The sequence below is a fragment of the Plectropomus leopardus genome, chromosome 15 (assembly GCF_008729295.1).
Source record: "Plectropomus leopardus isolate mb chromosome 15, YSFRI_Pleo_2.0, whole genome shotgun sequence".
Classification (NCBI taxonomy): Eukaryota; Metazoa; Chordata; class Actinopteri; order Perciformes; family Serranidae; genus Plectropomus; species Plectropomus leopardus.
Genome location: NC_056477.1, coordinates 20191765 through 20435156, shown reverse-complemented (window position 1 = coordinate 20435156; position 243392 = coordinate 20191765). Strand labels below are relative to the sequence as shown.

At 40.5% G+C, this 243392-nt stretch overlaps 12 protein-coding genes and 1 long non-coding RNA gene across 27 annotated transcripts; 9 read left to right on the top strand and 4 right to left on the bottom strand.

Annotated features, from left to right (window-relative positions):
- Window positions 1-2803: 2803 nt before the first annotated feature.
- Window positions 2804-18545, top strand: rrbp1a (ribosome binding protein 1a). Of its 4 annotated transcripts, none has more exons than XM_042502048.1 (27): window positions 2804-3006; window positions 5843-6752; window positions 8794-8948; window positions 9096-9218; window positions 9853-10005; window positions 10134-10252; window positions 10479-10632; window positions 11755-11893; window positions 12031-12212; window positions 12311-12345; window positions 12766-12841; window positions 12986-13023; window positions 13130-13211; window positions 13311-13351; window positions 13439-13517; window positions 13600-13689; window positions 13788-13874; window positions 13961-14050; window positions 14133-14225; window positions 14790-14840; window positions 14945-15025; window positions 15824-15907; window positions 16125-16202; window positions 16858-16941; window positions 17067-17165; window positions 17783-17926; window positions 18023-18545. In XM_042502048.1, the coding sequence occupies exons 2-27, from the start codon at window positions 5861-5863 to the stop codon at window positions 18059-18061; spliced, it is 3288 nt and encodes a 1095-aa protein (XP_042357982.1). In that variant the 5' UTR covers window positions 2804-3006; window positions 5843-5860; the 3' UTR covers window positions 18062-18545. The 4 variants fall into 4 exon arrangements, with proteins under 4 accessions (XP_042357982.1, XP_042357983.1, XP_042357985.1 ...); XM_042502049.1 differs by having other exon boundaries at window positions 12308-12345; window positions 13314-13351; XM_042502047.1 differs by having other exon boundaries at window positions 2805-3006; window positions 12308-12345.
- Window positions 18546-21332: 2787 nt separating this feature from the next.
- cfl1l (cofilin 1 (non-muscle), like) lies at window positions 21333-23906 on the bottom strand. The gene is made up of 4 exons (XM_042502146.1): window positions 23825-23906; window positions 22463-22755; window positions 22170-22246; window positions 21333-22031 (listed from the first exon to the last, which is right to left on the bottom strand). Exons 1-4 carry the CDS (start codon window positions 23825-23827, stop codon window positions 21883-21885), a joined length of 522 nt encoding a protein of 173 aa, XP_042358080.1. The 5' UTR covers window positions 23828-23906; the 3' UTR covers window positions 21333-21882.
- Window positions 23907-29605: 5699 nt separating this feature from the next.
- Window positions 29606-47246, bottom strand: LOC121954876. The gene is given in 41 exon segments (XM_042502612.1): window positions 29606-29814; window positions 29901-29959; window positions 30066-30182; window positions 30311-30389; window positions 30471-30539; window positions 32292-32356; window positions 32462-32519; window positions 32613-32678; window positions 32774-32810; window positions 32901-33112; window positions 33311-33322; window positions 33413-33582; window positions 33700-33860; window positions 33984-34058; window positions 35656-35741; window positions 36172-36517; window positions 36611-36744; window positions 36833-36951; window positions 37621-37690; window positions 38165-38410; window positions 39206-39226; window positions 39312-39370; window positions 39487-39603; window positions 40884-40962; window positions 41063-41131; window positions 41281-41345; window positions 41443-41500; window positions 41599-41664; window positions 42243-42279; window positions 42482-42693; window positions 42865-42876; window positions 43450-43619; window positions 43714-43874; window positions 44413-44487; window positions 44585-44670; window positions 44763-44846; window positions 44947-45115; window positions 45196-45329; window positions 45573-45691; window positions 45930-45999; window positions 47010-47246. Coding segments are annotated over 41 exon segments (4305 nt in total). The 3' UTR covers window positions 29606-29790.
- Window positions 47247-51026: 3780 nt separating this feature from the next.
- Window positions 51027-62363, top strand: capn1a (calpain 1, (mu/I) large subunit a). The gene is made up of 23 exons (XM_042501896.1): window positions 51027-51127; window positions 52395-52412; window positions 54535-54781; window positions 55313-55382; window positions 56382-56500; window positions 56598-56731; window positions 56841-57009; window positions 57162-57245; window positions 57337-57422; window positions 57560-57634; window positions 58642-58802; window positions 58917-59086; window positions 59207-59218; window positions 59513-59724; window positions 59824-59863; window positions 59965-60030; window positions 60204-60261; window positions 60435-60499; window positions 60609-60677; window positions 60754-60832; window positions 60934-61047; window positions 61129-61187; window positions 61383-62363. The coding sequence occupies exons 3-23, from the start codon at window positions 54536-54538 to the stop codon at window positions 61407-61409; spliced, it is 2115 nt and encodes a 704-aa protein (XP_042357830.1). The 5' UTR covers window positions 51027-51127; window positions 52395-52412; window position 54535; the 3' UTR covers window positions 61410-62363.
- Window positions 62364-62447: 84 nt separating this feature from the next.
- mrpl14 (mitochondrial ribosomal protein L14) lies at window positions 62448-64561 on the bottom strand. Of its 4 annotated transcripts, none has more exons than XM_042502578.1 (3): window positions 64499-64561; window positions 64005-64101; window positions 62448-63060 (listed from the first exon to the last, which is right to left on the bottom strand). In XM_042502578.1, exons 2-3 carry the CDS (start codon window positions 64082-64084, stop codon window positions 62694-62696), a joined length of 447 nt encoding a protein of 148 aa, XP_042358512.1. In that variant the 5' UTR covers window positions 64085-64101; window positions 64499-64561; the 3' UTR covers window positions 62448-62693. The 4 variants fall into 4 exon arrangements, with proteins under 4 accessions (XP_042358512.1, XP_042358514.1, XP_042358511.1 ...); XM_042502580.1 differs by having other exon boundaries at window positions 64005-64098; window positions 64499-64544; XM_042502577.1 differs by lacking the exon at window positions 64499-64561 and adding an exon at window positions 64306-64409.
- A 1856-nt stretch (window positions 64562-66417) lies between these two features.
- Window positions 66418-91153, top strand: tmem63ba (transmembrane protein 63Ba). Of its 2 annotated transcripts, none has more exons than XM_042501681.1 (24): window positions 66418-66703; window positions 75506-75727; window positions 75879-75958; window positions 78029-78070; window positions 79248-79338; window positions 79435-79472; window positions 79599-79741; window positions 80732-80783; window positions 80893-81001; window positions 81108-81178; window positions 82238-82318; window positions 82477-82600; window positions 83177-83310; window positions 83425-83562; window positions 84534-84687; window positions 84864-84970; window positions 85075-85161; window positions 85279-85344; window positions 86016-86178; window positions 87063-87168; window positions 87366-87533; window positions 87647-87762; window positions 87872-87943; window positions 88098-91153. In XM_042501681.1, the coding sequence occupies exons 2-24, from the start codon at window positions 75530-75532 to the stop codon at window positions 88275-88277; spliced, it is 2520 nt and encodes an 839-aa protein (XP_042357615.1). In that variant the 5' UTR covers window positions 66418-66703; window positions 75506-75529; the 3' UTR covers window positions 88278-91153. The 2 variants fall into 2 exon arrangements, with proteins under 2 accessions (XP_042357615.1, XP_042357616.1); XM_042501682.1 differs by lacking the exon at window positions 66418-66703 and adding an exon at window positions 68285-68299.
- A 734-nt stretch (window positions 91154-91887) lies between these two features.
- LOC121955006 (zinc transporter ZIP9) lies at window positions 91888-95346 on the top strand. The gene is given in 9 exon segments (XM_042502781.1): window positions 91888-92154; window positions 92885-92990; window positions 93227-93324; window positions 93326-93398; window positions 93493-93561; window positions 93881-93892; window positions 93895-93965; window positions 94729-94863; window positions 94948-95346. Coding segments are annotated over 9 exon segments (921 nt in total). The 5' UTR covers window positions 91888-92058; the 3' UTR covers window positions 95209-95346.
- A 2856-nt stretch (window positions 95347-98202) lies between these two features.
- Window positions 98203-100145, bottom strand: LOC121955032 (coiled-coil domain-containing protein 177). Its single transcript, XM_042502817.1, has one exon. The coding sequence runs from the start codon at window positions 99994-99996 to the stop codon at window positions 98296-98298; it is 1701 nt and encodes a 566-aa protein (XP_042358751.1). The 5' UTR covers window positions 99997-100145; the 3' UTR covers window positions 98203-98295.
- A 1762-nt stretch (window positions 100146-101907) lies between these two features.
- On the top strand, window positions 101908-111270 carry nsmce4a (NSE4 homolog A, SMC5-SMC6 complex component). 5 transcript variants are annotated; one of them, XM_042501840.1, is made up of 12 exons: window positions 102246-102693; window positions 102788-103005; window positions 103738-103818; window positions 105181-105311; window positions 105724-105866; window positions 106154-106253; window positions 107763-107853; window positions 107940-108034; window positions 108116-108164; window positions 108257-108342; window positions 108466-108575; window positions 111126-111270. In XM_042501840.1, the coding sequence occupies exons 2-11, from the start codon at window positions 102810-102812 to the stop codon at window positions 108529-108531; spliced, it is 1038 nt and encodes a 345-aa protein (XP_042357774.1). In that variant the 5' UTR covers window positions 102246-102693; window positions 102788-102809; the 3' UTR covers window positions 108532-108575; window positions 111126-111270. The 5 variants fall into 5 exon arrangements, with proteins under 5 accessions (XP_042357775.1, XP_042357776.1, XP_042357777.1 ...); XM_042501841.1 differs by lacking the exons at window positions 102246-102693; window positions 111126-111270 and adding an exon at window positions 101908-101965 and having other exon boundaries at window positions 108466-108777; XM_042501842.1 differs by lacking the exons at window positions 102246-102693; window positions 111126-111270 and adding an exon at window positions 101975-102064 and having other exon boundaries at window positions 108466-108777.
- Window positions 109961-129421, top strand: LOC121954875. Its single transcript, XM_042502611.1, has 5 exons — window positions 109961-110359; window positions 120956-121191; window positions 123898-124005; window positions 126845-128883; window positions 129354-129421. The coding sequence occupies exons 1-5, from the start codon at window positions 110249-110251 to the stop codon at window positions 129419-129421; spliced, it is 2562 nt and encodes an 853-aa protein (XP_042358545.1). The 5' UTR covers window positions 109961-110248.
- Window positions 128960-176357, top strand: tacc2 (transforming, acidic coiled-coil containing protein 2). Of its 4 annotated transcripts, none has more exons than XM_042501836.1 (19): window positions 128960-132865; window positions 134723-135655; window positions 141390-141677; window positions 156257-156363; window positions 156829-158239; window positions 160853-160910; window positions 160987-161188; window positions 161615-161664; window positions 162320-162429; window positions 163035-163188; window positions 163573-163719; window positions 168140-168286; window positions 168385-168461; window positions 171311-171354; window positions 171949-171957; window positions 173443-173603; window positions 173722-173828; window positions 175240-175360; window positions 175445-176357. In XM_042501836.1, the coding sequence occupies exons 1-19, from the start codon at window positions 129573-129575 to the stop codon at window positions 175508-175510; spliced, it is 7485 nt and encodes a 2494-aa protein (XP_042357770.1). In that variant the 5' UTR covers window positions 128960-129572; the 3' UTR covers window positions 175511-176357. The 4 variants fall into 4 exon arrangements, with proteins under 4 accessions (XP_042357770.1, XP_042357769.1, XP_042357772.1 ...); XM_042501835.1 differs by lacking the exon at window positions 171949-171957 and adding an exon at window positions 164065-164157; XM_042501838.1 differs by lacking the exon at window positions 163573-163719.
- A 1091-nt stretch (window positions 176358-177448) lies between these two features.
- Window positions 177449-183122, top strand: ly6pge (lymphocyte antigen 6 family member pge). The gene is made up of 3 exons (XM_042501568.1): window positions 177449-178234; window positions 181006-181122; window positions 182864-183122. The coding sequence occupies exons 1-3, from the start codon at window positions 178174-178176 to the stop codon at window positions 183055-183057; spliced, it is 372 nt and encodes a 123-aa protein (XP_042357502.1). The 5' UTR covers window positions 177449-178173; the 3' UTR covers window positions 183058-183122.
- Window positions 183123-185468: 2346 nt separating this feature from the next.
- LOC121954276 lies at window positions 185469-205023 on the top strand. The gene is made up of 3 exons (XR_006106559.1): window positions 185469-185649; window positions 204449-204589; window positions 204880-205023. It is a non-coding gene; the product is annotated as an uncharacterized LOC121954276 (long non-coding RNA).
- Window positions 205024-243392: the final 38369 nt, after the last annotated feature.

The following is a 243392-nucleotide window of genomic DNA, read 5'->3' as shown; positions in this document are numbered from 1 at the left end:
AGAAGCCGTGGAGCATGAGGCATGAAGACCTCCTCAAATAGAAACCATGTCCTCTGAAGGGACTCACTTTAAAAATCTGCACCTGCAGGGCTCGCTGATGTAACCAAACTGTCTGTGCTTCCTTAGTGAAAGAGAACAGGAGGCGGCTTCCGGCTGCCCATCAGGTAAATTTGCACAAAGATACAGATTTTAAAAATCCTTTCCCCTCACTTTGTGCTTCTTGAGTTACATGATGTACATTAAATGTAAAGACAGACCACCAGGTCTGAGGGGGATTGGGCTGTATATCTGATAGTCAACCCTCCATCCTTGAGACCCACAACACAAGTGGCCATACAAAATTTTTCTTCTTTACTGGGAAACATTGCACATTGCAAGTTTCACTAAATGTCCCATTGCGGTGTCAGTATTCAAGATTTACAGCAATATGTGCAGTGACAAATGAGCAGCTTTCTTTGTTCATGACATGTATATAGTAGCTTATTGGGAATTTTTATTAATGGCCTAATAAGGAAAATCACATCAAGTTTTTGTGATTGTCAGGGAATCTTACAGTAATATAATGGCAAAAGTAAGTTTTGTAGAATTTAGGAGTTACAATTATTTTATTTCTTCAATACTGCATCTGTCATTAACACATCACTAAAAAGCTCCAAGGACCAAAGGCCAAACATTTTCTGGGTTAGTGTGCCCTGCCCTGCGCAGGCACTCTCTTGCTTTCATACACACAATACAAACACAATCACAAATTCTGAATAATTAACACATGTAAGCCAACAAGATAAGTATTTCATCTCATCACATAACATAAATACTTTGAGTGTGATCAATTATTTATATTTAATAGCAGATCATGCAATGGTGTTTAAGTATAGGGGGGAGGAATCATTGAATTTATCACAATATACAAATACCAGCACAAGACAGAGCTTAGTGTACATATTTGGTCGATGCTGAACTTTCGATCGCTGGCACAATGCAGTGTGAGAAAAGGGAGTGAAAATTCCACACATCAGTTACAGCAGAGATGCAAAGTGACAGCAAAATCACTGACTGTGGTTTATGTGCAACAGATGAAAAACACAAGCAGCGAGTTTTGAGAAACCAGTGGCCGGACAAAGTGTTATATGGTTATTGTTTTGTTACCAGAGAGACCATTTCATCCCAGGGTACAGCCAGGGTTCATAAACAAGAAATTATATAACCCAGGACACCAGCTGAATGTCATTATTTTGTTGTAGGATAGAAAACAAGCAGTAATCTAAGTTGTCAGTTGAAAGACGGTTGAGCAGAGCTTGGTTTAACACACTGTCGGTCACATTAAGTTGGTGCATGCTATATTTTTTTGAAGTAAAACAGACCATTTCATCTTTTTTATATTAGAAATGCAGTGTATTGTTATGACAGTATTGTGTGTTTTTGTGTTTATGAGGTATTATGAGGTTAATGTGAGGTTCTTTACAATACAGTTCAGTGATGGCGGACGAGGACATTCTGTGACCAGACTTGAGCAACAAGTGCGTCCACTTAACATCCTGTTTTATTAAGCCGTTTGAGGAGAGGTTGTGTCAAGGATACCTATGAAAACAGTTTCCAACGAGTGATCCAGTGTGTGGACAGAGAAATGTCCTATTACTGGTGCAGAACTGCAACACATTTCATGATCCGTCATCTTATATATCAAAGCCTGCTCAATGATTGACTTACACAGGCACACAACGCCTTCACATTGTGTTAATTCATCACTTTAATACAATATTATTATTATGATTGCATTAACTTTATTGATATAACACCTTTGTGTGGCAGCACAGAGTGTTAAGTGTAATCTCCCTGTGCTAGTTTTTTGGGCGGTCAAATAATGTAGGGTGTGGTAAACAAGCCCTCAAAGAAGGATTTTCAGAACTTGAACGTCACTAGTACGAACAATGTTGTCCTGCAGTTTGCAGTTGACCTTTCCGATCATTCAGGTGTGGCCAATGATGTTTATTTCTGGGAGTAGCCTTGTTTTAAAGGTTTACTTTGGGGTGTGAAATGATCCTGATGCTCTAGTCTAATTAGTAGTGAAAAACAAAACAAAACAAAACAAAGAACAGATGCTAAATGTAAAGTGGTGAGCCTATAATGGAAAATTGTAAATAAAAGTAGAAGACGTGCTTTCAACAAATTACCAAATTACATAAGTAAAAATACAAGTATTAACTTAAAAATAAAATTTAGGTATCTCATAATGGTGATATTTGAAAAATAATTCAAGTATCAGGAGTAAAAGAGCTCACAGTGCATAATACAGAACTCACAATGCACTGTGTTTGTGTGTGTGTGTTTCTGTGTCTTGGGCTTTTAATTAAACTTAACAATTAGATATAAAGTTAACTTAAATCAAGACTAATTTATTGGCTATATAATTACATACATTTTTCAAGGCAATCGGTTACCTAGATTTTTCAAAGTAAAATCAACTTGTCAGATTTTACAGTGTACACGTAATGGAGTGGAAAAAGAGAAAACACTGTGTTCTCTAAGGTATTAAGTACGTATAAAGCGAAATAACTACAAAAGAAAAGCTCAGTCGGCTACTTGGAAAGATTTCTTTCTGCGCTGTTCTTGAGTAAAACATACTTTCTATTCCAAGCAAACCCTTTGTTTGACTGAAAACGGTCCAACTGGATGAGCCCGGTGGCCTACATAAAAGACTACAAGTCCCAGTGTTCTCATTTCCGGTTTTAGCGCACTGCAGCCAATCAGAAGCCTTCTGGATTTATGGCAGCTATCTGGGGCACGGGGCCAGCGCGTCTAGCCAGCTCGAAGTGCCACGACTTCACAGCAGACCACGGATTCTCCAGCGGAGCGAGTGAGGGGGAAGAGCACTGGAAAAAAGCTAGTTAGCTAGATAGCTGGATAAACAGGTAGCTTTGCACATTAGTGACTTCATTTAACAGTTTAAACCTTTTTGTCCTCTCCATTCCCTTTGAAGCAAGCAGACGTAGCCACATCACCAGCGAGGTAAGAGTGGGAGTCTTGGAATTTTTTATTCATTGAGCCAGCCGCTAGCTAGGGATGGGAAGCTATCTGCTGCTAACTCCTGGGCTAACTAGTAGTACGGAAAGACAGCCGATTAAAGTTATCTAAAATCATTTTAGTTTTTTTTCGCTTCGCCAGGTGTTTAGTTTACATTTTTATTACAGCATCTGCAACACTGTTCTGCAACGTTAAGCGACACTTTGTACCACAATGTGCAGGATGGTAGCCAAGTTCATTGATTCATAGTGTTAGCGACAAGGCTAGCTCGCAAGTAATGATTGAAAGCATTTCACATAAAAGTAATTCCAAGATTAGACAAGATTGTTTGAATGTATGCTTGAATGTGAAAGGATGCAGGTTGTCTTCATGTATCATACATCTTTGAGGTATTTTTACTTGTGGCCTCAGTGTTGTAATTGTAGTATTAGTGTGATTTTTAAACTATCTTGGAAGTTCTTCGAAGTGGATCCGATTTTTTTTTTATCAATGTAATGTATGGAGTAAAGAGTGAGCACGTTTGTGGAAAGTCTGCACGATTTTTTATCATACTTAAAAGTATCTGAAAACTTCAAGTAATGAAAGACGAGCACTTACTTTCAAAGGAAAGAAAATGTGTGCATTTACATGTTTTTGCATCCATGGCTCAAAAAAGTTAATAGATTTTAATTTTGGCTAAAGACTAACCCATGTGCTTATGCACCCCCTGTAGGTATGCTATATAGTTGAGACTTCAGGGCTATATACTATAGAAAGTTGACACCTTTGTAGGTTTCATCTTGAATTTATATCTCTTATAGACCCTGAGTTGCACATTAATGATCTCCAGAAAGTCACCCTTAATCAGTTTTCTTGAGGTCCTCTTTTTCAGTTTGGTCTGAATGGAGATGGACTGTGTGACATCACAGATAAGGAGGCAGTACAAACTCGTCCCTGTTGCTTGCAGCTAGTAGACCCTGCACTGAGCAGGGACTCTGGACTCGGTTTTGATTACACTAAAATAGCTCAGCACTTTTCTTCTACCATGTCGCAACCTTAGTTTGTTTTAAAACAACAAAGCTCAACATTGGTCTTTTTTTTAATGAATTTATATATTTTTTTATTACATAAAAATAACTTTATCCATAACATCAACAAAGATATAACTGATAGTACTGCAAGAATAAATAAATCAAAGAAGGGGGTTTTAGTGTCCCTAAGCTGCAAACCACACTCAGCCAACTTTTCTCCCCTGCAGGCTCAACATTTGGTTTGTGAGGAGAGCCTTAAAGGGGCAGTTGGAGATCCCTTAAAGGGCTGTTATTTTTTATACAGGGCAGGAAATGAATGCAAACCACCAGCCAACTGCTGGAATTTTTTGCAGTTCCTGGTAATGTACTTTTTGTCTGAATCCCCTTTTGCCTCTATGGTTTGGGTTTTGCTCCCTGCCTTAAATTCATATTTAGGTTGTTTTAAAGTAAGCAGTTAATTTGTATCAGGCAAGGCAGCTTTATTTCTACAGCACATTTTATATAACAAGGCAATTCAAAGTGCTTTACAAAGCAATATAATATAAAACTTAATAAAAGATACAGATTTACAATAAAAAAGGAGAGAAAAAGAGAAAATATTTGAAAGGTCAATTTAATTACTAGATGATTTGCATTTTTCAAAAAAGATCACCATTAAAAATAGCAAAAGTGCGGAAAAGAGGTGCATGAATGAAAAGATCATTTGAAACTGAGTTAAAAGATAAGTTGATTGCCCTTTTCAAACATGCACTTAACTTCATAAGCTTTGATAATTTAAGCAGCATTCATCAAATGAGGAAAAAAGTGACATTTGTGACAAAGTCATTTTTGTGTAATAGTAGTTTTGTAAGTAGCCCACACAGGATCTAGCAGCCTTTCCATAATTCTTGTCTATGGCTGAACACAGCAGCCACATTAGAAGAAACAGCAGGTATGATGTTTGTATGTGCAAATTAAATAATATTTACTGAATGCTTACTCCTTACACTGAAACTGACATTTTTCAAGAATGTGATCTTTTGTGAAAAAATATTTTCAGTGCTTTTCTGTGTATATTACAACCAAAATAATGTGTCTTTTTCTTGATGAGTGAGATTATATTTTCATATAGGACCTACTGTATTTTAGTTCATCCTGCGCCCCCCTGAAACAGCAGTGTAAGAATCCAAAATTATCATTGAAGAATACAAAGAAATTAAAAATGTCAAATAAGCCACTTTTTAGACAAAGTACTATGAATTTGACATTTCAAGTTAAAAACCATATTTTTAAAGAAATGTTTCCTCGAGGATTTTCTTTATTGTATGTTGGGGGGAGGTGATTCTTAGACTGGAGCTGATATTTTGTTTGGTGCTTGAACTTACCCAGAAAGCTTAGTGCTGGCCGTAAAAATGAACTAGTCAGTGTATGAGAATTAACTATGAGGGTGAATTTGAGTTGCATGAATACACGTTTGACCCAAGATGACAGGCTATATGGCAACTGGGACACAGTTTGCTAGTCTGTATCATGTAGCCTGCCTCAAGGCAAAGGTTTATGGGGAAAACAGCGACACCTTGAGGTGTTTAAAAGAAAGGCTGAGGTTGTTCTTTGGGCAGCACTGATATATAATCTCTCCTTAAACTGCTCTGTTAATTAAAAACCTGCTAATTCAGTTTCATTTTGCAAAGGCACAACGTGGGAATTAGTATGTAAACGTATGTCTCCTCTCGTTAGAAATCTTTGGTTGTTCACACAGCCAGCAATTTCTTTTAGAAAAATAATATTTTTCGTCGTTAACTGTATTGACAAGTCTGCCACTCTCTTTTCAGGTGAACTGAAATTGAACCATGGATATCTATGACCCCCAGACCCTTGGGATAATGGTGTTTGGTGGATTCATGGTGATCTCTGCTCTAGGGATTGCTCTTGTCTCCACCTTCTCCATGAAGGAGACCTCTTATGAGGAGGCCCTGGCTAAACAACGCAGAGAGTTGGGTAAAATACAGTCTACTCGCTCTGAGAAGAAGAAGAAAGACAAAGTATCTGAGAAGAAGGGCCGCGGAAAGAAGAAAGAAGAAAAGCCCAATGGAAAAATCCCGGAGCCTGAAAAAAATCAAGAGGAAGTTGAAGCTGATGCAGTCATCGAGGCTGCTGCTGCTCCAGTGGTAGCTGCTGCTCCTGCCCCTGAACCTGTCCCCGCTGTAGAGGCTAAACCAGCTGCAGCACCTGCACCAGCAGAAGCCCAGCCAAAGACTGCTGCTGAACCAAGCCCCGCTCTCACCGAGCCCTCACCTGCACCCTCACCTAAAGAGAAAAAGAAGAAGAAGGTGGCTAAGGTCGAGCCGGCCTCTGCCCAAACAGCTCCACTCGTGGCTGCCGCTGCACCAGTCAAGTCCTCCGCGGCCCCTGCAACAACCCAGGCCCCCGTGTCTGCCCCAACTAAAGCAACCGCCCCATCCTCTGCATCTGCCCCACCCAAGTCCGCCCCTGCACCTGCCAAGTCTGCCCCTGCTAAGTCTGCCCCTGCACCAGCCAAAGCTGCCGCGGCTCCAACCAAGTCCACTGCAGCCCCGGTCAAATCTTCACCTGCTCCATCCAAGACTGCCCCGGTGCTGGAAGCTGTCACTAAAGACGTCCCAGTGATGGCTGTGCCCCCGGTGGGCTCCCAGCAGGCTCCTGCTGCCGCAGGAAAAGTACAGGAGCCCAAGAAGAAGGCCTCCAAGAAAAAGGCAGAGCCCGGTAAGTAGACGTGTTTCAGATATATGTTTATATATCTGTTTGTCATCTTTTAGTTGAAATTGTATATTTTATTTAAGTAAATAAACTACTACTACTGCTACTACTAATTATTATAACTTTATTTATACAGCAGCTTTAAAAACTGAGTTTACAAAGTGCTTTAACAAGGAAAGCAAAAGCAGAAATGAGATTTATCAAAGGCAAAACAACAACAAAAAGCCAAGCAGTCCTGCTGAACACAAACGAGACGAAACAAGGGTAGCGTTAGCACAAAAAATGGAAAAAGAAGACAAAAAATGCAGGATGCAGGACACAAAAAAGGTATTACATAACCTGCAGTTACAAGTGTGGCCACTATGCCAAAATCACTGCACAGGTCTGCTCCATCTGTAGGTTTTTGGTAACCCTTTTGGTAGCTTTCCCTCTGTCAAAAATAATATTCTTTCACTGATTTTTTTGGGCTTATCAAACTAATGATTAAACTGCTTTTCAAAGAAACGTATAAAAGTTGCCCGTTGTTTGGTCTTGGCTAAGTCCACTGCCAGATATTTCTTTCCTGTTTCCTGTTAAACCAGTCATCGTTTGTTCGGTGCATTGTTCAGGGACTGCTTTTGTGCTAAGTGTGTAGTTGGGACCTCGCTGGTGTCCACATCAAGCCTCTAAAAACTTAAATGAACCACAAACCCTTTATCTGCATATTAAGGATCAAAGCCATTGTAGTCTTATCAATACGTTGTTACACTATTTTAACTCATCACTGTTAAAATTAGCCTCCTCCTTTTGAAGTGGAAATTATCGTCTAGGCAGGAACTCCATTAGCCATAACACTGGTGAAAGCACTCGATCTTGAATGTTCAGAGCTGGTGTGGAGGCACGTCTGTAGAGTTGAGTCGCACGTGCGTACAGTCACAATCTACGGCAGTAATACCCTGTCAGTAGTGATGAACTTCTTGCTGTGTACCCATGGAAAGCAGTGCCAATGGCAGTTGTGGGTAATGTCTGGCACTCAGCTCTGGAGGGCATAGAGCACGCCAGCCTGTCCAAACACCACTGCCCTGTTTTGTTAGCTGACAAAGGCTCTCAGTGCCCTGACAATGGGTCGGGAGGGGAGACGGGTTCTCCCTTGCCTGAGGCTTGTCTCCGCCTGGTGCCACAGTGCCCCATCATTTTGCCATCCGAAGCTGCCCATGGGCCCCAGACCCAAAGGACAAGTCTCAACCTTGTTCTTTTCCCGAGGCAGTGTGGGAATTCGGACTTTACTGTGACGACCTAATGAGCTTTACAGGGTTCCCACACATTGTTGTGGACAAAACTTCAAAACTTTTCCATGACTTTTCAAAGAGACAAATGATTATTTTTCCTTTACCCACCTGCGCAGTGTTTTTCAGATATATAAGATTCAAACTCTATTCTGACAGAATTTCAGCAATTTGTGTTTTTACAGTTTCTGTCCATTATATATATATTTTAAAAAAAAACTTTTCTATAACACCCCCCCCCCAAAAAAAAGTAAATGAAAATTGCAAAAATTGCCAAGAATTAAAAGGAGAAAAAAAAATCTGCCACAGTTGTGAAAGAAAACACACCTTCCAAACCCATTCTCTTAAAAATAAATTTAGAAAAGTTTTCTTTTTTAGAAAAAAAAATCATCCAAAAAAAAAAAGATTAGAATGCAATTATCTGTAAAATTAACACAAAATACAGCCATTTAAAGTTGTATGCCCCTTCCCTGAGCCAAAAGTGCTTAAAAATTATTTGACTTGCATAGTGGGCATAAATGAAGGGAAAGATGGAACACAAGGAAAACAAAGAATCTAAATTACATTTATGTAACTTTATTTAACACAACACATTTCCATGATTTTCCCCAAACTTTCAATGATTTCTACTAGTTCCCTGACTTGTCCGAGCCCGGAAAATGTAATTGTAAATTATTATGATTATCATGACTTTTCCAGGTTTTCCATGACCATGGGAACCCTTGCGTTAGAACTGTCTGGTTGTTGCTTTTCACTGAAATGTTTTGTGTTTGCCTCTTTAGTGGCAGCGGTGGACTCTGCGGATGCTCCTCTGTACCTGCCCTACAAGGCTCTGGTGTCCACCATCAGTAGCATGGTGTTCAGTGAGGGAGAGGCTCATAGGCTTATCGAGATCCTGTCTGAGAAAGTCGGCATCATTCAGGACACCTGGCACACGGTAATGGACACTGCAGTCATTGATGACGAAATGACAACCGTTAAGAATAGATGCTTGAGGCACTGGATTGTTCACTGGATGCATATGAGACCTAAAAGTAGACCCACTTTATTTTTGTTTTCTTTATGTGTGCGTATGTGTTTTCAGGCCACGCAGAAAGGAGACCCAGTGGCCATGCTGAAAAAACAACTGGAGGAGAGGGAGAAACAGCTGGCAGCAGAACAAGAGGATGCTTCTGCAGCAAAGAACCGTCTCAGAGAACTCACCAAGGTTAGACAAACAAGTGTCTCTCAGGTCAATGATGCTGCTCAGGTGCTGTATTCCTACCACAATGCATCGTCCGGTGTGTAGTCCTGCTGGCAGCCCCATGAGACACTAAATACTCATTACAGCAGAAAACAAGTTGTTGAATGGATTCTTAGGTCATTTTAGTGAGGCAAAGCGTGCAGATTAGTCTGAAGGCGAAATATAAAAAAAAGGCCTTCTAAATTAAAATGATTAAATCACAAGATCATATACTTGTACATGGATGCAGCCCTCTTTATCTTTTGTCCTGAAGGTGGCACTACAGGAGAATTAACCAGGTGACTAAAGTATGAAGGGATGACCCAATTTCAGTGTATGTCATGAAATACTTATTTCAGCAGATGGGTGGCAGTACAAGGTGACAAGTCCATCCTTAGGTTTACAGCAAATTTTGCAGAAACTAACTTTTTACATTGCTTTTCACGTTTTCATACCCATAACCAAGTTTTGAATGAGAAATTGTGTCTACATGTTGGCGCTTGAGGAAAACCCAAGGTATAATAAATGTTTAAATTTGTCCTCTGGTGTCTGTCTGTACTAAATTAATAATCAGCAATGAATCTAAATCTGCTCTCTGACTGTGGTGTACGTGTAACAGGAGCTGTCTGCTGAGAAGTCCAAGGTGGCCAGTGTGGAGACGAGACTGAGCTCCCAGCTGAGCAAGAGGGAGCAAGAAATGATTGCTCTGCAAGCTCGCATGCAGGCCAGTTACCAGGACCATATAGCCCAGACCCAGGGCCTCAATGCAAAGGTCAGTTCTCATTAACAATAATGACACCGGTGGATGAAGTACCTGAAAGCCACACATGACTAAAAGTACAGATATCTTACCAGAAAATGACTTTGCTACAAGTTAAAAACAAAAAAACGTTTTTACAGATCGCCAGCCTGCAGGACCAGCTGGAGAAAGGCCCCAACGCCCAGCTGGCCCGTCTACAGCAGGAGAACTCCATTCTCCGAGACGCCCTGAACCAAGCCACCAGTCAGGCTGAGAGCAAGTGAGTGTTTCCCTTTAACAGTAATGAGCAGCAGTGATCCATAATGACGTGCATCTTACCTCTTTGTAATACTACTCATTCGAGTGACAGTTGAGTACGCTGTGTACATGTCAAAGGAACAAGAACAAAGAGAGCAAAGCCCGAAGATCAGCTCATATATTTGCAAGGAGTGCTTCCCTCACTTCTCTCTCTGTCTCTCTACTTCTGTCTTGTATTATGCCCTCAGACAAAATGCAGAGCTGGCCAAGCTGCGTCAGGAATGCACAAAGTTAACCAAGGAACTTGGAGAGAAGACAGAAAGTCTGCTTGCCGATGAGCACATCAGGAAAGGGCTGGAGGCCAAGGTCTCCGCCACTGAGAAGCAGCTCTCCATGCTGCAGGTTGGCCTGGCTTGTGGGAGCACCACATCATCTCTCGTTATGCATTACACTGGAAGTGATCATGTTTCCACAAGGAAACAAATTTATTCCATCTTTTTAAAAAAAAAAAAAAAAAAAAAAAGCTGTTTCTTGTTTGAGCATCCCATTAGTTAGAGTCTTCCCAAAATGTAAGCCTTCACTTTTCCCACCTATCCCCAAACCTCTGATGTTGTGGGAAGTTTAATTGCCTTGTAATCACAGAGCTAAGGGGTGAGCTGGAATGCGGCCATAAAGAAACGGCGCTGCAGGCAAAATGTGTCTCAGCACCAGCTGGAATGTGTGCATGTCAGAGCACCTCTCCTCTCCGGCCCCTCTGTTACGTGCTGTGAACGAGCAGGAACAGTCTGATGGTATTTACAGCACATGACTCTCAGACTTTAAGTATATCCCTGCCGCACAGTCTCTGCTCATTTGCTGTTCTTATATCAGCCTGCGCCGTCACTCACTGACGGAATGCTGTTGTGGCGGTCTGAACTATTACGTGTTGTGTGGAGCGAGTGAGTCAGCGTGTCCTGACAGTCGAGTGTTCCTTTGGTTTAATCATTTACAAACATGCGTCCTAACAATTAAAGGTCCTCAAATATGTTATGTAATAGCTACAGCATGTCACTAGACATGCTAAAATCATGCAAGATGGTTCTTTTTCTAATATCTTTGACTTGAGATGCATTTTGCTCCCATAGTTAAATGTGTTTCTGCGCTGTGAGCAGCCTTCAGTCGTCACAAACAATCGGCTGCTTTGACTGAGACCGTCACAGAAGCACAGACAAGCTTATTATCTCAAATCCCCTCAAGTTCAAAGCACTTCCTGCAAGACGCTTCCTTAAAAATTTCCAAACAAAAGACTTGACTGTTAAAATATGTATTTTTTATTTTCTTGCCACACAACCTTAAGCCAAATCATATTCTGATAGTGGATTATCTGTGAATATTCAATAATGTTTTTTTCTCTTATTGCGTCGCATTATGATATTTTAACAGAACGGCACTGATATTTCCTTGTGAATCAACCCTGCATGTAGGATACTTTTCTGAATCTCTGCTGCCCCCTGCTGTTTTTCTCATCATCTGTGCTGTTGTCAGGCCAGCCATGGGGAGAGCGAGCAGGCGCTGCAGAGGAGGTTGGAGGAGGTGTGCGAGGAGCTCAGAGCAACACAGAGTAAAAACAACAGCCTGCAGGCCACTTTGGAAAATGCCCAGCAGGACAGCAGCGCCCTCTCAGGTCAGAGAATGGAGGAAGGACCTCTTTATGGTTACCAGATGTGCATCTTGATAGTAAAATAAAAAAGGGATCCAGTGGCTGTATCACAAAATACAAAATGATGAATAAATCCTAAGCGCTGTGTTTTGTCCCTGTAGAGTTTCAGGTGCGTATTGGGAAATTGGAGGCTGAGATCAGTGAGCGTTCTGCTCAGGTGGACACCCTCACTGCGCAGCTGGAGGAGACACAGGCAGAGAAAGGCCAGCTCGTACAGCAGGTGGCCACCATCAACTCACTGCTGGAGGCCAGCCAGAGCAAAAAGGAGGAAGATAACAATCAGGTAGGACGCACACTGTCAGTTTGAGTTTTCTGAAACGTCCAGACGCTTGACCACACATAGTCACCCACTAATGATGTTTGTTATGTGCAATTCAGCAGGTGAACGCTGCAGAAGTGGAACAGCTAAAGCTCAGGTAAGTGTTTGGCCTTTCCTTAGAGCTGTTACGACAGGCTCGAATGCTGCAACATAAGAGGGCACGCAACGCCAGGTCAGATGCAAAAAGAGAGCATTTATATACAGGAAGAACAAAAACAAATGATACAAACACAAAAAGCTGGGTGCTGGTGCAGGGAGTCAGAGAGAGTGTGAGCAGAGCGTGCAGACACTGATACAGGCTCAGCCCACAGCTTCACACAGGTGCTCTCACACAGCTTTCAACCAGTCACCACTTAGTAATAAGCTGCTCCTGAAACAGAGAGAGCAGGCACACATACACACGCAAAATAAAGCATGACAGGAAATGTAAAACACATAATGACATGTAACATGAGTCAACATCAGAATCAGAGCAGTTTCATTCATTTATTGATTGAAGTGCAATGCCCCCCTGCAGCCTTCAGGAAAGAGACAACCAGTTGAGCGCGCTCCATGAGGAACTGAAGCAACTCCAGATAAAGCAGGAAGCTGATGTAAGTTTTGCAAACATCCGTTGTTAAGATCTATTACCAAATAGTATCACTTCTTGATTTTTAAAGGATTTTTTTACTCTTATTTAATGCATACTAATGTGCACAGGGGCTCTACTAATCACAAACAATGTGCTGTTCTTACAGGAGAACACTATTGTTGAGCTGGAGCAAAAAAGTAAGAGGTATGGTGCTTTTTTACACTCCATGTATTTGACACAAATCCCATGAATTTCCCACACCTTTGTTTGCTTTCTGCTTAATTATAGTTTATCCAAATTGTGTTTTCAGTGAGGATGTCGGCCTCATTGCTTCACTTCAGGATGAACTTAAAAACCTCAAAGAAGAAATGGTGCAACTTAAAAACACACCAGTAAGTGTACTTCTCGATTGTTCTTTTAGAGCTGCCCTGCACAACCAAAAAAAAAAAAAAAGCACTCAGTGACTTATTTGCATGTCCTCTCTGTTTCAGCAGTCAGATAGCTCCACAGAGCTGGAACTGCTACAGAACAGGTAAATGAGTCTTGGCATGTGAAAAAAGTTCAGTCCCACAGTTTTTTGGTCTGTCATAGATCTCACTTTTGACTGTTTTGGTTCTAGCCTGACTGAGAAGGATGCCCTAGTCACGTCACTACAAGAGGAGTTGAGAGAAGTGAGAGAAAAGACGACCAATGACGCAGTAAGGCTCCTTTTACATGCTAGTGGCCTATCTGCTTTCAAATGAATCACCTTCCTGATTATGTCATCCTTTGTTTGAGCAGAACGTTACGGCAGAACTGACAGCTTTTCAAACTGAAGCCAAAGAAACTCTCCAGACACTCTTCCCACAGATCCCCTTAGAGACAGAGCAGGTAGGAAAAGGGGGATTTCACAAGAGTTGCTGAATGATAGTTGTTATGTAAAATAACGTGCACGTGAATTATTTACATCTGTTTTTCTCTTCACTTAGTCCAACTGGTTACAAGTATTTACACAGAAAGCGCAGGAGGCTCTCAGCCAGCAGAGCCAGGAGTCCCAGTCGAGCACAGCGTCGCCTGTAAGCCGCAGTTTTATACGGTTACCGTATACTGGTTTAAGATTAGCCCGGCAGAAGAAGTTCTGAATGTTTTTGCTTTGTTTCAGGAGTTGCTCGAAAAACTGAAGGAGGCCGAGGAGAGCCATGGCTCACTGCAGGCCGAATGTGACCAGTACAGGACAGTCCTGGCTGAAACAGTGAGTGCTTTGGAGATGGAGTTGTGTGAATATGGGGTACATTTAGGCATTTCATCTAATCTGGCTTCCCTTTCCCTTTTAGGAAGGAATGCTGAAACATCTGCAGATGAGTGTGGAGGAGGAAGAGCTGGTATGGAAGTCCAAGATGGCAAACTCAGAGGAACAGCTGAGGGTGGTATGTTACAACAGGGCTCCCACAGATCCTGAGAGACTCTTCAAAGGCACTGAATTCAACAATAAAAGTCTTGATTGGTATTAAAATGTCTTAAATAAATCTTTCAAAAGTCCTAACATTGCCAAGACACGGGACGTAGAATTTTCTGAATCTTTTTTTTGTTTAACGTTGCAATGCAAATTCTCAAAATAATTGGTGACATCTATTTTTAATGTTTTTCTTTTTATAATTGGTAACATCTATTTTTAATGTTTTTCTTTTTCTTTTTTTGTTACAATAATCATTTAGACAAAATTGTTCCCAATTGCTGGTTTGTGTTGTTATTTAATTACTGTGGTTATTATTTAAATCGGTCTTAATTCAGTTCTGACTGGTGTTTAAAAGAAGTCTTAAATCTAATTTGCCTTAAGCTGTAAAAACTATGTATACGACCTTCTTGAAATCACTGTGATTTGAACATTTTTTTTCACCATATGTGGATCCCCCTTGCTTATTGTTTTCTTTTTTTGTTTGTTTGGTTTTTCAAAAAAAAAACTTACAATAGTCCCTCTCTCACATTACCAGGCTCTGGAGAAGATCAGCCAACTGGAGGCAGAAACCATAAGTGTAGAACAGGTGAGCGCTTTCTACACACTGTTGAAATTGCCCCTCGATTGTAAGCTAGCAGGTCAGAAATGTGTGATTGTAAGTAAACCGGTTTGACTCGGCTCTCGCTGCAGTTGAAGGAGCAGATGATGCTTCTGGAAGCCCAGCTGGAGAAGCAGACAGACAACCAGGGGATTTCAGAGGAGATGGAGCAGGTACATGAGCACCGTAATCTGCAGATCACTGTAACACTGCTGATTATTTTTTTGTTGTTGTGTAAATTCCCTTATTAAAGAGGTGGACTTAAGCGTTATATACATTTAAAATTGCATTAAAAAATACATTAAGGGGTAAAAATTCTACTTATTTTTCTGATATTTTAACACCACAATTAATCAGCCCGTAGTCCTTTTTGTTGTTTTAGTTTTTGAGATAAATGTTCAGATTCAGACATTTCAAGGTAATCTTCTATCTTTTTATATATTAGGGCTAGGAAATATATGATATTTATTATGTTGATATTACGGAGACTGTATATCTTCTTAGAATCCGGATGTTTTGATATCATAGTTTTATATCAAGTTTTCTGGTTTTAAAGGCTGTTTTAGGTAAAGTGATGTAATTTTCTGAATGAACCAGACTGTTCTCACTGATGATTATTTATAAAAATGTCATTGTATAAATATTTTCTGAAATCACCAATAGTCAATACTACAGTATTGTCACAATACTTTATTGGAAATATTTGGTCAAAAATATTTTTCTATTCCATTTTCTTCATATCCCCCAGCCCTATTATGGACTGAATAGTATAAAAAGTTAAATTAAGGAAATAGTATAGAAAAAGGAGTCAGCGTAAAGAATTTGCGATCCTTACCTGATATATAACTCTGTATGGGAGTTTTTCACATGCAAAACACATTTCACATATTTAAAGGTATCAGCCTCCTGCGCTGCATTCAAACTAAACCTGTCTGACATCTGTTCCTGTCTGTGCTGTGCTCTGTATTCAGCTGAAGCTGCAGCTGTCGGAGTGTCAGCTCCAGCTGGATTTGGCCCAGAAGGAGGCCCAGGCACACAAGGAGGAGCTTGCACAGGTGACTTTACTGATTTAACCTACATTCCCATGCTTCCGGCGACAATATTTACACATTCACTTGCTAGTGCAACAGAGGTGAGACGTCACGTGTCAAGGAATTTATGGGAGCCTGTGTTTAACCTGCACAACCAACAAGGCGAGGTGTCGGTGGCATGCAGCACGAGGGGGATCCATGGATAAGAGGTTATGTAACCAGTGACGGCTTCCTGTTTCAGGTCAGAGAGCAGCTGGGCGAGATCACGATGCGGGCTCAGCGAGAACAGAACGGCCCAGCTGAGGCTCAACCCAGTCAGGTCAGGGTGCAAAGGTCACAGGGCACCCTTCGCTTCCTGTCAGAGAGTACTGGACAGTGACAAACACTTCTCCGAGATCTCTTTATTTGTTTTTTATATACCACTCAAATGAGCCTCATTTCATTTAGTAGAAATTCCCCAAAATAAACATGTTACCAATTTGCCTTTGTGTATTTAGTGAGAGGTGTTCTTTTGTGATCTGACTCAGCACGTGTCAAACTCTTGTCCTAAATAAAGGATGTGGGCATGGTACACGGATGCTAAGTAGCACATGACTTAAACAAAGAAGTATTTCCAGTTTGTCCAGTATTCCTCAGACATAGCGGCTGTTTACGCTAACCACTGTTTGCACATAACTCTAACTACTGCTTTTCCTCACCTTTTTCAGCATGCTCACTTCTCCCTTTTTTGTTTTCAGATATTTGTTTGTACGATTCTAACATAAATAGACAGCCAATTTGTCTTTAGCCTTTCACCTTAAACAGTCTGAGAGGAAACTAACAAGTCGAGCAGCTTTGGTGCGCCTGTGTGTGTGTGTGTGTGTGTGTGTGCGCGGTGCTGCGGCTTATGCACATGAATGTTTGCATACACACGTATGTGCCAGCTCTTTGTCTACGTGTGTATTTATTGTGGAGGTTTTTTTTTCTTCCATCAGATCCAGAACGAGTTGAGTCAGACAACTGAGAAGCTGCACGGAGAGGTGGCCCAGAGACAGCAGCTCTCAGAAGAAATTGAGCAGGTAGCAGCCGTTGTTGATGCACAGTTCTTTTTTTTTTTTAGCCTTTTCACACCAGAGAGTGACAAATAAACTCTCAGTGGATGACATCATTATGTATACGTGTGTGTGTTTGTTTACACCTCCAGGCCCAGAAGACTATAACAGAACTTCAGGCTCAGTTGGATCTCGTAAAAGATTCAGCGGAGTCCCCACAGGCTGACATGGAAGATGTTGCTCAGCTCAAGGTGCAGAAACTAATTACACCCAGAATCCAAACATTTAACTGTTAGTGGTTTGTTTTTATGAATCTCATAACCAGCAGAGTATTTCAGAGTGACAGGTGGTCCCACTTACTGTATAGAGGCCCAAGTGTTCAATATTAAATAAGACCTTGTGACGTGGTCATTTACTTCACTGGCACTGCCCTTTTCTTGATCGACAGATAGACTTAGTATAAAATTAGTATAATCAGGGTTCATACAAGGTGCTTGAGGTGTTAAGTACTTGAATTTGACACTCAGAAACTTTTAGAATACCTTGAAAATCTTACATTTTTCAACTTGGTCCTTGAAAAAACTACTTGAATATAAATTAGAGGAGAACAGAATGATGTAGTGGTTTATGATTTATATTAGATAGATGTTTTCAACTAGAAAGCAAACAACAGCTGTGGTTGGTAAACACCAGTAAATAGTCAGCACCAGGACGTTTTGCTAACCTGCAAGACCACTCACATTGGAGCAGCATCAGCCATTTTGTGCTGTAATTCAGCAAAAAATAAGCAGCAGTTGCAAATTGATTTTCAATCCTTGTGGCATCCTTTTGTGCTTTAAAGTATCGTTTGCTCCTGCTGCTTGAACAGGAGCGCCTGGAGAAGGAGAAGAAGCTATCCAAAGACCTGGGCCAGGCGGCCACCAAGCTCCAGCAGCTTCTCAAAGCCACTCAGGAGCAGCTGACCAAAGAGAGAGACACAGTGAGAACACTACAGGAGCACCTGGAGGGCAAGGTGAGACAACCGAGGCAGCAAAACTACACATACACACCTCTAAGCTCATTGTTTCAGTATGCTGGTCAGTTTTGACACAATATTTGTGTTTTCAAGGGAGAATATGTGGAGCTAAAGGAAGGAACGTCCGTCTGAGAGGAAGTTCACTGCTGACACTACAAAATAAACTGCCAAATATGCCTTATGATTACCATAGTTATGCATTCCAAAACTATTTCTTTCTTGTACTGTAGCTGATTGCATTTGTTGCAAATGTAGGAATCAAATGTTTGATATTATGAACATTACAAAATAAGATTAGAGGAGATGATCCTGCTACAATCTTTATTGATACCCACATTCCATCAACAATTCTGGCTATGTCAGAAGTTATTTATCCCCCTGCCTTATATTCCAAACATTTCCCCATAGTTCAGTGTTAAAAAGGGAAACCGATTGTACGTCAAACGTGCATCAACCTGTGCAATTACTTTGTATGTCTTTTCTATGTGGTTGAATGATGGAAACATTTTATGGGTCAATGTTTCATTACCTTTAGGGCCTGCTTTCCTCTGTAGCTGGCTGCCAATTACACGCATCGAATTTGTATGAATGAATAAACTACAGTGTAGCTCTATAATTCTGTTCAGTGTCTTTTTCCGAGTTGCTGCATAGGTGCAGTGGGTGCAGACAGGAAGCAATGTTGGTTGTTATATTTTGACATAGTTTCATATCCGGACTGAATCAAATGGCAAATATGTGCGCTGTGCATCCATTTCATGAGACTTTAAAACTTCAGAGTTGGCTTAGGGGGACTATACTTTCAACTTAGAACTAGAGCCATACTGCCTGGGGTAAGACGCTGCTCACAGAAACCTGTTACAGCCCTGCTGCATAGAGAACAGTCTTGGTTTCAGACAGGAAGTTTTACCACGCAGGAACATCCGCACTGTGTGCCATCATAGAGCAAAATGGAGGGTTGAAAATTAACTATATAGTTGCTCACTTTTGTTATCCTTAAAAAAGTGACTAGCGTGTTTCTTTTTTTTTTAAAAAAAAAAAAGCCTGATAAAAATGTGGCATTGCATTAGATAAAGCTTTACACACGGGAAGATCCAGGTTGCATCAGCTGTTACAAACACAAGGAAGTATTGTACAAAATGGAGTTTATTTGCGGGACTCTTCAAGAGCCATGTATGGTTTTGTTTTAGGCATGATCTCTGTCATCCTCCCCTTCCCCCCCAACACACCCACAGTCAGTGGTGGATGAGCCACACCTAGGTAAAAGTACAGATTTGTAGGAGAAAAGACTTTGGAAGACGTTAGTCACCTGTGAGAATATTGCCTGAGTAAAAAGTATTAAAAGTATTTTTGTTGAAAGTAAAAGTAACAACGGTAGTAACAGTTACTGTTAACAATGACAAAAACGAGGTTGTCTTCACAGGATTTAAAGAACAAATCCAGGTTACCTCCCCTCCCCCTCCTTTTTTAGATGTTTAGGGGACGTGTTGAAGTAAATGTATACATTTTATTTAGGGATTTTGTAGAATAAAAGTAAAGGTTGACAGAAATATTAACAGTCAGGTAAAATACAGATGCCCAAACACACAACCTGAACGAGACAATGGTGTGTGGGAGAGCAAAACAAGTGAAACTTTAATTAACCTTGATTAACTTGAAAAAAACAACAACAAAAAAAAAACTGAGGCAGCTAAGCTAACTGCTTGCAAACTCCAGCAACATATTAAGCAAACAATCACAGGTATGATATCGATTCTCTCACCCGACTCTCGCCAAGAAAGTGAAATAATCATCAAACTGAATGGTACAGCTGGTTGTGTTGCAAGCATGAAATGGGCAAAGGCATGAATATAAAATGTGTGTGAAGGTGTGATCATTAAAGGCAAATTACTGCCCGTCTTTGAGCTTTATTTATGGTATTGGTATATCACTGACTCCATAAACATGGCTGTAGTAATGGAATATGAATAAAGAGTAGCATTTGTGTAAGAAATTTCTTTTTTTATGCAACTGCAAATTTCATTTACAACTCTAAACTCATGCTTCCTGCTTTTTATGGGCCCATAAGAATCTATTATACTTTCAATATACACATTTATAATAATTAATAATAATTTTTATTTGTATAGCACTTTTTATAAATAAAATGCAACCTGCTTAACATGCAAGAGTGCCAAAATTTAAAACCTAACATGTATAAGACTAGATATGTATAATTTAGATAAGTAAAATAAAATCATTATACAGCACTTGGATACCATAATGCAGATACACACAATGCAAATCAATGATGTGTAATATTTGTAATGTTGTCAGAGAGGATTGTTCAGATAAATGATCGACTGTGAAGAGAAACAGTATCTTTCAGATGAGGGTGAGTTCAGGTAAAGTGGGACATCAGGTTAAGTTGCTTAGATAAGCATTTTAAGGATTTGATATGTGCAAAATCAATGGCCAGTCACCAAAACTGATCTTGGAATTGCTGCAAGTAGTTTAAACACTGGCTGAAACAACAACAAAAAAAGTTTAATAAAAAAGCTTTGTTTTTGAAATAAAATGTTTCATGTTGTGTTTCACTGTCCCAAATACCTGAACATGTCAGTTGAAGTGTGACAGCTTTGTTCAGGTAAACATTTTCAATGAATTGTTCCTCCTCCACTGAATTACATAGATGTTTACTGTTTTAAAAATGTTTTGCATTTACTTAGTAGCGAGGAGGCCTGTTTGTTTGTTTTTTTTATGTAAAAATGACTGTCCCCGTTTAAAAAAAGCTGTCCCACTTGCTGCCTGAGTGAGAGAGAGGGTCACAGTATGTTTGATTGTGTGTAGCTTCTAAAAGATTGTGTACTTGCATTTTATATTTACAGGATAAAATATCTGCAAAGCCTAAAATGCTTTATGAAAACATCACTTGACTGAGTTTTTGTTTTTAAGTGTTCTGAGGCTTATACCAAAAAGTGTCCCACATTACCTAAATTCCACCTAGATACTTCCCCCGGGAACGATAGGACATCCAAATGGGGTCCAATCACCCTGTACTGATGCAACAGCCTTTGAATTATTTGTCCTAACGTAGATTACTGTTTTGTTAAAAAAAAAAAAAAAAAAAAAAAGTCATGGCACAAATAAAAGCCAGTACAAGTACAATTTTATCATTCATGAAATGAAGTTTAAAAATGGAAATTTGTTAGATTAACACTAAAAAAAAAAAGTGTGGCTGCATAATTACCTCAGGACTAACCATTGATCTGTGGATCAACGCTGACACCTATAATTAAGAGGAAAAACAGAACGTTTCTGCAGAGATTGCTAAATCGATAAACCAACACCATCTCATTTCAGCAGTAAATTTAGAACCACAGGTTTTTTTCTGTCTGTGGAAAAAGAAAAAGAAAACACTGGCAAATTTGGTTGCATTGAATTTATTTGACAATATTCAGACATTGGAGCATTTCTTAGAAAAAACTTTGTTTCTTTGTAAAAGTTGGACAATTTTTTAAATCTTTATTAGGTATTCGTAAATGTGTAACAGTCTAGGAAAAACAGATTCACGTCAAAACACACAGGCTGTGCCATTTTAACCTCGTAAACTCATAGGGATATTTTACAGGATACAGTGAACATACACACAAGGTACAATGGTATGGTGGGATCTTAAACAGTGTGTATGGAAATAAAAACAGGAAATTACTGAGATGAGAAGTATAAATGTACTAAGAGTCAAGAAACAGAAAATAGCCCCATCTCAAAAAAAAAAAAAGGAATAAAATTACATCTGAATAAGACTGATTTCACAGCCTGGAGTGACTTGAGAGTTCAGTAGGGGACAAACGTCAGGGGTTTGTGTAAAAGGAGTCCAATCCCATCAAGAGCCCAAACCTTCCCTTTAAGCCCCCTTCCCCTCCAAATATCCCTCTAGATTTCTTATGCTATGAAACAGGGGAAAGATGGTTTGTTTAATTAACCCTCTGTTGAGAACAACCTTGACCCGTGGGCTTGCCCTCAAGTGAGATGATGACTTTTCCAGTAGCACACTCAAGCAATTCTGTGAAACTACCCCTTTCAATTTCTGCAGAGTCATTGATGTTCTTATTAACCTTGACACCTGTTGGAGACAAAAGAGGGACTTTGAGAGACTGAACATTATTCAATATGAATTAATATTATCACTGTCACAATAATAAATGTGATGAAACCAAATTGAACAAGCAAAAAGAAAGAAAAAACAACAACATAAACTCACCATCAAAGCACTTTGAAAGAGCGACCTTTGAGCTGGCGTAGCTCATTTTCTGTCTGACCCCTGCACAATCAGCAGCCCTGATGGGAAGTGAAGTCACCATTTAACTGTAGTATTCATCCAAAAAGAATAAGCCTCCTCCAAAAAAGATGAGCTCCTGACTACATGTGAGAATGTAACTAAGACAATATTGGACAGCCTTCTCAATAGTCTGCTGTCAGCTAAGGATGCAGAAAAATAATCAAGTAATTTAGGTAAAGGAGTAATTTTGCTTCAACTGCAATACAATGACCTACCACATTAGGAAGACCAGGTCCTCCTTTACGGTTTCAGTGGTTTCGTAGTGGCAGTCGTACAGTACGTAGCGGCACTGCTTGTCGTCCAGCTGATTCTTAAAGTGCTTGAAGTGATCATCCACTCCACACAGGTCTTTCTGAAGGATTTTTAGATCCGGTACAATTTCGCCCTTTGCTTCGTCGATTAGAAATGTAACGAATCTCAGACGGTCTTCCTCACAAGTATCACCTGTACGCACTTTCATTTTTTGGAAGAGGTCCTTCACACAATCATGAACCTTTACTCCAGACGCCTATTTAAAGAGAACACAAAACATGGCAGACATTAAGTACAAAAAACCATAAGACAACCAAAACCTGTGGTCACATTCACATCACAACACACTATGTTGGTTAACTTTTTAGAATTAAAACTTATTTACTGTTCCAAACAACTTAAGAAATGCAAAGCCTTAAGTCAGCTACATTATAACAGAAACACACAAAGACAAAAAAATTGCAGTTGCAAAAGATTTTGTGTTTTGAATGACAATAAGAAACATGACTTAAAAGTGGATGCAAATAGACTAAATTAATTAATTTCATTAGAAAAAAGTGATACCTCTTTTCTACTCCCTTGTTTTAATCATGGGATTTAGTTAGTTCAGCTTCAAGTCTAATTTTCCAGTTAAGTGCTCAAATTCCTGTAAAATGACAACATGATAAAAGACTATCATAGCATGCACACGAAGGTGAGATTTTGGGCTTTGTCTCATTTTTAAGCAGACTTTGTTCACTTGTACTTAGGTCTGGTGACAGAAAGCAGAACTGCAAGATGTTGAAACAGGAAGTTCTTCAAAACTAGACTTGGGAGAGATGTGTTGAGACTTTTAAAGCAATTCAATGTGGAAATGTTCAAGCAGCTTTTCAGCAGTAACATGCCATGGGCGTAGCTTCCCTATTGGGTTTTTTTTTCAAGGCCTCGGCTCTGTCACATTCCAGTCATTGTGGAACAAGTTAGCACAAGAACGACCGCCCCGAGGGATTCTCTCAGAACAAGTTTGAAGCACGAACAAAGCTCCCTCCATTTTGGAGGCAAAACCACACCTTGAACAAGCCCTTTCAGACACTGAGCTCTTTTCACTGCGCAAACCATTTCCTCAAAGAAACATCAAACGGAAGCCTTTCGCTCTAAAAATAATCACAACCAGACTTCACTGAGTTTACAGTTTTTACACATGTTGTTAAAATGAGGACATGGCAGTTCAAAGTTACATCCTCTCTACATTGCACGTTCTGTGGGGGACACAAATCACGGAGAAGAAGTTGCAAGTTGACGCAGTGCAAATCAGTTCAGCCAAATTCTTTGAGAAAGTTACTCACCATTTTTCTTCAGATGTGTGAAGGAACAGGCAGCAGAGAAAAATGGCAGCAGCAGTCAAAATGCTGAAGGGTTATGAGGAAGGAGAGCAGGTTGACTCATAGAGGAGGAGCCGGGCTAAATGAGCACACCTCCAAAACCAGGCCCTTCCCCCTCCTCCCAGGTGTGACAGTTTCAGCTGCAACCTCGGCATTTGCATTTAATCACATTACATTTGAAGCCTAAATCACAATGGATTTATGTGCTTCATTGCCTGGCACAATATTAACAATTTTGATACCCTTGCCATAAACAAATTTGACATAGAGAGAGACTTTCCTTTTTAGGTGAAACCCCAGGTGAGCTTGAGTCAGTGATAGGTGGGAGCGGCACATATACCCTTATATGGAGAACAAACCTGTGCACATGTTCCACTCATCTGCCTTTGACATGCAGTTCAGTGGCCTTATAAGGTAAAAGACAGGATAAGTGTAGAGTTATGTCAAAGGGATTTATCCATCTACCTGCGAAAAGTGAGACGTTACGCCTCCATCAGATTCCAATAGTCACAGTCATTAGATAAATGCACAAAAACATGACTGTTTTTGATCCAGTCCTGCACAGTGAGCATTAGGTTTACCAACTAAAAGGCTTTATCTGGACAGAATTAACTTCAAGTCTAAGATTTAATTTGCCAACTGAGTTTCTTAGATGTTTTTTTTCTCCAGTTATGCTCTGTGAAGACTGATGAGTCAGGGCACTTCAGATGATTCACAAAAAGTGACTCTGGTGCATGTAAAATTAGAGCGTAGACTCAATGCGAGGCCTGTATTTCTCTGTTTCATTGCCATATAGTCACATATACAGTAGAGGGAGCGTAATTATATGTACATGACACTTCTCTGCAAGGCTTTTGGAAAACTGCATCAATTTTGAGAGTGAACAGACGTGTAAATGTTCCTTCTCTGTAGTCCAGGGGTGTAGCTAGGAAGTAGGAGCCCAGTCCACCCCCCCCTTTCCTCCTTTCCTCCAATGGTGGAAAATAACAATGTACCTTTACTCCAGTGCTGTGCTTAAGTACAATTCTCATGTACTTGACTTGGGTATTTCAATTCTCTGCTGCTTTATACTTCTACTCCACAACAATTCTTAGGCAAATATTGTTTTGTTTTTTGTATTTAACTACATTTATGTGATAAATGTAGTTGCTGTACTTTGCAGATTCAGATTACAATGTGCTATTATGGGTTAAAGGGATAGTTCATCCCCAAATCAAAAGTTTATATTTTTCCTCTTACCTCTAGTGCTATTTATCAGTCTATATTGTTTTGGCATGAGTGGCCAAGTGTTGGAGATATTGGTCATAAAGATGTCTGCCTTCTCTCCAATATAATGGAAGAACATGGCACTTGGCTTGTGGTGCTCAAAGCGTCAAAAATACATTTAAAAAACTCAACAAAAATGTCTCTCCAGAAATCCTGACCCAGTTACTCAAGATGATCCACAGACCTTGTTGTGAGCAGTTTCATGTAGGAACTATTTTCTTTCTAAAGAACCATACTAGCCAACCATATCCGTAAGATGCTGGCAGTAGTCTTTTTTTACACTGTGATCACCATAAATACCTTCAACAGTATATTATTGTTAAATTTATTAGAGTATTCTACAGTAGAATTTGAGGTTCACTGTGTAATAATCCAAAAAGGATAAAGATTTACAGTGTTTTACTATATTTAAAAAGGCTCTTAATTGCTGGTAAAATTTGCGCTGTTTTTACAGCAACAATTTGGGCTCTAAAAAGTTTCAAGATGTTGTCTGCAGTGTTTTGATGTATTTTGAAAAAAATACAGCAAAACAAAAAAATCCTCGACATTAACTGTTAGCAGTATTTTTTACAGTAATTTGTTACAGTCTACAGGGGAGAGGAAAAATATGTATTTTCATTCAGAAAAGACTTGACTGATCTCCAGGGATGGAATTCCCTAAACTACCCAGCTCAAAATTTGCCCAGTCTTTACCAAATTATATACTCATTAATGTATCAGTAGTTAAAATCCAATACGATAAATATTTGTGCTGTATAATTTAAAATGCAGCATGTCAGTCTGATGAGAAAACTTATGAGTCAAGATTTTAGAATATTTAAGGACCAAACACAGGGACTGGGGATTTTTCTTAGCTCTTTTGTGAGGCAAAATGTTTAGGTCAAAATGTGCAATACAATGCTGCTGTCTGCTCTGACAACATATGCTGGGCACACTCAGTGAGAAATACTACAGTTACCAATGACAAAAAAGCTGTTTATTGTGCAATCTACTGAACTGCACCATTGGCAAAAGAATGATGTTAATCTTGTCTAGATGATACATTGTTTTTGTCCTCTTTCTCAAAACTCCTCCCTTTGAATGATCATTTAATGCATAATAAAATCTTCTTCCACAGCGACTAAACATACTCTGCTTCAACATCACGGGGGCTTTGCTTCTTCTGTGTGGACTGGTGGTTTACAGAGAGTCAGAGTCCTGTCCCACATCCGGCCTAGCTTCTGTTCCAAAAAGCAGAGCACCCTACTGTCAGCACATGTCATAGCTTGCCTACATTGCAATCACTAGAATCTGTGACTTGTAGAGAAGAACAGAAATACAGTTCATACATGTTAAAGAGTCTGTTAAGCAAACAGAGAAACAGAGGTGGAGTTAGCCACAGAGCACTCTTTTGGTGGCTTGGGGGATATTTATTTTAGGTTTTTATCACAGCTGTGCTAAGACCAGCCTACCAGAGCTAATAACAGCCAGCAGCAGCATCTCTAAGTAGTAAAAGGGGAAATACAACCCTAAACCACACAGAGCAGGAAATGGCTGCTGCATAACTTCGTGTCAGTTGAAAACTTCATGCTGCTGCAAGCACTTTGAAAGTTTGGGCGCAACCCAGTCAGTGACGTCCGAGCAGCAAACCCAAATCTATGAGAACTCTGACATCTACTGGTAAATTAGATACTGATTCTGCATTTTTGTTGCGTTGCATTAAATGTCCAAATCTGCTGCACTCTGTTGGAAAGTGACACCAGAGCAGTGCTAGTGTATGAATTATTATTTTATTGGAAAAGAGTTTTTAAAGAGAGAAAAGTAATAAGAAAAAAATAAAAAAAAATATCAATTACACTTTTTAATGGAAGGATTCATTTTTCAATTCAATTTTTAATCTCTATAGGATTAAAAATGTATACATACAGATCTACTACACTACAAACATTTTAGTACGAACTTAGAATTCTTACTATAATTATCTTGAACACATTTAAGATTTTTATGAAAGTATCCCATATTAGGGGAGAGTAGGGTGAGTTGAGCCGTTTACATCTACATAGGGAGCGGATACTTGTCTACGGAGATCATCATGTTGCACCGCCATGTTTCCACAGTAGCCCAGAACAAACAACCTAACACTGGTTTTAGATGGGGCCATTTAGTTTTGCAATTTTACATCAGCCAGTGTAGTTAGCTGCTACTCAGCGACGAGAGCTTTGGAAACACTGATTTTTTTTAATGTAAAATTGCTTTACTCATTTTTTTTTTACTGGTTTAAATCACCTGGTCAGTTTGTTTTGGAGAGGAAGATACCTCTCAAAAAAATGTTATCTGCAATCCTCACCATTAGATGCTGCTAAATCCCTGTAAATCTCACACACTTTCCTCTTGTGTGCTGTTGAAGCCATTTGGATACAATTCATTTTAATCATGTTAAAGTTTGCACAAAGCTACAATCACACATGATAAATCACTTTCATTAACTGATGTTGGTTGATTCAGAGCCTGAGTGTCATTCTGGGCCTTTTTTTTTTTACACTTATGAGTCACTGTAGTCAGCACTTATTTATCCCACTTTGCTAAAGTTGCTATCTGCTTTTTGTGAGCTTTTAAGTCCTTCTTTACACTAAGATTTTTTTAACTATAGGACAAACTACGACCAGGCCATTTCTTAGAAGTTTTAGACATGTCGGGACAGTGGAAAACCCTGCCCTAACCTGTAGATGTTGTGCTTCACACAGATTTGGGTTGTTCTGTAAGACGTAATTCTACACTAAATATTGTATGGAGAAGAACTATTGTTATTCTGACCTCAGTTCAAGTTTCAGGTCTGTTGCACTGGGCGTGGCTTATCATATTTTTGTCAGTTGAGAATTACAATTTGACTCAAAATGATTCCTCCAAAACAAAAACCTATAGTAGTCTCAACAGCAGTGTTTCTTTTCAATAGTTACGATTAATATACATTGTCAACATTGAAGACAGTTTGCTAAGGGGAAAAATGGATACGTTGATGTGGTAATGTAATGTAAAATTAAAGCTGCAAGCAGCAATGAACGGGCCCTCGCACTCCCATGCATATCGGGGTACTGGTGGGACTCCACCTAAACTGGTCATTCATTTCTGTGAAAGTCGAATAATGTACGCAGAGAGTTTGGACCCTGGAGTGAGCTATTTCACATGGTGTAGTACTTCCAGCAGCCACTAGGTGGAGTCAAAGGGGAGACAAATTTCATGTCATCTTTGTGTAGATCATTTGTAGACCAAACTATGTAAATATCAACTAAATCCAATGATAATTGTCCCTCGAGGCTTACTTCCTGTTGCCAGTAGGTGGTGCTATTATGACAAGTGGATATTGTCATACAGACGTGTTCAGGGCGGGACCTTATCCAACCTATGATGTGATGGACCTGTGATAACTTTTCATCACCAAGGGGTTGAGAATGGACACACCACTTTTGAAGATGATCAGATTAATCCTGTAGGACAAGATGACAAAAGTATGAGGCCCTAAAGAGTCAAAAAAATAGCACAAAATTCAAAATGGCTGACTTCCTGTTGGGTTTGGGGGAAGGGTCCAAGAGGTATTTTTGTGCGTCTGGGCATTATGTATAAGTGTAGAATGTAAAAATGAAAAGTTGTGGTTTTATGGAGGGCAATGTAAACACTTTGTTGGGTTTTTGGGTTTTTTTTTTTTACATACAAAAATGGGATCTAATGTATTAATAATTGAGGTTCAGAAACTTTAGAGGTCCCAACAAAAAAGGAAGTAAAACCAAAAAAGAAAAAGCACCTAAAGATTATGATAATCCTGTAACATAATTTTAAATATGTAATTATGATTATTAGAAATATAATTTTCCATAGCTTTTTCCTTTTCCAGGAAAATACTTTTCTAAATCTACTAGTTTCTTGCAATTTGTGGAACATTTCTTACCAAGTTGCTCATTGCCTTTTTTCCCTTAGGTTTTGGAAAGAAATCAAACGAATTTACTTAGGGTTTTGGGTTTAAATATTTATAAAAGGCATCTGAAAGCAACACAAAAAAGTAATGTTGCTACAGGTTTCAAATAGTTAATATGGACATTCTCATATCTTCAGTCGTAAACTAGGATGGTGGATCATTTTTATAGCCGACTGTTTTAATTATGACAATAGTTGAGAATGAAAAACTAATTTCATAGTTATTTAGTACACATGGCCAATGTATTAGTTATTAAAAGTTTGAAATATTGTTGTCTATTAAAGCCTTTTTGCATGGATGTGGTTTTAATATGCAATGCATTTAGTTAAAAGGGTTGTGTTTCCATTTTCTGAAATAACTTCATCATTTGTGTGTACACAGTCTGGAGCACTCAAAATGTGTTTGCAGATTACGATAGCATTCCGTTTAGATGCTCTTATGAGCCTCTCTGCAAGAAAACAAAAAGGCGTATTGCCTAAAACACTTTCTTGAAGTGACTTGAAAAAACAGACATAATAAACAAATTCTCATTTTTGGGACACTGTGGTTTTATTATGTTAGTGTATAATAATCAAACTCATAGACATTATTTTCCCCCAAGATCAGAAATCCACTGATTAAGTTCACCAAAAAACAAAAACTGAACAATAACTAAAGTCTAACTGAAAACATGCAAATAATCAGATATGATGATTCTTCAATAGTGAGAGCTCCTCTACAACATTGCCAGATCAATCCACTGTGGATGAAAACACAAGCACAAGTCACTGTGTAGTCCATACAGCATTGTTTTATTTTGTGTAATTCTCACAGATGGACTCTTACCTCCATAAAATGCAACTCTATCCTGCCAGACTCCTTCTCGTCCAGGGACTTGAAGGTGTCTGTTATACATTAAAAAAAAAAACAACAAGAAAAAAACCATCAATACTCCACATAATGTCTGCATGGCTTTACAATAAAAATGTGGTCACGATGTCAAAAACTCACTGAAGAGTGACTCCAAGCGGATCATGCAGCACACAAAGTTGTCGAAGTCAATGGTGAGGTTTGGTTCACTGTAGCGGGCCACAATTATCTGATGCAGAGCATTGTTGAGAGAGAAACCTGCCAAATTGCAAAAAAAGAGGTAATGTCTAACAGCACACAATAAAGACACACAAAGGTGAAGGTATTCACACACCTGTGAATGTGCACAAAATTCTCTAAATTTGCATGTGAAACACACTTCTCACCTGCAGCCTGAACAGCCATCCGCATCTCAGAGGAGCTCATACAGCCACTTTGGTCTGCGTCTCTCTCTTTGTACAGATCCTAACGGAAATGCGAACAAGTTATTACGTGCTATCACCACTCGACTATGCTAATGTTAGTGCAAAAATAAAAGAAACACACCAGGAACTTCTCAATCTTTGTCCACAAGATCTTGAATTCCACCAATCCCAGCTTGCCGCTTCCATCTTTCTTTAAAGAGGATGTCAAGGAAAACTTTAACATGCTCCACACAGACAATGAAACAGCTGATATTTTTGGCGTTGACCTCCCCGGTCGATGAATCAGTTCACTTATGCTGTGCAGCCAAACTTTGTTAAAACACACTATCACAATTGTAAATCATAGTGGAAATCCAGAAATACAAAGACGTTCTCAAATATATCAAAATATGCAAGACTTAATATGGGGAAAATATGTATAAAAGCACTTCTAAAATATTTCAATTTGATGACAGCAAATGAATTTTCCAGTTTGAATATTTCAACCATCATACAAATCACATACAGTGTCAATGAAAGTTTGGAACATGCTAATACAGAAAATACTATCAGTGTCACAACCGGCCCTGGGTGAGTCATGCTTTTTTAGTGTGATTTTTGTTTATTTTTTGCAGTTACTTTTGTGTGTTTGGTGTGTGTTTTTAGTTTTGTCTCTCCTTTGTTCTCTCCCCACCCCTTGTCTGTGCTCATCACTCTGCACACCTGGTGGCACTCATCACTCTGCACACCTGCCTGCAATTAAGCTTGCAATCTACAAGAGAGCCAGCTCCACAATCATTCCCTGCTGAAATTGTTGCCGTCTGTTGTGACACTAGTCCAGTTTCTGATCTTTTCCATTATTTTGCCTGCTTGCCTGTTTGCTTTTTTTTTTTTTTTTTTGCAAAGACCAATGTTGTAATATCTGTCATGATTCCCTGCCAGCCCTGTCCACAAGAAAACCACAGACACACGATCACCCCTCACCTCAGCCAGGCAGCCCGTCCATCGTTCTCCTATTGTAATAAAGATCAGGTTTTTTCTAACATCCGTTTGTCTGTCTGCTTTTGGGTCCTTAGTCCCAAGCGTGACAGTCAGACTGTAAAGAATAAGATGATGTGTCCAACCTTGAAGGAATACTTTGGCATTTTGGAAACTTTGCTTATCTATTTTCTTGCCAAAATTATAAAATGGAAAAAAAAAATGTATACCACTTCCATGTGTGCATGCTAAATACACAGCTACAGTGAACAGCTGGTTAGCCTACAGCCTTACATCCATGTCTGTCTGGAGTCATATGTAGCAAAGAAGGACTCACACACAGAACAAAAAAGATTCAGACTAAAGTCTGGATTTCAAATATCTCTGTTTTACAAGTTGCAGGGCTGCACAGACTGTGACAGAATGTGCAAATGTGCATAAAGTGCAAACTTTTCTGGCCATATTGGACTTTTACAATGCATGACTTTCTGGCTTCCACACCAGAAAAGAAGACTGTGGACAGTTTTCAAGCTGTAGCTCATTGCATGCCTACTAGAGTCATTAGTGTTTTTGAAGAACCTCATGCTGTCACAGTAGAGCTGACCTTTTTCATGTAAAATGTCATCTTTTCATTATTTAAGTAGGCCTATTATAGAAAATTGTGTGAACTTTCTCCTAATTATCACATGAATCCTTGATTTATGGCCAAAAATGTCTTTTGTAAGCTTAGAGTGATGTTTGTCCACCAAATTGAAAGTAATTCATCCTTGACTCCATGTGGACATTTGTGCCAAATTTCAATAAATTTCCTCAAGTTGTCCATTAGTTACTGTGTTTGTGAAAATGGGATGACAGGCAAGCTAAAAACATTATGGTCACAGCTGTCGTCAGCGCAAAGGCATAATAAAAGAGGGAAACAGGATGTTAAAAGGCGAATGGTTTTAGTGGATTTTTCATACCATAATTAGATAAGAAGGAAGGATACATCCAGCAGATTGACCATGTTGCGGCAAGTTGACAGGCTAAACCCAGTGGTTTTGATGTCATCTCCTGAAAATGAACAGAACACAGGGATAAATTGCTGTGAGTGTCAGATGCACATAAATGCACATATTGAACTTGTCTGAAAGAGAAGACAGAGGAAATTTCTCTTACTCCGCACAATCACTCTGTTGAGGATTCTCTGCAGCTCGAACGCAGAAATTTCCACATCCTACAAAGCATTTCACACAAACACTTAGTGGATCATCGTAAGAATGAGGATTTGACACCACAAGATAATGTATCTAATCTTTAGCAAACTTACATGTCCAGCAAGTTGTCCAAACAGTCTTTTGAATCTGTCGCTGATGTCATCTTCATCAATGTCAATCTAGATGTGTCAAAAAAATATTTTTTCTTCTTTGTCAAAATATTAGAACCAATATTGATGTTCAATAGCACATACATTAAAGAACATGATTTTACCTTCTCAACGTGGCAGTCAACAGGATCATCAATCTCTCTAAAAGCAGCGAAAAGTTATATGATCATTTCAGTGATTATGAATACTATTTGTCATTATGAGATCACATTTATTTATGAAGGACCATACTGGAAATCAGCCGGCTTCTCAGAGAAAACCCGCACGTAAAAGTCTCCGTCATGGTTGGGCTCAAAGGTAGAGGGGATGATGAGGTATTCTCCAGGGGGAAGACAAAAGCGGTTGCATACTTCTCGCAGGTTGATGAATGTCTCAGAGCGCGCCTTTGAGCAGTTGCGTAAGAAGAAGTTTTTATCCAGGTGCACTTGCCTTTGTCCGTGGAACTGGAAAATGACACACATGCTGCACTGTCACATGAGGTTTCCCCATACCATCCAATTATGGTCTCCTATGGCATACAAAGTCTAATTACAGAGAATTTTCAGGACTGAAAATTGAACAATAATGCAGCAATTTCTTTAAATACTCATTCTTCTTTCCAGCAACAAGTTCATGAAGCGCCTTCATCTTTGTGTACGTACCTCCTCAGGCAGCTAGATAAACAAAAAAGAGCAAATGTGAAATACAATCACTACTGACATGCAAATTATCATTCAATTATCACTTCTGTTTCCAGATCTTACCTCATAGATAGCAAAGCCGATGGTGTCCATGTCCTGCCCCATTTTCCTATTACGGCGCTTGTTCTTTTGCATCAAGCCCACAATGAAGGTGCAGCCATCCTCACCGTCATCAGGGTCATCATCGGCCTCCTCCAGCTTTATGGCAAATTGTGGATTCATCCAGAAGGAATCTAGAAAGAGAAGCAAGGGTTAACTGGAAGCTGGTCAACAGTCAGACAGCAGTCAAGGCACACTGTAAATGGGTACATGACACATGGCTAGAGGGAAGATTGAGAAACCGGTCATACGTGGATAATTTCTGCAACCACCAGCTGACACGCCCCTTCTCCACGTCTCCTCAAACTCTATCTCTGCCCATTTCTTGAACTCATCGCCCGTGAGAGCATCAGGGGTGAGGTTGCAGATCTCAAGGCGAGAATATTGGCGCAGGAATTCGTTAAATGACATCCTGTGGACAAAAACAGTGAGGAAAGTAAGTTAGAAGAAGAAACTATCGCATCCTTTACTTTCTTTCAGTGTCTCTTCACTGAGAATCTAGAAGAGGAAGACATGTAGTTTCAGCGAGGTTTACCAGAACTCCCCATCCTCACAACGGTCGTGCAGCCTCTCCAGGTCATCGCTGCTCACATATCTCCACTCAGACGACCTAGAAAAAGTGCAGATACGTTCTGAGTTAGAGAGAGACTCTGTGATGAAATGAAAACATGTAAGACATAAACCACAGGCCAGTGCCTTTAACTGAATCACACACACACTCCACCCTCGCTGTGCACAATAGAGCCAGAGTCTAACAACTTTTTTACCACAGGATTTACCAGCTGTTCCACTGGGTGTGTATGTCTCTTTTGCATTACAGAAACACACACCTTACATCATTGTCCAAACAAAGCATGTAAAAATTTATTTGAGGCTAGGTCATCTTTTGAACAACACAAGGCATAATTGGAAAGGCCCATTTACAAGAAGCAGCTGAAAGCAGTTCAGTTTAAATTGAATTTATCTTAGTTTTTAAACCTTGATTCCATATTCTATTAACAAGATTGGACAGTCCACAATTCGTATATTCTCTGAAATTAAATGTTTTCTCAGTGAGGACACACAGAGAGGTGATAGAGATTGCTTCATAATTTATTTCCATGCTTGCAGGCACTTAGGCATACTGATGTGTTTAACTAATTGCTAATATCAGCATGCTAACATCCTCACAATGGCAATACCGATGTTTTCCAAGATCATCGTCTAAATATAGTATGCATGCTAAAATTTGAACTAAACACAAAGTAGGCCTACAGCTGATGGAAATATCATTACTTTTGCAGGTATTTGATTCCAAAACAAAGTTTTGAAAAAATACAAATGTTTAATGATAATGTTGGTGCTCATTGCAAAGTTAATGAACATGATTACAGTTAATTCTGCGGGGAACATGAATGTCTGAACCAAATTTAACTGTTATCATCCAACAGTTGTCAAAATACTGCAGACATAAACCTCATAGAGTTCTCCAGGCGTGAGCCCTAAAATCTGTAAATGAATTAGCATTTTAACACACCCGTTCATGTCAATCAGTGGGTTTTTGGTTGAATGCCTGAAATAAGGTCTGTGGTTAAAACAAGTCTAAATTGCAAATTGTATTCTACAAAACAAAATACATCAGTAAATACCCCACTTGCGAACTTTGAAGATTTAATGTGTCTTTAAAAACAGTATTGCTAGTAAGTGGTTAACCTGCAGAGCACCAACTGTAGTTTTATTGTGGTGGGGATGTTAAGTCATGCGACCATGGTGTAGATTGTTCATAGCGCAACAGAAGCTTTTTTCCTTCAGCGATTGCATTTAAGCTTCGAAAATCAGAAATGCGGTGTTCATATGTGAAGATAATCTTGCAGAACAAAATGTGTAAATATCAGAAATGTTTGTTTGCCACAGAGCTTATTATTTTACAGCATTTCAGGATCTAATGGGAAAAGCCCATAGGCCTTTGACGAGTGAACCAGGGCAATGCTTACTTCTGTATTGACCTACAGAAAAACGTCATCCCTGGAGCACTCTATGGTGGTGCTTGGGGAAGTACATCAACCCAACCTACATCATCACCCCCGATATTGTTCATGCAGCTTTAAGCCAAAGAATTGCCCTTGAGTAGCTCCCAATGATAACCAGTGAAGCTTGTTACATAGAGCTAATAGGAGAATATTCATTGCATTTTCTGCCCTTAAAACTCAGAAGTGCTCAGTACTCACGTGTCACTCCAGGCTCCATTCCACTCCACCTGACCCCATGGGTTTCTAATCCTGATCAGTTTCTCCATGTCTCCTCTGAAGCTCACCTGATACAGAATAAAATGTCAATTACTGAAGACACAAAGGTGAGACCCCTAAAACAAAATAAATATTTTTTAAAAAAGGGGTAGAATTAGCAAATAAATCCAATTGTGACACCTGTTACAGTCTTCAGCATACATTGTTGCAACTGTACCTGGATGATCTGTGTAGTATCAAGACATGAACTTAATGTAGATAAAGAGCTTGCGCCTTAACAAGGGATTGTCACTTGAGTGCTAAAACCAAAATCCAGTGAGCTTATTCCAAAAAATATAAAAGGTCACACATTTCAAGTTTTCATATCAAGGAGTACAAAATACTCACATTTCACTCATTTTTTTGGCTCACATCCCTATAAACAAACACTTACGCGTTTCGGCAAAAAGCCTTGATCAGAGTGTTTGCAGTACCAAGACTTTTTTAACATTTCCTCACCTGCTCCGCTCCGGTCACAGAGTAGGCATGGCCCTTCACCAGTTTGCGATATGTGACAGCTTCTGAGTCAGAGGCGCTGGTAATCTGTGATGGAGAGGAAAGGCTTGTAAACTAAAGACGGCCAGATATTATAAAGACACCAACAACATGAGAGTGAAATAAAAAGCTCAAACAAACATCGATGGAGCATCCCAGTAGTGAACCTCTATCCAAAGCCTTCTGAATGATATGGAAGAGGTGGGGATCTGCCCTGTTCAGATCATGCCTCTCAGCAATGCCTCCAGTAAAGTCCTCAAAACCCTCAGTGGTGGTGCCTCCAGAAAGAGCCTCGTAGCATCCGTTTAGCCTAAAGAGAAAAGAGAGTTTAAGAATTATTACACCAGAAAAAGTAGATACTGAAACAAACAGAGGGTATCCAGATGTTCCTTTTCATCCATACTTGGCATAGGCCTTCTCCAGCAGTGCGCTCCAAAACTCTGAGCCCTCTGCTGAGTGAACAAACAGCAGCTCTCCATCTCTGGTAGGCAAGCGGTCATCAACCACCACATCCACCCACTCACCAAACTGCCAGAACTGTGAGACACAGAGAAGGCACCTTTAGTAAAAGTCAAACCTAACTTGTAAAGAATGAGGCTTTTGGGGGCATGTCAAAGTACCATACCTCAAAGTGAAAGATGCCAGCGTACTCTTCATCAAAGCTTTGGTCATGGTGGACAACACGAGACAAAACCTGTTTGTTGAGGGTCAAAGAGGCGATAGCTGCCAGGAGCCAGCAGTCACCTGAGCACGAGTTGACAGCGTTAGAATGAAAGAAACTCCGGTTTAAGGCCACAACCCACAGAGGATTATTATGACGCATCTCCAAAACATACCAGGTATGCAGTGGGTGAGAGGTTTGCACACACACCGTTGTTGTGCAAAGTCATAGCTATTGTTTTGGTCTCTAATTTGCTGACAACCCAACTCAGTCTCACCCATACATGTGTTCTTTCTGCCAGACTGGGTAGGGACAGAGAAGACCGACAGAGTTGTTTTAAGATGTTTTTTACATAGTGACAGCTGAGGCTTTCCCAGGGGTATGGATTTTATTTCACTGGTATGTGGTATGTGCAAAAGGCAGTTTCTTGAGAGGAAACTAAGCAAGACTGACGCACAAAGTAACAGTGTCACAGCAGTCAGCATGAGCAGATCAGTAAGTTACTTCATCCACGTCTGCCAACTGTGACAGTCTAAGATAAACATGCAAAGTCATCTATTCAAATAGCTGAAGATGCAAATCAATGTGTTGTTTGTCAAATTAAATAAAAATGTAATTGTGCCATCAAAAGGCATTTGAAGGTGATTCAATGGGAAAATAAATGTTTGAAAGGTAAAAAACAGACATTGAACAATTTGAAAGAATTATATTGTGTGTGTGTGTGTGTGTGTGTGTGTGTGTGTGTGTCTTACCAAGTGCTCCTTGGCAAATGTCAGTCCTGGTTGCATTTTTAACTATGAACTTTGGATTGTTGCACAATTGCTGAAGGAAGACAAAAATAAAAAAGGAGACAATTTGTAATGCATCCGAACATTAGCAATATAATGTTTATGCTATGTATCAAATGTACTCATATATATACTGTACAAAATGTAACTCTTTGGATCTTTGCACACTGGAGAAAAACAGCATCCAATTTGCATGTGGGATCACACCCATACTTAGTCTGTGAGAAGTCAGTCACTTTTTATAATGAGAGACAGCATGTTGGTTTATACGATCAACATAAAAACCTCAATATCTGGTATGTGGACAAGCAGGAACAAGCTTAAATACTACTTCTACACAAAATAATTCAAAATAAGATGGAATAGACAGACACAAAAGATAAAAATAATTAATAATCTAATCTACTATAGCCGAGGGGTTGTATTTTTCGAGCATGTAAAAAAACTGCAGCCACATCCAACCAGCCTATACTTTCAGCAAATGTTTTCAGTTACTTATTGTACCCACCGTGGGCCTTTTCCAGGTGACGCCCCGTATTTTGTAGGAGTTTGGTCCAAGGTCTTTGAAGCCTAAGGATGAGGGAAAAGCCTCAAAGTACTCATCCTCAAATAGCCGCCCTTGCTCCAGACAGCATCTCTTCAGCTCTTCATAGTCCTGGTTGAGGTATTTCACCGCCTGGCTGTTGGATCCTATCCCATGTGATTTGTCTCGGTTGTGCTTAAGTCGATTTGCCATTCCAGACATATCAAGAAACTATAAAACTTTCTGTCCCACTACGACCGTCTCCCAGTGTGTGCGTGCGTTTGTTAGACAAGCTCTCTGTCGAATGAGCGGCTCAACTTTCACCACACCCTTTATTGTTCATACCAGACAGCAAACCTGCTCTGGCTCACCTGTTATATCCAGCCTACTTTCCATCTGGCTTTAGTTTATGGCCCATAAGCTGCTCAGATGTGGTTCACATTGGTGGATGTGTGAAACTTTGGGCTGGGCCACGAAATGTGATCAGTGGAATAAATTCTTGGGTATATTTCTATCTAATTGGGCTCTGCTGAGCACCACACTTACTGTGGTGCATCACAAAATTATCATAAATAATCATAAACAGTTAAAAAAAAAAAGTAAACTGATGCACAGACTGTATGAATATTTCTTGATATATCTACTATTTTAACCATTTAATTTGTCTGATTTGTGCAAGATATTTAGATTAAAAATAATCCAGAAGCCATTGTTTCTTTATTATTTTTGTATATAACATGCGACAGAATTAATAGGACAAAAGTTCACTGCTGCAAAAACAACTACAAAAAAAAAAAAACAAGAAAAATTGGAAAAATACATGTATGTGATACAACATATGTGTAGTAAATATCATTTACATGTACCAATGCAAATACTATTCAAATTTAAAAATACATTTTATCCATTTGCATTATTTGGAATGATATAGCAGGTATATATGAAATGTAACTGTTTAATTAATTAATTGGTAATCGTTCTGCACATACTGCAAAAAAATCCCCGCTAAACTTGTATCCAGAGTTAGTAGATCGCCAAGCACAGCCACTGTAAAAGAAAACAAAATTATATAACAAGCAGTCTAAACTAGAAGTGCCAAGACACCAGCAGCTTTTGTTATTCTCTCACACACCTGTTGCATATCCAGCTCAATCTTCCCTGTGTCAGCTTTCTCCAGAGTCTTAAACATTTCTGATTGAGGAACAGAAAAAAAATTACTGGTCATGTTAACACGCCAACAGCTCTCAGATCCTGCAGATCAATATGAGGTACACTGATGGGGTATGGCTGTGTTTGCTGATACTTACTGAAGAGCATTTCCAGTTTAATGAGACAGCCGACAAAACTGTCAAAATCTATGGCGTACTGAGCATCGGCATAACGACTGACAATGGCCTGCAGCACGGTACTGTTGACGTGGAAACCTGGGGACAAAAAACAGGCGTCACTTATCGCTTCTTTTTTTTTTTTTTTTAGCTTGTAGGGTCAATTTCATAGAAGTGGATTATTTCTGATCCTGTGGGAGTAAAGTCTTACAAAGGTGTCAGTTATTAGGAGGGTAATGATGGAAGAGTTATGTTTCCAAGCCTCACCCATGCTTGTTTTGTTCCTGTGGCAAAGAATATACGAATAATATTTATGTGCAGGGAGGAAGTCCTCTAACTGGCTTGTCCAGTAAGCCAGTAACTGCCTTGTCAAGAAACACACACACACACACCCCATCAGGTGTGACAACATGCTGTTATTTCTTCCTGCAGGGCTCAGTGGTCAGATGCAGACCAGAAAAATAAGAAACACAGGTTAAGTAGGTTACTGTGTTTAAAAAGCTGTAATCCCCCCCCCACCCACAATGCTTTTTTACAAGCATGTCATATTTCAAACCGTATGTCAACTGCAGTGGTATGCTTTCCTCAAAAATACAATAACCCTAAGAAAATCTGCAGGCAAAATATCTAAATTGCTACATTTGAAAAAGGAAAAGCAAATATTATCAGAGCACCCAAGGTTAGCTGCCCCTGCCACTCCTCCACAGTGGCTGTAAATGTCCGCAAATTTGGAAAACAATAAGAACTGGCAGTTCCCTGCTCTCAGAGCAGAGGCTGTAATAGATAGGAGAGATAAATGACTATGATTGAGATGTTCTGCCATTAAAAAGTGCTGCAGACACATAATTGTCACATGTAGTTCTGTGTGCTTCTGTGTAAAAATTGAGGGGCGGTACAAAAAGACGACTCCGCTGCAGCCCTATAGCGTGATCTCTGTGTAAAAGCGGCTATGGTATTTTGGAGACAAAAGTGACAATATTTGGATGACAGGGTGGAGCTGTGGATGAGCGAGTAGTGGATCTGACTCACAGACAACACCTTGCAGACAACCAATCACGGCCCCGCCCTAAGTATGCTTAATGAAATGTAAACAGGGGAGCTGCATAAAAATTCCCTCCCTGGGCAGTTGTCACCAACGAACGAAGAAATTAGCCATATAGATGTGTGTATATGTATGTATGTGTGTTTTTGTGTGTGTGTGTGTGTGTGTTTGTGTGTGTGTGTGTGTGTTTGTGTAGAGGGGTGGGAGGATCCTGTGTCAACTGTAGGGAGATCAGCCACAGTTGTAGACATAACATGAAATGAATCAAATGGAAATAGTTTGTCTTTTTGAAATAGGGTTTAGTGCATGAGATTCCTAAAGTGATAATGTGTGTTACCTGCTTCAGTGGCAGCGCCTCTCATTTCGTGGGAGCTCATGGTGCCTGAGTTGTCTGTGTCGTGATTCTTGAAGATCTTCTGTATAACCCAGGCATCGATGAGTTGCTTTAAAAAAAATTCTAGCCAGGTAGTCCAGCATGACCAACACTGATTTCAAAACATGCAAATCAAAATTTACCAGGTATTTCTGGATTTTGCTCCAAAGCAAGTGGAATTCCATCAGGCCCAGCATGGCACTCTCATCTTTCTGAGAAAAGTTATGGTTCATGTAAAAGTTCATCCTGGTTTATGAATTTAGTTATCATTTACAGATCTTAATTTCCCAGTGATGACACATCTAAATCCCCATATTTCAAAATTAAGTCTATAAGCTGCTCGTTTTCTAAAAAAGGATACATCCAGCAGACTGACAATGAGACGGCCTGTCTCGAGGCTGAAGCCGTCTGTTTTGATGTCAGACCCTGCGGGAAAGTGACAAGTCAAGTGTTCAAGTCAACAAAAATAAAAGGCTACACATCAGTATATGTAAGAGTATATGTAAGAGTTTAGTATACTCACGGTGAGAGACGACATTGTTCAAAATTCGAACCAGTTCAAAGACTGATACCTCCATGTCCTATTTGTGAAATGCATGTTACAACATGAGTTATAATTTAAGATTTAACGCTGTTTGTGCATTTCATTTACTGTCAGATACCATGTTATTCTACCTACATTGCCAGCAATTTGCTTGAAGAGGTGCTTGAAATGAGGATCCACATCACTCTCAGACACCTCCTCCTGTCAGAGGGAGACACAGATAGGTCTTTGTCACTATTGCAAAATAAAGGCACTGGCTGCTCGGTTTTTAGGCATTTTTAAACAATGATGAATGTTGAGTCTAAGATGCTTAAAGGTCTAGTGCGTAGGACTTAGTGGCATCTAATGGTGAAATTGTAGATTGAAACCAAGTGACATTGCCCCGTGTGCCACACATGTAGAAAGACTACTACGGATGCAAAAACATGAATGGCCTAGAACCAGAATGTTTAGTATGTCCATTCTGGGCAACTGTACAAACAACATGGCAAACTCTCTACATAGATATACAGTAGATGGCTTATTTTAAGGTAACAACACACAATGATTCGTTTTATCAGGTGATTATACACTAATTTAAACACAGCTAAGAGAATCATATATCATTTCTGCCAATAGATGCTCCTAAATTCTGCACACTTGGCCTTTGAAGCATTTAAATTTTAACATGACTCACACAATCTTAATGCTGAAGAGGAAAGACTATCTTAAAAAGTGACCATAACCATTTCACATCAATTCATGCAGATAATCAATATTTGTGGTTTTGTTTTTATTACCTCCTCTATTTGAGCTTCAATGTTCTCCTCCAGTGGACTGAAAAAAAGAAAAATAAATCCATAGCTTGAGCACACTCTGTTGGTGTGCAAGAGAATGACATTCATGGTAATTTTTGATTGTAATTTCAAAGATGTTCTAAGGAGGGAGCTGGCCACTAGATGGCTGTCGAAGTAAAGGCTCTGATCTCTACACGGCCCTGCAGGCACCATCAGTCTGTGTGTTGCTGTAACTCAGATACCTGGTTGCAGCCTGTTTCTCTGAGAACACTCTGAGAAGAAAGCTGCCATTCTTGTGAGGCTCAAAGGTGGAGGGGACTATGGCGTATTCTCCTGGAGGAAGTTTAAAGCGGTCACACACTTCCCGTGTGTTGATGAAAGTGCTGCTCCTGGCCACAGCTCTCTGTAGCAGCAGCACGTCTGGACCCAGGTGAACATTGCTGCAGCCTTTGTACTGTACATTAAGAGGAGAAAAGGGCTTTTCTTACTGGAAAGCCAAACAGCCATACCAGCAATTCACAATGCAATCAAGCAATGCTCGTGACACTTTTGATGTCTGTTTTACATGTAAGAATTAGTTTTGAGTAAGAGATCATTTCTGGCATGTATAAATACAAATACAAACCTGATCTGGGACCTGTGAAAAGGAAACAGACAGAAGAAGTGTTTTAGAAATTTAGGCAAATACAGGATACTATTACAATTGAAATATCGAATTGCATAGCTGCAACAATTGATCGATTAAATTAAAATGAATCGCCAAATAATTTGATCATCAATTAATCAGTCTGAGTTTTTTTTTTTTAAGAAAGAAAAGGTCAAAATTCTCTGATTCCAGCCCTTTAAATGTGAATATTTTCCTGTTTCTTTACTCCTCTATGACAGTAAACTGGATATCTTTGGGTCGTGGACTAAAAAAGACTTTTGCAAATGTCATCTTAGGTCATCTTTGGTTAATACTGGTTTACATTTTTCACCATTTTCTGTTATTTACTATTGAAAATCTGTTATATAGGTCCACTGTTATTTTTACTTTATATATTTATCTATGTATTTATTATTTTCATTTTAATGTTCGAAATGAAGTATATTAATTTCACTTCGTTGTATGGACCAAACAACTAATTAATCAATCAAGAAAATAATCAACAGATTAGTCAACAATAAAAATCATCATGAGTTGCAGCCCTGTGAAATCATTCATAGACACCTCATAAATGGCATAACCAATGGTCTGAAGATTGCGGTTAAGCCTCCTCTGCTGTCGACCGTCCTTTTGCATCAGCCCCACCAGAAAGGTGCACCCATCCTCTCCGTCCAGTGGGTCATCATCCACATCCTCCAGACGCACCATGAACTGAGGGTTGGATGAGAACGTGGCTGGAAAACACCAATATGTGAACCTTTATATGAAGTTGTGTAGCCAAACTTCTTGACAGACACATGGTGTGTCTTGGTGTGGTTTCTGTCATACCTGTGTAATTGCGGCAGCCGCCAGCGGTGGAGCCCACCCTCCACATCCCTTCAAACTGGTAGTTGTTCCAGTGGCCCACATCGTCGCTCATCAGCGTGTCTGGGGTCAAGTTACAGATCTCCAGACTGGAGAACTGCCTCATGAAGTCTGAATAAGACATCCTGAGGAGGGTACACATTCTTTTCACACCCTCTTATACTCACGTGAATCTGAGACTCAGTCGTTGCTCTGGTGATGTTGGACAGTGGTTCCGAAACATTTTCCTGAAGTAGCCCCTTTTCTTTCATTGAGTAAACTGACAACTACATGACATACTTTATGAATATTTCATAATGAATAACAATAACAGTACAGTATGAAACTTTTATATGATTCTTTGCATTATGAATTTTTATATTTTAAACAGTCATACATCCTTAAGGCTTGTTTTAACGTTTCTAATGTAGGATGGGGCCTTTAGCAGAGAGTGAAAGCGCTGTGAAAATAACATGTGCATGTAAAAATGTGATTTTTTTCCCAGAGTTCTACACCTCTTAAAATCAAGAAGGCCTTGCATCCCCCTGTGAAGCTTTCACAACCCTTATTGGAGGTCAGGGCTCCAAGTCTGGGAACCAGTGTGGTAGGGGATTACCATATTACAGCTGAAACAAAACATCGAAATTATTTCATTTATTGAATGGTTAAAGACAATAAGCTTACCAGAACTCTCCATCCTCAGCCACGTGGTTCAACTTTGATTTCTGATCTTCACTAATATGGCTCCATTCGCTGGATCTAATTGTGAATCGTTTTTTAAATCAAGCTTTTATGAGAATTGTGTAATTGATCAGTGGTAGCTGATGGTTAATGAATCTAGAACGTAAGTATTTACCGATCACTCCAAGACCCAGTCCACTCCACCTGACCCCATGGGTTCCTGAGGCGGACCAGTTGAACTGGCCTTCCACGATAATCAACCTTGGACAAAGAGCAATGTAGGCAATGCAATTTACATGCAATAAACAGGAAAACCACCTAATTATTGATAGTCTAAATAAACCATAATATACCTCCTCTGCACCAGTGACTGAGTACGCATGTCCTTTGACAAGTTTGCGAACTGTCACTGCCTCTGTCTCATAGGCATTGGTGATCTGAAAACCCCAAGAACAACACTTTGAATAAGATGACGTCCTTGTGCCACGGTTGGTGTCTGCACACCAGCATGCAAATCAGTATGAAAATAACACTTACATTGATAGAGCAACCCATCAGTGATCCCAGTTTCAGGGCTCTCTGCATACGTTGGAAGAGGTTTGATGGAGCGTTGCCTAAGGTGTAGACTTCTGCGATCCCTCCTGTGAAATCTTCAAAACCCTCAATAGTGTTTCCTCCTGACAGGGCCTCATAGCAGCCATTCACCCTGTCAGACGCAAAGGCATGTGAATAGATGGTACATTTTCAATTCATTAATATTTTGATTAAAAGATATACGATCCATACTTGGCGTAGGCCTTCTCGAGCAGCGCGCTCCAAAACTCTGCGCCCTCCGCTGAGTGAACGAACAGCAGCTTTCCCTCTCTGGTAGGTAAACGGTCATCGACCACAACGTCCACCCACTCACCAAACTGCCAAAACTGACATTGATATAAGGGATGTGGCATTGAGATTCAACATTTACAGTGCTAAATGTTTGTTGAAATTCTGGCTGATGTTGCACTTAAGTATCATGTGTATAAGGCACAAAAGAATGCAAGTTTTCATTAAAATAATTGATCATTTAAAGTTTGGACATGGCAGTAAAAAAACGGGGAAAAAAAGACAAAAATCCTTCTCGAAGGTCACAGTTGGCGGTGAGATGAGAAAGGCCTTTGTCTGACCTGGAAGTGAAATATCCCAGCATAACCTTCAGTGAAACTCTGTCCATGGGGAACCACGCGAGTCAGGATCCGCTGGTCTAGAGTCAGAGAGGCGATTGCAGCCAGAAGCCAGCAGTCACCTGCACAGTAGGAGCAGATACAGAGATTGGGCAATATGTGTCATTCACCGCAGTGCAGCTGTGATGAAAACAACATGTGCCAACAAACCACCTCTGTGAGGATTCCTTCTTACAGACAGAATGGGTGGAGGGTATGAATTACTGATGTTTGTGGTTCCCCTCTAAAGAAAAACACACACAAAGCAACCCAGCAACCACCCATTCATCTGTCCATTCAATCATCCACTTATCCACCTACCCAGAGCTCCCTGGCAAATGTCCGTTCTTGTGGCTCCATCATCAATGAACTTTGGGTTTGAGCACAGCTCCTATAAAGAAACATACCAAAAGTTGAACATTTGAGGGCAGTTTTGAGAAACCTTTGTGGGATTGTCCAGTATCATACTGCGGAAGCAGTAACAGGAAGTGTCATTCAGTGATTGTTATATGATGACTGTTAAAAATAAAATTATGCCCATGAAAATAAATCACACAAACCATAATATTACAGTGATCCAAAATATTTAATAAAATTCTCTCCAGGGATTATTACTATGGTGAATGAAGTATTTAGCACTTTTTTATTTGATAGTACAGTATTTGGGGCATAAGTTTAACTTTCTGCTGATTTCAAGTTTGTGATGCAGCCAGGGGTGTTAATGTGAAACTAATTACCCAGGAGAGAGGGGCCCTGGAAAAACCTGGAATGAAAAGTTTGTTTTGCTTGCAGTTTTTTGTTTCTAATTGAGTCTTTCCATAACGTAGTTAAAATTGAATAAATACATCAGCTAAAAGACTGAATTTTGCATTATAAAAAATAGTGGAAACTCTCCCCTCTTACTCCTTAAAGGTGCAAAATGGTTTAGCCCACTTCTACACCAGGAGCTGTGTCTAACTGCAGCTAAAGTGACTGCTTATGTTGTTGGAGCACCAAAGTACACTGTTAAGCCTTACCACAAAAAAGGGAAATCTAGGTTCTAAAAACAGAAAAAAAGACGGAAATGACGGGAAGAAAATAATCTGTATGACAGACTTTAAAAAAGGAAAAGAAAAAAAAAGGAACACCAAAATGTGCACCTGAGAGACATGGATCAAGAGAGGAATTGTGGTGGCCCACAGACTGTTTACGCATAGGGCCCAGAATTTGGTGCTACGCCCCTGTTTACAACTATTCTTTCTATTGCCTTTTGCCTCTGCTTTCACAAGTCTTTGTTTAAAAAGGATTAAGTTGTTGCATTTTCAGTTTTTTAAAAAAGTCATATAATACTGACAAGTCATTGTGCAAAGAGTGTTGATTTTGTCTTTCTGTTTTTTCCATTTCTGTTCAGTGGCTTCTTACCGTTGGCCTTTTCCAGACAATGCCCCTGGTTTTGGGTGAGTATGGTCCCAGCTCATTGTAGCCCAGTGATTTACGCTCAGCTGGAAAGCAGCTGTCCTCAAACAGGCATCCACGCTCCAGACACTGCTGGCGCAGAGTCTCATAATCCTGTTGGGAGAACTTCACTGCCTTCTGGTTAGTGCCAGCGCCTTGTTCCCTGTCCTGCTGATGGGCCAGTCGGTCTGCCGTGGAAGTCATCCTCACCCTTCAAGTGTTTAAAGACTGCCTGGATGGTGATTCCTCTCTTTGAGTTGGGTCAACGTTTTCTGTCTTTGTGCCAGTCTCCTTTATAGCTGCCACAGCTGAGGAAAAAACAGGGTGGTATCATAGACAGGGAGGGGCCTTCAATGGGCAGGTAAGCAAAATAGACAGCAGCAACCCTAAGCAAATCTGAGAAACAGCTGTGGCCACAGCCAAAATACAAATAGGGACACACCTAAAGGCAAATTGAGGAACCACTCTCATTGTCTCATTTGATTTTGTGTTTGAGTCTGTGTGATGGGAGCGGCTAATGTATTGCAATCATTGTCTCCCACTTCCTGATGTCAGAGGATGCAATTATTTTGATTTAAATTTGCCTCAAATGTAATGATATTAGACAATATTAACATTTTAACATTCAAGCGCTTAAAAAAAATAAAACAAATGTTGAGGCGTTTTCCTCAAACAGAGTTATTGTGACAGATTAAATGCATTGCATACAGCTGAGAGTTGTGAAAGGAAAGCTTAAACGTATGAAAGTAAGCAAGTGTTAAATTGAGTGAGAATAAGAATGGGATTTAAACAAAATTGCAACACTGGGATGTCTGCCAGGTCCTGTCTGCTTCTGAGCATATCATACATTATGCTCTTACATCATCTTATATCCTCATTCTGTACTTACATCCTCTGTGCAAAGTACAGCAAAGCTAATCCTTAGTCAAACAGTTTTTGTTCAGTGATCGGCTGGCTTACTCTGGAGCTTCACTGTTGTTTCAGCTGTTAAATAAAAAACTGTTTGCTTTATGAAAGGATGATTCATGTGGAAGCCACTGAAGTGCCCCATAACAATATGCATAATAAGTATTGAATGGTAGTGAGTCCACCCTTGTTTAGATTACCTCAGAAAAGAGAGCAGAGAGGACAATGAATATAACTGATACTTTAAGAGAACCTAGTAAACGGCAGACCAGTGCCAGTGGTGCAGAGTGACTGCTAGAGCTTCTGATGCTGTGTCAAGGCAAACATGATGAGCTGCATGTGTTACTGCTGCAGGTAAAGAAGCAGTCCATCTCTGGATTACACAGAAGAGTGCATTCTGCAGACAAATCCTTTAATTTCAGCAGATTTTCTGGACTTTTCTTGACGTCTGAGCTGAAATATTTGCCTCTGTACCACACACATGCCATATTACATGCCATGTTTCCAAATGTCAACCGTCCACGCCCAGTATGTGCATGGATGGATTACTGAACGGGCCTAAAGGCACAGGCCCAACAACCACAGAGAGACACAACACTGCCACAAAGACACACAAAAAACATACAAAAGACACTACAAAGTCCATGTGCCCATGTGTGCTCTTATGCCGAAAAGGGGGTGGGGCCCATTGCACATCTGTGCCCAAGGGCCCATTGTCTGCTAATCTGTCCATGGACATGTGGAGTGTCCTCTTAGATAGCAATTCTGAGGTTATTCACAGTGCCTTCAAAACTCGCTGGCTTTACTATTGTGGGAAGCTGGAGGAAGTGCTTGTCGCACACCACTGAATGTCGCGTGCACACGACACAGTCTTGTTTGTGAACACTGACATGACAAATGAGAGCCAATAAAAAACACACCCCTTCTTTTTTCATGAGACACACAAACTACATCAGTTGTTTAATTTGAATAACTCAACTAACATTGCACTTAAATGGGGGCCAAGCTCTAAAAAAAAACCCAAAACACGTCTTTTGAGTTTCTTGGTTATTGATCTTTTGGGGCAGTTTGCTGACATACTGAACAACAGCTTCAAGTAGTGGATAATTGATCAACACACTTTGATAAAAGTATAATGAAATGTTATGTTGTATGAGCCGTTACAAATGTTCTTAACAGTCTTATAATGATTTATGTCTCTTCTAATGTTAGCAACTGCTTCACTGTGGCTCTAATGTATTGACAGAGTGTATTTGTGGTATTGCGAATGATTAATTATGCATGTACTGTTGTTTTTACCAAACATCTAATAGACATCGCCCATTGTCATGAGCTTGTGTAAGTAAAAGCTATTGTTACCCTGAATGCAACATTGCTCTGACCTCTACATTTACTAACTATTCTAGATAAGGTAAGTCATACTCAGCAGAATTAAACATGTTAATACTGATTTTTTTTTGCATCACACACTGTATGGTGAATAAAATTCAGACATCCTGATGCAGAGGCACAGAGAGACACTCTCTGCTCCTCTGACTGTAGCGACACTTTTCTTCTGATTCAGTCATCACAAGACATGTTCTATTAACCCCTTGAAACCTAAGCAAGGCCATAAGCAACTTTACAGGAAATTACCTCACATTAGTGGGAAATCAGTAAAGAAAGAGTTATAAGAAAAATTACCTGAAAATAAGCACACAAAAAATAAAGGAAATTGTAAAGACACAATCAAGAAAAATAGTCAAGGAAATGGCTTTAAAAAGTTCTAAAAATGTAAATGTAATTAACTTTAAATATAGAATTATAATCTTTTTTATACTAATTTTTAGTTAATCTTTTTATCACCTTTCTAGCAGTTTTAGGGACATTTTTTTCATGTTGCTCATGCTTTTTGAGCCATGTTTTCAACAGAAATCCAACCAGTTTGCTCAGGTTTCAGAGATTTAAACACTTGTAAAAGGCATCTGAACATAAAGCAAGAACCTGATGTCCATCCAGGTTTCAAAGGCTTAAACCATTTACTGAATAAAGTGCTAATGAAGTGACACAAAATCTGTTATAACCAAAGGACAAAGTATTGTAACATCTGTAGCTGCATATCTTCTAATTGACCTTTAACCTTTGCAGTAATTTACTGCACGTTATCTCTCAGGTGACACACAATTGTTTCAGGTTATCAAGAGGACTGATAAAGATAGGGGTCAATTGACACAATTATTAATTTAAAAATGATCATATTTTATACTGACCTGACCATAGTGATGTTTCTATTTTAACACTTTCCATGGTTTTGTTTTCTAATGCGTTCATGAAAACGGAAGACATAAATACTTTTCAGCCAGCTCTTGTTTACCTGTGACATTTGCTACTTAGGAAGGCTGTTTTTGTTTGTTAAATGCATTTTTTAATTAGCCTACACTTATAACTAAAATAATTTGCTCTATTGTTTGGGGTTTTATAACTAAAATTCAAGATCACTTTGAATTGAGGCAGAGTATTTTTTTGATTGAAAATTATTTCCTTTTACCAAAACATATTTCGTATCTTGTATACATTTATAGAATGTTCATCTTCTACATTATTCTTTGATCGATGTTGTCCCATGTGTTGATGATTTGGGCTTTTTGTTGATGTATGCAGTGTGTTTTTGCTTTTAATGTGCACCTAAGTGTCAACTGCATTTCTCCGTTTTTTTGTAGTGTATACTGTGGTGTGCCTGTGTTGCTTTTACATGTAATGCAATCAGGGCATCCTTGCTCTCAATGGGGTTTAAATAAAGGTTATATAAAAATGAACAGGCTAAATGCAACACTATTAAAAAAAATCTGTATTTTTTTAAAGCTAATTTTAGTCTTACATTGTCTCATACTATAATCTTTGTGAATTAATCTTTATTCATTATTTTATTGTTGAAGTTATGTAAGTTTAAAGGCATGCGTTTGATTTGATCATCACCACTAACTGGAGCACCTCTAGCGGCCGTGTGTGTGCGGTGCCGGGTGTGAGCAGTGGCCCCTCCTCCTGCAGGGGCTGGTCTTTCCTGCAGTGTGTACAGCGGAGAGGGCTGGACCTGGACCTGCGCTCCAGACTACCAAACCACTGCCCCCTTTCCACAGATTTACACGATCGCCTCTATCAGACCTATTCAGAAGGAGCCTTAAATTGCCTTTAAAGCGGTGGTGAGTGTAATCGCTTCATTTCTTTCATGTCATTGAATGTGTTGAATTAGCCAGTTTGAGGTAACGGTGCCTTGTGGTTTTATTATAGTGCAGGCAATCGTGCGGTTTGTTGGATTTAATACACTGTACGCTGTAGCACTAATAATAGTCCTCACAGCTGTTATATTTAGGCCCTCAGATTTAATTCAGATGCAGTGTTGGAGTGAGTTTTGTAAAGGATCTATTGTTTCCTGCAGTATTTGAAGCAGGCTGCAGGCCATAAAAATCACAGGCCTGCTTGTGCTATTGAACAGGTGCTGTAAACAGTCTGCATTACATATCTGACACGCTGAGACTTTTCCATAGTAACAACCAGGCCTGTGATTTCACATTGCAGCCGACATATGTGCAGCATTACAGAGGGGACCCCACACTGTTTTGACACAGAGGCTGTTGGTTGTTTAAGGGCATTGTTTAGGTTAAAGTCCTATAGATGACATCATTACAGGAATGCATGGATCAGCTTTTCAGAGCCCATTGGGGAGAAAAATAGAGATATCCTTTTGGTCATTAGCCAGCAGTAGTCTCTCTTTAGCAGTTAGACAGAGCAGGGGGACATTCCTGCAGACTCTAAGGGCATGGGGGGCCTCAGGGCCGGGGGGCTGTCACTACAAACAATTACCTCGCCTGCAGAATTGTTTCTATGAAAAGCAAAGCCTGTTTTTCCACAGCAACACTTTTTTTTCCGTCCAACTCATTATAAAAACTAAACTAAATCCTGTTATCTCATAGATTCTCTGTTCCCTCACCACTGCAGCTCCATCCAAGTTTCCACTTTTACTTTCAATGGACTGTTTACTGAACTGAGCTCATTAAGATTCCTTTCCAGTAGAGCTGAGTGTTGAAGTGATCATTTACTGTCCTGGTTTTTGTGGCACAAATTCAGAAAGGAATAGCTGGGTAACAGCATTAAATCTGATGACTTCTTAGTTTTTTTGTTTTTAACTCTTAGTTTCCTCTCAAAGCTTTTATATCCTCCCTGGAGACTTGACTAAAAGTTGTGAAAGTCTCTGAAAAATGCATAAAAAACTACAACAAGTGCATTCAGGAAGGAGACAAAAACACCCTGCTGAGTGGCAAACACAAAAGTCCATTAGGGCTGTGCAAGCTTCTCATACTCAGTGCAATCCAAATTATTTGAAAGAAAAAACACTTTATCTTTCCCAATGCCAAAACTTGAGTTAATGACCTTTCTCTCCCTCTTTTTTTGTCTCATTTCCCCTCTCAGCCTGCCTATACAGACAAGGTATCATATTTCTTCATGTTTCAAGTTCTTTTGTTATTCCTGGGTTTGTTGTGTTTAAGGTGGTGTCTTGTCTCACATTCCTCAGTAATCACTTTACTTCTGATCGATTTTCTTATGTCCATAAATTCTCTGCTGGGCTTTTATGTATATCAGCGTCTAACTGAAGTTTCCATCGCAGCACTTTTACATTGATTTCACATACTATTGACTTGGTAAAGTGAGTTGGATTTAAAAAAAATAAAAATTCCAGTACATTTCTATTAAGGATCTGAATTATTTAGTTGCAGAATTTACTTTCGTAGGGCTGTAGCTACAACATTAGGAATACTGAGTTTACAGGTCCTGCCAACGCACCCCCACCACTCTGAGAAAAGTTTAAAGGTATGCTATGCAGGATTTTTTTAGATACTGTTTGCAAATGGAATCACTGCCGAAAGTGAAAATCACCCCCTGATTCACTCTTGTTGTGGAAGCAGCTTTGCCCGCTCTGCGTTTCCTCTTACTATATTTGTGTGGGATTTTTCGGACCTGTGTCCATAATTTTTGTACCCTCCTCTGGGATGCGTGCTGCTTCAATTTGGCACCTTTTTTTTTTTTTTTATTAAAGGTCCCATGTCATGCTCATTTTCAGATACATACTTGTATTTTGGGTATTGACCAGAAATTTTTTACATGCTTTTAATGTTCAAAAACCACATTATTTTTCACGATTATTTCATTATTTTTTTATGATCTATCTGAATGTAACTGTATTCACCATCTGTCTGAAAGCTCAGTTTTAGTGCCTGTCTGGTTATGTACTCATCCTGAAAAAGCCCAGTGTGCTCTGATTGGTCGGTGTTTCTGGGTCTTTCACATCTGCACTCTCTGCGTCTCTGCACCGTCATTGCAGCCGAGGAATGACTGTATTGGCATCGTGGCAGCACTTTCCACCTTTATACAGTGTACTTGTGACATCACAACTTCACGAAGTCCTGACAGCTCATTTTAAAGCAAATATTTCTGAATACAGACGCTGTGCATTTCTCTGACATGACATTGAGTGTTTTGATGCCTCCACAGTATTTATATAGTACCATTAACCTGCTTTATCATTTTTAAAGACATGTAAATCTGACTTTGGGACCTTTCAGTCTCGATCTCAACTGCATGATGTACCCGAAAAGTCCTAAACAAAGCAAAATAATTAGAAAATAGGAAAATACAGTTAGACAGCAGGGTCTCTGGAGATAAATACACTGTCACACCCTTATAATGGGCCATGAATGATTATTGAGAGTAATTAAGTCTATACATTTTTTTGTCTTTAAATCCTTTGAAACCTGAGCAAGTTGAAGTTATTTCTTGCAAAAACATGAAAAGATGCCAGTGAGTAATGAAATAAGAAATGACCCCAAAATTAGCAAGAAATTAGTAAAAAAAAAAAAAAAAAAAATCCAGAAAACTACATGAATTTTTAATTTTTTTTTTTTTTTAAAAAAACGACAAAATGAAAACAAGGCAAGTCCGACTTGGTGAAAAGTAAGAAAAAAAGAAAAAAATATTATTCAGTGACACAGTTTCAAATATGTAATCATGAAAATAATACACATATTTTTTCGTTCTAGCTTTTTTCATTTTTCCCTTGACATATTTTCCTAGACATTTTCCCAAAACAATTTTCTCCAGCTTCTTTTAAAAATAATTTTCTAAATGTACTAATTTCTTGCACTTTGTGGAACATTTCCTGCCAAGCTGCTTATTGCCTTTTTTCCCATGTTTTGGAAAGACATCGCACCAATTTGCTCAGCATTCAAAGGTTTAATTACTTGTGTAAGGTGTCTGAAAGCAGAACAAGAAAAATGAAGTCGCTCTAGGTTCCAAAGGGTTAAGGAAAATCCTGCATAGTATATCTTTAACCACATGGGGTCTGACTAATCCGTTGAAGGTACATTCAATCCAATCACCAGAAAAAAAACAACAATCTTTTTCACTAGTATAAATGTTATTTTTTTACACACGCGCCTTCATCTGATTGCTGTGCTGTAACCCTTACACAAGAGTGTGCTGCCGATTAGTTCTCTGCTATTTTTAGACAGCACCATGCATACCCACCCAGTGCCATATTTTTATCTCATGCCAGTATGTATCCGTTTGGAGGGATATCTGCAACCATACAGGCCAACAGGCTGCGGGCAGAAGGCATGGGCTCCAAGGATCAGGCTGTGAAATTCTCCAACCAGGACTACGAGGCACTGAAGCAGGAATGTGTGGAGTCGGGCTGCCTGTTTGAAGACCCCTGTTTCCCTGCTGAGCCTCCATCCCTGGGCTTCAAGGAGCTTGCCCCTTATTCCTCCAAAACTAGGGATGTGGAGTGGAAAAGGCCCACGGTGAGGGGTTACTAGTAATGCATAAAACTGATGTATTTAATATAAATAGGACACAGGATATTAGACACGTTTCATACACCATATACACATGAAAAGACTCCAGACATAAATCTGGACATATTATTCTCTGGATTGCCACTCATGTAATATTTCACAACGGGCATGTGTTTCTGAGTCTTGCTGGTGTTGTCAGAAGCTCAACAGAGAAAAATATATAAACAACATATCATATGACACAGTGTTATTTCATGTCTGCAAACTCAGACAGAATTGGGACAAGTAGGGACAGGAGCTTCTCAGACCACTGCAGCTGTTGGCATCACATGGCATTCCCTGTCTACTCCCTCACTCTGACATTTGTTTACAGCGTTCATTAAAACACAGGAAGTTGACGCATAGATGCAATAATAGCAATGGTTTCAACGTTCAATGACGCGGCTTTAAAGTAGATTGAAAAATGTGCGATTAGTCTGAATTCTGAGTGTTTGATCAAGTTGAATGTCTTCATTCAGACATTTTATTTCTCCATAGGAACTGACAGACGACCCTCAGTTCATTGTGGACGGTGCCACCAGGACGGACATCTGTCAGGGAGCGCTGGGTGAGCCCTTGTTAATTTTAAAAGGTCCCATATAGTAAAATGTAAGATTTCCATGTATTTTTTAAATATAAGCAGGTGAAGGTGCTATATAAGTACTGTAAAAGGTAAACTGTTCCTTTACGTGGGATTTCCTTTACTCAGGATTTCTGTGAAGCTGTGATGTCACAAATGCACTATATAGACTGTTTCAGACTTGAAACAAAGATTGGGGCCCTTTGAATTTCAGGCAGACAATATAAAAATAATGGGGTTTTTTGTGTTGTTTTTCAATTAAAGCATACAAAGATGTTTTCAGAAACCTTGAAACAAACATGAACGTAAAAGTGATCATAATATGGGAGCTTTAACCCTTAAAAACCTTTAACCCTTAAAAAGGCACCTTTCAGCAAGTATTAATACCTTTGAAATGTGGTATGATTTCTTTCAAAAACATGAGAGAAAAAAGCAATTGGCTGCTTGGCATGAACCGTTCTGCAAATTGTAATTTAGTTAGTAATTCATTTAGTAAAAGGTGATAAGAAAAGGACCTGAAAATTAGCCAAAAAACAGGAGAGGGGTAGAGAGTCATCAGAAAATTATGAAATTACAATGTCATATATCAAGACTATTAATTAATTAATCAACTATATAATTATTGTAATTATATAATTTTAAAATTAGGTTACAAAAAAATCTTTATTTTATTATTCATATATGTTATTTTATCTTACCACTTTTTTCCAGGTCATTTCCTATTATTGTACTTTTTCCTTTCTTTCTTTCTTTCTTTCTTTCTTTCTTTCTTTTTTTCTTTTTATTTATTTATTGCTAATTTCACATCATTTTCTTGAAACTTTTCACTAATTTTGTGCTTATTTCTTGATAAGTTGCTCATTGCTTTTTTTTCCATATTTTCAAAAGAAATCAAGCCAATTTGTTCAGGTTTCAAAAGGTTAAATCTGGCCATAAAAAATAGACAGAATTAGACAAACATTGTTAAATACTTCCTCTCAATTGCAGGTGACTGCTGGCTCTTAGCAGCCATCGGCTCTCTCACCCTGAATGAGAAGCTTCTTCATCGTGTTGTCCCACATGGGCAGTCCTTCCAAGACGACTACGCTGGAATCTTCCACTTTCAGGTACTGTACGAACATCCACCACGTTGTCCATTTCCCATCATCTGTACAGCAAGCAATTTAGATTGATGGAGTCGCTGATTATTGCTCTGTGTTGCAGTTCTGGCAGTTCGGCGAGTGGGTGGATGTTGTGATAGATGACAGACTGCCTGTCAAGGATGGGGAGCTTATGTTTGTCCATTCTGCAGAGGGCAATGAATTCTGGAGTGCACTGTTGGAGAAGGCGTATGCCAAGTGGGTATTGAAAGCCCAGTTGCTAAATTATTTAACTTGAGTACTTAGTAGGAAATTGTAAATCACATTCTGCAGTGCTGCTGTTAATGACATGTGTGGTTGGTATCAGGCTGAATGGCTCCTATGAGGCTCTGTCAGGAGGAAGCACCACTGAAGGGTTTGAGGACTTCACAGGAGGTGTGTCTGAGATGTACGAGCTCCGCAGTGCTCCCAGAGATCTGTACAGGATAATTGCAAAAGCCTTGGAGAGAGGCTCTCTGCTGGGCTGCTCCATTGATGTAAGTGCTGCATACATTGGCACAGCACCAAGGCATGCAGATCAATGTTGCAGCATCTTGAGAAAGCCAATAACATTAAAAGCACTTCTATTTATTTCTGTACCAGACAATTCATATTCGGATGCAGTAATCGTGCTTTCATGTTATTACAGATCACCAGTGCCTTCGACATGGAGGCTGTTACATTCAAGAAGCTTGTGAAGGGCCACGCCTACTCAGTTACTGGACTGAAGGAGGTCTGTCTGTATATGACTCTGTTGTTCTTAATAGATTACTAGTATGAATAATTTTAATAATAAGCTGCCAATAACTTTGTGTGTTTTTTAGGTTGATTTCCGCGGCAACATGGAACGCCTGATCCGAATACGCAACCCTTGGGGTCAGGTGGAGTGGACTGGAGCCTGGAGTGACAAGTGAGTGAGTCAAAGCATATTAAATATCCCTGTGTACTTAAATAATCTCCCTCTTTTGATGGGTTAATTTCTTCCTTTATGAATGTTATATCTCATACTGAATGTTAATTCCTGCCTGATTGCCTTGTTGTGTGTAGTTCTCCTGAATGGGATGAGATTGACCCTTCAGAACGGGAAGACCTGCATCTGAAGATGGAAGATGGCGAGTTTTGGTAAGATGTCCAAGGCTTTGCAGTACTGTATGGCAGTTTTGTGTACTGTAGGTATTTTATGGTAGAGGAAGAAGACAGAGGGTAGATTTGTTGTTTTTTAAACAACATTTAAATTCAAACAAAAACAACAACAATTTGCATCAGAGTCTTGTGTCCTTATTGCTCTTAACAAGGTCTGCCCATCCAGTGCAACAGCTTGATCCGGGATGTTAGGGGTTAACCCTGTCTCTGTGAACATGTGCACAGAGCAGTCTCTAATCTCCCGTTGCTGAGTGAGCCTTAATCACATCTCATCCAATTTATACTCCTGCGACCAGACATTAGCCAGAAGAAGGCTTGGCAGAGGAACAACTCTCGGTCCAAGTAGGGCCAGCCTCGCCCTGATGATGGCTCTCCTCCCTCTCTTTGTCCTGCACTTTCGGTTTCGTTTCTTCCCTCTGGTCTGACTGTCTGCTTGGCGTATGCCATTTGTGGGGATCCTCTCTTGGTCTGCTGCATTCAGTCCAAACCCACACAACCTTTACCGATGTTGAGAAGTGCTTCTCTATCGGAGAAAAGTTGTGCTTCAGCAGACAGGGCCATGATGTTGAAAAAATATAAAAATACATTAGAAGATTGATCCCCCTCTCTTATTTGTCTGTTATGTATTAAAGGGGAATGCCACCAACTATATACATCAGATTATGTTTACAGGTCTTGGGGATATACGTATATCTACATATTCTATATGTGTGAAAAGATAAGTATTTTTATTTAACATGGCCAAAACAAAATGAACGCTGGTGATGGCTTTGAGCTGATTCACGTTTGTTTTTATTTTGCCCACGTAAATAAGAAAATGTAAATGTGAGTGCAGCTGGTCTGTTTGTTTTGATCCCCACAATAACCATCCACATGATACATGATATATATATAGAGCTGTGTGTGATGCTCCTCCTCATTAGAAACATTCTTTATTAAAAGCTGGATTCATGTTTCTAAAGCAGAACTTTATTTTGATCCTCCAGGATGTCCTTCAGTGAATTCAAGAGGCAGTTTTCCCGGTTAGAGATCTGTAACTTGACTCCTGATGCTCTGAGTGATGATAGTCTCAGCCACTGGAACACCATCAAGTTTTACGGCACGTGGAGGAGAGGCAGCACCGCTGGAGGCTGCAGGAACCATCCCAGTGAGTCCAAACTGCACCGTCACAAAGACAAATGCCTGTTATGTAAAAGTCTACACATTGACTTAAATTAGATACCGTGTGAAACAGGCTAACACAAATGCACCGTCTGTGTAGACACATTCTGGATCAACCCTCAGTACAAGATCACATTGCTGGAGGAGGATGACGACCCAGAGGACGATGAGGTGGCGTGCAGTTTTTTAGTAGCTCTCATGCAGAAGGACCGCCGCAGATATAGGCGCCATGGTCAGGACATGCACACCATTGGCTTTGCTCTCTATGAGGTGAGAAGAGAGATGGAAAATCAGTATTGTCCCTTTGCTTTTCTTATGGTTGTATTACATTATTTTTAAAAGCTTGCCTCAGCTCATTTATGTTTTTCTCCCTCGTCTTCTTTTGTGCAGATCCCAGAAGAGGTAAGCAGAGCATTAATTACTACCACTTTTTACTATGCCAAACAATTTAGAACACAACCATACTGTTGATGTTTCATGTTTTAGGCCAGTTACTATGAAAGATGTATATTTTACAGTATTGCTTATCAGAGGTGTAGTCAGAGCTTTAAGGGGCATTTCCCTCCATTCCAGGTTTAATTGAAATGCAGTTAGACGTTAAAAAAAAGTAGTCCAAAATATTTGTGATTGAAATTAAATGGACCTAAAAACACACAACTAAGTCTCAACCCATGCTGTGTTTCCTTCTGCCCTTAGTACAGAGGCTGCCAGAATGTCCATTTGAAGAAAAACTTCTTTTTGTCACATTCATCGTGCGCTCGCTCAGAGACCTTCATCAACCTGAGAGAGGTGAGCACACGGCTCCGTCTGCCGCCTGGAGAGTACCTCATCGTCCCCTCCACCTTTGAGCCCAGCAAGGAGGCTGACTTTGTCCTCAGAGTCTTTACTGAGAAGCAATCAGAAACAGAGTAAGTGATCTTCTGCATCTGTATTCATCATATTAACCCCAGTTTATGTATTTGTATTGCGCAAACATTCAATCTCATGATATTTTTTATCCATTGCAGAGAACTGGATGATGAAATCTCTGCTGATTTAGATGATGAGGTATGTATCAGTAACAGAAAATGTACTTAAAATATTTTACGAATAGCAGGATATAACCCCGATTGTAATCCATTTCCTATCATATCTATGATTTCCTACAGGATGAAATAACCGAAGACGACATTGACGACTCTTTCAAGTCCATGTTCGCTCAGCTAGCAGGAGAGGTAAGTTTTGAAAAACACATCTGTCTTTATGTTTTGCATCTTTGTTTGCTTTTTGTATTTTCATCAGCATTTTAGATCATTTCTAAAGATGTAACGTCTAAAATGTTATCACCTTTATTATGGTAGGAAAATATAGTCAGGAAAGTCATTCTTTGTCTTTTCTCTGTCTCCAGGACATGGAGATTTCTATTCACGAGCTGAAGACCATTCTAAACAGAGTCATCTCCCGCCGTGAGTTTCCTATTTATTTTTAGTCAACAATTAATAGCTTCTGGAAATTTTACATATTGGTAACAAATCTCCCACTAATGTATTAGATTCCACTGTACAGTGAACACCACCCATCTGTATGACTGAGTCTTTGTCATACAGACTGTTTTAGATGAGTGTTTTTGCTATTTCAGACAAAGATCTGAAGACAGATGGCTTCAGTACAGACTCATGCAGGACCATGGTCAACCTGATGGACGTATCCTCTTGAGTTATCAGCCATGAATAGATCAAAAACATAATAACAAGGATTTTTAATAGAAACGCTAAAATTCTGTTGTTTCACCTCTTGACACTTTGCTTACCAGAAAGATGGGAGTGCACGTTTAGGGCTGGTGGAGTTTCAGATCCTCTGGAATAAGATCAGAAAGTGGCTGGTAAGGACAAATAAAAGAATGAGAAAGGATTCCAATGATCTGTATCCCTTTTCATATTTCTATCTGCGTCTCCCAGGTCATTTTTAGAGATTTTGACCTCGACAAGTCAGGAGCAATGAGCTCATATGAGATGCGTCTCGCTGTGGAGGCAGCAGGTATAATGCTCTTGATTATGATTTCCAGAAAATGGACTGTATGCTAACTCATAAAAAAGAAGTGTAAAGCTTTCTTTTATTTTTATGTTTGTTCTGTGCAGGTTTTAAACTGAATAACAGACTGAACCAGATTCTGGTAGCGCGGTATGCAGAGGATGAGATGGTTGACTTCGACAACTTCATATGCTGCTTGGTCAAGCTCGAAGCCATGTTCAGTGAGTATTGCAACAGCTGTTGTTTTTTATGTATGCTGTATGTTTGCAGACTCTTAACTGTTCATTGTGAAACCTTAACAGGGTCTTTCAAGCAGCTCGACAAGGAGGGATCAGGAGAGGCTGAGATGAATGTAACAGAGGTGAGTTCAGTTTACAAAGAAAATCTCAACACATTTTGTCTTTTCTGTCCCTATAAAATAATAATAATAATAATAATAAAAAAAATAATAACAAAAATAAAATATTTATACAGCACCTTTAAACACAGATGTTTACAAAGTATGTTAACAGACAAAGCAAAGGCAGGCATCTAACCTTATTTCACATATTTCCAGTGGCTTTACCTGACAATGTGTGGTTGAAGAGGGCATATTTGTTGGAGCGAGGTGTAGAGCAAAGGTGTAGTGCCTGCAGAGTGCCACGAACCCGGAGAACTGAAGACCCCTCGGCCTTAGCCACCCAATGATCCTTTTACACATCCCACCTCAGCGTACATAAAGTAGTCAAATAACCGTCTAAACGGGAAACCAAAGTCCAATCAAGCCAAGTGTCTCCCTGTCGAATTTTAGAAACTATGCAAACCTACATTATGAAGCAGTCACTGTGCCACTTAGATGTGTCGTCTCTGTTAAAACAGCATGAGTCTGAGCATGACAAAAATCACTAGCTTGTAATGTGGATTGTAGGTTTAGTTTAGTTTTGCTGTTTGTATTAATGTCAGCTGATTTGCTAAGTGTCACTGCTCATATTATTTCAAAATCTCAGTAAAAGTTGTTTTGCTAAGGAACACAAAAGAAATCTGAATTAGTCTGTTACTGTTAATGCATTAAAAGGTGAAGTCTTATAGTTTCTCTTAATCATTCTGCAATCGTTTCTTTTTTAATTGCCTGAGAACAAAAGGATATTTAACAGGAAATGATCACCTCAGTGTCGTTTCATTCTTGCACCAGTAGATGGCAGTACAGACTTGATGTAATGTCAATGATTTTTTTTTTTTTTAATGTTTTGGTATTTGATACAAGCCTGTTTATATATTACGTTAATCTTTTTCTTTAATTGAAGTCAAGCAACTGAATTTTTAGTTTTACTAATTTTTTTCACTTTGCACTGAGATTTTAGAGAATCTGCTACTGAAGTTGCCTCACAATGGTGAGAAATACTGTATTTCAGTCTACTCAAGTGACATTTACAGGGATCACGATACTAAATGCCTTCACACATGACACCACAATGTTAAACAGCTATTACAAATATGCCAGTCATGTGTTTTGTGTTGTGAATGTATGTTGTGCCTTCAATAAATATTTCCCTCATGAGTCATGCTTTCTGTTTGTTCATGAAAACATGACTTTGACCCAGATTTGGCTACTTAAACTGAACACAGACTCCTATGCCACGCCTTTAAGGTAAAGGTTATGTTTATTGTAAGCACAGAAAGGCCTCAGTAAAATGTCAAACATGTAGAGAAAGACTTGAGTCTATTACATACATTACATAACAGACTACAGAATTGGGTCTGCACTGGTGTATGCTCCTTTAGAGTTTACAGAAAACAAAAACACACACAAGCAATATGTTCATTTACTCCCAGCCAATGTGAAATATACGGCACAAATATCAAAAATATTAGCTGAATGAAGCTGCAATTACACAAATGAACTAGCAATTGCAAGGACTTTAGAGTAATCTCCCTCCACTTTACGTAAATGTGTGGGTATAGGGACCCTAATTCTTGTTCCTGTAGGGTTTCCATTCTCTTCAATCAGGACAACATTGTTCGAATCAAAGCGTGGATTCATACGCTGCCCAGGCATTTTGTGTCCAACGATTAGTGCTTTCTTCTTTTGTCCTTTAATTGCAAGCAACACCTTGTCACCAACTTTTCCTATACCATTCTTGTTGTAGACATGGATCACTCTCGGTGCACGGTGATATGGTGCAGTTCCGAGAGTGCTGTTGTCCACCACACGCACTCTTGTCATCTTCTGAATGGCTGCTGCAACAGCAGATACACTGTCAAGACAAAAAAGCAAATTGATTTACAGCTGTTCTCAAGAGACTAATCACTCAGCAGTCTTCCTCTTTTTGTAGAAATCCTGAACAAGTTAATCCTTGAGAGGAATTTACAAGTTATTGGTGATCATGTCATGTGGAGACATGCTTTACACTGCTCCATACACAGTGAATAAAGTGTAATGTAAAGTGAAATCACAAAATTAAAATACAATTATGTCATGGGTACAGAGACACACCCTCTACTGTTGTAGTCAGCTGATAAATGAAATAATTTGGCTTCAGTCCACCTTAATATCTAGCACCAGCCTAATTTTTGATGGCCTTAGTACAGCTCTACCATGCAACCAGGACTGAGAGAAATCAAAGTAACTGCTGAGAGCATCCATGTTGACTTTACTGATGTTATTTGTGTGGACTGACAATGTCAAACTAATTTTTCAGCCCCTATTGATACACAGCACTGACAATAAAGTTCCCCTGCAGAAATGTTTTAAATATGCAAGTATGATTTATTTAACATTTAACAGCTGTTTCACTGAAAAGTCCGTTCTCAGTTTATGTGTACTGGAGGCTTAAGGTTTTTTACATCACACATGTTTATGCGATATATTGATGCATGACTGGCTTCCCAAAAAAGGTGTGAAGTAATCAAATCAGGCTGGTACATGCCATGGGCGTAGTAAGAACATCCACCCGTCTCAAAAGAGCACTACCATCTAGATTTTATATCAAGTAAACGTTAAAAAAAAGCCTTCTGCTTATGCATTATTCTGCATAATGAAAGAAAAACACCCATGAGAAGCTACAATAATCAAACCTATTTTATTGGAAGGGGACTTTACTAAATGACTCGGCTACGCTGAAGCACACCTCTGCTTTATTAGTGACTCTGTCAGCAAATGATTAATTGATTTCGTTAGATTGACAGGAAAATGTCTCACCTAAAAGTCCTCTGATGAACACTGGACGATGACTCTACGAGGAGCCCGGTAAGTGCTCGTGGAAGCAGGGAGAGAGCCATGATTGCCGCTATCACTGCTGGAAACACAAGTTATGGTTAGCAGCTAATCAGCTAATGGTGTCGCTAGCATTAGGTAAACATCACATGGCAACAGGACGACTTCTAATAACAGAGCTGATTTATTTCGGATTATAGCCTTTGCCCCAGATACACATATACATGGATAATTATGATAAAGGTGTCAGGTTTTAGGTGTAAAGCGTGTATCTCGTTGATGTTACCCGTGTTTCACGCTTCATGCCAATGTCAAAAGTGTAGCGTCAACAACACGCGACCATCCGCCTATAGCCGAGCTAGCTTTTAAACACAACATGCATGAGCATATAAGAAACGAATAACTACAACTTAAGTATGACAGCTGTTAAACAAATGCTGTTAAATGTCAATTATGTGTGCTCGTGAAAGCTACAGTACCTGAAGAAACCGTAAAAGTGGCTAGCGACCACAGTTAGCTTATTTGCTACTTTCTGGGACGTCATACACACGCGCCGGGGAAAACATAGAAATAGAAGAGTATAGAAGTTGGACAGTGGTATATAGATCAGACAATTTGTTAATACAAAGTAAGATTCTGGCGTATAATGAACTCCTCTCCAAAATCAGCAAACCAGTTTTGCCCGAACAACATGTAATACTTTTTGCTGCTTTGCCAAAGGGGTTGCTGCTGCTTCTGAGAGATTAAATGCTAAAATATATACATTAGATACTACACACAAGCTGTAATTCTGCCCCGGTAAGATCCTCTTGGGCTTTGCTTATTAACTGGCAGAAAGTTTTCCTTGTTGGGGAAAAATTTAGTCTTAATAACTAGTTAAAGAGGTTTCTTTTAAAATGTTGCATCATATATATTCAGAAAAAAAGACACTTTTGTAAATGAGAAAAAAGAAACAATTTGCCATTTGTTTTTATAACTGTATGTTTACCAGAATACTTTGGGTAGATGTTTAACTTTCTATGAGAAGGAAAACTGGACAAACAATTCAACTGCAGGATACATTTAATATTTTTCAAAAGCCATGATGTGGAGAATGACAATATTATTGTTGGTGGGATTTTTTTGTTGTAGTTGTATTTTTATGCAAGTGCTGTAATTGTTGAGATGAAAAGAGACAAAAAGAGATGGGCGAACCTCAGACCAGATTTTGAACTCTTCTTACAAGTCCTTCAACAACATGGCACAACAATAGGAGGGCGTAATATAAAAAGACAGTACAGACAAACAATTTGATTGATGAATTCCATATAGATTGAAGTGGCAATATTTTGATTTTACATTACTTTTTCGATTATTTCTGTTCTTTATTTTTCTTAATTTCTTGTCTGTTAACATATACCCCTGGTATATTGAGTTTGTTGTGTATATAATCAGCAGGGGAAGATCCTTACTTTAAGTAAAAGTACTAATATCACCATGTGAAAATACTCTGTTACAAATAAGAAACCTGGTAAATGGTACTTAAGTAAAAGTGTATCAGGAAAATGAACTGAAAAGTAATATATCCAATACAGACACACCCCAAAATTCAGAATTATGGAAAAAAAACCCCAAGAAACTCAAAATTATTTTTTAACAATAAAAGAAAAAACAAACCCTAAAACTCATATGTATTCTAAAAAAGATGAAAAAACATCAAAAGTACTGAAAAAGTGTAAGTAATACAAAGAAGAAGTACAAAATAGTAGGCAGTCCATTCTCTGTAAATCAGCTGATTGAATAATTAACCTATTGCTGCAGCTGTACTTTATTTACAACAAAACATCATATTTTATAACCTCCTCTTATGTTTTCTGAATGCAAAAATCTTAATATGTAAAGTAACTAAAGCTGTCAGATAAATGTAGTGAAGTAAAAAAGTACAATATTTCCCTCTGAAATGTAAAGTAAAAGTATGCATTTGAAGCCAGACGAAAGGAAAATACTCGAGTAAAGTACAATTAATTGGAATTAACTGGAAGTGTTTAATTTTAAACACTTCCAGTTTAAAATTATTTTTGCTTAAATAATTATTAATAAATAAATCCTGATTTGCTTTTGAACCACGTCTCTGTCTTGTAGTGCTTGAACCTGTGTTTGCTTAGAACTGGGTAAAACTCCTTGGGTGAAAGTCTCTAAGGTGGCGTTGTCTGGCTTGCAATTTGTATCATTCTGTTACAGCCCCTTTATAATATAAAAGTACCCACCACCACGTTGCCACACATGCATTTATTCTTTGCAAGCTGCACAGTGAAGCTGCGGCGATGGCGCACAGTACAAAGACGTGTCGCCTCTCTATGTGGTATATTTCTGTTGACGTCACGCAGTAAGCCTCCCGTCGGACTGGTCGGTTTAGCGATAGTTGTCCAACTGGCTGACAGACACAACCACAGCAACTCAGACTTGTCTATCACTACTGCAAGCAAGACCGTTTAACTGACTAGCTCTGGCTGGTTAGCTTTCGTGTTATGACCAGGGAAGTTGAACGTAATCCACTTTAATGTGAAAATCAGCCGACAGTCGTCAGAGAGCGTCCACCTGTTATTTGCTATATCGAGGAGCTAAGTTAGCTAACGTTACGGTTGACTGTTAGCTCACGTTAGCCAATTGTATTTCTTTCTCATCCTGCTGCGTATCATAGCAAGGTAAGTTGTTTTTTTTTTAGTTATTTATGTATTATCTCTGCGTATTTCATGACAAGGTGGTTTTTCGCAACAGTTGCGGCAGCTAACCGTTAGCAACTTCGCCGGTAAACTTAATAATTGCTGTCCGAACAATAACCGAGTAAACACACCCCGTTACCATTAGCGGCGAGCTTACTGACAGACTGTTAACGAGCTCAGACAGCAAAAAGTATCATAACTGAGCTAATATGCCAGTCATTGGTGGTGAGTCTTGTTTTGTTTTGAAAGGGCAAAGTGGCATTCATTATTATTTTATCGGTTTCGACTCTCGAGCCACAAGCCCCAGATTAAGTTCGCCAGCTGGTCGTCATCCGACACTTTAATGTTTGGTTTGTTGTTCAGACATCGTTCGTGTTCTTCTATTCATGGCAGATCAATAATGAGAAGTTTTCATATTTTTCACAGAGATCAGCTGCAGGGAGATTGTCTGTCATGGGCGTAAAGAAACTGATATTAGACAATGCCGTTACAGTTTTAATGTTTGTCTACTTAGCTATTTGGAGAAAGAAGTAGAAGTTATGTTCCGATTCAGAAGTTAAAGGGAGAGTACAGGGAAGTTTGCAATGCTTAATGACCGATTCTGACCATGTGCACCTCCTACTGTGGTAAAGGCATGTTTTATTTTAAGCCATAACGTTGTTTAAAAACCTATTTTAAAATTTGTGAAGCTTTCATGTCCTATTTGTGAAAATGCCTAAAAGGGAGATTTCACTTCCCTTTTCACATGTAGACCACACTGAACCAGGCCCAGATATAAAACTACTGCACTTGGATAGGTCAAATCTGGACTACATTATTCCAGAGAGGCTACATATTATGTAAAACACAGTGTCAGATTAATGAAACCTTTATTCTCTCTGAGAAAATGTAAGAAAAAAATGGAGATTTTATTGCATTTTTCAGATGTAGACCATATAAAACCAGCTCTAGATTAAAAATAATTAGATGGGCCAAATCTTGACTAGATTAGAGAGGCTAGAGATGATTTAATACAGTTTCAGATTTGTGAAACCTGTGTTTTTACACAAATAGAATAAAGGTTTCACAAATCTGAAACTGTGTTTTAAACATATTTAGCCTCTCTGGGATAATCTCATCCAGATTTGACCCATGTAAGAATAGTGGTTTTCAAGAGACCTGGTTCAGTGTGGTCAAAATGTAAAAAAAAAAAAAAAAATACAATGAAATCTCCCTTTTTTTGCATTTTCTCAAATTGGAAAGTGGGTGTCAGATGGTGGGTTCAAACATCCAACATGATTTCATCACAGCAGGAGGTCCAAAAAGCTGAGAATTGGTTGTTAAGCATTGCAAATTACATTTCCCTTAACTCTCCCTGTAACTGCAGAATTTGAAGCTAACTTCAGCGTTGTGTTTTTGACACACCTGTAGATATCCAGCACAAGATCAGTAATTCCTTACATATCTTCACCATCTAAAACTTGAAGTTGAGCAACGCTGTATTGAGAGAATCTCTCGACAGGTTACACAGTGTTACACTGACATCGGCTTCATCATGGACTGATGACTACACGCAGTTTGGCTGTGACAGCTAATGCTGTAAGTGTTTCCTTGTGCGTAGCCTGTAAAGGGATGAACATGAGCTAACTGCTAGAATTTTTAATATTTTATCCATGAGCCTTGCTGTGGTTCAGTGACATTAATGAATATTGATGGAAAAGTCTGACATCCTTGTGTTCACCGATTTTGTACACAAGAAAGCCATTGAGCCTCATAGCTTAACTCTGGTCATACATACGTGGTATTATTAATTTATAAATCACCCAAACAATTAATTGATTGAAAAGCTTTGACAGTTTGTGGTACGGATCCACAGTATTGGATTTTTTGCTGGTATCCAATATTTTGACATACAGTATAACAACTCAGTTGGCCACTAACCAATACTGATATTGGTATCCATTTTTTTTCCCATCTAATGATGATCACCAAGTCTCTTCTGTAGTGGCATTAACATCATATATAAACATACTCTTATCGTAATCAGCCATCAGCAGATGGAGACATGAAATACAATGCTTTTCAGTGTACGTAATATTCATTCATTTTTCAAAATAAGACAACATTTCAAGTTAGGGCTGATGTTTTTGCACATGTTCACTTTGTCCAAAAAAAAAATGGTTTGTGAAAATCAGCATGTTGGCCAGTTCTGATATTTCATTTTTAAAGCCAATAGCAGCTGATACTAATACATGCCGATATTGTCATGCATTTCTAGTTTGTGGTCTTTTAGATTTAAATCAGTTCAGGATTCCCTTTACAATCAACAGTTAAAATAGAAAATGAAACACACAACTCCTGTCTTTTTAAGGTAGAAATCAATCAGTAACAGTTGTCAGATTACTTTTACAGAGATACTGTGATAAGTTAGATTTAAACTGACTTAATGCTGTTGACTTTGAGATGAGAAGCTAGGAGCACTTGTGTTCTGTTTAGTATAATAGTCCTTTATCATATAGCGGCATCTTTAATTTGTTGTCTATCAATGTTAATGTTGGTATGATCTCCTCTCTATAGTTAATTTTTCAAAATTTTTGCCATAAACAAGTGATGATTGTATACATGGGGAAGGAGGCTCCAATATTTAATATTATTCCTTATTTCCTCTGTTTCCTACTGCTTGTGGTTACAAACTTGCTGTGACACGATTACGAAACCGTACTCTGATATCGTCATAATCTGTGATAATCAAAGCTCAGGCGCCGTGCAGCTGTCAATGATTTACAAGCTAATACCAACAAGGCTACTATGTACAAATCTGCATTATCAGCCTTCAGAAGTGTCAGAGAATTCATGCATAAGCATAAGTATGACATTGTTGTGAAGCAGGTGAATAAAGCAGTCAGTGTTAAGCGGGTTTGTGAATGGCCTCATAATGTATTCAAAACAGTGTTTAGATAAAGCAGTAGTACTTTAAAATGCAAGTAGAGAAAGATTTCATTTTAACAAATGTATTTTGAAATATGTAGTTATTGTTTACACAGGCCAGGTATTTTTGGCACCTTCCCTCCTACCTATTCTTTGTTTCTTGTTTTCACATTACTGATAAGTTTATCAATAGGGCTGGGTATTGGTACAGAGTAACAATTAATATTGAAACATCACCAGTCAAATGATACCTGCATGTGATCCTTATTGTACCCAGATCTAGAAAAAGACTCTTTTTATGTTTTTTTCTTCATCGCAAGTGTTCTTCAGTTTATTGAGATGTGTGATTGGCACACTAGTGCAGAGGCTGCAACCATACAGTCTGTGGTGTGGTGAAGTCGAGCGTGGTGTATTTGATGGTGTTGGCAGTTCAACTCGCCAAGAGGCCACCAAGGAACTCAAAAACGTGGTTATACTACAGCCTGTGTCATCTGGCAGCCTGTTAGGCAACCAAATGCTTCCATCAACATGTAGGATACTAAATGAAGTAGAAAAAAGGTATCAAATAAAGTGCTGTATCACTTTAAAGGCTCCCATGGATCCTTAAAAAGTCTTAAAGTCATTGAATTAATTAGTCTAAAAATAAGCCCCTTAATTGGCATTAAAATGTCTTAAATGAATCTTTTCAAAGTCTTAAAAATGCTCAGACATGGCATGGGAAATGGGTTTTAAGGGTTTTTTTTCTGTAAAATTTAGAAAATAACGGGTAACATCTTTTATTTTATTTCATTTTATTTTAGATTTATTATATTTTATATAAATAAAATCTGCCAAGTTCCTTTCACAGAGACATCCCCAAAAAAGTGTTTTTTTTACGTTACAATAAAAATTTGTGCTAAATTGTTCCAAAGAAATTTATGTCAATTTTGGTTGTTGTAAAATTTATCTTAAATTTAATTCCAAGTGGCATTAAAAAGTCTTTAAAAGTCTTAAGTCAAACCTTGCCTAAAGCTGTAGGTACCCTGTTTAAGGGTACTCTTACTGGAACTGTTATTGTTATTCCCGTTAAAAGGTGATGATGGAGACTTGATCAGGGTACGTATTTTTAATGATGTATAAGGTTCCCCAATTTCTCAGTTTTGAGATCAATAAAGTATATCTATCTATTATATCTATCTATAAGTATGTGGTGTGTATTGTAAAAAAAAAAGAATGTGCCATCTTGCTGTCAGAGGTTTTATTAGATGATTGTTTTTAACCACTGGCTGTAAAAATCTGTCACATGTTTGTTTTCCTTGGCCACGAGTGAACATCTTAGTTGTTAGTGGAAGGGTTTAAGGGCTGCTTATATGTTTTTTGCAGGGAGGACACAGCTGTTTTCTTCTTTAATGGAATGGTCAACCACATAATCATAAATAACATTACACTGAATGTTTCTGTGCATTATCTGGATTACAGGTTAGTTTTTCGAACTTGATTAAAGAAAAAGTTTAACAAAATAGACTGAATTTACTGTCAGCACCCAATGTTTGTCTCTACTTTGTTTAATTTGATTTTATTTAATTGGGAAAAACAAGGTAAAGCATCTCAAGTTGCTGTTGATTGACAGTTGCTTACCTAATTTCTAGCCCACCGTTATAAAACATTAAGCAAAATCTGCTCAAATAATTAACTTATGAAGATTAAACGAATAATGACTCACATTGTGCAGAATTAAATACACGAGGTCATACGTGTGCTGTTGTGAATTGTAGATGAAAAGCATTTAGTGTTGTGCATTTCAGGGGCCAATTTCTCCACGCATTAAGGTAGAGGTACACAGTAAAAAAAACATTAGGATATTATCAGCATATAACATACAACATGTGGCTTCCTGAATGAACTTTAATAAGGCACTGTATTGTATGGCATTTTCATTTCATTTGTCTTGGTAGACATTTGACTCCGATATTGTTTGTATAACTGGAAAAAAAATCCCTGACAATTTGACAAACCACATTGTTTTGCCTGTTTAAGCTGCAGAGCAAACAGTCCTCTCGATTCAAATGGACAAGCATGGGATTTTCTCCCCAGCTGCCTTCATCCCCTTTGTTTATTTGTATTTTGAGAAAGTGTGCCAGACTGATGGTACCATAGCAACTAGCATCAGGTGGAAAGGTGGCACAGTATTTCTGTTCCACTGAGTCATGCAAACAGTTACAAAACTGTTGCTGACACTGAGATAAGAAAAATTAAAAACAAGTTTTAATCTAAAATACTTATTCTTTTTTCTTGTTCACCATATGTGCTCCTCTCTCTTACACCCTGAAAGTTTCAGGGAACCTCAACAGTCATACTTTAAAGACTGATCTAACCTCTGCTTATGAAAAAAACATAACAAACCAAAGCAAGAGAATCTGCAGTGTGATCAGAATATGCAATCCGATTATATACATATATTTTGCCACAGTCTGTTTTTTCTTATCGCCCTATATGTTTAATTTTCCAAATACATTAGTGCAATGCATTTCAGCGGCTGACTCAGCTCTTGGATGCCAGATGTTCTCACAGTCTATTTCAGTTTTAAACTAAGGCTCAACAGAAAAAGAAAAGTAAAACCGGGCACTTTCCCTTCCCTTTATTGCAGTATTTAGTTACGTAACAAGTTAACACTGAACTTGTGTGATGCTGATTGACCCATAGTTTGCCTTCAGTGCTTTGCGCGGATATTCTCATCCTTGATTCCCGATTCCTGGCATTTATACCATATACGTTTTTAAATACTGACTACATAACTAAAGAAGATGCACAATATTTCCCAGTGACACTAACTTCCAGCCATGCGTTGGCTGGGTTTACTGTACCAAAAGTAACATCTACAAGTGTTGTCATGAGCTGAAATGTGCTAAAGTCGTTTTCAAGATGTTGGTGTTGAATGTTAAACAGTCTGAACCGTGGCAATGGGTCCAGGATGTGCAGCAGTGTTGTTGAAGGCACAGGGGGGTATGTTGTGTCCTCCTTGGGTTGAGACCGATCCATTTGAACCCTGCGGTCTCTATCGGCTTATTGTTCGGCTCTGGCTGCGTCCCTCTCCAGTGATGTCACAGCATTCCAGGGAGCGGATAAATGAGTTAGTGTTAGGGCAGATGAGCAGCATCATGAATGCTGCTGGTAATAGTGGGTCGAAGGGCACAAGTATAGCAGCATAACTGTGTAAACACTTTTGCCCGCACTTACCAGACCACCTAGCACCTTCTCTAAGCCCTTCGTTCATTCAGTCTGTGTGTAACTTGAAACCGTTTTCAGTGTGACAGCCTGTAGATCAGGATGGGTCTATTTTTATAGGATGGAGGAGGCACTTGAGTTTAGAGGTTATTTGTACTCAACATCTCAAACCAATACGTTTTTGTATCACTTCTGCTCCACTTACTGTAAGCCAGTCAGAACTTTCTTATGTTTTGCAACTCCACGGCCACTGTATATGGTGTTGGGTATTTTGAAAGCTTATTTTATGACATGTATTGACATGGATGCAAGATAATATCGGCACATGATCAGCGGGTAGGATCAGCGAATATTTTTATGTATTTATTTAAATATTGCTAAGTGAACATGCACAAAACATTAAACCTAAGTTGAAGTATTTTTCTTATCTATCTTCTTATTCCTCTTATTCTTTCTTCTTTAATTATTAAATGCATTGAAAATCATTGTATTTCATCATGTCTCCATCTACTGGTGGGGCCATCACGATAAGAGTATGCATAAAATGATGCTATTTCCACTACAGAAAAGACCTGATGATCTCTAAAATCAGGTAGGGAAAAAGTGACTATATTGATATTGGTTATCGGCCAAATGAGTTGTTATGTATCAGCATATCGGATATTGGCAAAAACGCATCGTCACCATGTATTGACAGTATTTTATCTAAGCAATACATTTTGCCTGCACTTAATATTTTCTCGGGAGTTTAAATGATCATTTAAGTCAGTTTCCTAAACCAAGAGCATCCCTTTCTGAGTCAATGAATGTGAACCTTAGTGTTAGGAGGACTCACCAGAGAGTCATTAATAAACCTGGGGATCGAGTTAATCACACTTCATTTGTGCTGCTTATCAGGGCAGGAGAAAGGACTATCTGGATTCACTGTTATTTTGGGATTATTTTACAACCACTCTGAATACTTGAGGTAAAGAGTGCACTGCTAAGATCAGTGGGGCTCTCACTTTGCTGCGATCAGGAAGTTATACATTTTTCATAGGACTTACTACACCTCATACACTATTCATGCTTTGTCAGTGTTTCCCATCATTATCCTTTAGGTAGCTTGCATCAGAGATAGGGCTGTATGGCCCAAAAATAATACCACAATATTTCATGGTATTTTTGCAAAAACAATATTTTTGGAAGATATGACAAAATACAAAAAATATATACAAATATTTTATTGATAATTTCAAGAGCATACAGTTGCAAGAGAATATGTGTATAGGTCTACATGTTGGCATAAATGTAACAGTTTGCCTTCAAATATTCAGTAAAAAATAAATTTAAAAAATGTTTTAATTTCTTAAGCTTGGCAAAAACAACAATAACCACTAACAAATACGCTCTCAGCCACGTTTGTTGTTGTAATGCACGATGGTATTACAAGATTATGTAATAAAGTTGTAATATTGCCATTATCATGATATGAATTTTTCTTATCATATTAAAAAGTATACTGGCAATATTGTGAATGGTATGATATGGCACATCCCCTAATCAGAGACTGGAAGGAAAAGTGTAAATTACCAGAAAGAAAGCCAATGTTAGGCTCAATCCAACAGGCCACTTCTCTTGAGCCTGGCTTGTCAGGGTTAGACACCTGGCTCCTAACCTTTTGACAATAAATGACACAATGCAATGTCATTGTAATGTCTCCAACCTTTCAGCAGCTGTCTGCAGCTTTTAGCTCTTTGTTCTCTGACTCGAACAGACTGTATGGATGAGTCACTGTTCTCATCAAACCCCAACACATGACTGTGCACAGCAGCATCTCAAACAAGCTCAGGCAAGCTTAGTGTGCGCTACCTGCCTAAGATAAAATAATTAGTAAACAAGTGACTGCTGAAGTTGAACATCTTGTACGTTAACCCTTTTTAAACCTGGGCAAATTAGTTTAAATGCTTGCAGAAACATGGGGAGAAGGCAATGAGTTACTTAACAAGACATGGCCCCAAAAAAAGCAAAAAAGGTAAGAAACAAATGAGAAATTACCCCAGAAAGTGCTAAATATATAATAACACCTTCGACACCTTTTAATAATTTGTAATAATAATTTGCCAAGTCCCCCCCCCGTCTGAATGCATCACAATAAAACTATCATCCATCCAAGTGTCAAACGGCTCAGAACTAACAGGACAGTAAATATTGGACTATTTTTTTCAGTTAGCTAGAAATCTCTTTAGTGTCGTTGCACTGGATGTTAATAGGTATTGGGAAGTGCTGGCTGGCACTGAATGTCTGTGTATGAACTTTGTAACAGTTATTTTTCTTCAACTCAGAACAAGTTAAACTATGCCATTTTCACAGAGTGGCCACAAATAAGGAACAGAAAGAGTACAGTGGTTTAAAACATGCAGGTTTCAAAATGCATGTCATCAAAACATGTGACTAATGACAAGACAGAAATTTCAGCCTCGGGACAGAATATCTGAATTGCATTGTTACTATTATGGTAGACTGTCATGTGATGTATGTTTGCTAGTGCTTCTTTGTGTCTAAGCACTTGGTGAAGATATTCCCCAGAATTTTTCCATGGTAGATATATACAGTGTGTGAGCAATAACACTACAATGTAATAGTAATAATCACCATATTAAGTGCTCTACGACTTTTGTATGTTCTTTACAGGTTATCAACATGTTGCAGTGAGTAATGATTCAAGTGTTGATATTAATGATGGCCATGTGGGCGGCGCAAGGATGCCCAAATTCAGAGAGCTGCCCAACGCCGAATCCAAATGTCACCTCCAAGGAGTATTGTTACACTGCCCGAATTCGCAGTACAGTGCTCCAGGGCTTGCCTTTCGGCGGGGTGCCTACTGTCCTTGCCCTTGACTTTATGTGCTTCTTGGTGAGTACTTTTCTTCTCAGCTGTCAAAACTGAGGTAAAATACTTCCAGAAATGTGTTTTTAAGTGATAAACAGTTCTGTTACTGTTGCGCTCTCTTAAATGTAAATAAAGGGACCAGAGGTGTTGATGGACACTGTTTATCTTTCTGTAGGGGCTGCTGGTTGTGTTCTCCTTCTTGAGAAAAGTAGCATGGGACTATGGGCGCCTCGCTCTGGTGACTGACGCTGACAGGTAAGTAAAATTCATTGGTCCGGACTGGACCAGTATCAAGACTATCAAGACTATCCAAAGCTTCCAAATTGTTTAGTACAGGGTGCTAACCTAAATAACCATCCAAAAATTGTTGTCAGCTAAAATAATTAATCATACATTTTTGATGTCTCTCAATTTTATTTTATTTTTTTACCTAAAATTGACTCTCTTTTTTACAAAGTAGTTTGAAATCTGTTGTGAAGCACAAAATAATTAATGTTGCAATTTTGGCAAACGCACTGTTCAACATCTTGATAACTGTTCCTCATGTGATGTCAGGCTGGTTACACACAGTTTTAGGAGAAATAAGCATGTAACTTTAACCAAGGATTAGATGTGTGTATTAAGCAGTAAGTCAGGGACCTGCACTTAACGCCCCTGCTTGATACAGCTCCAGTGTTAGCTAGATATGATTTGTCTACAGTCATAAAATGGTCAAAAGAGTCAAAATGTGACAAAGGACTTGTCAGCATTTACATGTTAGCATCTCAGAGGCTATAAGCCATTCGGGCTGGTGACCCTTAGTGATTTATCTGCAAAAGACACATTTTATCAGGATTTGCTGCTTGGTGGCTATTTATTCTAGATTCTAGTTGAGACTGAAAATTTCAGTATCCTTGCTCTTAGGGTGGTGTTGGTTTTCTGACGGAAGCCGACATCACAAGGATGGTACTCCAGACAGGAAGTTAGCGTCAGCATTTCCCCTATAATGCACTCCTACACGGCCATGCTTTGTCACGTGTTACATGGTTTGTTCACTTTGAGATAAAAAGACCAGACTCCAGTTGGAATAAAACTGAAATGGATGAAAAAGAAACAAATGATTAGTGTTTATTATTGATTTAAATATACCTTTAGATCCATTTCCCAGAACACTTTAAAGACACTGTTTGCATAGAAGCCCCATGGACTGTCATTATTATATGATGATATTCAGACAGATATATTGGGATAATTTGACACTGACGTCTGCACACTGATTGAATAGTGAGAACTGTTGTGGAAGCAGCCAAAGAGGAGCCTGTCAACAAGGACTTATTCCACCGCTGCTTTTAAACTGAATGAATCTGGAGGTGAATCAAGAGGGCCGATAAAGTTAGGGAGAGAGGGAGTTAGACATTGTCACAGACCTCTTTAAATGTGAACTCAGAAAGTACATGACACAGTGCTCCATCACCTACATCCCCCCGCTGCGTTTGTGTGATGTTGCAGCTTCACTATTTTTGCAGCTGCATGTGAGCAGAGAATGGGGTTGCAGCGTGGTGGGAGGATGGGAGGGGGGTGGCAGCATGGGACACTTTTGTAACGGACAGGAAATGTATTTTGTTGGATGTGTTAGAGTTAAGCAATATCACTACTTTGAAGTGGGATAATAATTATAACGCTCATGTATCCTTTGTACTTTTATTACAGTGCTACACAAAGTGGATTTAGGTGCAATTTCTGAAGACTTATATTAGTTTGTTTACTTTGTTATTTTGTTGGAAAAACAAGTGCTGCACAAAGTTGAATTAGAAGCAATTTCTAAAGACATTTTAGTCTATTTACCTTGTTATTAAAAAAAAAAACCAAACAAATGCTTCACTAAGAGGAATTGTCATAACAGCCATATAAAAATAATTTAAGTTTGTTAATTTTTTTATAAAGAAAAGAAAAACCCCTATTGGAGACATCGTTCTTGTATTGCATTTCAGAGCTAATAAATTGTCAAGCGCGTACACTGGGTTGATTTTAATAACTAAAGTGTTGAATTTTGAATAATTCAGCTGTATCATCCAGGTAAATACAAGTATTTGGTACTGGCAGACGCTCAATATCAAATGACTCAGACTGGAATCGGGGCAAAAAAACTTGATCAGCACATCCCTACCATAGGCCATAAGTGCTTGACTGTATAATGTATACCAGAGTGAATAGAAACCTTCATTGGTATGCCTCTGGTGTAATATGCCTCCCCAGTTTTTCTCTAAACCAGCACCCTAACTGGCCAACAGGGCCGTTTCCTCTAAACTAAGCTGAATGGCTTTGTTTTGCTTCTCTTTTCACCAGGAGAATGGATCAGCGATACAGTCGCCTGGATGATCGGGAATAGTATGTTATCTCTCCATACCGTAGACTCACCGCCTTCCACTTCTCTCCTTTCCCCTCTCTGCAGTTCACCTAACTCATAACTCTTGTCCACTCTGCCCAGGCCGCTGTGGGTTTCAGCCTGTTTTTCACTCTTGATGTTTTTTCCCTCCTCCTCCAGGCGTTTCCCAGTGCCAGGCTCCTAATTATTCTCCCTCTCCTTGTCACTCTTATACTTCTGCTGTTGAGTTTGCCTGTCCTCTGTCACTGTCCTAATCAGATCTGTGTGTTCTAATCTGTGTATTGACCTCTTTATGAAGCACGGACTTCTTCTGTGTGAGCGCACCGCATGAGCCGCACAGAGAGGATGCTTACAGGGAGAGGTAATGCTTCCCTGATCTGCTGTTGTTCATAGACAGGCCCTGACATGGTGCAGCTACAGTACATCCTGTCTGCTAGAGCTCAGAGGAGCCATTCTGACTTCTCACAGGAATGTGCGAGAGGAAGACTGCCGGTGCTTTACAGCCGCAGGCTCTCTACTCATTCCATTAGAGATCTCTTAGAGCCCTGGGTGATATCATCCTTTCATTTAGTATTAGACACTGAACCAGAGTTGGGATTCCAGCAGAGCCTGGGTCCTCTTGATATTTTCAAGTTACATATAAATGGACACGACCTTCCTAGGGAGCACAATCGAATGTGTATACAGTATAAAATGAAGTTTGAATGTTGTGTTTTATACACGGGAGTTCCTGTGGCTCTGCTGGACAAACCTCCATCAATCCGCCTCTTCGTTATCTCTGGGTTTCTGATGTTTCATGTGAATGTTCTTCTCTGTAGAGCTTTACCTTCTAACTTTTTATAGCAACCTTCCCTCTGACAGTGATGGTGTACTCATCTTGTGTAAAGTAGACTTCTAATGGTGCATGAAATGTGGCTGCAGAGATTGTTCCTGTGGTTTGACTGTGGTAAACCAACCCAAATCCTGTGTCCCACCCACAGAGGATAAACAGGGGGGAATCTCCTCAGCCCATTTCAGGGCATGTGTTTGTATGTGTTTTGTGTTGACATCTTTTTCCCAACTGTTGGTAAACCCACTGTCCCAAGGCACAAAGAGCTAACATCCTGTTATGCTGCACGGTGACGCTAGGTAGTTATGTAACCTCATGCAGATACTATGTGTTGTTCTCTCTGCACACAGCGTGGCTTCTGCCTTGACTTCGGATACGACAGAACGGTATGAGCGCCTCACTTCAGTTTCCAGCTCTGTGGACATTGATCAGAGAGACACAGTAAGTGTGCCGTCATTCTTACAGGATAAAATATTGTTTTTTTACACAGGGTATACTGTATGTTGCGTGTGATAACCGGTACACCTTCTTTTATAGGGCTTCTGCTCCTGGCTGACTGCCATCTTCCGCATCAAGTGAGTCACCCTCCTCGAAACATTTTGGACATAGATGGAAATTTCACTTTAAGTTTAGTAAGCATTTCACTAATTTTTCTTGTTTTCTCTCAAGTAGTTGACTTTGTTGGTGTGTTTTCTCTGTAGGGATGAGGAGATAAGGGAGAAGTGTGGGGAGGATGCAGTACATTACTTGTCCTTTCAGCGCCACATTATTGGCCTGCTGGTAGTGGTGGGCGTGTTGTCTGTGGGCATCATCTTACCCGTTAACTTCTCGGGAAACCTACTTGGTGAGTCGATTGGAATTAACTACCAGGGGATCCTGGGGAATTTCGAAAATTATAATGTTAAGCTCCTGTCATTGTTCGACTAAGTAATGCTGCTCATTTTTCCCATTCTCCTGTTACCTGTTTTGAGGCATTTTCCTTTCTACTTACTCAAATAACCTTCCCATGAACAGAAGTAAACAAAGCTTTGCAACTTTCGGTAGCACATATGCCCAAAAAATTTCACAAAATGGTGTTACCTGAAGTACTGTGTTTTTATTCTGTAAAACAAATAAGAAGAGATAAAGTTAATATGTTAGGTAAATTATATTTATTATTTTATCATTTCTGAGAAATTGGGCTGCGTCCATATAAAAATGTTCATTTGTCATTTGTGTCTAAATGGCTCGACATGGAGCCTGGGTGCTGCACTCCTGCTTGTTTCTATACATGGTTCCCACAGTCATGGAAAACCTGGAAAAGTCACTGAATCTCACAATCAGATTTTCAAAGCTTGGAAGTCATGGAATTAGTAAAAATCACTGACAGATTTGGAAAAGTCATGGAATATTTAGTGTGTAACAGTAATGTTCTGAACGTAACGTGACACTTTTTTTCTGTATCTTTCAATGTCAGGTAGCTCTGATATGTGTCTATGTGACAACATTATGTTTGTTTCACCCCCTGTTCCATCTATCCCTTCATGTTTGCCCGTTAGCAGACATTATGTGTGAGTTATGTGAGTTTGATTCTAACATGCAAGAAAAAAAAGTATTATGGGTCCTTGAGAAGTCATGGAAAAGTTTTGAAATTTTGTCCATGAAAATGTATTGGAGCCCTGTCTATAAACCACGTTTTTTACTTGTGCAGTGCTGCAGATTAACTAGAGTCATTGATTAATGGATGCTCAGTGTCAGCGATTATTCATTGCTTCTCTTTTGCTATGAAGCATGTTAGCTGAAGTGACTCCTAGTGATTAACAAGTGAATACATTTCTTTTATTTTTTTCTACAGAAAATAATGCCTATAGTTTTGGGCGAACCACTATAGCAAATTTGGATGCAGAGTAAGTAATTCTTTTACTGTCACTTTTATATACTGTACTCTGAAGTCTTACGTTGAGTCTTCACTTTCTGATGCTATCACTGAATTCCTTTTACCCTTTACTTCCTCAGTAATACACTACTGTGGCTGCACACCACCTTTGCATTTCTCTACCTGTTACTGACGGTGTACAGCATGCGACGGCACACCTCAAAGATGCACTACAAAGAGGACGACCTGGTGAGCTGCATGGTTTCATAAAGTGGCTGTTTCATACACTCCTGGTTATTGTACACACAATGTGAATGACGATGATAATTACTTCCCTGTCTTCATTTCCCTGCAGGTGAAACGCACTTTATTTGTCAATGGAATCTCCAAATACGCAGAGGAGACTGAGATAAAGCAACACTTTGAGTAAGCACTTACTGTTGTCCTGGCTTCACAGGTAATATCTCACAATGCTTAAATCGGTCTGCTTGTGAAAATGGTACACTGCTCTGTTGACACGGCCAGTAAACAGTGTGGTAACTGTATTAAGGTGTATGAGAGCCGTGCCTTTTCCTGTTAAAAGCAGCCGTCTTGTGGTGGCCCATATGGCTGGGATCAGACAATGACAGGCCTATATGTGCAATTGTCTATAATAGAAGCCATATGAGCCAGATCATGTGAGTCATGTGTCAAGATGGTCAAAGACTGAGGAGGGGTGTTTGGCTCAACTCCTACTCAGCTAAATAGTATGAATCAAAATCTTGTCTTTGCGCTTGAACTGCAAAAAGACCTCCACGCTTGAGTAAAAAACAAAAAAACTGCAGTGAAGAAAGAAAGCCCTTTACTGTTGTAGCTGTTGCATTCATACCTGTTTTTCAGATGTAAGTGTTATTGTGATGTGGTAGAGATTCATCACCTACTGTTCATACCCTTTGCTGTTGTCAAGAGTGTGTAAGTTTAACCCTTTAACATCTGGATCAACATCAGTTTTCTAGTGCTGCTTTCAAGCTCTGAAACCTTAGAAATGTTGTTTTATTATTCTTGGAAACATGGGAAAAAAAACATTACGAACAACTCGGCAAGAAATTTCCCACAAATTGCAAAAAATTAGTAAAAGGTCACAATGAAATGAAAGGACCTGAAACTTAGCTGTAAGGGATTGTTGAATAATATCATCAACAAGGGAAAACATTCCAGAAAACATCATTTATAATTCTTATAATGATATATTTAAAGTTATGTTACAGGCAAAAGGAGTAGTTTTTAGCACTCTTTAAAGGTAATTTTCTTTCTTTTTTTCTTTTCATTTTGTTTTTTTTCACATATTTTTCTTGTAACTTTTTCTTTTGCTTATTTTTGGGCGATCTCTTGTTAAGTCGTTTGTTGCCTTCTTCACATGCTTTTGAGAGGAATCAAGCCAGTTTGCTCAGATTACAAAGGGCTAAACTAAACTGACTTTCTCCCTTCCCACTCGTTTTGTTATAGGCAGGCGTATGAAAACTGTTCTGTACTGGAAGCTCGGATCTGTTACAATGTAGCAAGGCTGATGTATCTCAACTCTGAAAGGTAACAGTGTTTTAACCTTAAGTGTGTCGGTGTTTTATTTGCTTACTCTTTTATGGAATTTTGTGGTGGTATGAAGAGTCTTATTGGCTCCAAGATCAGAGCTTGTCTCGGTGAAGTAGTCCTCCCTCAGTCTGACACAGCTGACGTCTTGTCTGCAGGAAGAAGGCAGAACGCAGCAAGAAATTCTTCATTGACCTGCAGGCCAAGGAGCACATTACCACCATGATCAATCCAAAACCCTGCGGACACCTTTGCTGTTGCATCATCAAAGGCTGTGAGCAGGTCAGACTGATATATCGAAGCTTTATCTCAGATCAACACACTCCTGAAATGTGCTTACAAGGTGACACAGCCTTTTTTTCAGGGGAAGATAAAGAAAGTATCTATCTAATGGATACAATGGATTTAAAGAGTTTTGTGGAGAGTCAGGGCTAAACTGGAAAAACAAATGATGAGTAGTGTAACATGCAGGTACCTGCTCCTAGAAAAGCCATCAAGCCATATATTTCCACATCATCACTAAACTCCATCTGCAAATAATTTTGTGTATGGTAGCCAGTGTTTTTATTTTAAAAATGACTCGCCTTGTGCCAAGTGTTACATATATAGCTGAACTTTAAAGCTTCAGTTTTGTGTTTCTGATGTACATTAAGAGTAACAACAAAATGGCAATAAAAACAAATATTTACATTACATTTAATGTCTAAGTTTGAGTTGGTATATATAAAATTACATTAAGAGATAATTCTACAGCTGACCTTGTGTAGTGAGTGATATTCACTTTTCACTGCAATGTAAAATAATGCCAGTTAGGATTCAACTAAATGGAACATCATTTGTTTTCCTTGTCCTTCACAGGAAGAGGCAGTGAGCTACTATACCAAGCTGGAGGCACAATTAAAAGATGACTACAGGAAAGAGAGAGAAAAGGTTAACAGGAAGCCTTTAGGAATGGCCTTTGTCACTTTCCAGAATGAATCCATAACTGCCATGTAAGTACATTTGCATGTGGTATAGTTTTTGAATGTAAATGTGTAGATAATTTACTGTAGCTCTTGAACCACTGTAACCTGTGTTCAATGTTTTGGTGGATGTTTTCGTTTCAGAATCTTGAAAGACTTCAATGCTTGCAAGTGTCAGGGCTGTAAATGTCGCCGGGAACCTAAGAGCTCTCAGTTCAGCCCCAAACTCCACACACACAACTGGACTGTCAGCTACGCCCCTGATCCACAAAATGTCTACTGGTAAGAATACATTCAGGTCACATATTCTGTCCACAAACTGGGCCCAGTACACATTTATTTTTATGCCTCCGTGCCAGAGATAGCCGAGGACAGAGGCATTATGTTGGTGGTTAAAGGTCAAAGTTTAGGGTCACTGTAAACTGCCTGTCTGTCTCATCCTTGTGAACACATTATCTCATGGACACCTTCAGCAATTTTTTTCAAATTTGGCACAAATGATCACTTGGGCTCAAGAATAAACTGATTTGATTTTGGTGGTCAGAGGTCAGAGTCACCTTGAATTCGTCTCATTCTTGTTAAAGCGTTTTCTCAAAAACACTTTGGGAATATTTCTTTAAATTCGACACAAACTTTCACCTTGACTCAACGTCTCATTTTCGTGAATGCAGTGTCTGAAGATGGACTTACGGGAGTTTCCTCGCTTAAAGTTCTGACAATTTATATTTAAGAGGTCAAAGTTCAACTGTGACATCATTATGTTCTGCAAAAACACTTTTCTGTCCATTACTTAGCATTATAACTTAGGAGCATAAGGGGAGACATTTGGTTAGACTGAACAGGTGACACTAATCTTGGGTATTCACCTTAAAACTGTGTTGATTGTTATTGATATAAATTGTAAGTGCAGCTTAACTGGCGTGCGTGGACATACAATCATATTGCAGTATTTCTAGTTTTCATTATTCATTACATAACTGCACCAGTTGAAAAGGGTAGATACATTTTGACAGAACAGAAGTACTTCATACAAATACCCAAAGGGAATTCTACAAACACAGACTTGTCTATTTGTGATACTCTTTATATCACATGAGGAATAATTAGACTTCACGCTACATTGAAGAGAGTTTCTCACTCCAGATGACGAACAGGTTTTTGAGCTGCAGTATCAGTTTACTGGCCAGCTGTGTCCATAACTGCGGGTCATCGCCCGGAGTCAATCTAACCGCTACATAACCTTCATCCCACAGGGAGCATCTGTCAGTGGGAGGATTCTCCTGGTGGATCCGCTGCTTGATCATCAACCTTGTCCTCTTCATCCTCCTCTTCTTCCTCACCACCCCGGCCATAATCATCTCCACCATGGACAAGTTTAATGTTACCAAACCAGTGGAGTACCTAAATGTGAGTGTTTCTTTCTTTCTTTCTTTCCTTTTGTTGAAAGAAGTGTGTCCTTATCATTGACATTCTGAGCATTTTAGTCCAAGCCATCACAAGTCTGTGTACTGTTGCAGAGGTACAGGAATTCACTTCCCAATTCTTGACACAACATGTTTACCTCTCCTTAATCTGTCCTCCAGAATCCGATTATCACCCAGTTCTTTCCCACCCTCCTCCTGTGGTCCTTCTCAGCGTTACTTCCTACCATCGTCTACTACTCTGCCTTCTTCGAAGCCCACTGGACCCGGTATGGTTTACACTATCTGCAGTTAATAATTAAGAGTCATGTTGCCTTTGTTTTCATTTGAGGTTCAGGTTGTTTGAGTGTGTTCTGTCTGTGTTTCTTAACAGGTCAGGAGAGAACAGGACCACTATGCATAAGTGCTACACTTTCTTGATCTTTATGGTCCTGTTGCTGCCCTCTCTAGGACTCAGCAGGTACAGGATGTTTTCGATTTCTGCCCTGAAACACAGTGAAATGCGAAGCTGTACATGAATGCATTTTGTCAACCTAGAAACTTGAGCTGATTTCATCTTTTTCTTGTATTTTTGCAGTTTGGATGTTTTCTTCCGCTGGCTTTTTGACAAAAGATTCTTGGCAGATGCTAAAGTGAGATTTGAGTAAGTTGCATCATTTTATGGACATTTTCAATACAACTCTGTGGCGCTCGGAACAAAGCAGAACAGGATGAAAGGTTTAAGCTAAAGTTACCTGCCAGTTATTAATGGGCGTAACGTGAAAATTGAGTCATTTTGCGGTCAGTACAAGTTTGTTGGGGCCATTATATGACTCTGTTTTGTATGTTAGCGCTTGTGCTAATTTGACAGACCGGGAGGATAGTGACTCATAGACAATCCCTCCTTGCTGTGTCTAATCTATTAAATGCAGATACCAAAACAAATTCTTAGTTTTCTAATGTTAACTTTGAGTTAATAGTGTAATAATAATACTAATAATACATTTAAAATTGCAATGGTTTTCCATGTTTAATTCCTATTCTAATGTTTGTTTGTTTGTTGTTGCAATTACTCTATAATAATTTAATGTGAGTACTAATATGGAAGTTAATTAAAATGCCTTTGTTTAGCAAATACATAATGTAAGCAGTCCAGTTTCTTCACTGCCGTAACTCATTTAAATGTTGCTTAATTCATTCATATAGCAATACCCCAACTAGGTGTGATATGCCTATTTTGGACTTACTTATTAATGCTTTTTAAACTTCAGTGTGAGTGTGACTTCAGTCTGATTCCACTTTTAGTGATGCTGACTTTTTTTGTTCACTCTTTAGGTGCGTGTTCCTTCCTGACAATGGAGCTTTCTTCGTGAACTATGTCATTGCGTCTGCATTCATTGGTAATGCCATGGACCTGCTGAGGATCCCCGGTCTACTTATGTACATGATCCGCCTCTGCCTGGCTCGCTCTGCGGCAGAGAGGAGGAATGTAAAGAGGGTAAGTGTGTCCCTTGCTTACCAATTTAACATCATTTACCATGATAGAATAAAAGTAGTTTAGTTTAAGAATTAAAGGGATACTTTACCAATTTTCTAACCAGCTTTGTATCATAACAATGTGGGTAGTATGTGTAGATGAACTGTGGTAAACTCTCTAACATCTTACCAGTGCATAGAACTCCGCCGGATGACAAAAAATGCAAAATCCAGTGTAGTTTCACTGACTTGTGATGTTGCTCAAACATAAGGCTGTACTTCTGCATTTTCATGTGGCCACCCACCCATGCTACCACCACAGACATGAGTATAGAAGAGGATCAAGAGACAGACCCGCCCATCTCGCTGTCTCTCAAACTCCATTCGAAAGGTCAAACTAGGCATTGCTGGTTGAATATGCATATATGAGTTTGTGAACAGGAAATGGGCGCCACACTGATTCCCACATAGGGAAAATTGAGTCTGAAAAAATTAGATCAAACATTAAGCAGAGCGGATCAAATATAAACCAAGATTCTGTTACCGCATTCAATAGTTCTCGCCTCAAATGTTTTCAGAAACATGTTGTAGCTCACTGTTTAACTGCAGTACCAGACAGTTTGTTACCAGCCGGCTGCTATTGTGTCAAACGAAAGAGTGTGCATTATGTAACCCACAAACAGGAGTGTTTATCACTCCAGTGCGGCGCAGTGTGTTCTTGTAGTTGTAGGTTTTCTACCCTGCAAAATGCCATGGTAAGTTTCCTCGCCAAGACTTTGTCTTAAAAAATCTCTGCAATGATTTTAGGCTGTAAATATATTTTTTGCCATTCAGCTTCACGTTATGTAGATATTAAAGTTAGGATGTTTCGAATTTCTTTAATATCCCATCATTGTGTCTTTATAGCACCAGGCCTATGAGTTCCAGTTTGGGGCGGCTTATGCCTGGATGATGTGTGTCTTCACTGTCGTTATGACCTACAGCATCACCTGCCCGATCATCGTACCTTTCGGTGAGTTCTGCCGTTTATCACCCCCACCTGCTGCTGTTACTGCTGTTTCACATCAGGTCGTGTGCTTATTACATTACTGCAGGAGGAACGTGCTGTAGGCAGGGAGCATTCAGTGGATCTGCTCTCTATACAGGAGCTTATCAGCAGGCCTAATTGGATTAGTTCCACTAATGGTTTTGTCTCCCTTCTCTGTGCAGGGCTGATGTACATGCTTCTGAAACATCTAGCAGACAGGTACAACATGTACTACGCCTATCTGCCCTCCAAACTGGACAAAAAGATCCATTCTGGAGCGGTCAACCAAGTGGTGGCTGCTCCTATTCTCTGTCTCTTTTGGCTTCTGTTCTTCTCCACTGTTCGCTCGGGTAAGACAAGGACTCCACCTACTGGCCACTCATGTCCCGACACACGGCCAAATTTATTTCCAGTGTGTCTGACACTTGTACCTGTTAAGTGTCCCTCCTTTTTCTTTCCCCAGGGTTTTCAGCTGCAACATCCATGTTCACATTCATAGTTTTGATCATCACAATCATTATCTGCCTCTCTCATGTCTGCTTCGGACACTTTAAATATCTCAGTGCTCACAACTACAAGGTAACAAGATAGTCACCATCGTGTGCACATTATGCTTCCTAAATTTACCAGTATTACAGACAAGCATCAGTTTCAGATGCTCATGTTAAATGCCTGTTTTCGGTCCTAGATTGACTTCCAGGATGTGGATGGGTTGGAGAATGGGCGTCCAGTGTGCATGTCTGCCGCCAACAAGGCAGGAGTACGTATTCAATCATTTTTATTTTATAACGGTATGAGCCTCAAGATCAAACGGTGGAAAGAGATGTCCATAGAGTCAAGATTTTATTGTGCGGAGAACTTATCCTGACACATAAAATATCAGACTTTGATGTTGTGTCTTTTTTCCCCTACAGCAAATGTACATTGCACTGGTACTTCAAGACCGAAATTCAGAGGAGGCTGGTTCAGGCAGCGGTGAGGACGACGGCCAGGGGTCCTCGCAGGACGAGGAAATAATCAATGTCGAAAATGGCCTGAATGAGGACTTCCAGTCTGGTGAGGACAGCCTCATTGATAATGAAGTGCGGCACTGATCCTGAACAGAAAAAAAATCCCCTAAGTTTAACTTAAGGAGTGCACTGAATATGTGAATTAAACTAGGAACTGAACCAACAGTTCTCCAAAGCATCTCAACCTCCATCGAGGGACTTTACACTAACATAAGCACACTGTCTACTAAGGATTTAATGGATTGTCGCTCAAGGATTCTTGCGTTTCCTTCCCTGGGTCTCAACAAACCACATTTTCTATCTGTGCAGAGGGAATCTACTCTGAGAAAGCACGGGCAGCGTCATCCTTCTGCCCTAATATAGCAGAGGCAAACCCCCAATACACTGCACATGGGCTCATGAAAGAAAGACACTAAATGCACAAATGAAGAATAGTTTGCCTTGTTTTGTAAGGGGAGTGTTATTCTGTCCGTATTTCCTTAACGTTATTGCACTTGAAAGAGAGGATCTGTCCTATAAGCTCAAGTTTCGCTAAGGTACTGTAGTACAGCATGCCTTCAAGTCCAAAGGATGGACTGATTGTCCTACATCCTTTGTATCTTTAATTGTCTGCACTAAATGCTTTCCCTGAATAAGCAGCTGGTGTGATAAAGGACGAGAGTTTTCCACCCCACCAGACAGCTCGGTCTGTGCAGACGTGATGGTCACAAAATAGTTCTTCCAAATCCATAAAAGCCTTTAAAAAAAAAAAACAAAGATGAAAAAAAAATCATTGCTACTAACACTCCTGATGCAATACAGCTATAAAACTCTGGATTTGTAAAATAGCCTTTTTCGACATGATATTTATTTTGGATTTTAAATGCTATCAAGCTTGATACATCCCTAAACTGTGGAAGAAGATAGTTCGTATCATGGCACACTACACGGATGGTGGATCTTTTTGGCGTTGAGTCTCTGAGCCTGTGTTGGGACTGCTGTTGGACTGCTGCTACTGATGCTAACCCCAGCAGGGGGAATTCCTTGCACAGCTGCTGCAGGAGGACAGGAGGCCAGGAGCCTGCTGATCCTGTTGTGTTGCTCAGCAGATGGAGAGAAAGGCCTTTTGTTTGGTTTTTTTTCTGGGTCAGCTTCATATGATACTCAGTGTGACTGGTTCTCTTTATCTGTTGTTTTTCCTCGTATCTTTTTTGTCCATATGTTTACCTCTTTAAGTAGAGATTTTCAAATTCAGTGTAGGTGGCTACTGAAAAACTTACAAATAAGCTAATCTATATCTTATTACTCAGTCTTCTGCCAGGTCAGCGTCAGTGTTTGTCATCTAAGTAGCATATTGTTCCAGTGGTCACTAAGCATTGTTACACTTTACCATTTGCAACTACTCAATGCTGAGTTGTAGATTGTTTAGCTCAAATTGTGCAATTTCGGTGATAACATATCAGCTCTTACGCCAGGCCACTTGAGAGAGTTACACTAGTAAATGAGGTGCACATCTATTTAAAGTCACTCATTTTTGAACCTCAACTTTATGCTATTGAATACAACTACGCCTTCCAACCAAAAGCAAAATGGAAAATATAGGCCTCTTCATTATGTTGCTTCTCAAATTGTTATCAAATAAACCTCCACCCCCACAACCCCACTCTTGATTGTCAAACACGCTGATTTAATGTTTGTTCCTAATTTGCGACGGCCATATGAATCCACTTCTTTTCAGGTATCATACATATTTCAACAATACAAACATCAAGTCAAGTTCTTGATGTGAAACAAAGTGCCCTCACAGTTAAGACCTTACTCAGGATTTATAAGGCTTCTTTCTTAGTCAGACGACACTATGAGCTGCCCTTTAAACGTAAAGACGATTGTTGGTAAAGCAAGGCAAAGAGCTGCAGACAAAGTTCCACTAACAGCCTGCCACTATGGACCATTTATTGTTAATGGAATAACATAACATGAAAAATGTATTATCAGCTGCTCAGAGAACCATTGTGGGAAATGTGCACTAATCTTACTTTCACTTATATGATTGACGGAGAGAAGTGCGCCCCCTGTGGGTGTAATGACGACAATGGTGAGCCTACACTGTTTCCATAAATTGTCCATGGTTATAGCGGTACCACATATGGGCATACTATTATGGTACTAGAGAGAATCGTTCAACACCATAGAGTCTGGTGCTCTTCTAGTCATGATAAGGTGATTTTATTTTTTTATACCTCTTCATTTTTATACCTCTGAGATATCTTGAAGTCTCTGAATGTGTCCTGTCAAAATAACACTATACTAATATACTGTCCAACTCTGAAGGAGATGCCTAAAATCTCATCTTGTCTAATAACTCCAATGTATAAATGCTGAATGTAGGTTAATTCCCCAACTTTTGGTGGCTAAAGTACTTGTGTGATTGCTGTGTTTACACAGCTTCAAAAGGACGGTTCACCAGCTAACCATGAATTTTAAGTTTTATACTATAACAACTTGTGTCCAGTCCCATGTCATGGCATTTCATTTGACAACAGATCTGTTTGTCAGTCTGATGGTTATCAAGTTTTTCCTGTACTCTTTTGCTCATTCCAAGTCTAGGATCCTTGTGGTAATGATAGTTTATCTTTATAAGGTCTGTGTAGACAGTGGGACTCAATTAAAATAAATGGGCTTTTTTTGCAAACAGCCAAGCACTTTCTAATAGAAGTTCTCAGTTTGTTTCTAAAATGTATTCAGAATGGGTAGGAAAATGTCTCTGCGTCTCATAACTGTGCACAATTAGAATGTGTTTTTGTGTGCTTTGCCTTTTTATAGTTTTACATTTTTCTAGGTAGCAAGAGTAACAATAGCAGATCTCAGCATTTGACCATTTCATTTTCTAATTCTTTCCAAAGGGCCATCTGTACAACAGATATATACTGTGTATATCTGTACTTCTCCCTCTTTGAACAATAAATCTGTATTTAATCAAATTTGTTGAAAGTTTATTTTTGAACTATCCCCTGGTACAGTCACTTAAATCGAAAATGCATTTTACCCTCACATAAAACAAACAATTAAGCAATAGAATGTCTAATTTAATACATTGCTGCTACATACTGGTGCAGTACAATCAGTAGTTTATGGTGGTTAATGTAAGCAATCTGAAAGAGCTTAATTTTGCTTGTGACTTCTTCAAGCAATATTTGTGTTCCAAATCCCTACTTAAAATTATTTTACAGAGGAATATATATATATATATATATATATATATATATATATGTGTGTGTGTATATATGTGTATGTGTGTGTGTGTGTACACACAAATTACGTTCAGCACTTTTCAAGTTATTTTCTCATATTCTTTATTCTGTTGTTGCTTATTTTCTGGAAATTTTCTTGTAACTTTTTTTTTTTGCACTTATTTTTTCCATATCTTCTTAGGTTGGCAGTCATGTGTTTGGAAGAAATAATGCCAAGTTGCTCTCAGGTTTTAAAGGGTTAACTATCTTTATCATGCTACCTCTCTTCTTTGGGAAACACTCGCGTAAACTCAAATCGTAGGTTGTAACGTGAAACATGTTATCAGAGAAGACAATATGCGTAGTTAGGGCCGTATTTAGTTGGGGGGGCGGAGGCAGGTGATTGGAGGAGCGGAGGCTGTGGGGGCGGGAGGTGCAGTTCTCACTGTCCGCCTCTGGGTGCTGCTCAGAGGGAGGCGCTGCAGTGGTGCAAAGGGGAGACCGAGGTGCGACGTGGAACAGCAGAATGACACTAATGTCTTCAATAATGCAACAACTGAAGTCCGGCGACACAGTGAGAATAAAGTGTAAGCTTCCGGAAGTATCTAAAATGTAGCAAACTGAGTCAGCACTTGTGGAAAGGAGAAGTCGTCGTCATGGACGGCGGGTTGACTATCACTTTTTTATCGGTTGCGATGTTTGTAGGTTGTTTTCTACTTGGCTTCATCCCACTGTTGTTCAGACTCTCTGAGGTAAGTGTTTGTTTGCTTTTGTTTAGCCTATTTAAACTCCCTAGTGAAGTCCTGAAAAATGTCCAAACAGTCCTCAAATTAGTCACAAGAGAGTAATGTTTGTTTCTATATATGACCCATCCACGTGACTGCATTATGAGGATTTATGCCTTTATATCATGTTGATTGATGAGTGTTTTTCACTAATATTTTATTGTCACCTGCGGTCAGCAAATCAAATGACTCATGAAAAACAACTAGATGAAATAATGTAAAAATATGACACAAATAAAAAAATAGAAGTACTTTATAAAAAGAAAACAACGAAAGAAAAAGGGGAACACATATAAATCCAATCTACATTCCCACGCTGTTGTGAATTTTAACCATTGAAATGTATGTGTTTTTTTTTACATGTGGTCCCTTTTAAAAAAGCTTGCAAATGTCTCATGAACCTTTATCATGATATGAACAAGCACACAACGATATTGCAAACTCCCCATGGTGCACAGTATACAAAATTAAATAAATCAAAAAAAAAAAAAATTGTAAGTTGTCACTTATTGACACTTATGGTTAAATGGGCACGATACAATAAATGATATGCACAGCATTAAATAATAATATATAATAATGAGTAGCATTTCTTATAATCATGAAAATCGGAGAACTTGCAGCAGCTGTTTTGCCTGTCACATGATCTGGGGAAGAAATCCATTGAGATCAGCTGAAATCATGCACTGATCCCCAGAAAAGCCTCCAGTTTGTCTCCATCCTGGGAGCGGGACTCCTGTGTGGGACAGCACTGGCGATCACCATCCCTGAGGGAGTGGGCTTACTGGAGGAGTCATGGAGAGGTGAGCAGGGCCGACAAACATGAAACTTACAGTCTATTATGACACCTCCTTCCAACCCTTTGTCCTTGTTTGTCTTGCCAACTGCCATCACGCACAATCCACGCCATCCTCGCCCGCTGAATGTTCGCCTGATTGTTTGATGAAGCGCACGGGGATGAAAGCAGCAAATGTGTGCTGCTCTGCCTTGTTGTTTTTGATGTGGATTTGATCAAAAGCTCTTCATCTCTCCTCTGCAGCGTCCTCCTCCTCAGATGTGCCATCCGATCTGAATGCCAGTGAAAAAAATGAAAATGCAACCTCACCAGAGATAGGCCCTCCGCCTCGGTTCATCATTGGGTGTGGCTTTAACTTTGGGGTTCACCTTAATGTTTGTAGTGGATCAGATTGGAAGTTACCTCTCCATGCGTGGCAAGTTAACAGAACTCTCGCACCAGCTTCATTTTTCAGAATGTCGTCATATCTTCATACTTATCACCACAACATGTTCAATGTCTCATTTCAGACCAGACCACTCGTTTGCCTAACAGTGTCGGCATCACGGCCACTCTGGGACTGGTTATTCATGCTGCAGGTATGTATGCAGCACACACTGTTTCTACTAGCTTGTGTTTGTTTAAGGTACACAAGATGTTTCAAGGAATTCTGGGCCACAGAGCACTGGAGTTTCCACATGTGACTCAGCATGTGATTGCTTCACTGTTTGAGCTTTTATGTGTTAAATGACCTAATTTTTCTGTGTCTATAGCACAGCCTGGAGGCTCAAGCTTCAACTTTATTGTCCTTATTGTTGGACACTTTGCATGACAAAAACAGACACATAAAACCACCAGACTCATCTACGTGATGTGTAGATTGTTGTGACTGTTAACAAGATTTTTGTTTGCATATAGCTGATGGATTCGCTGTGGTGCAGCTGTGGCCACGGGTCAAGTGACAGTGCAAGTTATAGTATTTTTAGCTGTGATTCTACACAAGGTGAGTTTCCCTGAGAGAACATCTCAGTTAAAGGTCCAGTGTGTAGTATTTAGGGGGATGGCATTTTGTTTTGTTTTCCTGAAACCTCCTTTATTCAGTCTTTTTAGTGGTTTAAATCATCAAATTAGTTTGTTTTTGAGAGGAAGAGACCTCTGGGGACAATTTCGGGTCCCAGTAAAAACTCTCTGAACATCCAGATCTGAAGTTATCAGGAAAAAAAGATGAGCACACATTAGCAGGTGTTAGTCTAACCCTCTCTGACATGCCATACAGCATGGGAGAAACATTGAATTGAAGCAAAGAACAAATTTATTCTCCATTTTAAGGGTTTCAATTATCCGGTTTATTTGTTTTGAAGAGTAAGAGACCTCTTCGGATAATTCAGCACCTGGAAAAAAAGAAAATAAGGTGAGCACACATTAGCAGGTGCTAGGCTAGTACACCAAACTGCATAGGATAAACATGGATTTGTTGCAAGAAAAATGCTTCATGTAGTGGTTTTAGCAGTTGTAATCACACGGTCTGTTTTGCAAAGAGGGAGATCTCTGAAGGCTCTGGTTGAAAATCTCCTGAACAATGAATGCTGAAGGAATTTTAACCAGGAGCAATTTCAGCTGGTTGCAATCTGCAATCCTCAATGCTAGATGCCACTGAATCTGCCTGAATCTTAAACACTGTTCCCATAGTCGATATAGTATTACCAACTGCATGCAATCTGTAAGAGAAACGATAAAACGACCTGACCAGCTGTCTTGTCTCCTAGGCACCTGCAGCTTTTGGTTTGGTCTCCTTTCTGATGCATGCAGGCCTTGAAAAAAAGTACATTCAGGGACACTTACTGGCCTTTTCAGCTGCAGCGCCGATACTTGCCATCGCCACCTACTTCATAATATACGCAGTAAGAAAGCACACATCAGCCATAATGTGCGTGCTATGTTTCAGTGGTCGGGTATTGTCTGATTTGGCGTGTTTGTGTCCACAGTCTGGCAGCTCATCTCAGAACCAGCTCAGTGCGACAGGTGTGGGGATGCTCTTCTCAGCCGGGACTTTCCTCTATGTGGCCACGGTGCACGTTCTCCCCGAGATCAGCAGCAGCAGGTCGAGCCAGCCCCCCTCTGACCCCCAGCAGCACACCGGAGCCGAGGCCCACCATCAGCGACATCTGGGGCTCCTGGAGAGCCTCACTCTGATCCTCGGGGTCGGGCTCCCGATGGTGCTGGCTCTGGGGCTGAGGGACGACTGAGAGAGAGACATCCGGCCAGATAAGTGTAGTGCAAAGATCACCACGCCTGAAAGGAAAACACCTCCCAAAGATACTGTGCTGCGTTGACTTCCTGTATGGCGTCTGATGGAGTAAACAAAATGTGCTGTGGATTAGAGTTTACCTTTTAGTCTGTGAAACTGGTTTTTGGGTCCAGCTATTGTTTGCGTTTCAAAAGAGCTCTCCAGTGGGTGTGAAGAATCAGATAGGTAACATATTGTCCTCAGTGGACTGAGTTTCTATTCCAAGACTGACAAAAAGAGCTATAAGTTGCCAAGTCTGAATTCAATAAGCCTTCTCGAGGCGCTTTCATCATGTCAGGTTAAGGAAATGGCAAGTTCAGTGGTGAAATCCTAGTAACTGGATAGATTTACAGGAACAACCAAATAATCTGATACTGTAAGAGATCTAGGATGCACTTTTTAAAATAATGTCCTATTTTTTGTTGTATAGTCCAGATTTTGAAAATAGAACCAGACTTTCAGTCTATCAGTGTGCAATGGTACAAATGACCAAGTCTTAGGATGTGAATTAGTTTCATATGGAAGTTTTTAAGCTGAGTTTTTATCAGCACGACTGCCAAAGCCTCTTCTATATGAGGTCGAACACCAGCAGCAATTTGTAGAAGTAAACCCTTAATAATAATAAGCTCTTAATAATAAAAGAGTCACAGAAACAAGTGGCTGACAGTAGGCTTTGTACAACTGAGGTTATTAAGAGGTTTATTTCCAACTACAAATAATTTGCTGAATTTACTGTGTGTCTGTCACTTTAAGGGTCAAGGCTATCTCTCTTTCGGTTCCTTCTTTATCACACCGATATGCAGAAATCAGCATGGGATAAAAACATGTCAGCTCATGTTTTATGGACTGCTTCATGACTTGCACATTTTAGCTTCCTCACAAAACATTTTTTTTCATTGCAGAGGTGAACTAGAGAACCACACCAGTCTCTTAAATATACATAAGGAAACAAGCTTTAAATATCAAGGCATTATACACTTTGAATTGTGATGTATTTGATATGGTTTAATAAAACATTTGAACACTACAAAGTGATAAATGCGCACACATTTCTTATGGTCCGGAAGTGAAATGACATTTTAAAATCAGATACCAGAGCAGTCAGAGCATTTGTGTTCATATTATACATTTACAGTGTCGCACTACTTGAGTCCATGGATTCCAGTTTTGCCTCAATATTGTAATCTAATTTTCTCAATCTACCCTAACTTTTACAAAGAAAATGTAAAGAAAATCCATATAATAAGACATGGTGATATGGTAAGACACTGATGGCCATAAGAGGATGAGAAAAGAGGAAAAAAACAAACACAATGCTGGTAAGCATTAAACAGTGTTACGTCCTCAGCTCACCCGCAGCGCTGCAGCCTGTCTCATCTTCAACCTCCCCAAATTCCCCCATAACTCCTCTCTTATCTGCACTCCACAGGCTGCTAATAGCTGCTCATATCAAATACAAAACACTGATGTCAACCTCCAAAAACCCCAGTGGCTACGAGCCACGCTTTAACCCTCTACTCTCAGGTCTGCGGCCTTCACTGGTTTATAAGTTAAGCTAAACAATTCTGTGCTTTGGCTCAAATAGCAGAGATGTTTTTCGTTACTAAATATGGAAGCTGGTTATCAAATAAAGCATTTGGGGCCAAACATCGGGGTCAGTAGCCCTCAAGGGGTCTAACAAAGAGCACTGGAAAAATGCTTTTTTAAAAAACAACATGAAACTGCTTTTTTTTTAAAGTGTTTTTTACTGATTTTAATCACCTGGCGCATTTGTTTTGGAGAAGAAGAGACCTCTGCCATTAATACAGCTCCCAATAAAAACCCCCTAAACAACCAGCATTAAATGAATCCTAAATGGGAACAGTTTCAACATGTTGCAATCTGCAATCCTCACTGCCACTAAATACCCCCCATATCCAATCACACTGTTCCTTCAGTTGTCATTATAAACGTATAATATTGAAAACATATGGCACAATCTCAGGGACGCTGGCACTTTGGCATCATATCAAAAAGAAACTGTGACTTAGGAGACATGACATCACTAAAAGCAAAGCTCTAACACGATGATGATCCGTGGGGTGATCCAGGGATCCCGCAGTGGCACCGCGGTTATAACACACTCACACACACACGTATGGCATGTCCTCATTACATTTCTAGATTGCAGAGTTTTCTCTGAATTCATTTATTTTAATACTGATTCTAATGTAAGCAGCTCTGGATGAGTGTGTCCTTTAATGCTTAAGCCCATGTATGCCAGCGTATTGCTGCCATGCCTGAAAAATTGACTTTTGTTGTAACAAGTAATGGCTCTGGTTCTAACAAGAAACTTATCACATTATTAAAAGATGGTTTTTTTTTTAACTCTAACAAGATATTTTCTTGTTTTAACAAGAAACTTAACACGTATAACATGATAACACTGTTGCAGTGTTGGAGATCAGCTAAAATGAGGAATATAGCTCATCTACAGGACTTGATTAAGTTGTGCTTTATTCTTTGGCTGAAACATGTCAATATTTTCGCTGTAATTGAGCTCGGTGGATGAAATTGTGATATGTCTGCGTATATCATCCACTGTGCTATATAACAGCAAAAATGAAGCAGAACTTAATCAAGTCCTGTAGATGAGTCATACTCCCCATTTTAGCCGATCTCCAACACTGTTTCCTCATTTAAACATGAGTTTTTACGTTATAACAATGTGTTATCACGACATGACGTGATAAGTGATTATCATGTCATGCATTTTTGTTAAAGCTAACATGAAAATATCTTGTTAAATCAAGAAAAGTTTCTTGGTAGAAAATGAAAATATCCTGTTACAAGAAGCAGATTTTCTTGTTTGAAAATGAAAATGTTCTTGTTAAAACAAGAAAATATCCTGCTTGAAAATGAAAATGTTTTTATTTTAACAATGAACTTTTCTTGTTAGGACTACATGCTGGTTTCTTTTTTCTGGCATGGCAGCATTCTGCCTCTGTTCTTATGAGAGGAGGTGCTGATGTGTTTCTGGAGTCAGGATGGGAGTTTTTGGTTTCTTTCACAGTTTGAGGCGGCTCATGGGGGCATTCAGCTGAGCCTCCAGAGCCATCTGATCAAAAGTTCGTCTGTGTGTCTGCTGTCTCACTCTCTCCCTCATGTGAAAGGAGGCCCGAGCCAGCCTGTGCGCCTCCTCCTGCATCTGCTCCCTCTGTCTCCGCAGCCTCTCCCTCCTCCACTCCTTCATGAAGATGCGGCTCTCTCTGACCCTCCTCGCGGCCTCCTCCTCTCTCTGTATCCTCTCCCTCAGCCTCTGGTGGCAGAGCTGCCTGTGTTTGTTGTGCTGCTGTGTCTGCAGAGCTCTGCTCCTCTGCTGGGCGGAGGCGTGCTCAGTGGCTCTCTCCGTGCGCCTCCTGCTCAGCTCCACCAGGATCTGTTTTTGTGTCAGCTGCTGGTTGCTCTGCAGCTCGGCCCTCTGCCGCGCTCTCCTCATCTGAGCCTCCTCCCGGGCCGCCCGCTCCTGCATCTCCATCAGCCTCGCCTCCACAACCTGGACCCGTTTCTTACAGGAGTGCAGCAGCTTCTTCTCAAGTGTGCTCCTCATCTGTGCTTCGACCTCCTCCGCCCGCTGCTCTACCTGCTGTTTCAGCAGGATGTGTCTTAGCAGCTCCCTGCGGTTCTCCTCCTGCAGCCTCTGCCTCTCTTTCTTCTCCTGCAACACTCTGCTCCTCTTGGCCCTCTGCTCCTTCTCCTCTGCCACCTGCCTCTCCTTCTCTCGCTCCCTTTCCTCCACCTCCTCCTTCTCTCTCAGCAGCTTCTCCTGGTAGCGTTTGCGCCCCCCTGCCTCCTTCTGTGCAGCCTTTATCTTCTCTCTGCGTTGTCCATCCACCTCCTCAATCAGCCTCTTCCTGCGGTCCTCCTGCAGCAGCACCTCCATCTCAAGTTGGACCGCTTTCTCTTTGGCCCGTTGCTCCCTCAGCCTTTTGCGGGCCTCCAGCTCCTCATGCCAGCGTTGCATGCTCTGCTTCAGTTTCTTCCTCCTGTTTTTCTCATCCTGAGCTCGCTGGGCCTCCTCCAGTCTGCGGGCCTCCTTACGCTGCTGTTCCTCCTGGTAACTAAGCTTGAGGAGAGCCTGCTCCTCCTGGTGCTTCACTAGCATGAGTGCTGCTATCTTGCGGTCTCTCTCTGACACCGTGACACACATCTCCTTGTTGATGTCATTGGTGAGCCTGTCCAGCAGCAGCTCAGTAGCCGGGGTGTGTCTGAGGTCTCCCAGGCTGAAGCTGCACACTGTGCTGCTGTCCGGCTCTCTGTTAGAGCACGTGCTTACTGATTTCCCCTTAGAGCACAGATCTGCATAGGAGATGGTCCTTGTTTTCAGTCTCCTGTCCCTTGAGTGATCCTTGAGTTTAGTTTCAGGCACCGCTTCCAGGCCTGACACCTTATCACCGGCCGGCCACCTGTCCCCGGCCGCCTGGATAATCCTCTCCCTCTCCTCTCGGCACATTTGTAAAAGCTTCAGTCTCTCTTTCTCGTAGGATTCATGCACGACTCTCATCGAATCAAAGGGCAAATCACGCCGCTCAGCAATCAAGTCGTTTAGCGATTTGATCAGAAGTTCAACAGGTTTGATGCCGAGACGCGCGCACGACTCCAGAGAGCGCGGGCTCGTAAGCACGTACCGACTCCTCTCCGCGTCCGCCGAGTCGAAGTTGTTCAGGTCCAGACGAGGCCCCGGAGCGGCGGACCTCAGCTCCCCCATGATTCACACAAACGTTAAAGTACCTGGATGCTAATGTCCGGTGTTTAAAATGTGCCTGCGGGCTCATCCGGTGCAGACGGGACTCTGCAGCGCGGAGAGGTCACGGAGGGATTAGCTGCGTCCTTCCACACAAGCGGCGCTCACTGCGTCTCAGCTGTGATAAATAACAGGCAGAGAGATACAGGCTTTAAACGTTGCCTCTCAATAATTAAATATAGCTTTATTTATACAAATATGAGATATTAAATGATAAATAAAGTACAATAAAAATAATAAATAAATAACAGCCTTTTAGAAAACATGTTTTGCTTGAAGCCAAATCTTGTAAATAACCAGCAGTGCCTCAAATGATAAATGATAAATACATAAACAAACAAATAAATAAATAAATGAAAGCCTTTTAGAATCCGGAAAATGGTTATCCCTTGTTTTTGTTTGAAGCCAAATATAACTTATAATTTAACATTTTAACAGGTGTAACAGGTAAAACACATTTTTGGGATCTGAGGATGTTTTAAATAAATACAAAACACAATAATTTAAAGTTGAATGTCCCTCCCCTGAATGTCCCTACCAAATAAAAAAAAACATAATTCCCTTTCCAGTGCTTAAAAAAAAAAAAAAAAAAAAAATGAACTACCTTCGCCGTTTTGCACCACACCCTCTTCTTTTTATAAGTAACGAACAGTCCCTTAAAAAGGAAACAACAGTTTTTATACAATGATTTTAAGATAAAATACTCTCAAAACTATATATACCAAACGTTATGACGTAAATGATTTTAGTAAAAATAACACAGTAATAATATCAAAAAAAGAACAACACTAACCACTTGTCCCTTTGTAAAGAAACCATAAACAGCAGTCAGCTGGTTGTGTCAGTCAGCTGATGACTCTTCTGGTTACTTTGACAACAGGGACAATAAGTTTATAGAAGAGCGACTCTCGCGTTAAATAGCTACGTACAATATTAGCGCGCCATCTGCCGGTGAGTTATCGCGGGATGACCATCTCACTGCTGACGTTTGTTCACTGCTGGAGCTCTTCACTGACGAAGTCAGTTTCATATCCGTCAGACGATTTTAAATAGGGAATTTTGACGAAAAATTTGATTGGAAACCTCGGCAAGCTTGCTTCAAAAAATCAAATCAAATTAAAATATGTTGCATGTGTTGATTTTGGATCTTGTGTAAATGTAATTTAATGTATTTGTAAGTCAAAACAGTGTCATCTCTACTCATTGATGTTATTAATGTGTCAGTTTTGTATGGCAGACTACTCGTCAAGATCAGTTAGGCTGTAATTGATGTTTTCATTTTTGAACAATTTAAAATACACGACATGACAAACATAATAAACAATGTACAGTGCAGGGAGAGGCAGAAAACGGAGTAGGCTTATTTGAAGCCTCCACCACCTAATAAAAAAGGAAAAATGTCAATGTTTTAAGCCTTTTTAAGCAATGACTTTTTACATGCATTTGTAGAATATGTTTAGAGGTTAGGAATCTGATAACATCAAATTTTTTTTTAATCTTGAAAGTAAAGAATAAATGTTAATCCTTAGGCCTATTTATGTTTCCACACACACATCCCCAGTGACATTGCTGTTTACAAACACATTTCAGATTTAGCATTGTTGTTCTTAATCTGAAATGTCTTGAGTCTTGAAATTTGGCAACATAATTACGTTTACCATTCAAGTGTTATTTGTTGTTTCAATATGCTTTTGCATTTGAGAGTTTAATTTAAGATTTTAAAAAAGTAATAATTGTGATTTATATGTACATTTTCATTGTTTCATTTATTTTGTGAGGCAGGAGTTACTTTCTAAAAATTGAATTACATTAGTAATATTCTAGATTTAATTCCGAGTTTCCGTCTCTCTTAGTCAAGAAAGTACCAATACGAAACTGACTTCGCCGTCGTCAACAGTGCTGGAATGCTCCTGGCGCGGTTTGCCGCACGCAGGTAGCGATATTAAAGTTATCTAAATCAATATGGATCGATCTAGTTCAACAGTTAGCGTATTTCAGTTATGATTTCACTTTTAGCAAGACGATTGCAGTGGTAAGTGAGAAAACAGTATAAAAGTTCAGCTCCGTTGCTAACCCAGCTGATTTAGCTAGTTAGCATCAGCTAAGGTTTGCCTGAAACGAACGGAAACGAGATGGTTAATTGTTCAGCACTTCCGTGTTTGAGTGAACCGCCAGACACTGATCCGCCCGGCAGCAGCCTGCTTCTGGTTTGTCTGATAGCTGATCAGAGTTTGGGATATTTACGTGTATTTTAGCTGCTTTAGTGTGTTTTTAAACTTTGTATAAGCATATTTGCACTAACGCCACGGCTGTGGTTCGTTGAGATATAATGTAATAATGTAATGCTAGCATAAAGTACTTATGTCGCTGTGCTGTAGCTAACGTCGGTAATGTGTAGTTGTCATTTAGCACGCCTGCAACACGACACCGGTTATCCAACACATTGAATTCACCGCTTTGTGTTGATTGTATTTAATCTGATGCTAGCAGCGTTTTGCATTAGGACTACCTTGTACATTAGCTTCAGTGAGGGATTTTTATCTTGACTTTCATAACGTCTTTGGCTAATTTTTTAACGTCGCGAAATAACGTTAAAGAACTCAACAGCTGCATCCAGCCTCGGGTTGTTTTTATTATCTAATATCAAGAATTGATGATAAGGTAATGGATTAGCTATAACACTCTCAAACAGAAACACGATTTGTTTATATTGCTGTTGTTTTGCATCAACGTGGTTCCCTCTCGCAACATGCAGCTCGTGCACTAACTGAGTGAATATGAGGAGAGCCGCAGGCGGCGAGGAGGAGGCTCCCCGGCACAACGGCACCGCCGGCCGCCGGAGAGGAGACCAGCACCAGGGAGACGGGGACGACGGTGGCTTCGGCGCAGCAGACCTGCAGGACGACGACAATGACCCGGGACTCCGGAGAGAGATACGGAGCAAGTACAGAGACCTCATCAACTCAGTGCAGCGTAAGTGACAGCATGGTGACGGCTTTAGTTGTTGTTGTTTATTGTTTATTGTACCTGTTTGATGTATAATAATAATAATAATAAACTTTATTACAGACTCAATGGTCCAGATAAGAGCAAGACAACACATACAAAAGATATAAAAGACACATAGAAGTACCATACACATCATATTCACAATGCAATAAGATCACTTAATAAAAAATTAAAAAAAAAAAATCCCCAATACAATATGTACAGATCACTTAAAAAACAATTAAAAAAGTCAATGACCACAGAGGAGACTACTATACCAATGCTTCCATATCCTGGACATATAGCGTGTAGTGCTCAATTTGATGCTTGTCAAAGCCATGATTATACAGTTCTCTGAGTTGTTCAGCCGACCTATAAATTTATACATCAAATTTCTCAACGAGGCTTGCAGTGTCTTAAGACCTGCAGACACGAACATCTCGCTGGCGCTACACCAACGTGGTCTCCTCAGCAGAAGTCTCAAAGCATCATTGTAAGCTACCTGAATTTTACGCAGGCTTGCTTTGCTGTAATTAGACCACAAGTGGGAAGTATAGAGAGGAGTGCGGTGTGCTCTGAACAAAGCCACCTTCACTCCATCTGTACATGCACCAAACTTGCGAAGCAAACTGTTTGCTTGAGCATATAGAGAACGGCATTGCCTGTAAATGTATAATGTATGTCATTGTATGTCATCCATTTGTCTTTTTCCTCCAGAGAATAGGGAAGATATGCTGAGTCCCTCCAACAACAAGCTCACAGAAGTTTTGGAAGAGGCAAACAAACTTTTTAAAGATGGTAGGTGTGATGTTTGCACTCATTTACATTAACAGCATGGAGGCCAGCTACAGTGCTGCACTACATAACACAATACATATTTTCTTTATTAAGAGAGATTTCTTTATGTCAGCACCTGCACTGACATAAATATTACAGTACTGTGCAAAAGTCATAGGCTACCATAGATGTGTTGATTTTGTTATGTGTGTGTGTGTTTTGCTTGTAGGAAAGGGTTTTACTTAAAATGTAAAATTATAAGTTATATTTGGCTTCGAGCTAAATTAATGGCAACCATTTTTTCAAAGGGGATTCTAAAAGGCTGTTAATTAATTCATTTATTTATTTACTTATGTAATATCTCATATTCTTATCAATAAAGCTGCATTTAAGTGTTTAGTGAGGAAATATTTTTAAAAATCCCTCAGTCTCTTTATTAAGATACAATCAAAGAATACAGATAACATGTACAGTGATTTAAAACACCCAAAAAGTCAGAACAAAAAATGAAGTCAGTATTTAGTGTGAAACATGGAACTGTACAACCATAACAAAAAAGTAGCTCAAACAATGAATATTGAGCTTTGGACGTGTCACAATACACCAGATGATTAGTATTGTAAATCTCACATTGTCTGGCCAAGAGAGATCAGTACATGCTGAGTGGAAAGGAAGATCACTTTCAAATTTAGCCTTTTGAAGTAGTTTTATTTTGAAATATTTGCGTTTGTAATACTGTATGCATATTTCCTGTATGTGCTGGTTGTATTTTAGTAAAGACACTACTGAGAAATAAATATGTATGATCATTATAACCTTGTTAGAATAACAAAATTTCAAGGTGGCCTCAGACTTGTGTACATTGCTGTACAAGAGGTTGCATGTTCTCCCCGTGTTTCCCCCGGTGTTCCTGTTTCATCCCACAGTCCAGAGACATGCAGGTCACGTTGACTGGTGACTCAAAATTGCCTTTTTTAAATTGCTCAATTAAATTTAGTGCAATGGTACATTGTAGTATCCAGAGTCATACCTAAATCTTGCGTCACCAATACATATTGATTTGAAACAGTGTCAGTACTCATTTTCTGCAGTATAGATACGCCAGTACCGGCTGCTCAAGTGTTAATGTTTACCACTGTAATTCAGCTGTTCTCTGCTGCTAATTAAGAACAGAAAAGTCATTGTTGCCACTATATCATTTATGATGTCAATGTTAACTTTTCCCCGCAGTATTGAAAACAGAATTGACTATCAATATTTTTTGAAGGTATGGTGTCCAAGTTAGAAATTCCAGTATCTTGACAACATTACCTGAATCACGGCTCATCGTCATCACTCAGTCCTATATTTTGGCCACTTCACTTTCACTGTGTTCCCCGGCAGTCCGGCAGGCGAGAGAAGCAGCTCTGGATGCTCAGCTCCTCGTTGTGGCCACGGACCTCGGAAAGGAGAAAGCCAGCCAACTGTTCTCCGAGGGCACAACTTTTGATCCCACTGCTTTTGCTGAGCATCTTGTGAGTGAGTTTATTGTGTACACACTATCATCAAAAAGATAACATAATCGCTGCATTGTTTTAACAACATTTACAGATGGTCTTCAGCCGGTATACTCATTAATTGTCCTTAAACTTAATTCCGGGTGGCATTAAAAAAGTCTTAAAGTATTAAATTTAACTTCCCCTAAGCTGTTGAAACCCTGAAGTGGCCACATTTATTTACAGAGAAGTGTCACAGCTTTAACACAATTAATACAAAGTGCTTTACTGTCAAACACGGAGAGAAATGTGATAGAGGAGGGAAAAAACATTAAGAAAATAGGACATAGAAAGCAACATGATAATCTTATAACAATATACGATGTAGAAAATCTGAGTATGTTTGTAATGGGAATACGCTCATGTGGAGATGTCTCTTCTCTCCTGCCAGCTGACTTTCATGGGACTCAACCGACTAGAAGACGGCGAGGAGGAGCAGCAGAACGGAGATGGCTACCTGCCCGAGGACGCTTGGCAGAGATTGGCCAGGAGAGCAGAGTGCTGTTTCAGGACGGCGCCCTCCTTCCACTACATGTGAGTGCATCAGGATGTTATGTGTCAGCTGGGGTGACTTCAGTGCCGGGACACTTACCCGCTTATTCAAACAACCACTTATGATGACAAAACAGCATATTGTAATCAAACAAATGTACAGTGCACCTACAAGTAAATAATGCAGATTGGAAATTTACACAGAGTTTAAACGGGTTTATTATTCATATTCTTATTTTTAGGTTCATTTTTGCATTTTGCTTGGTTTGTTTCTGTCCTCAGCACTATTTTCTCTCTTTGACCTTTTCATTCCCGTCGTTCTGCATTAGGATGGGATCCTTCCATGCAGAGCCGCCACCTCCAAAGCAAAGGATAGAACGGCAAAGGAAGGCACCGAGCAAAGAAGCCAAAAGGATAATGCCTACTCAGGTACCTAAACTTAACCCATATTTCCATATTAAAGAGGGTCAAGTCAAACTTTATTTATAGAGCACAATGAAAAACAACCGCAGTTGAACCAAAGCGCTTGACAGTCATAAAATACAAAACAGATAAATACAGAAGCAAACGGCAATAGGACATAAGAGAGAATAAACATAATAAAGCAAATTACTGCACAACAAAGGACGAGGCACAACAAAAGATCCAATCATTTTAAGTTGCAAATGAAAAAAGATGGGTGTTCAGTTGCAACTCAAAAGTTTCTATTGTTTGAGCAGTTTATATTTGCATTGGTTAGCTTTTTCGGAGTTTAGGGGCAGCCATGCAAAGGCTCGGTCGTTGCTGGTTTTGTGCCTATTTCTGAGAACGTCCAGGAGCATCTGATGAGTCGACATCGGTGCTCTAACTGGAGTATGCCGATACAGTAATCAGTGGATGGAGGCCAATACTGGTGTCATGTGATCCATTCTCCTTTTTCAGTTAGCAGAAGAGTGGCTGCATTTTGAACTAACTTCAGACGATGCAGAGTCGACTGATGTGTTCCCACAGAGAAAACTCCACTTCTCTACATGCATGTGACTTTGCAGACAGTTATGAGTGACTGTCTGCAAAGAAGGTTTTCAAATTAGGCTTCAGATGTCTGTCGTCATATTTAATAACATCTCCCCCTCAGTAAATCCTCAATTTGAATAATTCATCGGATTAAATGACTTTTTTAAATTGAACAATTGAGTTTAGTGAGTAAATGTAATTTATGTTGCTGTTAGATTGCTGCGAGACTGCCCTGTTTACTCAGGTAAACACCAACAAATAAGGACCAAAGCAGGATATGTAATCAGAGAAAAACAAAGTGAATTTTGGAAATTACTGAATCGATCTCGATCTTCTTTTTTCTTTTTCTTTTTTTTTATGTGACTTTTGCACTTAACCTTCTGAAGTTATTGAAAATGTTTGGCTCATACAAGTTTGAGATAATCCTATGCAGCCACCACTGTAATCTAATTCTACAAATAGTGTAATATTCCTAATGTTATTGTCGCTTCATCTTTATTTGCAACTGTGCAGAAATATTGGTTTTAAACAAAATGAATAGACGCGAAAAAGAAGAAAAAAAACCATCTGCACAGCATTTGAAAGCTGATTTATGAATTCTGATCTCAGTGTTAAAAATAAAGCTTTGCACTGTTTGGTGCAGCCTCGGGGCCTTTGCACAGCGAGTCAATTTTGTTTTGTCAGAAAGAGTTTTGTCATTGTTCGCACACTGACTTGGGGTTCCTGCATTTTTTTTTTTTTGACAAAAAGCCATTGGAGAGTTGTGTGGTGTTTCTCTCCATTTTGCAATTTTTTCAAAACAAGTAGAACAATAAAATGCATCGGAGTGAGTGTGTAATGTTTCAAAATTGACAAACTGAGTCAGTTGTCTTTCAGAACGTGTCCTGTCTGAGAGGATTTTGATGTCTCACATACTTACTTCATTATGTCCCTGATGTCTCTCAGCTGAAGAAAATGGAAGACTCCCATCAAGAAGCGACAGAGAAAGAGGTGGAGAGGATCCTGGGATACCTGAAGAGTTATTACCAAGATGATCGTGAGTGTAACGTCGACTTCACAGACACAAACATCTCATTATCTTTTTCACTATTATTTCCTCACATGTCTCTGCTTCTATCGCAGCAACATCGCCGATATCCTATTACGAGTTTGTCATTGACCCCAACTCGTTTTCTCGGACGGTAGAAAACATTTTCCACACGTCTTTTCTAATCAGGGTGAGCTCAAGTGTGTTTATACTGAGCTTTTCTGCCCTCTAGTGACCGTTTTCAGGTGTGACCGTGTTGTTTGTGTTTCAGGATGGGTTAGCACGGATGTATTTTGATAGTGACAAACTGCCTTGCATAGGTAAGGAGTTGCAATATTTAGTTGTATTATTCTGACTGGGGACTGACATAAAAATGTCTGTTTTACCAGCGTTGTATGTTTTTGTGTCTCAGCACCTGTAGAGGAGGGAGAGGTGGAGGCTGGAGGATCATACAGCCGTAAACAGTGCATCGTCTCCATCAGCCCAAAGACGTGGAAGGTTAGCAAGTCTTGGCCTGAAAACATTTTACTTAATGTAGCAACAATACAAGATGTACATTAAAAAAATATCTTTATTTGTGTCTTTGATCATGATGTTATTGTCACAACTGTTCTTTCCTAGGAGCTCATAGAAGCCTTCGACATCAGAGACACGTTGATTCAGCCTCCAAACACGCAGAATGAGTGACGAACCCCGCCACTGTGTTAGCTGAAACCAAACAATGTTTTTAGGTGTGTTACTATTTTCATTTTAAAAAAATTAATTTCTAAATAACAAAAACAAACTGTCAAAAGGCCAAATTCCAGTGGTCACTGACTTAAGGTCCTATTTACTCAACTGTACATTTTGCTGTAATTTTTTTACTTTTTACTGGTTTTAGAAGTTTGAATAATAAAAGTGAAAGAGGAGAAGGCTAGTACTGTTAACTTTTAAGAAATATGAGTGGGAGCTGTCATATTATTGGTTGCATAATGTAGGTTGTTACATCCTGGTTGTGAATGTCATGAGTTAAAGGAACTGTATGCATCATTCAGAGCTCATCTATGAGTTAGAGTCTGAGCTGTGATTGTCTGCACACGGCTCTCAACATGGAGGAGGCCGAGCTGGGGGCTAGCAGCTAACGGTGCTAACAGCATGAACATTGCAAAAATGGCAACAGTGCAGATTGAGCTAACACAGTAAATTTACCTGATGGTAGCAAAAGTTGAATTATTGTGTTCATCCAGTTAAAACTAGACTTTCAAAATACATGTTAACGTGTTAGACTGAAATCATACTAAGTCGAATTTCTTGAAGTCAGACTATCACACAAAGATAATGCGGTTGGGGGTTGATTTATTCTTTAGTGTACACGCCTCAACCAGACCTGAACTACTGCATGCTGTAGTCCCTGCGCTGGGCTTTGACATGGAAGTCCAACAGCATCAATTCATAGACAAACAGGAAAAACAAAGAAGAATTAAAGAGAAAAACAAAATGAGACAAAAGTACCAACAAAAGGTACTAGAGTACATACAAAATGTACAGCACAGAAAGGTTATCCTTGTGTTCATCGTTCCACTTGCAAAAAAAAAAAAAAAAATTCCACGAATTGCAAAAAAATTGGTAGATTTAAATATTTTTTAAAACTAGGGAAAATGTCTGGAAAAAAGCTAGGGGAAAAATAATATAATATAATAGTAGTCCCTGCGCTGGGCTTTGACATGGATAGATTTATGTTACAGAATTATTTTTTTAACAATTTGTGGGTAATATTCTTTAACTAATTTTGCTAATTCTTTGGTCATTCGGTCACCTCGTTTCTGCTGTAATTACAAATATACAGTACAAATATACAGTACAAATATACAGGAAACAAATAATGTTTTTTATCAAGCAATTCACAAAGTTATTCTGCTTTTTTTTTTTTTTTGCTGTATGTTTTTCCTCCTGCTCTATATTGACTGAGTGATTTTGATCTGATTCAGTTGGATGCACACACTGATATCACTGTGCGCTCGCATCCTGACGATGTTGCCATCTCCTGTATCTTTTAAAGAGACAGGCACCCTTTGTGCTGCCTCCCATCTCTTCCTCTCTGAGCATTTTTTTTTCCCTCCAAAGCTTCAGTCACACCCGTGCAGTGATGTGATGCTGAGCTGCATGTGAGGCTGGAGAGAGAAGCTCCCTTTTTTCACACTCATTTGATTAGCTTGGATTCCTTATGTAATGTGGATTTTTTTTATTTTTTATATAACAATGGCTTGAGAATATATGTCACAGGCGCACCACGGGCAATGCGGTGCAGAGCATTTATTAGTCACTGAGGCACACACTCACACAGACACAGAGGCGTGCACACGCTCACTCTGTAGCTCCAGCAGAGATCTGCCTGCCCTGGCGATGCTCACTCTGACTGATAACGATGCAGTTCTGCAGGAAGGTGCTCTGCAAGCCGTGTAGTGCCAGAGTCACTTCACCAGAGGAGGACATGGAATACAAGATGGGGAGCTGCATCGGAATCTCACACAGACAGGTAAACAGAGGAGGAGAGGGAGGACGCTGAGCTGAGGCTGCCTGCAGTGTAGCATCAATGCCTGTCAGACTGAGCAGAGAGAGCGTGGAAGAGGCATCAGAAGAGGTTTTACTGTTCAACAGCTGAGTCTTTACACTAGAGAGAAGGTGCACTCTATGGTTGGAGGAGGGGCGACGGCATGGAAAAGGAGCTGTGGAGATGTTGAGAAAGGGAGGAGTATAAAAGTGAGAGGATGGTGCTGATTGTAGGGAGGCAGGTTGACGAGAAAATGGAGTATGTGTGTGTGTTTTAGATTCATGTTTGCCAGTTGAGATTGGTCAAACCTGCAAGGCAACAAGAGTGTTTAAAGTACGCTTTGAGAACCAGAGCTGATCAAATCAGTGTTATTTATAGGGATGATAATAAGCCTGCTGTACCCACAGGCTGGGCACTCAGCTGATGATGGCCTGTGATGATGGCAGATAAAACAGGACCCAAAATACATCTCAAACCCTCTGAAAATGTGGCTCCTGCTCACATGGTTGCTTTGTTATTCTTGCCATTAGTGGTTTTTGCTTCAGCAGGTTTGTGGTTGTGTTTGAACATGTCAATCAGTGCCAAATGACAGAAGGGAGACACAGAAAGAGCTTTACCACATTTATCTTAAGAGGATGAATACATGCAGAAGAAATGGAGATAAATGAAAGCTACAGGTGGGATGAATTAAAAGCATCAGTCAGGAAGTCTGACACCTCATCCTCCTGTCCATGTGCCTGTTTGTTTACAGTGTTGCCGTAGGACTAGTGTCCCCTCCAGCTGACTGCCAGTCTGCCCTCCCCTCCCTCCACCACCCAGATCAGACATGGCTTCCCCAGCTCCAGTTCAGCCCTGTCCCCTCTCCTGTCCCTGTCCTGTGTGTCCACCCTCCGTCCTCTCCTCCCACTCAGCGTGCAATACAAAAATAGCAACAGAGGGACCAGGGCTCCTCAGAGAAGAGGACAGAAACAAACATTGGCCTTGAGTCCGACAGTAAACACAGACTGGATTTTGGTTAAAAGCTTGACACTGTTGATCTCGTGTTTGCAGTGGTGAGTAGTTCATGAGTTGCAGCAGTGGTACATATTTTAGATGATTTGATTGGTATATAGTAGTCTTATGTCAATATGTGAAAATGGGAGGGACACAGGCTGAAGGGTGATGATTGTGCAAGTTTCTATTGACATTTGTGTGACTTTGTTTGGCTTTACCTATCATCTCATTTAAATCTAGTATGAGGATTTGAGTGTTGCTGTCTTTGCCAGGTGGATAAACATTGTTTGCAGTGTGTTCACCTGCTTCCCTAACCTTTCTGAATTATCCAGTATCATGAGTATTATCTGAGAAATACAATACTGAATTATGTTAACCCTTTGAAGGCTGCATCAACATCACTTTTTTTTCAGATGCCTTTTATGAGTAATTAAACCTTTGAACCCTGAGCAAAGAGGTTGAATTATTTCAAACATGGGAAAAAAAGGCAGTAAGAACTAAGCAAGAGCTGTCCTTCACATTGCAAGAATTTAGTAGATTAAGACATTTTTTTTAGTAAGTTACAGATTATATTAACTAACTATATTATTATTACATTATTATTATTGTTATTGTTATTATTAATTTCACAGAATTATTTTAATTTTTAAGCAGTTTTTTTTCCAGATCACTTCCTTTTTAAAAAAAAAAAAACAAAACAAAAACTTTCCAGTTTTTTGTTTGTTTATTTGTGTGCGTTTTATTTGTTTGTTTGTTGTTGTTTTTTGTGCTAATTTTCAGGTTATTTTCTTGGACTTTTTAGTAATTTCTTGCTAACTTCTGGGTCACTTTTCTTCAGTTGCTCATTGCCTTCTTCCCATGAAAGAATTCAAGCCATTTTGCCCAGGTTTCAAAGGGTTAAATAGTACTTTAGAAATACAGCATTGTGTTCAGTTTGGAGGTCGTGTTCCTGCTGGGTTTTCTTGTACCTGTGTAAGGGTCAGATACGGGGCAGGAAACAGTAACCTCATACTGTAGGTGTCCAAGCACAGACACAGGGAGCTCATCCAAACCCAAGAGCTTAAATAATGGCTCATGTTGAGAGATTGACAGGCCAAAGATGAGGTGCGAAGAGACCTGGCAACAGTCTAATCATATGATTTGCCCCAGTGCACTCTGCGCTGCCAAAAAGCCCTGAGACACAGCTATCGGTTAAAGTGCACACGCGTCCACACAGCTCGAGGGCTGAAATTACACCCCATTCACACAAATAGCAAGCAGGCAAGATGGAAGACGAGTTGTCACACTGCAGAATAAAGAACTCAGATGTAAAGGGGAAATCCAGATATTACATTTCACAATGAGATAATCACAGGGAATGTATAGGACAAAAATAATCATTTGCATACTCAGAACTGGAATTCACATTTGTTTTAAAATGAAGTGATCATGACAAATTGTGCACGAGGCTGGAATAAAGTCTAACAGCAGTGGACAGGGCAGATCTCTATTTATAAAGTCTTGCATATCCAGGTCAGTGCTTTCTGACTATACACGTACAGTCCCTGCAGTCATACGAGGAATGCACAAACAACATTTCTGTTTGCACGAGTGTTTACTGCTCAGCTGCAAGTCATACAACTGAAAAATGAGAAAGGCAGAGAATATATGTTGAGGTTATCAAAGCTGTTCTTTTGTGATTTGATATAAAATCATACCAAGGTTAAAGGCTTTTGGCCTTTTTGTGAAATAATTAAAATATCTTAACATTTCTTTTCTAGAATATACTGTTTATGTGTTGATGACAAATTGGATAAGAGATGCTCTTGGATGATTTTAATAGCCTCAGCTCTTCCTCCTGTGCATTAACAGACTGAACACTGCTGGAAACCAAGAGACACCACAATCTGTTATTTACCACATGGATTACTTTTCTGAGCCTCCGTCACTGTGTCAGTGCGCTACAGTCACATCATGAGCACCAAGTCACAGATCGCATCTGAAGATATTCTCATTTTAGGAGGCTATTTGTTTGAGGTAATTCCAAGCAGAGGGGGCCAGCTGGTTATAGTTAGCCCTTTAAAACCTAGTTCGACATCAGTTGTCTTGTGCTGAGGACACCTCTCACAAGCTATTTAACCCTTTGTTTTCTCAGTATTTTTTTTTTTTTTACTTTTTTGTGCTTATTTTCTGGTAATTTTCGTATGTCTTCTTAATAATTTCTTGCTATTTCTGGGGCCATATGTTGTTAAATTACTCATTACCTTCTCCTTGTGTTTTTGAAAGAAATCAAACCAATTTGCTGAGGGTTCAAAGGGTTAAAGTCATCTCTAGAATCAACTTCTATAATTACAAGATGCTGTGAGGATGCTGCTCCTGCTCTTAAGCCCACACCAGCTGAGGTAAAGCCTGCACTTTGGTCTGAGAGGGAGGTCTTGCATCACAGGTCCCTAATCTCCAAAACAACGCACACTTAACCATTCTCCCTCCCTGCTACCTCATACCAGAGACCTTTAATCCTGTGCAGCATGAGTCTGACTCCTGAGGGACCACAGACCCCCTGATCACTTTGTGTGTCTCAGTGGGAATAGCCGTCTGCTGATGGTCCTTCTCTCTTTCAGCCAGCTGATGTGAGAGGCTGCAGGTTTGGGCGGTTGTGGCCCCCCAACTGGATGAGCCATGGGGAACGAGAGCAGCACAACTGAGGTGTTGATAAGGGTGAGCTTGCTGGCATTGTGTGGCTGGGACTGCTACTTGCTGCCCCTGTGCTGCTATATATACCTAGGACTAACAAAACTAACACTTGCTGGCATGATTACTAACTGCTGGCTTCAGTAAAACATGTGGGATTTGCACAGGATGGGCTATAGACTTTGCGTACATTGCTTTGTTGTGGCTTGTCCAATAAGCATTTAGATAACATGCCTGGTTCTCCTGTGTTGTTAACTGGCGTTTACTGCTGCTCACCTTGATACCTCCAAGCTTGATTTCTTGCAGCTTGTAATATCCATTATTTCAAACACAGCTGGAAAGCTATTATGTGTGCCTCTGATGTGCATGAAGAGTTTTTCCTATGATTACCCCCCTTTAAGAGTACTTTTTTGCTGAAATTCTTAATTACATAAAAAGCTACAGAAAAAAGTAGTATCCACATGTGACAGGATTTCAGCTGTGGAATTTAGGATTACCTTAATCGGATTAACGTTAAACATTTGTATCATGAGCTATAGACTCTACAAACCATGCACTGGACCTCATTAGATGTGATTGCAAAGTGAGGCTAAACGTTGTTACTTTTGCCTTGAAAACTATAGTGATTTGTTTTCAGTGCATTAGTGCATACCACCTCTGCTTTATGCTGCACTGTAGGTTTTCCCTCCTTAAAGATGTGTTGTTGAATTCTGTCATTCCCCATCACAGCCAGAAGAGGGCACTCCAGAAAATGTTGTACTGTTTCCACCTCAGGAAAATCAAAATGACTCGCCTCAGCAGGTACAATGTTTGTGTGTGTGTGTATGTGTGTGTGTGTCTATGTGCGGAAGTCTGAAAGACTCATAAACTGGTGGGTGAGATATTTTAGTGCATTTTTTCTAAAGTAAACATGAAATCTTAAAAATACTCTTCCAGATTTTGATATAGTGCTTAATAATCCCTGTTTGCTGTTGATATTGACACTTAGTTGTAGTGCAGTTACATTTAAAGGGTAAGTTTGGTATTTTCCATCTTGGATCCTATTTCCTCATGTTTTTGTGTCTAAGTGACTAATTGGAATAACAGTATTTGAAACTGGTTGAATATTGAGCAGAGCGCTGCACACAGCAGCAACGAAACAGGCTGCAATGAAACCAGTCGGGGACGTTCGCATGGTCATTTTATGTCCTCTAAAAGCTATCTTTGCTGTTGACATGTTCAGATTATTATTCTAAGTGTGTTATACCATTATGGAATGTATTGAAGGTAGATTTTTTTTTAAAGTATGATCCTTTTTTTTTTTTTTTTATCCAGAAACAGCCCTAAAATCTCTATTGCCAATTCCACCAGACTGCATTTAAATATACAGTTATTTTAGCATCATAAAACACACTTCATTCAAAGTCAGAGAAGCAAAATTAAATTCACAGAGCTATCTTGATTTCCATCATTCCAACAGTAACTAACTCTAATTTGGTTAAAATGAGCTCTTTATTCACATGGCTTATTTAAAAGGAGTCTGGTTGGTTTGCTGATGGTAATGTCTGGTTAAATAAAAAGGATCGTAAAGGGTCTATCTCTGTAAGGATCACTTCCATAATGTCGCCAGACACTTAGAATGATAATCTAATGTTTGAGTGTAAATTGACAGTGCGGATGTTCCCTGAGTGTTTACACTGCAGCCTGTTTTACCACCGCTGACCTCAGCCCTCATGCTCAATACTGGGCCAAATTTTAAAAGATCTTTTGTTCCCATCAGTCATTTAGACACAAAAACATGGGAAAATGGGGTCCAGGTGGGAAAATACCAGATTAACCCTTGAAGTTCTCACTTTTAAAGTTCCATAAGGTGAAAATGAGCAGATTTCAAACCTCTTATATTCCACATTTATGACATTATCCCTGTTGCATATTTTTTTTGGTTATACACATGCACTGCATGTGGTTTACCTTAAGAAGGGACAGTGCAAAAATAATAAATACACAACGTATAAAATTGCCAGAATTAGCCAGGAAGCTATTTTTGATCTGTAGTCCCTTGGCCATAGTGTTGCAGAAGGCTTCCTGAAATACAACAAAGCAAAAGAACAAAGAAATGTGACATACAATTTAAAAAGATTTCTTTAAACACATCAGCAAGAGAAAGAAAGACAAACAAAGCAGACCAAAAATAACAACCAAAAAAGACATAACATGCAATTTAAATATTTAAGAATAATACACAATTTTTAAAGGCACTAAAAATGGCAGTGATATAGGTACTTGTTCTGTTTTTATACTTCCTACTCAAGATCCATACAGTGTTTAACCCTTTGAGACAACATCACTTTGCCTGTGCTGCTTTCAGACACCTTTTACAAGTATTGAACTCTCTGAAACCTGAGCAAACTGGTGCAATTTCTTTTAGAGACATGGGGAAAAAGCAATTAACAAATTCACTGAAATGTTACAAAGATTGCACAAAAAAATAGAAGATTTAGAAAATTACTTTTTCAAAAGCTAGTGAAAAATATTGAGGGATTAAATTAAGTAGCCAGAGAAAAACTCTATTTATATTATGCATTATTACATATTTAAATTAATGTTAACAAAATAATCATTTTCCAGGGCATTTCTTTGATTTTGTTGATTTTTTTTTACTTGGCTTTTATTTAAAAAAAATGAACACATACAAAATACATAAAATATGGGTCACATAGCAAATAAAAACATCGACCATCTTACTCAGATTTAATCCATAAAGGTATTACAGACACAGGCAATCACTGTGACTGTAGAAGCACAGTCATTCCTGTATATGTTAAGTGCCACAGTCTTTCACGATGTTCTTTCTCTCTTTTTTAAAATTAATTTTCAGGTAATTTCTTGTACTTTTGACTTATTTCTTGATCATTTTTGGGTCATTTCGTCTTTTGTCATTCATTGGCACCGTCCCATGTTTTTGAAAGAAATCAAGCCAATTTGCTAAAGGTTAAAATCTTTATTAAATGGCATGGGGGAGTTTGATAATTGAGTGTCAAGGCCAAAATGATCACAATGATGATGTCACACCTTAGCAACACTTTGAGGTCAAAGTTCGAGCTTTATTAATGCAGGAGGTTGCTATGTGTCTCAGTGTATATGTGTGCATGTAACCAAAGCTTCTTGGAGTGTAACCTGATCCTCTCTCAGGGGGTCACTGCAGCCCGACCCTTGGCCTAATTCCCAGCATTCACCTGCAGAGGCACTGTCAGTCAATGCAACCAGCTAGCAGCAAGAGAGAGAGAGGGGGAGGAGGAAGGAGCAGAGGTGGATAGGGAAGGACAGGATAGAGAAAAGAGGGAAGGGAGACATAGGAGGAGGAGGAGGAGGAGGGAGTAAAAGGAGAGCTGAGTGGAAAGAGTAGAGGGGGAGGAGAATTCTCTGCACTTCCTTGTGACCAGCCCCATCAAGTCAGTCAGTCTCAGCAGCAAGCACTGTGTGTATCAGTGCGTGGTAGTGTAGTGTTTCTAGACTTCTGACACACACACACACACACACTGCAGGAGCCTGAGGAGGCTCATGGAAATTTAACAGGGGAGCGGCACAGCAGAGGAGAGGACAGGATTGTGGAGAGGAGGAGGAGGAGGAGGAAGTTAGCTGAGTCAGTGCAAGAGAGGAGAGGGAGCGTCAGCAGCATGTGTTGCAGCATGTTTATGTCGTCCCCTGCCCCCTTCAAAACACACAGCCCTGCAGAGGCTGTGAGCAAGGTAGAGGGGTAGCAGAGGAGCTGCACTGCACTGTGGAGTCACCTTCAGCACAGAGAGCACACGGCCGGGTGAGTGCAGCACAGGGATGGTGGGATGAAACTTGATAGAAAGAGTAGAGGTGTTGAATCTGTGCAGTGTTTCTGGTTGTGGCTTCAGTGAGGGTCTGGTTCTGCTTAAGCTGTGTCTCCTCCATGTTTACAGCAGTCATGTGTAAAGCATTAAAGTTGAGTTAGCACATGGGCTCTGACAGATTGAATTAACAGTAAGGGGGCATTTAATGACTGTTGGACAAGTTTCCAGGCAACCTCAGCTTGCTTTCTGTTTTGTTCCTGCCGGTTAATTAATAACAGACAGTGCTTTCTGCACGGGGGTCAAACTAACTGAAACAAGGGCTGTGCTTTTCCAACTCAGTGAGCTTCCACTTCTTCATACAATGGCCAATGATATTGTGAATGAGCAATGGCTGTAAACTTGGACATGCTATGCCATATGGTGCTGTTTTAGCTGTTCTGTTTTTGACATTTTCTGCTCTTGACGGCGAGGTGAAAAAGTTCAGGCAGGAAACAGGAAACCAAAGACAGGTCAACAAACAAGCATCTCATGTGAAAACTGTGTTTGCATCTGTGTGCATGACTGTTAAGGTTTGGAAGAACTGTATTTTTAAATCCTACCATGCGACATTAATGCAGAAAATAACAGCAGCGTGGAGATCACAGGCATCCAGAGTGGCACTCTTACCTGCAGCAGCGCTTTTTTTGGGTTCAGTCTCACTCTTTTGTTCTTTCATGTTTGCAGGAGTAGTCAAAATTAGTACATTTAAAAATAACCTAATATGGATGCAGCCTCGCATGCGCCGATGTGAAGAGAGAGGCTACATAATTGGCTGACATTCTTCTAAAATGAGCTTTAAAGGCAGAGTACAGTCATGATTTTAACTGTTTGTTATTCTTGTGTTTGTGTGAGCAACCCTCATGTTTGTGATCCACCTGTGCTGAATGTGTCACCACTACAAAGAAGGCTCTTTGTAGTGGTGACACAGGTGAGGCCAGTGACTCAGAGCTTCCCAAAAACACACAAAGCTTTAGTTGTTTACCTGTCTCCAGAAAGTACACTATCTCTGAGATGAGAGGTGGCTTAAGTAAATCTTGAAGCAGGAGTACAACATAATTTTTTTTTTTCAATCAGTGAAACACAAATTTGGCTTGACAATGTTATGCTGCAAAATGTATTTAGGTACAAACTAATTTACATATCTGTCTCCAGAAAGATGTAACCGTCATTTCCGTCTTGTCGGTCATGATAGTCACCTCTGCTTGTGTGCAGCCATGCTGTCTACTACTGGCTCATAAATAATGCATGTACGGATTCAATTCTGAATCTCAGCTGAACCTCAATGGACAGCATTATCACAGTAGCTTCAGTAGTGTATCCTTTTATATGCACACTGTTAAATCAACTCTCCACTCACTAAATACAGGATCTCCCTGGAAGAAACATGTTGCAAACACACTCAGTGTTAAAGGTTTTTGTTATATCTGTGTGTTTGTACGTGTCTGAGCAAGTGCATATTTGTTTGCCTGCACCTGTACACCTCAGTTTAAATCCGAGTGTTTGTAATCATGGAAACTTTCCTCTCTGTAAACTGAGGCAGTCATGTGGGAGAAATTCCACCACATAGTGGGTCTGCTGTTTAGCATTGTGTGTAGTGAGTGCTATGTTGCTGCAATATGATGCCTCAGCCAAGTGCTGTGGTGTGTGGCTTTGGTTGGATTCTGTCAGTCTGTCTGTCAAGCAGTGGGACAGACAAAGATGAAAAACAGCGATTGGCTATACATGAGAGTTCAAGACAGATAAAGTCAAATTTTAGAAGCACTTTTTTCTTCTACTTCTTAATTTATTTATTTATTTTTTCGATAAAAGAAATAATTAAATTATCATTGAAAATGTCATTCTAGAGGTACAGTGGAAGATTTAGGTGAATATATTGGCAGAAATGGAATAGAATATAAGTATGTTTTTGTATATAATTACCTGAAAATAAGAATCGTGTGTTTTTCGTTACCTTAGAATGAACCATTTATAGTTACATAGGAGGCGGGTCCTCATCCGTGGGGATTGCCATGTTGCACCTCCATGTTTCTACAGAAGCCCAGTATGGACAAACCAGACAATAGGGCCATCCGCATTTTTTTTGTTTTCTTGTTATTGTGTTTTTGTGTTGGCCACCATAGTTGGCAGCCCTGCTGTGACAAGAGAAAATTTCTTAACGTGAAACTGCTTTATTTAGTATTTTTACCAGTTAAAGAATCACCGAATCTGTATGTTTTGAAGAGGATTAGACCTCTGCGCACAGTTCGGCTACTGTTAAAAAACCTCAAGTTATCAGAGAAAATCAGTGAGCACACATAAGCAGGTGCTGGGCTAGCTGCCTGTCTGCTACGTGTCAAAGAGTGCTGGAGAAACAATGATTTTTAACATGAAACTGCTTTCATGTTAAAAAGAGAATGATCCGCAGAGGTCTTTTTCATGGAAAAGATCATTCATTTCCTGGTAAAAACCTCTTGAAAAATGAACACTGAAGGAATTCTGACTGGGATCAGTTTCAACTGGCACACACACTGTTCCTTTAATAATACTTAGATGATGATTAAACCTCATGTAATTCTACTTGTCACAGTGCAGCAGGACTGGTTTGTCTCTAATGATTATTCTTAGTCACTGGGTAAAAATGTTTTATCATAGTAGACTTCCTTGTGAGATTTTTCTTAGATGTAAAACATCAGACTGCATTGAAACTTGCAGTTAATTTGATTACTTTCTTTCACAGTGGTACAGTTATGTGATGCTAAATAGTACAGTGTAAACAAAGTTGCAGAGATTAGGCACACACTGAGCCATAAACTCTAGGCTTTAACACTGTAATAATAATTTAATAGTATAATCAAAGCAAGAAGAGAGACAAAGATAACACCAGTTAATATGACCTTTGCATTACTATACAAACATTACTTTACCTAATAGCTTAACACAGGGGTGGAGTTATTTGTTTGGCCTTGTACATTGAATCTGAAGGTGTTCCCATGTTTGCCTGCAACGTGCTCACACTTGTTTAACAACACACTGAATCATGTACAGTGCAGAGGAGACTCCAGCATGTCGCTCACCTCGATTATGTTTCACTGTCCCACAGCCTGAAACTCACTCTGAGACTTTGACCAAGAAGGACGACCGAGCGCTTCTGACTGAAGCCTCGACCAGCCAGCAGAGTCTGCTGTCTCAACCAGTGCTCCCAGACGTCCCAGTCATCACTGGAGTGGAGGAAGACAGAGCTGCAGCTGGAGAGCAGGACGAACTGGAGTTTCCTCATGACCTGCTACCCAGTCTAGACTTCAGCAGTGAGCTCAACATCTGGGAGTCCTCGCTGGGGTAAGTTGAGGGGTTACACACACACACACACACACACACACACACACACACACACACACACACATATACAAGCACGCATGCAGTCACACATTCATATATACACATTTATATAGGTATCCCAGTTTGTATCATAATGTCAAGATAAAACCATGACTTGCTTTAGAGTAGAAATACAAGTTCTTGCTTGGGTGGTGACTGTTAAAACTTCTGAGGAAATGTGAATCATGTCTATAACTACACTTTGTGTTCCGTGTCTATTTCAGTAGGTATTCTTGAATTCTCTTATTATTTGGCCCCCAAAAACACCAAATATACACAGTGTAATGAACTACTTTTAAAGGCCCTTAAAAGCAATTTTGTATTTAAGCTTATTATTATGAGCAACTGGTTACATGAATAACAATTTCTACTGCAGTTTAGCAAATATCTGTAAATTTTAGTTTCTATCCGTACTTTTCTCACAAATTTAAAGTGGGCTGAATTCAGTAGGAGAAAGGTGAACTTACATACTTCTCAAACTACAGCAACTTTTGCATTACAATATGATGACAGTTGTGGGGCTATGGTCCTCTAACCACCCACACCACAGTCTTGAAGCAGATAAGCCAATTTTTTGTGTGCTAAACCCAGAGGTGAGGACTTGAGTCACATGACTTGGACTTGAGTCAAACTCGAGTGACAAATTTGATGACTTTAGACTTGACTTGACAAAATCAAAAACAACTTTCTAATAAATTGTGATGTCACTTGAGCCTTTTGACTTGAAAATTCTTGAAAATGTGTTACTTAACCTTTTAAAACCTGGATGGACATCAGCTTTCTTGCACAGTGAAATTCTTTCAAAACCACAGAAAAAAGGACAAGTAGAAACTTGCAAAAAAAAAAAGAAAGAATAGAAAAAAATATATTAAAAGGTTACAAGAAAGTAACCTAAAACTTAGAAAAAGAAAAAAGAAACTGAGAAAGAAAGAAAAATCATCAAATGATTAGAAAAAAATATCAGGAAAGCTCAATTTATAATTAGCATAATTATATATTTAGAATTATATTACAGACAACACAGACATAACTACTAATAATCTTTTTTTTTTTTTTTTTGGGGGGGGGGGGGTTATTTCAAGTAATTTTCTTGCTCTTTTTTGCAAATTTATTGCCAATTTTTGGCTAATTTCTCGTCAAGTTGCTCATTGCCCTCTTTCCATGTTTTTGAAAGAAATCAAGCTAATTTTCCCAGCTTTCAAAGAGTTAAAAAAGTGTGCCAAGAATTAGTTCATTTCCCTTCATTTCCAGAATTAGTTAACGTTAACGCCATCATTCCCAGCAAGTAGACACTTAATTTCCTTTTGTTTCAGTCAGTTTACAGCAAGTTGAAGTTGTAGTCAAGTTGCAGGAGAGAACCATGAAGAACTAACGTTAAGTCACGGAGCTCCAGCTGGAAAAAAAATGATACGAAAGATAATTTCATTTGGGCACAAAAACTACACGGAACATGAACTGCAGTATCCAAAGCATGCGGGTTGAAAATAAGGACAGACACGCAACAACTTTCATTTGAATTTGCCCAGAGAGGTAAGATAAGGCTAATAATAACCTAGCTAGCAAGCTAATGCTTAGTTAACGTTAGCTTAACAGATAAGCAACTTCTTTAGCAAACTTAAATACTAAATACAAATTGTAAAAATAATTCATGTTTTTTCTTAATTTAACATGTTATTCTGTAGTTGAAAATGCATTACATTTGATGAAAAATAAAGTATGACTTTTTTAGGACTCTAAACCGCATGCTAGGAGTTGATACTTGACTTAGTCAGTCTTGACTCTGGACTTTAGTGCAAAGACTTGAAACTTTTTTGTAACTTGCAAAACAATGACTTGGTTGCATGTCTAGCTAAACTCTTTATTAGGGATAGTACAATAACTTTTACTGTCTATTTAATATAAATAATGGTAACTTTATTTGGATAGTGTGCCTACAGACTAGAGTTTAAAGTATTTCAACCGCATAGTTGAGATTCATCAGTTTAACTGTTTCTCCTTATTCTGTCGGTTTACATATTCTCTGAATAATTTAATTGAACTTGAACTATTAACTCAACCAGTGAAAAGTTCACACTGCTAAATTATTCTGAGCATGATTTGTGAATTGTCAAATATTATGTATAGATAAGCATCTAGAGACAGTTGAATTGTTGACTCTCAAATAATAAGCTGTTGAAATGTTACTAATACTCTACAAACTATCTGTAAGTTGACTATCCAAATTAAGGGTTACAGAAATATTAATGTTATAGAGACTGACGTGATGTGAGAAATCTGCCCAGTCAGACAGACCCATTCCCTCATGAGTCTGCACTTTTTTCAAACCATTCATGCATCTGTTTTCTGGCTTTAGTTACTGTGGGTAGCTTAAGTTTTTACAGGCATTTAAAAATCTTAACTTTGATCAAACTTGCCCATATTTAATGTCTATATTACAAAGGTTATTTCCCCAGTTATAAAGTATATTATACAGTGATTAGATACAGTAGCCTTCACTGGAAGTTTATGATCAATACTTTTGTTATTGCACTTACTGTATAATGATGTATTAGATTTTGATTTATAGCTGTAAGGGAACAAATTTGTCAAGGTGAAAGCTAATTTGATATTATTTTGTTTTGAATTTGTGTATGTGTTTTTGTGTGTGGTGTGGGTTTGTGTTAGCAGAGCTCAGAGGAGCTCAGGTGAGAGGACATGTGAGCAGGTGAACCCCCTGCTGGCGGGCCTGCAGCACCGCATGGAAGTCAGTGGACCATTGGTGGTTCTAGATACAAGGTACCACACAGGCTCAGCATGACGGGGGATAGTGGGGAGTCTGCTGCGGGAGTGTGGTCAGCAGGGATGATGAAAAGTGAAAGCAGGGAGCATGGAGTGGAACAAAAAGATGACAGGATGATTGAATGTTTCTAACATACACTGGAGTGTGATTGATATGGCTGTTTGGTTGTTGCCTGTGTAAGCAGACTCTGCCTGAGGTGTGGTCATTTGTTTTCATGCTTTGGTGAATAGTCTGCTGAAAGACTGTTCAGTTTTGGTTGTTGCCTGGCATTCTGCTATTGTGCTGAGGTTAATTGCGCTAATTCGTCTGAGGTGTTGGTGTGTTCTGACAACCTCACTCAACGCAGTAGTATAATTATTATTGTTCAGTGTGAACGAGTAAATGTATGAATCTTTTAAAAAAGCTTAACACAGGAACAATTAAGAAATGTCAGAAAACCATGAAGAAATGAAGGAATACTTAGTAAGAATCTGCAACTTTATTTTGGGTTGCGCAAAAAAACAAAAAAATGATTAAGTAGTAAGAAATAAATTGTGAATTTATAGTGAAGAAAGTGGTCAATATACTGACTCATGAACTAATATAGTATCTCCCAGTCGGTTCTCTAGTAATTATTAACTAATTAACTATTAGTAATTATTTGCAATTCATCAGATTTTTGTGTACTATATTGTGAGGTGTTACCGAAATAGGTGCTGTGCAAACTTTCGCTGGATAGATTCAAATTCCCCAATTGCAGAAAGTGTGAATAAATAAGATAAGGTTCCAGCTTTTTTAAGCAAATAACTACATCACAGGATGTGCACTTAAAATACAACACTGTGAGAAGCACCTGGTCCAACAGCTTGTACATAGTAAAACTTTCCAGCTGCCAACTGTTAAGTCTGTGTTGCTGCTCCTCCTTTTAGTAGGGAGTGCCAAGGGAATTAAATGCGGGCTTGAGTGGCAGGTTGGCGAGGTGGGTGAGTAATGTCTTCTTAAGGCAGAGGTTTTGTTTACAAGGAAATGACAAAGCCTCCAATGGCAAGACTGTGCCAACCGATCACACGCAGTGACGCTTAGTGACGTTATTTCTTTAGTTATTTACTGGTCATCTGGACATGAATAAATGCTGTCATAGTGGCTGCTGCATGTATTAAAAAATAGATAAGAACTCACATGAGTAGGGATGGAGCTAACAGTATATGATGATTAAATAATGATGGTGGATCTATACACTCAGTGAGGAGATGAAAATGGTCCCACAGCATTTTCCTGTACTGCTGGCTAATGGTTTAGCAGTGACTCAGCAGTTACAAGTGAATGGCACAAAGCTACTCTAATTGTTGAAGGCATTATATTATTTTTAGATTATATATTATATTCAAGGTGCTCTCACATTATGATGCTGGCTGTGCACTTCAGGGATTGTTTTTCAGTGTCATGGGTTTGAACTCCTTTGAAACACATGATGAAGCGGTGCTTGTTTTAATGCATAAGTATGAACATGTGTAAGGTTGTTTATCTGGATTTGATTTATTACCATCATTTAAGGCATTAATAATAAAGCTGTCATGGAGCATGTAAAATGTGACAGTCACAGTTAAAGTTAAATAACATGAAATAAATCAAAAGAGTATTCCTTACAGTGGAGGATGATGAGATAGACATGACATGGGTGCTTATACAATTCTAGTAGCTTCCACTAGTATTATTGTTACATTTACAATACTAGTGGGTTAATAGAAAATATAGGCATAGTTCCAATGTATAACAAGCCCAAATATTTAGATAAAACCACTTTTTTACGTTGAATTCATGAAGAAAAGTTTTTTTTCAACAACAGCAAAATGATATCAAAAGAACAGTTTACAAACTGTTACAACTCATGCAGTATAATCCAAGTCTAATTTATTCAGTTGTATGCTCAGTAATTCCTAAACAGACAGCCCTATCTGATGGGGAGCTGAACTAAAATTTAAATCTATGCTCTCTTCAGGGTCAGACTCCCCTGACAAAACCAGTAATTTCACTTCACTGAACACTGGAGCTGCTGGGCTAACACTGTCTCAATCGGTTTAGTGTGTTTGAGTCATGGTGTGACTTTTGAGAATCCTTACTAACCTTTTAATACACTAAAGCCACACAATAACACAAACAAACTACAGATAGAGGCAGTGGTAGATATCAGCTCCTGTGTTCAGTGAGTTAACATTACCATCAGAAAAAGCAGTCTACATGGGAACTGCTGAGCATACACTTGAGGCTCAATACTGTGTGAGTCGTGTGAGATTTTGTAAATAGATGTTTTGATATGGTTTTGCTGTACTTTAACACAGACCCGAATTACTTCAATTTATCAAGAATTTACTCAATTTTTAGATTCTTCCTGAATCCTTCCTGAGTTTTCTTCATGAAATGAATGTAATGTGAGTGATTAATTGACATACAAATGATCATTACGGGGTTGAAGTATTCCTTCAAGCTTTGGGTAAAATTAAAATGTTAGGCAGTCACATCAAAATACGGAAATTACATTTGAAAGCTTGTTGCTTGGGGCTTCTTAAAATAACATGTTTTGGTGTGACTGGTGTGTTGTGGTGTATGAACAGACCTGCATGTTAATTAACAATCATGCGCTTAGAGACAGCTGGTATCATTTCTTGCAGGGGAATGTACATCTCAGAATAGGCATCCTGAGTGCAGTTGTGTGTTGAGTTGTGTGTGTGCATATCATCGAGTGCAGTGTCTGAGCATGTGCCTCTGCTCTGCCAATAGTAGCACTTTGTGGCATCGTGGAATGACCAGCTGTCTGCCTGCCAGACTCTTAACTGTGTCACCCTACCCTCGTCTCAGGCCTCATGACAGCGACCCAGTTCTCACAGATGCTCAGCCATCCCCTCGGCCTGCTGCCACACCTTACCCGGGTGACAGACCCCTGACCCCTCCCCTGTCCGTGCTGCTAGACCGGGAACTCCAAGAGGCCTTCCAGGAATGTGAAGAACAAATGGCCTCACTGGGGATACTTAATCCCACAGGGCCTCACAGCACCACGCCTGAGACGGTTAAGGATGTAGCAGAGAAAACTGGAGAAGTAATGGTTAATAGATCCAATGAGTCATCGTCATTGCCTCCAATCACAGTCCAGCCAGGACATAGCAACGGAGGCCATGGAAACAAGAGTACACACGGAAACAGTGAGGCAGCAAACACTCAGACGGATACAGTTGTGTTTAGTTTCAGGAATTACATACTGGGCACTGGGAATAGTGTTGGGACGGCAGAGACGGAGAGTGAAATAAAAGCATCACAGAGCCAGGATAAATGTCCAGAGACTAAGACAGAAGAAGAAACAAAGATCGATGAGCAGAAGGAAACACCCACACATTCACATTTAGAAGCAGATTTATTTAAAGAAACCCCCAAAAAAGCTGAGTTCACTGAGCGGAAAGGAGATAAAAAGGAACATGTTGATCCTAATGCAGCCACAGAAGAAAATGGCACATTAGATTGTAGTGCAGTGATTAGGGAGAAAGTCACAGAGGCAATAACAAAGAATTTAGACATAAAGACAGAAAATGACAGTGATGGGTCAAGTATTAACGTTTGTAAAGATGCAACAGGAAAGACAGAGGGCAGCAATCTTCATTTAAAGGATAAAGATGCATTATCAGAGACACAGACGGGAGCAAAGAATCACAGTGTGGAGGATCAGGAGTCTAAGTCAGACAAATGGATGAACTCACCAGATGATAAACAGGCTGGGCAGGAGAAAAAGGCAAAGAAGAAAAAGAAGCAAAGGAAAAAGAACAAAATAGAAGACAAGAGCCCAGAGATGGAAGAGAAAGCAAAGACAGGAGCACAACCTGAACATGATTTACTGGCTGTGTGTCTCGTAAATGCAGGTAATGACACAGATTCAACGGCAAATGTTGTGTCACAGGCAGATGCTCAGACTGTGATTTGTGGGGAACAGCCTGATAATGGGTTTGACTCCAAACAACAGCTGATTCTCGAGGGAAAGCCCAGCCCCAGCCCCCCACTATCATTCTCTCGTAGCTGGCAGGATTGTCTTACTGTCTCACCTGCGTCCAACCAGGCTGTTTCGCAGGGGGCTCATCAGTCAGAAAACCACAGCCATACGGATGCCCCATGTGGCATGAATCACAGCTCAGATGAAAACCCACAGCGGAACCAACATGCAACTGTAGATGTCAACCAAAATACACCCGTGACACATGTCCAAACTACAGTTATCAATCTGGCTGCTTCTGCCGATAAGAGATCAGATGCACACACACTGGAGGCTGCAGTTACCTCAGAGGCAGTGATACTCACACACGATATTCAGAGCCCACTCTCCAACAGCCCAACTTGTGTGGGAGAGAGCGGTGTGGAGAGTGCCCTTGAAGAGGCTTTAGTGGTGGTTGCTGCGTTGCCACTGGCAACGCCCACGATGCCAGAAGTGATAGAAAGCGAGGGAGAGGGAGAAAGCGTGAGGCGTGATTCACTGGAGAGAGTAGCTTCTGTAGCGATCACAGAGAGTGAAAAAGCAGTAGAAGAGAAAGATTTTGGAGGCACAGAAAAGTGCCTCAGCTCTGCAGACGGAGAAAAAGACCTGGACAGCCTTCCTCAGCTCACATTAATCTGTTCACGGGGAGAATGCTCACTTGCTTCCTCAGCCAAAGAGGGACAGGCTGCATCTGAGGAAAGCTGCAGCAGCAAAATGCCACACAACTCGGCAGAGACTGAAATGAAGGGACCAGGAGAGACGAGCGTTCGCAGTGCAGACACAGAGATCTCACCAGCTGAGGAGGGAGACAGAGAAAAGGAGCCACTCCGGATAGAAGCTTATATCAATACTTCTCCCTTTGGGCCACTCACTGGTCCTGATTGTCAGGATCACAGTGCTGCGGGATTGGAGGGAGGAGGAGGAGGAGGAGGAGGAGGAGAGGAGGGGGGAGAGAAAGGAGGGCTGGCTAGAGAGCACAGTTCATTCAGCCAGCCAGAAGGCTCTGCTAGTGGGGTGTCATCAGCCGGGACTGAGACGTGTCCGCCCACCGATGTTGCCGAGTCACAGCTGAAGTCACAGAGCTGGAGTGAGCCGAATGCAACCATCTCTGAGAGCATCTGCACCGAACAGGACCGTCTCTCTCACCCCTGCCAGGAGCAGCATGGCGCAGCAATTTCACCTCTCCCCGCTCACCCTGAACAGAGCTCCAGCAACACAAACGGAGGGCTGAGGGCTGATCACAAACAGAATTTAGAAGAAGCACTGTCTTTGGGACACACTTTTGAGAGGTCGTCCATCACAGAGACAGAGAAAAACTGCAGCCAAGTCGTCTTGCCTTTAATCTCACCTCAGCCTCTGACTACTTCACAACATATCCCAGGCGAACAACAAGCGAGCAGCAATCAACAGGTCCAGCCTGAAAGTAGCACAACAGACACCAGGACAGCCGAAAGTGCAGCTGAGTTCAAAGTCAAAGCCCAGAGCAAAAGAGAAAACGGCAGAGCCAACAACAGAGTTCACTTTGCAGACACTGTGAAACAAGAAGGCAGCTCCTCCGTGGATCTCAGAAATATGCCGGTGCCAGGTATGGACTGCGCCTCTTTACCTCCACTGACTGTGCATGAAAGTTTGCACCATCCCGTGGTTGAGGCCAGCTACACCTTTACAGACTTCCTCAGCTTGAAGAAGCCAGAAATTGCCACAAATGCAGCGTCTACCAAGGATGAACCAGCAATACGGAGCTCAGACGACTCTGCAAAGCCACAGAAGGATGCCCAGTTGGGGGCTAAAGAGAACATTGGCATAGATCAGTCTCTTAACTTGGAGAAAAACACTGTGGATTTACAGTCAATGACCAAGGCCTGCTCAAAACAGCCTCCATATCCCAGTGAGAGGAATCAGACTGGTGACCTTTTACAAACAGAAAGTGCCACCTCTGAGGCAGAAAGGAACCCAGCAGATGAGGAGCAGGTGTCAGCAAAGGTGACAAAGCAATTAGAGGCGGAAACTGAGAAGGGTGCTGTAAGCCCGTCGTCGACTGAGAAAGAGCTAGATGAGTTACACGCTGACTCTAAAGGCTCGGTCAAGCCTCAGGAGTCGCCTTTAATACGTGATGCTACTGAAGGTAACCAACCTCTCTCATGTTTGCTGCTTCCTGCTGATGATGTCACCTGCAAGCTCTCTACAGAAACAGTGATCCCGACCTGCACAGCCGCTCCTCAGACTTGTGACCCCATTTATCAGCCTCCCACACAATTAGATCAAACACCTCCTTGTGGACTAGTTACTATAGATCCCATGACAGCTAGTGAGGAGCCCACGGTTGACTCTGCTGATCTGACAAAGGATGAATCAGCGACTTCACAAGTGACAGCCTCTGACCAGTCAATTCCTGTTACAGAGCAATGTGCCAGTAATTCTTCTTTTGTGTGGCAGCCTCCTGGCCCGATGTTGAGTCACTTGGAGTTCATTAGTGACTGTGATATCTCTTTTCCTGAGCAGACTGGTAACAGCGGTGCTGATGGTGACAGCAGCAAAGTCTTTGGGGAAGTGGATGGCAACAAGAGTGGGGACATGACACAAACGTCTAAAGCACAGGACCTGAAGCATGGGGATGTCAGCGTTAAAATAAATGAGACTAGTTTGAAACTGGAGGATAGAAATGATGCTATGGAGTCTGGCGTTGAAGTTGAGAATTCTGTGATTACCAGTGTAGATGTTTCAACCCAGTCTCCTGGTACAGCGGTTGTACTGGCAAAGGGTGGGTCTGATAATGTAATTTCTCTATCTCACGCTGAGCCAGGCCCTACTAGCATTGGACCTGTTATTTGTGAAGCATCCATTAAGGATGACCTCATCAATATCAGCTGCCCACTCAGCTCTGACCTGCCCATCAGCAAAGCTAATGATGAAATTAAAAAAGACAATATGAAAGAGAAAATGGGCGATGAGACCTCTGTGCTGTTTGCAGAGGGAAATAAAATAGTTGAAGAGGCAACAATAGACAATCAAAAGGAAACAGCGGACAGCAGCAAGCTGAAGACAGGAAAGACAGGCACAGCGTCACAACAGAGTAATGGGCCAGATAAAGAGGCTGGAGAGAGAATTGGAGGCCTGAAGCCAGCACATGAGCATAAAATTCAGAAGACTGAATCACCAATAAGGGACATAAAGGAGCTAAGGAAGAGTGGCATTGCATCTAAAAGCCAGACAGAGATGTCTTCTTTATCTCCTGACAGACCTGCAGAGCCATTTGAGTCCATGCTAAGTGCTGAGGCAGAGTCTCGTTGTGATCCGCAGACTGTTTATGACGAGAGTTTGAGCCAAACTCCGATATTGGAACGCAGCCCTGATAGGGACACTTCACCAGATTTGAGTGCAGCTCTCGGCCAATCACAGTCCACACCAGAGCCAAACTGTTTTGCTCAGCAACAGGAGCAACAGCAGAAGCGTCTGGGATCCACACATCCCACAGAGGGATTGTCAGGTGGCGGTCTAGAGGGTGGAGAAAAGACTAACAGTCAGGTCAGGCAGACCCAGACACTGGTTCCAGGGCTGAATGGGGTAGGGGAGGGAGGAGGCGCCTCTGTGGGGAGTTCTTGTCTGTCAGGGAGCAGGGATAAGTTGACAGGTGATGACAGCAGTGGCAATGAGCGATTGATAGGTCCAGAGAAAGCCAAGGGAGAGGAAGCGCAAGCTGCGGTTGACAGGGTTTATGCGCTGTCTCACCTTGCCAGTGATTTAAATGAGAGTGGAAGGGCTGCTGAGAGAAATGCCTCGGCTGACATTGTGAGCGTTACAGCTTGCTCTCATGTAGGTGAGACAAAACAGGGGATAGATGACAATAAAAGCCCCGTGTTAGGGGGAGTTGGGCCAGATACAGATCTAATGCCAGAGTTTGTGAGTGATGTGGGTTGCAAAGGTCAGCAAAAAATCAATCTATCAGCTGCCTGTGAAGACCAAGGAGTAAAACTGGAGATCTCAAAGAACACTGCTGTGTCTGTTGAGTCACAGGCATCACAGGAACACGAGACTTCACCTTTCCCAATCTCTGTTTCATCAAAGGTCATCACAGATAGTCCCGGCATTCACACTGCGGCTATTCCAAGTGCAATCCAGGCTGAAGAAATTCACACAAAAGTATCCTGTGCTTCCACTGAGCATCCAGAAACTGTGGAAAATGGCTTCAGTGCAGCTGTACAAAACAACAGTAGTGAGGCTGAGGAGTGTGAAATTCAGGGTACAGTGTGTGAGTCTGTCTTGCTACAAACATCCGATAAAACCTCAGCAGCACAAAGCAGCCCAGTAGTACAAACAGCCATAAAAGGCCCTGATGGAGAGGAGATCACAAAGGAAGATAAAGCAGCTTTGGATGAAGGGAAAGCTAGCAGCCAGGGGACGGGACGAAGTGAGATAAAAGCAATGAACAATGAAACAATGAAAAAACAGGAGGTCATAAATCAAACTGAGAGTGCCTCAATCGGTCTTTCTGAGGCGACAGAAGAGGACAATAATATAACAGATGTAATAACTCCTGATGTTATCACAGTCCCATCTTTCCTTTCATCAAAGCACCCAGAAGATATTACATCGACCCCTCCCTCAGTCCCGAACCAGTCAGAGAAGCCACAGGAGCAGATGTCAAAGCCCCAAAATGGTATTGTGGTAAACGCTGTTGTTGCTGCCTTCCATTGTGAAAGATCACTTGAAAAAGCTCCTGTTGAACAAGTGTCTGTGAAAGCAAAATCCACTGATGTTTCAGAGAGTCCTGCTCCTGGATTAACAGCCAGAGAACCTGAAACAAACTGGATACAAGCTCTAAAAGAAGCTGCATCCCTCACTCAGTGTAAACAAGAGAACTCAAGGTAAACACAGCCGTGTGTGTGTGTGTGTGTGTGTGTGTGTGTGTGTGTGTGTGTGTGTTTGACATTATCAAAAAATGCCTCAGAGGGACAGTTCACCTCTGAACTAAAAATGCTAGTCAGCATGGTAACATGCTGATGTTCAGAAATAATGTGGACCATGTTTTACCATTTTAGCTTAGTGTACTAGCATGCTACAATTAGCACTTTGTATAAAGTGCAGTTGAGGCTACTGTGAATTATTTTGTCATAAACCAAAGTATTATACATATCACAATTTTTATGTCCTGAAGCATAAGGTAAAAATCAAAGGGATCCCTGAAATCCTAAAATCAAAAATAAATATTTTTCCTCTTACCTGTAGTGCTATGTATTGCTGTAGATAGTTTTGGTGTGAGTTGCAGAGTTTTGGAGATAACAGCTGTAGAGATTTATAAATTCTCTTGAACATAATGGAACCATATGGCTCTCAGCTTGTGTTGCTCAAAATGCCAAACAAATACATTAAAAAAAACTCAACAGCAAGCGTTCATCTACTCATGGACCAGAAGCTCATGCTCATGACAGTGCAAGATGTAAATATTAATGACATCCTCCACAGCTGAGCTGTAACATTAGCTAGCTCAGTGGTGTTAAGTGATCAAGCAGCAGAGGTACTCTTCCTCCTGAGTGGTGATACGGTTGGTAAGTGTAGTTCGTCATAATTACAATAGTTCCTAGATGAAACTGCTCAAAACAAGGTCTTTGGGTTATCATGAGTAACTGGGTCATGATTTCTGGTTATTGCTTTTGAGTTTTTCAGATGTACTTCTGTTTGGCACTTTGAGCACCACAAGGCAAGTGCATCTAGTTCCATTATGGTGGAGAGACACATCTCTACAGCCGACATCTCCAACCTTCTGCTATTTGCATCAAAACAATCTAGATTAAAAAATAGCACCACAGATAAGAGGAAAAATATGTATTTTTGATTTTGGGTAGATCTGTTCCTTTAAGAAACAGAGATTAGAGGAGCACACATGAGACTTCACACTGATTAAACTATGTTAATGGCAAAGAACTGCTGTGTATCTACATGTGTCTGTGAGTGAAGGTCGTCAGGGGCTCCCTGTTAATGTTTCACACAAGTAGTATGTTAGCGTGCTGCCACATATCATGTGTTCAAGTACATCACAGAGAGAAAGGCACATGTGTAGCCTTAATTGCGTCACCAGTTATGACGAAAGAGTAATGGATTTGGTAAGCAAATATGCATGTTTATATTAATATTTCCATGGGTAGTAAATCTGTGACGTTCACTCTATTTACCAGTTTTAAGTATTTGTAGATTTCTGCAGTTTTATTCAATTCAGCATTCCAGTAACACCATGTCCAGCCCTTGTTTGGAGTGATATTACAGAGAGCAGCGTGACAATGAATATGAATGAGGAGGTAAACACAGAGCTGCACTTTGTTTTGACTCGAGCTTGGATCCGATGACTGTGCCTGTTCAAGTCTAATGGAAGTAATGCAGTCCTTTATATTCAAAGGATGACATCAGCTGTGACATCGTCCCTGCTCTCCAGGGCAAGAATGAGCCTTTTCTCACACTGCTAAACACACTGCAACAATAACACACACACAAATGCAGCCACAGTAGTCCTACACACACACACACATACACACACACACACACACACACACACACACACACACACACACACACACACACACACACACACACACACACACACACACACTCAAGCCCCCCATAACCACACAAACACACACATTTGTCATTTGTCAGTCATTCCTTGTGCATGTGCTGTAAACTAAACAACAAATCCTCCAACCCCCTCCTCTTTTGCATTGTTTTTCCAGACCACTCCCATCCCTGGAGTCTCCTCAACTAGAGTTTCATACTCCAACTGAGGAGATAGCTGCTCCGCAGAGACAGGAGGAGACCCCACCACCAGAGCGAGCAACAGAAAAGACAACAGAGATCCCTCCTCCGAATCTTGTGAAGAAGCCAGTGGATCTTCCTAAACCTTTGAAGAAGACAACAGAGCTCCTAGAACCAGCACAGAGCACAAAAGAAGAGCTCTTGGAAGAAACAAAGAAAGTAGAGCTTTTGGAAGAAATAAAGACAGTAGAGCTCTTGGAAGAAACAAAGAAAGTAGAGCTCTTGGAAGAAACAAAGAAAGTAGAGCTCTCGGAAGAAAAGAAGGAAGTAGAGGTCCTAGATGAAATAAATAAAGTTGATCTCTGGGAAGAAACAAAAAAAGAAGAGCTCTCAGAGAAAACAAAGAAAGAAGAGCACACAGAACCAACCAAGAAAAAAGAAGAGCCTCCAGTAGAGCTCCCAGAATCATCACAGAGCACAAAAGTAGAGCTTTTGGAGGATAGAAATATAGTAGAGCTCTCAAAAAAAATACAGCCCTTAGAACCAATCAAGAAAGAAGAAGAGACTTTAGAAGAGCTTCATGAACCAAAAAGAGAGGCAGTAACTTCAGAAGTTGTGAAGGAGCCAGTTGGGCTCCCAGAACCAACAATAAGCCCAGAAGAGCTCCAAGAACCAACAAAAAATGAATTAGAGCTCCCAGAACCAACAAAAAATGAATTAGAGCTCCCAGAACCAAAAGAGAATGAGGAACCAGAACCAACAGAGACAACAACAGAGCCTTCATATCCAGAGAAGAAGCTGACCAGTGAGCTGCCAGAAGAGCGAGTGGAAAAACCTGCCGAGATCCCACCTGAGGAGCCATTTAAAGAGCCAACAGTCCAGGATCGTGCAGAGGAGTTACCAGACAGCGGGTGAGTGTCTCTTTAAAATCATAGGATCAAATCATCATTAATTACAATAATAATAAAAAACACCACTTTTTTTTTTAAATAGAAATTTGTTTTCCCGACCATAAAAAACAAATGGTTTACAGTCTGTACAGTTTCCAGCGAAGGCCTACATTACTATAAAAGAAAGAAGCCAAAATAATTCACACTGACAGTATTATTGTGCTATTTATAGAAAATTGAAAAATAACAATGAGACTTTCAGTCAGATTAGTATCAAAAGGTCCAGTGTGCAAGATTGAGTAGCATCTAGTGGTGAGGTTGCAAAACTAAAAACTTCTCTGGGTGCTACAACGGCCAACGCAAAAACACAAATGATCCTATCTAGAGGCAATGTTTGATTTGATCACTGTGGGCTACTTTAGAAACAACATGGCTGGCTCCGTGGAAGAGGACCAGCTTCGTATGTAGATATAGATGGCTCATTCTAATTGAATTGAATTGAACTGAATACCTTTATTGTCACTGCATGTTCACATACAACAAGATTTACTGTCTCAGAAAAAAAAAATGTTTCTATTCACTCTGAAAACAGTTTTTTTAATGAGACAGTAAATCTCGTTGTATGTAGACATGCAATGACAATAAAGGCATCCAATTCAGTTCAGTTCAATTCTCTTAGTTAATAATCATGTGAAACTATGAAACTAAGAATAATTGTGTAATCTAAACATATTATATTTCATTTTGCCATACCTGTATGCGTTTTGTTTTGGGGGGTTACACTCATTCAAATTGGTTACACTCATAACACTATTGCACAGAGATGAAGAGAGTCTGTAACCATTATTAGACAAAGCATACAAACAGAGCAATTTGGAAATAGTAAAAAGGCTACCAGATGGAGGTGTGGGAGGGAGACAAAGTGAGAATGGAAACAAACGGAAATCATGTAAGAGGTGCTGGACTATTTACATGACATTATCATATTTGTATTATTAACATGTTAACGGTATTTCATTTGTAAATGTCACGGTTTCCGTTGATACTGGTACATTGTGACACCCCTACTGTGGAGTTATGTTTCCAAATAAGGCTGCTACCGAGGGATTGTTGAGTCAGAGTCTAGATTTAAAAAAAAAAAAAACATGCCCTTGTAATCTTTAATTGACAAAATCTGAGGATCATTTCCTTTTACCATAAAGAACAAAAGTTTACAGGCAGAATGGTAATTTTGTGGTTGACTGGTTTTCCAACAGGAAACCAGGCATCAGAATGATTTGTGTATGACCTTTAAGACCTCATAGTTTTCCTGAAACTTATCATAACATTTCCATTGCAGTGACGTGCCCGAAACATTTTATTGCAACTAATTTATTTGTAAGAAGAGGGAATCTCAGGGGGACCTAGGCTTTACAGCTCAGCAGCTCTGCCTGTCACACATGTAAAATGGATTTTCATGCGCTGTGAGAGTCCCCTCAGTGGCTTTGTTTGGCTTTCAGACACCTCGAGGGCGTCTGGTTGGTTGTTGCTGTCTGCTGTGGTTTAACGGTGTCTGATCGGGTGAATGAAACACAACCTCACAGATTTGGTGAAATGGCAGTGAACCGTTTATGTTGTTAAAGCTCCTGACAAAGTTAAATACACACTGTAAACCAGTGTGTCGTTCACTTTGACCTCCATGTGGGCATTCAATATTTACTGAAATTTTAACAGCTCTTGCTAGACTAACTTTCCATTTATATCATTTTTTTTACTGATGTCATTCTTTTGTTCACTGTGGACCTAAGGATGCACTGTTTGAAAGTAGTGTTGTACTTGTTTATTTACTTTGTAAGAAATATTTATCTTAATTCAATTAAAGGAGAGGTGTATAAGATTTAGTGGCATCTAGTGGTGAGGAAAGAAATCAGCTTAAACATCGTTCATGTGCCAAGAATGAACTCCACAGTAGTCTCTTCCTCTCCAAAATAAGCGCATAAGGTGATTAAAACTGGTAAGAACACAAAATAAAGAAGTTTCAGGTTAAAAATCAGTGTCTCCTGGGGCACCCAGTAGTTCACCTGATAGAGCGCGCCCCACATACAAGGCTGTGTCCTCGTCGCAGCGAGTTCGACTCCAACCTGCGGGCCTTTGCTGCATGTCTTGCCCTCTCTCTCTCTCTCTCTCTCTCTCTCTCCCTTTCCTGTTTAAGCTGTCTTTTCTCTAATACAGGAAAAAGCCAAAATCTTATCTTAAAAAAAAGCACATGCTGCTGTGTGCTCATATTTTTTTCTCTGATAACTTAAGATCCAGACATTCAGGAGATTTTTACAGTTTGACATTAAAAATTTGTGTTTTTTTAGATGATTTAATCTAGTTGCTAACTACTGTGTTACCTGCAAAACAAAGTGAGAACTTGAAAACACAAACGGCCCTATCGAGAGCCATTGTTTGGTTTGCCAGTTCTGGACTACTGTGGAAACATGGCGGTGCAACGGTCCTCGTCTATCTCTGTATCTCCCTATGTAGATATAAACGGCTCATTCTAAAGTGATAAAAAAACATGACTTATGTTCAGATGATCGTACACCAAAGAAAACATATTTGTTATATTATATTCCATTTCTGACAATATATTCCCCCTAAATCTTACACACTGGACCTTTAAATCTCCCCTTCTAATATCTTTTCACTTAGCTCAATTTTTCTCAGCTTTCTCAGTTATCTCCCTTAGTTGTCACTCTCTCCTGCCGTTTGCTGCACGCCCAGGAGCCACCCCACATGCCAGAGTAGCACTTGCTCCCTGTCACTCACAACACTTGTCCCATCACTGCTGTTGGAGACATAAGACATAAAGGTTTGTTCAAAAGTAGGAGGGAGGAGGAATGACAGCGCTATTTCCACTATAGGTCTCATCAATAGATAAGGTTACACTTGAGGACGTGTGTTAGAAACAGAAATGTGACTGCATGGTCGGTGATGTGTGTGTGTGTGTGTGTGTACATATGCTTTTCTCCCCGCCCCCCGGGGCTGTCCTAGCTGTCAGTCCTGCTCAGTCTGTGCGGCTTTGTGAACTGAAGCCTGTAGTGGGAGGAATTTGGGCAGGCACTCAGCCCCACTGAAGTCATTTGTACAGACCAGACAGAGTGGAACAAAAGCCAGAGTCAAGAGAAACACTTGAGCATGTGCTGCGGCGTGAGTGTGTATGACAGAGTCACAGACAGAGGAGAGGACTGGGACATACAAACTGCGCTGTTTTGGAGTTCAGCAGCAGAAATCATTTTCATCACTTACGTGTATTTAGCTGTGTGTGATGGATTCCTCCATGGCTGAAACTTGGGTGAGTTGACAAGAAGTAGGCGCCCTATTTTTTTTTCTGTGTGTCTACAGTAGGTGTTTAAATCCGTCCAGGTGGAAGCAGCAGATGGTCTGTAGGTAACCAGTGCTAATTACGTTCTGTCTGTCTCTGCTGACCTCACCAGATGGGAGGAGGGAAGGGACAAATAGACAGACGAAGGGACAGAAGGCGGAAAAGAAGTTGCAAAGTTACGAAATGAACAGTATACTTCAAAAAAATGTTACAGGTTGGAGCATGTTGGGCTCCCCTCCTTACTTGATGTGGAGGCTGCCTGATTGATGGTTAGCGAGACCTCTCAGTAGCAGTAAAAGTGATCATCAACTGCTGTCTGTGAGTTTTTCCAGAAATCCTTCTGGCATGGTAAAATGAGGGGTTAATAAGTTATGTTAGACCTAGCAGGGATTATAAAGGGCCTCTGACGGATTTGCTGTTTGACATATGGTGCAAAATGTTACACCAGTTTTAATCAAATTTAATAAAAATGATTTAGTTACTCAACACCATAAGGAATGACTGGGACTCTTTAGCTTGCTTTGTAGGATATTTCTCATCTATGTTTTCGGAGTGAAAGGGAAATAGCATGTGCTGTAACCCACATTGTACTGTAAATAGACTAGTTGCCATGGCAATTGTAGGTTCATGTGTCTTCGCTGGCACAAGTGGAGTAGATAATCTCATGTCTGTCATTCTTTCAACCACACTGGACTTCCTTTAAGTAATAATTTGATTTTTGTAGTGGCAGAAAAGAATAGGATTATTTATGAACCATATGTTTGTGTTCTTGAATGTGCAGTGAAGTGGTGTATGTGTGTGGTAGCTGTTGGCTGCAGGACAGAAATGGTCCTCCCATCATTACAGCGTTAAAAAAGTTCAGAACGAGTCAGCTGGCTTTATTTACAACTCTCTATTTATCATTAAACACCCTGCCTGGACATGCTGTCTTCTGCGTCCAGCTGTTTCCCGTAGATTACACTAAATGCGTGTGTGTCATGAAAGTGTTGGTTTTAGAATCAGATGTGCTATCTGGACTGATTACTATGTATCCCTGGACTGGCCTTGTAAAATTTGTTTTCTGAAAAAACTGCTTATATGAGGTGCCGTTGAGTAACGCCCTGCACACTGCTGCATTACCATCAGTAAAAACCTGTATTGGATGGCCTCCAGGTGTTAATGCAAACTGTAAAACTACACTGATGTAAGAAGTGTGCTGCTGAAAAAGAGCACATGTGCTGTCTCTAACGTATTGCATTCATTCTATTATAAATCCTCTGGGAGATCATAGACATTATATCTGGAAGTAGCTCCAGCTGTTAACCTGAATGGGTCAGCTGCTGCTATTATCTGCACATAAAAGCCACTGAACCAGTGAATACTCTTGTGTCCAGGGTAATCTTATTTTCTGACTATTTTCTCTTCTCTATATGCCTGATGTATTTTCTATCTGCTCGGTGGCTGTTTTGTCCATCTTTGTCTTATGACAGCTTGCTGAGATATGTTGTGACTCGGTTGTTTCTATTTCCAGGCTGCATGTGCCAAGTTGGCCGCAGATGCTGACATATGTATAGCTTTGGCCTGCTGCTGGTTAAAGTCACTGACTGACAATTTGTAATGAGCGGAATGGGGCCAAACAAAAAGCATATATAGATTTGCAGGAAGTTTCCTCTTCATGCAGCCATCCTGCAAAATTCTATACTTTAATAATGATAACAACCAGACCAGTCAGATGTAAACTTGCTACGCCCTTAAGAAAAGCACACGCCCTCATTAAACGTTATTAAGTTCTGACTTTACTGGAGAGAAAAACAGAGCTCGGTTTCAGTCCGAAACGAGCTGGAAGGGATGTTTGGAAAGTGCAGCTCAGCAGACAGTTGACTCGATGCTTGATGGAGTTATTGTGAAACTTTTTCTGCAAAAGAGGCTACTGGGGTATTTTTAGAGCTAAACAGCAGGCATGCCCCAAGTGGGAAACAGCTGCATGGGTGTCCATCGCGTCGCCTGTCAGATTAGAGAGCCTACCACTCCTGATAAGACGAGCCTGGATCTGGGCCAAATCCACTCCACCAGGTGGCCGATGATGACAGAGCCAGACGTCCTCAAGTCGGCCACTTCACTGCAGAGGGCAAGTGGAGCAAGCAAGAGAAACATGGACTATTGTGTAAGCGCACTAATGAGGAGAGTTTCATGTAATTTAAACAACAAAGCGTTCTTAGGATGGTTGGAGTGAGCTTTTTGTTTTTCAAGTCGCTGCTAGGTTTAGGTGATGACACAGAGCGGCGTGCTCCATCTTGCTCTCCTTTGAGGTAAGTCATGGTTCATTTATGTCGAGGAAAGCGTCTCCTCAGAGAGGTGTCTGAATCGCCATACTTGGCCTTCGTGTTTCGGTCTCTCTGTTGATTTTTCATGTTCCCTCCCCTGCAGGCCCTCCCTCGCTGAGCGGGCAGAGAGAGGTGACCGTGCCCCTGCATCTCCCCCACCTCCTTCTTCCGAATACCACATCCCGCCTGCCCTCCCTCCTCCCCTTCAAGACACCACAGAGTTCCCCACTCCTCCTCCCACACCCCCGGAGAGACACGCTCCTGAAGCTCTACCGACCCCACCTGCATCTCCCTGCCTCCCTCCTCCTCCTGCCCCTGCCTCCCCTCCTGCACCTCCTTCTCATTGCGAGGACCGCAGCCCTGCTCCTGCACCCCGCCACCCCCCTTTAAGGTAGGAACATGAACTCTGCCTGACTGTCACTGCTCCTAAGCTGGTTCATCAAGTCATTTCCCATTTTGCTGTGTTGAAAAAAACGTGATGTGAATGTGTGTCAGCTCTCGTTCGTGCCTCTGCTCTGCTTCATTTCTAAGACCTCACAGATTTGTGCATGCTGACACTAGTCCCTTTAGCCCGCTTGATGAAAAGTAGCCAAGTCCTTATCCTTTCAACCCCACTTCAGGTCAATTTACAGCATTAAATGGACATCTGGTGCACCAAATTACCTTGTAGTTGTTGACTCACAGAGCTCATGGATAGTAAGATAAGCTACAGGAAATGCAGACATCAATGTCAGTTACAGTTCTCATTCTGACCTCAAGGAGCAATTCAACATTTTAGGAATTATTCTGAATCCTGCAGAGATTAAGATGAGAAAACTGATACTATCTCACGTCTTCACTGTAAATATTCAGGTAGGGCATAGACTGTATAAAAGATGTTGATGTAGCCTTGTGATGTTACCCTGATTTATGAATTGCTGTTTTGAAACTACAAGTTTGGCATTTTGGCCATAGCCATCTTGGTTTTTGGGAGACAGAGGTGACCATATTTGGACAGAAGGGTGCAGCTGTATGGGAGCGAGATGTGGATCTGACTGAGATCCTGTGGACACCGCCGTGGTACTGAATTTCAGGCCAAGGGCCCCTCAGCTGAAAGAAAGGCGCAGCAGCGGCATCCCTATGACATACATTGTATATATTGGGGTTTTCTCTCATTTGGACATGCTTGCAGCTGCCAATCAGCAGCAGTTGTACCATGGCTAGGTCTGTTAGCCTCACCCTCTGTACTTTAGCTGGTTGTTTCTGAGGTGGATGGTAAGTCTGAGTCTTCTGCTCGAAAAGTTAAACACTTAATCGGGGCTCACAAGAATGTCTGTACACTTGACACACTGGTAATAATACAGCTAATTGACCAATATATGAAAAAAGGTGCCACACAGTGATTTAGCCTTAGCTAGCTCACATGATTGCACAAGGATTCATGGGTAACGATCAGCCTATCATTAATACTTGTAATATTAAGTATATACATTTTATTAAAAGTCTACTTTATCTTTGTCAATAGTCAAGACAAGTCAGTTTTTTTTATAAAGCCTTTTATCACAAATCACAATTTACCTCTTTATACCTCTTTACAGCATACGACATCCCTCTGTCCTTTGACCCTCGCTTCGACTGAGGAAAAACTTCCCCACAAAACCCTGATAACGGGATAAAATGGTAGAAACCCCAAGAAGAGTGTATATTTTCCGACACATTTTACTAGTTGAAAAAAAAAGAAAACGGAAGTTTGGCAGCCCTCCCTGCAGTAACTCTGAGGACCCCCGAAGTGGCCATGGACCCCCCCGTGTTGAAGACTCAGCCCCTAAAGCGTACCCTGCTTTATTGTCTTAATGGGACCACAATTTTAAAAAGTTATTATCATGCTGTATTGACGCAGACATGAAACTAGCAATTGAGACCATGTACTTATTAGGTAAATGCTAACTTATAAATAAAGTGAAATGTAAAGTAATTTTCTCATGGATTTGTATTCAGTCAGACTTGCCCCCTGCTGGCCATTAGAAAAATAAAATGCAGGTTTGAGGTATTGTAACATTGGCTTTACTTTGAGATGCGGAGATAACCCCTTGAGCTGGGGCAAGCAGGTGTTACGCTTACCTTAGTATAAAGAATAGAAATGGGGTGGGGGGTAGCTAGCCTGGCTCTATCTGGACAAACTCCCCCTACCTGCATCTCCATGTGCTGGACTATCTTAAATTATAGGGAATAAGCATACTGTCATTAAATTATAATTCATACAGTGGTCACCTTCTACAGATACATCACATACAGCGTCATTGCCATTTTCTAAGTAAAATCCAGAGTCTGCTATTACAGCAACTTGTGTTACCACCTCATAAAATTACAGATTAGCGTTGCTATGCACATCCACCACATGAATTCATAAGAAACAGGATTTGCTAATGTATGAACTTAGTGGTCATGGAAACTCAAATGTATACTGTATAATTGTGGCTTGTAAATGGTTGATATAGCAAAAATATCACTGCGATCTTTTAAACACTAAAACACAAGCTTCTTCACATCAAGCATAACACGCCCCATCAGACTTGTTCTGCCTGACTTCTTGCCATTTCAGCTGCTTGTGTAGCACCCTCGTCATGGCACGGCACACACTGATTTCCATTCACAACGCCGATGCTGATTACATTTAAATGCTGCTCATTATTTTGCTTTCAGCGCAGTTCCCCTGCTGATAATACTTGACATTCCTCTGCAATAATTTTTGGCTTTTTCAGTTTATTTCAGCAACTTACTTTTCTGAGAGGGAATGACTCAGCCTCTTTCATGGTGCACTGTCATTTACAACCAGCAGAGGGTGTTTTCCATTCACAGAGTCCAGTGTTCATGTTGTACTGCCAGCCTGTGTCTGCACTCTGCTGTCTGAGTGCTGCAGGTATATGAGCAGTAACACAAGGAGACACGACAGCTCTCCTGTATCTCATTATGCATTGGTGTAAATAGGAAAATACTTATTTTTTTCTGCGTAGAATTATACATATTTGCTTTTGACTTGATTGTATTTGGCTTTCTACATGCCTCCCTTGGTCAGAAAAGACCAGAATTTTGAGAGGGTGAGGCTAGCATAGTGTTGTTTTATTATTTATGATATCTGAGAGGACTGTTAGGTAGCAGTGGAGAGGAGTACCAACATAGTAACACATGGATGCTATATTCTGATTGGATGTGACAGATTGTCGTGTTTGCGTGCAGACACACAAAGTGTGACTATGGCAACATATATACAGGCAGAAACTATGCTCTTATCTATTTCGTTACAGTTTGAGTATGGAGGTCATATTCAAGGTCAAGGACAGTAAAACATGCAATCTTAATAAATGATAAAATGTCCCCATAAGGACAAAGCATCCCATGAAGCTGCTAGACATTTATTATCTTGCTAAAAGGCTCTTCAGCTTGGCAAAAGCTTGCCAGCACAAGGCCTTGAACCCTCCGCCTCCAAATTGAAAATGAGCCAACTTCACCATGTCGTCATCAAAATGTTAGTCATGCAAAAACAAACATGTTCTTTTTTTCCCTGAATGATTCATTGAGTGTTAAATGAGTAGTAATTGAAATCCTCTTGTGAAATAAAAAAACACAAGTCAGGCTTCCTTTTTTTTGAGTTAATAATTATTCATAATGATTAATCTGTCAGTGAGTCCCACACATTTTGTACTCATGGTTTTTTGTCGTCAAGACAGTCCCTGACGGCCAAAATTTTTTTTTTGTTTTTCTTGAAATCCCCTCAAACTAATCAGCTCCTCTTGTCTGCTTAATTTGCGGTTCTTCCAGCGCTCTCTTTGTTGTATTTGTTACTATAGATAAAGTCAGATATAAAACACTGCATTGTGCTGAATTTAAATGCCAACCTCCTCATTTACTTGTATTTGTGACATATGTGCTCTCCATATTATCTTGTGCCCACAACACATGTCTGTAATTAGAGATAATGGATCGGTGGGTATCTTTCTTTTTGAAGTTCACATTGAAGTGCCCTAATTACTCCTCTGATTGCTTCTATAATATACTTGGATGAAAAAGAGAAGGAATGCCACAGAATCTCAAAAATACCGTAAGAAGACGTACTGTAAATGCAGACAGATGAAGTCTGAGGGTGGATGTTTTGTAGACACAGCTTTGGAAAATTGATCCCACAAGTAATTGTTTATGGGAGCAATGCAGCCTTTTCTTGGCATATGAGAATAACAGCTCCAGGCTCTCACTTTGTCAGATCAGCAGCTGTTCAGTAGGAGGATCAGAGGGGCAGAATACAGTCCTGTCACAGATATCTAAAACCACGATTCCCCGAAACACATAGTTGAACTGCATGTCACTTGCAGAGCTGCTATATTTTGATCGATAACAGACAAAAAGCATTTGAATATTTCCGCCTTATAGTGTATTTCAGCTTTTGTGCATACACAAAGATCTGTCCTATAAATTTGGAATAAGTGGCCCACTTTGTGTACTATGTGATGTATGACTTATGTCAAAACGTATATAATTGCTTCAAAGTCAGAAACAGAACCATATTTTTAGTTTAGCTTTAGCACTGTTACAAGCTGTTGGGCTCATCAGATCTTTTTCATGAATCATTCAGTTTTGGTTCTGCTCTATTACACTGTCATAATATATCTTTAATTTGCTATTTTGTTCGCACCCACTTAATCTATACCTATAATTTGCTATGAAGAGCGTGTCCTGTCTTTTGTGGTCCTTTGGTCTTTGACTTTAGCAGTGCCAAATTAAGGGGTATGCTGTTCATTTTCCTTGTTTAATTTAAGGCTGAACCCGTGATTATGGTACACACTTAAGCATGAAGTGGCTTGACAATCACAAGCCACATTTTGCTTCAACACTTCTGAAAATTCTCTTAAGACCCCTTTCTTTAGTCACACATATCATATATAATTCTGACTAAACATGTTTTTTTTTTTTTAACACAACTAAAAACAGTTTCTCAGTTACATTGAAGTTAAATCTTTTCCACATCCCATAAAGAAGATTTTCCCACTAAGCTTCAGCCCACACCCATGAAACCACAATTGTTGTCTTCTTAGAAGCTACCCTATGCCATTGAATTTCAGGCTACACATATGTGGATGGCAGTGACCTTGATTCCTCCTGAGCGCCGTTATGAATCTTTCAGAAAAAACTGCCACAGCCATATCTTCCAGTGCTTGAGTTTGTTGAATTTTTTATTTCTTCATTTTCTTCAATGTGCAGTTGAAACAGCCCTTCAAGGCCATGCTTTAAAACTGGAAACACAGAGAGGACGCTAGTTACAGTCATTTAATAGAACAGGAACTTGTACTTCACACATACATCCTCTGCTGCCCCAGATACATCTTTGAGCTGGTATGGGGGTAGGGATGGCAGCAGCAATCAATATTTTTGCTTCCACGGGGGTCTTTGTTGGGAGTTGTGAGTGGGCTGCTTTTTTACTTGCCCCCTCAGGCTGCGAAACATCGATCGACAGACCCATCCGAGACTGGAATCACATCAATATTCTTTGTGAACATCGGTTAATGGACTTCATGTTTACATGCAAACACTCCCCTTTTCAAAAGTGGAGATTGTTTGGACATTAACACTGGATTTGGTGTCCTGTGGAACTGGAGATTCTGTCTTTTTAGGCAGAGGCGCGACACCTGAAACCTGCATACAAGCAAGTTACAAGTGCTTCAGGCTGGAGTTGCTATAGTAGCGAGCCCTCATTTCCTCACTTTCCCATGAGCGCACAATAGATTTATTCTTCTCATATTTCCAACACCTTTCCCATTGCTCCTCGACAATGAATGGGAAATGTGCAGAACCTGTTCCTGCTCTTATTTTCATCCCACAGGACACATTCTCTGTGTCTGTCACACACACAGATGTCTTAAAGAAAAGAGACATTGGATCGACAAGGCTAGACAGAATAGCATCATTGCTTTTCCGGTCTTTGATGCAATTCAAGGTTTGATGAGAGTGCCAGTAAATTAGATCACCAACCGAGCCTGCTGTCCAGGGAGTTAAACACAGAGAGCGTATTCATTCATTCAGCTTAGCGTATGCTCCTGCCTCTTTTGCACAGAGTGACACCTCTGGGTTAAGCTCCTATAGTTAAAATATCTATATACTATCTTGAACATTCTGGAAAAAAAACTAACTAAACTAAAATTAACATCGACAGCCCACTGGCTGTCGATGTTAATTTTTTTTTAACTCTCTTTGTTGAGTTTTCAAAACATACGATTGTACAAAATAATATACAAAATCAACATCTGTAGAGAGAACAAAAATCACCTTCTTCCTTCTCAACCCATGAATTTTCCCAATTTATCCCCCAATCCCCCCACCCCTCAGCCCCACACTGGTATGCTACTACTGTCAATAATAAAAATAAAGCAGTACACAAGCAAGGCACAACAAAATAAATAGAATAAAGATATATTTATAGAAATAGATAAATAAAAAAGAGCGAAAGAAAAGAAAAACTAAACATTATGCCTGTTGCTCCAAACTCCCACACACCCAAGCCATTGACATGCCTGTGACTCATTCCACTTTATCCCAGTAATAGCTGGGACATAAATGGGATCCACTACCAAATTACCACATTCATTCTTCTTTCCCTTTAAAGGAATAATGTTTTCAAGCTCTAGATGGAACACGACATCCCTTAGTCACCCTGCATGGGAGGGAGGTTTGGGATTTTTCCAATTGAGTAAAGTGAGAAAGCGAGCTAGCCAACAGGTAAAAGCAATCACATAACAGAAATTCCTCAACCAGGCAGAAGCCTGTGGTTTTACACTACAAATGGCAGTCAGAGGGTCTGGATCAACTACCATGTTGTAAGCTTTGCTCAGGGATTTACAAATTGAACCCCAAAAGGAACTTAAACTGGTGCACGACCAAAACATATGAATCAATGTGGCTGGCGCAGATGTTACTTTTTCATAACATCATTTTAAAAGTTCGATTTTTGTCTATTTATTGTCTCATACTGCTTGTTATGTTAATGTGTGCTGCTACAGAGCTGTTGTTGAATGAAAGAGAATAAAATAGGGTCAGAGTTGAATCCTACACACACACATACTAGTTTCCCAGAGTCTTTTGTTTACCTCAGGCATCACTCTGGTTGGCCACGCTGAGTGCTGGAAGCTTCCATTGTGTCAAAAGGAGGCGCAAAAATGATGTTTTTTTTCTTGCAAGTCCCTGGGTGAGAGAGGGGGGGATCATGGCAGGGGAAAGGCAGAGTGGAGAGGTAGAAGAGGTTGATGTTGGAGGGAGGAAGATGAAGACAGAGTAAAGGAGAAAGCGTCTGTTAATCAGTGGGGTTTTGGAGGGTCTGCTATTGTTTGGCTCCCCTGCATAGTCGTGGTAGCGGACAAGAAAAAGCTGCTTGTCTTTTTAAAGGCACAGGAGGCTGGAGTCAGGGGAATGAGTGGAGGAGAGAGGGGGGAGGAGGCAGCCAGAGCAGCAACACAGCTCAGCAATATCAGCAGCCAAACAGAGAGCAGACAACCTCAGACACAAGACGGCAAGAACGCAGGATCATTTCATTTGTTCTGGATTATTCCCTTCTTGACATTTTTGCTCTTGGAGATTTTATTCCTCTCGGTGTTGCATCATTTGAGATGAGAAACAGGAATATTCCCAGTCTGTGAGCGGCCGAGGCTTAGCGATGCTGTGCACAAAGTGAGGAGCCCTTAATCATCCAGCGCTTTGCTCCTGATGTGAGCAAGACTTGCTCATCCTCTGCACTGCAGCACTGAAAGCTCAGCCGGTGCTCACCTTCACTGACACAGGCTGCCTGCCTCCTCCTGCAGGGATCAGACTGAAAAGGAGAGGTAGTTTTGGAGGTGTGGGGCGAGCAGGTGGATGTGGAGGGTGGCTGGGGAGCAGGAGCAGGCAGGGGAGCAGGGGGGAGGCTGGCAGAGCTAGCTGAGGATGGGAGCCAACGAGTCCATGGAGCAAGGAGAGACCCCCTGTCCCTCTCAAGAACACATGTGAGTTTTACCTAACCTGCGTTCCTGCTTAGTGCTGTTGTCGCCTGGAAATTTTAGGAAGTGTGATCAAAATCACTTTATTTTGAAAAGCTGAAAGTCTGGAGAGCAGCTCCACCTGCTTCTGCTTTATTGTTTCTTTTTATTAGTGGCTTTAAACTGCCCCTTAATACAACATAAATGTTCATTTAGGGGAATTTCTTGTGCAGAATGCAATCACCTGTGAGTAAAACATGGTTAGGGTTGCCACTGACTGTGACCACATGATGCCTGTCAAACAGCTCTGTGAGACATAGTGTTCTGTTTTGTTTGTGTCAGTTTTTGATGTATTTTTGCTTCCCCTTACGCTGTCTTTTCACACGTATTGCCGTTCAGCTGTCTCTGACCATAAAATCCAAAGCAACAGAGCACTTCATCACTGTTGTTGTTTGCTTTTGTGATGTAAATAAGGATCTGAGAATTGCAGCATGTGCTGCACATGTGCATCAGTGTGCCTCAACTACAGTATGGATGAATCTTAATAGTCGTTCAGGGGAGCCTGTGGAGCCTGTGGGAACCAGAATTAGGCAACGAGTACAGTAGGTGCCGCTGGGAGGCTGGTGGGGTGATGTTTTGTTCTGCGTGAAGGAGGACGTGGCTGATGCGTTGGGAGCAGAAGCTGGTGACGGTGACGGTGAAACAGAGCGTGCTGTGGGAGGGGGGGGGGGGGGGGGTGAAAGAAGATAATATATAGGAATATCAGAGGATGAGAGGAAGCGTTAGCGAGGGAGAGAGACGGAGGGAAAGTGCTCCACTTTGCTGGGTTTTATTTATATCTCAGACACACTACTGCACAGGGGAAGAAGAATCAGGGGAGAAACGAAGGAGAGGGATAAGGGAACTAGAGTGACTGTGTGTGTGTGTGTGTGTGTGTGTGTGTGTGTGTGTGTTGTGTGTGTGTGTGTGTGTGTGTGTGTGTGTGTGTGTGTGTGTATGCTGTCTGTAATGTAGAAATGAATGATTTATAGCATAATACATAAGTTATTTTTCAGCACAGAGCTCTGCTGAACTCAGACCACAGAGGGCTGAATAATTTGCTAAAGCAAAGTACAGGCTCTCACTGCATTGGATTAGTAACTGTTTTCCTACAGGTGTGCACAACAGCAGCACTGTGCCCGACATCCCAACCATTAATAATAAGGCTATTACTGAGCTCACTCCCTGAGTTATGTAACACTGTCAAAAGTACTTACAATATATAAAGCACACACACATCAAAGCGCTGTAGGCCTCTGATCTGGAAGTGTTAAGCGTTAGGTCATGGACTATGTTTATGCTCAAAGGACGGAAGGAAAAAGTTGATTGAAATAAATAAGGAAAAAAATAAATAATGCAAAAAAAAAAAAAACAAAACAATAGTATAGTGCTACTTCTTCTACTTCTACTACTACTACTACTACTATACTACTACTACTACTACTACTGCTACTATTGCTACTACTATAATGATAATAATAATAATAATAAAGATAAATGACTGTAATAACTATAAAAAGATAAATACAAAATACAAATGAAATAGCTTTACATCAGATACTCAATGTTCTAAATAAGATGCATTCAGTCATCTCTCTCTCATCTCAGGTACCAAGCTCAGGGACATGCAGTAAAAAGGACCATGTACAAATACACTGTTAGTAGTCATTTCTATTCTGAAATCCAAAATGAGTGGCCAGTTTGTTCATGTTTGCCTCGATGGGGGGTTGGGATACGACTGAATGAACCTAGCACGTGATCTCATCCTCAAAATGGATATTTTAACCCCCTCCTTGCTGGTGCTGTGATTCACAGACCTGGCCCGTTGTTGTTTAATGTGCCATCTGCTTTCAGGCAGAGTCTCAGATTAGGCTCGATGAGGTATTACACATTGAGGTAATCCTGGTCTGACACTCTTTTTTTCTCAGTGGCTTCTTTGTTTTTGAGTGGATTTCTTGGACAAAGGGACACTACACTAGAGATGAGACCTCTGCTCTGTTTACACGACCTGGCGAAGGTACAGAGTGATTTTTCATAACATTTTATTTCCTGAAATTGAAGAATCATTTGTAGAGGACAAGAGCCTCTTTGCGCCCTTTTCTCATTACAAAGCCTCTTTCAGTTGCTCCCTGCTCAGTGTAGAAACTGGAGAGGCTCTTGTAAAATGTAAAATCTGATGTTGTGGTGTTTCACAGGTTTGGTGTCTGTGATGTAATACTATAATATCCAGACATTCATTCATCAAGAGGATAAAAGAACAGGAGCTCCCTCTGTTGGTGTCTCATTTCTACCTCAGAGGAGAGAAATGAGACACAGTATTGTTCTTTTACGTTTCTAAGGCCAAGCATCCCTGAGCTGAAGGAGAGATGGAGCAGAGACCCCATACTTTGTTTATTGTATAAAATTGAGTTTCATATTAAACTTGGCCTACAATAACGTGTAGGACGGCCTAAAGAGCCGTGTAGAAACATACCCCTTGTGGTGCATAAAGTAATAGGTTATTAAAAAATAATATTAGAAGATTCTTATATTTAGACATCATGTTTATTTCAGAGTCTCTTGCTGAAAAAGTTAGAAAACAGTCCATTGCGGTTCTTAAAAACACCCATATACTTGGAAAACTAATACAGCTAATAAGCCAGTATGTTTCAATAGTATGTAATTGTTAGCTAACTATTTTTACCTCGCTCTTATAGACAGGTACCAACCAGTGATTTAGTGTCACTTAACATGATTGCACAAAGATTCGTGGGTAACAACAACATCATCAATGTTGTGGACTGTTTTTTTTTTTACTAATAACAAGTAATAATAACAAGTTTATTTTCAATTTAAAACCAACCTTAAATTAAAACTTGAAACAAATTACCAAACGATAATTTGGCAGCTCCCCTGCAATAACTCTGAGGACCCCTCAGGGGTCGCAGACTCCATGGCATAGAACACTGATATGCAATTTATTGCCTCCAATAGTGTGTAGGTGGCCCCCAAACATTTTCTAATTCACAATAAAGATAAAGTGCTTTCATTTAGCAAAAGTGACCCTCAAAGCACGTCGAGTGTTCCTGGTACAGAGTGTAATGAGGGACAAAGTCATAGTATGATTTCATATTTAATTTTAACACAAGCTCCGAGCAGCCGAGAGGGGAGGGATCGCTAAACGAGGAGAAGCTAATAAAGGGATGATGGTTTGTAGGGAAGGAGCAGGAGGCAAGGGTAAGTGAGGGAGTTAAAGGTAAAGGAGAAGTGAAATGGAAAGAGATGGATGATGGTCGAGTCCAGGGAGGGCTAAAAGGTGTTTGACAGCAGAAAGACGATGAAGGGAGCATGAGGCAGCTAATCCATTGATGCTAATCACACAGCTGCTTGGAGACCAGCAGCCTGCCTCCATTCATCCCTCCTTTCTTCTTTATTTTCCCATCAGCTTTCATCTAATCATATTGAAATCACTATTGATTTGTGACATCAAATTTAGCGTTTTGAGAGCAGATATGTGCTTCATTTGCATTGCCAATATCATTTTTAAAAGAATGTGTGTATATATAGGACAGGCAGGTGGTGATAGGTTTACATGTCGGTGTAGCCCAGTTTCCCCATCTTCCCAGTGGCGATGGCTCTCCCTCCAGCACTGTGAAAGCTGTTTAGATAGGCTGTGCTTGCTTTAAGCAGAGATACGTCTCGCTGTCTAAAATGCAGCGTCTCCCTGCTTCGCGCTGCAGAGTTTCTGTCTCCAGGCAGTCGTCTCAGCCTGTGAGAGGCTGCTATTAACTGCTGCTCTCTTTGTTTCTATTCGCCCCCATACCCTGACTGCTCACCCACACGCTGCCTTTTCCTCTTTCTATGTTTTGTCTGCAACCAGATCACATAAGTGCTATAGAAAATAAGATTGCATTAACACAGAAGACACTCCCAGATTGATCTTTATCCACCTTATTAATAGTTTTAATTAAAGATCTTCTTCCACCGTGTATGATTTCAAGTCGATTAGCCTCCATCTGTTTAAATTTGAACAAATAGGATCAATAGTAATCATTCTGCAAGGAATAGGACAGTAGAATAAAGAATCAAAAAATATATATTTTTTAATTTTTTAGTTAAACCAATTTGTGGGTTGTGAATATAGTGTAATGTTGATGCTGCTTCATACATCATATAAAACACTTCACTGGACCTCATTGGTTAGGCAAGCCTCAGTTGTGTGTGTTGGACTGTGTGCATCCAACGTGTTTCCTTCCAACGTGGAACATATGGCGGCAGCAACCTCCCGTTACCATAGCAACACAGTGTTTGCAGTCACATGAAAAATGTCCTCTGCAGGACGTAAACGGAGCGCTGAAATGAGCCCTAATTACCTCATTGTGTCTCTGTTTTCAGTTTTATTTTCAACCGTCCTCAAAGAAGCAGCTTTTAATTTTAATACTACACATCAAAACAGAATCTCCAGAGAGTGGCATTTCGTACAGCTTTTCATAGAAGAGTTTGTTTGCCGTATGCTTTTTTGGTCTTTGCATATTGCACTCTGTAAGTGGGTCTTGTCTGTGTCAATGCCTGTCAGACCATCTGACACTATGATCCCGGTTCCCAGTGACTGATCCAGATGGATCTCCAGGCAGACCAGTCTTATCCTGCTGGGACACACGGGGCCCCTCACAGAGATTACAGCTCTGGCTCCTGTCTTTGCCATGTGTTGTCTCATTTTTGCATCCTACCTACCTCCAATGTGTCTGAGGTGTTTTTAAGGCTTTTGATTAGCCTTTTTAAGGCTTTTGATTAGAGAATTTCAATAATGTAAAAATGTTATAAACAGGCACCACTTACCATTTTATACCCCACTGGAGCTTTAACATGCAGTGTAATGCTTTTGTGTAGCCGGATGAATTGTTCAGTGGAGCACATTGTAGTGCATGTACAACATGTAACTCCCATCACATTGATGGCAGAGAAGAATCTGTGCTGTAATGTGACCCCGGGGGGTAGTGGACATATTGACCATGACAGAAAAGGCCTTCTCCATATCACTAGCTAACTCAGCTCTGAATTTTTGATGTGCTGGCCATATTGACCACATTGATGGCTCGATGTTGTCTTTCATGCTACTCTATTTGAACCATGTTTGTGAGCATCTGTGACAAAAGACTCCCACAGGACGCTGAATGGCTTCAGAAATGCCTCGAGGTGAATCCTTATAGATTTGCTAGATCAATATAGTGCATGGACTTGGAGGTGTCGTTATATGGCGGGGGTTCTTGTCTCTTCTACCGTCTTGTATTTGTGTGTTAAGGAGGCATACAGGGGTCCACAATAATGGCACCATTTCCTCTAGGCGTTGCATTTTTCATTACTGTTGTATACTTTGCACTGCAAAAGAAGATGCAAGGATTATGGAGAAGCTATCTCCTGCACATGCACACAATAATATCTTTTAAGGTATCATTAGTTATTAGATGGTGTTTCTTTAGTTTCACTATATTTGTGAAAATGACCTGCTGGATTTGTACAGCAAAATCTGGCTGTGTCTATGCACTGACCAAAAGATGTGTGAATTTTCTAACTGATCTAGGCAGAGATGACACTACAGTTCAGCTAAAGGTTCAGGAAATATATATCAGATCCTCAGCTTCATCAGAGCAGGTTACACTGGTAGGCAATGAGCTTTTTCTTCTGTGTGGATACAGCAACATGGTTCAGGAGCACTAGAGAGAGAGAGAGAGGGGGGTAGAGGGAGGGAGGAAGGTAGAGAGAGTAGGGCTAGCAGAGAGGGAGGGAGAGAGTACCAGAATATACAGTATGCAGGCAGTGGGCTTCTGCAGCCAGTCTCGTTCAGATTGGGAGGCATCATCTCCTACTGGGGAGGAGAGGAGACAGACTGATGTGGCTACAGATGATAAAGAGGAGCAACGTGAAAGGACTCAGATTGTAGACTGGAAACAAAGAGATATCAAACTACAGATAAAAATAAAAAAGTGGTGGAAAGGCTGGATCTGGTGGTCATCATCTGAGGAGGAGACGGTGAGCGTCCACCTGTGTGTCAGGCAGTAGCATCGCGGTGCGAAGAGGTATAACCCGCCGGCAGCCATGGCTGTGAGTACGTGGCAGGCTCTGTCTCCACTGCAGTGGGCTCGCTGGGGCTGGGACACACTGCTGGGAGGGGCAGGCGACGGGGACAGCCCGGGCTCGGATCCGGCTCTGGGGCTCCTTCGCAGTCTCTCCTGGGGCTCACGTCATGACAGCATGATCAGTGCTGCTGGGGAGCCAGTCAGACAGAGGTGAGACAGGACAGGAGGCTGCTGCCACTCCGTCAGGTTATAATACTATGATCAACGGAGCATGGACATTTGTATTCAGGTTGTCTGATGAGCTTCGCTTCGTGTGTGTGTCTGGTGTTATGAAAAACCAATCAATACTGCTTTTGCTTTGGATGATAACACTGTGAATTTTATTTCTAGCCTATTGCTGTGCAGAAATTGGTCTCTGTTTTCGGCTCAGTCCCTCCCTATCTTTTTCATAGAGGTGATATCTAAAGATCTCTCGAGGGGGTCTTGTGTGTGTATGGGTGTTGCATGTGTGTGTTGAGTTGGGGGTAATCCTGTGTCTCAGATGTGTCATTATCTGTCAGCTCACTGCAGATTCAGCGTTTTCATTAGCAGCCATAAAAGACTACAAGGAATAAAAACAGAAACACATACTAGCCTGGGGGGGCTTTTAAAAAAAATAGCACTTGCTGCCCCGACAACCTGATACACATTTATTTGGTTTGTTAACACATTTACACTATATATTGCATTAAACACTATTGAAACCATTTTCTTGGGAAGTATATGTATTCTTAATGAAGTCTTGTGTCTTGAGGAGAGAAGTTAAGCTCATCCTCACTTGACGTCAAAGATGGTGCTACAGTCACTCGAGTCATTACAGTTCAAGTGATATCAGTCTGACGTGTTCTCATCTTTTGTTATAGGAGCTCAGACTCTGATGGAGCATTTGAGACCCCTGAATCCACAACTCCAGTGAAGGCTGTTTCTCCTGTAGATCCCCCAGCACAGCAACTAACATCTGAAAACAAAGGTACAGTGAGTAAATTATGCCACCATATGTGCTTAGCTCTAATATGGTGTGATGCTCTATAACACATTTGTAAAAAAGGAAGTGCAGAAAAGTGTTGTGCACCATCTAGTGGAATAAAGCAGCACTTCTCATCTGGCTTTGTTTGCTGAGACAAGCATCTCCACTGCACAAACCTGGAGCTGTTTGAGGCTGAGCAGTCAGTTCTCTCTCATGTGGTAATTTTATTACGACTTTCTGTCCAACTGTGAGACTCTTATTGAATTATTTATAGCACATTCATCCTTATAATTGGATGTGTCAGAAGCCAACTGCAGTTTTCATCTCCATGCGGGCTTCCTCGATCACATTTGCATCTCCTCCTTAAACCAGTTAAAAAACATGATGGTCCCAATTTTATTTCATTTTGATGTTAAGCTCCTTTCGTAGCTAAAACCCTTTTCTGTTCTGTCTCTCCTTCTTTTGCAGTAGAAGACACCTCCGTCAATGATCCTGCCTCTGAATTGCCTTCAGCTGATCGACCATGCCGTTCCCCATCCATTGTTTTTGATGAGAACAGGCCCATTGCAGCCAGTGGCCAATACAACATAGAGTTATTGGCTGGAGATTCAAGTCACACTCTTACCCGTTCACTTAGCTTCCAGGGAGGAGAACTAGACAGTGGTGGTCTGTTGGACGGATCAACAGCGGGAGGCTTCCGTCCACATTCTGAATCCTTCAGCGTAGGCACCGACAGCGCCCCAGGGACGCTCCACAGACCCAAGAAAGTCCGTCCTGGGTCTTTGAAGAAGAAGCCTCTCCTCAGACAGAACTCTAACCCAGAGAGTCCAAGGCCAGCGTCATCCAGCAGCACCCCAGAGGTCAAGAAGCGGGCGAAGCCTCGAACTGCCAGCCCTCTCCAGGCTCAGGAGGAAGCAGAGGGAGGATCTGCAACTCCGAGTCCTGGAGGAACTCTTCGCAGGACCAGGAAGAGCCGTGTGGTGACTCCTCCTCCTCTGCCGGAGGAGACCAATCATACCAGCCAAGAGGAGAGCCTTGTTATCCCTACCTTACCCCTGTGCCACGAGGAGACCCCACTCCCTGGTAGTCCACCGGTCAGAGACGAATCCCCCATCCCTCCTAGTACCTCTTACAAATGGGATCCAGATAATTTTGAGAACATCGACCCTTTCAAGACTGGAGGTAGTAAAATTGCCAATTCCCCTGTCCTTGGTCGTAAAGATCCTGTGTCTGCCCCCATTACAACACCTCCAAAGAGTCCCCCTGTCCTGGCTGTGGAGCCGTGTCCCCCAGCTCCTCTTGAAACGCCGATCAACAACCCCGAAGAGCAACCCATCCTCCCAAAGCGTCAGTCCGTAAGGCTGGAGTTTGACTACTCTGAGGAGGGCAGCGAGGCACCACACCAGGCCTCTCCCCCACCCAAGAAATTGGGCAAGAAGCCCGGTGCCAAGATGCCTCTGAGGAAACCAAAGCTCGGGCTGAAGAAGGCCCCCCCAATGCAGACAGAGCACCTGGACAACAATCCGCCAGAATCTCACAATGGCAATGAGAATGAAATCTCTGTTCCTGCTGCCTCTTACAACATTCAACCTGACAAATGGGATGATCCGAACTTCAATCCATTTACTACAAAGAGAGGCATCGCCAACTCCCCCAAACTGTCCCGGCCGTCTTATTCCTTTGACCCCAATAACTTTGATGACTCCGTAGACCCTTTCAAATCTTCCAATAAGATGGCCAACTCCCCTCCAAAGGCCTCTGCCTCCTTTGAACTGTCATCCAATGACTATGACAATGAAAATGACAATGACAATGTCGGAGAACTGGAGGACCAAAACCAGAACAAACCGGCCAAGAAGAAGAAAACTCCGATCAAATCGTAAGTTCATAGATTATTACCATATGACTGTACTTTAATGGGATGGTCCACGCTCCTTTTTAAAGAACATTGTATTCATGTGTAGGCATGTCTGCGTCTCTGTTGGTGAGGTCGGTCTGTGTTCGTACAGTCTCTTGTCTATTATGCCAGTGTCCTCTGTCTGTCTCTCTGTCACCTGTGTCTGTGTATTCTCATATGTCACAGGAAGTCCAGGGGTGTGTCCTCTCTATGTTGTCTGTTGTAAGTACAGGGACAACACAACCATCCATCCCCTTTAAAAGCAGCATGTTGCCCCTCTTCCTGTAAACAGAAACATCACGATCCATTGTGCTCGCTATCAAACAGATCCATTTAAACTTTTTTTAATCCTGCTCATTTTAACAGGAAGGACCTGTTCTCAGTTTTCCTTTAAATTCTGTATTATGTCTGGTACAATCCCATCTATAACGTGGCCAGTAAAAAACATCATAGTACAATTCTGCCCCACAAAGGCTAAATGCAGCAACTACAATTTTGGTCAAAATTCAGTTAGGATTGAAATTGAACATTTGGATACTTGTTCTATCTTGTGACAACATTTTCTGGTTCAGTCAGTTCTTTTAAAGAGGAATTAGGGTGTAAAATTTGCAGTAACCACAATATGTAAATAAAATCCAAGGCAAAGCAGAGTAAATGTACTGCGTTACTGCACTCTGCCTTTGACTCTATTGGGCTAAAGAAAACTGTAGTAAAGGTAATACAGTGAGTTGAGAATGTGAGAATGAGGATGATGCCAATGACAAAAAACTGATAACATGACGATGACTATAGAAAGATAAGGGAAGAAGAAGTTGATTATGTCAGGTAATCTTAATTTAGGTCAAACTTGATGATGTGACTATTGCAGCAAAATAATACTTGGGGGTTGCTTTCAATTCTCTCTGTTACTACTTTTAAACCGGACATTTAAAATATGAACAAAACAAACAAAAAAATATATACAAGTTCTAGTAAGTAAATGATTTAGAAATAAATGACAAAAGTTTCACTAAAAAAAAAGATACTAAGATTGTAACATTTTGCCATTTCATTACCTTTTGTTGTGTTGGTTGTGTAAGGTTATACAAAGGCAGAGCACTGAACACTGTAGCTACAATTTTAGGTCATTTTTGGGGTCATAGGCCAAATCATTGCTTTTGACTTTTAGGCATAAAAATTTCTTTGTGAATACTTATTTAACAAGGGTGTCACCACTTTTACAGCCATAACACAATTGGCTGGATGGTCAAACTACTTTGTATTTTTCTCTTTTTCAGTGTTAACTCAGCTATTTTTAGTCAGCACTTGAAGGGGGAGAATTATTATAACCAGACTCCACCATTTAACCAGTTAAATCAGTGTAATGTGCATTCAAATATATATTTTTTAAAACTTACTACATATGCTCACACTAGCCACAACATTGAACTTATGCAACCATTTGGTGCAAAACACCACAGTGCAAAAAAGTGCGACAGTACAACACAGTTGCATAAAATGCTTGAAACCGTCTTCCAGTAGAGGTCAGTGCAACAGTGCTCAATGAGGTTCTATTGAATGAAAACTTGCTTATTATGCTTAGTTATATGTGCTATGCTGCCTTTAGCAGTTACTCTTTAAAACATTTCAGACAGTTTCTAAAAATGTTTTATTCACATGTTTTCCAAAACAAAAGTGTCAGTAGTGGAAAAAAGTATTTTATAGTACCTTTTTGTTCTGAAGCTATAACTGCTTTGGAGGTTTGTGGTTACTGCCTGTGTAGCAAAGGAGGTGCGTGTGCTCCCTCTTGTGTTCATTGTTGGTTATTGTCGAAAAAACTAAACTACACAGTAATGATTATGCTATTGTAGAGAAGTATCATATTTGGGGGGTTATTTATTATTATTTGTCTTAATTATATACTTAAATTCAGTCATAATGACTTTGGTGAGTAAATACAACCAGGAAACACTGAGTCTAAAAAGGTTTATTAAAGACCATTTGCAGAAATTTTCAGTTATTATCGATCAGACATGTCATTAACATTAAATTTAGAGGATGATAGTTGTTGTATGTTGCTTTCCAAGGACTTTGACCCTATAAAACCTTTGCAGAATCCGCTCCATTTACAAAATCTATAAATTTAAAACTGGAGTAACAAAAATAAAAATCTTCCACGAACAGTTAATCTGCAGTAATAGATTATATCTGCATCAGTGTCCTAACTAATATGCTGCTTTACCAAGTACATACTAGGAGCTGTGTGATTTGTGTGAAAAGTAAACTATTCATAACATTCATTAACCTCTGCTCTTCACTGTGCAGTTACTAACTATGGATCAAACCCTTTCCACAAACATTTCACTCTTCTGTTCATTTCAGCCACACATAGACTACAGTAAGTGGTAATGCTACACGTATGGTAATGCTTCTCAATGCAAATTATGTTGTGAGTTTATGCAAAAGCAGATGCACCCAACCAGTTTTACATTTTAGGATTTGTGACTTCAAACACACATGAGATATGTAACAAATACGTAATATCTGGTGTCAGACAGCGACTGTTGGATCCAATGAAGCTGAAAGACTCTTGATCTTGATTTTTCTTTTTCTCAGTAATACTTTCAGAGTGAAGAGGTCGCCAAAGAAATCCCCATTGTCTGACCCATCCGAGGTGCGTACTTCTCCATATCTCTACTGTATGCCTCTTCCTCTTCCCTCTGACTCTGACACTGCCACCTCTATTTCAGGATCCTTCGCCGGCAGATGAAACACCCTCCATCCACCAACAGGATGACCACGCCACAGACGAGGAGAAGCTGGCCTCCTCCACCAGTCATAAGTGGACAGCCCTGCACGATGCAGATTTGAACTCCGAACAGCAAGACTTTCCTCAGCCGTGCGACCTTACATCCTTTGTTAACGAGAACAGTCTTCCTCATCAGACTCCAGGTGAGGCTTAGCTGTCTGACTCTATTGGCTCCGTCTTTGTACCTCCAGCAGCCATCTTCGTCCAAATAAATGAGAGATCAAAGCATACCACAGACAGGCGGCGCTCAGAGGAAATTCAAAGCTTATGTTTGGATAAACAGTCGTGTACAGTACAGTAACCATCCACTTTACTCTCCATTCATCCAGCAATGTTATTGATTTTTGATGTGGCGGTGAAATAAGCCTGCTGGCCCAGTTCTCTATGAACTCTGACCTCCAGAAGAGGAGCCTCTTCCCAGAGGCTGTGTGGCTCAACTCATCTGGGTCAGAGATGCAAACAGACAGTCCCGCCTCTGCTTCTGATTCCAACAGTCCAGAGCTCAACATTTACTAGAAATGTCTCTCCATTTCCTCCTCTGCATCTAAAACTTTGTCTTTCTGTGTCAGCGCAAGACTATGAAATTGAGTACATGGAGAAGCTTGGCTCCGCTTCACCCGTGAGTATCTGATGTTATTCAAAGAAATTATCAAACATTTGCTGCTTTCTTTATTTGTACTGGTATGTTTTATATGTAACATGTTATTATGCCTCCGCGCTGGCGAAAGTAGTGGCCGGAAGGATTATGTTTTTGAGTTGGAGGTATGTTCATGTGTCCGTCTGTCTCATTATTGCGAACGCAGTATTTTAAGAACACCTTGAGGGAATTTATTCAAATTTGTCACAAACTTCTACCTTGACCCAAGGATGAACTGATCAGATTTTGGTGGTCAAAGGTCAAGATCACTGTGACCACATAAAACATGTATAACAATGTATAACAATTCATACACTAATTATGACAAAATTTCACATAAATGTCTAAAAAGATAAAATAATGAAGTGGTGACATTTTATAATGTCACTGTGACATCATAATGTTCTTCAAAAACACTTCTCCAACCATTACTCAGCGTCATATCATATAGGATCAAATGATTACAGATGAAATCTTTTGTGCCCAAAACTGTGCTGATTGTATCGACTTTATGTGCTGCCGATGGATGTAAACTGTAACCACGACTTGATGTGTTTGCAGAGGCGTACAACTGTAATGTGGTAATTCTACGTTAAAATCAGAATTCAGACTTAAAACGTTTTCTTGTATGTTGTAGCCACTGTCTGTGAAGAAGCCATCTTTGTACCTGAAGTTGGATTCTGTGTCTGACAACTTGACCAAGAATACGTGTGCGCATGGATCTGAACCCAGCTCCCCCTGCACTGGGTACAACACACTCTACTACTACTCTACTGCATGTGTTTACTGTAATATGTTTGTTTGTTTGTTTGTTAATATCCCCATTAGCTTCTGTTTTAAACTGCAGCTACTCTTCCTGGGGTCTCCATTATTTCCACTGACTAAATTTTTTAAGATTCATACTCACAGTTCGACTAAACACATTACAACACCATTACAAAACACAATAATCAACACAAACTCACAGCCTGTCTAATATATACAGTAGCTCTACATAATGATGCATCTCCTCAGTAGTTGAGAAAATAAAATACATAGAAACGTATTGATTAAATCACAAGAAAAACTAGACAGGTAGCTCATATTCGATTTCATATCTGGAAGATTATCAAAAGTATTCATCATATATGTGCAATTACTTTGCAGTATTTCACTGTTTTCTGTAGAAAGTCTTACAGTGTAATTGTCAGTACTTTGCTGGTGTATCCAGTGTAAATCATAATGATTTGGATTGCATAATGCATGCCGTTCAGCAGCTCCAGCAGCGTGTTTCATTACTACTCACATCCATCATATACAGGCCACTATGTGCCGTGTCACTTTCTCCCCCCTCTTTCTCTCACTCTGTGCAGGAGTTTTGAGGAGATGGAAGCCCAGATAACAGCGGGCATGAAGACACCGGTGCTGAGCTCCCGGCCTGGTCCCGAGGGCTCTGTTGGGGACAAGGGCAGGAAGAGAGAGAGCGAGGCACTCAGCCGAACGCAGAGCACAGAGAGAGATGAGCAGGTAAGCAGAATGCCTTTCTGTTGAGATTCAAAGTTCACTGTCATTTCTGTGTCTTGTCACCATCACATTTGGAGAATCTGTCTTGATTTTGGAACATTTACAACACATCATTGTTTAGTCACAAGGAGGAGGGTGCCACACTGCACATGCTTTTACATAGGCCGTGACTTTACCCTCCAACATGAGCGCCATCAGTCATAGTGATTCTCATTAAAGCCTTGTCACTGATGATAACACATAGCCAGTCGGCCACACTAGCTTCCCAGCTTGTGCTCAGTGACTCAGCTCCCAATGCTGCCACTCAAACACTCAGCGCTTTGCTTTGCCATGCTGACCCCTGCCCTCCTCCCTGCCCTCTGCCTACTCCTCCCGGTGCCCCTTTAGCCCCCTAGTGAGGGCCCCGTGGAGGCCCCTGCTCCAGCCCTGGCCATGCCCCTGTTAGACAGGCTGTCTGAGTGTGATGACCTCCTGCAGTACCTGGAGCCTGACCTGGCTGAGACCAACCCCACAGCATTCGCCCAAAAACTACAGGTGTGTTGACAGACCACACATGACCCCTCTTGATGAACCTTATTGGCAGTGCCCCTGGTGGCCATTTTTTTGACTCTATGTGATTGTGTGTGTTTTCACATTATTCATTGTTCCACTTTACTTCATCCTGCCTTTTCATTTTCACATATTTCATCTCTTCTTACCTCAGTTGCAGTTTTTAGCTCACTATGTGAAAAAGGCGTGTGAAATGTACACAGCAGCAAGTGTGTGCACTCTACTCAAGTTTCTATGTTTTCCTTTTGCTCTCTCATCCTTGGGCCGCAACCCCCCTTCTTTACCCCCGAAACCCATCAAATCCCCCCACCCCCCATGTGTGCGGCCCAGGAGGAGCTGGTGCTTGCCGCCCTGAGGATAGAGGCTCTGCAGGTAGCCAAAAACATCTCTCAGTGCCCCTCCCTCTCCACTGTAACCCCCCAGGTACTGCGCTGAGTCCTGCACCTGCTGTATGCAAGAGTATGTGTGTGCGCGTGTGTGTGAGAGAGAGAGAGAAGATGCATCATGAATGAGCGATTATGGAGAAGCAGGTGTGTGTGGCTGCAGTGTGCGTGCATGAGTGTGTCTCACCCTGCCTCTCCCTCCCCTAAACACACCATACTGAGTGTGACTGTGAACTCATGGCCTTATCAACATGGTGGCTGCACCACTACATCCGCAGTCCTCTTCAGTCCCCTTCTCAATCTCTAACATGGCTTAACACGTCCAGCTCCCACCCTGACTAGCAGCAAGCTCTTCCAGGTCGTGTCCTCTCCTCAGGGACAGAGTGCCGTGCCTTCTTAGTCCCTTGCCTTTATTATGCATGTTGGGCAACATGCATGTTGCCTGTTCATGAGAGGCTTACATGAGCATGAATGTGACTGGCAATGTCTCATGCTAGACTTAATATGAGCAGTGGAGAAGTTATATTGAGATAACTCTCCCAGATGTATTTGTTGATGCTTTGCCATCATCACCTCAAATCCCAGTCACATTCTTGTTTTGTGGTTTGGTCCTTTTCCCAGACTAACAGCACTAACAAACAGTACATCAGGTAGGTGTCAGTATTCAGTTTGGCAGTAATTTCAGGTAGAAGGTGTCAATTTTGCCGGTTAGGGGGCTGGAGCTGAAACAGCACATGCTTACAGTTAAGAGTAGTGATATTTTATGGTTAGTGGAAAAACTCTCAAGAGTCGGAGTCTGGCAGACACTTCCCAGTCGTCTCTACCTCCATATCTCATGCTGTTGTCCCACACATTTCACAGTCTCGACTCAAGAAACCCAGCACACGGCGATGGAATATCAACGGTTCACCCTTACTCAAAGTAAGAGTAAAATTATATCCCCATGTGATCTGTCCTCGTCTTAATCCAACGACAGTGCAGTCCAAGTATTTGGTCCTAAAAACATTTTTCATTGTCTTGGGCTCAGTGCTCCAGCACGCTAGATTTGAAGTAACTATGAGGTTAAAGGGACACTCTGCAAAAACAATGTTTGGGGGGCACCCAGTAGCTCAGTTGGTAGAGTGGGCGCCCCATGTACAGGGGGCCACATCTCCCGTTGCTCTCCCCCATTCACGCTTAAGCTGTCTCATCTCCAATAAAGGCAAAAGACAAAAAAATAATCTTGAAAAAAAAAGTATAGACTCATACAAAAGTAATCCCTCTCAGTAATCTTATGAACCACCAGGGTGTTCATCTGAAGAGACTCTGCCTGTATGTGTTTATTTTCCTCTAATTGCTGTGTTCTGTGCCCAGTGCACAGGTGAGGTTGGGACTTTATAAAAAGGTATCAACCAGGTGGACAGTAAGCAGCACACATCCAAAGGGAAGCTATTAAAACTGTGGACACAGGGCAGAAAAAAATATGCAAATATAGCAAGGCAAAACACTAAGTAGACAAAGCTTGTTTCAATAGTGACTCTGAGGTTGTTCAAACAGTAACTGACAATTTCTGAGTTGTGTACCTTTGAAGTGCTGAAGATGAATAAAAGTGGTCACATCTAAATCGGTTAAGAGTGTAGGAATCACAGTCCTTTAAAACATACTGCTCACAGTTTTTGTTGAGTGTAGCAAACAATAGAACTACTATTCCTATGTTATTTATCCAATTTGGATGTAAATGTCCTCTAATTAAAGCTGAAATTCAGCAGTTTACCCTCTTAGTGCTGGAGCACAGAGCATAAAAAACAGTTGTCCTCATACCTACAGACTGCACTGTATACACTTACTCCTGTAGACCCCACAAGTCCAGAAGTCTGAGACATTTTTTGAGGTCTTTCTACATTTTAGCTTCTGTCGCTGTACTTTGTTCCTGTGAGCGAATTTGTCTGAGATGTGTTTTCTGCAGTTCTATCTAGTATTCCTTTTGTAGTCTTTGTACATCTACTGCTGGGTTTTTGTGTTTGAAGTAGTATTTGTCTTGTAGTTTCAACATGTGTGTCCAGATTTTTGTTCACATTAGTAGTTCTTCCTAAATTCTACAGTATGTGGTTTTTTGCATACAGCACTCCTGCAAGAGAAGCTAAAATGTTGCTGTTTTCTTGACATTTGATCCGGGATGATCTGCTGAAGGTGCTATTAGTACATGACTGAATTACCAACAGGGCAAAGCAGGCAAATGCCCAAGACTTTTGGGGCCACTAAGACTAAAGGTTTGTTTACATAGCATTTACTTTGTGCTAATTTCTATCATCACAAATTCTAAACAATAATAAATAAAAGTAACACCAAAGCACAATTACAAATAGTATCCAAAAGAGGCTTCTGCATTTTTATCCAATCTTAAAGCCTTCATCAAGCTCTATACAATGTTTAGGGCATATGTATGATTCAGAGGTATGATTCAGCAGCTAATGGTGCTAACAGTGCAAACAGTGGTAACACTGGCAACAGACAGGGCTAACGGTGTTAACTGGGGTAAAACCCAGAGGCTGGGCACTATATTTCTGCAACATCTTGATATCAACAGTCACCATCATATAAGCACCAGTGGGCCACACAGAAAAACTGAGATTTCAATACACAGAGAGTGTGACTTCATTCTTTGCTCAGGACGCCATTACGCTACTATATCTTTACATAGCAACTATTTGTTTGCCCTGAATATTTGAAAGAGCTCATTCTGTTTCATTGAGTTATTAATACATATAGCATAGAGACATACAGCAAACCTGTGGCAGAATATTGCAATGTAGAAATGGTGGTTGGTTTCTTAGATTATTTTTGTCACAAACCCCCCTAAAGCAGCAGCAAACGTACAGTCAGTAAGGACACATATTCTTCTGAGCACATGCTGTTTTACTTCACTTTATCCCATTTATGGTACTGGTTTTTTATGGGTATTTTCATTGGCCTCTGTAAAACAGAGCTTTAAGTTAAAGTTACAATGAGTCACACCACCACAGGACAGGTTTGGGCTGAGCTGTTTTAAGTGTTTGCTTAAATCTCACTGAAGTGAAAGGGTAAGCCCAATCAGTACCTGACTAAAAGCAAAAAGTTCATGGTTACCTAAACCTGACCGGTCTTTGCCTTCAGCGGAATAATGGAATTACTGCTCCAGACAGACCAAACACTTCACTCTCTTTTCTGCGTATTAGTGGATCTCAGTCTTCTTGTCCCCTTTGAGCCCCCACCATTTCATCAAATCCAACCGTAATCCGGCTCTCCCAAGGATAACTAAATCCCTTTCACAGCAGAGTTTTAGGGGACCAAAAATGGTACTAGGATTGTTTTTGTGTTCTGTAATGATGGTCTGTGTGAGGAATTGTTGCTGGTAGGGGATTGTCTTAGGTTGCAATGGTGAGATGTGCACGTGCATATTTACTGTGGTGTGCGGTGTCTAACTCGTCAAACTCTTTCGAACGAGAAATCCTTGTAATTTTCCGGTTCATCTCACGTCTTAGTTTTTGAAAGAATTGGGCAAACGCTATAACAGGTGACACTAGCCACAACAGGTAAGACCACTATGTTATAATAAGCTTTAACATGAGACTAACATCTCTTTCCCATGCTGCCCAGTCCGCTACCCTCTCCTCCCTCTCCTGTATATGATGCAGCCTCTGCTGTATTAGCTGCTGCCCTCCTTCCTATGTGCCTTGCTTGGACCCAATCACATTCAAGCTACTGCGATGAGCAGGTGATCATGACCGCTCAGCTAGGGGCAGCATCAGCCAAATTTGGCTAATACTGTGGCAATGAAGACTGTTTCATCCAATCATACGGCGGCTGAAGTCTTCAGGAACATCATAAGCCTGCCTCATTTACACATTGATTTTGCTGTGTGGTAGATTTTGACGTAGTTTGATGCTACCTTGCCGTTTGGTTGCAGGCCTGAGGGTGAGGGCGTCCCATCTGTAGCTCGATTTGGTTTGTAAACGGTTATGTTTCCTTTCCTCTCCCCCCTCTCCGTTGGCTCCTGGAAGCAGCACAGAGACGTGTCATCTCCAGTAGAGAGTGGAGTGTCCAAGAATTCACTGTACGCCAGGACCACCAGCAGCAGCAGCTACATCGAAGGGGAGAGCCCCCACCTGCCCAGAGAACTGGACCACTCCCTGGGAATTGCACGAGAGGAGGTGCCCCCCAAAATGTTTCTTTTTATCCTGTAAGTCATAAATACTGTCTTTACTTCACTTCAACATCTCACATTGAATGGTTTTCTTGCCCTCCTCAGATTGTGACAAAGGAGAAAGAAGTGCTGGAGTGGCAGAGGAAGTATGAAGACAGCCGACAGGAAGTGGTGGAGATGAGGTAAGAAGTAACACCTTGGGTTGTCATCACTGACATCACAGTGGGGTCCGCCCACACACCACAGCGTGGATTTAACGCCTACCTGTCTTTCTGTTAAATGGTTATGTAGTCACAATACTGGCATTTCAAACTTCAATACAACACTTTGAAAAATACTGATATGTGATACCATCACATGGAAAAACTAATATTGAGGGTATACAATTTAAATTTTTGATTTAAAGATAAACATAAAAAGGCTACAATGTGACAACAACAATTATTATTATTTTCTATTTAGAAGCAGAGGAAAACAGAATGACTGTGGTAAACAGAATACAACAGAAGAGATTGAGTAAGAGCAGCTGGTGCCAATATATATTGATTTATTGAAACAGTGTCAGATATTCAGAATCTATATCTTTTGATATTTCTGACACATGGTGTCACAGTGCTGATGGACAGTACGAATACGCTGCTTTTTGCTGGTGCTAAACTTGCACAAATTGGACAAAAAGAAACTGTGTAATTCTCCCTGTCAAGCAAATAGAGTCTCAGTGCTCCTGTGCTATTTGCATGCATTTAAATGAGGTAATATGCACACATTTGGGGCAAAATTGGCCCGTTTTTATGCAAAGGAGCCTCAAATAAATGAGTTATATATCCCAAATATGGTCTCTATTTCACATTTAAAGCCCTTGAGCCTGAAAAAAATAAAGATCATGCACAATGCTCTTGCTCAGCATCATAAAACATAAATATAAACATAATTTAGATTATGAGATCCAAGACACAATTGGCTCTCCGTGGCACCTGCACCTGAAATAGTTGGATGTAAGAAAAAAAAAATCTCCTTTAAATTTTAAGGAACGCCTGTACACCTTGTCGGTCTGGACTTGTAGCTTGCAACCTGAAAATTCCAGTTGTCTTTCTCTCTTTGCCATTTTTGGTGCAAAGGCAACACCCATAGACCTGCTTTGCCACATGGATGATTACAATCAAATATAAAAAAAAGATCAAATTATGCTTCGGTGCAAAACTTTATGGATATTTTTGCGCTGTAATATCATTAACACAACATTTTAAGTGAAACTGACGTTGAGACGAGGCAGATAGCGGTTGCAAGTCATGCACAGTTCATCATGCCATCAATGGCCACAATCTTTTCTTTGTGAGTTCCCCCCTTTAGTTTCTTCAGACTCCAACCATCACAGCACAACCAGCTACCAGACAGTGTGGAAAGAGGTGCTTTAGCTTTAGGTATCGTTTGGATAATACACAGCCAACTGCCTGACAACAGCTCAAAACAGGGATTGCCTGCACTCATATTTACGTCTGCAGATGATCTATCTATGCCCTGACAAACGTGAGTTACAGGAGATAGAGATATGCGGCACAGAGACCTTGTTCTCTACCAGCAGGTGGTGGATGTGGGTCCAGCTGGCCACTGGTCAGTTAGTGTGGATAAGACAGAGCTTACTTCATTTGACTGATTGGGCTCAGGATAAGGAGGGGCTAAGAGGCTAAGGGGGGGGCACGGCTAATCAATCCTCTTACCGCTGGCAACCTGCTTTTCCCAAAACGAGGCTTCCTATTGGGCTCCGCTGCTCCTTGGTTTGGAGTGAGGGGGAACTCCCAGCAACAAGTACCATGGAAACAGGACACACAGCAGCTAAATAAAATATAAAAAAGGGTATCTGCAGGTCCTTAAAATGTCTTAAACTCAATTTTTAAAATTAATATTAGGCCTTAAAAAGCATTAGTCATAAATATTTATTTGTGACGTCTAGATTGCCACCAACATTTTTTTCCTAATTTCATTTATCCACATTTTCTTTTTTTTTTTTGTCATAATGAATTAATCTCTTCTGCATCAAAGTCCACATTTCTGATGTTACAAATCTTTAAACCTACCACAAGTCTTTAAACCTACCACTGAACCTAATGCTATCTTTTTTACTTTTTACTTGCATGTACCTGTTGGCAAAACTTAGATGAACTCAACTCACTAATATAGCCATATTTCAAAATATGCATACCTCTGTACAGGACCACATATATACCACTTACCTTTATATTTAACTTTATAAGCAAAAGATGATTTGTCCAAAAATCAGTCTTAAACCTTGAACATCTTGATTTTCTTGTGCCACATTCAGAAGCCTTTCACCCGCAATCGAAACTCTGAAAAGCGAGAAAATTGGTTTGATTTCTTTTAGAAACATAGGAAAAACATGATGAGCAAATTGCAAAAGATAAGTAAAAGGTGACAAGGAAACTGAAAATTATCTGGATGGGATTATTAGATATGACCAAAAAATTAGGAAAAAGCACTTTTGTGAGGCAGTTTTTTTTTTCTTTTTGTGTGTGTGAGTGTGTGCCTACTTTTAGGTAATTTTCTTGTAACTTTTAACGAATATCTTGCTTATTTTGGGCCATTTTCTGTTAAGTTGCTCGTCACCCTCTTCCCATGTTTCTAAAGAAATCAAGCCAATTAGCTCAGGTATCAAAGGGTTAACAGGCTTCTGTAACACAATAATCCTATCATCTAAAGTTGTGGGCTGAAAAACAGTTGTTGTTGTGTGTTTGTCGTTCTCCAAACATCTAAGAAAATACCTCAAAAAAGCAACGTTTTCACTTAGCTTGGACTTTTTTCAATATCAGTGACAGAAAGCTTAAATCAGAAGTACAAAATCTACAGCTATCTGACTAATATCCACCCACTTCCAGCTACGTTTTTATTTTTACATCTTGCTAACAAACAGACAGGTGTGTAAAAGAAACCTGTATTTTCATTGGTGGAGACAAATGTTTGTTATACTCAAATAATCCATTCCTTATACTCATGATTTACAACTTCTCATCCATAGGAGGATTGTTGCTGAGTATGAGAAGACGATTGCACAGATGATAGGTAAGTTCAGTGTGTTTTCAATTGCTTACAGATGACTGGACCTTCGATCTTCTCAGTACAATTTTATTTCAAACCAATTGCTTTCGTTCCCCAACCTCTGCCACTTCTTTTTGCTGCACTTGTTTATTTTCAAATTGAGCGAAATATACTCTGTGTCCTACTCCATCGCCACTGATTTCAGAATTAAGTATTTTTTTTACCCTCTGACACAAGCTAGCTTTGCTATGTGCTTGCTTTCATGTTTGATTGATATAAAATTAATACTGATGTCATCGGAGGGAGAAGTGCTCACCTCTCGCCCACGCGCGTCTGGCTCCTCTGGACTCATAAAGTCTCGCTGCAGGTTCACTCTCTGCATTATTCTTGCTCTCACCTACATCCTCTCCGCCACCTGAAGATTTGATTTTTGCTGCTGTCTAATTTCATTTCTTGATCCCATTAAAGCACCGTCACATACAGGAACAGTCTGTCTCTGCTCGTGTCTAACACTCGGCTCTCTCACGTGTCTTGCCCTCCCAGCTTGACTTAACACAGTCCCTTCTTTTCTGTTCTGCTCCCATCTTTGCTCCCCTTACTATTTGATAACTCTGACAGGCATGCCAGGTGAGTAACGAGGAATTGTCCCTCACTTGTTTGTGTTTGCTCACATCTTGCCACCCGTCCTTCAGAGAGGAGAGCAGAAGTGCTCACTTTCTTCACCTCATCTAGTGACATTTGTTTGTCCATTTTTGTTGCATTTTATCTTGTATGTTGAGACCCTGTATTTTTTTAAATTAATAGAAATCTCCTTTATGTTATCTCTCAGTTGCTGACATTAAAGGGATAGTTTAGATTTTTTGAAGTAAGGTTGTATGAAGTACTTATCCATAGAAAGTATATTACATACAGTAGATGGCGGTCGGCATGCCCCAGTTTAGAGAAGCAGGCTGAAGTCTGACATGAAAGCTAAGCAATCTACTGCTGTGGAGGTAGCAGCAACAAAACGTATTTTAGCCCCCTTAAAAAGTCCAACTTGAAAAAGTCAATAACTGTTTAAGTATATGCTATGTTTAGAATATTTTACATTGCTTTTCTTTAATGTCAGACGGTGATTTCCAACAGGAAAATGAAGCCGTTATATCGCTGTCCTCAAAGCAAGACTCCATTGAGAAAAACAGCGATTTCACATCGCTGAACACAGGAGCTGCTGGTCTGCCACTGCTTTGTTCAGTTTGTTTGTAAAAGGGTTTGTTTGGATTCTCCAAAGTCGCACAATAACACAAAATAACTTACTGATCAAAGTAATGGTACGCCAGCAGCTCACCTCATTGCCAAGCTAAAATTACTGTTTTTCTCAATAAAGTCTGGTGGCTTTGATAAGAGCATAGATGGAGAGCTGAAGCCTTTAACAGCTTCCCCCGTGGACACAGGCCGTCTGACAGGCAGGTAAAGCAGTGAAAATGCTTTCAATATACCGTACACTTCAAGTATTATTCATTTTTTAGGTGGCTAAAATACGTCTTGTTGCTGAACCCCATCCACGGCAGATTTCCATTTTTTCTAGGTATTATACTGACTATGGAAAAGTACCCCATACAACCCCACTTCAAAAAAACAGAACTTTCCAACAACATCATAAAACTCATTTAGATGTATGGGAAACCTTTAAACACACATCTGCACTTTGCTTCTGTGCTGTAGATGGTTCAAAAGTCATTCCTGCAGAATTAGCGAGTTAAGCAGGTCAGCCATCTAAGCTTGTGACAGGAAAGGAAAGTGAAAGCAGGGAGGGACCTGCAATACGGCGGGAGCTTTGTCATTTAACTATGAAGGGTCTGGAAGCCTCTCAAAGCAAACCAGCTCTGTTTCTATAGTTTTACAGGTCTCTTTGTTTTCTCATTGTTGAGTGTTTTTGTTTGCATGCTGGAGAAATACTCATATAGTGTAGCACAAAATGCTGTTAAATCATACTAACCCACAAATCCATTTTGATAAATTTGTAAAGTGATGTTTGTATGTATTTGTTGGTATCTGAGTTCACGACAGCAGACGTTGCGGTACACAGGCTGATGATCTAATCACCAGTATACTTGTGTGTGTGTCCATCAGAGGATGACCAGAAAGAGAAGTCTCTGTCTCATCACACCATCCAGCAGCTGATCATGGAGAAGGACCAGGCCTTGGCTGACCTCAACTCCGTGGAGAAGTCTCTTGCCGACCTCTTCCGACGCTACGAGAAGATGAAAGACGTACTGGAGGGCTTTCGCAAGGTGACAAATTACTCACAACTATTGAGTGTTTTCAGCATGACGTGGCCTTGCAACTCATCTAAAATTGAGCTTGAGAATCCTTTTGACAAGTAATTCAAATCTTTTTTACTCTGTTCAGAATGAAGAGGTTCTGAAGAAGTGCGCTCAGGAGTATCTGTCCAGGGTCCGTAAGGAGGAGCAGCGCTATCAAGCCCTGAAGATTCACGCAGAGGAGAAACTAGACAAGTGAGACTCATTATCTCGAGTTTATTCCACCATAACTTTGTTATTCTCCCCAAAGGGAAAACATCACAATATACTCACAATAACTCAATGCCCAGCTGAGATATGTCTGTATGTAAGCTGTTTAAAATGTCTTTTAAACCTTTATTCACAACTTGGGAAATAAACAGAGGGAGACCATCATTTTCAATGATGCAGAGCATGAACAACAACAAGAAAACAATACGTTAAGATAAACAGAAAATCAATATGTGAACCAGTTTAAAAAGAAAGAAAATAATACAAAACAACAAACAATATTAACAATGTGTTATAGCTAAATGTTCAAATACACCATAGCCTGATATAGATGCTATAGAGAAGATGCATAGGTGGAAGCAATTACAAAAAGGCATTGACAGTAATGCATTTTAACAGCTATAATGGTGGCAGAGTCCAAGTTTACGGCCTTTTGCAGATTATTCAAAATTATTTACAGGTGCACTGCAAAGGCCCAGACACACCAAACCGGCATCAAAGAAATAGTGGCGACAAAAGCCAACTGTTGCAACGCCTCACGCCACCTGTGTTTTGGCCAGAAAGTTGCACATGTACATGTTACCACACATGGACAAGCAGCATATATGGTCTGTGCCTGCGTGAGAGGAAATAACTCAAAAAGGGAAATGGGAAACTGTCATGATGCCGTTTAGCATATTTATAACACAACGTTGAAAGAACACAGTATGTATACCGTGCGCTAGTAAATAACAGCACAGACCATCAGGAAACAGAGCTCAGTGACCACAGAAAAAAAATCTTACCTCGTATAAAAAGTTCGCTTTGACCTCACTGCCTCTTGACTTTACCTTTGTGTTTACTTTCCTCACCTCCGTTTCTCTTTTCCTGCGCTGAGCTGAACTGCCAATAAGTGTTTTTTTTTTGTTTTTTTTTTTATCGACAAGCTCCGCTGTTGCCAACGCTGATTTAACATGATGAGTCAGCTGAAAAAAGCCCACAAGGTCTACCAAAGGTGCACACACACTGTAAAGACTAGGGCAACGAATGCTCAGAGACGGCCCAAAATTGAGTGTGTCAAGGCCTTTAAGATAATTTTTCGAAGTTCAGTTCTTGATAGAGGGAACTGGTTCTGTGAGTGAGTGCCAAGATTTTGTTAGTTCAGCATTAAAAGGGATAAAATATTGTGTTAAAGATAAATAAAAACCAACGCTGCTCCTGTCTGGCAGCCAAATACGGCCAGCCGACGAAGGTGGAGTGAGGATCAACAGTTATGAACTGGTAGACTGACAGCATTTCTGAAGATTATTTCTGTATTGGCTTTGCAAACGTGCGGTCGGGCTTAAGACCGTCCAGGCTTATTGGGGTCATAGAGAGGTGACTTGATTCTCATTTTATGACGTGTGTGTGTTACCAGGGCCAACGCAGACATAGCTCAGGTGCGGGCCAAGGCCAAGCAGGAGCAGGCCGCCTACCAGGCCAGTCTGAGGAAAGAGCAGATGAAGGTGGATTCTCTGGAGCGCACTTTGGAGCAAAAGGTCAGTCATTACTCCTGGGGTATATGTGAAATCGTGGAAAAAATATTTAAAAATATAACTATAATTGTAACAATTGTTTTACAGAATAAAGAGATCGAGGAGTTGACAAAGATCTGCGATGAGCTGATCGCTAAGATGGGGAAGAGTTAGCGACCACACCCAGGCCAAATCTCACAGAGAAGAGAAAAATCTACCACTCTTCTAAGAAATGATGGACAATTAAGGCCAAAATGGTCTCCTACTGACTTTGTGTATAGAAGATCCACAGGAATGACTTCCCTTCCAATCACTCTGTACATTTTTGATGTGTCAGTGTAACGTACTGTATCAGGGGTCTGGTTTAAAGTTTTAGAAAATGTATCATATCACTAATGAGTGCGTCTGTGCGTGCGAGTGCGTGTCTGAGAAAGCGAGAGCATTGTTTGTGGGGTTAAATTAATTATAATGATGTTGCCATGACAGCCACTGAGGAGGAAGACTGTTTACCCGTTCCTGTTGTTGTCTCCTCTTGATAAAAGAGAAAGATAGACTTTGAAAAAGAGTCACAGAGATTTAGTTTCATTCATTCAAATGTTGATACACCACTAAGAGAACACGAACCATCACGATATCTTACTGCATGTGGGAGAGAAAGGAGAACTTGTAATGGTATATGTTTGTAAATACTGTAGGAAATTCCAAAAAAACTGACTGATCTGCATTTTTGATAGTTACTCCGTCATCCTCAGCCCGCGTCCCTCATGTAACCTTGTAGATATTTGTCATACTTGTCATAGCTTTCTCAACGAAATTGTGCGACTATTTTTTTGGATTTTATTTTGATATAAAGCAAACTAATCGTTACTGTATTCAGTTGTGACCAGGAGTAATTTAATTTTGGATGGGTTATGTCCTAGTTCTGCTATGGTTCGTTGTGTCACACTGAGGTATAACTCCCTCTGCACAGCTGCTGTACAGCATCTGCTTATAAAGTGCAATAAAAGATGGCAATACAGCACGCTGGGTTCACACCAGTTCTTTCCGTGCATGACTCGTCTTCTCATGCATTTAGGCGACCTGGAACAACCACTGATTAATAAGGATTAAGATGTAATTAGGATTATTTAACATTGTTCTGTTTCCAGTCAGTGTTTCAGAAAACAACGCACACATTCGCGAGTCATCTTTCTTACATGCATGGGATTCCCAAAAAGGGGAAGTGCAGTTGCCAACAGACATATTTAAAGATGCCCATTTGAAAGAAAAAACAAAACAAAACAAATTTTGTTAGTTATCCTCATATTTGTGTTTATGAGAAATATAAACACAGAAATAAGGATAAAAATATCTGTGAGGCTGAAATTCAGTATAACCAGTACCTATCAGCTAACTGCAAACATGCTTTCAAATCAAAGTTGTGATCATTTAATTTAGAGAAGTTAAAATACATACATAGATGAACAAAAATTCATCATAATACAGCAAATGTAGTGTTTAACACTCAAAATGTCTGTGGGAAGAACCCCCAGACCCTTGCTTAATGTGTGTTAATCAAAGAAAAAAACAAAACACCATGGCCTTGACCTAAAGTAATGGATAACTGGTTCAGAGTCAAACTCCTTCACTCAAGGTGGCAGCAGTAGGAATGTACAGTCCGTGGGTTTGACTCCAGCCTGTAGCTCTTTGCTGCATGTTATCCCCTCTCTCAGCCCCTTTCACACTTAAGCTATCCTCTTGAAATAAAGGAATAAAGAATTTAAAAAATAATCTTAACAAGTATTTAAACCTTTAGACTCTCAGGAAACTGGTGCGGTTTCTTCTACAAACGTGGGAATAAGGCAATGAGCATGAGCATCACAAAAGTTCCACAAATTGCAGCTGATAAATAGATTCAGAAAATTATTTTAATAAAGGTAGGAGAGAATATGGAGGGTAAAAAGAAATAAACTAGGGGAAAAATACTGAAATAATATTTTTTTTAGCTAATTATCACAATTATTTATTTAAAATTGTGTTCCAGAATTATTATATTTTAAGCACCTTTTCTAGGTCATTTGCTTTTTTTCTTCGTCTTCTTCTTTCCTTCTTCCTATGCTTTTGAAAGCAATTGAGCTAATTTGCCCAGGTTTCAAAGGGTTAAAATCCATTTGAAAGGACGTGTTTAGAACATGGTAAGCGGAGTCACTGAAGTTGACTTCATCTGATAGGATTTTGCGTAGTTCAGTAAACTATTGTATTGTATAATGGCAGCAACAAGTAAGACATCTTTAAAACAGCAGTGTTATGGGCCAGATTACAGCCAGTCCTAAACGATTTACTGCAATTCTGGGAACTTAAATGAAGGCTATCTGATCTGTAACTCTAAACACAGAGTTAATCTTTGCAAATACCCAACTGAAGCAGACACATTTCTATCAGTACCAATGGAATTAAGGCATCCTCTAAAGCAGTAACAAAAGCTTGCACGAGCAAACATGCATCACGGGACAACAAGCATCCCGTGTCATGAAAGCTCAGAGATCTGTTTCGTGCAGGGTGATGTAAGGGCTGGACCAGGTGGAAACACGGACAAGAAAGGGAAGAGCCCGTCTCAGGATGGGTGTGGCTTGAGTGGAGAGGTGCAGGACGAGTCCTTTTGCCCAGCCAGGCAGAAGAAGCAACAGTTGACACTCAGCGCAGAGCTGTGGGCCCCAGTGGAGGGGCTGCTAATCTGCTGGTCAAGTACAGGAGGGGATATCAACTCATCCAATAGCTCAGATTAAGCTCAGGGGGCTTTAGGGGCAAACAACCTGCTTTTCATTGTGTGATCGGGACGAGCGAGGACCACCAGCGCCATGAGAGCTGTCCAGTACTGTCCGCTGCTCCTGCTTTCTCTGGTCCTGATAGCAACCAACAGTAAGAGCTACTTTTCTATCTTCACCTTATCCTTTCCATTTTTTAGATGTCTTCGTCCACCTGTTTTTTGGACTTAGTTGGTGTCTTCCTTTAGTTGCTTGTCTTTCTTGAATCGCTTGAATTTCCCCAAAACAGTGTGCAATTGTTGTTTTTCTGTCTTTTCCAGAGAGACAGGAACCTGTTGGGTGAATATCTGTCCAAACTATCTTTGCTCTCAGATATCAGGACAGGAAAACTTGGACAAAACATCACTACAGTTATCTTTATTTTGCAGAAAAATGCCTTGCATGCCTTGCATAAAACAATTTTACAGTCACACCTTCTAATGACACTTTATATTACTGCGTCAGCTTTGATAACTGCTGTTAATTTCTCTCCTGAGTTTTGCCTTTCTTCAGTCTGTCATCCTCCTCTGTAACTATCCTGCAATCCCAGCAGCTAATCTCTTAATAGGCCTGGAGGCTAATACTTCTAGCATGTGTGGGGAGCGGCTGTGGTGTGGGGATAGATTGGGGTCAACTAAGACAACAGGGGGCATTTACATGCCATGTCAACATAGAGGGTCACACAGGAAGCAAAGAAATTAGAACAAGCTTAAAATCATAAATATTGGCCTGTTCTTTTCATAGTGTCACTGTTATAGAGTGCCTCTATCAGTAAATGTCTGATATCTGAGTAATGTTTAATCTATGTCCTTCAGGCAATTTTCTTCTTTTATAAGTATACCATTTCATCTGGTCTTAACCATAACCTTTTAAAACCTGGATCCACGTCACTTTTCTTGGCCTGCGTTCAGACACCTCGCACAAGCATTTAAACCTATGAAACCTGAGCAAATTAGTTTGAGTTCTGTCAAAAAAAAAAAGAAGAAAAGCACGGGGGAAAGGCAAAAAGCAACTTAGCAAGAAAATTGCAAGAAATTAGTAGAGTTAGAAAACTATTTTTAGAGAAGCTAGGGGAAAATGTCCAAAGACCTATATTTATATTAATCATAATTATATATTTTAAACTATTTTCACAGAATTGTTGTATTTTTAAGCATTTTTTTCCAGGTCATTTCCTTTTTTGGCTGTTTATGTTTCCAAGTTGTTTTTTTTTCTCTATCTCTAATCTTCAGGTAATTTTTTTGTTCTTTTTCTGGAAGAGGGATCCCTCATCATCCTCTGCTGCTCTTTCTGAGGTTTTTCTCCCCGTTAAAGGGGTTCTTTTTCGTGAGTTTTTCCTTAGGTTATGTGAGGGCCTAAGGGCAGAGCGATGTTGTATGTTGTAAAGCCCTCCGAGGCAAACCGTGTTTTGTGATAATGGGCTTTATAAATAAAACTGACTTGAAAATTGACTTTACTATTTTCTTGCTATTTTCTGGGTCCTTTCTGGTCCTTTTAAGTTGCTCATTGCCTTCTTCCCATGTTTATTTGGGGTTTTTTTTTGTGTGTGTTTGTTCTGTTCTAATTTTCAGGCAATTTTCTTGTCCTTTTTACTATTTTTTCTTGCTAATTATTGGGTCATTTCTTATGAAGTTGCTCATTACCTTCTTCCCATGTTTTTGAAAAAAATAAGCCAATTTTTCCAGGTTTCAAAGGGTAAATGGAGGCATTACTTTGTGAGCAACTTTTCTGTCCTCCCTCCATCATAACTGGAAGATAAAAGGCTCATCCTGTGTGTTAAAGGAGGTTATTCTGATGGCCAAGACAAGAGATGTGCTGCGGCAAAGAATGTTTAAAGCGTTTGGTGATTCCTACAAGTCCAGCTCGATTTGATCCTCTTAGGAAACAGCATTAAACGCTGTTTCTGAAGGGCCGTTTTAGAATTTAGGAGACGGATGGAGGTTTTCAAAAGGTAGCGTTAAAGTGATATTTCAAAGGTCAGCTATTTCTCAAATAAGCACTCCTTCCTCCAGAGAGCTTTAGAGAGACATTTTAAGTGTTTTATGTGCTGAAGTGGGCCCCTGAAGCTTTAGCTGAAGGTTAGAGCGATGTGTTTTTAAATCGCTGGTTTAATTCTTTGCTTGATTTAAGGACGACTCCTGCGAAGGAAGCGATTAATGAGTGCTCTCTCTTCACTTTACTCTACTCTCAGTGTGCCTGTGGGACAACGTCACACATCAGTGTCACCCAGATGTGAATTAAACACTCCTGTGTATACATGCCCATCAAACCGGCAGATTCTGTGTTGATAAAGGGTAAAAATATCAAGAGTTTAGGCCTTTGTAGACACTTCATGATCTTGACTTACAATGGACTGCATATTTTGATAAATGGGACTGAGTGAGCATGAGTGTGTCACAGAGTGAGCTGCAGATGGCTGTCCTTAGAACCACTTCTTGTCTAAATGTTTTTTTTTTTTTAAAGGACACGCGGCAGCAGCAACAATAGCATTAGTAAGTAGCCTATTCGCGCCTTGAGAAAAGTCAATACATGTGACACAGGGCATTTTTTATTCATTCAGTTCAGATATTTACTCAAAAAAAACTACATTTGCATCACAATTATTTCCTATAACACCACGTCAGTGAAAAATAACACGAGGCTGGCATTTAAAAACCGTACTCCTGCATTTTGTGTCTAAATGGCCTCCCTGCCATTTACCTGCTGTTATATAAAAAGTATATGAGCATATTTTTTCATGTGTAAACATCTTTGATGCTCTCTACACACACCAAGATAAAAACCGTGCTTTAGAGATGACTAAACTCTTTTCTCTCATCATGCCATGGTTTGATTGTGCTTCAGTAAGTGCGCACTGCTGCAGTGTTTCTTCTCTGTTTCCTTCAGGCGAGGCTCTGCGATGTTACACCTGTATGGGCTCAAATAACGAAGACTGCAACCGGCAAGGCTCCAAATCTTGTCCCAGCTATTCTGATGCCTGCGCTACGGTGGTGGGCCACAACAGTGAGTCCAACAGTGACAGTGTAGTAGCCTTTCTTTTACTAGTTTTCTTTGCACCAACAATGAAGATACTGGATTTGTATCTGTATGTGAGGATGTGTGCATGTGTGTGTTTGTGTGTGTTTAGCGGCGGACAGGCTGCTGTCTGGAGACACATCCCAGTCAGCAGGGGGTCCAAGGCTTTTAAGGAAATGAAGAGCTTTGCTGCTCGTACTCGATCAATATCCTTAATTAGGACACCATGTGTTTATGGCACAGAGACAATTCCTCTCCACAAAATTGAGTTAACTCACAGTGTACTCATTTAACCCTTCACAAGGCAAGAGTTTTATTAAGAATGTACTTCATAAATTATCAAAAAGGTGGGCAACAGGAGAGACCATAATCCTTTCTGTAAATGACACATTGTAGATACAAAACTTTCCCCAAATTAAACTCTGGTGTCAGGTACATAGTGTGTACTGACATGGCTGCACATAAGGGGGGGAAATAGGGCAAACACTCTGAGCCACTCATAGAGGGCCATGAGGGCAAGCAATAACTGTGTTCATCCTGAAGAAAAACAATAACCACATTTTTTGTTTTTAACCAACATATTCATCATTATTTATTGAAACAACAAAATAAATGTTGAATTTATTGGTTTTTTTAGTAAATTTGTGGCCTGTTTCATAATAAACACTTTTTTTTTATGTACGCACCTGTTGAGAAAAAAAACTGTGGGTGGTTGGCAATCCCTCAAGAAGTGTGCCGGCTTTGAAGCAAATTTTACACAGTGGCCAAAAGTGGAACTACACTGGCTGCTTCGGTCACATGATGCGATGGAGCCCAAAAAGACTCCTTTCCATTGACTTACATTGGGAAAGAGGTGTCTGTAAATCAGTGGATACATTTTTGTGAGCACCAAAACTTCAAAATATATCTTTTCACTATTAAAATTTAATTCATTCACTTCGATAACATTTGGGAAGTCTGACAGAGCTGCAAGATTGAATTATTTGATCACCATTCAAGCAAGTGGAACGCTAAACTGGAAGTCTATAGTGCGCATGCTCTATGGTCCCAGTAATGCTCAAGATCCAGGTACTTTCAACCCGCAGAAATGAGGTATTTTTTGCTTCATGCGCCACTGAGTAGCTCTTATAGGAATGAATGGGGCCCCACCTTCATGCTGTATCCAGGTGTTCTTTATACATCCATGGCAGCTGGCCACACAAAAAAATATAAAAATATACTAAACTAAGAGAGAGAGAGCATGTGCATGCTGTGATATAAGCAAAGCAGATTTCGGGAGGGCTCATTCATTTGACTGTTTTAGGGAAACTGTCAGCAAAGGCTAACCATGCAAATGATTGGTCCCCAAAAATTTTTTTGGTAAATGGGTCCCCAATGGCCTCTCATATGGGCACATTTTGCAGTGACGACCATAAACCCCTTAAAACAGTCCCACTAAGGAGCCCTTTGTGGCTAACATATGACAGCTGGATACCGTTAGTTAGGACTGTAACTGTCATGCATTCGATAGGTGTAACCATTGCCTAATGTGCAACCATCAGGGCCTCAGGGCAACTGGACACACATAGACAAAGTGACAAAATCCAAAAATTTGGAATGAAAAAAAAAGATTAAAGCTTTAAAGCCTGGCTGAATCAGCAGCAAGTTCAATCCAATATATGCTGGTTGGTCCGTGCGAAACAGCTGCCACACCAGTGTAACTAACTTGTATTTCTGTTTGTTTTGTCAGGTGGGGTGATGAAGTCGTGCTCCTACAGGTCTTTCTGTAGTCAGGCCAACAGCCAGGGCTACAGAGCACCAGGTGTCAGAGTTCACTGCTGCTACAGTGATGACTGCAATGTGACGAGCTTCGCCTCCGGGCTGCCAGGACTCAACTATCTGCTGCTGTTCCTGCCTCTGTTGTTCCACTGCTTTTTCAAGTAGACTTTCAGCCCGACTTCAAAATGCCAACAAGCATCCATCTGCAACATGAATGCCAACTACTGTTATTCTCATTAACTCCGAAAAAAATGCCAAATAGCTCTGCCTAATTTTACACTTCATGCTTTTCTAGTATTCCACTTGATTTACATTATTCATCTAAATAGAAGCGTAGACATCAAGGAGTTTGAACATAGAAGAGGTGCTAGGTGTGACTGCTGCTGGATACATCATGTTGGATTCAATCCATTAAGCAGTGCTCAAGTAGATGCTTCTTTCAGTGGATTTCACTAAGCCAATAACTAGAGGATCCTAAGAGAAGTGCTGGAATAACAGGCAGAGATCATTTATTATGTGCTTCCTACATTAAAGAGGAAGATATGTTTTCCAGTTTCAACACCCTGGTTTGATGCTCAGCACGCAGCTGAGGATAATAGGAACAAGACTATCTCTTTGAGTTCTTACTAATCATCTTTCAAGGTACGTTGCAGCAGATGTTCCTGAGGGCTAAATATGGCACTAAGAGTTCAATCAGCTGGTGTGTCCTCACTTCTTCCTGTCAATCACACATCTGACGAGCTGTGTGAGATATTTTGGAAGGTGAGAAAACACGTCTCACACTTCACAAATCCACATAAACCTTTTACATGCTCCAGGCCAGGTGCGTTACACGGATGAGGTTAATCCACTGCGTTTGAAGTCACTTAAAGAATTATCAGGTTTATAAAAAGCACACCTCAATGAAGGAAGCCTATAGGTAGAGAATGCTGTATATACTGTATACAAAACGTCCATTTGGTGACAAATACTTTTGATTGTGTAATTTCATTTTGCAGTTATTCTGTTGGAGCTCATGTTAGGATTTTTTTTTTTTCTGGTGTGAATGTATTTTAAATACAAAATCTTCATCTGCTGGTGTCTTTAAACATTACATTAGTTGTAACATTAAAAATGCACAAGGGAGAAGTTACAGTAATTACAATAAGACCTAGCAAACTGCAGTCATATCTTTTGTGGATTCTTGTACTTATTTTCTATGCAATTCTTATTACATATGGAAAAAATACAATTTAAATGTAATTGAATCTAAAGAAATTAGGGATGTCGATCCTTTCTTACCTGTATATAGGCTAACATAATAAGGAAGTATTCTACCATTGAATGGCACAGCATAACAAACACAGGATTTACAGACCAAATGAAAAAATGTCAACATTCATAATTCAGTGTAAATACAACTAATGCACACGTCTTTCTGTTACTGACTCTTTGTGTATGTCATCATTTCAGCCCTAAAATGAAAATGTCCTTGAAACCTGCAGAAAACTGTCAGTTGAGTGACCTCATTTCACTCATCTTTTCTAGCCATGCTATAAATGTTGTAAGACATGTTTGAGTGCATGTACGAAAGTGTTTTGTGTGAGTGTGTCCTGTAGGCTTTTAATATACAGTATGTGTCCTGTATTCATATGTGACGGGGAAATGTGGAATTTCATTAACTTTTGTTAGTGTATCAAAGTCGCTTTTGTTCACTCATAGCCTATTTTTTTAAAAGTATTTCTTAACATTAGTAATTCTACTTTTACTTAACTCTTTAAACATGAGTAACATGGCTTGATATTTTCAACATGGATTAAAGGCACTGAACAACCTAAAAAGAAATGACCCAAAAAAATTTTCAATAAATTGGTAAAATGTAAAAAAGAAAAACCCTCTGTCTTACCAGGTAGAGAGTGTGCCCCACGAATGCTGAGTCCTCTGCAGCGGGCCAGGTTTGATTCCAGCCTGTGGCACTTTTACCACTCTGTCTCCCATGTATCTATCTGAGGTGTCCTATCAATAAAGCCAAAAAAAAAAAAAAAAAGCCAAAAAATAATCTAAAAATAAAAGTACAAGAAATTACCTGAAAATTATTATTAAAAAAGAGGGAAAATAAAAGTTAGTATAAAAAAAGTAAGCAAGCAAACAAAAACAAACAAACAAGAAAATGAACTGCAAAAAAGTGCGTGAAGAGTAAAAAACTTTTTTTTTTTTTTTTTTTCATTTTTAGCTTTAAAAAATGTTTTCCAAATCAACTAACTTCTTGCAATTTGCATTTGCAATGACATTTCTTGTTGACAACTATTGTCAATTCAGGTTTCAAAGGGTTAAGTAACATACTTTATGTCTTTACACTTTGGTTTTGCATCTTTTGCAAGTTGGCCAAATAATAAGGACATATCATCAGCGACTCCATCATTATGGATTAAAGTTTGGCCTATTGTACAGTGGCACTGGTAGACTAAAAAAGGTTGCGTTCACTTTAATTAATCACGCGTTCAATGCGTCACGTGGTCAGCACGGTCGGCGTTTCAAACCAAACACACCCAACAGGTGCATGCTGGGTGTGACTAACATGCTAAACGCTAAAATGCTCATGGTGGACCTCCAGCGGTGCGGAGTGTGAACCCTTTCTGTTTGTTTGGAAACTCGGTGTGACAGAGGGACTGGGTGTGGGACTGGGACTGGATATACTGGGACAGAGTGGCTGAGGGAACTGGACACACCAGCCACACTTTGAGAGTGAACGAGCTGTGCACGAGACTTTTTACACAGGTGAGTAACGGTGAGTGTGTGTGTGTGTGTGTGTGTGTGTGTGTGCGCGTGTGCGTGTGTGCACGCTCCAAAAGTAGTTGTGTCTTTTGCTTTAATTTGTTGGTTTGTTTGTGGCTGCAGCTGTTGTGGAGTTTAAACATCTTCACGGTCTGTCATGGCGATTGTTTTATTCTAGTGTCGAGGTATTTAAATTGCGTCATCTAAAGAGGCATTTTTGTATGTTTCAGTTGTGTCTCTTTTTTGGTTAGTTCCGTCGTCCTTTAGTGAGGACGGAGCTTGTTGATGATCAGTTGTGTGCACAGTGCCGTGATTTCTATAGGAAGTTTGATTTGGCCGTAAGGGCTCCATGGTGTGATTTGTAAGACTTGAATTTGCGCATCTTTTGCAGCATCACGAGGAGTTTTACATTTGAGATTTGACTAAAAATATCAACAGCTTTTGGATGGATCGCCAGGAAATTTAGTGTCCACTTTCATGTCCCCCATCATGGTGAATTGTAGTAAATTTGTTGGACGTCTGACTTTTCTTATAGCGCCATCACCAGGTCAAAATATGTAGCCTACATAGGTTTATGACCAAATACCTACAGAACCAATGACATGGCCATCAGTTTCAAGTCTGTCCTACCTTGCATTTTGTGCTATTTAGTAAATGTTAACATGCTAAGTTAAAAATAATTTTCCATTTCGAAAGAAGCTTATCAAACAAGAAAAGCTCCACTGGAGTGGTTCAGCCCCTCTCGTACAATTTATTTGCCTGAAAATAAGTCTGTTTGAGCAGAAATAATTTCCTGTGTGCTTTTCACATTCTTACTAACCAGTCATGCAATTGAGTAAAAACAAAAGAGGATAACTCCACAGTATCACATAAAAAATATTTATCAAACTAATGGTAATTATCAGTTTATAGCATATTACAATAAAATGTTCAAATAAGCTATATAGGCCCAGTGATTCTCATATGGTGTCAGCAATACAACCTAAAGTTACTTTGGTTTACTGAAATACTTAAGCTTAATTTCTTATTTTTTTTAAATGTTTGGCAACGCAATAACGTGAACGTGACCAACTGAACCAAACAGGAAAGAGAGCAACAGGAAAACATGTAGCCTGCATTTAAATTATAGTAATTTCCATGAAGAATTTGAGATAGTGTCAAGAAAAGCTATAAAAGTGAAAAGATGAGTGAATATATATTAAAGAGATAATGTTAAATGTCATATTAAACTACAAGACTTGTGAAGTTTTTGGCTGGACCTGACTTCATGGCAATAAAATGAGAGCTTTTTATGTAAATTGAATAAAACCAAGGCAATGCTTGAAGCAAAAAAAAAAAAAAATCTGAATTCTTCCAGTGAATTTTTTTTTTTTTTTTTATCAAAACAATTGATGGAGCACACTCACCCACATGAGGTGGCACATTTAAATGCGTCTTCACACTACCACAATATTTGCAAACCCAACTATAACAGCTGGCATACGACAGCTGCTCTCAGGCTGAGCCATGTTGACATATTATGATCATGATCGTAACATGTATGAATACTTTGAGGACACTGACATCTGTTGCGCTGATCATATTCACTGCTCACAGAATGGCTCACTGAGAAACATTAGTAAAATGAAGATGCATAAACTGCCAATATAATAAACACGAATAGACTGAAGATACTAGCAGCATGTTAGACATTTGAGTTAACATGGAAAATGGGTTCTTAGATAATGGATAAGAGTCACACTTTCTCCCATAACATAACTGTATCTATGTATTTATGTGTGAGTGTGTACCATAGAGAGTCTATGGTGTGTACACCTGCAGCAGCATCTTACTCCCAGCATATCTGCTCTTGTAGTTCCCTCTGCCTCCACCGCAGGGCAGTCCAGCCACACTTTTGACTCCAGCAGCTGCTGTCAAATCCACAAGACTGTTGCAATTCATATTGACCAACCACGCCTCAAGGGTACTGCTGAGATTGGCTTGAGTCGATAGTGATAATAATTGCACTGTTTTATTGCTCTCTGCTGGGGTCTGTACTTTATTTAAAAATGCGAAAACTCTCTCCCCTTGCTTCTTGCTGCTTCCGCCTCTCTTTCCGTTCCTCTCTTTCTCCTGCTGCTCTCACCTATGACAGGCAGGTGTGAGAGTGTGAACAGACTGCCCTGGAGGGGGATAGGCAATGACCCCAAACCGTGAGTCTCCAGGCCCGTTCAGCCGGAGCCCCGCTCTGGGTGCTCACATCCTCAGACAGCCAAGAGAAACGGCCCCACGTCAGCCCTCATCAGCTTTATTTGAAAGGCTTCTTTCACCTTAATTAGGACGGGAGGGGAAGGTTTGCATAAACCTTAAGGGCTGACGGAGGGTCATTGGGTCAAGGTGCTGCTGAGGTGTAGGCGGGGGTGTCTGAAGTTTATCTTTTAGGGCTCATAGTTCAAGTCAGACTGTTCAACAGTGTTACGGTCATGATTCACATGAGTGGCAATGTTTGCGCACTGTGCAATTTCCCTTTCTCTGAGGTGTGAAATGTCATCCGCGCTTTGCATCACATGTTGTAGGACAATGTTTCTAATTTGATGGGAGGATTTGAAAGTGCAATCATGGCCAAAGCCCCCCGCTGAATTGGGAGCGTCTCTGGACAATAACACCAGCCGCTGTATTCCCTGTGTACTGAACTAAAACTGAAGGTCATCGCCATGGCAACTTTGCTGTTTAAATTGGAGTATGTTTAATCCCAATCCTCTGGCACCTGAAGACATTATCACCGCAAATCCCACCGTCAGTCATCAAAGGGATGAGCCAGCTGCCCTTTAAGGGAGGCTGTGCGAAGGCAGCGAGGCTGTAGAAAACTTGTGCCTACAGTGGTTTCTAAAGTAAAGCCGACAGGTTTCGCTTCTTGTGAATGCCACCGAATGTCTCGCACACTGACACATCCGTGATTATTTTTGGTGTGCGTGCAGATTTGTCTGTGTTTTCACTGTTATCAGAGAGGATTTATCAGTTGTGGAGTGTGTGCCCTGGAAAGATTGACGTCTTTCTGAGAAACTTGCCGGCTGTCACAAACCGTCACGCTTCCACATTTGTGATGAGAGATTGTCTGTTGTATTAAAAAAAATAATAATAATTTGCTTGGTGTATTGATTGCGTGGCCTGTTTGTCTGCAGCAGAACTGATTAGTCCGGTCAATACGAGAGGCAAAAAAGCATACTCAATTGTGTTTTTCAGTGATGATCAGTTTTTTGTTGTGCCCAGATCACCTCTGCGTAAATTAGGATGATGACATCAAGCAGATAGCTGTGGTGGGAGACTCCTCCCAAACAGGGAAATGAACTTATGAACCATTGGTGGAATCCAGGTCTGGCCCACATAAGCAAACCAGTTCATCTAGGACAGTCCCCCCCCTCCGCCTGGAGAAAAAGCAGTTTTCAGTTGTCCCAGAACGGGTCAGACTATCTTGGCAACACCGAGCTTTGGATGCAGTCCCTCAAATAACCAACAGCGGGAAAAAAAAAAAAAAAAAAAAAAAGGAATGAGTTGTGTGTCCAGAGCAACAATCTACCTTTAAATCATTGATCAGCTGCTCTCGGCTAAGTGACAGCCGTTATAACTGACGCGGACGGACACGCTGACCAGCGGTGGCAAAAACAAACAAACACATGCGAGCTAAAAAGAACACACTCTGCTCAACTTCAATTGCTTGTGCCATTGTGGGGAGGGAACAAAAGCGCTCGGGGGGGAGATGAGAGCGTGTGAGACGTTGGCTGTGTTTACAAGCGCCTGAGTCCTGGCTGGTCGGTCCAGGTTCACCAAGCGGTCACCGGTTCTGAGGTCTCCGGGTCTCGGGTCTTTTTGAAAAAGATCCGTGAAGCAGAATTAAAGTGATCTACCTCCGGAGTCCGGACGGAGGACTGTGAGGGCTTTTGGTCTGTCAAACAGGGAGGAGGAGAGAAACAGAGAGCGAGAGTGGGTGAGGGGGGGACCAAAGAGGGAGCCAGGGGGGAAAGAGGAGAAGAAGAATTATGTGTAATGAGTGTGTTCCCCTGCCTGAGCTACTTTGAAATGTGACTAAATAGCCCACCTTCTGTGAGGCCGGTCCCTGGCTTGAGGGCAGCGCGGAGCCCACCGAGAGAACCTGAAGCCGACCGGAAACACAGTGCATCGACTCCAAAAGGTGTGCAGCATATTTGGATATTTCTTTTATTAAACCTTGTCAAAAAATGTAGGAGAAAGTGATTAGAATGGGAGTAAAGTGTTTGAGATGAAAGAAAATTAAGCCCGTCTGTTCAATTTAATCCCTGCTACGTGAATTTCACAGTTTCTCCTGTTTTCGCCCTCCGTTTCTGCACTGATTAACTCGGTTAACCAGCTGAACCACTGGCTATTAAGATGTTTTAGCATAATTGCAGGATGTACACAGTATGATAATTATCTGAGCCTATTATTGCCTCCTTTTTAATTCAAAGAAAATCAGCAACACAAAGGACACTGTTGTGCAAACAAATTCCATGAGCAATCTTCCTTATAAACAACATATTTCAGTTGTCATGGCTGTTCATTAGTGGATGCTTTCCAAGTAAACATGCTTTGAGCCAATATACGGCATTAAGCATCTTCACCATATGTTCTCTGCAGTTTTCACCTCCTTCCCAGTCCCCTCTCTTGAGAAGACAGTGTTTGCACCATTTCTGTTTCAGCTATAGCTGCGGTAGGAGCTGTCTATTTATGCTATCCCCCACAGGATGCCATTATATAGAGAGGGGGCTCCTGTGATGAGCTTTTTGTAGAATTACCACAGTTCTGCTAATTCTGTGTGTCTTACAGGAGGAATAAGATCTGGGCGCTTAGTTTTAATGGTAAAATGCTTCATGAAAGACTTTAAATAGAGGGCCAAAAAGTATCATTGAAAGGGAAAAGGGGCTATACTGAGGTGGGAGTGCTGACTGTGTTGAATGAGTGTAGAGGGAAAGGAGGATAACAAAAGAGAGGAGTGGAAAGCAGACCTTGGAGCCAAAACCAAATCACATCAGTAACCGCTGCGCCCCGGGGTGAGGGCAGGCTCAGTCAGCCGTACCATGCAACTGGGATAATTAGTTTTGGAAAGGAATATCAACTGATATAATTGAGCATTCTCCGCTAATGAAGATCCTCTGTGTTGTCACTGGTGAGGCGCTAATTGACGGGAGAGGGATGGGGCGGGTGCAGGGAAGGGGGGCTGTGCAGGATATGATGGTGCAAGTGCTGCCCGCGCTGGCAAAAAAAAAAAAAAGAAAAGTTTTTCAGGTTCGTTGATCTCTATTAGACAGGTTTTATTTAGTAGTCGGTGACTCACTGTCTGCTTTCATTCTCACAAAGGCCTGTTAGTGTGTATGTGTGTGTGTGACGGACTCATTCACCACCGTTTGCTGTGCTCCTTCCAAAGGTTCGCTCAGAGATGAAAGAAAACTCTCCGCAGCGTTTAGACAGATAAGAGTGGTACAGAGGAGGTCGCAGGCTAAAAAAAATTTCACAGGAGTCCACAGGACGGGGGCGGAGGGAGTTTAGGGGTTGTGCAGGTCGTGTTGGGAGTTTCGATTGAGGGAAGCAGAGGGTCGAGGATTTGTGGAGGGAGGGCTGCGAGGAGGGGTCATGGTGGAATCAGTTGAGGGAATAATAGGAAAGCAAATTGGTTTTGACAAGTTTGGGGAGCTGGAAGTAATGCGGCCCTTTTAAAGAGGAGATGAGGGAATATCCAGCAAAACTATGAGATAATCAGGGGTACCATTCAGGAGCGGGGTGAGGGGAGGGACCTGAGCCAGAACTGCTGATGACCCTGAAAGGCCCGTGGAGCAGGGTCATGTGCGGCCTACAGGGGGCGACAGGTTGAAAGCGGAGTTTTGTGGAAAAGTGAAAGTTGTGTTGAATCTTTGAATCCTAAGCATATTGGTTTGTTTTCTTTCAAAAACGTGGAAAAACAAAAGCTTAAAAAAAAAAGCAAATAAAGAAAAGGAAAAAACTAAAACTAAACTAAAAATAGAAGAAAATAAACCAAACATAATTTGACATGTAACATCATTTTAAATATATAGTTGTAATGATTCTAAATATTTTTTTTGACACTTTTTCCCTTTTTTGGGGGATAATTTTCTAATAATTCTCTCCCCTTTTTTAAAACATATTTTTCTCTTACTAATTTTTTGCAATTTGTCGGACGTTTCCTTGCCAAGTTGGTCATTGCCTTTTCCCCCCAATTGTTTTGAAAGAAATCAAACCAATTTGCTCAATTTCAAAGGGCAAAATAGCTTGTGAAAGGCATCTGATTGCAGCACAAGAAAAACTTATGTCCATCCAGGTTTTAAAGGTTCAGGCTTCTAGAGAGTCTTGAAAACCTTTCAGGAAAAGATCTTTGTATTGATTAAATATATTTTCATGTCATGAATAAATCAAACAAAGGAAAGCTTGCCAAATGAATAATGCTTTTTATGAAGACTTCCTTGTTAACTCGGAGACGGACAGGCAGGCAGACGGATGGAGAGACAGAGAAGTAGACGTGCACAGTAACTCATAGACAAATATTCAGACAGACAGATGAACAGAAAGGCAGCAGGGCAGACAGACAATACTGATCCACTATCCACTGTCACACATCTCTGAAATCAGGCATCGTCCCCAACAGCAGGCCGCCTGCCAGATCAGCTCCACTGGCAGCTACACAGACCGCTCACAGCAGCCAGCATGGAGACGGACTGACGCAGAGCAACCAGCTAAGGTGTTTGAACACAAACAGAGGATTAACAGAGTTCTGGGCACGGAGGTGACGGTAAATAAAACACCAAACAGGCCCACTCCACAGGGCAGCAGGTCCAAACAGACAAATGATTTTACACTCATTTCAAATTAATGTTGGTGGGTAATGGAGTCATGGTTCAGATTTATGCCGTCCAGTTTGCTGGAGTTGATTAAATATGAATGCATCCAGTTTGGATTGTGCTTTTACAAAAAAGGAATATTGTACTTCCCCCCCAGGCGAAAAGGGAAAGGCAGAGGATGATCTTTTGTTGGGCTGAAATTGAAAATTCCTGAAGGTGTCAACATAGAAGTAAACGGTTGAGATAAAGTCAAATATTCTCCCCACGCCTGCTGACACCTGCATTGCTTGATCTCTCTTTTCAGATAACATCACATATATACAGCAAGAAAAACACACGCACACACAGATCTGATGCAAGAATGCTGCCTCAACCCTTCAACCCCTACGCATCTGATCCAGAATGCAATTTGTTGTTGTTGTCAACCTTGACAATTTCTGAATGCAAATAAAACACACACACACACACACACACACACTCTCCTCCTATGCAAGGACAGACACCCCCTAACATCCTGTTGCATCTTATCCAGATCTCAGCTGTCAAAAGTGTTTGTCTTAAGCATGGACCAGATTTTCATGGTCTGCTGCATCTCAGTAGTTCATACACTGTCAAATAAGTTAGAAATCAGAAACAATTAACGAAACAGTATTAAATTTATTTCATTCATTTGGGCTTTATCATTCATTTAGTGTGCTAAGCAGGTAAGAAGAAATGCAGGAACTTACTTGAAATGATATGACCCAGGTCAGCATCTCTGCCTGCTACTAACAGCTCAATATGTTATTATTTAGCTGCAGCAAAAAATATTATTGCTATTATTTTATTTCAAAGGAACCACTTGACATCGTCTGGGTGATTTGACTGCAGGTCAATTCTGAGAAACAAAATTATTATCTATGTATGGCGGTAGCTGGTGATAGCGGACTTTTTTTTGTGTGTGTTTTTTTTCCTTTTGTGAACAGTCTGTCTTCCCTCTGTGAATCCAGAACTCTTTGTGGGAGGTTTTACCCTCAGCAGCAGTTTGTTAAATTCGAGTTGTGGGGTGGAGAACTGGTCTGATGATCAGTTTGTGGTCAGATCGATGAGAGGGGCAGCTGCACCGTCAGGTTAGAGCCATCGCCGGGCAACAGGGTGCACGGTTTCCATCTTAGAGAAAAAAAAAAGGTTGGAAAAATGATAGAAAACACTAACATGAGAGTACTGTTGTTCTAAGAAGTAGAGTGTTCAATTTCTGTGTGAATTAATGAACAGTTAAGTTTCATTTTCACTGTGCCTCACGTTATGCTGCTCCGTCTGTACTAAGAATATACTCCCTGCTCTCCGAGAGTATGGTGCTCTGATTAATTGAATAGTTCACATATTCCAACACTCTAAATAAACAGTCATGCTTCAAAATATAAAGAAATTACATGGCGACAATTTTGATATTGTGACAGGCTGTCACAAATAAATCGACGTGTGGGAAACTCAGGTCTGCAGAGAAATCTTCAAGATTTGGGAGTGCAAAGTCTTTTTTTGTTCTTTTTTAAAGATTATTTTTGTAGCTTTTTTGCCTTTTAATAGACAGGACAGATGAAGCGTGAAAGGGAGGAGAGAGAGAGGGGATGACATGCAGCAAAGGGCCACGGGCTGGAATTGAACCCATGGCTGCTGCAGCGAAAACACAGCCTCTGTACACATTTTGAGTTTTATAGCTCCAGCAGCGCAGCAAAGTTCGCTACCAAATGAACCGTGGTTTTTCTCAACTTTTGCAACAATATTGATCTGAGATTTTATTTTCAACGATACAAAATAGGATCAGATATCATATGGTGCAATGACAGCTGCTCTCAACACTCAGGAGATAGTTGCTCCTCACTTTCGGGGCACCAGCCTCCTTCTCCATGTTTTCCATGTGACTCCATATCCCTTCACATTAGTGCAGTCCGCCGCAAAGTAGCTGCAAGAATCAGCACGCGGTCAACTGTGACAGGGGAAAAAAGAAGGGAAGAAAGAGGAAAATATTTAAGGCCTTGCTCCCTCTGTCAGCTTTCACCTCCTTTCCCTCCTTGTTCTTGTTTTCACAGCCCTTAATCCTGGCGGCTCCAACGCGGAGCGGTCACAGGTTTTGACAGCACACTGTAATGACCTAAGCTGTTCTCTGCAGGGGGTGAGGAGGGTAGCTGGGGTGGTTGGTTTGGGAGGGATGGAGGAATGTTTAATGAGAGGTTACTTGGCATTTATTTTTAGGTCTAATGCAGTATCTCATCTCGGCCACCAGGGGCTGAGCAGATGTACGAAACCTGTGTGGAAATAGTTTGTCCTGGGAGTACTATTGATAAATTAAACACTCCACCAGAGAGCACAAGAGCTGATGTTACACATAATAATGAGCTAATGCAAAGTCTACATTGATATAGTACATATTTAAATAACACTGTATTGTAACTGTGCAAATGACAGACTAAACAATACTTATTATTACATGAGTACTTTTATCAACTGTAATTTATGATAAACCTGATGAGTAACACAACAAATCAATAGATGATGAATGGATTTTATCTATCTATTGTTAGAAAACTGATAGAAACACTGCTCTGCAACATTGGTTTAAGTGTGTGTTAACTAATGTGTCAGCAAACAAATGCCAACTTCCATTCAGTAAACCATCGGCATCTTTGAGTCATGTATTTGGCCATTTTATGAGAATAAATCCAATATTCATTGACCTGTCAGCTCTAGTTTGATCTACCAACAGTTCAGTAGGAAAATGATGCACTATCTTCAATAGGCACCTGTTTGCTTCTCTGATGTTTCATATTGGGCAGGTACAATCAGTACAATCAACTTTTCTGAGCTTATTTCCGAAGAAATCGCTGGCAATTTTATAACAATTTTCAATAAGGGGTTTGTTATATAAGTGACACTCAACTATTATCTTTGTTTTGGATATAATACCAAACAATGAGTTAAAAGAGGCTGAAAACTTTATAGATCTGCAAAGTTGAAGGTTGGCATTGCGTGTTTCTGCAAACCATGGATATATTACGTTTGCATTTAATTTTGTAGCAGATATCTTGAAATCGTATGTTTTAACAACGCTTCAGTTAAAGCGTGGTTAGGTTTAGATGCAAAAAACACTGGCTTTGGTTAAGAAAATTCTGTTTTGGCTCAAAATACCCTGTTTTGCTGTTTTGGGGACATAATACTGTCTATAAATGCAGCAATGTTATGAACCAACCCCTTTCACTTAGCACTGTCTCCGCTGAATTACAGCAACAGGTCGCTACAAAACAACCATGTCACCGAAGAAAAAACTGCAATGACTCGATAAATCACAACGTCCGCAGAGGTCTGCTGCTTGCCAGGTGTCTTTCCTAAGTGACATGCCGTTCACCATCCCCTCCACCTTCCGATGAAAAATCAGTTCATAAGCTATTTAAGAAACTTTGATATTATTCATGTGAAATGAGCAAATGTAACATATTTGTGCTTTGCGGTACTGTGCAATACCAGCATTTTCTTCTGGTGTCTGGCTGGTAATTGTTAGTCGGTTTGGCAACCAACAAGCAATTGTTAGTATTTCTACAGGGGGCACTTGGTCAAAAGCAGAGTTTTTTTTTTTTTAGTTTATTTTATGTATGTGTCAGGAACCATATTAAACAACATCAATCTCACTCGCTACCTGTTGCTTTTAGAATTGATCTCATGGCATTATTAATTACTTACAAAGCCCCGCGAGGCCTCGATCCAAGTTACTTATCTGATCTCCTACTGCCCTGTGTCCCTTCCTGCACCCTGAGATCTTCGGATATGTTGCGTCTTGTTGTTCCAAGGTCCAGATTAATTCACAAAGGTGATAAAGCCTTTGCGGTCAGAGCTCTTAGACTTTGGCCGAGAAGAACCGAGACATTTGAGGAGATCAGGGCTGCAAACTCTCACTTTAAAAGAAAAGCTTTTTTAAAAAAGGCTTCATGGTGATTTCCTTTACGCTTTATAACTTTTTTTCTCTGTGCTTTCCTTTATGCTTAGCTTTGGCTCTTAGTTTGTCTAATTCTCTCTGTGCTTTAGTTATGCTCTGCATTGTGTTTGCAATGAAAAGCACTTTGTTAGTGATTTTTGAAAGGTACTTTATAAATAAAGTTTATTATTATAATTGTTAATATTAATAGTATTGACATTGTTGTTATTATTATTATTATTATTGTGAGGAAAAGAAATGTATTGTTCCAAATTTAGCTAATGTATGCCCTTGTAATGCCCTTGAGCACTTCAACATAACCACTAATGTAAAAATATAATAGAAACATTTGATGAATTTCCATCCTGTGAGGAAGACGGAATTTCCCATTGTTGTAGCCAAATTGACGTGAAACGTTTTGCCCATCATTTAAAATAGTGGAACTTTACGTTTTAACAGTGCTTTGGTTATCATGTGGTTAGATTTAGGCACAAAAACCCTCAGTTATGGTTTGGAAAAGATCATATTATGGGATGTTCATAAAAGAAGCACCAGTTGCTGTACAGAAGCAGGGTTGAAACAATCAACAGATAAAGGGAAAAGGAGTGCACAGTGTGATAGGTCTTGAGACATTTGCACACTTAAGATCAAGTTGTTCCAAAAAATTTTACAGTTTGTGTCTTCAGCATATGAAACACTAGATAACCGTGTCTTTGAAGAAACTGTCTGCTAAACTTATCAGGAGATGAATTTTGTTTGCTGCTCATTAAAATAGTTTTTAGTCATGAATAAATCAAATGTAGACACCCTGCCAAATAAGTAGTGTTTTTTTCTTTTTTACAAAGATGCTCACAGCAAATTTTGTTAACACAGACAGACGCAAAAGTTAAATTGAACTCCGTGTTAATATAAAAGTATTGTTGGGAGATTGAGTTTTCTGATTCTGGCAAAAGTTTATTAGTAATTTGTGTAAACACAGTGATAAAACATTCCTCTAATTTATAAAACAACCAGGTGAAACATGCATGAGATTCTTATTTATATGCAAATGCACCTGAAACCTAATAGCTGAAAATATACCTGTTAGTATTTGATGAACAAAATGACTCAGATACAGCTTTTTGTTAACATTTGTTTAATTGTGTATATTTGAGACCACCCCTCTTAGCTGGGAAGCCATTTTTAGGGGTCAATATCTTCAGACATATAACTCTTAGAGCTATGAAATTTAGTAGGACCGACGAAACTGTGCAACAGATCCAAATGATTGAGTGGCACAAGCTGAGATCATATTTTTAGTAGTGCAAAAAGTGCAAAATGGGTGATTTGGGGTGTTGTTCCAGGCATTCCCCCAAAGTATAGCCCATGAATATGGGTATAAACATTAACAGAATCCGATATATGGAAAGTATATGACACAGGTCCATGGAAATTTGTGTGAAAAGGGGTCTATTTGTGGCCATTCTGAATGTGTAAATTTGCAGGTGTCTTCCATGTTGTCTTCATGTTTCAAATGAACTACGTAGCTATGGTAATAGCGGTTTCTTGAATCTATTTGCCTTGTTGTTGTTACATGAACCTAACTGTAAAGTGAAATTAGTTGGTAAATTAGTTTAAACTATCCAACAAAAAAGGGAGACGTTAGCTGAGCTGCAACATGAAAACGCCTCTAACAGGTTAGGGCTGTGAACATGTAAGAAGCAATTTTCTCCTTCTCAAATGCAAGGCGAGGATGTGAATGTCGCTGGCAACCCTGACAACCCAATAGGAGCATGATGAACTTGATGCCCTGCCGCCCCCCCACAAAAAAAAAAAAATTGCATTAACCGTATTTAAAGAATAAGAGAACCCAATTCACAAACCATGTAAGAACATTTAATTATATCACAGGTTATATAGGGTAAAATGCTGCTGTTAGGTGGTTTTGAAAAATGCTGCACTTCTGGCCACACTTCAATCACTGATGTGACAGCAGGTGTTTTTCGATCAGCTGTAATTGCAAAGCACCTGCTGCGACGTGTGGCTAGACAAAGAGCACGTTTAAAACAGAAAGCCGTACAGTTTTTTGCTCTGTGAAATTTAATGTTGTTGTAATGTCCAGGTGTGGGTATTTTTTTCTCCATGTGACACCAGTGTTACTGTGTGTTGAAACAGGAGTAAAGTGGACAAAATACAATAAATCCAAAGCTGCACATGTACAAGCAATTTACATAAAGCAAAATAAACATATCCAAAAAATGCATTCTGTGCAGTTGAGACCTACATCAACAATTTACCTCACAATGAGTACTTTTAGTTTTGAGGTATAAGTACACTTAAAGCAGCTCATTCAATATTTTTATATTAGCAATGGGTCAGATGAATTGATGTGATGCAAAAGAAGACATGAAGATGCGGTACAAAATCCATGAAGAATTAGCACCTACCTCGGCATTTCTGCCCACTGCACTCTCTCTGTGCAACAACAAACACATTTAGCAACTAGCTGGTCAATATAGTGTAGTGGAGCCAGAGCCACGTATTTCCTTCAGGATTTGGTGGGAACTAAAACAGAGCGAAAAAGAGAGAGATAAATGGACTTTATCATTATCACCAGAAAAATGGACTCCATACAAACGATAATGTTGCACCATGAGTGGATGTGCAAATAAGCCATATCAGTTTTATAAGGTGATAATATGTCAATGGGGGACGAAAGGATGGGTATATGATGGGCTAAGCTTGGGTGATTTACCAAAGAATTGGTAGTTACCAAAGAATTAAAACATTTTGATGGTACAATTGTCAATACTGTCAAAAACAGACACCCTTCTATTAAATTCAGACTAAGGTAAGGAATGATTGTTCGAAGTGGGGATAACGTCACAGGGCTGTAAGCAGCTGGCCAGCACTGACAGAGAGGCTGTGGGGAAAAACGACATAATTTCACATTTAACTTGACTTAACTGAATTAAGGGTTTATTGCAGAGATAGGGATTATTCGAACAATAGACTAAGTAGAAGACTAACAAGACTAACCAAGACTGTTTTGGTGAAGATGTGTTTTAACATGAATTAACAAGGCAGTTAAGCTGGTTGTTTTGTGAAAGAGAGAAAGTTGAATTCAGAAGGTGCACGGTTGTATTTCTCTGTTTAATAAGGAAAAATAGGCATAAGGACATAGCTTTTTTGACATTTTGTGATTTTGTATCTTTCTTTATCTAACTGAAAAAGAGCTTGCGTAACATAGGGGTTGTTCCCCTGTTGGTCAGGGGTTGCTCTTCACACGAATACCATCAAATTCCATATACCCCAGTGAAATATCAGATATTAAGGTGTAAAAAACATATACAGTCCAAGACTAGTGTATCTAATCACCACCACCCAGAGTGGTGGTGATTAGCTAGCTAGTGGGATACAGACACATCGCATGCACTAACGTGCACACACTGCCAGACCGTCTAGCAGAACAAAGAACAGAGAAGCTCAGATTACAACAAACACAGAGGGGGTGTAACTTCATTCCCTGCTCAGGATGCCATTACTCTACTATATCTTGCTGTATACAGAACCTTTAATGCAGGTTGAATGTAAATTTCTTTAAGTACTTTGACTTCAAAACTTAAATGGTAGTATTTTTCAGTTAAAACCTTGACGAAAAATTGTTTCACCCCGGAAAGCTTATTTGCCCAATTTCCCAGTCTCTCTGCTGCTGTTGTTTTTAGATTATGCATTCACTTTGTGCAGTTTCTCTGGAAGATTGAAATTCTCCCGTAAGCTTTGAGGCAACCTGTGACCCTCCACTGATGGTCAAACATGATGATCAAGGTAAAATAAATTGAGGTGAAATTTAGCAAACTGCAAAGCAGCAATTTGTGCAGTCTAGTCACATAATTTTGCCAACTGACCCAACAACAAAAGTCCTGAGAACTGAGCCAATAAGTGGTGACGTTTGATGCATATTTCATACAAGGGCTAAAAGTTCTAAATGAAAAAAATACATCACACCCAAACTCCTGAGTGCTGAACAAATATTCCAATATTGAAATTTAGCTAGTGTTGTTCACCTTAGGAAGATTTGTTCTTCACTGCTGTTAGTGTAATTGCTTTCTGCCCCACAGCCCCACTGAAATAAAACGTCCAAGGTAATACAGCTTGCTTTTCTTCCATAGTACGCTCGTGTGAAGGCACCATGACTCAGCCCCAGACTGATGCATTTTTGCATTATTTCATCTTGTAGGAAAAAACCCCACAAAAAAACCCCAATAGAATCTTTATCAGGTCTGAATTACTCTGTTGTGTTTATCATTTTCATTCTACCTTCTGTTCCTCTACCCCCTCCTCTGTTTCACAAACCCCAGCTCATTAGTTTCCATCCCTCCACAGGATGACTGGCTGTCTCACCTCCTTATTATTAAGCCCCTATCTTACACGCCTATGCAAACTATAGCTCTCTGTGGGCCTGATGTTGAAATTATAAAGACCTATTCCCTCGGGGCTGAAACCAGTCAAGTCCCAATATAAGATAGAGAATGTCAGACTTAACCCCGTCCCCTCTTATATACCAATCAAGTAGATAAATAAAGGTTTAATTAAGAAATGCACCTCAATGGGGTTATGGGGCTCGGGGCTGGTGACTGAACGGGGGAGGGGGATATGAAGGGCACACGAGGCAATACTTAACCTATGGAGTAAAGCACAATAAAAGGATATTTATTAAATATCTGCAAGCCCACAGGCTATTGAACAACAAAGACCACATAGGCAGCTCATGATGGAAGAAACACCATTAAAAAGAGAAAACCATCACAGCTTAGTGATTATAAAAATATATTAAATAATCAATTCAATTATTTTGCATTTTATCACCTCTTTCAAAGAGCAGAGCACATATTATAGGTGAGGCATCAAGATTAATTGCTGTGGAAATGAATTTGGAGAGTAATTCTCATCATATACAAAATTAAATTTTTTTTTTTTTTTTTTTGCTTTATCAGGATGAGTCAGAGTAGCAATGTTTGTTGTGTGGATGTCCTCTCTCCGCCGCTGCTACAACTCTGTGGGCAGAAAGACAGAATCCAATCTGTTATAAGCTTGCTATTAATTTTGGTGATTTGAAATGCCTGGATTAAATGACTCAGTCAGTCATGCACATTTAATGATAAAATATAGAAAAGCATGCAAACTAAAAAAAAAAAACCATGTAAGAAACAAATCACCAGTGTGTTATAAATACTTAACATCCAGCTGCTGTTAAACCAACTATAGATGGTTGTTACAAATAAACCACTTTATCATAAATTTAGTGAAGTTAGATAGTTTGCATGTTTACTGTTGCTTTCTGCTGAGACAATCCTCTGCAAAACATTGTCCTCTAAACTTACTTGGAATCATGCGATCAAACCTACATGAAACTTCTTCTCTCCACAAAACGGTTTCAAGGTTATCTGACAGATTTTATTTATTCTTTTTTTTTCCGTCTCCGTAAAGGTTAGCATGGCAACCATCTTATCAAAACTTAATGGCAGACTTTGCCAACCTCTTTCTCAACCGTTTTACAGTACTTTCCATAAGTAGAGGCTTTCTGCTCTAATGCGCTCTGTGATTATAGTGCCTGCGCAGCTGAAAAGATGCAGTTCTTCTCTACTGATTTAACTATTGTCTACAGCTATTTGAATTGCAACAGAAAAAAGTGGTTTTCTAAGTACTGTGTCCTTCTTTTCCTCCTAGGAAACTTAGAATAAGTAGGACATGCATGTCAGACGTCTGAGCCGTTATGGATCTATCTATGTAGCCAAGGTGAGAATAACTTCCTTCTTCCATCATCACACATCCAACCGTACCCGCCTATTTCCAATCTGGTGGCTATTGGAAAATATACCCTGAGCGAGGCGACAACACAAGCGAAATGGTGAAGTCTTGCTCACAAATACACTCACACCTTTTCCACCACCTATGTGTGTGTCTCGTTCTCTCTCCCTCCATATCTCCAGCACACACACACACACCACCGTGCAGTCAGTAACTAAAATGAGTATTGTGTGGTCAGATCCCACTGCTGTGTGTCACGCAGTTTATGGGCCTGCTAGCTTTTAAGTGGCCTTTTAAGATGTTCTGCTGAGCCATTAGTAGCACTTCACCATTAAACTACATCATTTAGGGAGCTGAATCGCTGAGCTGTGCCCTGAAAGACTGGGGTTACTAGTCGGACTAAAAGTAGGTCTGTCCTTTCTGAAGTGTGCCTCTTCATGCACTCTCGTCTGCATGTGTTGTGTGTCCAAGCCTGTGAGTGTGCAAGCGAGTAGCAGATACAAAGGGATATTTTTTATTTATATATTTAAGAGTAGAGGAAGTGAACAAATGGCCCGGCTGCTCTTTGCCTGAGGTAACTGTGGACCTCCATATGTAGCATGCCCATCTCCTGGCCCCATATCATCTCCACGAGTGGGCCTCTCGGGTCCAACTGACCCACCTCCATCCTCCATTCTCTGTCCCTCCATCTCCGTCCAAAGCCACACTACGAGAAGTACACTCCCGCCCGAGGCCACGGCTGACTTTCTCTGCAGTTTTCCATGATACAGCATGCAGCTCAGACAAGCCCTCTCCTCCGTCCCCTCAGAGAGGGGAGCGTGCTAAGGTTGACCGATTTAACAGCTGCTGGGTAATACACAGAAAGTCATTTGTTAAAATCTAATTGATCGCTCCATTTCCACCTCTACACTCACTGGATGTTCTCTCCGCTGTATGAGCGTGGCTGAACAACAGATGCTGTCTGTCCTGTGGAGGCAGGAAAAAAAAGAGCATAGAAGTGGTAGGGAAGCACGATGAGATGAGACGAGATTCTGTGTACATTGTAATCCTGTGTGGCCCCATTGCAGCCCGAGCCCACAAGTATGAACTCGTTTTATGAAGGCAATAATATAGCTGAAGTTGAACAGCTTGCAACAAAAGGCTTGTAGAACCAAGTCAATATTGAAAAGAATAGAAATAAAACAACAGAAACAGGAGATTTCACTTACTTCTGGAGTTCGCTTTTCTCCCCACAGTCTGATATTTCTTACCATTTCATACCACTTGAGTTTCACGTACCAGACAGTCCTCTTGCTCTATACGCTGAGTTGAAGGGCCCTGTTCTTAAGGGACTGAACTTGTTAACCCTTCCCAGAGAGACTTTTTTTCCCTTTTTCATTTTCACCTCTTTGCTTGGACCATGCTCTTTTACCTTGAGGCATTATCTGGAGATGCAACCTGCAGCTGAGTTCTCATTCCCTGTATCACATGTATGTACCAACAGCTACATCAGCCCCCGGCCCTCTGGACCCGTGAGGTGCAACTCAGGCTAACCTGAGCCGGACTGACCATGTGACAACAAGACAAGGGCTGTGCCTGTGGTCTGTGCACCTCCAGAGCCATGTGAAACACAATCATTTCGCATCAAAGCAATCAGCCACCGGCCCCAGGCACAATTCTCACCCGCTGAGCATCGAGACGACGAACGCTATCTAAACACCATCGCAACCCAGCCCGCCTCCGTCTCTCACCTCTCTCCAGCCTGTCACTGCGACCTCAGTCAACATATACCCCCATACACCTACTTATTATCATCAGCGGTGGCCTGCACATGTTGAGTACCTGCCGACCATGCACACTCAGAAGGAGGCTCTTGCTCCATGTACATTAGTGGCAGAGAGCAAGTAGCTAATTATAAAACCACTCTGGGTGCCTGGTTGTTCCTCGGCATTGCTGCTGTGCTGCTCCATGCAGAGTGGGGAAAATGAGCCTGTCAACTCAGTCCCAAGTTGCTGTGATGAGTGCAAATGAGGTAAGGCCCTGGAAGCCTCTTGGGGGAGCTCCGTGAGGAGAGGTGGCGCTTGAGGGTGTGTATAACACACACATAGATAGGACTGAACCGCATAGTTCGAAGCTTATTGACATTGACATTCGAAATCAACGTTTGAATGCTGCACAGGTTTTTTTCTTATGCATGTCTTTTCATTCTGTTTAAGGGAGGTATTTCTGCACAGTTTTTGTTCAGACAGTACAAGACTTATCCACGATGGCGCCACAACAGAAGCTCTCAATTGACTTGTAATGGTACACAAAAGAGCTCCTACTCGGAACAAATCTTACTGGCACACGCCCAAAGTCCGGGCCTGCTGTGATGGATCAACCTCTGGTAAGCAGGTTAGGTAGCTGTGGTTTCCTCCTGGTTGTTTGTGTAGGTGGAGATAAACAGAGGTGATATTATCTGCTGTCCCTGTTTGCAAGTCAGCTCCATGCTAAAAACAAGCCAGTTATGCTCGCAGCAGATCCATTTGCAGCAGCCAGCACCATAAATTACATTTGATTCATTAAGAAAGTTGATTTAATTAAAAAAAAAAAAGACAAACTTATTTAATCAGATGAATCACTTCATTCAATATGGGGAAGTTATTGTTGAGGATTTTTTTAAAATCTTCTTTTCAGGTGAAGACCAGGCCGCCAGGAAAGCTTCAAAGCCTTGCAGCCAATGTTTCAGTGAAAAAAATCCCCTGCAGCCCAAAAAGGATTTTCCCCAGAGGCCACCGTTGTAAAAAAGATATCTGTAAAACTCTTGCCAGGACACCTCGAACTGCAAACAAGGTAATTCATGACTTTCTGTTACAAATTTTTGATACATGGAAGTTTTGTATTTCTAAAACTTTCCTGGAGTTGGGAAAAGGGGTTTAAAAATTAAGATGTCATCACAATGTAAGTCTACGCGTCGAGCGGGAGCTCCTGGGTGGGGCCAGTAGGAGAAACACGGCTGTGCATATTCAGTGAGTTGCTTACCATGAAACAAACCCAGAAGCTATAAACTCTATTTGGTGTATGTGCCAGGTTCGCAGTTCCATTTGAATGAATAGGTGCCATGTTGGCATCCGGTATCTAGTTATTATAATAAATCTATGGTGATGACTTTAAAAAAAATATATGTAGACAGACATTTGAAGCTCCATTGGAAAAACCTCAACAGAAGCTTTGAATGTCGAAAAATGACATTTGGTTGAGCCCCACACATAGAAACACATGGCACATAGACTGATGGCTCTGATTTGTAAGCTGTCAGGCAAAGTGGGTCAATATGTGACAAACAAGAGGGACTTTCAGATCCTCGTGCCAGCCTGCACAGTGTGATTGACCCGCAGGGCTGCAACACACTGTGGCTGGGTTCAGACACCCAAATACCCACAGAACTTCAGGTACATTTATGCTGTAAATAGATATTTGTCCCCTCTTCATATAGAATGTGTGATATTAACTTTCTGCTGAATGCCTTTACTGTGCTTCTGTTGTTAAAAAAGTAACTGTCTGAGGGACCCGATTAATAAAAAGCAGCACTTTGTTCCTGTGTGAACCGCGCTGTATAATGATGGTCGGGTGCAGCTTGCCATTATGGAAATGCACAAAGAATTCACTACTCTCTTCCACGGAGACCAGTGCTGGAATGTAAAGTACATTTACTAATGTACTTCAGCACATTTTTCACATACTTCTGTATGCATATTTTTTCTATAATTTAATCTTAAATATGAAATTATATTAAATATAAATGAAGTTTTCCCTATGTTTTTCTGCCCCACCTCCCTTTTTTAAACTAATTTTGAGGGCATTTTCTTGTCAACTTCATTCTAATTTGTGGGACATTTCTTGCCAAGTTTGTTATTGCCTTTTTCCCCGTGTTTTTTGCTCAGGTTAGGGTTAAATAGATCCTGAAAGGTTGATCACGGTTTAGTAGAGCAGTCACTAGAATCAAATAGAGCAGTCTATAGAATTAGTAAAGGCCTGTAACACATGTAATACACACCACTATATTCCCACTTTTACTTAAAGACCAGAGAACGTCTTCTGCTGTTTGAGGAGACAAACTGGTGACAGCAGACATCAACGCACCTCTGATGATAAGGAGTGTCCTGGCATCCAAGCCCTTCCTGTCATTAGCTCACGACAGTGTCGGAGCTCATTTCACACAGACTGCCTGAACGCCTGCGACGATCACAGCTTCACATGTGCGCGGGCCAGCCGGCTTTGATTCCACACTGCTTTCTTTTATCCTCTCTCCTTTCCCCCGTCTCTCTTCATCTGCATTCCTCCACTCCCTCCCCCTGGTGAGGTATTATTAGCGGCCGCACAGAATATTTTTTTTTTTTTTTTTCATTTTGGTGATTGACAGCTAAGGTGATGCCTTCCCTTCATTTGCATATTATGCCGTTTACTCTCTATACCTGCCACTAATGGCGGTGATTCCCAGACTGCCGTTCCTGAATTAGCATGCTCCAGCCTGGGAGTCAGGGCTGCTAATCAGAAGCTGTGGTGAGAGGAGAAGGACAGCTTCAAATTACATCCTTCACAGTCAACAGGAGGTGCACATGAAAGTGCGACGTCCCGTCGTTTTTCTCCGAGCGGAGGAAGTTTGCAGATCGACAGTGACAGCACCCCGCTTACCTCTGAGACACCGACTAGAGCATCTCCAATTAAAAGCCTCCTATGATTCCCTCTATTAATAATAAATGCCTCTGAGCTTGGCAGAGCTGTGATTGGTAGGTGTCTGTGAGGCATTTTAGTGCACACACACATTAGTGGGAGCAGTATATTTGCAGTATACTCGCAGTTTTGGTTGCATGTGTGCACATGCATTTTTTTTTCTAGGAGAGCATCCACGTGCTGTCATATTCTAATGTACATTCAGTGCAGTGTTGGGTTTCCTGTGGTCTTCACCTCCTGTCTGTGGTGGTGGTTACCTCATAATCATGCCTGAAAAGCCGTAACGCGCCTCTCTGGAAACTGAAGATGCCACATTGGATTTCAGCAGGAAATCTGAAGAGGTGCCTCTCTCCTCACTGCTGAGGTAGATGCCGGGAAGCCAGAGACAGTTTTCCTGAAAAAATGTGTTGCTGCAAACACTGTCTGTCCCCGTGACTTCTGCACAAACATTGGTCCGGCTCCAGAACACCTGGAGTGCTGCAGCTCTTTATTAAAGGCATGACTTCACTATTGTCACAATCATTACAGATTATGGGCTTCATAACCGCCTCAGACTTATATAAAAAGGGCATCATACAGTAGGTGGAAGCGCACCAATAGCCGCAGCACACCACACCTCATCATAATAACAATAATTGAAGAAACGCTGACATCTAAATGGAGGGCAAGCCTTTTTCGGGGTAATTTGCAAAAGTGAAGTTAGCCAATGAAGTGGATAGAAACTTTCCCATAAATAAGTCTTGAAAATGTTTTCACAGAGGACAATGAGGCCGTCTGGTGAGGGCATGACTTCGAAATGACTCATCCACCTGGTTGCTCTGTTTCTCATTTAACGAACACAGTCAATCACAGTGGTGTATCGTTGCTTCTCCGGCTGAAGCTAATGCATCCTGATGGCTGCTTTATTTACATCTCCTATCACTTCGGCACAGCCCTTTGTATTCAAATGTCTTTAAATGTCTTTCACTCGCTGTTGCAGCGTTCATTCCTCCTCTCCATTCTGCAGATTCAACTGATTTTGCTAATGCCTCCAGGACGTAATCAATATGCATGACTTAAGGTGTCAGTTATCAACACACGAGTGGTTTTTCAGGAAACATTATCCTTCTCCGCCTCCTGCTTTGTACCTGAATAATGTCGTCTATGGATCGGTGGCGAGTGCATGTGGTGGGTAATCAGCAGACATTCGCTGTGGCCTGTCATGCTAACAGAAAAAGTCGTCCCAGAGGCACAGGGGGCAAGATGACCATAGCATGCTGTAGGACATGGGGACCATTGTGACAAACACTGGTGATAAATGGAGAAGGTGTGACCTTGGAGGAGGTCTTTGCCCTTCTCTTCCTCTCCTTTCATTTGACAATTCCTCTTTTATTCCGTCTCTCCTGTGGTCACTGTTCTTTGTACCAGCCACAAGGAAAATATCCTATCCTCATATCGTTTGTATCACTTTGCCATTACACTGCTTATTTTTACGCTGGAATTTCCATTTCTTTCAAATCAGATACCATACACACACCTAACACCTGAGCAAGTAACAGCTGCAGTTCAGTGCAGTGCACAGACACACTTTTCATCAGTAACACAAACAAATCTCTAACTCTGAAAAAAACAGACATCCCTTTTTTTGCCAACATCCACTCTCAGTTTTTCTGAGAGATGCAGAAATGTGACTTTCCAGACCTCAATTACAGGCAGATGATTCGAGAGAGGCTGGATATAACCAGAGAAATGAAGAAATTGCAGATCAGGCTATTGTTGCTTGTGTTTATTGCCACACCGTGTGTATATAGACCTTGGACAGATTTAATCCTGAGTGTCACTGCTGATCTGCGTTAACAGGAAAACACTCTCAGCTGTGCAATGCCACAGTCAGCTGGGATCTTTGTTTTTGTTTGAGCCAGACCGGGCTGGTCGAGCTGCCATATGTGGACATTAGACATAGCTGGATTGCAAAGTGGATTGCACAAACAGAGAATATTGAAGCAACTGCACAGCAGCGACATGAGGGATGTTGTTGCTGTTTGCACGGTAGACTCTCTTTCACTTTACCAATTAGGATGTTTGCACAAAAAGATTTTGAAACTGACTATTTTGCCATGATTGAAACACTTACATCATCATGGTTGGCTTAAGGCAAAGTTGCATACATTTCTGATTAAGGCAGCATTCCTCATTAATGTCATAACTCAAAATCTCCTTTTCACTGATGACAAATGTCCCGCTGCAGCTGTCAGCCATGTACTGATGACGCCCTACTTAAATCATTAGCTAGGAAGTGAGCCTGAGGTCTCCATGACTCCGTTATGGCTGGTATGATGATGCGAAAATACTTGTGTGCATGCACACACGCGTACACACACACACTCACATGTGCAAAGAGGGAGGGAGAGCAGGAATAATTTATTTAATACATGCATTTTTGACTTTATAACCAGTGCTTACCTATTTACTTAAAAATCATTTATTTTGCACAAGGGTACTTTTTTCACTAAACACAGCTTTGTCAAAGCTCCCTTTTTAAAAGTTCTGTACGCAACATTCAGAGCATTAATATGATAGCAAAGCTCTATTCGCTATGTAAAAATAGTGGTGTAATAGCATCCTGAGCAAAGAATGAAGTAATGCTACCTCTCTGTGTGTTTGTTGTAATTGGAGCCTTTCTTTAGTCTGTGGTGTTAAGCCAGTCCAGCTGTGCGTGCATGTCAGTGCATGTGTGTATCCAGCTGATTAGCTCATCGCTGCCACTTTGCAATGCAACCATACAGCGCACACACAGGTCTCATACGACACTCATACAACGGTTACTACTGATATCGGGACGGTGTTATTGTGCAAGCGTAGCGCCCACCCTCCAGTTCTCCCCTGGTTAACACTGTTAGCTCTGTCAGCACTGCTACTGTTGTTTAGTCCTATTTATGGTGTTAGCACCATTAGGTGCTAGCTGCTGGCTCAGCTACCTCCATGTTGAAAACCATGTCGAGACAACTCGTACTCTCTGAATTATACGTAGAGCCTCTTTAAATAATCCAGAGTCAACACTCACATGTGAAATAGTATGCATTTAATATGTGGGTCTGTGGGTTTTTGGCATTTAGGTTTTCATTTTTCAGCCCCAAAGTTGCCACTAGGAAGGAAGAGGGGACCTGTACCCCTTCGATATTTAGAACATGTGCATTTGTCACTACCGATATAAACATGAAAGTAGCGGAGAACTTTTTTTTTTACCAAATTAAAAACATTTGCATCATAAACTGTTCGTAATTGGTGCATAAAAAAATCCCCAGAATGCAGGAGACTAAGTTTGACATCCTAAATTTTCTAGTGGTGGAGCCCCAAACCCCTGGTTTCATATGTGTCTATGCCATTGCTTTAGACCCGTAAACTGGAGCTGTGGTTTAAGAGGTAGAGCAGGTCGCCCTTTAGTCAGAAGTCGGTCCAGTCAGCATGTCAAAGGATCCTTTGGCAAGATAATTGCCCAATGTCGGTTCCACCGGTGTGTGATTGTGTATGAAGGTTTAGAACCTAGCAGGGGGCACCTTGCACAGTAGCCTCTGCAACAAGTGTATGAATGTATGCGTAAATTGGTGAATTTGACTCATAGTGTGAAAGCTTTGAGTGTTTGAACGACTTGAAAAGCTCTGTGCAAGCACAGTTCCATTTACCATCCATAGAAACCTTGAATTGCAGATGTGTGTTTTGGTCACTTCCTTGATGGTACAGTATTGTGCATCATTCAATAGACAAAATGCTCCCACACTCTTAGTTTGAGCAGCTATTTAACACTGATAGTGACAGAGTTTACTTAGCTGACAAAGTGAACATTTGTGGATGATATAACATCACATTTAGATATTTCCAGAAGCCTGTACTCCACAGTCAAACATTAGAACAGCGTGAGCAGGAAGTTGATGACTGTGCCTCAGAATGAAAGCAACTGCACTAATTTTCTGTAATCATACAGTGAGAAAAGGTCTATTGTACAAGAGGCAGAGAAACATTTTCTGAGCTGAAAGAGCCTCAGTAGACCAGAAACAGCACAGCTACAGGATATAAGTATGGGCCGCAGCTCTCAGCTGCTCTTACTACTTAAAAAAAAAAAACTTTCCACATGCTAAATGCCTCAGGTTCACACTCCCTTGTCTTGGGGACGCTGAATTTACCTTGTCCACCACTAGTTTTAGAGGAAGAGGGTAGTCCAGAAAAGTAAATTACAAAAGTTATCATAAAACTCCTGCAATGTTAACTGCATGAACTTAAGAAATGGATAGTATCTAGGGCAGATTTATCCTGTAAGGCTTACCTAAAACTTCCACAAGCTCCAATTATTTGCTTCTTTATGGTACTAAAAGAGATTTAGCAATTAAAAATGACAGCGCTGAATCTTTTTCTTCCAAAAAGAAAAACATCACTGACACAAGAACGCCAGAGGTCAATAGCGAGTGTTTTCAGTGTTAAACCACACAAATACATCGCCACATACATAGGCTTTATTTGGTCGACTGAGCCTTCACAATGCTGCCGGGTTCCCGCAAGCCACAATAGATTAATTAAATTCATTTCATTTCTTAATTAGCTCCATTTTTCTCCCTGCCCCGATATAGCAAAATGTAAATGTCAAAAATTAAAGCATTCAGATTAATCTCATGCTGCTTTGCGTCGTTCTCTAAAATGTTTTGGACAAACGGATTTTCATTAACATCATGATTATCTTACTTTTACGTATATACACTTTTAAATATTACACTTTTAACCACAAATCAAGTGAGCAGTAAAATAAACAATAAAACTACTTTATGAACTCTTTTGCACATGCACATTGAAGAAACATCACAGACTTCTAAGTATTCTGTTGAAGGAATTTGGGTATTCAAATTTATAGCATGTTTATTAAATTGTATATATACTGACTGTTATGACTAAAGAGAAAAAAAAGTGTGCCGCAAACTTTATTTGCTCCTTCAATTAAAATATTTTAAAATGCCAGAATTATGGCAGCTTTCTGCTTCTGACAAACATCTTTAGTCTGTGTTTTCTTTTTTTTTCAAAGCACTCAAAAGAAGAAAAAAATCAATACGGGTGTTAAAAAAATATGTCGTTTTAGCTTTGATTTTGTCTATTGGTTAAAAGAATGTTAACCCCTTCTTTTTCTCTTAAAAGATGCGTCTTCGCTCTTAAGCAACGGCAAGAGGAGGGGTGGAGCAGGGGTTTGAGTGGTCGGCTTCAGGGGCTACAGCCCTGAATGTTTCTCAAAAGTCATGACTGTGTTGTACTAATGTGTTTTTAATGCCTTTAAATAATAATATATTCCCATGTTGTTTATCCTACTGAGCTGCTCTCTAAAGAAATCTAATATAAATGAGTAAATGATCTTCTGTTGGCCAGATATTCTGTTCAAAGTACTGAAGATCACATTTACTTGGCAGCGTAGGGGATCCTTGGTTTGCAGTTAGAGCAGCCCAGATTATTATGGGATGGATTCAAATGTAGCATATTTGTCAGGTAAACATTCATTCTGTGAACTCTACTGCATAGCACAATGAAAATAGGTGTTAAGATTAGTAATGTGTGTTTACGCCAAACTCCTCCCTTACTGTTGTTATTTAACTTCGAAATAGTAACATCAGAAAAGCTCTGACTCTTTGTAGTTGGAAGTGGCAAGAATGAAAATGAGTCATCCTCAGCATTTGTTTATGTTTTCAGAATAATGAAAACAGTTTGAGAACAATTATAGATTCAAAACAGGATGAATGTGCTACAGGAAGATATTTTCCTTGCCAACTATCATGTTTTTTTCCCCAAAATAATGTACAGATATTCAGACATTCTATTATGTTAAATGGCTTGAAAAATAGTGCATATAGCTGACGTAAATGGAGGAAAAATCTCCCACAGAGCATGTTACCAGAACCCCTAGGTTTAGGCTGGGCCTAGATGTTTGCAGTGTCTGTCTCTGCACCTATTAAAAAATCAACAACTAAACAAACAAAAACAACCCACAACAACTTCACTAAAATAACCATTATGAGGTACTGAGGCACATATTTAGATGCTCAAAACATAATGTACATGGTGTACCTGTGTCTCTTATTTGACAGGTTTTAAAGAATTAAAAACAACATCATTTCATGATAGCTGATGTCACTTACTTACTATAAAAATACTGGTACGATTTAAAGGCTTCAGATTGTGATCATGTAATGAAAAACAGGATTTTAGGGTGAACTCTTGAGCTGCGGTGACTTTAATCACTTCGCTGACTGTGGGACAAACCTTTATATCTGATCGACACGGTGTTGAGAGAGCTCGCTGTGAAGTCGGTACGACAGCATGTAGTATAATAGAAGTGTCCGCTCTTGTGGCCCTTGTTAGATGAAGAATGGTCCCCTCCACACAGAGCCCTTTGCCATCTTTTTGTCTGCAGGAGAGTAGTATGATGTGACCTTTAATGGCTGGCAGGCCAGAGGAGAGCACAGGACTTATAAGAACTGGCAGATCTGCAGCTGACCTTTAAAAAGCCCTCATATTGCATTAACACCCTTTCATCACTTGGATTATCTACTTCAGTGTGACCTCACTGGATCATTCTGACTTGTCAGCCTGTGACAAGTTGTAAAGAAAATGAAATTACGCATATTATTAAAAGAACACAAACTATTGTCTTAAAGCATAATTTGTAGTCTTCACCAGGTATGAAATGTTCTGTATGTTCCTGAGACTTTATAAAACTAAAAGCATTTTGAACATACACAAATATGACAACACCAGACACCTCAGCGATTAATGTGTCCATTTCTGGCTAAATGGACAGTTCTCAGGATTAGAGATGGCTATTTCAAGATGTTTATTGTGCAACTTTGTTCTTATAAGTCAGTTGAAGTTGTGATGGTCGACAGCTGATCAAGTCTGATCACACTTGCCCTGTTGCAGTTGCTGGCAATATAATTGACTTTTATGAAAGAAAAAAAAGTTAAAGGTCATTCACAATGACGTTTACGTAAGCCACTCAACTTTCTTTTAACTTAGTCAGTTACTTGAAAAGCCCAGTTTCCTTTTTTATAAGAAGAAAATATGTCAACCTTGTCACTCGGCTGAATTTATCTCCTAAGTTTTTCTTTATTCATGTACAGAAAAAATATTACAATCTGAGCTCTGTGGACAAGAAAATACCCTTTTACCATTTTATATGCCTTTACTGTACTGGGTTTATATGTGTGAACAAGTGCATATCTTTTTATTGAATAAGAGGTCAAATGGTCATTTTATCAACCAAGACCGTAATGTTCCTGCTAACCTGACATGTCATTATTAACATTTTCAGGTATGGTGGTGATGGATATTTGGCATTTTGGAATGAAGCTCTTTGCATACCTTACTTTAATGTCCCAAAACGGACCATTTGTCGCATCACCACATGTAGCTGCAAAATACAGCACATCTTCTCATTAAACCTGCAACAAGCAGCGGACACAAGTTGTCAACACATCACTGACATCTTGTAAGTTGACATGTTGCAACATTTGCATTCATGTGTTTTTTTTCTTTTCTAAATTTACCTGCAGGCGTGCAGAATCATATTTTCGCCGAGTGGTGCTGCACAGTGTAAATGTGATTACATGATTATGTATGTGCATGTGCTTACACAAGAGTGACAGGAAAACTGCTCACATGTACTTTCATCATTTCTTCAGTCAGCCGTTAGTCCAAAGAATCCGTGCACCCTCGCCTCAGGCACAATTGTTCTCTTTACAGCATGCGCCAAAATTACAAAAAGTTTAGCCGACGCATAAGCGGGCTTCGACACTTGCACTTTGACCTGCCGTAATGATGATGTCATATCAGATTTGAGGCGTCAATTAAATTAGCACATTTTAAACATCTTTTTTTCTGACACCTTTTTATATTCAAATCAAAATTTAAAACACATTAGTCTGTTAGTTATGGTAAAAGCGCCAACTATTTACAGCGTTATTTTACCCCTGAGGTTCTGCAGCACCCTCAGGACCCACCCACCTTCACCTGGTGAATAGACGTTTATTTTTAGGCCAACCAAAGAGATTAAAAAAAGGAGAAACCATGATGAAGTATTGCGTCATATCATTGGGGTACAACACATGCACAGTAAAATCTGGTCTGCATTTCCCAAAAGGCTCAATAGCTGGCGCACTATCACGGAACAAGGGGATGTTTGATTTGTTTCACTGAGGCGTCCGCTGTCAGCCTTGGGTTGAAATATGTTTACAAACATATGGGTGAGAATTGCAATAGTGAAATTATTTTTAAAAATCCCTCATCAAAGAACATTAACAAATGCTGTCTGTATGAAAACATTTGATCGCCATCCATTTAAGCGTACCCAAAAAGCTCTGTCAGGCACAGCGCACTCAAAGAGGCTAAAAAATGGCGCACTCAAAGAGCAACTTAGGAGACACCGTCTCTTTATTTCTAGTACCTTCTGCTGTAACCCTCCTACATTGCATCTACAGTCACACTGTGCATGTGTCATACCTCATAGCTCCCATCCGGTTACAGAGCATTTCCCAGCCCACTTTGCATAGCCTTAAAGCCAATCCAGAATCTAAGATCAACCTTGTTCCCTCAACAAAAATCCAGTGGGATTTTTCCCATTGACGGCACAACAAGGCTGTAAAACTGTGGTCTGCATGCTGACGTTCTGTTGTCTCATGTAGCCATTTGCTCGCAACATTTTTTTTTTAAAGACAGTGTAAATCTTTTCATTAATTAGTAGGATATTTACTGACGTATTTTGTTTTGTCGAACAAAATGTGAAAATTTCTAAAGCTCGATTTAACAAAAGGCGTAATTTTTTAGGCACCTCACAAAAACCCTATAGATTTTGAAAAGAGGTTTTAGGTGCAGGTTTTAGGATTCATTTCTGCAGCAAGTTATTTAAGTTGAATATTGTCTCTTTTTTGGTTCCTGCGGGAACTATCTTGCTCTTTACCTGCTGAATATTTCACTCACCAGCTGGTTGCTAATGTTCCTCTTGTGTATTTGGTGTTGGACATAGTGCACTATGGATTTTTAAAGCTTTTTTTTTTTTTTTTTTTGCTTAAAACAGCTGCCTGCTCCAGCCAAAAATGTGACAGTGAACTAACACAGTAAAATTTCTGGCTGGACAACAAAAACGAGCTGATGGAAGCCATAATACTCCGTAGAGAGCTGAGAGGAGCTGCAGAGTCCGGTGATAATTCTGTGTTGGTGCACTTTAATGAGCGACTCCTTTCACATCACTGTAAATAACATGTCTGTTGATATACTGAATCACGAAGATATCGATTATAGCTTCATGTATGGAATGTCTAAAATTACATCAAAAAATTGTTAATGTGCAGATTTCAGTTATGCTACAATTCCAATGCTATAAATATATTTTGTCATAGTATTAACGCTTTTCACTCTCAGCAACTAATACCCAAATTAAAATAAACATAAACAACTATATATAGAATTTCTCAAAAATACTCTTTTTCATGCTGCATTTTCCTGTATGCTTATAATTGTATCTTACTTAAAAAGATCCTGTAACATCCATCATGAGCATACTTTTTCTTCCACAACACAACATGTGAATATGTGTAAAATATTAACCGTTGGTGTAAATGTGCTGCCAGACACAGAGGCGCTATGATGTGAATCTGACGCTAATTATGAGAATCCCTGGAGATGTTAACGGATGTTCTCGGACCAGGTGCCACATCTTGCGTCTCATCTCAACCTGCTACAGCTGCCAAAGCTATCACAACTAGCACAGCCCCGAATCAGAGTCAGTCAGGTGTTCATAAGTACAGCCTCAAGGGACAAAAGATAGCTTGGGGAGACCCTTTTGATACAGCCCCTTCACTCTCAACTCCGCCTGTCTTTAATATACAAATCACCCCTGTCCCATATGGACAAGGTAATTGACTCAGTGATTTAAAGGCAACTTGACCACCTCAATTCTCTGCATGCGTCTCGGAGATAAAACATAAAAGATTGTTCTGGTAATCAGTTCAAAGACCTCCTCACTCTCGCCGTAGAAATCCAGCGACCCGTCAGCAATTCTAGATTACCGTAATGTGAAAATCTTCCCATCTGCCATAATTACCATGTTACAAAGGGCTGTCTTAAATTACACCAGGAATAATGGCTTTGTGCAGCTGGAGTCAGAGCTAGATACTTTTGTGTGAATGTGTAGCTCTTTGGTCACAGACATATATGTATGACATGCACACAGCGATGATTTGGCCAAGATGGCTTTGAAATACATGCAAATAACCCAAAAGCAGCTAATAAGGCCAATTTATGAATATACTATTTCTTGAAAACTTATCAAAGTCCAATTAATGGTATGCAGCCAGGTTTTTTTCTGATGACAGACCGATACCTGGCTGAGTCACACATTTCAAAATGGGGGGCAAAAAAGCCAAATACACAGTGCCAAAACACGTATTTTTGAGAGATGTAAAGTTAAGAAAATCCCACGTCTCATTAACAGATATGTCTTTTGACTGAAAGAGTGTCATTTGTCGTATATGTCTGTCTAATTTTAATAAAAATCGATTCCTCTGCAGCTGAAAGCCTGTGATTTGAAAGTCCCTGTCCGTTGTTCGTCCTCCAATGATTTATGTGCTCCCTGTTTAATTGCAGGTTTGGGAAATGCCCAGTGCTCGTGGCAAGTGGCATATTCTGACCTGGACAGAAATTACAGCCATTCAAAAGCAATGAATTTCAATCACCTTTCTTGTCCGCTCTCTAGATTGGCTCTGTGTCAAACTGTCATTAGGCTCACCTAAACATTTCACAAAAAGTGGGTGTTGACATCATTCATGTGGACCCGATTAATCAATCATTTGATATGATGTAAAATAGAACGAGAGCACGGATACAAATACGGACATGATTTTCTGGGGAGGCACACATTAACTATAAATGTGTGTATGTGTGCCACAGTAGTACCTACATATAGTGTTTTATCAGTTTGTTAATACTTCTGGCTGAAGCAAGATTAGGCATGATGCTGTAAAAAAGTCAACATTTTTAGCGTTTTTCATAACAACCTTAAATAGTTATTGATAAAACATGATAAATGATGTCATGCACTGAGATTCGGGGTGCATGTTGTCTAATTTCAAAGTAACGACTAAGAGGCATATCATGTGATGCTGTACTCCGGCACAGTAGGCGGGTTTCCATTAACCCTCGAATTGCGCAGGAACAAGAAAAAAGAAGGAAGAAGAAAGACTATGGAAAATGGGTTCTGTGATCTCACTGTTGTTTGACAAGATGGCTGGTAGCAGCTGTCGTCCATTTTAGTGTCGATTTATTTGTTTCCCCAGCACAAAAGGGGAAAGTTGTGACTGTTTCCAGCAGTTACAACAGAATTTGCAAAAACAGAAAACAATTCAATTATCTAAAACTATTAAAATGGGCTTTTTAATAGACTCATAATTATATTCCATTGTACAAGAACCATAAAAGCTTGGTCGTAAAAGAAATGGATTTTAGCATCTCCGCTTGATAGTATGTAATGATAATAACACCATGCAGCCACAAGACATGCTGTGTTTTATTAAGGTATAGTTACTTTTGCTAGACTCACTTCTTCGCCCTCACTGCACTTGCTTTTTCACTCAGGTCATCATTTTTTCTGTATGAACATGCAGTCCAAACTGCTGTAGCTAAATGCTGCAAACTTGGGTTTCAGAAAATTTGCCTCAGAAGGGCGTACTGAGTTCAAACTGTGAGATTCAAATAAAAGATTTTCCTTTATTAAGAAGTTGGAGATGCAATAGAGAGCTGGAAAGTGCAAAGCTGCAATCTCAATTTCTGTGACAACACAGCGAAATGTCCAAAATCTTTGTTGAACTTAGACTGTGTACATTTTTGCATATGCATAAAACAAAGAATCCATAGCAACCGCGGACTCTTCTCACACTCACAGCATTAAATGTGTATCCATTGTGCATCCACTCAGGTGGGTGTCTGGCCTCAGGAAGAAAAGGGCAATCTAGCAGCTTCTAACTTGTGTTGTTTATGCTGACCCCCCACCTGTGAGATTCTGCCAAACATGACAGAATAAAGCTGCCTCTAAGCTCTTAATATATGTCCCTCCTGCTCGCAGATCTGTCTGGAAAGAATGACCCTCTGTGCACAGTGGGCAGTAAAGCCAGGAGGAAATCTCTGCCTCGACTGTTAATGGCACTGCTTAGATAAATCCCCTATGGAGCTCTGTATTTTTCTCCTTTACTCTCTCTCATTCGATGTTTCTCTCTCTCTGACTTCTCTTTCTTCCCCCTCCCTCTCCTGATTCCTTGTCTGTGTGCACCACACTACAAAAACGTGTCCTGTTGACCTGCACTGTCCTTTTTGCTGTTTGCAGTTCTTTACAATTACACCAGGTCTGTCTCCAGACAGATCGAATGGGCCAGCTTGTCTCTCTGACTGTGTGCAGTGCTGACCGATCGATGGGCATCACAGTTAATACCCCCTCTTGTTTTTGTCAAGTTGTTGAATGTTTGTTGCCGATGGACACGCCCATTGGCTGCTCTCTTCTCCGCCAGATGAAGGCTTTGCTCTTCGCCTGGGGACGGCTTGTCGATCCCAGGCTGTTCAATGTGATCAGAGTCACTGTTCACAAAATCAATAGGCTTCTCCCGCTCCCCCTACCTCTCTGTTTACTACTTCCTTACAGGACGGAGCAAAGTTTTCCTGTATGTCTTAATGGAAAGAATGGTTGCATCAATAAATTAGATAATCAATGGACTCAGGGGAGCGGGCAAGATAGAGTCCCAGAGAGGAAGGTGGGACTCAGGGCTCAGGTTCTTTGTCTGGAAAGGCCTCAGGACGGCAGGTCATTAGAGACAACAAGATCGTTATTGGCAAACGGATACATTTTTCATAAGCAATGTCCAATCTTTTGCCTTTTCATTTTCTCTTGCTCTAATGCTCTCCGCTTACACCTAACATCACCATATGCATCCACGCTCTAGCATGTTCTGACTGTGAGGTATGACAGAGCTAAGTATCCTTGGGCCGAAATTGCTTCCAATGGCTATTCCAATGTTGTGTGAGTGTTTCAAAAACTGAGTAGCACGTGGCATGTTGCATGGTAGCCTTGGCCATGAGTGTGTGAATGTGTGAATTTGACTCGAGGAGTGGTCGAACAACTGTACAAGCACTGTACAGACTGACTGTTAGCATTAGAGCATTTTATCATTTGAATGTAAAAAAAAAAAAAATGTGTATCTTCTTTTTGATGCCCCAAGCAGCTGCCTGTTTCACCGGTAGAAAGATCCACCACTTGCATGGTCACACAGAAAATGACAAAACCCAATGGGTCATCACATATTGCCGCTTTGCAGTCGACTTCTTTGTCTACATATTACGTTTTAGGTATCCCTCTGCATCTGCTATTAATGTTCCCGGATGCCGCTACCATGATGTCAACTCAAGCACATGGTGGGATGACACAGCACGTGGTTAATGTTAGGCAACAAAAGCACATGGCAGCCAACGCCAGGATGTCAACAAACGCACATGCTGGCACAGATGGCTAGGATAATGGGGAAGGAGGCACATGGTAAGGTGTAGAAAAAAAAATCAAAACATTTGTTCATTCAGATACCACTCTGGTATTAATTTGAATGCCAGAACTCTGCATAAAAGTCCAGTGTTTGTTGGACCTATCGACTGCCCCTCCCACCTGCCCTATAGGCACCCCCGTGCTCCTTATAGTACTTTGTTACCGGCAGTGTTTCAACATGACGCCAGCCAGCAGCATAATGAGTGGATGTGACAAGTTCTATCCGAACGTGTTTTTGATTGATTTGATTTTTTTGTTTTGATATAACAACACAGTGAAACCATGAACGTCGGGTCTTTATGGCTGCGTTGTCAGCTAAGGCCGTCATGCGGACGTGAAAAGTTGCTTTTGGCGTCAAGATCTTATGCCAAAATCGCTGGAAAAGCTATGGTATTTGATGACTTTGGACTAAGAACTGCCCGCAAAAGCACACACAAATTTGTTAAATTCCAATTCATTCAGCATTCACGCTGCTCATGGGTCAGGCGTTGGTTTGTCGACGAGAGTATAGATTCATACATACTCCAAAGATAGCTGTATCATTTGTTGTTGAAGCAACAGCACTAAGTTGCACTGCCCAGTTTCATATATATGTGACAAATCATCTTTCCAGGATTCTAATTAATTTTTTGAAAGATAATCCATTACCTTGTGTACTATTGGTACCATCCAAACACATAAACACAACTCAACACACAAGCAGTCATCTGTTTAGGATGAGACCAAAGAGGCTGAGGCAGGAAAAAATATAATGGCCTGTTCAAAAGTGATATCAAACGTAAATGGGCAGAGGTGGTGTGACCTTTTTTTCCTCCTCTTGGCCTGCAACCCCGCTGTACAGTGGTCACTTCAGAGATGCAAGTTTGTTCAGACACTGAAAGCAAATGCTGCACTTAATCTCATTGTGCTCAATGCTTTGAACACCTTCAAAGGTTCACAGAGTTGATTATGTTAAGTGATTTTTTGGTATGTGACTTTTGCTACCTTGGTTTAGTTTTCTGATTGTATATACACTTCTAATCATAAACAACAGCTTTCTCGTGAAATCTCAATGTCTGTAGCTGAAAATCCAATGTTACTATTAAAATCAGAAAACATAATGAATCAATTATAGTCAGTGTTAAGGAAGTGAAGATTTTTTTTAGTCCATTTGAATTAGCATCAGGCATTTGTTGCAATCAATTCGACTGCTGTCTGTGTGTTTTTAACACAAAGGATCAACCAGGTGACCTTTCTAGTATAACTTTCTTTAATAAAGCACCAATAAAGAGCCTCATTAGGACCTGAAAGCTTCCAAATCAATAGGTCCACACATTTAGGTCTTTGGTAAAAACACTCAGTAGTCTTCACGGGGGGCCAGTGACAGCTCAGCAGAGAAAAGGCGAGCTATTTTTACTCTGAGGAAAGAAAGTATTGTCTTACAGGGAAACTGACAACAAACTTAAAGTATCTTTGAGCACTGCGGCTTAGACTTTCAAATGTATCTGGAAACTGGGGCGAACTCAGATCAAAAAAGGTCTCGCAGACCTGCTGTATGTTAACAAGGTCTAAAACAACAACTAGAGGCTGCAGCAAAGTTCATTATACAAAAGTTTTGGATGATGCAAAATTTGACCTTAGGACATCTACTAAACAGATCATGTAATCATCACATTCTTCCTCTGGAGATCATGAATTTACAGAGTTATTTTTGTGGCAATTTACCCATTTAAAGTAAAAGTAGAAATGTTGGCCTGAAGATGATGGCAGAGAAAAGATCCACAAATATCAATAAGACTTCATCTTGGATTTATGAATATTCACAGTAAATTCCATAAGAAACAGGTCATGTGCTGTTGAGATACTTTGGACTAAATGGACTTTGGACTAAATGCCCTTTTCTCAATTATTTTTCATCATTGATTCAAATTATAGTTACACAGCATCTGCAAAGAATTTATGTATGTATACATGTGCCTCCTAATGAGTATTTTAATAGACAGACTAACCGACCAACTAAATCTGAATATCCACTAACATCCCCCCCTTCTGTGATGGGGCAAAAATATGTAGATAATATTAGGAACAATTGTAAACCAAATACACAGGATGTTGTCTGCTGAGTGGGCCTCATTAAAGTAATCAATATCTAGGCCATTTCCATACGCCATAAAAAAGACGGTCTTTAAAATTTCTCATTTCACTCAGTCTGGAGGCTGCTCTGCTCTCTCTCTCTGGCTGCGCTCCACCTGCTGCTTGTTACTTAGCAGCAAAGGTGTGGAAATGGAGTGCAGGTGGCAGGTATGATGCTCATTCTCTCTCAGCTGATAATCAAACAGCAGCAGGTGTTAGAAATGCCGCAAACATTCATCTTTTTACAGCTTTTAAGTGTTTGCATCCTACAAGTCATGTGAAATACAGTATGTGTTTAGACTGTGTTTGTGAACGTGTGGAAGAATCTAGAAATGTCTACTGAGATATGCTAAAGTGTGCACTCATTTGTAAATGTGAACATTTGTGCATGTGAAAAAGAATTTGCTAATATATACAGTATATACCAAAAAAATGATATGACTTTTAACAGTGAGTGAAAGGTGTAATTCTTTAGCTTTAAGAGCTGGAAAACAGACAAGAGTGTTTCATTTCCACATCAAGTCTTTTGTCGTGAGACTTATGCCACACTCCTATAGTACCTGAAATATATAAATGTGTGCTGCATTTTGTCTGTGGCTCAAAGTTTTCTTTCCCTAACTCAGGCTCACAGCCTCTCGTTACCCCTCGCTCACAACGGGCCCCAGTAACTATAGAGCCTACGCACCACCAGTGGCAACAGTTTTGAGGCAAGGCAGATCAATGATGGAGTGGCGATTACCTGTTGTAAGTATGTTAGTTTTTTTTCCCGTGCACCAGCTGTGGCAAGAGGCGTAATGTTTTCAGGTAGTCCGTTGTCTCATTCTCGTGAACGTGATATATTGAACGCCTTAAGGGAATTCCTTAAAATTCGATACGAATGTCAGCGTGGACTCAGTGCAATGATGAGTTACTTTTGATGGTCATAGTTCAAAGGTCAAGGTCACCTCTGTAATTCTTGTGAATATGATTTCAATAACGCTTTCAAGGAATTCCTCAAATTTGGCTCAGATGTTCACTTAAAATCAACAATGAACTGATTAGATTTTTAAGTGTACGTGAGCATGTAACATTTTCTTAACTAGCTTAGGTGTATGTGTCACCGAGCCAAATGAAACATAAAGTTGCAAATACTGGCTAATGCACCAACTATCTGAAAAGAACTGAGGAAGTGAAAACAGCAGAAAACTGTTTCCTCGCTACTTATGCCAACAACTGCAGAAACTGAGTTCTACAGTACATGAATGTGTAAATTGTTCTCTGTAGCTTCCTGATGTGCACAAACCTTATTTGTTAATGAGGATTGACACCTTGCTTAGGCAGATCTCGCCGTTGTTTTCATGTTTAACAATCTTAACGCTAAAAATGATACACCTCCACAAGTATGAGGTGATTATTTATCAGTACACATCTATTTCAGCGTCTCTTAGAAGGTACTGCTTTAGAATATGTACAACACCTATCTGCTCACTTGTTTTGCACTGTGTTTTGCAGATTACATTAAGAGAACAGAGGTGCTGTTGCGTTAAGGGCTGGATTTAAAAAGTCTTATAAGTCCGAGAGGGTTGACAACAACACAAGACCCCTATGTCCTTATTAGAATGAAGTAAGGACTGCTAATGCATCAGATTAAAGAAACCAGCAGAGCCTGCAAATGCTCAGGGATTTAGGGCACACACTGAACTTTACACTGCAAAAAACACATTATATCTCCACAAACAAACAGCGAAACACCATCATTCACATCAGTCTTTCCCACTGGATTTGCTGTAGTAATTCTTTCATCTCTTTATTGTTCCTGCACATCTGAGCAGCTTCATTCGTAGAGTAAAGAGGGAATCCATCTGTGGTGGTTTGGATGTGAAAAAAAAGCAATATCGCTCATGCTCGTGCAGCTTACCTTGCTGCTACCTTTTTTCTAAAATAAAACATTACTCACGCTAAAAGCAGCTTAGAGAAATTAAATCACCATGTGTCCTGACAGCTCAATAGATTTGCGTCTTCACTTGGATACACAAGAAGACACGATTAATCCTCTGGTGTTTTGGTGCAGCACAGAACTCTAAATCACAGTAATTACTATCATTTATGGCAATTTGCACATGACAATAGAAATCCCCCAAAAAACTAAACAAGTCAAGTAATTACACAACATTCCCGTCATGCACACAAGTCTTCCACGTTGTAGTATTTTTATTAGTGCATAGGTTTTTGTTTGTTCCAGTCTGCAGGCGCTACTAGCGTCTGTGGTATGTTCAGGTTTATGTCTTTGTTTCTAGTGTGTGTCGACAGTCACCCTACCTTAGTGACATTCTCAGTGTCAGTGTTGTAGTCATTCTGGCTACAGGCATCCTGTCGCTGCGGTGGATTTACTGGCAACATGCCCCCCTCCCTCCCCGGTCAGCTCTTTAATTACCCTGGCCTATTGATCCACCCAGGGACACGGCACTCTGGAGCTGAAGCTGGACCTGCACCAGTTAATGACTGATTATTCCTCCGTGGGCCCTTGGGAGGAGGCAGGCGGCGTGGGGGACAGAGGGAGAGAGCACCAGGCCTGTTCTGCTCTGCAGCAGCATTCGTACTTTTCACCGGCTCACCTGATTGCAGAACAGGCTCAAAATAGCATTTTATTCTTCTTGCTCTGCAAGCTTTACCAATGAGGACGATAGATTGAGAAAGTTTTTTACAACTTTATCTGATGAAGTTATCACATATAGTATGCAGCGTAGTGAGCAGTGGTGCCCCCAGTAATTATTCATAGGGGCCACTAAAAATCTTGAGGTGGTACACCAAAGCCAAAAGCCATAACTGAATTTCAGGAATTTGCTTATGCTGTTGTAGGTAATAGTCATTCTGGGGAAATGAGGAATCACCATAGCCTGTGTAAACAATAGCCTCTGTGACGTCAGCCATTTGTTTGTGGACTGCTGTTATGATGCCTTAAGGTTCGGTATTTTGGCCATCGCCATCTTTTTTTTTTTTGGCCAAAAGTCACTAAGAGGTTGGAGCTATTGAGGAGTGAGAGGTGGATCAGCCTCACAGACTATAGCGACTCCTCCCATATAACCTGTCACTGAAGTGGCTAGCAAAAGTGTGCCCTAAGGATGACGTTTTCCTGAAGGTCAACCCAGAAGCTAACGTTGCCCTGGTTCCCTCTTCAAAAATCCAATGGGATTTTTCCATTGGATATTTGATCATTGCAGAAAATAACGTCTGTGATAAACTTGACTTTTCAGTGTAAACTGCAGCATTTTTTTACAGGAATAAACACTTGTATTTCCGTAGGTGCAGTTCCACAGAGAGACAAGTGAGACAGAAAGACATGGAAGCTAATGATGACAGGTTTTTCAGTATGTGAAAAGACGGAAAAATGGCTGTGAGACAGTAAGGTGTGGATGCTAATGTAAAGGGTCCTATGAGGCCATAACATTAATTATTTTTCCTGATAATCACCTTACACTGTTCGCACCCAGACACCTTCATCATACTTGTCTTGTGCCTCAGTGTGCAAAGTGCATTTGAAGCCAGAGAAAGCAGTTATTGTCGGCATCTTTAATGCTCAGCACTATTAAAGGCCTTCACTTTATGTTCGCTTACCTGTCCATTTTCTCTTCTCGACGAGTCATATCAGCTTGATGTCTCCTGAAATGGGATTTGGAGTTCGAGTGGTGAAATGAAAGGATTGGAGAAAACCTGGTTCCCTTTCATGAGGGTTGATGATGAGCAGTGGATGGGGCTCTCTGTCACTTTGAAACATGTCTTAAGAGGAGACAGTTGTTGGATGAAGTTGACGTTTTACCTTTTTGCCGCTGGAAGAGGAACCAGTGCATGACGTCTGACTCTTTTTGCTCTCTTCCTTTCTCATTCATATCCCCCTTTGTCCCTCTCTGAGGCCAACAGCCATCTATATTCTGCAACTTTTGTCTGGGGAAACACCTGAGGGTAAATTTGGTCGTGTTCACCAGGATTGATCACTCTTCTGGGACTGACTCCTGAGTCATATTTCAGAGAAGAAGAAAGAGAAATTAACATACCAGAGTCACAGAAATGGCGGGTTGGATGAGCCTGTGAGCTGACCTGATCCCATCCTCTGTAACCCCCACTGCTATCATAATACCATGAACTTCAGTGCTTCAATGATAAAAACCAGGGGCACATTATCTCTCTGTTACAAAAAAATGTTAATGCATTTTATTCATTTCATTTATTCACTAAGCTCATGCTGACCAATCAAAGTACTTGCAGTCTCTGCATGGTATCTTCCTCTCCACCTTAGCCTCAGCATGTCAGTTTTTTTTAACTTAACTTTAATTTTCAATGTCATTAACTTATCGATCATATTATTGATATAAAAAAGCAAATGCATGTATCTTTGCTTTTTAATGACAGTGTTTTGTTGGTAATTTATTTGGATGTGAAATGGTTGTGGTGAGACAGCCACAGTATGCATTCCACTCACAAAGACTGGTATTACTTGATATACATTTTTGAAAATGTAAAGCCATTTATGTCAGTCTTCATGTAAATTATGTTTACAACAATCAACAGTCTTTATCCTAGCTGTCTTTGATCGCACATGATAGAAGAAGACTCCTGGACTTTCTGCAGGTGACATTGAGTGACAGAGAGGGTCCACATAGGGAGGAAATTGTAGTGGCTGAACTGATCAAACACCGGACTTTCACCCAGGAGACAGGGGTGTGTGTCCCGTGAGAGTTTAGTTTGGTTCATGATTTGTGCGCATTAATTTCGTATTTCGATGTTGCTAGGACACCTGGGTAATTTCCGTTTTGGAACTATCTTTAAACCATTATGGGATGTCTTTATTGGACTTTCAGTGTACGGCCATTCAACATCTCAATGTTTGCTGGGATAGCAAGCAGGAATGAGTTGACCACCCTGTCAGTCTTTGCTCATGCACTCAGGCCAGAGCTCCTGCTCACAAGCCGTACTTGTCTATCTGTTCTAAACCAATAACATTTCAGACAAGTCGCCTGGTGAAATGGATAATCAGAAGAATTTCTCTGACGTAGCTGTACAGTGACTGAGCTGGCTTTCTAACAAGAATGAGAGAGTGGTTTGCACAATCCCGTTTTTTATTTTCATTTTTTTACTTTGGTATCATAGTTAGTTATGTTGTTGAACTTCAGTTCAGTTGACTTAGTGTATATGTGTACACACACAATCATTTGGCCACTTTATTGCTGTTTACATCGATGAATAAACATGTTTGATTGTTGTAGCTTATGTACACTTTTACTGAATGTGTGTACACACAATAAAATATGACTGGATAAAGATGAACATTTGCTGTGATTTAAAAAAAATTGAGAAAACAGTTTGACCCGTTTCATCAACAAAAAGGGTGAGCATACACAGTTAGTGGTTCATGTGGACAGGGTGGCCAGAGAGGAAGTCACATTCCTGACCTGACCTAATATTTTAGTCTGCCCCTGGTTACAGGACTACCCTTTGCCGTTAGTTTTGGCAATTTTGTCATTTGCCTTTACTACAACATGATTTATATTTGGAGACACCTAAGACTAGTAGTGTGAGGATTGCACAGGAGTTACCAGTCAGCAGGTGTTGAAGTAACATTTACTGGGAATAAGTGTTAATGTCAGCAGGCTAGGATAATTTGCTCACAGACCTGAATATTGGCTAGTTTGATATTTGTTTGTTTGGTAGGTGTTCGGTTTTCAATTTTGAGATTGGCTTTTATTTTTTGCAGGGTTTATCTTCCACAGTGCTTAGTCAGGCGTTGTCTCAGATTCAGAGCCTGTTGTCATGAGCATTTATGTAGGTCTATAATTTATCCATGGTGAGAACAATTGTCAGAAGCAGTTATTATGTCAACAAACCTTACTCAACCAAATCCCTTGTGATTACAAACATGAATAAAACACACAAACTGTTTTGAAAAAATGGTCTCTATTATTCATTCATTCAGACCTTTATTTAAGACTTGGGGAGTCAATTGCGGGAGACCATCCTCTTCTGTGTTAATAACAAATAACAAAAACAACAATGCTATAGAATAACCTTAATAATCCTTAATAATTCATTCCTTTAATTAGAGCAACAGGGCTCTACTAGCTTATATATTGTAACACAAACACAGCAGCACAGCAGATTCTCCCAAATGTTGAATATTGTATGGGGACAGACAGCTTGAACTGATAACATTTAAAAAAATAAATATATGGAAAAATGTGTAGCTGATAGCTTTACTATCATTTTTTACATGAAAGTCAGGAGAATTCAAATTTCTGTTTAACTTTAACACCTTTATGGGTGAGTCCATCACAAGGCTGTAACAACTAGACTGACAGACTGTTATATTCATACTGACAGTGAAGAGTATCCAATCCACCGTCACGACTGTGAGAGGAAATCTTAACACAGAAACCAACAAGATATCATCAAGGTATTGATCATGTTTCCTTCTTGCTGAGAGGCAACAGTGCTGCCATATATAAGGGCCACAAGGATGGTCTCCTGGGGTTTTAATACCATAAAGACGTCAAAGTTGACTGGGGTCAGCAGCTCCGAGGTGGCAGGGAGCCAGATCACTGAAACTGTCCCCAGCATGGGAAAAAAGTCAGATCTTTATGTGTTTTTTTTGGTCTATGTGGTCATTTTGTGTTTTTTGGTTGTTGTGTGTATCTTTGTCGTTGTTTCGTGTCTCTTTTTTTGGTGTATCTTTGTTGTTGTTGTTTTGTGTCTCTTTTTTTGGTGTATCTTTGTTGTCATTTTGTGTCTCATTGTAATTATTTTGTGTCTCCTTGTGGTTGTTTTGTGTCTCTTTGTAGTCTTTTTATGTTTCTTTGTATTTTTTTGTATCTCTCTAGTTATTTTGTGTCTCCTTGTGATTGTTTTGTGTCTCTTTGAGTTATTTTTGTGTCTCATTGGGATAACTGTATATCTCTTTGAGGACATTTTGTAAATTTTATGTAGTTTGTGTCTCTTTGTAGTTGTTTTGCATGTTTTTGTAGCTATTTATGTCTCTGCAGTTCCTTTGCATCTGTGTCAGTACGTGTTAACTTGAGTGACATTTTGGGACCCTGAGCCTGTCTATACATCCAAGATAGACATTTCTAGATCTCTCATTTTGTTTTACTTTGAGGTATTTCTGCTTTATTGTATTGATCGTTCTGTTGTTTCTATTCTGCAAAAAAGACGCAAACCATGTATGAATGAAAGTGTGAGCAGCTGAGCGCTCATGTGGCCAGCTCCTTGCTGACTCTGTACGATGCTGCCCTTGTTCAGTTGCACCTCCGCTTGCCTGTGACTAAGAAGCAAAAGTAAAGCAGGCATAGCAGCCCGGCGGCACAAACAAAAGGAGAACATTTTGCAAACACATGCATATGATTAATGTTCCCACACATATCATCCATCCCTGCCTCCCGCCGCCGTGTGCTATATTACCAAAAAACCAAGGCCTCACAAGATGGAGCATTCTGTGGCGAGGAAATACATCTTTGAGTCATACACCGAGGGAATATTATTAGAGTAAAGAATTAACAAGCTTTGATAATTACTTAAACACGTTTATAACATTTTCATTTAGTCATAATGCATAAAGCTATGAAGAGCATGTTCTTTTCATCAGCCAGCACAGTTTGTTACCAGTGCACTAGGTTGCAATGTGAATTATGTGATAAGCAAACAGTGGTTTGCTGTGCTGTTAATTGTTGATTACAAGATATATACTGCTGTGTTAAAACAGTTTGTTTGCTCCCATGTCTACGATTTTGTAATTATTGTGCGCTATTCCTAATCATCATTAGTCACAAACAACAACAGAGATTAAATAATTGTCTGTCTAATCTTGCTTTTCTTCTCTATCTCTTATTTTCTCTCTTTCAGTTCCTTGCTTTATACTGGCACACCCTTTTCTTTGTCCCCTGATTATATGAAATACTAATCAAAAGTAATCATCTGCCATCAGTTAAGCCAACTCATTTTAATGTTTATTCTTACAACCCCCTTAATATGGTAACCACTTTATTTAGTTGTAAGAGCAAAGTGGGGAAAAAAAGTTGCTAAATTAAATAAAGCTGCCGTTCAACTTGTCATGACATTTTAGGCAAAGTGACTCATAAACTCTATTACCAAGCACAGAAGCATTGTGCTGTTTAATTTCTCAACCATTTGAAGAACCTGTAATCTGTTTGACAAGGGTATAAACAAAGGAAATTATGATTCATTGTATGTTTGTGTAGACTCACACAAATTAACTGTGACGCTCTCTACACATTAAACATTACAATTTAAATTGAATATAAAAATAAATCTGAAAGCAGACTTAATCACTCATTTTCATCAGAATAATCAAAACTTTTGAAATTACTTTCTGTTTGAATTAACAGTTAAATGAATATTGAATAAAAACAATGTAAAATTATAAAAGTCACTGTATAATATCCATTCCAGATAAAAATAGTTCAATCCATGTAGCTCTTTCTTGTGCTCTCCTAGGAGAAACAGTAGAGTGATATGTTCAGTTTCTACAGTGTGCTTGTCTGTGACTGCCTCTCTCTCCTCTCCCACAATGACCCCAGGGGAAGCGATAGAGACAGTCTGTGCAGATGGATAGACTTTTAACGATGCTCGGTGTCTGCTGTCTGAGTGATGTGCAGCTTGACAGTGTGTGCAGACGACCCTGCAGAGGCTAACTGGACCAGCCTGGGCTGCAACATGTGTCAGTCCCCACTGACAGCTGTCAGCCTGTAGTAATGTAACCAGTGAGGAGAGTAGAAATACTGCGTTACTTAAGTTGCTTTTGTTGTAGTTGTTTATTTTCCCCTGCAAATTAGTGCAAATTGTCACCTTAACTGCACTGACAAAAAGGTCTTTGGCAAATTCCTTCAGTACTTTTTCTTCCACCTATTTCTTTAATCAAAGAAAAGAACCTTTGCTGGTTTGCGCGTGAAAAAGGGCATGCAATACAGAACAGAATGTGCCTCTTGTGTGCATTCAGTCTTCGATCAATCTGACAAATCTGCACTGTCATCAGAACGGAGGCTATGATGACCAACCAGTGGATTCAAACTTTGTCTATGGTGAAAAAGTCTTTTTTTTTTTGCTTTGGAAGGTTCTGAACCGAGTGAAATGACACCAGAACAATCTAAGCGGCAGTCATGATAAGACCTGATTGAATTCTCTAAATGCTGAGCAAAGAAGCTTCAATGCTTTTTTCTTATCTCCTTTAGTATAGGATACCCTGGACCATCTTTTACCAAAGGGAAGGAGATAATGCCATACCACAATTCTTTGCAGCAGCAGCATTTAAAGTGATGCACCATTGACTGATCACAAAAAAAAAACCCTTATACCTTACTTCCATAAATTAAACAGTTATTTTCATAGTCACACTCATTTGGATTCATGCCAATAACTATGAGTGGACAGGAGGGTGAGCAGCCATAATACAGCCATTCTCAACGAGACAACCACGTGGTTTCCCTTTTGGGACTTGTAGCCTTTATTCCTTAATAATTTAAGTTCTAAACTTGGTAGTGTAGTAATATTATTTACCAGGGACAACAGTGCATAACATAGTTTGCATGATATTCAACAAATTAGTGCTCCACAAATGACATTACATCCTTAACGTTTAGTTTGGTAGTTATGGAAGATAGGTTTAAGCAAGTAACGTTACTGTGTGTAGGTTTAGGAAGAGAAATGTTCTCATCCCAACTTGTCACATGTTGCCACTTTGCAGTGGACTTCTGCATCTACGTTATATGTTCTAGGTATTCTTCTACGTCTGCTCTCTATATTCCGGGATGATTTCTACCAGGATGTCAACAAATGTACATGATGGGATGACGGGGCATGTGGTTATACAACACAAGCACACAGCAACCGATGCTGGAGTGTCAACAAAAGCACATGCTGGCATGGATGGTTAGGATTAGGAGAAGGAGGCACATGAAAAGGTGTAGAAAACATTTAGATTCAGACGGGAAGTGAACGCTGGAATCCTGCACGAAAGCCCAGGGTTTGTTGGACTCATCCACCACTCCTACCCTCCTTTGTGCTCCTTATAATATATTGTCACCAACAGTGTTTTAACCTGACGCCATTCTGTGGCATGTCGTGCAGCGACAGGTTCCATCTGGCTGTGTTCTCAAGTGGTGCCACTCGTCCGCATGCGGCAGGTGTCGACTGTCCGTCTGCTGGCGTACAATAAGACCCTGACCGGTTCTGTCCAGGCGCATTCTCAACTGATGCTGTCCGGGGCGTTTAATGCGATGCGAAACGTGTCTTTTGGCGTGGGGATAGTAAGCTGAAAGGCTGGAGGTTCAGAACAATAGTTGCATGTGTCAGATGTAAACAACATTATGCCATAATGTCTGAACTGTATCAGAAAAGAGTAAAATGTGGTGGCAGCAGAAACTCGCTAACAAAGGCAGACAGACACATGCAGTAATGTGACAATTGTTTAACAGTGCAGCCCCCAATATTACCACAGTATTCAGTAAACATTGCTCTGACTCAGCCTACAAAACCTGTACACTGTGAGTTTCACAAAGCTGGTATTTGTGGCAAGGCTGCTGTTAGAAAGCACACTGTATCCAAGGCCAACAAATAAACACCTGCTGTAAACCTGAACCCTGAGCAACAGCAAGAAGCAATATTATCTAATGAGTCATCTTTCACCCTCTTTAGATCCCGAGGAAAGCTAAATGACGCTTTCAACCCACAATGTCTGTTGCCGACTGTTAAACATGGCAGCGGAGCTGTAATAGTAGGGGCAGCCATCTACTGGGGACCATTAGGTCTCATGATTGCTCTACATGATTGCATAACCAAAGAATATGAAGCTATTTCACACAACCAAGTGCACCCTGTGGTGCAGGCGCTGTTCCCTCGTGATGTTCCCATATACCAAGATGATAATGCCACAATGCATGCTGCTAAATAAATTAAAAAGTGGTTTCATGAACACCAGGAAGAAGTCACAAGTCTTTTAATTTCAAACATCTAAACATCATTGGAGCTTTGGGATTTTTTTGAGGAGCAGTGTGTAAAGTATTCACCTTCGTCATCCCTCTAAGACTGGATCCTGTTGTCGTTGAAGAATGGTTTAATATTGCACCATATGCGGTGTAGGTTACCTTATGACATCATTTCAAGGAGGCTCTAAGCTGCTCTGAAGGCTAGCTGCCCTCCTTACCGCACTTTCATACATAGTTTTGTGTTTCATTTATTCCTTTTTGACCTTCTATATGTCAGAGGCATGTTGTGAGCTTTAGTTTGTAATTGAGTGGTGGCAGCTTATTCCACAAACAACAGTCCTCCTATGCTCCTACAGTCTGCATCTGCCCCCAGAGTCTAAATATGAGTAGGTACCTGTCTGCTATAGGTGCATGATTTATGATAGTGAAGTCTCATTTGTGCTCTCTATGCAGAACAGGTGCGCTTTGTTTGTAGCTCTGTACTTTCTTGGACTTGTCTTTTGGCAGTTATATTCTTTCCCTTATTTTCCATTAAGCTGCCACTCTGCCTATGGAAAGCTGCAAGTCACCCAGCCGCTTCATATTCCCATCTCTCGCTGCAAAAAGGCTTGGAGTTATCATGAGCAAGAACTCTGTGTTTCATCTTTGACCCGTAAGTGTTACTCAAAAAATCCTGATTTACCTTAATTTTTTTGATATTGCTCAGTCAAATCTGTATCTTTATATATTAAAATAATAAACCACATCTGAAAGCTAATCACATATCTCAGAAACAGCAGTAGCTCATTTTACCTGCTGTTTCTGTTTGGAAGTGAATTATGTGTAAAAACCCATCCTGCCATTTAGGAGTCTAAAGGAAAAGGTCTGACTGCTACTATCAATCATTCCCAGTCAGATGTCTTTGGGGTTGGATCCATAGAAGTAATCAGAGGGTGTCATTATTTGTCTTGGTTTGAAATTTTGATACTCTTCTTTATAAAGCTAAACACTTCAATTATTTCTTTTTAATAGGCTGGCATTATTCTATATTTTCTATTGGAGACATTTCCCAACTTCCCCTCCCTGTCTGTTGCACTCAGCCCAAAGTACATGTGTTTCTACTGTAGACCTAAATGTTGAAGTCCCCCTCCTCTCAAAAATGTTTTTCTTCTGTTTATGTCCCCTAAAATGTGTGACCTTGACTAAACTGACTTGTATGTGTACAGGGTTTTCACATTCCTTAAATCTGAGATTCAAAAGTACGCCATGCCATTAGATTAGATATGTCATTTAAATGAAGCCTATCGCTATATTTTGCAGAAAACACATATCGAAAGGGAAACAGACCTCCAGCCGGGAGATAACTTGTAAAGTCAGCTACATTAGCATTAGCATAGTGAAATTTTAATGGCAAATGTGGTAAAGTGTGAAGTTTTTTTGATGTAAAGTGGACCCTGGAGCTTCCCTCGACTATTTACCAAAAACACTATTATAGCAGATATTATTGCATTTCTGACTGATGTTTTGAAGCACTGAATTTTGCATTTCGACAATTTGGCCTTATGGTCTTTCTTTTTCACCATCAACCTATTTCTTGTCTCCTATGGCCAGACCTATTACCAAACTTTGCATTACTAATGTGTCAGGGCTGGAGAAAACCACTGCAGCAGCGGCTGAGGAAGGGGTGAAGACTAGATCCAAAATTTCTCAGTAGGAGAGAAAGAGTGGACCTGCCTCCAGCAACTTGTCAGAAAGTTATGAAAACCGTGTTAAGGAATATATAAATCATTGTGATTATTTTTTACAAACTTTAAAACATGTCTGGAGGTGGCACAAATATGGTGTTTCATCTCAAGAAAATATTTAATTATTTCCTAAAACAGCTGGGCACTTTAGAAAATGCAACTCAAACTGGAGTAATGCATTTTTGGAACTATTTCTAGCTGCAGAATAATATACATTTGTTGCTGTAGTGAGTATTTACAGCAGCAGGGCGGTGTAAGTTGGATTTAGTCAAAATGCCCATGTTCATATTAATGAAGGAGCATGTTGCTAGGTGCAACAGTGTGGCACATAAATGTGTTTTTAAAAATGTTTTTTACAACAATGGAGCTTTTGCTACTTCATTTCTTAGGAGGATCAATTTAATGTTGGTGTATGTGGAATTTGTTTACAAAAATAAAAATACAGAGTATTCCCACCCTTACTTTTTAACTGGCTTTACAGATTTATGTAAATATTAAATTAATATTTTATGGGGTTTTACACCTGAGTCATAGTTCGGCAGTTTTTTTTTTCAGCAGTGGTAATTCTTCCTACACAATGAATGTCCAGACACTGTGGCTGCTCTGAAATATGGGGCTACTTTTTTGGAGGTCTCTGCTGCTGTACATTGCAGGGGGCGTGGGTCCTGGCATGGCTGCACTGCCTCCTAACAGGAACTTATCATGTTCAGACAAAGTGCTGCTGACAGGCAGTTCAGGGTTTAGCAGCAGCCTTGCTGTGCCATGTCTCCCCTGGGGTATTTCATCAATGCCTCCCATAGAGACACCCAGCGCCACACAGCCCGGTACCATACTCTAATGATGGCACACACTGCCCTCTGATTGGCTGCAAGGAGGCTGAGGTGAGCCTGCCAAGGTCCAAGATAGAGCGGCGTGGGCGCAGTATAGGGTTCTGATAGGGAGGGGGGTGGATGTTGGGAGTGGGCATAATTAGACTGTTGGGAGCCATGGTGATAATGGCCATGCTCCGAGCTAGGGAGCACAGGGAAAGCACTTTAATTGAGATATAAAAGACTTGGTTCCAAGGGCACTTCGCAGGAAAAGAGATGCCAGCTACAAATGCTTGCTCAGTATAAATACTAAACAATGACGCACGGCCCTCTGGTCTCTATTGAGAACATTGTTTACAAGGCAGCACGTAATTAATTCCTAATTGATGTTAACAACGAATGCTAACTTTCGTAATGTTTCGAGGGGGGAAGGAAGCAAACAAAACATGATTCATCGCAGATCGTTTACATAAGCCCATTTGCCTGCCTTCTTAATCCAAATATTGTTGCCAATTGTGCATGACCACAGTCTCAAAACCTGCTCTGGATTTGACTGAGAAAGTCATGAATGTGTCTGGTGAAAGGTGCACCAATCAATGGTTATATCACAGTGTTTTCTAGCGTGTCTTGAGGTGGCAGATGGGCCATGGCTTTCACAGCAGGACAGTGGGTGAGGTGTGCCTACTCCTCCTCCTCCAAACGCACAGCTGCAGTCCATATGAGTCATGACATGACGGAGGAAACTAAGAAACTTACGGCAGGTACATTTGAAAGTTCACCTAATCTCTATTAAAAACATTCAAATCAAGTGATTTTGCAAATGCTGATGACAAATATTTGATTGTTTAGTTGGAGGTTTTTGCATTTGTCTTTAGGCTGAGAGAAAAAGAATCCTTACTGCGTCCCTGTTTAGCATTTTCCGGCAGTGCGGTTTTGTTTTTCTGCATTTGCATACAAATATTGTCTTGTACTGCCTGGGCACAGTTTTTGGTAATCAAAGCCTAATATTACTTAATTCCTGAAATAAATGCGTGTAGCCTAATGTATTCCAGCTGATTTCATTCTGACATCAAAAGCCAGCAGAAAGATGCAGCTGAATATAGTGTTAGCTGACAGAAATTAACATAGAGTGCACATGTTGCTTAGATACAAACATGGAGGTTTGGTACATTTCCAAGCTAATATCATAAGATCAAATCTCATAGGTATTCTCTGTGTCTTTCTGCGCTGGCCTTTCTCTCTCTCTCTCTCTCTCTCTCTCTCTCTCTCTCTCTCTCTGTCTCTCTCTCTTCCTGTACACGAATACACACTCTGAACACCCCTAAACCACATGCCCTTTTAACCCGCATTAACACTTGCAATCACAAGCTCTCTTGTCCTCCTTGTCTGTCTCTCTCTCTCACACACACATGCACTTACCCTCACTTTTCTCTGAGTCACTTTGGTTCAGGACTTTGTTGTTCCATTGATTGAACAAGGCCATCAATAGCTTTCAAATACAGCTACCTGTCTGAAGAGGAGCTATGGAGCATGAACAGCGGCACCTCAAAAGATTTCCTGCTAATACTCTCCTTCTCCAGGTACAGAAGGCGCCCCTACTATTATTTCCAGCCTTTTGCCTTAGGCGATTTCTCTCTGTTCTGAGGTGAGAGGGCTTTGTCGCCACACGACACATGGAGCCGCCAAGACACCTCGCAAAGTCAAGGTAGAAATGTTTCCATGGCACTCAGCTCAAGGTCATCCGGACAACAATACGAAATTAGCCCCTGCGGGACTGAACCTCCTCTGACACTTTCGCTTACGAGTCCCATTTTGCCACCAGTGCTCTTTCACATTTCTGTTCCACTCCCCCCACTGCTTGCACACGCACGCATACGCACACACACACACACACACACACACACACACACGAGGGGGGGGGGACGGGGTTGACTGGATGGATTTTTTCCGTGTACTCCAGTGGGATCTGGCTGAGCAGAAGAGTTGGCACCTGCAGGGGGAAGAGAGGAGGAGGGGCTCGTGGCTGAGGTGGGCAGAGTAGTCTGAAGCTTGAAGGAGAGTGGAGCAGCTTGGCATTGGTGGCTGCACGGGTCTCCCAGGTCTGGTCTAATGGCCCCACTTGGCCCAACCTACTGCTGGTGGTCAGATGGACCGCTCCACTACGAGGCGACAAGGCCAGGGGCACGCTTTCACATTCACTTCAGCCTGTCTTTGACAAAGACTCTCAATGACTTTCCAAAAAAGAGGCAAGTGGGAATTGAACAGAGGGGGAGCAGAGTGTGCAATAGAGGGAAAAAGGGTGAAATAAAAGCCAGTCTGAAGTGAGGTGCAAAGGAGCAGCATATGTTGTTTTAATGCGCTCATTACAGACCCCCTTTTTTCTTCCCCCAATGCCCTCAGAAGGGTTCTTCAATTTACAACAGGCTCCAAAATGACAAAAGAGGCCTGCTTTTGTGTGGGCAGCAGAAGGGAGCATTAACACTTTCAACAGCAGCATCAGTGACCGGCGATGTGGCCAAGGATTCAGAATAAAACAAAAGGAGATAAGCAGCAGGGTGTTCTTAAACCAGTCACATGAAACGAAGTAGTCAGCGCCACGTCTCAAACTGTGCTTCTTAACAGTGCATTTGAGACATCTGATGTTTTGCCTGGCAGGCACTGTTTATCTCAATGTGGCAGACCGATGTTCAAGATGGAGAAGTTACCCTTGTGACAAACGATGCCTGCCCCCCCCCCACCCCCTCCCTTCGCCTCAGGACCCCCTGTCCCCCATCAGTCCCACATCCCTGGAGTACGAGGCTGATAATTGTTAGAATTCCCAGCAGGCAATGATGGTGGTTTAATCTAGTGGCGGTGTAATCCCCGTGCCCTATCTGGTACCGAAAGGCCCTCACCACACCTGCAGCACCCCAGAGATTCGCAAAGAACCGCGGGAGGGAGAAGCCTTTCAAGTAAGACGGGAGTGCGAATCCACTTTGTGCGCACGTGTGTTTGAGCGAGCGAGCAGGAGGAAGAGAGCAGAATGTGGTGACAAATGTAGTCATAACAGAAAAAGGAGGTGGCTGGTGATATGTGGAATTGCTGGAAATGAGGATACATATTTTGCCTAAGGATACGGGAGATGGGATGTGACCTGTGTTAACTCTACATTCCAGCCGGCTTGGAGCCAAGCCTCCCCAGGCTCTGCCCTAAGGGCTGGATAAATGTTGGCTTTTGTGGGCTCAGTGGATAGAATTATTTTGGATATCACCAGATAATGAATGACTTGCTAGAATAGCTGCACTTTTTCCTAATCTATGTCAAATATTCTGCACTTTCCGTGTGCGTGCTACAGTGCAGGAGCCCCACACTGTGCGGACGAATTGACTGCTGGCATGGAAATCACACAGGCTTCACTTGGATACACATGCGTACACAGTCACCTCAATCAGCATGTCTGTTTCCTTCTGCAGTCAAATTCAGTTAGCGTTAACAAGCATGAGGGAGCACATCTCCACTCCCCTTAAGCTCATTCTACAACACGGCAAGATATTCCATTTAAATGGGCTTTCACCGGCCACAATTTGCTATCTATTACAACCTGTTTTTCTTGTTGACCTTCAAATCTCCTGTGGAGACCCTGCACCATCATTGTATCAGTGTGAGCAGGCATTAGTTGGACTCTTTCCTGGATCCTGCTTTTCTAATGAGGGATATCAGCACTTTGGCACAGCTTACTGGCAGCATGCATAAAAATGGATGGGGATGGGGTGCAGCTCAACAGAACTGTCCCACAGTCTTAGTCCAAGAAAACAGTGCCCAGAAGGATTGGGTTGCATTATCAAATTTTAAAATATGCCCATTATTTTCGCAGTTATATTTAATCCAAAAGCACCTTCGGGATTCTGGTTATTTGTAGATAATAGGGGCCACATTGTTTGCAGAGAGGTATTTTTTCCAATGTCACGGTATGCTCTAGGTATCATTTTCTGTTCATTTTTTTTTCCTCCCACTGCGTTTGTCGGTACAGCATATTCACAAATAGCCTCTCTTGGTTTTGGACATCTAAAATAGAGGTGCCTTTGAATAGACATCTGGTCACATTGTTCATGGTGAATCTCAAGACAGAATACTCCTCCAAGGAAAAGATACAAAAGGATAATACGCCCATGGGAGATATTTTCGAGGGTGCTACAGACTCATTATCTTGTCACGTATCATAAAAACGACAGCAAAGGCCGGCATCAAGGGGCCTCTGTGAGTGCATGTCCATACTCCCCCGGCTCCCCCTCAGCCAGACTCGGCAGCAGCCCTCTCTCGCCTCGCATAACGAGAGAGTGCTGTAGCCGAAAACCTTGGTGAGCGGTATTGATTGTCTCCCCAGCACCTTCTGCTGAGAGGTCTCATTCTGTCTGTCACACTCCCACGCAGCCTACGTGCACACACACAAACAAACGTGCACATACAGTCAAACACACACATGCATACACATAACTTAGACAAGAAATGCCACCCTGGAGAGCTCTGCTGTTTGACATCTCGCTCACCAGGTGCTCAATTAAAGTGTGAAAGTGTGGCGTTAATGCCTTAAACACTAGATTCTGTCAGTGAGGGAGCACTCTGCGAGCTCCCACTCTCTGTCCTGCATGACTTTGTGACTTTCTCGCAGGCCTCTCCGGTGCCCAATCTTTGTCAACACCGAGCCAGGAGGCCGTAAAACACAGTGGCTTTACTGGTCTCTTCCACTCAGAGCGAACGCAAAATATCCCCCCTGTTAAATAGGAAAGAATGGAGATGATGGAAAGTTTACCACCCATTTTCTCTCACTCTCATTTCATTGGTCATGGTTCTGTGCATATGCGTCGGGGTGCTCTCAGCTGATGACAAGCGAATCACTGGGAATATTTTTTTTTAATAAATCCTCCTATGACCATTGAGCTTCGTTATAGCGTTCCGTCAGCAACAGTATAACCTCTCAAATTAAGCTTTTACAGCTTTGTGGCCTCATAATTCCAAAGAGCGTCATGCTGCTCCCCTTTCTCTGATATACTAATATCCTTCCATGTGATTTGCATTTACCCAATGTGCTCTGACTAAATCATGCAAAAGAGAAATTAACACCTTTCTGAACCACTATATGAAGCTACAACGTAAACATGTGCATGCAGATCCAAACACGTGTGGGGCGAAAAGTGTTAATTGACCAACCTGCCAGGCAATTATTGTCGGTTGACCTAATAACCAAAATGTGTTTCTGATTATCATGCTTCAGAGGGTCTGTTGTCAAGGAAGCCATGTTTTAAATTGTTTAGACAGCACCTTCCACAGTCCACAGGGGGACTGTTCTCAATCAGGCGAAAATGTAATCTAAGCTTCAAACTAATGAAAAATGAAAATGAATATTTTTTATGCTTTTTTTTTTTTTGCAGTTGAATTTGATTATGGGATTCTAATTATATAAAAGCTCAGGGAATGAAAAGATGATTTGCATGTAACCAAATCATTCGCCTAGCGGACCACGGACCTCTCCAGAACTGAAAGATATCATATCAAGATTCTTATGCAGAACATTTCCCCCAACTGTGAACTGATTATTGGATTTTTCACAACTCTGTGTAAATGTCTAAACAACGGCGTGATAAAAGCGAATGAGATATGACTCAATCAAGGACTGAAACTGATGGCTCTGTCTTTATTCTTTCAGAGGTAATTTATTCCCAGTGTAAAGGTTTTTTTTGGGGGGGCGGTGGCTGCGCTGCATGAGCAGAAATGTCAGTGGCCAGACAGGCAGGGGTTGAGCTTTGTGAGATGAAGATAGCTCTGGCAGAGTTAAAGGGGGGGGGGGGGGGGGGTACAGTGTGTTTGTCCAGGAGATTATTATCCACACACACACGCTTCCCAGGGATAAACACAGCCGTGACAGCGTTCTAATAATGTTTCACCTTTATCAGGACACACAAATGTGCACTTTGTGTCTGTTTGCTTTCCGAAGCAGAAGTCATGCCACAAACGAAGACAAACATCAAGTGTGCAGTAAATTGGAAATTCTTTTTTCCCGTATCTAAATCCTTTGAATTCTCCAGGTCCCCAAAGTAATTAGAGTCTCCGGCGAGTGGGGCTCATAGGGGTGCCCAGAGTCCCTCTGCTCAAATAGAGGGAATGCCCTATGCCTGGCCATAAGAAAATGATGTCCCAGCCCTCCTCCATCAATTACCCCCTCACAGCTCAAATTTACATCAGGTGCTCCTCGCTGCAGCAAATATTTGCAGTCGTGCACTTGCCTTCAGGCTTTCAAACACCTCGACAAAATGCAAAAAAATAGTTGTGTATTTTAATATCAACCTCACTTTGCAGGTATTTTCTAGAAGCATTACCATCTTGTGTGTACATGCTGGTGATAAGCCTCATACAGCTGTAGGCTTGGTGCAGGTGTCCAGACTTGGAAGACAGTAACCACAATCATGGCGCCCAGAGGGGGAGTGTTATCTGCTGGGCAGTAGGGCGGGTGTTTAACAGGACCCTGATAGCCTGTCCTCACCTGGCCTGAGGCACAGTATCAGACTCCCTGTCAAAAGAAGATGAAGTCAACACACAGCAGTCTGGCTTGGGTTAATAGCACTAAACGTAAAGGGTCAGGACTTCTATTATGGACCAGTGCCTTATCAAACCTATACCAGTCACCTGTCAATCACCTGACTTACTTGCTAGCCATCTGACTGAGTCTTCAATTATAAATGACACGTGTGTACAAAGGAACACTATATCTGTGAAGTGCAGCTGGTCATTTTTCACTTTCTTTTGACAATCATACAGATGTAGTCGTGCAGAGTAAAGCTGACAGATGAGATGGAGAAATGTCTAACTGGGAGATTTTTAAGGCCAATCTTGATTTGGAAAAAAAAATATTTATTGTAGTAATAAGCAGAGGTGTCTTCTTAAGGCACATGACTTGGACTTCCAGACTTTGGAAATGACAAAATCCAAAAAAAAAAAATTGCAACTTAACTTGGACTTCAACACCAATGACTATAACTCTACATGGCTATAACTTGAGCCTTTTGACTTGAAACCTTGCCCCCCCCCCAATCAAAAATGAAAAGGTATGTTCTTTAAAAAGTGTGCTACAAATCAATTTATTTCCCAATTCAAATAAAATTTACATTATGCAAGTCTTTAATTAATTCTCCAGATGATCCGCTTTGTTTGAACCTATCTGACATTGTCCGATCAAGTTGCACAAGAGAACCATGCAGAACTGAAGTTACTGTTCTCAGTGCCGGTGAGAAAGAATTATTTTCAAGTTTTA

Excerpts from the sequence above, each read along its gene's own strand:
- rrbp1a (XM_042502047.1), top strand. The coding sequence starts at position 5,861 with ATGGATATCTATGACCCCCAGACCCTTGGGATAATGGTGTTTGGTGGA. Across the intron at positions 15,026-15,823 it reads TTTCAGAGGAGATGGAGCAG|CTGAAGCTGCAGCTGTCGGA; the intron begins GTACATGAGCAC and ends CTCTGTATTCAG. Across the intron at positions 16,203-16,857 it reads CTGAGGCTCAACCCAGTCAG|ATCCAGAACGAGTTGAGTCA; the intron begins GTCAGGGTGCAA and ends TTCTTCCATCAG.
- cfl1l (XM_042502146.1), bottom strand. Across the intron at positions 22,247-22,462 it reads GACCTGGTCTTCCTAATGTG|GGCTGCTGATTGTGCAGGGG; the intron begins GTAGGTCATTGT and ends ACTTCCCATCAG. Across the intron at positions 22,032-22,169 it reads TCTTTCAAAGTGCTTTGATG|GTGTCAAGGTTAATAAGAAC; the intron begins GTGAGTTTATGT and ends TGTCTCCAACAG.
- capn1a (XM_042501896.1), top strand. The coding sequence starts at position 54,536 with ATGTATCCGTTTGGAGGGATATCTGCAACCATACAGGCCAACAGGCTG. Across the intron at positions 56,732-56,840 it reads TTGGAGAAGGCGTATGCCAA|GCTGAATGGCTCCTATGAGG; the intron begins GTGGGTATTGAA and ends GGTTGGTATCAG. Across the intron at positions 60,031-60,203 it reads TCGCTCAGCTAGCAGGAGAG|GACATGGAGATTTCTATTCA; the intron begins GTAAGTTTTGAA and ends CTCTGTCTCCAG.
- mrpl14 (XM_042502578.1), bottom strand. The coding sequence starts at position 64,084 with ATGGCTCTCTCCCTGCTTCCACGAGCACTTACCGGGCTCCTCGTAGAG. Across the intron at positions 63,061-64,004 it reads GTTCATCAGAGGACTTTTAG|TGTATCTGCTGTTGCAGCAG; the intron begins GTGAGACATTTT and ends TTGTCTTGACAG.
- tmem63ba (XM_042501681.1), top strand. The coding sequence starts at position 75,530 with ATGATTCAAGTGTTGATATTAATGATGGCCATGTGGGCGGCGCAAGGA. Across the intron at positions 79,742-80,731 it reads CTTCTCGGGAAACCTACTTG|AAAATAATGCCTATAGTTTT; the intron begins GTGAGTCGATTG and ends TTTTTTCTACAG. Across the intron at positions 83,563-84,533 it reads GATCCACAAAATGTCTACTG|GGAGCATCTGTCAGTGGGAG; the intron begins GTAAGAATACAT and ends TTCATCCCACAG.
- LOC121955032 (XM_042502817.1), bottom strand. The coding sequence starts at position 99,996 with ATGGGGGAGCTGAGGTCCGCCGCTCCGGGGCCTCGTCTGGACCTGAAC.
- nsmce4a (XM_042501840.1), top strand. The coding sequence starts at position 102,810 with ATGAGGAGAGCCGCAGGCGGCGAGGAGGAGGCTCCCCGGCACAACGGC. Across the intron at positions 105,867-106,153 it reads GCGCCCTCCTTCCACTACAT|GATGGGATCCTTCCATGCAG; the intron begins GTGAGTGCATCA and ends GTTCTGCATTAG. Across the intron at positions 107,854-107,939 it reads GAGTTATTACCAAGATGATC|CAACATCGCCGATATCCTAT; the intron begins GTGAGTGTAACG and ends CTTCTATCGCAG.
- LOC121954875 (XM_042502611.1), top strand. The coding sequence starts at position 110,249 with ATGCAGTTCTGCAGGAAGGTGCTCTGCAAGCCGTGTAGTGCCAGAGTC. Across the intron at positions 121,192-123,897 it reads ATCTGGGAGTCCTCGCTGGG|AGCTCAGAGGAGCTCAGGTG; the intron begins GTAAGTTGAGGG and ends TTGTGTTAGCAG. Across the intron at positions 124,006-126,844 it reads TTGGTGGTTCTAGATACAAG|GCCTCATGACAGCGACCCAG; the intron begins GTACCACACAGG and ends CCCTCGTCTCAG.
- tacc2 (XM_042501835.1), top strand. The coding sequence starts at position 129,573 with ATGCCGGTGCCAGGTATGGACTGCGCCTCTTTACCTCCACTGACTGTG. Across the intron at positions 132,866-134,722 it reads TGTAAACAAGAGAACTCAAG|ACCACTCCCATCCCTGGAGT; the intron begins GTAAACACAGCC and ends TTGTTTTTCCAG. Across the intron at positions 173,829-175,239 it reads GCAGAGGAGAAACTAGACAA|GGCCAACGCAGACATAGCTC; the intron begins GTGAGACTCATT and ends GTGTGTTACCAG.
- ly6pge (XM_042501568.1), top strand. The coding sequence starts at position 178,174 with ATGAGAGCTGTCCAGTACTGTCCGCTGCTCCTGCTTTCTCTGGTCCTG. Across the intron at positions 178,235-181,005 it reads GGTCCTGATAGCAACCAACA|GCGAGGCTCTGCGATGTTAC; the intron begins GTAAGAGCTACT and ends TGTTTCCTTCAG. Across the intron at positions 181,123-182,863 it reads TACGGTGGTGGGCCACAACA|GTGGGGTGATGAAGTCGTGC; the intron begins GTGAGTCCAACA and ends TTGTTTTGTCAG.